Consider the following 288,358-nt stretch of genomic DNA (forward strand, 5'->3'; position numbering starts at 1 on the left):
CAGGAGAGCTGAAAAACTGGAATAATCTTGTGCTGAAAGTATTAATTAAAAGCACAGAAATTAGAGAAGAGAAATAACCTGAGTGGAGAGAAGCCCTAGGGGAGCCCTTCTTGCTGGGATCAGGAGCACAAGGCATACTTGTGTGTTACAGCCCATCCGTGAGTTGTCCAGAGAAAGGCACAGACAATGGGGTAGCATGGTCTGCTGAGGATCCTGGGCTGTTCAGTATGGTACAGCTGAGTGGTTTATTGACCATGAAGAAACACACAACAACATTATGGCACCAGGTAATAGCTGACAAATTTAATACAGAGAGTGTGAAAATGCTACACAGGGGAAAATGCAATCCCTGCTCTGCCAGCTGTGACAGGTCCCCAAGGGGCTGCTTATTCACAGTCCCATGAAAATACTGGCACAGTGCAGAACCTGAACAGTAAAATAGATATTAACTATGGAAAATATAATAACCAGAGGGTAAAGTATGGCAGTGCCACAGCACCACCACTGTAGCGCATGCATGTTTTGAGTAAGGCGTCAGCTTGATAAGCACTGTGTGTGTGCTCTGGAACTGGAGATGGCAACCAGGGTCAGGTGGGACAGCAGGAACTCAGAACTTGCCAGAGAAGGGCAATGAAGGTGGTGAAAGGTCTGGAGCACAGGGCCTGTGAGGAGCGGCTGGGGGAGCTGGGGGTGTTTAGCTGGGGGTGTTTAGCTGGGGGTGTTTAGCTGGGGTGTTTAGCCTGTTCTCTCCTGTTTAGCCTGGAGAAAAGGAGGCTGAGGGGTGACCTTACCATTCCCTACAAGTCCCTGAAAGGAGGCTGTAGTGAGTCTCTTCTTGGTCTCTTTTCCCGGATAGGAAGTGACAGGACAAGAAGAGATAATGTTAAGCTGCGCCAGAGGAAGTTTAGATTGGACATTAGGACGAAGTTTTTCACAGGAAGAGTGATTACACATTGGAATAAACTACCCAGGGAGATGGTTAAGGAAACACTGGACGTGGCACTCAGTGCCATGGTTTAGTTGTTCGGCCATAGGTTGAACTGGATGATGTCGCAGGTCTTTCCCAAACCAGCTGATCGTGTATTCTGTGGGCCGGCAGCTCCAGGGGCGGCTGCGGGGAGAGGCCCCGGCCGCGCCTCCCCACAGCACCACGAGATGGCGCCGCGGGCCCGGGGAGCGCCGGGCGGAAGCGGCGGGGCAGCCGCGCTCGGCCCCGCCGGAACGGACCGAGGCAGCGCCGGAGGCAGCTGTGCCCGGCTCTCCGTGCCCGCCGGAGCCCCGCGCTGCCCGGGTGGGTGCGGGCACGGCGGTGCCCCCGCGCAGGCTGCGGCCTCCCGCCCGGGGAGGGGACCGGGCTGAGGGCGGTGGCAGCCGGCCCGAAACGGCGGCGGGAGCGGGAAAGCGAAGGGCTCAGGAAGGAGATGTGGGAGCCCGGGCGCCTGGCGGGGCCAAGGCCGGGCATTGTGGCCCCAGGCGGTGGTTGTGGTACCGGCACGGGCGCGGGGCTTTGCCGTTTCTCTGCAGTTTATCGGCCTGGGGCCTGAGGCGGCGATGAGCTGGGGAGGAGCTGCGCTCTGTGCGCTGGGGCAGCCGGGGCACAGGGCCCGTGCTCCTGGCAGCCCTTGGGTGTAATTGTGTGCCCTGCTAGCACAGGCCGGAGCTGCTCAGCGCTGCTCGAGCCTTTCAGTCACTTGCCGGAGTCTGGGCACGAGATCTGTGAGAGCAGGAAATTACTTACGCCTTCAAAAGCTGTACTGGAGAAGTTCCATCCTGTTCCTTGTTTATGACTAAATTGACCATATATATATATATAAAATTTAAGCTAACTGGGTTATTGACAGTTCCACAGCTTTTAGCACTTTATTTCTTCCCTCTGATTTTTGGCCAAAATAGCTTTTGGGTTTATGTCCTGAAGCTCAGAGAATAAAGACCCTCTTTTGGGGAGCCACAATGGATTACACTGCCTCAGCTTCTGATAGGGCCAAAAGATCTGTAATACATGTGCTAAAGTTTGAGAACGTTATTTTGCGTTATGCTAATTTGTTTCCCTTCTATTCACAGGAGTTGCTGCTGTTGTTTTAAGGACATTGATGTGAACATCATAGTGATAGGTGGGTCTTCATAACATTCCTGTTGGGATGAGAAGGAGCTGTAACTGTATCCTAAGTGCTGCACAAGTCTTGTATTTACAGCCATTGGCAAACCAGAATGCAGGGTACAGTGTTGGGAATTTTTACCTCTTCTTTTGAAGAGAAACAACTTTTGCTGCCAGCTGTCCCAGCAATCACAAGCTTGTGTCTCTACGTGACTGTAACTAGGGCACTTCGGTATTAAAGTTAACGTCACAGCAATGCGCAGTGTTAATCTGAAGCACAGAATGTCAGACCTTTCCCTTTTCTGGTGGTAATTCTGTATCAGAAGTATAAAATGAAATAGTGTTCATTGGAAGATGCACGCTATTGATGTTGTTGTGTTCACTTTTTTTTTTAGCTAAGGTGAGTTCAAAATACACAGCACAAAATTATGTTCAATCCCTTAAACTCGTGAAACTTACTGCCAGGGGATTTATTGGAAACACCTGTTATTCGTGGGGGTTTTGACTTAAAATGCCAAAACCAGTTTGGGGATTAAAAAAAAAAAAAGTGTCTGAACTTGCTGAAATCAGGAGAAATGTACCTGGAAAAGTAATTCCTTTATGTTAGCGTCACATTTTACTGAGTATCTCCTACTAACTCCTACTGAGTATCTCCTACTATTGCCAGAAACAATACTGAGTTAGGGCAGCTCTGGCCTGACTGAAGACAGTTTTCACAGCAGGGACAAAAGCAGCAGTGGGCAGAGGGGCTGGTCAGCTCTCTGTTGTTAGGGTCATTTCCAATTCAAATGTAGTTGGCTTTTTCATGAAAGCTTTGTAAAAATGTGTTTTGTTGAAACCTGCTGAATTTATTGAAATTCCACCTTCCTTTAATAACATACTATGTTTTTACCATAATATCGTGCAATAGGTTAGTTAAACTTGTGTCGATGGACATTGTGAATAGTGGAGCCCTCACTGATCCTGCACTGGGCTTGGAGTTGTTTCTGTTTCCTTCATGTGACCACACTTTATCCAACACACCCCTAGTCCCAGAGTGGGATTTACTTATCAAGTTATAAACCCCAGTGCATTGAATTGAGTCTAAGGTATGACAGGCATTGTCTCAATTTCTGTTGACTCCAAGGGAATTAAATGCTGTCGTTGCTTTGATGGGATTTATTTATTTTCTCTAATGCTCACCTGCCTCAAGCTGGTAAGGGGGACAGACGTTTTGGTGAAAGGGAGTACATCCCTGGTTCATTGTCAGTAGAGAAATATTTTAAAACTGGGACAAGAAAGTAGAAAAAATGTCCATCATTAATGATCAGTATAAGCAAACAAATCTCTTTCCCATTTTAAATTGTACATTTGGTCATGAGTTTCATATATTCAATGGTTACAGATTTCATTTTTTTAAAGTATAAATTATAGAAGTAGAACTATTACATTTATTTTTTCTGCTGCTTGTCATGTTTCATATTTGATGTAGTTTGTTTTGGAAGAGTAATTCAACTGAAAATAAAACAAACTCACTTTTTAATTTAGTTTCCTCGCTTGCAGCATTTTTATGCTCTGCTTTATATTTGTAGTCTAATGTTTCATAAATAATTTATGAAAATAATTAAAGTTTCTATGTTTGGCAAAACAGGTTTTTCATATTTGGTAAACTAATGCAGTTGGATGGTTTTGCCAGGGTTTTTCCCCTCCTTCCCTTTCAGAAAGTATAGGTACATGTTTTGTGTTAATAATAAAGTATCAGACTTTACCAATTACTGCTTTAAAAAATTATTTACATTGAGATCAATCATGATTTCTGTTTATTCTGAAACTGTTTCAAAGAAATTTTTGTCATGTAGGAATTAGAGTGAACATGAAAATTAAACACACCTACTTTTCTGAAAATGAAAGAATTGGATATCATGGGCTTAGGTTTTTAAGTATGAGAAAAAGACTTTATGACAACCTTTACAGCATCCAGATGTATCTGGGAAAGATATATATGGGGAAGAGACAAAAAGTATATGTGTACATCATGAGAGTGGAGATGAAAGTTCTGAAGAAGGCGATGATTGTAATGAGACATATGAAATGCACAGAAGGGTGGACAGCAATCTTGTATATGTGCATGAGTTTTGGTGTTACAAGTCACTACGGTGTTTTGCAGTGATCTCAGTGCTGGGTTTCCTTCTTCCTCCAAGCAGGCAGGAGAGAATCCAGCATGCTTTAGTTGCCTAATGCCTGAATCTGCAGCCTTTGTTGGCATGAGTTGTTCCATCAACTGCAGTGGGACTGCTCCTGTATGCAGAGCTTCTTGCAGACACGGGGTTATGGTGTTACCAGGGGTTTATGGCTTTGAGCTTAGTATGGGCTTTGGACACATCCAAAAGGATAATCATTTGCTTTTGTAGTTGCTGCATGATTTGCATTTTGCTTAGCCATTCCATTCTCCTTTCATGCAGTATGGCTAGTCTTAAGTGACAAAAAATTGCTCTTTAATGAGTATTGTTAAATATGAAGCAGAACACAACTGTACTGTATACAATATGCATTTTGAAAAACCCTGGCTTTATCCTGGTATGAATCTACAGCGGTTTTAAGTGCTGTTTTGGCTATATTCCCCTGTTTCTGGGAATAGCATTTGACCATATCTTAAGAGTAGCAATAGGTAGTTTAGTGTATTTCTTTTACCTTTCACTAGCACCTAAAATAAAGTTCAGGGTGAAAATGTCAGGAGAAATATGTGAATGAGGCAGCTAACCTATTAGTGTAATAAAATAATTGTCAGATAAGAGGAGATTAAGAATATTTCTCAGTGATATCTACTGATAAACCGCCATGCATATGTTGGTGTTTATATATCCTGCCTGGTGGTTGTAGAACTCTTGTTCTCCCTTTCTACCCTCACAACCATTTTTCCCTTTTTTATTTTTTTCCTGTCCAGTTGCCCCTCTTCCGTATGCCTTTTCCTCACATTTAAAAATTGTGGTTGCAACTTGAACTGACCTGTGTTTTCTTCATGGGAGGCAGGATCAGATGCTGGAGGGAGAAAAAAAAAGAGAAGTAAAGAGAAAGAAGGGACAGTATGTGGTCAAAAGTCCACCACAGGTTGAACAGAAACCTCACTGTATGAGTGGAATCAGGATGGATTTAATCATTTTATGGCAGTTTTATAGAAGTTCCTATGCAGACACAGCTAAAAAGTGAGAACAATTTGTTTCCTTTAAGTTTATGGTTTTTGTTTGGCATGAATTTGGAGAATAAAGGTTGGGGAGGCATGAAAAAGGAGAAGAGCAATGGGAGAAATGTTCAGTTCCAGCATTTCAGGCTGCATTTTGTAGAAGGCTCTATTTTAACTTTCTTACTGTAGTGGAGAATTTTAAGGAGTGGGATTTTTACTGCTGCTAATCAAAATCTATCAGTAAGAGACTTCAACTTGCCCCAACAGAGAGGAGATACTTAACAGCTGTGGGTCATAGTACTCAAATATAACAAAAAATGTATTCAATGCCTGTGACCACCTTAATGCATATATTTTTATGAATTACAAAGCTACTCTTTTCTTTTCTAGCTCACCTTGATCATCAGTGGAACAAACTCCACAGGAGATGGTAAGAGGTCTTCACAGGTTTCTATGGAGTAGCTTAGTCACATTTTATATATAAAATGCATATAAATACTTTCATTGAACTGTGAGTGCAGACATGTAAAAATTAGATGTAAAAGTCACTAAATTGCTTTGAAAATAGAATTCAGATTACAACAATGAGTGATTTGTCTACTCCTGGGAAGACTCCAGAGAAATAACAGGAGAATAACAGAGGGCTCTGATCATTTGCCTTGGATTTATAGCTTTTGTTTCCTTGAGGAAATCTCTTATTTCCATTTATTCCACAGCTGAAAAAGCACAGACACAGAATTAAATGAGACTAAAAGTGTTCCTTTCCCTTTTCCACCCAAATGTAAAACATTTCTGTAATTTCTTTTTTAACAGATGTATTTTTAAAATTCAAATGTAAGGAGGTTTTCAAGGGTCGCTTTCAACAAAAAAACCCTCACAAAAAGTAGTTGGACAAGCACCAGCATCACAGTTCTGTCTGTATGAACTGGCTTTTTGTCTTCTTTTCCCCAAAATTAACAACTGGAGCTAGTCAGCCAGACAAATCAACCAACTTGATTTCCAGAGCTTTCAGTAAAGTCATCAAGTTCCTTTTTAGAAACATTTTATAAGAACTGGAGATAATTTTTGAGCTTTAAAAGAATATATTGTCTTTTTTGCAGATATATAGAATGTAGGAGATACCTGCTTTTGTCAAGCGTTATGGTCTTTCAAAACTGGATTTTAAAGTACATTAATATTTAAGGAAATGACAGTCAAAATGTCTTAAAAGTAACTTGTTAATGTATCAGGTTTGATACTAGGACATTCTCATCTGTCTGCTGAAGGATGAGGAGTCAGTATGACATTCTTAAGCAAAGGGAAACAGTAAATAAAGCATTGTTCATCCTAGCTGTTAGGTAGTTGGATGATTAAGTATGAAGAAATTCCATATGGAAGGCAGATGCTTTACTTCTGCCCACTCATCTTGGGAATGCTGCATTTTGGGAGCTCCAAATGCATGGTCTTGTAGCAGTGCAGTGTTAGACCAAGAGGAGAATAGCAATGAAATTTCATCTCCATTAATTCTTTCTTTTCAGGAAAGATACATTGTCTGCACTTTTAAATCACATAGCTGAGCTACACAGCCCTTTGCAAATAGGCCGCAGTTTTTGATCAGGAATACCTTAAGGGATGCAAATTTGCGGTGGTTTTTTTTATGTACTCTGTTAGCTGAAGATATTTTGTTTCTGAGAGCGCTTAGGAATGACCTTAAAAAGATACAGCATTGATCTCTTTTGGAATAATAGGCTAAATTTTCCAGAAAGAAAGGCAGCATGAGAGTTGAAATTTTTATTCCAAACTCACTAGCATTTGCTTTATTGTCTTAGAACCAGAAAGTGAAAACAAATGTAAGTAAACTAAGTGAACCTCTCTGGATAGTGTTACATGCAAAGTATTTTTTAGGTTTGAGTTTTCTGGTTTTTGCCTTGGGATTTCTTTTCCCCACAGAATCATTTTTTTAAAGGGACCAAATAGTGCCAGGGCAGATCAAGAAAACACTTTTAAGATTTTTGTCCTGTATGTCCTTAAAAGGAAAAAAAAAGGAAAAGAAACCACCTTAATAAAGGACTGTAAATGTCACATTCATCTCTGAAAACATCAGCTAGTTTTGCCATAGTTTTGAGTGTTTGCCAGAACATAGCTTAATTAAAATTTTCCTATTTAAAGTAGTGTTTTACTCCAGATAAAGTATTTTCTATGGAAATTAAGACATGATGGAAAGGGAGAAAATATTTGCTATTTAGTTTACTTGTTCTAGGCTCTAGTCTACTTTATAGCTTTGTGTTTTTAAGATCCTCTATTCTGCTTTTTGAGAGTAGGATGAGGTGGGAGATGAAGTGGCTTGTATGAAGGCAGCTTAAGGCTACAGGGGCTGTGGGGCTTTGTAGTTACTGGTGCAATCTGAACAGCATGAAACTTCTTTAATGAAAACTAAGATTAGCTGGAAGACAGGAGAAGGTGTGTTACACGATGTTTCTTTCTATAGAACTGTTTTTCTCTGTACTTTATCAGTGGCACCTTATTACCTCTTTTCGTGGTTTGGTTGGTGATGGATACAAAAGGGAGATTTACTGGCAGCTTGCATTTGGCTAAATACAGTCTTGTTTTTGATTGTGGCCATGGTGGAAATACAAACTTTGCTGTTTTGACCTTTTCTGAGAAACTTTGGCAGGCAGATGGAGGAAATACATTACTGGAGGAAATATGTTACTCTTAAAATGAATGCATTTGTTTAATGCAGAGGAGTCTTAATCTCTTGTGTTTTCTGTCTGTGGAGTTGGAAATTAGGTATAGGGTGTAATATCTACACCTTGGAATTACTCAATTCTTTAAACTCATGTGAGTGTCTAAGGAATTGTGGATTATATCTATACGGCATATTTCCTAAAAAAGACTCTTTCTTATTGTAGTAGCATGAACACTTGGAAAATACCTTCTGGACACTACAACTTGTCTGTTTCTAGTTCTTTAGTTGTAGTTGATGCCAAAGGAGTCTCTTGTAGGAGTAATGAGGTGTGGTGCAAGTGCACTGTGCTCATATATGTTGTTTTTCAAATCTCTGTGTTCTATCATAGCTAAAGGATAACTAAAGATTAAAAGGCAGCATTGTGCTTGCATTTAGTTGCTCCCATCATTTCTCTCTCTCTTTATACTTCTTTTTGGAGGGGGAGCATTAGTACTGTGGTGTGTGGTTGATTGATTGTGTTCTTTCCCTCTCCTCGTGTGCTCTGGCGGCAGGAGGACACGGAGCCGTGGTACTCTCACAAGGTGTACGCCAGGTACTGGAGGCACTATGACTCAGCCATGCGCTGGATGCACAGGCACCAGAAAGCCTACAGGAGAGCCGTGGAGTCCTTTTACTGCCTGCCATGGCATCCCTGGCATCCTGCTGCAGCCTCTCCAAGCAGCCACTACTCAGATTGGCATGGGAATGATCTCCCACATATCCAAAACTATTCTTCCAGCTACAGACCAGATGTCAGAGTTCCATGTCACGAGGGAGCTCAGCAGTACGCAGGTGCCTACCAGGACAGGGAGGATGCTGATGAGGACTCCGAAATGGAAGAGGATACTGAAATGGAGTCTGAAATGGAGGAAGACTCTGAGTCTGAAGGAGAGATAGAATATGACTTGAGTAACATGGAGATCACAGAGGAGCTTCGTCAGTTTTTTGCAGAGACAGAGAGGCACCGAGAAGAGCTGCGTAAGTCCATGCTTGTTCTGTGTTACTGGAATTATTGCCAGTATAACCGGATGGGACATGCCTAGGCTTGTCTGGCCCTTGCTGCTTGACCAAAGGTGGCAGCCGTGGTGGTTTCGCCTCAGAGACACCTTTGGCTAGCTGGATGCTGCAGCTGGGCGCTTGGGACAAGTCCAGGCATGTAGGAGCTCAGGTTTACCTCTGGTGGAGAAGCTTTAAGGTGAGTGAAGGAAAAGGAGTCGGGTTCTCCTGGAGGGTTTCGATCCAGAGCTTTATTCCTGGCACACAGGCCTCCAAATCCCATAACAGAACTTCCCAGAACCTCCCAAACTGTGTGGTTGTTGTCCCTTTTAACACCGGGGAGAGGGGGAGGGAAGGGGTAGGGATCCCACCAACCAGGTAAGGGGTGGGAAATTTTAGAGGACAAACGACACCTGGATGGCCCAATGTCCCCCAGGGCTGAAAGGCATCTTTTGAACGGTGCCAGTCACTCAATGCCAGGACTGACAGACAGCACTCAGCAGGGGCAAGGGAGGGGGAGGGAGAGGTAGCTGGCAGACCTGGGGAAGGAACCAGGATAACTGAGACAAGCTATGGCATCTCACCACAACGTGTGTTTTGTGGTATTTGGTGGCCATAACGTTGAGTGCTCCATGGCTTCAACATTTATAGGTTTTGTAAGAATTCACAGAAATAGGCACTGCAAGTGAGCAGGCCAGCTGACTGAAATAGGTAGAACTGATGGGTACACTTAAGTACCACTCATTAGAAATAAGTTTCAGAAAATGTTTGGGAGTTTTTGGTGAGAGAGAGAGAAAAAAAATACGACTGCAAAGAGGAGAATAACACTTTTGTCCAGAAGACAGTAATTAATCTTCAGTGCTGAGGAAAAAAGCTCCAGAATTTTAATGGTTAAATCTAGTTAATGTGCTGTGTGTCTGAGGGGGGAACCCACAGGAAATGCTTGAATACATCACTGAACTGTAGAATAACTCTCAATGTATTTTATAACACGGAGCAGCCATTTTGTTTGTTATTCTTTGGCTAACCTGGCAGTAAAATATCATTACCCTTTTCTCCTCCCCCTGCATCCTCTTCATTCTGTACTATACCACAAGTTTCTCTTTGTTGAGCATCTTAATCTGGACCCAAGTCCTTTGATAAGGAATGTAAGTCTTAAGATTTTTCTCAGGTCTTGATCCTCAGAGGTATTGGTCATTTTGTTTCTGTGAAATCCTTAAAAGAGTAAAGGATTATTCAGTACTTTATTGATACTTTACTCATATACAGTTGCAGAAAAATTTATCTGTTTTAAGAAAGCAGAATAATAAAAATAACTTTTCTCACATTACTCCAGTAGAAAATGTGTAATGAAGTTTAGTAGAAGTTTTGCTGCTTGTCTGAAAGAGAGAACATTCTGAAAACGTATAATAAAGGCAATGATTGAAAGGGAAAGAAAAAGTATTTTAAATTCTTTGATCAGCAGGTATCAGAGGGTGAGCTGATAGCTCAACTTCACACTTCTCATCAATGCGATGCAGAGTTGATCTAGTTAGCAGAGGAAAGTGCGTTAAGGAGTTCTGTGGTAGTGCCTCATATGAATGCCTTTCTCATTGTGCTTTTGCAGAATCAGCTTGGTGTTCTCTGTTGAAATGTTCCTTTGATGAGATACGTGGTGCTTTAAGACACTGGGCTGCTTCTGGGAATGCAGAACATTTTCTTTGGATTTTTTTTACCAGTATGATTAGTGGTATTTAAAGATATGTGAGTGATTAAAGGTGTTATCCTGGAAATTGGGAAATCAGGACTTAGAGATGTTCTCTGTTGCAAATGTCCTGTATGACCTTGGTGTAGCTATTTAGTCTCTTCCTGACCCCTCACTGGCTGTGCTTGCTAAAAATATGATTTGTTCTTTATGATGAGCAGGTGAATTGGGAAGAAGTTTGTGACTCAGAATACAGATTTTACTTTTGTTCCATCCACCACAGGAGTACTCAGAGCCTTTTGGAATGATTTGGTCTCTGCTCTGTGCTGTGTAGTAACCTAGTTCTGGATGGGTGCAACTCCATGTGCTTCAGTGGCACTGCTGCAGGTCTTCATGCAAATTCAAGCAGGCTCTGGTCTTTCACTGCTGCATGCTTCAGTTTCTTTAGTAGCTTCCCTGATAAAGTGAGGATAGTGCTGAGTAAGCATCAATAATTCCTCAAAGCATGAAAAAGTAAACAAGTACTTGACATTAATGAAATTTAAAAGTGACATAGAAATCTGGGGTGAATGGTGCTTTCTAAATGCTGATTTTGTGAGTAATTGAAAACGCAGTATGATCTTGTTTGTGGTGCACCTTTTCTTGCATGGTGAGGGAAAAGGAAAATAGAAGAAATTTTTTATTCTGTTAAAGTTTCTCGAAAGAAGAAGCATAAGCAGCAGGAGGAGGGGAAAATCATTGTTTCTTTAATGATTTGGAAGTGAGCTGGTATGGAGACCGTGTTGCAGGCAGTAGTACTCGACTTTAAGAGGTAGTTTTATTAATTTTCCTGATTGCTGTTTATGAACAAAATTAAATTTAGAGGTTCATTAAGCTGTGATCCATAATGATGCTATATCATGTTATATCTTTCATAATGTTTAACAGTTGACATTCTGTATTGGTGCTTGAGAAGATTGAGATAATGCATCCGCAGAAGAAACCCTCAGTTACTTGAGTATTTTCTCCTTAATGACTTTTCCTTTTAATCCCAAACTGCATGTCCTTAGGAGCAGATTTATAGAGAAATTTGGGTAGCATTAACCTCAGTAATGCCTGAAATTTACACCTCCACTTCTGAAAGAGACATTTGTAAGGGTGAGGCAAGAGTTTTACATAGCTTTTAAAGCGAATGAGATTGTTTGGGTGTGCCACAGTAGAATACCAATAGAGACCTTGACAATCAGTTAAAGGCAGTCGTTAGGGAACATTAAGGGGAAGGCTGTGTCTCAGGTTTTCTTCCTCTGGCATCAGTAAGGGGCTCCGGGTGGAATTCACAGCCTCTGACCCCTGCACCTTGATATTCATTTGTCTGGGAGAAGATACACAGCTCGCAGCTCGCTCCTCTAAAGGCAGAGTTTGCAAGAGTTAGATACGCGCTCATGGGCAGCTTAATGAGGTGGGAGTCACAAGGGAGCAGAGCATCAATGGGGCAAACAGGAACGGAATTCGGAACGTAAGGAAGGGGATACCAATCTCTGTGAAGTATGACCTCCATTAGTTTGGTGTTTTTCTACCTGTCCAAAGTTAGGAAATACTACACAGTATTAATGTATCTATTTTGAACACGTGTAGTGAGTCTTGATTTTTCATGTGAGATACAGCTGGTTCCCACACCTGATCCATAGATGTCTCATAGGCATGTAGAAGGATAACCAAATAGATTAAAAGGAATCCTACCTGATGTCAGTCTCTTCACTTGTAACGCCTGATCTAGAGCCTGCTGGACATAAATGATCACAGACATCAGAGGATAAGATCTTGCAAACTTTAACTGTGAAAGACTTAAATAGGCCTGAGGTAGGTGGGAATGAGGTGATTCAATCTTGGAGGTCTTTTCCAACCTTAATGATTCTATCATTCTGTGGCTCTGTGAAAGGCATTTGAGCCTAGATGGTGGCATACAAGCCTTAATGCTAATTGCAAAGAGAAAAGCTCCACAGATATGAAAGATGTTGTGTCAGACTAGCCAAAGAAGAAAGCTTAAATTTTATTTCATTTCTTTGTAGCTGCCACAAACTTGAAGAACAAGCAGATTTTTCTAACCTCTGTAGGATTTTTGGTTTTGTTTTCTCAGTGGGCATTTGCAGTGATTGGCTGACTTGCAAAGTAAGGGCTTTGAAACTGGCAAACTTGCTGCATGATTTAACACTTCTGCAATGATACAGTTCACAACCAACCTCTTTTAAAAGTCTTTTTTTTTTTGTCTTTGAAGTCACATCAATTTCTTACTAGTTTTTGTATTTGTATCATGTGTTGTAGTCAATTTCATGTTCCTGGAATGCCCAGAAGTAATTATGAGTAAATTTTGGCTGAGGCTATATGAACTCAGACATACTAATACACTACCAACTTATCTCATGTTTTAGATAAATGGCATTCAGTTAAAACCCTTACAGACAGTTTTAATTCCTCTTCATTTATTTCTTGATATGCAATCATAATTATATAGTGATGCTCTTTTTTAGAGGGTTGTCTTGTCAGGCTAGTCTGTTGTTCTGGTTCTTCATGTAGCTGGTGATCCAAACATTCTGTGCATATAGGGAATGGTTATGGTTGCATTTAAGTTTTCCCTCTGGCAGTTGAAAAGCATGAAGTTGTTCTCCTGGTTTACCATACCTGTCAGACCTAGGTATGGTAGCAGATTCTTCAGGCATCCTAGATGTAAAGGATAGAATGCAGTAAGTTGCCTTTTTAGATTTGCAGGAATTAAAAGGGCAAAAATCAAGAAAGGAAGGTCCACAGCCCTAACAGTTCTGTAAATTGACTAATTGCACATATTTATTACACTTTTAAATTTAGCCTTTGAAACATGTAGTTTGTCCTTATACAATTTTCCTTGTTTCCTTTCTCATATAAGAGAAAATCACTGCTAAAATTGAGTCAGTACAGCATTGCAAGTACATTGAGAACCATAAGTAGTAGTTAACAGGACACAGACAGAATCCTTTATTTAATAGCAAAGAAAAGCAAGGGAAAGTACCATCATGTCAGTTCGTTACCAGAGGATAATAGTCTATCATTTGTTAATGCTCTAACTAGTTTTTTCCATCAAAGCCTCTGTTCCTATTGCCCACACATAGCCTCCAGCTTTTCCCAAAAATAATGTCTGAACTTAAATTCTTTTTATGCTAGATGGAAAATATTTTTTTTTGAAATGAACGGAAATGGTGAATGAAGATGTTTGTTTCAAAACTGCAATCTGCAGACTTTTCCCCTCAGGTTTCTTTTTCTCTGAAAGATGGTAGTTGCCACTGTCTCTTCTGTGAAGAGGAAGTAATGGAATTTTCCATGTTTTGTAACTTGTTTGAATCGTACCAGATCCATGAAGCTTTTGGTTTTGTTTAAAGCCTGCGTGCCTCTAGGAAAAGAGACTTTGATTCAGGGTTTTTGCCACCATGTTTTCCTTCTTTCCTTCATTTTTGGTAATTGCTTTTCCCTGGTTTTTATCTGCCTTTTTCATCATAAGACTGTCGCTCAAATTCTTGGAACTACAGACTCCCCACTGTTTCTTTTTCTTTCTTCTTCACTATCCTAAACTGTCCAAGCAGTGTGGATGGTGAATTTATAAATATCTGCTCAACTTCCCTGCCTTTAACAGCCTTTGTTGACAAACTTTTTGACAAACCAAAAAAGGCTTGTTTGGCATGAACTTCAGCCACAGTCTGCAGAGGCTGAGATGCTGAAAGCTTCTGAGAAATGCCTGTGAAATAAGAGTGCTCTCTGCAATATGTGTGGGTGCTTGAGAGATGCTTCTGAAACATGTTGTTTTGTGAACTGAAGAAGAAATGTGAAAGTTACTCTTGTCCCACATCTCTGATCCTGATGGTTGAACCTCTTGCTGTGTAGCAGCAGAATCTTCTCAAGTGCACACACAGTGTCCAGCAGAGGCTGTTATTCAGTACTGGAAGCCAACAATTGAGAAAATGCCCCTTACCAGAGAAACAAGGAAAAGTGCCACAATTTTCACTGCTTTAATATTGGAAACTAATCTCTACTTGCAAAATTAGAGAGTCTGGAGAGCAAGAGTTGAGCAGAGTTTTAGATCTGTTTCATGACAGACAAGGTTGTCTTTATACAAAGCATATCAATTTGTAAAATGTTGTCAAGAAAATGTCCTTGGGTCCTATGCTAAAGACAGAATTTGAGATTAAGAGAATGTGTATCTTTGCTCTGTGAACCTATGGCTTGCTGCTGCTAGAAGTAATGGAAGAGAGACACTGGAAAGCTCAAGGTACTGCTGAGGAAACTGAGTTGTGTGCTCTGGACAGTTGCAGAGGAGTTAATACATGTACCTAGAAATTATATATAAAGTCTTTCTAATGTGTATGTGCCTTAGGCTGAGTCTGTTTGACAGTGTTGGCAACCCCTGAAAGTACACAAGAGCAAGGCCAGGCTTCTTGTTTTCTGCTAAGGGATGCCCCAGGCTTCAGCTCCTAGGTGGCATCTGGGGCTTCTATGGACCTGGCTCCCATGGGTGCAGCCTAGATAGCTGGGTGGAGCTGGGACCTGGAATGCCAGTTCCCTGAATGCCAATGGCTGCATTGGTCTTAGTTTTTTTCTAAGCATGCTGTGGAGTGCTGGTATTTGAGTTACAGCAGGTTTGTAGCTGGGAGTGTGGGAAAATAAGCTTATGTGGTTCAGTGTGACTGTAGTGTAGATACTGCTTTAAGAGGAATGTCAAGATGTTGAACACCTCTACTTCCTCTTAAATTTGATGGAAATGAAGAATGCTGTCTTAATATGAACATATATATTAAACTTCAGAAACCTGTGTTTGAAGTTGTCATCCTTTATTTGTCTGCCTGATGTGTTCCTGTTATTGTAGTGAGACAGTACATACACTAGGGGGCTTGTTGAGAGGTTCAGCTTATTCATCTTTATAAGGGGTTTTGAGGACCTCAGCAGGAAGAAAGCAAAAGCCTCAAATGCTAGAATAATGAATAACCTGATCTAAGTGTTCTTTATAGACCTTTTGTTTAACAGTTAACTTAGATGTCATCCCTGTGACCAAAATGCATCTTATTGACAACACCTTTGCTGAACAAACACAGAATTTAAGCGACTCTTGCTCCCAGGAAGCTATTATCCCTAAGTTATTCTTGACTCAGTAAGAGAAGTCTGGTAATCTTGTATTGTTGCTTCCCTGGTAAATCCGTAATGCAGTAAAATTCCTTCTGATTTGTCTTGTCTTGAGGATACATAAATAAAAACAGGAGAGACAGGTCATTGCTCCCCTCAGCAGCTTTGTACCTCAGCATCTGAGATCCATTTGATACCTGTTTTTAGTAGTTACTGGTTACTTCACAAGAATCCCTGGTCAGTACCTTGCTCTGATGGATCAGCCACTGGAACTTTCTCTTTACAAAGAAAATACATGTGGTAATTCAGTTTTAGATCATGCAGAGTGTCAGCGCCTGTTTTGTGTCCATGAGGTTTCCAATGACTGAAGGTACTGCTGTGACACACTTGGGCTCTGCAAAGAACTGACAGGTGGGCCCCAGGGCTGAAGCCACGTGGGCAGCAAGGAATACTTCCCCAATCTTGTTCCTTTCCGAATGCTGTTATGGAAGATTGCTTCATATGGGAACAGTTTGGTGTGGGATGATGCAGACACTACTTACAGTCAGAACTGGTGCTGGTAATTTTTTGAAGGCAGGTTTGCCTGCTTGGTTATTCCATTAGCATCTGCAGCTGCTCTGAGTGGCTCCTCTAGTCTCCTCTTCATTCTTTGTCCTTGCAGGGAAGGCTGTTAAAGCAGCTGCAGCTGCTGTGGAAAAGAGCAGGTGAGACCATGCTGACAGACACAGCTCTAGGGAGAAGTGTCATAAAAGCATCTCTGTGCTAATCACTCAGCTTGGGCAGTCTGTTTTCACAGTTGATGCACTTTTCCCTTTTCCCTAAAATTCCTTGATTACTGGTTCCATCTGGGTGCCACATGCAGCATTTCTGGATCTCTAAATCATCTTAGGGAAGAGCTGTGTCTCAGTTCTCTGCTGATAAATCTGAATTCATCTGCCTTTAGTATGGCACTTTCATCCGTGTAAGTGGACAGTGACATTGTGGATTATGAAGTATTTTCTAACCCAAGCTATTTTGGTATCCACTGAGGGAGCTTTTGTTGTAGAAAGAATGTTTAAAGTTTCAGGGTGTCCAGCACTGGAGTAATAGTGAAAAGCAAATGCCAGAGAGCAAGGTAGAAATGGATGTAATGATGATGTCCTCTTTCTACACTCATGATGTACAAAATCTGCTCAGAAGCTGCAACAGAGCATGGCAGCAAAATACCTCGAGTGTAACACATTTTAGGTCTCTCTGTTATAAAGCAGATCCCCTATACAGGCAGATTCACTTGGAGACAGGTAATTTACTCTGGCCAATTTTAGTGGGGTGTTGTTAGTGCCAAGACTTCAGAGGCACCATTTGCTTTTCAGCATCTCTCACTGTGCCTCACTTTTATCAGAAGCATCCAGATGGAGTTCACATCCTTGGTCATTAGGGAAATGTGGGTGCTGGCATGGCAGAAACTGCCAGTTCAGAGACTTCCATCTGCCTGGGTCTTTTCAAAACTCATTTCCGTGGATGCTAAAAATCAAGTGAGAGAGGCAGGGAGTTTGTTAGGCCACCCATCTCAGACTTGGGTGGCCTGTACAGACTTCCATCACAGCCTTGGGTGTGCCGGTAGTGACTAGATCCACAAAAGCTTTCAGCATAGGTAGAATTCAGAAACAAATACCCACATAATAGTCTTTGTCTTCCACATGCCTGCCAGGAAGAAAAAAGCTAGTCATTTATACCCAAAGGATAATGCATCTTAAACCCTAAGGATACAAGGGAACATTGTCCTTCTTGTCTTTTCCAGTGACAGGGTTGAGCACCTATGCCACTTTGTGATGTCATCTGCTGTGAAGCTCATTCCAAACAATCTAGAACACCTCTTGCTCTAGGAATTCGTGTCCATTTTCTGTTTATTTAGACCTTCAGTACAAGGGTGATAGCACTTCCCTGTTGCTCAGAGAAATAGAGAAAGTTGATATAGCAACATACTGAAACACTTGTGCTGTAACCCTGTGGAGTACCCAGTACAGAGCAATCCAGCTGTTCATCATGTTACAGTTACTACAATTGTTGCTGGCCTCCAGAGTAGCCAAAGCTATTTATGTGACTATCGAAATTTCCCACAATATTTTCAAGGACACATGTCTGAATTTGTCAGATCACTGCTCTGGTACACTGAAATCATGCAGGTAAATTTAAAAAATAAAGGCTAAATACTAAATGGATATTTTTACTGAAATACGTAATGCGGGTGTTACACCATTGAGTGTTATTGTTCACATTTAGCTGGATAAGAATCTCCTGGGTTTGATTTCATTTGTAGTTGCTGAAGTGATTGTTGCTCTAAAAGTCAGCTCTGTGTTCACAGAAGTTGTAGAAAGGAATGTAGGTCTCCAAAGAGTGTGCTGGGCCTCAGGTTTTCTGTGGTTGTTCAAATGCTGAAACTAATGCTGCTGTTCTCACTTTGTACAAGCCTTGCAGAATACCTTGATTTCTAGAAGGTCTGCAGTTTGTGATGTGGTTGCTGAACAGAGTGTTGGCAGAATCACTCTAAAATTCATCGGTTGTCATTTCCTTGGGATTTTTGGCCACTGATAAATGTAGAAGTGTCCAGACTGTGAAGATTGCATCATGTACAACATGCTGATGGAGGAGGTGTTGAGGTGGTAGATTGCAGAGCAGCTGGCTGGCTTTGGAGAAGCATCTGCATTTTTTGTATCTCCATTTCTCACTAGGTGATGCTGGTGACATGAAGACATTTGTATTCTCTGCTTTTGCATCCTTCCCTTGGCATTAGGTACTGACCTCTGTCATGAGCAGGCTGTCAGACTGGGGCTTTTAGTCTGGTGGCTCTCCTTGTGTAAAGTCTTCATCAAGTCACTGAACTACTTAATGTAGGAATTATCCCCTTGAAGTGACAAGAGAGGAGACAGAAAGCTCCCAAGTGCTAAGAAGTACAACTTAACTTTCTGACAAGTGGGATGCCAGCTGTCTCTCTTTAAAAAGAGTGCTCAGATTTGTGCTCCAGCACCAAATCCTGGAACTACTTTTGAAGTCAAACATCCCCATTTTGTGGAAGGTACTATAGATTCACATCTGCAGGTTTCTTCTGGCATATGTCCCCAATGTTTTTTGTTGTGTTTTTAATACTGGGCATAGCAGTTACTGTCATGAGTTCAAGTATATTTCATTTAATTTACTAGAGTGCTGAAGTGAGCAATGAGAAATTCAGAAGGTCAGAGAACTTATATTTCCAAAGTTACCCTTCAACCCTTCCTTCCAAAAACTGTGATATGTTTCACCAACTCCTTTAGTTTGACCCTTTTTCCAGATGTCTCTTTCCAAATGCTTGGTCAGGCAGCACACGTTGTTTACTAGCAGCATGGAGAAAATGCATATTTACTTGCTGAAATTAATTTTCTCTGGATTAGACCTTGTTATTTAATTCTGCGTGTCTGTGGTAATACTGAATTTTGGATCTGCCAGTTAACTGGAAGGTCAATTCATAGCCTGACTATACTTCCTCCCAGAAAATCAGCAACAAATATGGCTGCAGGTTGTTCTCCAAAATGTTTTTCAAGTGTTTTTGATAAAGTAGCTCTCTCATATCAAGCAATATAAACCAAACTTGAATTCAGCACTGTAGTGTGTCTGGAGTCAAGAAAGAAATTTCAGTGTGAAGTTCAAATGAGTGAGTTTGATCTAGAAGACTGACACAGGCTATTTCCTTTCTTTTTTTCCTCAAAGTACCAAACTCAGTATTATTTAGCTGTCTAGCAGCTCAGTGCATTGTGAAACACGTTCTTCCAAGAGCATGTGTTTAATTTCCATTCAGGGCACACATTAAAAACTATTGTGAAACTCATGTTTCTTCTGTGTTCTGGTTTGCTTTTAAAGTAGCACTTTTAAATTTTAACATTTCCTTGTTCAGTCTCCTCAGACTGTGCCATAAATGTATGTGAAGACATAGTTATATATAGATTTAGGTAATCCTTCTGTTTACTCTAGCAGTATTGTCTTTGTCTGGTGTCAGCACTGTTGCCATCAGTGACAGATTGGAGTTGTTTTGGGGGATGGGAGTGCAGAGTCAGCTGGTCTGTATTTAATCTTCTTGAAGTAGACTTGATCCTTACTAGAGGCAGCTGCCAGTGCCTGATCCTGTTCTAATTTCTTAGCAGTGGTCGTTCAGCAACTTCCTAGCAGTTTGATTGTGTCACATGGCACCAGGGTACAGACACCTTGGTGCCTCAGGTGTGCTGCAGATCCCTGACTGCGCAGGGCTCACCTCTGAGTTTTCTCCTCTTCATCAACAAATCCCTGCTTGTGAATTACATTTAGAGCAATCAAATTCTAGAGCAGGCTTTCACTTGAGATTCCATTGACTGGTGATTGTTTCATATTCATGAGGTTTAATTGTTTCAGTGCATTTTCTGGTTGGACTAAAAATACTCCTTTTTAGGGGTTTTATTGTGGAAGGTAATAGAAGAAAATAAAGGTGATTTGATGTTTAGCTGGGCAGTAACCAGTGTAGCCTAGTGCTAATGTAAACATGGGCATGAAGGCTTTTATTGTTTCTGTGTAGGATCCTTGGCAGTTTGTTTTGGAGACCACAGAACAATCCTTGGTTTTTAATCTTATTCCTAAAATAAAAACCAGCTTCTTTATTCTCCAGTTAGCTGTATAACTTTGTGCCAGTTGCTTAACCCAAATAACAAAATAATAAGGGATAATTAATTCTTTAAAGTATTAGATTAATTTTACAGATTATTTACAGTGAAGCATGTGGTTAATTAACGTGACAGTGACACATACCATTAAGTACCAAACCTGAAAGTGGAGCACCTTAGTTGTAATCTTACTTCCTTGGTTTCTATTCATTTTTATTTCAAAGGTAATTTTTCTCCATTTTCTGTCTTGCTAAGTAGTTTTGCCCTGTTTCTACAGAGCTGTCCTCTTCAAGCTGTTAGAAAAATTGGATTACAGTGAAAGAAGGTATTGGAGTGTGTCAGATGTGCAAAATCTGTTTGCTGTCTGTTTAGACAGCCTGTTGCAACTGTGTCTGAGTGCACTCTCTTACCTGAGATTATTTCCTGCTCTTAGCAATAGGTTTCAGTTGGGCTGTGCTTCAATAAACACATCTTGGTGCCAAAGCCAGGCTAAGCAATTCTTCTTCCTAGACATTCCCTCCTGCTCTGGTGTTTCCAGGGCACTGAACTGTTCTAGAACTAAATATAATGTTTTGAAGTTTTGTTTGTTTGGGGGAGTTGTTTGTTTTTTTGTAGGATTCTTTGTGTTGCCCCTTACTCAATTGTAGCATGAGGGACCTGGGAGCTGGAGCACACATCTAAGGGGGAAGAGCAGAAATTGCATAAGCTGGTTTTATAGCTGAGGAAGGAAAAATGTCCATGGACCCATGGTTTCAGGCTGCCACAGGCTTGCCAAGGAATCACATCTGCTCTTACTTCAAAGCCTTTAAGGGAACGTTTTCCTTTTTCTTGAGAATATTGCATTGCTTGTAGATATATGTGATGAAATAGTTCATTTCTTTTAACTCATTCTTTCCTCAACTAGCAAATGGAAATTTTGGTTTTAATGTCCTCAGGATTTTTGGTAGTTCTTTTTCATGATTGTCATGACTGGTAACTGAAAGCTTAACATTGCAGGCAATAACTCCCACCAAAAGTAATTTTTATTCTGAATTAGTGTTTTCCAGTCAGCTACAGCATTTGATTTTTCTGTATTGGTGAGAATGCTTGCATAGTAAGATAGGGCCTAACTGTCCTTGAAGATCAGACTTCTCCTAAAAATGGGAATGGGGAAAGTTATCTGGTGTCATGGAAAATTCCTTTGTCACATCTTTTGAAGCACAAAGTTTTAAATTTAGGAAGTTTTAAAAGAAGTCTATTTTCCCCAAGACAGCTTACAGCTAGAACAGGGCTGTACATTCTCCTATAAAATCATCATTGTCTTTCAGTATGTTTCCACAATTTCTGTAAGTTACTTAGTGTTCCATAGTAACCTGCCAGCAAGCAGGACCACGCTGGTTTTAGCAACCAAGAATATTTTATCTTTACAGATGTGGGGGTAAGTCACAATTGTTTGTATCTTGAGACTCCCACTGATGGAAACTTGTTCTGCAAAACTTTGCACTTGATAAAGAGTTGTACTTGAGATTCCAGCCCGGTGGAAATCCAGAGCTCTGCAGAAATTAAACTCCTTGAATATCCTGTGTACAAATTTAAATCCCTGTTTTGGTGGAATTCCTTGAGGCAAAGATTTTGATTTTCCCCATGTTACGCCCAGTTCATGCGAGTATGGGTACAATAAAATGGTCTCATACTATCACATCAAAAAAAACTCTCTTATGTAGTTTTATGGTGAAGGTATTTATCTTTTCTAGGAAGATGAAGAAGCTGGCATTTTGCATGGAGAAACCTGTGTGGGCAGAACACTTACAGCAGATAGGCCCGTGGGAAGTGGCATTCAAAGAGAGAACTAGGAGTTTCTAGTCAGTAGAAATGGGTAGTGGTTTTAACTGTTAGTGTGGGCTGCACAAGATCAGCTCAGGTAGCATTTAAGATGAAAAGCTCACTAAGAGCACACACAGCAGTAGCAGAAAATAATTAATCATTTCAAATAAGCAGACAACTATGTGAACACACAGTCTGAAATCATGGAAAATTAAAAACACACCAAGACTGGAGAAAGTGCAATATATCCTTGAAAAATAATGTACTAACTAAGCAAGCAGCTGAAAGTCAGTAATGGCATTTAACACTTGTGGGGAGCAAGCTCTTGGTCTCTTACCACACCTACCATTGTGTGAGGCAGCACATGGCAGGCTGCTGAGTGTGGGCACCTACAGACCTGTGGGGAAGAATGTCTGTATAAGAAATGTTGTCAGATGGAATTATTATCACTGGCTGCAAGAGGGTTGGATGTATAAATACCAAGAGCTAAAAATGGTACAAGAGACCACACAATGCTGGGTATGAATCTTTCATTTAAAATCTGACATAGATAATTATCCTCCCTACTTCTATCTCCTTTTAATGTTGCAAAGTCTCTCCATGGAGACTTCTTCCTAAATAAGGGGATTTATTTGGGTTTTGGTTTTGAGGTTGTTTCTTTTCCTTGGTTTGTTTAGCTTGGTTTTTGTGGTTTTTTTTTTTTTTTATAAGAAGAGGATAAGTTCTGGACAGGAATTTTTTTATTATTACTACTTAAGCTTCTCAAAGGATATTACAAAGAAAGAAATGTAAAGTGGATCAAACTTACAAAAAGTGTGAGACATTTTCCCTTTTATAGAATAAGAGAAACAAAGCCTCTGAGTTTCTAAGGACCTAGGGGGAAAATAGCTTATGTCTTAGGTCACAGTCTTGCTGAAAAGTAAGTAAGAGGTATTTGTGTGCATATGAAGGCCCAAATGCAGTGAATGGCTAATACAGTAGTTAGTATACTCTTCTGGCAGTTCCAGAGCATGGAGGTAGTTGTCTGTATTTGTTCACTTTTCTTTTCAACTAGTACACACCTGATTAAAAGTCATTCATAAAAAGGGGAGAAAGTGGTGAAGGGAGAAACAGTAATCTGAAACTTTCTTTCATACGGCCTAGAATTACTAATGATGGCCCAGGAGTGTAGCATGAGTTAGGTAGATGTGCTGGTTTTGGCTGGGGTAGAATTTATTTCCTTCACATGACTGGTTTGGGGCAGTGTTTTGAATCTACACTCAACACAGGGTTGATAATATAGAAATGTTTTTGTTATTGCTAAGCAGGGCTTACACACAGCCAAGGCCTTTTCTGCTTTTCCTGCTGCCATGGTGGTGAGGACCTTGGTGGTGAATGGGAGACTGGGAGGAGACACAGCCAGGACAGGTGACCCAGCTGACCAAAGGGATATTCCAGACTATCTGACATCATGCTCAGTATATAAAGTGGGGGGAAGAAGAAGGAAAGGGGGGACATTCGGAGTGATGACGTTTGTCTTCCCAAGTCACGGTTATGTGTGATGGAGCCCTGCTCTCATGTACATGGCTGAACACCTGCCTGCCACGTGAAAAAACCCCAGAAGAAAACCAGAGGGGAGCTGCCACCAGTGCTGCCTCAGCTCTCTGCCTGCAAGAGTGAAAGAGCAAGAGCCACAGGCAAGAGAGAGCTCTGCCTGCACAACCCCGACTTCAAAATGGCCAGAACCTGCTGGCCCCAAGGCTTCATTTCCAGATCTAGCATTTAAAGAGGCACTTCCCATTCTGGGCACAGATAGATACAGAATGCAAGAACCTTTTGGGTAACCCAGGACACTGGGTGCATGACAGAGCTGGACTTCTTTTCTTTGTGGTTAAAGGATTCTATTTACTGTGTTTAGAAAAAGATGCCCCAACTGGTTTTGGCCAGGTAACGATGACTTCCCAGCAGAGCTGAACTTGGTAGGAATAAGTTAATTTTGAAGAGAGCTTCAAGAGAGAGAAAAAACATCTTTGGAAAGAAATGGAACTGACCAACTGCGAAAACGTCAGCAATGCTTTTCCTTTGTGCGGGAGCCATCCACCACTGCAGCTGCCTGCCTTGTCAACGTTTGCAAAATACTGTTCCTTGATTGGGGGAGGCTTGCCAGTAGTTGAAGATGAATGCTGTAACAGAAAGCATGTTTATTTTAGTCTGTGTGAAGTAGAAGGAGGAACTACTTAGAATTGTGTAAAAATTACTTGTTTTACATTTATAACTTGGCAGCCCAATGACTTGAGAATTTGGAATGTGAAACTGATCTGAGAGTGAGCTGGGGACTTTGTTGCTGCAGACTGAGAATTAATATTTTGATAAGCCATGCTATCTGCTTCATGGATGAGTATGTGTTGCTTGCTTCAGAGAAATCCTGGTTGTCTCCATAGGCTTGTGGTTATAGACAGCTTATAATTTTGTTTGTGTTTCCATTGTCAGATTCTAGTTGTCAGCTTTTTGATGAAGAGGTAGTTGCAAATTTAGCTCAAGTTGTACTGCTTTGTATTGTTTTTAAACTAAACTCTGAGGTAATGGATAGAGCCCAGACTGCTGGAAATTACAGCACTTCAACTTCCCAGCCCTTGCCCCACCAAAGAAAGTTTAGTGTGCATCTCAACAGGACAATACTTTCTCTGTTATCTATTCCTTATGTCTATTTTTGGAAATATTGTTTTTGGAAAAGCAGTAGTTTACATGCCCATTTAGTTGCATAACTTGATTCCTTGATAGTCTATAAAAGCAAATAATGCTGCCTACTGTGAGGGTGGTGAAACACTGGAACAGGTTGCCCAGAGAAGCTGTGGATGTCCCATCCCTGGCAGTGCTCAAGGCCAGACTGGATGGGGCTCTGAGCAACTTGATCTGGTGAACACTGTCCCTTCCTGTGGCAGGGGGGTTGGAATCAGATGATTTTTAAGGTCCCTTGTAGCCCAAGCCATTCTATGACTCTGGATTTTGTTCCAGTGGTATGTCTGCACAGATAACTGATTTGAAACTGCAATGTATTCCACACAGCTGCAGTGGTATTACCAGCAACAGCTGTCATGTTCTGTGCTCAAATCCAGCCTTTGGTGCAAAAAACTGTGGGTCCTTATAGCACATTTCTGTCCTGAGCCTCTGCCTGGATTCTAGACCTGATTTATGTGTCTAAAACTCTGTAATACAATCACTCAGGAACTTTTTTAACCAGTAGCTGTGGAATAGCAGAAGTAAAGTTAGAAAGTTACAGGCACCATATCTAATTAGTGTAAAGTAAAATACTCCAGACATACATCAGGTAATTCTGAGAATGGAATTTAAACTGGTATTATTATTTTGATTGTTACAATTAGGATCTACAGATTTATTAACTACTCTGTGTTGAGAAATGGAGATTGATGCACACTAAACTGTAATCCACTCATCCATCATGAAGCTTCTGCTAGAGATCCATTTAATTTCCAAACAGAAGAATTCATTATCTATCTCCAGAGCAAATTCTTTTTCTCAAGGATCAGCGTGTGCAGTGAGCTATCAGACAGCATTCTACAGCAAACAAGCAAGGAAGCAGCTGTCTCTAGCATGCAGCTATGAAACTAAAGAATTAAAAATTTCCATGGGCAATACACAAGTACAAGGAATTATCTAGTGTCCTAAGATTGAGTTAAAAAATATGGGTCCAATTCATTGCCTTACCAGTTTTGCTCTGTAATCTACAGTGAGAAACATTGGTTTGCCAGTGTGGTCTTGTTTGGTTTTATCTGTCTAAAACTATTCAATGTAATGTGGATGAAGTTTGTGCTTAAAAGCGTGCTGTGTAGTTGTGGGCAGCGTGGTGTCCCAGGAAGTTGGTTTCAGTGGGGTGCAGGGTATAGCCTGGTGCTATACCGTGCTGAGCTCTCTGTAGACAGTGTTAGTTTCTTTAATTCAGACCTTCTGGTTAAAATGGCCCAACACCAAATAAATCTGATTCTTCCAGAAACACATATGGACTCTAATGTATATTTCCTTGTGAATTCTGGCAGTGCAGCCTAATGCAGGGGTGTGCCCTTAAAGCAAAATCACAGAAATGGCTTTCTGGAATAGATGGCTAATAACTCCACAAGGCCTTCTATGACCAATACAAATGGTGTTTCAAATGACAGGACAAAAGCTTTCTGTGTCTGTCAGACAAACAGATCCCAGAATTGAAGTTTCTGATCATATTGTTTAAAATATCTGTTTTCTGTGAGTGCCATTCAGGGGATAATTCCTTTAGGAAGGCTGACAGTCAGTTGGCTGCTCCGTTCAGTACTTTCCAGTATAAAAATAAACTGCAGATGTTTGACACACAAATGTCAGGATATTTAATTTTGGGTTAGGGTTTGCAGATGTCATGTGTGTTGTGGAAGCTAAATCTCTGTGTTAGGGTGAAAGAGAAGTACATGGCACCAAATGCTGAGAAGCATGTCTTGTGTGTGACCAATGCATCCTGACCTGTGGACACTCTGTCCTTTTTGATGTTTAAAAAATCCCATCTGCTGTCATTAGTAGTGAATTGCGCCTGTTACACCGTTTTGAGGATGCTCATTTGTTTTTGAGGAGTTCAGCTGCTGGGTGATTTTCTCTCTCTTGTAGAAATGCTCCCATAACAGGGGAGTTTTGTGTAGCACTTTGATGTTTTAACTGTACAAAGAATTGTTTCTTTCATCAGAACAGTACCCAGGAAGCAGAAGTAAATTTGGACATGCACAACCAAGTTCTTGCTTCCAGTGAGGCTTACCACAGCATTTTTGTTGACGGATTGATCCAAATGTTTCACCTCTTGAATTGTTTTAAATCCTCTTTAATAAAAAGACCTGATGCATGCTTTATGTTGGTGGTGTTTTGTTTGTTTTCAAAGCAATAGAGTAAGGCTGCCAGCTTTGAACTTTGCAAGTCTTGAGAAATGGCTGAGTTTGGACAGTTTATCTAAGCACGATGCTTACAGCTGTGTTTCATTGAATGCACTTAGTGGCTGACATGACAGACCCATTTGTTCATTTTCACAGAGTAGTAACTGATTACATTTTCTCTTGGCTATCATTCAGCTAAAGTTGCATTGTCCTGTGCATTGTTTCCTTTCTCAGCTGCTAAGTCATTATTTTGGAAACAACTCTCCTTTTTGTTTGACTTTTTTGGTATGGGGAGTGGTTTGGGATTTTTTGGTTGGGTTATTTCTGTTTTCTTGGGAGGGAGAGGGGGGTTGTGTTTTGGGTGTTTGTTGTTTTGTTGTTTGAGTTTTTTTCAGGGCCATGTGTGTTTTGGGGAGAAATGGAGTAATGTTGATTTTTGCTTAGTAGTACTAATACAGAGGTTTCCTACACATTTAGGATTCAGTTCTGGGATCTTCTTCATTTCTCCCCATTTATTCCAGCCTGGCTTTATCATGGTATTTAGTAGGAATTTCTTTATGCAAAATGAGTGCAGCTGCATCCTAGAACATGTGGATTTTTTCCTTTTAGACCCAGCTAAAATATGAATGTATAATATTTTTAAAGTAAAAACAAAACATGATTGGTTGACAGCCCAGTAATTTACATCTCTTATGGTTTATTTGTCCAGGGAGGCAGCAGCAGCTGGAAGCTGAGGACCCCTACGTGGAGGCTGATCAGGACCTGCACAGGAGGGTGGAGCGTTCTGTGGAGCCGCCCACAGAAAGACCTGGGGAGAGGCGCATGGCAGAAATGAAGAAGCTGTATGGTGCTGAAGCTGCCAAAATCCAGGCAATGGAGGCTGCCATGCAGCTTATCTTTGATAGGAACTGTGACAAAAAGCAGCCCAAATACTGGCCCATTATTCCCCTTAATCTGTGAGTACCTGCGCTGTGCTCTGACGTGGCAGATTAATCACACCAGAAATAAGTAAGGGATAAATCACACCAGTGCTACAGGGTCAGGTGCCTCAGGTTGGACTGCTGAAAGAACAAACTGCAAGTTTTGGTTTTGGGCTTTGAGGGAGAGTCTGGCAAGGACAGTATGTATTTCTTTGGCCTTTTTTTCTTTTACAATGTCTGTCAGTGATGTTCACAGTCCATTCAACCCACATACAGTTGTCAAGTAGTAATAGGAGGGACAGGAATATCAAACCTGTCTAAAATTCAATCATTTGATACCCACTTGCCTTGACCACACATGCAAGAAACATAACAACATCCATACCCAGTGAACTGGGAAAACTTAAAGCAATGCAGAGAAGAAAAAGACTTTATGAATTGTCTGCTCTTCCTGTTTAGGAATTTGAGTGATCCCATTTTCTAGTCTTATTTAACATAGTAGTATTAGGATCTTGTTTCACACAGTGTAGCTTGAAGTGTTATGTCTGCTAATCTTGGATTTTTTTGAGAATCAGGAGCCCACTGGCCAAGATACAACTTATCAAATTACCATAGCCCAGACATTGGAATTCTTTTTCAAAGGTTTATAATAAAGCAGGAAGTTTTTCTTCCAGACTGATACTTGTCTGGCAGGAGTTTGACTCTAAAGCAACATTATATAGAAAAATGTTTTAATGAAGGGGTGGGAGGACTGGGCAGAAGCCTGATGTGGTCCTGTCTGTTAGAGATGTGTTTAGCAGAAGGGAAACTTAAGAGGACACAGTGCTATTGGAGCCAGTGCCTACAGTAATTTTTGCCTTTCTAATAAAAAGTAGCAATGGGCTTGAAGACTTGAAGCTTTAAAGAGGGCTTATTAGAGTGATAGACTATATCTGACCAGTGTTTACAGAGCTGTGGAAGCCAGGTAGCCCTGTGGGCTGTATGTCTATTTTAGGTGCAGGTTTCCAATGGCCAAGTGCATAGGACATGCACAAAATTTAAATATAAGCAAGTAGATGTGTTTTCATCCATCTGCACAGAGATGTGCCTCTGTGTGTGCTCATCCATCTGAACTAGCCGTTTTGGTTCTGCTTCTGTCACTCTTTACTTTGGGCCAGTTGTGTTTGCCCCACACTGAGTGAGGCACACTGGTGGTTTGTGTAAATGAGGCTGAACCGGCCCCTTAAAACCTGTGGCTCCTTAGAAAATGGTGCCCTGAATGCTTAAAAGGACTCTCTGTGAAGCTCTGCTGATAAATATCATTGTTGATTGAAGGGCAGTAGTTTGTGACATTGCTGCATTTCCATGCCAGGGCAAAGGAATCGTCTGCTGGTTCCATAGTGACACACACATCTGCCTTCCTGGCAACAGAGGAAGGTTACAAGTAAAATTTTAACTTCAGTTCATGCTGATTGAGTGTTCAGAGTTTCTCTGTTCATGCTGAGTGTCCAGAGTTTTTTTGTGGCATGTGTAGTTTGTAATACACTCAGCAGTTGCTGTGCCCTCTGCAGCAGCCAGCTGCAGCAAAACAAATCTGCAGTGCAGTTTAGAATATCTTTGCTTTCAGTAGTAGTTACTGTTTTTTCAAAGCAGAATTTCCATGTCAGTTCCACATCTTTCACAGATGAAGTTAAACTGAACACTGAAATTAAAAAGCCTCCAGTTTCCAAGACTTACTTCTGGTGTGATTAATCTGAAAAACTTCAGTGAGACAGGAGAGAGAAACAGATTATTAACAGTTCTGCATTTATTGCCACTCTTGTTTTTGGCGAGTTTTGTCAAAAATTCACTGTTTTGTTTGGGTTTCCTTCCTTTGACCAAATAAATTTTCTTCTTAACACCTTGTAAATTACTTATGTTTTCTTATATAAACAAACTTCAATACTTAGAGCACTTCAGTTCTTAGATGGTAAAGCTTTCTTTTAGCTGCTGTATTGTTTAAGGAAGATTGAACTTAGAGCAGGAGTGGTTTTAACATATGGAGAAGCACGAGGAGTGTTGACAGGACTTTCACAGCAATGTCAAGCAATACCACACATGCATGGTGTGGTGCAAAATGAATGAAATGGTTGCTGTATCCACTGGGGGAAAACCCTGTCACAGATTAACATGCATAAATTTCTCTGTTCCTATTTGAAATGTTTCCAGTATGGTGATGGTGTTTTCCCTGTGCAGTTCAGTTCAGAAAAAAAAGGAAGAATGGGTAAGGTAGGACTGGGCTGTTCTTACTTTTCAATACAAGTTCCAGTTCTTGCTGTGGTTGATTCTTTATCCAACTGGTTCTGGTAGCAGAAGCAGAAATTCTGGTCCCAAAAAGTATTTGTGGAGACCTCATATAAGACAAACATTGAATTCTTTTCCTACTTCACATAAAATGTAAAATAAATCTATAAAAAGAAATATATAAAGGAAATTACCTTGCCTTTGGTTCTTTTAAGTATTTTAAGAGGGTTTAATATGCTTAAATATGCTATGAGGTTAGAAGGAGAGAGAACTGGATGAATTGTTCCTTAGGAGCTATGTACTAACTCCTGAAATATCTTACTGCAGATTTAAAAGTTGCTGCCAAATAATCTCATTTCAGGGGATGGGTCAGCAAAATGGGACATCTGGCCAACTACCCCTAGATGTCCCATTTTACTGGAAAATCAGCAGGACTTGAAAATTCTATGCTGCAGTTCTTTTACTCTATCTTCCGTGTCATTTTACATTTCTGATAAATACCCCACATAAAAGCATGTGATCATGGAGGAAATGCAGCAGCAACTCAAAAATGGCACTTCAGTTGTCTGTACCATTCACCTTTCTTGCACACATGTATTATGCTGCAGTCCTCTGTCATGGGAACATGTACACCTTTTTTGCCCAAAGACACTGTTCCTTGGCTAGAATGCAGCTATGGTGCTGCAGACTTGATTCCTCCTTCTCCAGAAGGTTGCACCTGTGCTTTCAGTTATGCCAGCTGTTGGTATAGTCCGGCCCAAAGGGAATTCTTCACTTGCTGCTGGTCCTGTTTCTCATGAGCTTTTCCTAGCTCCAGTAGAAGGAATTATACCCTGAAGTCAAAAGTTGTCATCCAATCAGTCTTGATTTCAAAAACTGGTTTCCTCATTTGTTACAAACAAATCAGCCTTATTTTCAGGAGAAGAGTTTGTGATTGGTTGAAGATGCTTTGAAGATAGGAGAAAAATGTAATAGGTCTTTTCTCCTAAAAGCCTTCTTAAAATGAATGAGACAAAAACCCTTTCAGAATTGGTGAGATATAAATGTAGAAATGAAATAGAAATGAAGCAATGACCTGTTTCCTACTGAAAGAAACCTTGCTTACTTTTATGGTGACGTTGTCAAGGGCTCTTGTTCTTTCAGAAATTTTTCCCCATACAGCAGCTGACAGCTCAGTGTGCCTGTGTGTACAGAGAAGAGATTCAGCCCTTTTGATGAGCATCATTTTCTCAATCAACGTTATGGGTAAGTATTCATCCTTTTTGACAGGGGTCTCATTAATGGCTGGCTGCAAACATCTCACACTTCGAAAAAGTGTTAATAAAAAGCAACCTAAATTTCTGTAACAGCCTATATGAAGGATAAGCATCACATATGTATGTAGCACTTACAGATTTGGTCACTTGTGTCTTTCTCTTAGTAAAAGCTTCTCATTCATTACGTGAAATACGCTGTCAATATTGGTGTCTTCATCTCTTGTTGCACTAATAGCAGTCTAGCTCTTGGTCTAGAAATTGAGAAAAGCAAGATACAGATTCAGCTGCTTGAATTTTGAGTTTTAAGTGTGATTTTTTGCATGCTGGGCTGAACATTTTGGCTGAAAGAATTAGAGAGGGGCCAAGATTATTGCCCAAAATGTGAAACACAGTCTGTCAAAATGAAACATCCCAACTCTGTTTTCCTTCTGGTTTCTTAAAAGTGTAAGCTCCTGGAAAATGTATTATTTGATAAATAATACATTCATGCTGTGACAAAAATCCTTTTTCATGTTTGTGTCAAACAATCAGCTGTCCACCCTGTTTAACCTGTTGTCTCCTGTGTTCCTGCATGGATAGTCCAAAGGACACTGATTCTTATGGGCTCTTTTTTAGGTAGAATAGCAGCCTGTAAGGGAGTCTCAGCTGCTTCTGAAGGGTGGTTATGGCTACAGGGTGTTCAGGGCTTCACACCTCTTCCTGTATTCTCACATAGCTGGAATTGCTGAGCTGGCACACAGTGACAGTGCAGAGGAGCTCAGGGTGGGTAGGTGACAGACCATGACATTGCCATTTGGGTGTTGTCTTGGAGACCTGGCTGTCATGGCAGAGGAATTGCTTGGACTCATTCCATTCTTTAGAATTGGTTGTACAGGCATCAGCCTCAAGTATTAATATTGACAGGCTAGGAATGCTCTGTCTTGCTTGGCCAAAAGTGGAGAAAGACTTGCTTCTCTTGAGCTTGCAGGGAGTAATAGAGATTCTCTGTGCATGGATTTCATTACATAGTCACAGAAGAATTTTTTCCCCTTCAGTCATTAATCCTTTTCTTCTAAGAAGGCAAGCAAGCAGAGTAAATGCAAACATACATAGTTTTTAAAAAGAAAATACTTTTCAGCCTAATGGTTCCAATACCACTACTGGTTCCCTAAACTACATTGAGATCTTTTGCCTGCAAAGCCTTTTGAAAAACCAAAATACACATAACTGCTATCCCCATGACTGTTGTTTTCAGCCATCCCAAAGACATAATTTGTGGGGAGGAAAGAATGAGAAAAGAGGAAAGGATTGGTAGGGATTTCTTCTAAATGGAGTTACAAGTGGTACTCCTTAACTTTAAGAGTTTGTTTTAAATAAAAGCAACAATCTCTTGACTCAATAAGAAGTGAGGCAAAAGTCTATGAGGAGCTATTAAAAATAAATTACACCACTATCTTTGAATGTCCATAATCTGGACCTTACTGATAGCTGGGGAGGGCTAAAAAATAGTGTTTTATTCATGTCCCCTAGACAGCTGCCATCAGGTGTTGGCACAGGAGGATAACAGATTTCTGATCTGTTTATAGGGATGTTTAGAATCTTTCCACACGCTTCTACTGAAGATGGAGATTGAAATCCCAATCCTGAGGTTCAGCTTTCAGCTATCTCATGCATTTTCTAGTTACAGCAACCCCTCCTGTTTGGTGATTCAGCTCCACCAAAGTTTACTGTTATTGAGGTCAAAAGGAGTCAAGTTGGAAGACACCTAGTGCTAAGCTGTTTAATGTAATCCCATTTACTTGTTATTTGGCCTGAGATTCAATAAACTCTTTTGGTCTAGGCTTGTACAAGCAGCCAGCATGGAAAAGTCTGTGCATTGTATTTCAGCAATTTTGATACTCATATAGCTGTGTTACTCCCATCCTTTGCACTGGACAGGAAAAGATCTCAGTCATCATGTCTGGTTTCTGCTACCTCCAGCAACAACATCATCTCATACATTTCAGAAGCTAATTAGGAAATTCCATTTCCTGTCACCTCCACATCTGCTTGTTAAAGCTGCAAGGCCTGCTTCTCGCTTGCAAAGTGTAATAAAATACCAGGAAATTTAAGTTGTCCTTGTCAGAGAGTTGCAAAGAATGTAAATGTGGTTACAGATTATGCATATTGGGCTTTTTTAGAATTAAGATCCTGTAATATCTTCTATGTGGACTGAAGGCAGGGACTTCACAGAAATAAATGCTTGAAGTATGTTATTACTTAAGCAATAACTCATCAACAGCCCCAGTTCTGGTCTGTAGCATATTCCATGAAGTGGCTGAGTAATAGCTGAAGACTCCCCTTCTGCTGTCCTTTCCTGAAAAGTGTTGAGGTTGAGATAAAGCCTCAGCCAGTTACGCTGCAATGCACTTGAAACACAAGTTATGTCAGTTTCTCCAAACAGAATAATTCTTACATGACTGCAGAATATAAATCTGAAATGCACTTTAAACCAATAGCAGTCAAATTAATGAATAGACTGTGTAATGGGAAGGTAGTATTATTCACTACTTTTTATCAATTTTTCTCTTCATATGTTGATGAATTTAGGATTTCCAGTAATGCCAGACCACACTGCACTAGAGACAAGAAAATATTTGTTGAGCAAAACATGACATTTTGTTTGATACTGCTCTGCAAAAGGGTTGTGTCAGCAGTGCCAGAGGTGCTTTGCTGTCCTGTTTTAATGTCACTGCCCTGGGTGTTAGGGGCATACTGGAAGTCCTTCCTCATCAGAGAAGCCCCATAGCTGAGCATGCTCATGGCAGCTGTTTTTTCATTATATCCTGGCCCTGTGGTCCTTGTCACCTTTTTCTGGTGCCTGCTGGACTCAGATGTGCCAGCTGTACTGTTTTGCTCTGAAAGGATGCTGAGTGTGGGATATGTGTGATGGCATGATGGTCCCATGGCAACAGGCTGTGATATCATCAGTGCCAGATGGTGAATTCTTTCAGGGACACATCAGAAAGAACAGCTGTGTTGTGCTATAGAAAATCCTTACTCCAGAGCTGCTCTTCTCTATCACCGCAGAAAATAGAGAAAATGGCAGACAAAATTTTCCTTCCTTTGCTTTTTGTGTTGAGCAGATCCCTCTTCAGGTCACCTACAGCTCCAGTGTGAGAGCATAAACATGTATCTCCAGAGTGGAAAGTGCTTTATAGAGAGCTTGTTAACAAGATTAGTTGTTTGCCCTTTGTGAGTGTGTTTTACTATGCAGACCTGCTGTAGAAAGATGTCCTGTACTTTCTCTGTCAACAGCAGTTAAATCTTGTTTAAAAGCAGAAAAAGAGCTGCCTTACTGTCTCTTCCTTCAGTGGCTCTTTCAGTCTAGCTGTGTTACTTGCATGTTCAAGTCTAACAAAATGAAATTTGTTTCTCTGGCATGGTTAGAACTAAAGCTTTCTGTGATAAATATATTGATAATAATTAGCAGCACTAGTGATTTGTGTTACTTTTGGAAACTGTCATTCCAAGCACAGCCTGCAGTGCAATAGTCCCCATCAGCATGACAGAATTGTTCACCTCAATCCAAGAAGATAGGACACCCTACTGGAATAAAACATACCAACTGCTTATATTGTTGGAAATTTTTAAATACCTTACTAAAAGCCAGTAAATAAACAATTTTGTTTTGCTAGTTAAACTTTCTTCATGACAGGCTTTTGAAGTCTGAATTTATGTAAAACTCTTAAAATGCTAAAAACATTCAGTAGATTCTCAAGTACAATGCAGATTTTTTTCATTCTAGTAGGGTGCCCAAAATGATTATAATAATTGTAAAGAAAATGTGTCCAAAAACTGTGTTATGTTTTTTGATTTTCCAAAGTTATTTTGATTTCCTGGTTTCCAGTATTCAAATCTGAAGTGTTTTCTAATATAATTGTTAGTCAAGCAACCTTTAAAATGTTGAGTGGCTTAGCAGCTGCACTTTCAAGGCCTGAAATACCATCTGAATGTATACTGAATGTTGGAAAAAAACCTACACTGCCTCTCCCACCACTGCCACCCCTATGAAGCTACCTGGAATTAAATGAATATGCACTGTGATGCATTTTTCTGGCCACATCCATGACACTTCATATCTCCAAGAATCCAACTGAGCATTTTCCTGGGCTTCTCATTTCCTCAGTTCTTTTCACCACACCTTTCATCTTGCTCCCTCATGTTCTTTTTCACAGACTCCTTCCTGACTGTGTCTCTCCACCCCAGCACACGCTGTTCTGCAGGCTGATGATGCTCTCTCAGCCCCTGTACTCCTGTCTGCCTCGCACAGGGAGGGCAAAAACTGTTGCCCTCAGTTGCTGGCAGAGCACGTGAAAAGGACTAATGGAGATGACCAGATTTTCTGGTCAATGCCTCTGGCAGCATAAATGCTGAAAGCAGAAAGTACCGAGACCCTTCCCACAGCATTGCCCCCGGCCTGTCAGTGGGTAAGGGAAGATTTTTCTCTTCTCTTTTCCTACCTAAAAGAAAATCTCCTCACTGTTGTGCAAATGGTGGGAATTGTGTCACTGCCAGTTTGTTTCTCTCCACTGCAGCCAATCACCCAAAACCTTTCTAAAGTTGCAGTGCAGTGAACCACCACAATCCTGTTGAACACCAGGGAAAGCTTTTGTAAGACTTTCCCCTAGTGGGAGAAACAATTGCTGGATACAGTGCCTGGCCTGCACAACACATCTGTTAAATTTATGTGTCTCAACAGTACATCTCAGTCAACTGCACCTCCAAGGGCAAGGAGGAACTGTAACTTGGGAGCTCAGCCATTTGGAAGACCAACCAGGCAACTGTGATCTATTACCACCCAGCAGATGAGGACGTTGCTAAGGCAGTTTCTCGATGTAAGAATGATTTTATCTCTTTTTTCTCTCTTTTCAACCCTCTTGGCCAGCTGGCATCCCGTTTTTTCCTTTTCCAGCAGGCATTGGTTCAGTTTGGCGTGATCCTTCAGAGTGGGAGCAGTAGCCTATTTAGAGCTTCAAACACATAAAGACTGACTGGCTGGAACCCCAGAGAACAACCTAGCAAGAGGCTGATGAGGGCACTTAGCCAGACCATCTCTGAAACACTATTGTTAAAAGAACCTGATGTGCATGTTAAGTAAACATCAGATATGCAAAACCCAGTACACGTAACTTGCAGATAATAGCATAAGGTAATGGGCCCTATCTCCAAATAAATAATAGCACCCTCATAACCACAGACAGTTTCAATATTTTCTGTTCACTTTCAATGTCCTCTGGATGGGTCATATCTATAACACAATAAAACTCCCACAGGCTCCAGCAGGAGCTGGATTTAGTATTAAACCCTAGGTAAAATGAGGGAAAGAAATTTCTCTTGCACACAAACAGGCAAAAGCTCTAGAATAAATGTGATCCAGGAAGTTATTATATAAAGGCATTGATAATTTCATTTGCATATAAAATAATAACAACAAGAACGGAAGCTAAATTATCCCATATATACAGAAACCCTGGGTGTGCAGGATTGGCTATTCATTATTCTCTTGTCATATAAAGCAATTCAGTCTGCAGCTGCATTTCTCTTACAAATCCAATTCAATCAAGAGAACCGAAACATCATTAGCAAACCCACTGATTTATCCACCAGTAAAGTGCTGATACAGGCCTCTGTTCCTGCTGCTAATAAATTTTCTGCATAGCAGTGTTGGCTCTCTCTAGGGATCTCCCATTATTCTAATGACTACAGATTTCAAACTTAACCACTGGAATTTTTCAACCTGAAAGTCTATAACAGTAGGGTTCAAAACCTGTGGGAGTCATAGGAAAGAAAGGACATGAGCCAAATCATCCAGTTGCCTCAGAGATGTGTCTAGATGAAACTGCAGATAGAGCAGCACCTGGCACCTTAGAAAATTGCTGTAGTAGGACCTTTTTTTCCCCTTTCTGAAAGACAGTCTCCTGTTTTGCTCATCACTTCCTCCCTATTTCCCTCAGTGGGCTTGCCTGCAGAGCTTTGCCTCCCTCTCTGTACCTTTCCCTGGCTCCTGCTTGGCTTGTTGCCTTAATTGCCAGCCTGCCAGGCTCATTTACCTCTGCCTCAACCTCTGTTCTCCTACAGAACTTTCTCCTGCAGAACTCAAGGAAATGCTCTGGTAACCCCTGGTGGATGTTGTCTCTGGTTCCTCTGCACATGACCGCCACCAGGGCTCTGGGCAGTCACCTCTGAGCTCATCACAGCATCACCTTGTTGATACTTCATATGCATGAGCCCTTACACACTCCTTCAAGGCCTGGGCATGCACTGCTGCTTCCTCTCCAAGGTGGACTTCAAACAGTGTCACTTCTAACAGCCCAACGGGTGTTTGAAGTAATGTTGTCTTTTGGGAATAATTTTACAAGCGGCAGTTTCTGTAGCTTCTTTAACAGCCTTGGGTCATTTTGTCTGCCAGGTTCTTGTGATGTTTGGTTTGCCTGTGGCCCTTTCATCTTTTAAACACAAAGAAGCTATTTCCTTGGAATATTGGATGGCAGAATTAATGTTCTAGGCTATCTGGCAGTTACAAAACACTCATGTTCATCCTGAACTTTATTAAATAAAAAGAAGTACAAAAAGTAAGAATCCAGATTCACCTATGACAGTATAATGTGTTTAATATAGTTTTAGCAAAAAGTTTTATTACATTCCTCACTTGGAATATTATTTTGCTATTTGCTGGACATGATATCCAGGAGAACAAGAATCAAATAACAAGAGTCTTAAAAAAGTGTTCTTTATTTTAAAAATATGGCACTCCTATCTATCTTATGTATGCTATAAATAAAGGATAAAATTATTATCAATGTAAGTTACTTGACACTTTCATTTACTTTTTTATCTCTCCTAATTGAAGAATGGATACCTATGGGTGACTAGTGTGTTCTGCTTTTACGTTTTAATACGTTTTAATTACATTTTAATGTACTTGTGCATCTGCAAAAAATTAGGAGGAGAATGCTCTTGTTTAGAATAGGTGTTTGGATTTTTTTAGGAAAAAATCACCAGGTTTATTAGTCTAGATAATGAGAAGTTACATTAATCTTCCAAACTCAACATTTAATATCAAAATGTCATCTCGTTATTTTTCAAGTTCCTCAGTTTCATTTATCAGGTTGGGCTTTCTGGGAGGGCTCTCGCTCATCTGATCAGAGTGGCTTGAGGTTTTTTACTCCTGAGTGTCACATTTCTGGCAGGTCTAATGTGTTTGGCTTCCTGTGAAGTCAGGAGGAGGTTAGAAGCATTTCCATGATGTCAGCAGATCTGAAGCCACACCTTCCTCCCAAAACCACATCTCACAGAGCTGATGGAGGATGTTGTATTTAGTTAGAGCTGCTTCTGTTACCTCCCAGTGAAAAACCTGCAGGGCTGTGCCGGCTCCTGTAGCTCCCCCAGCCCAGGACACCCATCCTCTGCAGCCTGTTGGCACTGTGGGCACAGCAAGGATGGTACATTATTGCTGGCTAATGGAGTCTTTTCCCATCTTTCCTCCAACACATCACATTTTTGCCACAAACCACAGCTCTGGGTATAACCACTTGCCAGAACTGGACTGTGCAAACCGGGAAGAGCTGTACAAAAGCAATAAAACATACTGTGTGTGGGGAGGGAAAATCCCAACACAAAACCCAAACCAGCATTTTGGAATGTGTGTTAGTAAAAAAACTAAAGCTGAGTGGCCCTTTAGGAGAGAATTTAACTCAGCTTTGTGATACAGTTTAAGGCACCATTCACTTTTACAGAGCAGCATTAAAACCTTCTATAATCAGTTACGAGCTTGTACCTATTGACAGAAGTAAAAAAATGAGAACTAAAGTGAAATCAGCTGGCTTTTTCTTAGTCTCCACTGCCCAACTAAAGCAGGAAAAGTGTTAAAATGACCCCTGCAATTTTCCTCTCCAGTTTTTTAAGTTTGATTTTTCAGTTTGCAAAAAAGGCACCTGAGAATGTTCTTAAATGCTCTCTGTGCCTGCCATCAAAGGAGTTTTCTACTTTGGAAAAAGAGAGAGAGCCTTGTCTCAAAACGTACTTTGCCAGGAATTCTGTCCTGATTAGGCTGCCTTGGAGCGCTTTCTTGGGAAGTTGCCATGCTGAAGTTGTTGGATGGCAGCCATGTGTTCAACACTCTCAAAATAAAGTCTTTTCCCTTAATTTGCAGTGCAATAGAAAACTGAGGTTAAACCTATTGATGCCACTGGAGGGTGGGGCTAACATACATATGTATGCAATTATTTTCAGAATATTGCAATGAGTGCATATATGCTCGCACAGACGTTGCTCTGAAGTTGAATACTAATGTTCCTTGAGTATGTATTTGCCCCCCTCTTGTTTCTTCATTTGCAAATCATTCCACATTCAAATCTCCCCAGTGGTACTAATGAAAATGTTGGATAATCCATACATTTGAGTCAGCTCCCCCTAAAGACCCTAGGCTGGCCTCTCCAGCCCACATGATCATACCTCACAATAGGAACTCAGCAAAGTGCTTCAGTAAGTGTTTATATCCAAGACTTCTAGACTGAACTCATCATCTCTGATCAATCTCAAGTGAATTTTTGAGCCCAAATGTTTTAGAATGAGGTATGTGGAAGAATGCCTTCATAGGATTATTGTATCATGATTCACATAGTAGGAGGTAAGACTTCTCTCTCTCACTAGAAGAAAGGGTTGTCAGCATTTCTACATTTCACAGATCCACTCAGGAGGATGAAATGAGATGGGCTACACATGAAAAAAAGGTTGTATCCACTTGTGGTTTTTTCTGTATAACACTCATCTGTTTTCAGATTGTTGGTGCACTCATTCACTCTCAAGGTTTCTGCTCTATATAATGCTTTACTGAAACCACTCATGCTCTCTCAGACCACATATTATTTCCTACATGGTTCCCTACCAGGTGTGGGTTATATATGTGCACGCAGACAGAGAAAGGCACAGAAGCAATTGTGTGTATCCAGAAAAAAACAGTTTGTACCATGATATATGGTGCCCCCTCGGACCTGGATCTCTCAGGGACACTCACAGAATATCCTTGCACATAATTGAAAAATTCCGTGCTTAGGGTAAGGTCCCTTATGTAGGCCTAGGTAAAAGCAGAGATCCTAATCTATATATTAATCCTTTGTTTCCAATGATATCTCCTAATTTTTTTTGTGCCTCTAAAATCACAAAGCATCATTGTTAATTCCACAATGAGTTCCACAAGGGATGTATGAAATAGAGATGAGTCTATCTTTTAACACTGAAGATGTATTTGGTACTCCATAATTAACACCAAAATGGTAATCACTAATTTTCAGATAAAATTAACTGTGGTGCATTGGGAAAAAAATATGCATTTTGTTGAATATATAATTATATATTTTTCAAAGCAATCACTGCTTATATTTCCATATTGAGAAACAGTTGTTAGAAATGTGACCTACTTGGTAATAAGAAGCAGTTTTCATTTTGAATACTATTTATTTCTTATACTATCATACCTGAATGTTAAATTCCGGGAGGGGTACCTACATGTTGTCTAAACTGCATCAAATTACTTCTCATTTTTTATCTTTCCCTTTCTCTCTTTTCGCCCAGACTAAACAGTGCCAATGATCTGAACCATTTTGTTCAGCATTTTGCTGGATGAGCTTTGCAAACAGCTCTCTGCAGCACTAAAAAGTGGATTTGGTAGCAGCAGTTGGAGTCTACAGTGGATCAGCTTCACATAACAGGTACAAAAGACAGAGGAGAGCATGAGTCATTCCCCTTGATCTACCTCGACTTGCTGAGAGGTGACCACACAGGTCACCTCTCCTTTACACAGAGATATAAAGTGCACAAAGTGTACAAAGGGATCCAGCTGTCACCTTACTTCTCTTTAACATCCACGGCCTCTGTGAACAGAAGATCACATGGGAGAGAAAAACCACAGTGTGTCTCAACTGTACATGGAATCACAGAAGCTCAATACAGAGAGGATGGCTGAACCCCCCTTGAGAAAGGCCTCAGAGAACACCCACTGCAACTAAAACTAGTTTTTATCACTTCTGATTTCCTTAAAGCTGAAATACATTTGTGTTAACATTCAAAAGGAGGCTGTTTTATGGGTCCCTGATTTTATAACATTTTGGAAATTTGCAGGATTTTTGCAAAAGCAGGGTAGCACCCCATACACTCACTCTAATCCTCTGGAAAATGGCCATGACTGCTACCCACTGACACTGCCTGTGTAGTACTCAGAGGAAGGAATATCATGATTAACCATTAGCTTCACTGTTGGCAGAGGGAGCCATGGGATAGGGCCTCACATACAGCTGATGTGGGAGCTGAGAACCCACTGAAACACACAACCCATTAGCACATATTTTTATTAAACCACTATCTTTAATGCACCAGAATGTTTAGTCAAAGCTGAAACATTAAGTGGAAACACACTGCCTTTGATTCTGTTTTTAATTGGGAAGGTTTCCTACCTAGGGCAATCTGTCTAGTTAGACAGCCTGAGGAAAGAGTGGGAGTGGGAAACAGAGACAAACAGGTAGCGGCAGCTATCACACCATTCCATCCACAAAAAAGGGATTTGTTTTAGAGCTAGGATGTTCTGCAGTGGAGAAGTGGAGAAACAGATGGAGTCTGGTAAACTAAAACAACAAAAAAGAATTCTGTGCAATGAGCCTTCCCTTAATCTAGAAATCTCTTTCACCACTAATTGCTGGAAATGGTCAAATCCAGTAAAATTGATATTTCATACTGATGCCATGCCTTCAGTTACAACTAGTGAGACCCCCACATTCCATCTTGCCTCTTCTTGACTAATCTTGAGACTGAAGTTAAATCTCCTTCTGAACATCAAATAGCCTCCTTAAAATATCTCCAGAGAGAGGAACTTACTGCTCCAGAATAAGTTAGGAGGTTATCCAAGCATATTGCTACAGGGGGTGAAGGTGTCTCTTGAAACACCTGGTATCATGATGTTAGTATTAGGGTAACTCTGCATATAGAAAAATGTTTGCAGGTTGTCACCTAAACTATGGAAAAGGTTTTAAGCACCCAACATAGACAATGACATTAATCAATGCAGAATTCTAACCTTCTCTTTCCCTTTTGAGTCTGCAGCAGTCGTTTTATAATCCCATCATAAGAGATTGTTTGGATCAGTCTGGCTTCCAGCATCATTTACAGAGGCCTGTATCCCTTCCTTACAGCTAACAGCTATAGCACCCAAGGGACCATTCAAACAGGGAGACCTGCTGCAATGCTGCACGCTCCAGCCTTGGTCCTCTACATTGTGTGCTAGATACAAGAGCAAGAGCATGGACCAAAATCCAGTCCTAAGCTTTTCCCAAACAGGGAAATACCTGTTTCTCCAGACATCTTGGTTTTGAAATGAAATCCATTAGTTTCTATTCCTAACAGAAATTTCAAGTATTCTTGTCTCCTTGACCTCAATTGAATATTCCAATGTAGTTTTGCTTAAGGAACCAAAACTTCTGTCAACTTCTCTCTCAACTTATCAGAGACTTGGTACCTCTGTGAGTGGAAATCACCACTGACTGCGGAGCCATAACCAATATTTGGACAGCTGTTCTTTGCTTTACCCTTTGGAGAGAAAAATGACCAACATTTCTGAGAATGGCAGAAAGTGAGTCCCTCCTCTCCCTGCAAATGCATTGATATGGACAATTTCTTCTGCACTCCCTTAGGAATATCTGCTTCATACTTGAGAGTAAGTGTGTAACCCCAGCCTGGACAGCACTGACCAACTTCCCTTGAAGAACTAATCCTATGGATTTCAGTGATGTAGAGTTACCCTTAAGTGCAAGTACAGTCAGAACTAAGGGGCATTTTTCCGCTGATTCTTTTATAAATCAAGCAGTATGCTTTACCAACTTCAAAGAATATAAATTTCAACTAATTTTTATTTTAAAAAAGGAAACTCACTTACACCTTCAGCAGCACATAGTGCTGCACACAGTGGGATGCTCTTACCATTTTCCTCTTGTTCCCACCATATTTCAGTGCTATTTAGTGCCACTCTACTTAAGGGTCATGTGCTATTTCCATAAATAATCTAATTTTTCAAAGGTGCATAGCTCATCTACTTTAATTCCCAGTGGGGTCTGGAAGCAGCTTGCTAGTGATCAGCTTAGCTATGATTTTTTTTATCTTTATAAAATGGCTTACTCCATCAATCCACTTATTGCCTGTTAGAGGAGAAGCATTTACTCCCTGATCCCACAGTGCTTGCATGGTGTTGAGCTCACAGACCTTACTGGAAAAACATATATGTTCATTAATCAATGCAAAAGCCTCAGATCATTTTGGCCCAAGAGACAGTGATTTTTTTTTTTAATTAATGGAAAAGAAACCACACATTAACATTGCAACTTTAATAATGAGTGCACACACTATTTTGGGAGCAGGGGCCTGAATTTCCGAAGTATGAACGGATTTCCCTAAAAATTAGTGTTCACACTTCTGTCACCCTTTTGCTTTTGAATATTATTAATATGTTCTTAAGCAATCGATCTCAATTTGAAGTGAAAAATATTGTTACATAATTGAATAAATTGATGTGTTAATGATCATAGGAGGAAATTAAATATATCCTTACACTGCACATAAATAACAGAAGATTAGTGTATTTTATTATTGTGGCAAAGACAGAGGAAATGCATGCCAAGTACCCAGTTAATGTAAATCAGCACAATCTGATTGAGATTAGTCACTGTAGATGGACTTATTCTGTCTAAAGCACGGGCCTTTGCAACTGAAGCAATCAAATTGCTCTAATGGTAAAAGTCCAATTCAGGAAAACAACTAAACTGAAAAAGCTGACTTTGCCACTCTTTTCTATACTTGCCTTCAGTGTCTGAGAAGGATCACTCCTGCGTGATCCTCACTGTTATTTTACCGCCAACATCTCTAGGTGTGGGGAAGGGGCTACTGGTAATCTCCTAAGGGAGAATCCACCCATATGCCCCCGAACTATCTGGTCTCTTACTTCCAGGGTCCCGTTCACCGAATTTTCCCAAAGCCAAGACACATTCCTCGCAGTGCTTAGAGAGTGACAGAGTCCCTGCGCGCCCCGTCCTGCACGGCTGTGTGGCTGGAACGCCGCTCAGGTGGCAGCTCCCGCAGTGCTGCGTGACGCCGGGAAGCGGCATGAGGCGCTTCAGAAGGGGCTGTGAAGATAAGAATCACATTGCTGAGCACGGGTACGGACAGTAATGAATGAAATGATGTCGTGTTTGAGCACACAGTGCCCTTGCCATTGTCACAGAGAAACATTAGGGGGCTGGTGCCTCTGAAGGTCAAGGGTGCCCGCAACTCAGGTTCCCAAGGTTTCCCAGGCGAGACGGTCAGGGGTCCTGCCTGCCCGCGGCGGCTCGTCCCTGGCAGCCCCCGAGGAGGGGGGATATCACGCTGGAGGAGGAGGGGGGATGTCACGCAGGAGGAGGAGGGGGGATGTCACGCAGGAGGAGGACGGGGATGTCACGCAGGAGGAGGACGGGGACGGGGGCGGAACCGAGCGCGACCCCCGGCGGCGGCGGCGGCCGCGGGGGCGCTGTGCCCGCTGCCCCGCGCGGCCGGGCCGGGCCGGGCCCCTGGGGCGGCGCAGGCGGGGCCGCCCCGCCCCTCAGCCCCTCAGCCCCTCCCGCCCCTCGCTCCCGGCCGCTCCCGCCGCAGGCGAGCCCGCCCGAGCCCGCCAGTGCGAGAGCTGCGGCCGCTGCCCTCCGCCTGCCCGCTCACCCGGCACAGCCCAGCAGAGCACAGCCCGGCACGGCACAGCCCGGCACAGCACAGCGAGCCCCTGCCCTGCGCCCCCCGCACCGCCCGGACCACGCGAGCCGGCCATGGGTAAGCGAGGGCGGCTGCGGCAGAGCCCGCGCCCTGGGGCCGCAGAGGAGCCGTGGCTGCGGGAGGGTGGGCGCGGGGGCAGGTGCGGGGCAGCCCCGGCGGGGGCAGCGGCAGCGGAGCCGCCTGTTGAGCGCCCCGGCGGCGCGGGGAGGGGGAGCGGCCGCCCCTCCGCCCGCCTCGCTCGGCGCCGCTGCCGCAGAAACTCCGCGCTGGGAGCGGGAGCGGGGACGGGCGCAGGGACACCCTGTCCGGCGGAACAACGGGACCTGGCTCGCCAGCTGCAGAGCGCTCCCTTCCTCTGAAAGTAAATCATTGATGTGGTTGATGATGATGATAACAATGCAGAATGCGGGATCTGTAGTTTCGGAGGCGGTTGTACGCAGCCGGCCCGGAGCTTCTCCATCCCGTGGTCCATCCCTCAGAAGCCGAGGAAGAGGCGCACTCGGCGGGGCAGGGGCGGCCGGAGAGTGCCCGAGGCTCTCCGCGGGTCTCGGTGCCGCCGCCTGGCACTGGGGACTGGCTCGGTGTCCCCCGGCTGCCCCTCGGCATAGGGCGGAGCGGGGGGCGCAGCCCCTCTTCGCCAGACCCCCGTCCCCAGAGGTGCAGGTCAGCTTTTGCGGGGCTGCGAAGTTTGGTCGGGAGAGGGGGAATGGCCTCGGGACGCAGGCAGGAGAGTGGAGGTGCTGAGGAGAGTGGAGTGGGCAGTGCTGAGCACTCCCGTGTGCCGGGCGTGATGCAGTTAGGTGTGAGCGCTGGGGAGTCCTGCGGGCCATTGGGGTAACGTGGTGCGCTGTTCGCTCGGCTGCGGCGGGTGGAAAGTGGCAACTTTTGTTCCCAAACTTACGGGGAGGGTAGCGCTTGCTTGGGTGTGCTAACGGGAGCAGAAATGGGGCCCTAGGGAGGGAGAGATCCGTAGTTCCCATGGGTCCGTCGGCAGGCAGCGTTCATCTTCAGCACTCCCACCTTTTCAGCATGGGACTTTAGTGTATGGGCTGCTTCCCGCGAGCTCTCTTTCAACCAACAATACATCCAAATTAATCAAGCAGTAGTGAAAGTTAGGAGATTTGGAAAAAAGGAAAGATAGGGTTGTATTTTTTTGTCTTTGGTCTGGTTTGCCACTGGCATATTATTGCTTAGAGGTTGCAACTGGAAAGCAGAGCTATCAGTGCGTGCCCGAGTGTTAATATGCACATACTGATGCTGGCACTCTCTCTGGTTTTAATTAAGAAGAAAAAAAATTAATTACTCAGCCAAAGCTAAAGGAAGCTGACAGAATTCCTGTGGTTGCTACTTTGTTAAATTAATTCGCATCACCTAATTCCCTAATTTCTAAATGCTTATTAACTGATTTGTTCCCTGGCTTAGTGAAGATCAGACTCCTCTAGTATGAATGTCTTTTTACTAAGCTTTTTAGAAGTTTTCTACACCCCTTTCAGTGCATGGTAAAGTACTGATTCCTGTAGCCTCAGCAGCTCTGATGGTTGGAACAAACCAACCAGCTGTATTAGCTGTATTCTTTTCCTGTGTGAACTTTTGATATTAAATGAAACTGCAAAGTGGGCAGTTTCCTCTTGTCTATATCTTACTATCTTCTTCCTAACTTACACTTTTAGTAACATGGTTTGATGTGCAATAAATCTTGCAATAGGGAAGGAAGAGGGATAGAAACAAAGGAATGTTTTTACTGTCTTATTAAGGGAAGAGTATTGATTTCCATGTAAAACTGTTCTTAAATGTCTTTGCTGCTAAGTGTATGATATTGGTTTTCCTTCAGTGAATTAAGTTGCTAGCAGTTTGAAATCAAAACGCAGTTTTAAATCTTCGTGAGTGATTCATCTTAAGAAGAAGCCCATCTTTATTTCAGTCGTAATAATCTTAAAAACCCACTAAAGTTAATCTTGCACATTGTGGGTCTGCAACAGTGTGTGAAGTATATAATTTATGTCCATATAGAAGGTGTTGTCCTGAATGTAGCAGTTGGGAAAAGGGGAGTAAAGACAAGAAAACTTTTCTTGAACATTTTGCTCATAATGATGATAATAACAACACAAAATCCCAAGGTCTGCCGAGTTCTTTGCTTAGAAGCATTGTTGGATGACCAAGCTGTGCCTGAGTTAATGGCAGTTTGGTCAGTCAGGAGAGAGGACTTGGAGCAGAAATTTCATATAAAGTACTTCAAAAAGAAGTCACAAAAAGAAGCCTTTGTCAGCTGGTGATCCAGTCCCCCATGAATACAACGTTTTGTTTCTGTCATTGCATAACTGTTGCCTTGGCATTAGGTAGACTGAGGCTGATGTGATTGTCCCACCAGGCCTTGTGTGGAGCCCCAGTGCTGTTGCTGAGCTTCCTGACCCGATGGCAGGGATGTGTTGGACTGCTTCTCATTAAGACAGCTTGAGTTGTCCTTGCTCACACAAAACTTTTGTGTAGGACTGGCTTACCCAGGCTGTTTTTTGTTTTCCTTTTTGGAGGCTGAGAGCTCTCTGCAGCCATTATTGTTCTTTGGGCTTTTGGCTCCCTCAGCACTTCTGAAACTTGGGCACCCTATTCCCAGCACCGGATAGGGTTTGCTGGGATACAGGCTGGATGGAGGGTCCTCAGTATTGACCAGTGCATTGCTTTGTGCATCTCCTGTGAGAAGTCCCACCCCTGGGCATTGTGGCACACACTCTCTAAAACATAGTGTTTCACTTAGAAGTGGGGAGGGGGGCTGTTATTTTACAAGATGAACAAAAAAATGCAGAAAGTTTTGGTTCCTAAAAGTTTGAAAAGCATGATACAACATCATTTCTTGGGAACTGTGTGTTTTCGTAATTTTACGCTTTTTCTTCTTTGTACTCTCTAAGTTGTTGCTTTTTACTTAAAGGAAAAAAAAAAGTGGTTGGAGAAATGTGGGTACATGTATTATATTTGGGCTGGTTGGTTTTTTGAAAAGAAATATTGAGGAGAACACTGTCTGCAAACAGAGGATGAAATTTTGCCTGTCTTTATGTGGGTTCTAGTCCCATTTCTCTGAAGTCCCAGTGCAGGAACTGCTGCCTTGTGGAACCTAAAGGCCTGGGAATTCCCTGAGGTGTCACACTGGGGCCATCTCCTGTCCTTCACACCTTCTCCAGCCCATCCAGCTCCATCAGCAGTACTTGCTTCTGTGTCCCTGCAGTTCCTCCCTGCATCCTAGAGCAGACCATCCCTTTCTTGTAGGCATTATGTTCAGGAGTTCCAGTTTAGGGGCTGTTGCCACCCAGAGAAATGGTCCTTGCTTTTATACTAAATGTGTCTGAAGTAGGTTCAAATATTCCCTAAACCAGTCTTTCTTCTTATAAACAGCTGGGGGCAAATCCTGAAAGAGAATCAGTCTTCTTTCTTTCTATTCAGCTGTACATGTCATTCAGTTAGGAGCTGAAATCTTTAGTGTCTAACATTAATAGTAAAATCTGATTAGCTTTGGTCATTAAGGGTGGCTGGATTTCAATTGCCAAATGGTGTAGTCCGTATTTTCTTAAATCATACACCTCTTAAACATATTTAACCTTATTCTTATTAAAAGAAAAAAAACTAATATTCAATTTGTCTTTTTATAAAACCTGTGAAATACAGTATTTTGTACTGCTGCCCTTCCTCTATCTCCACAGCACCTGTTTGTGCTGTTAAAAGGTACTTAATTTGCCTTCTTACTGTAATCCTTCGTGTCTGAGAAGGAGGTGGAGGAGAAAATGTTGTGTATCTTAAACAATTTGTGTTTTCACTATATTTACAGGTTCTTCCTCATCCTCTCTTTTTAAGTGTGTGGTTCTGTAATACAGGATATCCTCCATCCTGTGTGTTAATTCTGTGTCTGATAGATCTTGAATTGTTACATTTCAGAAAAACATACTGGATGATAAATTGCATCCCTAGGAGGTCTGAACTGTCAGTGCCTGATTGCCTGTCTTTTTCAGTGTTTATGGAATTTTTAAAACCAGCTGAAGTCTCCAGGTGTCTTCTAATCATAGCATATTTTGGTTTGAGCTTTAAAGATCAATTAATCCAACCCCTCTGCTATGTGCAGGGACATCTTTTCACTTGGTCAAAGCCCTGCCTAGTCTGATCTTGAGCATCCAGGGAAGGAGCATCCAGGGGTTGGGCATCCATAACTTCTCTGAACAATATTTAGTAATATCTAAAGTCCTTACTCTGAAAAAATAAGTCCAGTGTCCATTTCAGGATTAGGTGAAAAAACCCTTGAAACCAAACCCAGTGAAGCCCTCTTCCTGGTATCTCTTTTTTAACTCATACTGTGATATCGCATTATCTGAGTGGTGCACGTTTTCATTAGCAAGGATTTTCTTTTCTCTGAGGTACACAGTTGTTGAAGGCAGATGCAAAATAACTCCTCTTATTGCATTTCCACTGATAGTTTTTGGTTAGAAATGTGTTGTTGTCTCTTCAGAAGTGGGAGAGCACTGTATCCAGTGACATTTCCCTGAAGTAGGGCATTTGCTGAGGGAGCTGCTGTGCGCTGCTGCGTTACCTCGCTCCCCATAATGGCTGCTCTTCCCACTGATGGATTTCTCTTCTGTTTGACCTCCCCCATGGGCACCCCAGCTGTGTGTGCCCGCTGCCTTTCCCCAGACATGCACACAGCTGGTCCCCACGAATGCCTGCCCCACAGCACCTTGCTCCTGTGTACAGCTCCTCACGCCATTCCCAAGGTGCCGAATGCTTGCCCAAAAGCCATGGGAGCTGCCTTCCTCGAGCCCACCTGTGAAAAATTCTATCTCTTGGTGGCTCCACAGTGTTAATGTTGTGGAAGGTGATGGAGCACGTGGCATCTCGCTGGGGTTCCAGTCTGGTGAGGTGTGTGGTGGGACATTTGGGAGGTTGTTTTCCAGGGTTTGCTTAAGCATGCTTGTGGCTGCATTGGTTTGATAGAAATCAAGATTCTTTCTGTTCTTCTGGCTGGTTCCTTAAAATCCATACAAATGCCTCTGGGTTTGCATTGGTGCGAGCAAATGTAAGGAAAGATAGTTTAGTTTCCGTGTGGAACATCAAAGATGGTTGTATTAAAGTGATGTGTCCCAGCTGAGCCTGCAGCCTCTCTCTGTAGAGGTGCAGAATCCTGTGCAGGGAATATTACTGGTCAATACCCACAGTGGTCAAAGGGCAAAACAGAGCCCATCGCATCCATCTCATAAGTTGGCTTCTTCCAGGTCATGTGCAATGTAGTCTGTGGCCCAAAGGAAGTAAACTTGGCTCGACAGTACCAAGAGAAGAATCTCCTGATCTTTTCCCAGCCTTCATTCTGCAGGCAGGTGTGAATTTGAGATAGCTTTGGTGCAGGGATAGCTGTGCCACTCAAAATCCTGTCACCCCTGCCCTGTAAAGACAGTGGGAATCAGTGGAGATGTCACCATTCAGTGTAACAAATAGGTAGCATCCTGTGTACCACTTAATTCTTAGCTGTTTGTTGCTTTCTATTGCTGCTCTGTCTTGGTGCTTTGGCAGTCTTCCTCTCCATAATTATTTGTCTCTTGGGTTTTAGGCTCAAAAGCTTGCATGGGGAGTTGTGGCTTGGGAAACATTTACAAGCAACACAAAGAGCTATGAGAATTCAACATCTTTTGTTCTCCCTGGTTTTGGAGCTCTTTGATGAGCAGCAAATTTCAAAATGTGAATGGAGCTTGTGTTTCATTAACAGAATAATGTGCCAGCCACAGAGCTATCAATAGGTACAAACCTCAGTGCCTTTCTCTGCATCACTTTTGGGCATATTTGTTTTATGTTTTGTTAGTTGTGTGTATGTCACACTTGGAAATTTTAGCCTAGAATTATACGTACAGAGAAGGACTTTCAGAAATGTGTTTGTACTTTAATATTTGGGATTTTTTAAATTTTTTTTTTTCCTGTGGGGAGATGTTGAAAAGGACTGTGATTCAAAGCTAGCTGGGACTTGGGTCATGAGCAAGACTGGACTTCTTGAACTGATTTGAAGTATCCAGTGTAAGATACAGCCTTCAAAATTTTGTTTGGGGTTTTTTTAATGTCTGTGAAGTGCATAGAGCAATCATTGCATATTGCAGCCTAAAGCTCTTGTCTTTGAATACACTCTTTCAATGCCACTGGAAATACAAGAATTGCCCTGGTGTAAACCATACATAAATCAGAGCTGGATTGCACTGAAGGAAAACAGGGCAAAAGTTTTGCAGGAGTAAGGAAACGGCTGGCTTGCCTTGCAGGTGCTGGTTTGTGGATAAACAGAAGGGACACTTTGTGTTAACAATGCAGCTGGTCAGGGGATCCAAACCCAGAGTAAATGATGGGAGTTCAGCCAGAGGAGATTTATGTTTTGAGCAGTGTGCTGGTTTTCTCAATATTGGAAACATGCACTTGGGTTTATTGGTTGTTTTGCTGTGCTGGGGCAGTGGAGCCTGCCCCGATGGCTCACTGGGGGGGAATCTAACTCCCCTATGCTGCCAGCAAGGCACAGCTGACTGGCACACTCCAATGTCTGGCTTTACCCTTTAGTCTTTGTTTTTGCCAGTGTACATGCTAACAAATTCATTGAGGCTTCTCATCCTAATGCTGAGTGTGTATCAGGAGCTGCTGGGTGCAGGTGAGCATTGTTTGCCTGCAGTCACCTGCTGACACCCTTTGACACTCTTTGGGAGCCCACTTGGCTGCTGTTGCGTCTTAGCTATTGATTCAAGAGAGATTTCACGTGCTTTTTTAATTCTGTGATTTTATATGTGTTTTCTGACTGGGCACAAACGTTTCATAGCATAAGACAGTGTTTTTGTCAACTTAAGACTTCTTTTTAAAATTTCTTAAGTTTAAGGTTCTGCAAAATTCTGTAAGGATTTTCTGGAATGGAGTCCTTGGCACACACCATGCCAACAAACACTCTGCAAGTCTGAACTAGTGCAGAACACTGGCTGGATCTTCAATACTTTTTTGTAAATTCTTTACTAAAGTAGTTTTAATTTTCTTGTTCTCTGTGTTTTCTGTATCCTATATTTGTAGTTTTCTTTTTTCTTGCTTTATTTTTTTTTAAGGAATAACTTTTGGAAGGTTTTAAGTGATTGCTACTTGTGTCTAAACTTATGCTTTTATTACCAAAACTGTGTTGACATAAATGTCGTGCACTTTCCCAAACAAAAGCGTAAAATGAGTTTTTGTATTTGTTAAGCACACAGCTGAAAATAAGTCTGCCACATGGAACTTCCCTTGTGGGAAATTAAATGCTTTTTTTGAGCTGTTTAGGCATGCACTTAAAAAAAAAAGTCATGAAGAAATAGAGATGTCTAGTGGGAGTATTTTGGAGTTCCTTTGGTGCAAGCACAGGGATCTGCTCCAGCACATCTGTCAAGAGCCCACGACTTGCAAGGTGTGAAAACAAGAACACTTAATGCAACATCTGCTCATGGTCTGTGATGGGCACAGGTACAAAAGCCTTGAAATCTGAGATATTTGTCATGCCATGTCAAGGGATGTAACAGAATCCAGTCCATACAATTGTCAGTTACTGCCTGCTCTCCAGCCAGGGAAGTTATTAGGTACTAAAGCTGATAACAGCTACATTGAGCCAAAGTTTTGCCTAAGCCAATGCGAGGAATGCAGTGCAGAGGGGGCTTTGCTATGTGTGACTGATGTTGCCCGTGTTAGTAATTATTTCCCTTTAGCAATGTATACCTTCACTTCATAGACATTTCCCACACACTGTGCTGAAATTGAAGTGGTGATTTCTCATGCTTGGTAGTTGTCTGATGAAAATCCCCCAATTCAGATTATGCCTGGAGACTTAAAGAAATAATGATGTGGAATAAAAAATATCCAGTAAAGTAATATTTGCTGGGTTTAGCCTGCAATTTTTTGTTTCTCCCTTTAAATTATTTTAAACAGTTTGAAAATACCTGTTTTTCTCCTCAAACTTTATCTAGGAGAAGCGTACAATAGATAATCTTTAACCTTCTCCTGAAATTCTTTGACATTTTTCATGTTATCTTGCTATTTGCCACTGATATGCTTGCAACACCAAGCTTGAGAAATTGCTGTAATCTACTATATACTAAATTCTTCTTGTTCCTCAGTGGAAACCTCAGAAAAGAAAAAAAAAAAAAAAAAAAACCAACAGAATAAGGAAGGAGTAAAAAAACTCTTGAAAACGCTGATTTAAAGTAGCTGTGGCAGACTGAAGGTAGGTATTTGAGGAGTGGGTGGAACTGAAACAAAACACAAATGAGGTAGCAACACGACTCAAGACTCAATTGGTTTCATCCTTAAATAGTCTGCAGATTTCATTAAAATGACTTTATTTTCCTGTAAAACTTTATTTGTGGATTTTTTGATGTTTCCTATGGCTGTCATCATAAAATCTGCTAAATGTTTTCCCATAACCATTTCCAGCTTGTCCAGAATGGTTTAGGCCCTTTCCATTATCCTCACAGAGAGGAAGTGCTGGATATCATGGTCAAACCTTGTTCCTTCCCTCCCTCTAGGCTGCTTTAGGTTTTGTGGGCAGGGATGTGTGTGGGTAGATAGCTCCCTGATCCCCTTATTCCTGTTGGCATTTGATCCTCCACTGAAGACTTTCTCCATGAAGTGACATCCAGAAGCGCTTGCTGGTTTTCACACATGGTAGGTGAGCACAGCTGTGACTGTGACTTGTGCTTCCAAGTAAGTGATGTACCTCTCTGAGAGACAGAAAACAGGAGAGACTTTAAAAAAACAGCTTTAAAATAAACAGAAAGTCAAGAGACACTTTCTTAAAGCAAAATTAAGTGCTTTACTTGGGGGAGGTTGGAGTCTTAGATTTCTATTTCCACAGTAATAAAAAGGCATGGTATGGTATATGTGGAATATTAAGTGTTGCTGCCAAGGCTAATGGAAATGTCCCAGCTGCTGTTAAAATCTGACATATAACTGTGTTAATTACTGCGCACTGAGTCTTCCGTTCCTATAAGAACATGCAAAAAAAAAAGGTTCAGGAAAATGCCAGGGTAGTTACAGTCAGCACTAGTTACTTGTCCTCCTTACAAAAACGCATTTAGTTGATAAAACTGCTTTGTTTCATGTTTGATTAGTTGATCTTAGATAGCGTTGGTATTTTTTGGCTGTCGAGATACCTGCAAAATTGGTCAGTATGATAGCTGTAGGATAGCTTTCTGCTTTCTGAAGATTACCTACCCTTTTAGAAAGAACTATGTTCCAAGTGGTTAGAAAATCAGAAATGTTCCTTATTTGCCACAGAGTTGTTAGGGTTTAGCTGAGGGATGAGAATGGAAAAGAAGCCAAAAGAAAAGAAAAGAACCCAAAGAAACCCTACCAGTTATTGGAAGTGTAGCATCCTTGTTCATTAGTTGTTCCTCTGGTCTGCTAACGGGGCTCTCTGTGCAGGACTCCTGAGAAGAGACTGATGGGGATGTGCTGGTTTTGGCCAGGACAGAGGTGTCTTCTTTGCAGTAGCCATGAGGGGGCAGAGCCTGGGGCTGTGTGGGTACATCTGAGTTGCTATTCTATACCACCCACATCACTGCCAGGGATGGAAGGAAGGGGCTCCAGCTCCTGGGAGGAAGGTGGGCATGGCTTGTGGGGTGGGGAAGCATGGCATGTGGAGGGTGTCTGCCACTGTTTTTCAATGTCCCAGGCTTGGTGAGCACTTTTGCCTGTTATACACTTCTTTTATTAGTATTGTTACTGGTACTGTTCCTGTTCTTATCTCGCTGCTGTTTCTAGTAACTTGTTCTTTTCTCAGCTCATAATCTCTGCCTTTTGTTTCCCACCAGAGTGGGGGAGGAGGGGAGTGGCTTGTTTTCTTTCTGGTGGGAGTACTATATTGAGGAGTGCCCTTCCTAAACCAGGACAGTGGACTTCACAAGATGACACAGAAGGGGAAAAGCAGTTCTCCAGCCAAAATGTGAGTTCCCAAAGCACTCCTTCCTCTTTCCCATTGTATAAGGCAGGTTTATAAATTCAGAAAATGCCATCATGCTTGTTTAAGTTCTCGTCTACTGTATTCCTTTTAAAAATACTTGGTCCTTAAAACTCTTGTTTTTTAGGGAAGAGACTGGTAAGATTAGTAGGAGGGAAGCATGCCTTTTTCCTTCCATATGTGTTGGTGAGCGTGACTGCTGTGCCCACTTCCCACATGGTCAGTAGTCTGTCTTCTTCTGCATGTGTGAAACATCCCTTATGTTGGCTCCTGTACCTTGTAAATAAAGTGTTTGCTATTGCCTTACTCAGAAAATATGTCAAGTTTTTTGTTACATATGCTTCATTGCTCCGACACTTGAGCTTTGAATTTGCATGTGGTTCTTAGATCTCTATGGAGAGAGATTTATTCTCCCTATCAAAGTTTAAACATAGGAGAAAAATAATGGAATTGTAGGATGGTTTGGATTGGAAGGTGCCTTAACGATTATCCAGTTCCAATTGCCCTGCCATGGGCAGGGACATCTTCCACTAGACCAGAGCTCCATCCAGCCTGGCACTGAACACTTCCAGGGATGGAGCATTCACAACTTCCTTGGGAGACCTGGTTACAGAGTCTCTAAAAGAATTTCATCCTAGTATCTAATCTAAACCTGCCCTCTTTTCAGTTTAAAGCATTACCCCTTGTCCTATCACTACACTCCTTGGTAAAGGGTCCCTCCATATCTTTTCTGTAGGCTCCCTTCAGGTACTGGAAGGTGCTACAAGATCTCCCCAGACCTTCTCTTCTCCAAGCTGAACAGCCCCAGCTCTCTTAGCCTGTCTTCATAGGATGCTCCAACCCTTTGATCATCTTTGTAACCTCCTCTAGACCTGCTCCAAAGGGTTGATGTCCATCCTGCCTTGAGGATGCTGCAGCCCAGAGCTGAGTGCAGTGCTCCAGCTGGGGTATCACACTGCCAGAGCAGAGGGGCAGACTTGCCTCCCTCAGCCTGCTGGCCATGCTGCTTTTGATTCAGCCCAGAGTACAGCTGGCTTTCTGGGCTGCAAATGCACACCCCTGGTTCAAAGTCAATTTTTCATCCACCAACAGCTCAGGTCATTCTTGGCAGAGCTGCTTTCAGTCCACTCATTACCTGGCCTGTATGCAGGGTTGAGATTGCCCTGCCTCACGTGCAGGACCTTACACTTGGCCTTGTTAAGCTGCCTTATTTGCTATATTAACACTATTTTCTTGTGTCAGGCTAAATCACTGACATCACAGCAGTATCCCAGAATTTAATTTATCCTGAGCTGTTGCTTGTAGTCCCAGAGACATTCAGTATAGCCAGAGACATTTTGTGCACTCAGGTGACTTCCACGTCATGAGTGGACTTGTAGCAGTGACCTGTGCTCTTCTGTGGCTGACACAGATGGAACTGTGACACTTGAAGCCATCAGGCTTGGCAGCTGTTGTGTGCCCTGCCTTGTCCTGAAGGGGACAGCTGGGAAGAGCACCCTGGTGACAAGGCTGCATCTGAGGCTTTCCACAGCACTTGGGATGTACCGTGCCAGTGCTTCCTGCTAGGAGATACTGGCAGTTAATTTAAAATCCTTCCCCTAGGTCATCATGACTTTAAGGAGCTTTTGCACTTACTCAGAAACTGCTTTCTTCTTGAGTGTGACCTGCCAAGGCAGCTGTGTTTCTCTTAAGCACTGAAGAGAAACATGAAGCTTGAGAGGAGGAAATCAGGATTCCAGCACTTCTTAGCTGTGTACTCACTGTCAGCGTCCCTTCTGTGGGAGAACAGAATGATCAGGAGATTTTGTGGCTGCAGGACAAAGTGTAGGCTGTGGCTTGGACATCTGTGATGCTTTCTGCAGTGGCTTTTGAGGAGGGTCCTCATATGGCCTTTCTGGGCTTAGTGTGAAGGAAGACAAGCTCTCTTTTTTCTCCTGGTGTCTTTTTGTTGTTTGTTCTTTTATTTGTTTGTTTTATTAATGATGCGCAAAGGAAAATACAGTCTTCAGATGGAACAGTAACATTGCATAAGAGGGTCCTCCTTGTGTTTGTGGAGGGTGCTGACATATTCTTTGGTTACATCAAGCCCTGTGGAGTAGGTGTAATCACAGGTAATGACAATGCCCCTGTATGTGCTATGGCACAAGTTGCAGAGTGTGGAAATCTGGCAGTGTTCTGCCCAGCTGTGTAGCTTCTGTCCTCTCAGGGTTATGTAGTAACCTAAACTTAACCTCTGTTCACATAATCCTAGATTGGCCATTAACTCAATCACACATGCAGACTTTTTCATGTCCAGTTTTGCTTGGGAACACCAGCTCTTCAGTCTCTTTTCATGAAGCTGTGTGTGGGCTTACTTGCATTTGCATGGTAGGAGTTTGCTCAAGAATACCTTCCCAAATGTTAGCCCCAGCAGCTGTGTTCCCTGCAGACACGTGGAAGAGGCAGGGCAGCAGTTGCCAGCAAGCACCAGCACCATCTTTTGTTTCCCTCATAGCTATGGTGAGCCTGCATGTGAGAGCAGGAATGTATGCACTGGAGATGATTTAAGGAAATGTGCAGCACTGCATGCTAATTGATTCGGGTCATGGTACTCACAGGATAAGTGCAGCAGCTTCCTGACTCCCAAGTGGTTCCTGTGCTTCTGATGTGAACCTCTTTGGCTCATGCCAAGGAAAAAAAAAAACTGTGTAGTAATTAAAATTAACCTGACCTGCTTTAGAGGAGCCTGGTTTGAATTAGGGCATGATTATTAACTCTAGCAGTATTTGGCTTTGCTAAATCTTTCCTTTTGCTTGCACGTCGTTAATTTCCTGCCATTCCATCAGCTCAGTAACTGGGGTAGTATCTGTTCACATGAGACCCCTCATCTCCTATAAAGGAGGAGGAGGAGGAGAGCAAGGCTTGGCTGACACAAAGCACAAGCCTTGGTGGGACTCTGTCAGGGCACAGGGCTTGGTGGGTGACAGGATCTCGTGCTGTCCCATCTGCAGAAAGCCAGCACTATAGGAGTAGAAAATGGGCAGTGAGAAGATAACTTTGTGTGCATAACTGACCTGAAAGCTGTTCTTCTCATGGGTGTCTAAAATAGTTAACATAATTGGGATGCTTGGAGTTTACTGCATTAAATCCAAGTTGTCTGAGCTTTAAGGGTATTGTCTTTTGTATCTGTGTGTGGGAAATTCAAGAAAAGTAAGAGTGCAACAGAGTTTTAATCTCAAACCATGGAAGCTTCATCCATTTGAAGGCTCGAAGTCCCTTACTTGTGATTTTTGTCCCAGGAGCTAGATGATGTGTCTATTTCTTCTTTATATGAAGATGACGCCATTTTAATGTGTGTTTCAGCCTGGTGAGCAGGAGTTTTCTAAAAAAGTGTAGTAAAGCCTTTTTGAAAAGGAGCATTTTGCATTTGGTTGTCTTCCCATCAGGTCATAGCTACAAAGTGACAGTTTCAAGGTCTCTCATGTGATAGCTCCGCTACTTGTTTTCCAAGGCATTTTTCAGACAGGAGCCACTGGGAGCTGCTGAAATGTTCCCTGGTGTAGTGCCTGGATGCCCTGATGCTCCTGCCTTGCTCTGCTGTGCCATACAGTGGTGTGGTAAGGTCCTCCATGACTGATCTCTGGTGATGGAGTGAATATTCTTCTTTTTTCACCATTTGTTTGTTTTTACAGTGTTTAAAAAAGTTGATGTTGGCAGAAAAACAAAAACCAGTAGGATTATTTTTTTGATCCAAACAAGTAGGATATTTGAATTAGAAAGGTCTTTCTCTCAAAAAACTGAGATTTTTTGGGGGAAAAAAATGTTTAACATGCACATTGTGTTATGTTGCCCTTTTTTTCCCGCTGAAAGAATTGTCTCTGCACTGAAATGAAATTGATCCTTAGTTAGGATCCTTAGTTAATTGATCCTTGGATTGGACATTCCTTCAGCTTGGGAGCAATTGGAAAGGAAAGCAAATGTGTGACTTGTACAGAGAGGCTATGTTTTTGGCTCTGATTTTCCCTGATTCTTCCTTTGAAGTTCTAATTTATCTTTAGAAAACATGAGAAATTAGAGGTCACTAAACTGTGACCTACAAAATCTTTAACCACTCATAATACCTAAACATGGCAGTCCCTTTTTGAAGAATCACATTTTTGCAAGATACCATTAACCCCCACTAGCTGTGTAAGGTGTCCCATGTTCTCTAGAGAGCATCTCTTTGATGTCTCCTTGCTTTCTGTGCAAGGATCAGTGTCCTTGAGAGAGCTGCAGATGCCTAGTTCTTTAACACTGCAAAATCTTTGCTCTTGGATCCTGCTCCTATCCAGCCATTGTCTGTTGTAGTCCTTGAATGCTGGGAAAAAAAAATCACAAGGCTTGCCATTATTTTGGAGGCTTTTGTTTGCTGTTTTCTGAGCATTTAGTGGCTGGTACTTACTTCAAATTTTCCTTCTTCCATGGTGATGAATGGAATTTTTTTTTTTGGTATTTGGTAATAGAAGATGAAGGCTTTCATGTATGCTTTAGAACTTGGACTTGAGCTGGGCACCTGATCTTGATAAAGCTGCTGATGGTATTGCAAGAGGCAATTCAAGTGTAGCTAGCATGTTTCTTCTTATGAAACTCTTCTTACTTTTGCTGTTGCTTTGGGGAAAAAAGGCTCAATGTGTTCCACTCTACCTGCCCCTGCTTTTTATGCTCTTCTCTTTTGTACAGGGATTACTGTTGCAGATCTATAGGAAAGCACAAAGCCTAGGCAAACACTGAGCTTCCAGAGCCTGTGAAAAACCTATGTTTTAAGGAAGCATATCTGAAAGGAAGTTGTGGAAACAAAACAGGGATCTCTTCTTTTGGTAGGTGGTACCTGTTTGCTGTCTGGAGGAGAAGTACTGTGGTATACCACAGGGACAGTACATTTTAAATTCTGAAAATACTCTGAAATAGCTTTCTTCCCCCATCTCTTCCACCTAGTCAGACAAGATCTTGCTATTTATGTTCTTTATTTGAGTGATGTTATGTGTTTGTCTGATACTTCAGTGCATTCCCTGTTGGGTCATTAAAGAGGCTCCATCAGTTGTTACATCTTTGTTACAAATGTGTAGTTTAATACCAATAAATTTGAGTGTGGGAATGGGGATTTTCATAGTATGCCATTAAGGAAGTGTTTCAAGACTGATGTAAGGGTCATATTCTTTTGCTCTGCAAGCTCTGCATTTTTCAGGCAAACTTTGCCATAACAGAGCAGTTAGGAAGCAGTGGTTAGTGGGTCAGACAGGCCCAGGGGGCTAAATTGGGGTTTGCTCAGCCAAATGTTAGTGCTTTCTAATCAACGCTGAATTTTGCGTGCAACATTCTCTTCCTTCCCCAAAGCCATAACAAAAAAAAAAAGGGTGTTCAATTGGGTCATGCACAACATCTGTCCTTTGCTAAAGCAGTTAGGGAGTTACCCCAGTGAGGGAAGAGAAGCTGCCTATAGCTGCTGTTAGAGCATCTTTTCACCACTGTGGATTTGTCAGTCTCTGACTGGCAGCTGTCAAGGAAAATCTGCGTGCACTCCTTAAACCCCAGTTTAGAACGAAAAGGAGAATTTCCTTTCAGATTTTGTGCTGCATTGTTACAACAATTGCAAAATTCCAATAAAACTGTGTCATGGGAATTGGAAGTGCAATTAATTTGCAGTGCTGTGAAATAATTGCATAGATTTCTTTTCGCCCTGTTCAGCTTCCTTAGGTGTTAGGCTGCTTCACACTAAGGAATTGTTTTGTCAAATCTCTCTTCTGCCACCTGTTCAGTCTCCAGTAAATGTAATTAATGTGATGGTAGGAATGACAGAGGCTTTGGCCTCTCTTGTCTAGAGGGTTTATGTATTCTCCACCATAGACTACATGTTAATTGGGCTATCCTGATAAGTTTCAATTTGCTTTGGTACAGACCTTTTTTGACAAAAGGCTCCATGGAGGCCAATTTAACTTTTAAAAAGTTCATTGCAGTTAAAAAGCCTCAGTGAACATATAGTGCAGGCATCTTTGATTTGAAGTTTTTAAGTTCAGCTGAACTTCCTCCAATTAATGGGAGTTTATTGAATTCATCACCCCAAGCAGGCTGAGTCTGTGCTGCATTTTAAGCTAAGAATCATGATTCACTGGATACTTACTGGTGGCTGCTGCAAAGGAACCTAAGAGCAAAAACTGGTAATTTTCTTTTTGAAAGTTCTGAAGTAATTCACTCTTCCATGAAGAGAAATATGAGGATCTGCTTTGAAGGGACTCAAGGATGATCGAAGTCCAGCTCCTGGCCCTTCACAAGACAGCCTCAGGAGTCACACCATGTGGGTGACAGTGTTGTCCAATCATTTCTTGAACTCTCTCAGGCTGTGACCACTTCCCTGGGGAGCTGTTCCAGTGCCCAACCACCCTCTGGGTGAAGAACCTTTTTCTAATACCTATCTAAACTTTCCCTGACACAACTTCATGTTGTTCCCTTGGGTGCTATCACAGCCTGCCCCTGTGCTTTCCTTTGTGAGGAAGCTGTAGACTGCTGTTGCTTTACTGTTGCAAATAACAGGAGAGTTAACCTGCTTTTGCCTTGTTTTGGGTGAAGAGCTTAAAAATAAAACAAGTAATTAGTTTTAGGGGGTGGTTTTCTACAAAATATTGTGGCAGTGGATGACTTTCCTCTGAAAGGTCCAAAGCCAAATAGTTTTAAAGGTAATAAAGATTGAAGTGGATAACTCCTCTCTGGAAAGCCTGGACTAGTTGTCTTCTCATAATGCTCAGTGTTGGCCTCTCCTTTCCCATTATTTGGCAAGCTGCAGAGAGGCAATGGGTGCAAGTGGAAGTATAAAATGCATATTGATAAAACCCCAAAAAACCAAAAACCCAAATATGCTAGAACACAGAACCAAATGCACATTTATTTAAGTAAGTGATTGTCAGAGGAGAGCTGTGTTTTGGGGTACAATCTGTTAGTGTCACATCCTGATTAGTATGAAAACTTGTCCCAGTTCAGCAGTGCACTGATAGACAGGTCTCCTCAGATGCACCAACAAGAAGCCTTGTGAGCCTGAGAGGCAATACTTGGTGTACTTGGCAGCAGAACATACAGGGAGTCTGCTTGCTCGTGGTCTCTGTGTGCATGCTCGTGTTAGAAGACATGTTGGAAAACACCCATGCACAGCAGGCAGGATTTAGCTGATTTGGGACTTTGCAGTAGTGATTTATTGCTATTGCAAATGCTTGCTTGCTTTAATAGACAGGAAAAGTCATATTTTATGTTAGACTTAGAAGCAGAAAAAAATGGTTCAGAACAGCGTATAAAGCATGACTTGGAATAATTTTTATTTGGCTGAAACATTGCATTAAAGACCAAATTAAAGTCTTCCTTAGCTTCATTTTTCAAGTAAGTAATTACAGAAATATGAATTGGTATGTGGTAATCCAGGAAACAACTTCTGATTATAATGAAATCTATGAAACATGATTTATGCTATGAGCATAATCTTGGAGATGTGATTGAAGATCACCACCATGGAAATGAAGTACAGTGCAATTATTAAGCTTATGCAGATAAATGATTTGTGAAAGCATGATTACTGGCCCCTAACACATGTTTCAGGCTAGGAATGGAGCAATGTGCATACAAACTTTGACTTGGAATATTTATTTTTTTTCCAGAACCACACAACACTTTGTTTTTTCAACTCTGTTTTTACCACTGGTTTCTGTCTAGCAATCAATTCTAATAAGAAAAAACTTGGTCTGTGGTGGAAATTGTAGTATAATTTCAAATGTTATGCTGTTTCATAGTTGCAAAATACATTAATAAAAACCAGGGCTTCTGACAGTCACGTATGTGTTGGGAAGTGTTGTATTGATTACAAATTACAAGGACTGCAGCAGAGCAGGCTTTTCTGAGTTGCATTTTTCAATCTTTTGTAAAAATGCAGAAACACCCCCAGATGTGAGTTAATTTTTCAGTAATGAAGTGCTAGCAATTACTTCTACTACACCCTTCCTGGGTAATAATTCTCCTATAGATAACTCCCCTTGTATGTGCATCTAATGGTATCAATTAATGCTGTAACACACTATTTCAAAACTGCATTATATTGTGAATAAACTTTCATCTCTGAAATGCTGAAGCTCCTTTGGATACCATCATACTTAAACCTACATGTAGCAGCTAGGTGGCAGAAACTGTGCCTTTTTAAAATAAAGTGGTACTATAAATGCAGCAGTGTTGCTTTGTAATGACTGTTCAGTTTCTTTTAAGGAAAAAAAATTGTGATACCTTTTGTATTGCCAGAAACGTCTCCTTTGAGAAGACAACAGTGAGCAACTTCCTTCAGTTTTATTGATGGTATCTTTTCTCTAAGTGTCTGAACGGTCAGAAATACATTCTTCTGTTGCACTATCTGCGTGGTTATAGAAGAAAAATAGCAGAGAGATGTCACCTTGTGCTTTTATAACTGCGGCATTCAGTGTCTACTGCATCATTTACCTGTCATACCTTGCTCACCTATATACACACAACAATTAAACATATGAGTGTGCTCCTGTAGAACAGAAGCCTAGGGGGTTAACTATTTAAAAGCAGGGACTGTTTCATGGGTTTGTGTATCAATGATGGCCCAGTCTGATGGGTTTTTCCTCTGCGTAAAACATTGGCCCAGCAATGTGTGAAGGTGCTGTCTAATCTGTGAGCTACCTGCGCTGTGGCAACAGCAAATAATATTTTAGCATGCACCATCTTGTCTAAGTTACACAAGTTAATTTGTTTTAAGAGTCCAGTAGACTTAGTGAAGAACGACTAAGTTATTTTGTGTGACAGGTTGGGAAATAAGTGCCTTTTTACAGAATGGGGTATTTAAGAAAATGCTTGAGCATGCAGAACTTCTGACCTCTCTAAATGAACGCTTCATGTGCAACAGCTCTCTTAACTCTTGGCTTCCCATAAAGTTTGATTTCTTAACAGCCAGGTTGGTTAAAATTGCAACACATGAGCTGCAAGGTGGTTCACTGATTGTGATGTTTAACCTTCATTAAATGGGACACTAATTAGGATTGTATAATTTTACTAGACTCAGAAGACAACATGTAAGTTTTCCTCGTCACTGAAACTGTCAAGAGCAGGGTGGCCTAAAGGGCAGTGAGAGGGATTAGAGTATCTTATGTGTGTAGAACACTGAGGAACACAAGTCTTACGTGGCAGTTGAATAATTTGTAGGGTTATTGTAAAGCCCTTTCAGTCACTCTTGCTTTTTAATGTCAGTTTTATACATTAACATTGTTGAGAGAGGATTGTTTTTGAGTACAGAAAGTGTTGTCTGATTTAAATGTTCTTGAGAATCTTTCCAAGAGCTTTTCTTCGTAAGAACAAGCATATTGACTTAGCAAAATGCTAAACTGTTGATTAAGGCAATATGCTGTAGCTGCCAGACTCAAGTGATTTACATGAATTTGAACTCATAGCTGTACCTGTTTCTTGGGTTTATGGCTTTGAGCAAGTGAGTTGCATTCCTTTAGCCCACTTCTTATTAATTTGTTTACGTATTCAAGGTGTTTTATGGGCAATTATTGTCTTCAGAATGCATCAGTGCCTAAATGGCGGGTGATGCCGAAGAAGCGTCTCTGTGGAAACACATGACTCAGAGTTGCAGATTTTATTCGTACTTGTTCTTAGCATTATCAGCTAGTGTGTGTGTTTGCACTCTCCAAAAGAGTGATGTCTGAAAAGGCTCATAAATCACATCCCTTTGGTTTCCTCTGTTGCAACCACGAAGTGGAAGACTGGAAGGCAAAATGAGCTGTAGCTGAGAAAGAGGCATTGCCTTGCCTTTAAGAAACCAATGGCAATTCCTACAGTTTAGTTTCCTTCCAGCATTCTTATGGCAGTGTCCTCTCTTTCTATGTGTGCTTGTCTAAATATGAAAGACTTATAGGTTTTTATAATTTTAGAGGAGACAAACAAAATGACAAAACAACCCCCAAAAACTAAGCAAGAAAAAAACATGGAGAAGTCTACTGCCACTTCAGAATTTTGGCTTGAGGCTCTCTTGGGGTTCTTCCACTTCTGGAGCTTCATAAATATGAAGCATGTCCCTGCTGCCAACCAGCCTCTTACTGGTTTCTGTTGCCATTATATTGCAAGAGTTCTACTGTCAGTATATTGCAAAGGTTCCACATTACTAGAGCTTTGTACCTCCTTGATGTTTCTCATAGGCAGCTCCTCTAGGCACTGACTCTTCCTTGTCCTCACAGCAGCCAACTGACTCCAGCTCCCCCTCAACCAACCACCCCACTCTTTTATAACACTCTTCTGATTGGCTACAGCTGTGGCCTGTTAAAGTCAGGCCTGCTCCTAGTCTCGAGTAATTGGCTCAGCTGCAACTCCTCAAGGATAAGATTACTTTCTCTACTACCTCTATTTTCTTTTATTGTATCCCCCTACAGGTTTCTGTTCACATGGGAAGGCTGAGTTCGATGGTCATCCAGACAGCAGAGGGACCTCAGCCTCTGCTACGTGACTGAGAAGAGGTGGCAGACAGGGTTTAGGGTTTTGAAAAGAGTAGCTGCATTTCCTGGAGTTGGTATGCTTGGCTACTCTTGAATGGAGAAGCTCTTGGACTCCTTCCTGGTCTTGAGACATGCAGTCCCTTCCTCTTTGTTTACCCATCTTTAAAGATTGAGTTCTTCCTTGTGCTCTGCTAGTAGAGTTAGTGTACTCTGTCAGTGGCCATCCAAAGGAAGGGAGAGAGCCTGCAGCTGGAGCAGGGAGGAGGTACATCTGCTGTGGGGCCCTGGTCCCTGCTCCGCTGGTGACTGAGTGACCTGGGTTAAAGAGGAGAGGGAGCGGCTGGTGAGCAGGGGGATTACACTTAGAGCTGGGAAAGGCTGCACATGGAAAAGTGGAAAGTCATGGGAAAAGAAGCACTCCTTGCACATGAGGTTAATAAAGAAAAAAAATTGTCTAAACGGGAAATGAGTTAAAATTTGTGCTTGAGACCCTGTCAGTTAAATCTTGATTTATCTCTTCACACAACTTCTGTATGTAGTTCAATATACTATTACTGCCATAGATGTCAGTATATGCATTTTATTTTGGATACGTAATGCTAGTAATGCAATGTGGCATAAATCATCTGGAATTTAAACTCATGTTGTGCCCATTTCACAATTTAGTACTTCTTTCCACTGTTAAATTGAGTTATGGTTTAACATCTGTTGGGACAAATTGGGCTACATGGCAAATTGTGAGAGGGAAAGTGTGTGTGACTATTACTCATTACAATTTTAAGTCTAGTTAATTTCTCTTTGTCTTTCTCCCTCTCTCATTTCATAAACTAATCTCAGTCTTGGCTTGAGAGCCACTGATTTACATGTATGAGCAGTTTCTCACCTGAGTAGCCTCTTCCCTAGCCTTATGGAAGCCTTCCTCATGAATTAATATGGAATTCAGTCTGGTTTAAAAGAATTTGGGAAGCTGTGTCAATGCTTTACATTTCTCAAGGACACGGGTCGTCATGGTATTTTCAGGCCAGATTCTGATATCTCTTCTTCATCAACAGTTTTCACTGCAAAAAAGTCCAAATCCAAAGGTTGAGTGTAGCAGATCTAATAAAAGCAGCAGAAATTTACTCTTTTTGGCTTTTACCATGTCCACTGTGAACTTGAATAATGTTTTTTGTCATGTTTCATGTGAGAGAATCCCTTTTTTTTTCTGCTTGATTTATTTCTAACAACTCTGAAGGCCAATGAATATGGTATTTTCTGGAATGAAGTGTCTGTTTGGAGGCTGGGGGGAGTGTCAAGCTGTTTTTTGTCCTTTTGTTTTGAACTCCTCTTCCACAGAAGACGCGGTGTCCTACAGACAGATAGAACAATGCTATATTCCGCTTTAGCGTCGAATCACAAGCAGGGGCTTTGGAATTAAAGCTGGCGAATTGCCTGGATATGTCCAGTTTCTAACAAGCACTGCTTTGTGCATTAGCACCCTACGCTTCCTCCCTCCCTCCCTCCCCCCAGTGCTGCCACTGAAGAGAGGAGGAGAAAAAAAAAAAAAAAAAAAAAAAACCCAAGCAGAATAAAAGCATCTGTTAGAGTGAAAATGGGGAAGAAAGAAGGGATGAAAAGGGCAAGAAAAATGTATGCCAGAACAGCTGTCAAATTTGTCAAAAGAGCTGGAGAGCTGGACATTTTAAGTTAGTCACACTCCTGAGTATCTGATTACCTATGTATAATTTAATTTTTTTTTTTAACATTAGAAACAGTGTAGATGCAACACAACTTTTTGTACAGAATGCAGCCCAGTTTTCATCAGGATGTTTGAATGCTCATTTACCAGAACTTTGTACCCAGGGATGAGCATGGGAAAATTTGACACTCGCATGTTCTTTCAGGGAAGGGCACTGAGGCTGATAAAGGCTCTAGAGTGTGGCAAATGAGGAGTGATTGAGGGGGCTGGGGGTGTTCAGCCTGGAGAAAGAAGGCTCAGGGGAGACCTTGCTGCTCTCCATAACCACCTGGAAGGAGGCTGTAGACAGGGGAGGGTTGGCCTCTTCTCCCAGGTAACCAGGATGAGAGGTCATAGCCTCAGGCTGTGCCAGTGGAGGTTCAAGTTGGACATGAGGAGGAATTTCTGCATGGAAAGATTTGTTAGGTGTTGGAATGGATTGCCCAGGGGAGTGGTGGAGTCACCATCTCTGAAGGTGTTTAAGGAAAGACTGGACATGGCACTCAGTGCCATGGTCTGGTTTGCAAGGTGATGTTCATAGGTTGAACTCTGTGATCTCAGAGGTCTTTTTCAACCTAAGTGATCCTGTGATTCTGGGATTTTTTTTTTGAGTATGCAATCAAACGTGTTGTGGTGAGGAATGCAGGTTATTATTGAGCATAGTAGCTAAGTCAGGGTTTAACAGACTTTGAGGTACATTTTAAAACAGCATTTTATTAAATATTACTGTTTGTGCTGCCTTTCTTCCTAATTTCCTGGAGAATAAATAAATGGAAGTGCCAAGCTCAAAGGATTATTCTTCTTGAAAGAGATCTGTGAAAGTATCTGATGAGCTGAAAGACAGTTACCCATGAAGAAAAGTACTATCCTACTGTTGGTAAGCTTATTGACAAAATGGTAGGTGAAGAGCCCCTTCTGACCCCCTGGTACCCTGTTCTACTTTGGTCAAGCAGTGTGATTGATTGCAAATCACCATTGAGGTACTATTTTTACTCACCTGAAAAAATGTTTGTCTGGTACATTTAAAGCAATGTGTCATTTCAGCCTACTTACAGAGAAAATATCAGATTTAAATGAGGATATGTTCCTAAAATCAATTGCCTTGCAGTAGCTGCATCCAGTACTGCACTCCAAAGAGGAAGGAATCGTGAACAAGTGTGCAAATAAGCCAACCCTTTAATGAGAGAGGGGATAACGAGGAGGTGGCCCTCTGTGCTCCCCAGCTGGGCTAAGCTCATGGGAGCTGGAGTCAGCAGACAAAGCTGAAAACTGAGAGCTGTGAAGCTGAACAGAATTCTTGCAATTCTTTTGAACTGCAAGCAAAATTATTTGACAGTGAAAATTGTACCAGAGGAATGTATAAGCTCAAATATTTTCAGTGTAGAGAGCAAAGGGAAATGTATAGTCAAGTAAATGGCCATAACAGATGGTGGGTGTTTTCTGCATTTGCATTTTATTTTTGACCCAGGAATGAGGCTCTGGAGCAAATCTCATTTATCCTTATGCACTGCGCTTTGGTTCAAATCTCAGAGCAGTCCTGGAGTCCATGACCTGGTTTCCTTTTGGATAAAAATGGCCTGAAATTTGCCCTCCAGGAGGGCACTTGGGAAGTTCCCACCACTGAGGGTTGCTCAGTTCATGGGATCAGGTTAGAATTGGTTTGAAGTCACCTCCTCTCTCCTGAAAGTGCATGGGCACTGAGACCTCAGCAGTGCCTGTTCCCCCTGCAAGTCTGCTGCTATTGCTTTGCAAATTTGCTTTTCTGTTGAATCTCCAGTGGCTACTTAAAACATGTTGACTAAGCTATAGATAGCCTTTATGGTAACTTTGCACGTGGTTTTGTCATGCGTACAATATGCAGGTCTATTTTCAGAAGATGCATAATATAAGTTTTTTAACTTATTAAAATATGGAGGATAAATAATAAATCAGTTTAAAGTCATTCTTGCTTTGAATGAAGAGCCCATCATTTTAATGCACTCCCAACACCTTCAGTATTTATCAGTTAACTAAAACAACTGTATACCAAATTTGCCAGCATGTGTGGAGCTAGTAAGCAGAAATAGTTGCATCTAATCACTCTTGACCATGTGCATGCTGTATTTTAAACTTGCATGTGATCTGCCACATGCTGCCAGTGATCCACACTCCTTTTGGCACAGGTCTTTGTGAGAAGGTGCACATCTCAGGGAAGCTGGAGAGTGGGGAGCACTTATGAGGAGCTGGGAGGTCTGGAGAGCTCACACTTGTCCCTCTCTCTGCAGTGAGGGTGGGCTGTAGGTGCCAGGGCAGCCATGGGCTCACCTGGCTGCCTTCAGCAGCATCCTGAGCAATCCTGCAGGGCTGATGAGGGCAGAGCACTTGTACTTGGGCTGGCTGGTGCAGCCTGGCAGTGTGCTGCTTTGGCAGGGCTGTGCAGGGCCAGCTCTGGGAAGCACCTTCTGGCCCCTTGGGTTAAGGTGGTGGCTACAGTTGGGTTTTTTTCCCCCAAATCTGAATTACTCTCTCTAAGCAGCTGGGCTAGCAAATAAATAAAATGAGCAGGAAAATGAGAGTTTAAAAACAAAAAGTCATTTCAGTAGTCTCTAATTGTGGGTACTTAGCTAGGGACTGCTGCTAATCTGATTTGTTTTTCTTTGAAACCTAACCAAAAGCATAAGCTCCTTGAGTATATGCTGCACACAATAATCATGTAGGTGATAAATCTGTGTAAACCTCAGCTTAGGTTTTCAAAGTTTCAGAGGTAGTTTTGTGTAGCAGCATTTTGCTTATGAGGAAAGCTTAAGAAAGTATTTTATTTAGTTTTTGATTTGCTTTTATGGCACATCTCTTTCCACCCACCATAGCTCCCCAGCTGTGCTTGAACAGCTGATCAGGGTTCAGAGTAGTATCTGTGCCAAGGAAATGTTGCATGTGAAAAAATCAGGAGGTAAAAGTTATGTCACAAGGGAGTCAAGTTAGTGTGACTCATTTCACTCTGGCCTTTAGATCTGATGCTTTTTTTGATTTTAATTAGTTTCTATAGTTCTCCTTTTAAAGTGTGTTTTGGTTTGGCAGAGGAGACTTTATGAACAAGTAAAACAATCAAGTGATGCTGAAATGGTGGTACTGACTAGGCTGTAGCACAGCTTCTGAGATTCTAGAGAGTTTATTTAGGTAGAAGGGGCCACCAAGTTGATCAGAGGGATGGAGAACCTCTGCTGTGAAGAAAGGCTGACAGAACTGGATTAGTCCAGCCTGTAACAAGTAGGCTTTGGGGTGACCCAATTGTGGCCTTGCAGTACCTGAAGTGAGCCTACAAGAAAGATGGAGAGAGTCTTGACAAGAGCATGTAGTGACAGGACAAGGGGAGATGGCTTCAAACGGAGAGTAGGTTTAGATTAAGTATTAGAAAAAAATCTTTACCATGTGGGTGGTGAGGCACTGGAACAGGTTTCCCAGAGAAGCTGTGGATGCCCCATGCCTGGAAGTGTTCAAGGAGCTGGAGCTCTGAGTAGTCTTCTCTAGTGGAAGGTGTCCCTGTCCACAGCAGTGGGGCTGGAACTAATTTATCTTTAAGGTTCTTTCCAACCCAAACCATTCTATGATTCTATGATATTTTAGTCAAAATGGAGACACACATGGCTCATTGCAGCCCAGCAGTGGAAACCCTTATCTCTTGCTGAGCCTGGTGGAGCTGTGGCTCTTGTGCAGGAGGTGCAGGTCTGCGTGGGGCAGGGCTGTGCACACCAGCAGGTGCAGCCAGAGGTGGCTGTGGCTTCAGTGCTGTGGCTCATTAGGGTTGGTTCCATGGAGTGAAACCACCGTTCATAAGGTCCCTGTGTCCTTGCTGAACATTTTACTGGAGGGTGGAGGCTCATGTCAGACTAGCTCTGGTTGGGGGGGCTTTGTGTGCTCCTGGAGGACGCGTCTGGGTTTAGTTGCAAGGAAGTCAGTTTGTGTGCTCCAGGGCTACACCACAATGTGGGACAAGAGGAGTGGCAAGGAGGGATGGCTGGGAGATGTATCAGAAGTGCATTTATCTCTTAATTTAAATAGTAACTGTTAGGGTTTTTTTGCTCCCCAGCTGTTCAGTCTCCGTTTGTTGGTGTAAGAGGTCAGTGCTGATCTTGCCTGTTGAATTTAGCATTAGTGTGCCCCGGCTATTGAAAGGATCACTGCAGCGTCCCTAGCTTTTGAGTTTTGGCTGAAGCATATCACTTAGTTATAATGCACATGATATTGTCTGTCACTACTAAACTGCAGCATTGCCCTTGTCAAAACTTGGCTCCAGCTGTTCACCAGAGTGGTGTGAATGGTGTTTGAGTGTGCACATCTGGTCATTTTGGAACAGGTTTAGTACATTCTTTTCTGGTTTCGAGTTCAATTTGCAGCTGTAAAGCAGACAGACACAGCACTAAATTACTCAGTTTCAGATAAATGCTTTCTTTGTGACTGCTTTGTGAAAAAGATTGATGGCAATACTCTGTATCCTGATATGTTTCTTCCCCTTCTTCTGCCACTTGCCCAAAGTCTGGTATCCTACAACTTGTGTGTTAGTCTTAGCATCTGCTTACCAAGTATATAATTATTACCTAAGCTGAAGATACAGGTTGTGTAATTAAAGCAATAAGCTGAAGTGGAAATTTTAATTGCATACCTTTTGGCAACTGTAGAAATTGAGAAAAAATTAAAAATTTAACTTTAGCCCATGAGTACCAGCAATTTCTCTGTCCTGCACTTGAGGAACATTTTTGTAAGACTCTTAAAATAAAGCTAGAAAAGGGAGTTTCACTATCTGTGAGAGTCAGAAATTGATTCACAAAAAGCAAAATTAGATTTTTTTTTTCTCATAGAGTTTCGCTTGGATGTGTTTTAATTAGTAAGGCCATTTTTCAGAGGGGAGCATGTGCAAAGATAATTACTGATCTGGTGTAGGTCTCAGTGATGCTCAGATTCAGCAGAGTTCTATTTTAAAAGACTTAAAATAATAAACTGAAAGTATTTTTTTCCCCTTGTAGGCTTAGATCTTGGTATTTCTTTCTAAGTAATACGTGATAGAGGAGAAATGGAGGGTGCCTTTTGGCCACAATTGCATCTTTATCTCTGCTCAGCTTTTCACCTTGTCACTGGTAATGTCTTTGCCTCTTGCGTCTTCTCTGAGTGAAGATGTTAAGGATGTACCTGTTTTACCTTTTGCAGTTTCTAGGAGGATCAGTCTACTTAGTCTTTCATTAATAATGATCAATCCATATTAATTTGGTTATAAATCATTGTAAGAGAGACGTATCATTTATTCAATTAATTTGAGCAAAGAACTTGAACACTTACAATTACCTGTGCTATGGAGGTGTAAACTTTCTGGGTTTTTTAAGGTACAGTGTCTTTTACAGTGAGTTGTTGGACTCTGTTTCCTTCTTCAGTTCCCAGCTGACTGGTTGAGAACATTTTTTGTCCCACCTCCTCCCAGCAATTTCTGTCTGCATTGTTGCTAGAACCAGCTGCTGCGAGCTGTTACCACTTTGCTGCTTTAGCAGTTCTTGGGAGAGAATGCTCAAGAAAGTGATGTTTCCAGGACCAGACAAAACAGGTGCTAAGTGCTAGACAGAGAGACCATGGGAAGTGTGGGTGGTGATAACTTGCTGGTTGTCACCTGACCTGAATTATTGTACATTATTGCTCCTTTTTGCTTGGGGTGCAGAGTAGACCTTGCTTCAATTATCTGTAGTCTTATCTTAAAACCCTCTCCATTTTATTCTGCTTTGCAAAATGACTTTGAAAAATGCTCATCCAGTTCCAGCAAAGGGCAAACCACTTACCTGTTTGTTGGCTGAACCATTGGGAAGATGGGTGTTGAAGTGGAAACCCATGAAGTGGAAACAGAGGTGTTTGCTTTGTACCTTCATGAGCCAAACTGATCAGGCACTTGATGGTGGAAGCTGCATATTTGAATTCCTCTCTGGACACATATTACAGTGCTCTGTAATCTCTTGCAACCTTTCTACTTGTATAGGCTGAAAAACAGCATGAGTGCATTGACTATGATATCTTTAGCATTATACACTCCTGTGTGATCTCTTTGCCAACTTAATTTAGCTAAGTTAGCACACTGCTAACTTTAAATCATTAAAATGCACTTACTAAGTAAATCACTCAAAAGTATTTTACTCTTAAACTATAAATGACTGCTACATGATTTTCATTTGGTGTAGGTCAGAAACCTCATGCTTTTTGAAGATTCCTGATAGGGAGGTGGTTCATGTGAGGAGAAGCACTTCCTAAGAAATGTGTTTTGTTTTGGTTTTGGTTTGTTTGTTTGTTTTGTTTTTGTTTGTTTTTTGTTTGTTTTTTGTTTGGTTTTTTGTTTTGTTTGTTTGTTTTTTGTTTTGTTTTTTGGGGGATTTTTGGGGGTTTTTGAGCTGAAAGAATTGTACACTAATGTGGAAGGTCGTGTTTTGTTTATTGGGAGAGAAGCAGAATGCTGTTTCTCAGACGGTTTTAGGGAGCTGAGTCGGGGCATGGATAGTTAAATTGTATTTATTTGTAACAGATTACTACTCCTGCAAAATCAGTCAGAACACAGTCTTTGGGTTTTCCCTCTTCTAAGCCTTTGAAACTGCTTAGGGCACATATGTGCACTGGCACATATATATGTGCATATAAATATAACAAATCTCTTCTACATGGTCAGAGTATTTATCTGGTATTGTAATCCATCTGCTTTACCGTGAAATGCAGATTTGCTGGAATATTTTATGTGAATTGCTATTAAACTTGCTAGGTGTCTGTTGCAGCTCATAATACAAAAGAAATAAACTCTTCATGTCCAGCAAGTTTGGTTGTTATCCAAATGCTGTCTTGAAGGCTCTTAGTTGTTTTTACAGTGCAATTTTTTTCCCCCCTCTGTTATGGTAGAAGACTTTTGACAAATGTGATGGTTCTTAGCAAGAGGTCAATGAGACTAAAGTTATTCAAAAACCTCCCTGTTGCAGGAAAAGAAGAGCACACCCTTTGGGGTGCTTTGTTATGATCACTGCTTGTTCAGAGATGGATTCACTGCTGCTGCTCTGTTCTGTCAGTATGAAAACCATTAAAATGTTCAAAGCAGATTAATAATGACTTTTGCTCCTTGATCTGTCACTTCTTTGTAACTGCTTTATTGAGAGATCAGAGAGGGAAATCCAGCAGAAATCCAGTGAAATATTTAGGGGACCGGAGCACATGAGAAAGGAGTCAGAGGGAAGGAGGAAGGTTGGGGTTGAGGGGCTGGTCTAATCCCCAAATCAGAATGGACGTGTATGAGAAAGTGGAGATAAATACTTCTTATATGTGCACACCACAAGGACGGGGACAATTGTCATTTGTAGCAATAAAAGCAATTTTTTTATTGGACACAAGAAGAAAAAACTGTAGTGAGAGTGGTTAAGTGCTGGAAGTCAGCTTATGGAAACTTTGATCTTGGATATTTTCAAAACTCAACTGGTCAAGGCCTGGCAACCTAGTTGAACTTCAAAACTGTCCCTTTTGTAAGCGAGAGGTGGGATTTATTCACCTCCTGAGGCCCCTTCCAAATGATTCTGGCTTAATTTGCAGTTCATAACACACCTTTGTGGGGGAAGAAACACTCCCATTTCTCCTGCATCCCCTCCGGGGAAATACAGACACACAACTGTGGGAGAGAAATCCCTGGCACAAAAAAAGACTTTGTAGGTTTATTATCAAGTAATTGAGAAGGTCCTTTCAGACAACTGGTCTTTCAATCTGCTGCCAAACTTCACAGAGAAACTTAATTCTGTGATTTGTCACCACACTCTAGGTGAAAACGATGCAAGTCAAATTTTAAATTGATGCTAAATATCAGTAAATATATGTTCCTGTAACTCTTAATAGCTTTATGTGACCTTGTGGTCATATATAACATATCATACATAACTTTTTACAATGTCCTGCTGTGAAGACTGCAATGAGGTCAAGTTTCAGCTCTCAGTTAATACACATTTGGTATCTCATCCAACCTTATCATACAGACTTAGAGCCTGTTACTAATTTTGGTGATGGCCAACACTTTCAAATACTTCATTACTGGAAGATTTAGTCGGAGTGCTTGTTGTTTAAGCATTATGTAACGAGTCAGGCCATTTTATGAGTATTCACTTCACATGATCACTGCATAATGCTGAAACTAGGCAACCACAGATGGATGGCATCAGTCAGCACAAGATGATTTTCCATTTTCGCTTTGAAATAACAAACATTTATTTTAAAGGGTTGATGAAATTTTTATCATTTCTCTATACATTAGCTAGTCAAAGCAATTACCTGTGACCACCTCTGCTCAAGGATCAGGTCACTATTTTAAGAAGCCAGAATAAGTAGTATAGCCAGTCTTAGGCATTGAAAAAACTATTTGTTTGAAAAACTATTGTGTTTAAACTAAGTTTTTTTTACATTTTCTGCCACTTGGAATAATCAGTGACTCTTGTGTTTCAAATCAACGGAAAAAGAAAACAAAAATAAACAGGATGCCTCCTATAGTGCTGATTGGTAGCTGGGAGCTTGTTCTCCCTGCTCAATCACATAAAGACTCTACATCAAAGTTGTCAGTGCCATTAATCTCTGATTAGGCACATTAGCTCTCTAATAGGGTGAGAAACTAGGGAGCCATGGTGCACCTCAATCCTCTGTGTCACCATGGAACTGCCCAATCCTCAGCTACTCCCATGTGTGAATTGTGTGATGTAACTGATTTCATAGACACACAAAATATTTGAAATTATTATTCCTTGTTACTGGAATAAAAGATATGTGTATTTTTGAAGTGTTTCCATAGACACTCATTGGAGTGTTTTCTGACATTCAGAGGAGCACTACTGAGTGTTTTGAACCATTGAGACTGGGTTTTCACTTCTTGTGAAGGTGTGTCTAAAATATAGCTGTTGGATTTTAGACAACTGTCATTGAAATTTGCCACTGTTATGTGGTTAAGGTTATTGTATTACACGTTCAGAACTGGACTTTTCCTGAATGGAAAAATTGCTTTTAAGAAACTGATGACCAAACAGAACAAATATGTATGTTGAATAGTTACATTTATGGAGTGCAGCCAATACCAATGTGTGGAAAGAATTGCATAAGTCTTAGGAGATACTGGAAAGATCTGGCCACTAATGAACTATAAAATATTTTCAGAAATTCCTGGTCTTTTTTAATATTTTTTATTGCTCTCTGTGACAACTTTAAGGACAGAGATGCCAAAAATCTGTGGACAAAAGCTGTTATACATTATCCAGAGCATTACGGTATCATTTCTTTAACTTCATAGTTAAGCAAAGAAAAGTAACTTCTACAAAATTTCATTTTAAAGGATTAGCATATATGAGCATAAAACAGGAAAAAAGATCCTAGTTGTACTATTCTTGAGTCAATAAAAACCCTAGCACGATCGACCTTATTTTACTGACCTGATGAGAAATAATTGTTATGCTTTCAAAATACAGTTCCTTACAGCTAAACAACAAAATGGCAGAGGAATTACCCTTTTCTATCATGTACCATCCAGTAAAAGGTATCTGGGTAGCTGAAATTGGTGGGGAAAGCCTTTATTCCCACGGACTCTTTGGATCAAAAAGGAAATTGCAATGTTGCTGTTCCTAAAACCCTGTCAAATGCCTTGGAATGGGTCTTTGCTTCACGGTGGTAGTTCAAGTCATGAGACTGGGCAAGGGTGAATTGTTGAAGCTAAGAGCTTCTCCTCCTCTATTCAGACCTTTGAGAATGTCTTAAAATTGCCATTCACCTTTGGTAAATGCATTTCCTTTAAGTGCTAATCTCCTGTCAACTCTCTAATAGATAAATGGCTGTTGGTGAAAGCATTTGTAAAACGAAACAAGGTGAATTAAATCTGGTCATCATGTCACCATGAGAAAACACATTGATATCTATCATCCCTCGGTTTTCCCCCAGCTCCTTGCAGTCTCTGTGCAATTCCAGCACACATTTGTGTCGCTCCTTCTGGAAAACCTCCAGGGGCTGACACTGGGGGCAACTCTAGGTGACCTGTTCCGGTTCTTACATCTGAGCTGGGCATTTGTCTTTGTTTTTTCTTTTATTCCTCTTCCCTCAATCACCACCTTTCACACATCAAAATCTTCTGTCATGCTTCTTTCTTTTCTTTATGTACTATCAATCTAGTGACAGAGGGAGGTCTATCAGAGTTTAAAAAGTGAAGATATCTGTGAGCTCACAGGTGTGTTCAGTAACCAATATGTAGCATAAGCAGTTGGTGAAAAGCATGTGTACACTTTCCTTCTGTTGAGCACTCTTACTTTGATTTACATGGCCTTTATCTGTGATGGTCAATTAGTGACCCATAATGCTCAATACAGAGAAGAATGACTTAGAAAAGCTGGGAGCAGTAATTTCTTACAGTTGCTTGTTTATTCTTGCCTATCCAGTCCAAGCACTGCCTGTAGGTGGATTGGGAAGGTGGGCTTGCTTTGCAATGCTGGGGTTTGTGGCTGTGCACCCAGCCCAGAGCTGAGCAGCTCCTCATGCCTGGGTCAGTCTCCACAACACCTGCAATGAAATGCTTCTGCTGGAGCCAGAGTGGGGGAATTTAATCTGGCCTTGCTTGAAGCTGCTGCTGTCATTTTTTTGGAGTGCAAGAGGCAAAGAGAGGTAAGCATCCCCATCCAGGATCCAAAAACAGTGCAGAGAGCCTGGCCTGAGTATTTGAGGTTTTATGATTTCTTAAAAAAGTATATTGAGGTGGACAGTGCAGACTGCCTACAGAAGTTCTAGATGTTGTTGCCTGAAAATCTTCCTGCTCAGGAAATAAAAATGGCTTTTTAATGAAAGCTTCTTTTGGATTAAGCAAAAGCTTAATCCAATTCAGAGTGGAGTTTACGCTGGTGTGTATAAGCTCTGAAATAAGTCTTGGCTTGAGCTGCATTTGTTGGTCCAGTGACAAATTATAACTCTTAAATTGAAAGAATCTTGTTTGAGGGTACAGATGTGGCCTCTTGCATCTTTTCTGCATACTTTCATCAGCCAGTAGTTTTCTAAGGAGGCAGTGGGTATAAGGATGGGGACTTTGTATATATAGGAGTTTGAGGTGATGATTTAACTGGGGAGAAAACAGAGGAAAAGCAGCTGGCCTCTATCAGTTTCTCCTATTAGAAATGGGATTTGACATCAGTTGATGAGGCTTTATTGTGAACTGCAAGAGGATGTAGGGATGACAGCTTAACCCCAGCCTCTTAGTGAAGATTCAGTGGGATTTCTGTTTGCTTAATGCCCCAGCACTTTACATGATGCCCAGGAAATACTGTCATATTATTTACTGGTTTTTCACTTGGGCTCTTCTGAGTATAATAATGAACTTCAGAGTGAAGAGAGGAGTTAAAACAAAACTGAATAATACATTAAGAGATTCTGAAGGCTGCCAGTGATGAAGCTTGCTTTGATGCCTTGTTCAAACACTGGTCAAGACATAACTGAAACCCTGATCCTGTCTCCAGTGCCTTTTCCCCTTGGTATGGGTGAACCCACACACCTGCCTGGCTGAAAGCCTGCTCAGAGGTTTGTGGTGGCCTCTACTGGTGTTCCTCTGCAAGGAAAAAAGTCACAAGCCCAGCTGTTCTAGTTTGCTCCTTTGAAAACATAATAGCCCAGAAAATCCCTCCTTGTTAAGTTATGGAGAGGGAAGATGAGGAAAGCTCTTCTGGTGCATCTGCTGTTGTGCCTCTTTGAATCAAGACCTGTCACCAAGAGTGCAGCTCTCAAAGCTGGGCGTTCTTCTGCTGACCATCACAGGTTTGTTGCCTCCAAGAGTAGATGTGGCCTGGGGGAAACTCCTCTTGGGCCTTGAAGCATCTCCTGCCAGCTTTGGTGCTGGGGTGCAGCTGCAGGCCAGCTGGGGTCAGGCAGCTGGGGGAGTTGGGGTGCTCTGCCCTGTGTGCTCCTCAGTGAGCCTTACTTGCTTTGGATCACGAGTATCTGCACTCAGGCTTAACCTGTGCCTGTCCCTCCAGAATAATTCCATCCCACAGGTCATTAAAGCTACTTAGAAGCCTTCCAGCTGTCGTGGGTGAAATAAAATTAATAAAATCAAGAGAGGCCTTGAGCGTGTGTCAGTGAGAGGATGAACTGATGTGAGTACAGTGCCCTTCCCTGCTCCTGCTAGGCCAGAGAAAGCATGGCAGTGGGTTTGCACACCAAGGGAAGCATGGTGGGAGAACCTGGAGCTGGGGCAAGAAACATCGCTGAGAGGAGTTGTCTAGGTTGTGTCTCCATCCTTCTCAGCTGGAGAGCAAGGCATTGCTGTGAGCAGCAAAAGGCATTCTTGCTTCAGGTTTAAATGACTCTTCACATGCTTATGAACATCACCTGAACCAGGACCTGTTTGTAACCTTTTGCCAATAAATTGTCAGTGAGGGAGAGGGGTTTTTCCATCAGGTGTGTTTAGTTTTTTCTAGGAACTAGAAAAGTTTCCAAGCTCTGGGGTGTTCTCGTCCCTCCTGGCAGTGTTAGTCCAGGGAAGGCTCCTGTGGGCTCCTTTCTTTGTTTGTTTGGTTTTTTTCCCCTTGGATGTCCAAAAGTTGACTCTCAAGCTTTTAGAGCAGGGGGTCAGAGCTTCTCAAATCTGTCTGTGAACTGAGCTGCTATGCTTATTTAGCTCATGAGGATGGCAGTCTGGTGCAGAAAGTCAGGCTGTTGGAAAGCTGTGACCCAAAAGCACATGGTTTGGTTTTGAATATTGTGCTTTGAATTTATCAATTTTACCTCTTGGTCAATAGTTAAAGGTTACACATTTAGGCTTTTTATCAGAAATAAAATCCAGGCTAGAAAATTTGGTTTATATTTTGTTTTAAGCAACTTATAGCTCATGTTTAATGGTTGAAAATCTGAAGCCCTGTTAAAAGCACTGAATATCATGAAACTTGAAATAAAATCATGAGATGGCAGTGTTGCATCTAGCAGCTGATCTCTCTGGCAGTGCTTCATTTTCTAGGTCTCTGTGCAAATGCTTTTTGCTTGCTAAAAGCCTTGTATTGACAAATTACAGCTAAGGCTAAATGCATGATTATTTCCACTATCTAACCTGTTTATCACTTTTGTGTTGCTTCTGGATTTGTCAGTTGAATTTCTCACAGGCACAAATTAGTGCACTTGTTTTCCTGGCAACACATAGATTTTGAATATGGTTAAATGTATTTAAATTAATCTGACATCTGGGGATGTGGGTAGTGAGAACAGGTTTCCATGTTACCAGCTAACTTTAGCCTTGTAGCTGAGGAGACTCTCTGTAGCTGTGTGGGGTGGCAGGAGGGAGCTCTGGCAGTGCTGGCTGTCAGGAGTGCCTGAAGGGACTGGCCTCTTGACTGATGTGCTTCCATTTAATCCAACCCATTTCGACCACAAGGGCATTGTTGGCCTAAGAGCAGCCAGGGAGCTTTCCCGTTCAAGTTCAAGTGATCCTTAAACTCCTTCTGGCTGCTTCTGTCCTTAGCTTTTAGCCTGAGTCTATTTAGGCATGCTTTGAAGGAGGGCATTGCTAGTGGGTGTGAGGGTACCCTTGATCTGGCAGGCAATGCTTTATCAGTTTGTGTTTAAGTGTTTGAGATTTAAGTGGGTAAGACCCTGCCTCCTTGGGCTCGCCAGGTACGTCAAGACTCAGCTAACATTTGCCACCAGAAGAGGTTTCTGTGAAGTCAGTGTCACATGCTGCTTGCTTACTGTGGTCTGCTGGCACTGGAATAACACTGCAGCGCTTCCATATTGAGCTTGGAGAAGGTCTCAGCTTACTTATGCAGCCCTTTAAACAGGATCCAGTCCTTCGCACGATCCTTCTCTGTGCATCAGCGTAGCTATGCCCTTTAGGCACTTGGGAGTTTTTTCCCCAGGTCTTTTCTTCTTGCCCCAAAGCTTTCCTGCAGTTTGTATCCTCAAAGGGTGACGGGTTTTTTTTCCTTTCAGCTGGAATAATGGCTGCTCTTGCTGCACTTGAATAACATTGATGTTCTTTGAGCAGGGGGAGGCGGAATCATTTCCTGGCTAGACAGCAAACCAAACTGGCACAGGGATAAGCTTTTAAACAGCTTGTGTGCTGTGTGGGCAGCCTTCTCCAGAGAATTCAAGGATGGGAACTTCAATATATGGAATCTTTGCATGAAAATCAACACAAATATGTCCTAGAGAAGAAGAATTGGCTATGGCTGAGCACGGTGGTGGCAGCTGCTTCAGAGCTACGGCAAACTCAGGTGGCTGAGCTTGGCTGTGTGGTATCCTGGTGGTGGCCTCTTGGTCCTTTGCAGTGCTGAGACTGTGGAGGCAATGAAACATGGCCTAATAGTGTGAACTCAGGAGGAGCAAGTACAAAAATTGAGGGTTGAAACAGAGCAATGAAATGTAAAAATATTCCTTCCTGGAAAGGGCCTTTATGCCATTTAGAATGGAAAAGAGATGTGCCTGCGTTCTTCTGCCAGGATCCCCAGTGCACGTTGGCTTGGCTTCAGTAATTTTTAACAGAATTCAACCTCAAGCACTTCCAAATGAGCAAACAGGAGTTGAATTAACTTAAAGGACTCTTCTCCCTTTGAAAGACAGAGATAACAAAAGAAAAATTCATTATAGATATGAATGAATTGCAGATACTTGCCTGTGTCTTGTTTTGGGGCTTTTTTGTGTCACTGAGACTTGTGTGCAGCTGTTCAAGGTCTGTAAGAGCTGTCATGGTGAGGGGTAATTTTGGAAGGCTGTAATTTACAGGTAAGAAAAGATTCAGGATTTCAGAGAAAATTTCAGCGATGTTCCAAGTATCCACTAACAGTTTTAATATAGCAATTCCAAACCCTAAGGGGAAAGAGATGCAAAAAATGGCCAGATTTACTTTCTAACATCTGCTTTTGTCACTGGGTCAGAATACCAGGTTATTGCTCTGACACAGCTGGGCATCATTACTTATGCTTTTAAGCAACATGAAATTCCTCTTCCCGTGTTCCCACAAACATCATGCTATAGATATTTTTTCTGTATATACATATGGACATGTTTATTTCCTACGGGATGGATGGACTCTCACAGTGCGTATTTTCCCATGCTGTTATTTCAAGACTAGTTGATGGTTGCAAAAGATAATTCCCCAAAGAGGAAGATACCAGATCTAGCTTCTTTCAAAGCTTGTCTTGGGCCCAGTGCTTATTAGTTAAAGGGGTGGTTTCTTGCCTGTGTACTGTGGGGTTTAGAAACTTGAAGGGGACAGCAGAATACTTTGTTGTTCTACATAGAAGAAAATAATTTTTTCCTCCAAGTTGCTCCACCTAATTTTTTCAGTTAGGTGTTTGCATCAGGCTGTGTGGATATAATCTGTACTGTAGGCTGGATATAATCTCCATGAAAACTTTGAGTTGTCTTACACAGAGTACCTTCAATGATGGGTTTGTTAAAACTTTGTCACCTTGTTCTCAGAAATGTCAAGTGAGGAATTTCATCTTGATTTTCTTAAGTGGATTAGCCCTGGCATAGCTGCAATGCTACTCAGTCTTCAAGGTGCCTTCAAGGTTGCAGTGTCATAGTGGCTTTAGCAATATTGCTCTCAAAATGTGCCTGTTAGCAATTTTCAGCATTAATGATAAACAAAATGAAGTGAATCCATGTAGAAAAATTTTACAGGTAGTTTAATCTATCACATTAGATAACTAGCTGATACCTAACTTTTTGTGCTTTAAGTGTTGTGGAATCCTGTTTTTTTCAGCAAATCTCCTGTTTCAGAAACTGTTGCAGCTGGTTTACAGTCAATGTGTTTGGTTCAGTTAGTTTTGAAACCTCAAAATTCTAGTTTGAGGTTTTAAAGAGCCAAGACACAGCAATATTAAAGTGGGATCCTCTAATAACTTCAGGTATTTATGAGCAAACTGGGGGAGGGAGGATGTGAAATTCTGTGCTAAGGATGAATGACTGGGAGCCTGACTTGGGTTCACCTCATGGGTTTGTGTTGTGTTGAACATAGTGTCAGTCCCCTCAAAGCTGAGGGTGGATAACCCTTGTTTCACTGGTGAAAAGGAGCTTTGGATGGATGTTGTTTTTGATGTGCAGTTTCCACAAGCAGATCAGTACAATGTCTGTCAGGCTGTTTCAGGTAACAGTTGACAGTGTCGCAGAGCGTAGATTAAACAAGGCTTACGCCTGACTTTGAAAATTGTTAAAATTGTTAAAATTGCTGCTGTTCTCATGCAGATGTTGGCTGTTGCAAGGGTGCTTTGGGATTACAGCATTATGACTCAGAGGTGCCATCCTATCTCCTCCAGTGTTGTTTATCCATCTGTACTGACAGTTTTCTCCTGACTCTGTGCAGGGAAAAAGGGAAAGCAACAAGTCTAGATCTGATGATTGGCTGTATAATTCTCATACTTCAAAGGCTATTGCTTGTTCTTGTCACCTTCTGCACTATTTATGTTGTATGTAAATCATCTGATCCATGTTGTGCTCCTAATAATTCTCAAGCTGTTTGCCCGAGTTGCTCATCACTGTCTTTGCTGCTATGGAAACAAACTGTTCCCAGTTTCCTAGGAAGAATATTTACTTTTTCTGTGATTTGGTTATGATGCATCAAAAATTGAGAGTCCGGGCATTGTTCTCTATAACCAGGTGCTTTTGGAAGAGTTTTTGGATGATGGGTGACGCTGCCTAACATTTGGTGTTTGTTCTATTTGGAAAATCAAGTGAAAGAGGTGGGGGAAGGGTATTCAATCATATTTGCTGCATTCTGTTAAGGGAAGCACTGCCCAAAAGTCTTGCAGCAACGCGTCATTTTAGAAAATGAATGACTGCCATTGTCTTTTGCTTGTCCTTTGTACCTCCATGACAGTATGACTAGTGTGTTCCCATTGACTTTCTCTATGCCAGCATTGGGCAGCCACTACTTATTACACAGAATCACAGAATATTCTGAGTTGGAAAAGACCCACAAGGATCATTGAGTCCAGCTCTTAAGTAAATAGCCCAACAGGTAGCTAATCCACATCCCTGGCATTACTAGCACCATTTTCTCACCACTGAGTTCTTTGCCTCATTGTGAACAGGAAGTGATGAGTGCAAAAAACAATCCTTTCCTAATTGTGGTATCCTGTGCATGCACTAGTGGGATTTATGGTGGCACAAAGCCAACTTTTGCCTGCTCTTAGCTAACGTGCTGCTGGGTTGTTACTTAGTATGTTCCCGAAAGCACTAAAGTCATTAAATTGTTTATCCTTTTTTATGTATGTGAACAATGCAATTTTTTATGCATGCAAATCTTTTTTATGCATAGTGAAGGGTCTGGAGGAAAAGCTGTATGAGGGATGGCTAAGGTCACTTGGTCTGATTAGCCTGGGGAAGAGGATCTTCAGGGAAGTCTACATCTTCCTCACAGGGGAAGCAGAGGGCACCAATCTCTTCTCTCTGGTGACCAGTGACAGGATCCAAGGGAATGACAGGAAGCTGTGTCAGGGGAGGTTTAGGTTGGATATTAGAAAAATGTTTTTCATTCAGAGAGTGGCTGAGCACTGGAATGGGCTCCCTCAGAAAGCGGTCACAGCACCAAGCCTGACAGAGCACACAAATTGCTTGGACAGTGCTCTCAGGCATCAAATCACAATGTCATGGTGTGATTCTTGGGGCTGTCTTGTGCAGGGCTAAGAGCTGGACTGCAATGATCCATGTAGATCCCTTCTAACTCTAGAATATTCTGTGAAACAAGGTATCCTGATATGAGCTGAATTGCTACTCAGACAATTCTACTGATTTTCATTGTGCTTTTTTTCTTTTTTGCACAGACTTTCTGGTTCTTCATAATGGTGCCATGTGTATGTGGAAAGAGCCCCCTGTCTGGAAAGGTGATATGTAACTAAATATCCCTTTCCTACCAGACCACGATCTCAAACTTCTAAAATCTCAGATTTTGATAAAATGTGCCCTGGTTTCACTATTGCTTTGTCCTTTTAGTCAAGAGATATTCCCTCCCATCCATTTGGTTTGAGTTTTTTGGGGTTTTTTTGTGTTCAGCTCCACTTATCTGTATGGCAGAAGAATCTGTCTATGATGACAGCAGTCTGCTTTCTTCGCCTTGCTCAGAAGGAGCCTTCACCCTAATTGAGCATTGTAGGTGCTAATGCAGTAAAATCTTTGCTGATTGTGACAGCTGACAGCATATGGCTGCTTCTCAGCAGAACAAGAATGCCCTCACACAGCAGAGCTGCAGGGTGGGCAGGTCAGTTGCATTTTTGCATTTCACCAGCTGGAGCAAACTTGCATCAAAATGGCTGTGGATTCCCCTTCTTGGTACCTTCAGTCAATTTTTGTCCTGCTGTTACTGAGTATCTGTGTTCTGGGCTCTACCTGTCAGCAAAACTGTAGGTGTGTTTGATTTCAGATTTGGTGGGACTTGCTGCTAACAAACTGAAGAAAAGGGAGAGAGAACAGAGGAACTGAGGATCATTTTGATTTACTGGGCTCACAAATCAGGTCCTTGAGTGACAACTGAAATAGACAGAGGAGAATGAACTGCATCACTCCCACTCTGTCTTCCCCTTTCAGTAGTTTGGACCTTTGAGGGTACATTGTTTCAAGCATATCTAAATTATTTGCTCAATTTTTCATCCTTAAATTTGACAGGAAATGCTTCAGAAAGAAGCTGCCTTTTTTTTTTTTTTTGACATTGATGGTTTTAATGTTTAGAAAAAAGAGATTTCTAATGAAAAAAGAAAAATTGCAAGCAAATCATTAAATTACATACTAGCTAATGATCTGTGCCTGTCTCATACCATCCTGAAGGTAAACCTTGATATTGGACATGGAAATGAAGATGAACCCTTTGCGGTCTTCATGATTTACAGCCAATGAAACTTGACAATGGAACAGGAGAAGAGAAAGCTATCAGAAATACCGTTTTGTCTCCCAGTAAAAGCCAGGGAGAGTGCCCAGTGCCCTGCCAGGAAGATTTGGCTGTGTGGTGTGTGCTGCCATCCTGTTTTGAGGCGGATCAGGTGCAGGGCTCAGCAGACGCTCCAGAGCGTGAAGGGTTGGGGGCGAGTGGGTGAAACACTGACTGACTTGTGTTGGCAGATGGGAATTGAGGGATTCATTAGTCATGCTGTAGTCTCTTGTTTTGCAGTTTGTCATGATGAAATGAGAAAAAAGAGTTGCCTTTTGATAGCTGCAGAGGGTTTTTAAATACTGCAGGTTGAAGACTGCTGTGCTTGAACAATGTTTTTCTCTCCAGCGTTTGATCATTGAGACAGTTGTCTTGCAGATCAGAGGAGACATACATGATGGGATTAGCATTTCCAGCTCCTCTTGATTACAGAAAGCGCTGGATCTTATTTGGGAATAAGCAGAGAATGGTCCAAAGAGACTCTATTCTAAGTGCTTTTTCTGTAAGTAAGACCACCTCTTTCAGCTGCTGCATAATCATGCACTACTGTGGTTCTCATCTGACTGATTTAAGGTCTGTTCCAGTAAAAACCAGTCAACTGGAAGATAAGCAATTTATTTTTTTCCAAAGCATCTTACTAAACGGTACCTATTTGATACCCAAATGTGTATTCTACATCTGTCTTCGCTTGCTCTCTCCCCAGGAGGCTGTAATCTGCTTACTTATGAGACACTTTGCCTTGCTGTTCTACAGTGATTCACTTTTTTGTGTGGAAATCGGGTCTAGACCTGTGCTGTCTGTCAAAGAAGTATAGGATATGAGATATGTTGTCCTGGTCACATCATTTTAATTTTAGATCACAGGAGGGAGGAGGAAGACAAGCAAGTCTTTCCAACCACCTACATCTTCAGGGTTGAAGTCACAAGTGTCTAAAAGGGTGTTAGTAGAAATGATTAGCTATGAAATCATCCATGTAGGTTAATAGATGGGTAAATATACAATGAAGTGAAAAATGCCATAGAATTAATAGCTGAAGAGACATGAGCATTTGTAACCTCGCTAATGTCTGTGGCAAAATGAAGTACTCTGGAATAAATTAGAATAACAATGAGAGGAGTAAGCTTATGAAAAGTTTGAAGTATATTCTATCAGAATTGGGCAGCATTTCTCAACCAGTCACATCTCAAAGGCACACTTCTGCCTGAGAAAACACAGTCAAGCCTTGTGAAACAATCCATCCAAGAGGAAACCCAATTAATGGGCCATTTTGCAGTGCTCGCTTGGTACAGAAAAATGCAAAATTCCTCCACAAAGTGAGATCAGTTTAAAGGGAATGCTGGCACCCCTGGGTGAGAGACTTCAAAGCTCAGTTTCACCCCTTCTCTTACGGAAGTATAAGTAAATAGAAGGGTTTTAAATAAGTGTTCCTCTGTGTTGTAAATGCAGTTTCACAGAAGTCTTTCACCAGATCTTCCTCTTAAAACGTTAAATGTTGTGCTTTCCCCATGCTCTCTCCTGTCTTTGTTGCTCTGCAAGCACTGGAAATTTTTCATGTTAGCTGTTAGCAACTACTCTTTGGGTTGTGGTGCTTGTCACAAATACCCTTTTAGCTCTTACAGGAAGGGACATAACCTGCCCTGTTTTAGACATTTCAGGTAAGTATGATATTTGGAGAGGATCCCAGCCTTGGACATTTTTCTTGAATTAAGGGAACTGGTATTTTTTTTTTCCATTTCCTTGTTACCTGCGACTATCCAGTACAAGAAGCTGATGGCTGAGCTTTCCAGGAATGGTGCCTTAAATACAAACCAAGAGGCTACATTTGCTTATCTCTTAAGGTGCTGCTTCTGCACAAACATGACCAGGGTCCTTTCAATACCAAGGAGAATTAACCTGACAAAAACTGAAGCCCCCATCTTTGAATAGCTTCTGGATATATGTGCAGTGCGGGAGCAGCTTTTTTACACGTGTGTGGGGGGAAGGATTGAAGCATTCGGTATATCCAAAATGTTCTAACCATACTGTCAGTGTTGCTTAGCAGCAGAGGGTTTAAAATAGCGGTATTACTCAACAGTGTGAGCCACATTTGCACATGGTAATGTTCTGTGTCCTGTATTGACTTGCTGCATTATAAAAGTGCTAAGTTAATGTAAGGAAAGTGAAGATAGCTCACCTCCTCCTCTCCTAACTTGAGGAACAAATGGTGAACAGTGACATGTCTTCCTTATGGTTTTAACAAGCAGATGTCCAGCACAGGGAGGCCAGGGTGTTTCAGTCCCCAGGTGTGTGCATGCAGACCTCATTTGTGTGCAAAGGCCTCTCACACCCCGCTTGTCTCTGAGCAGGTGCAGCTCTTGACCCAGCACCTTGTGCTGGTGCCAGCTCAGGCTGTGTGGTTGGTGCAGCATCAGCTGGCTTGGGGGGCCTGGCAAGGAACAGCAGGGACAACAGTAGGTGTGAACAACACTCACTGGTCTCCCAGCAGCCTAATTTCTCAGTCCCTGCTAGTGCACATTCCCACCACTCATTGCTTCCTGGGTGGTTTGGTCTTCTGAAGTGAAGCTGAGAGTACCTGAGGTGGAGGCATCACTCACCCACTGTCTGTGGGAGTCCCAACCTCTGTTGGAGTAAGTCAGAGGACTTGCAGGACTGCAGCTGTACTCACTGTCATCTCCAGAAGAATGGAATACTGTAGTGATGAAGGCAGTAGATCATGGTGGCATAAGTAAAAAGTATGACTCAGGTATCAAGGAGTTCAAGAGTTTTGGCCTCTACAGGATTAAACTAAGGGTGACTGGTGGTTAAGTTGTATGGTAGCAATACTATAGATTAATATAATAATTTTATGTAATATTACAGATTACTATAAATAATGTTACATAAACAGCTCAGTGTAGTACATGTTTTACCTGCTTTGAAGATTCTCAACTATTGCTTTAGAGCCATAGCAGTACTCCCTTAGCCTTGCTAATGATTTTCATAACAAAAGTGACTGCATATCATTGTGTCAAAATAGGGCCATATTTTAAAGCCCTGAAGTGAATTAAAATAGCAACTGGATCTGTCTTTAGTGTTTTGTATGCTGTACCGTGGAAATAAAATGTTCACCAGATGCAGATATTTAAATGTTGACCTTAAAATAAGGCAAATATGTTTCTTAAGCGGATCTCTGTTTTTTTCAGTATTTAAAACCGTGGCCTATTTCTTCAGTGAAGACTCATAAACAACCCATCTCAAATGGCACAATTAGAACATCATTTAAATTTACAGCTATTTTTTTATGCTTTGCCTGAAGTGTGGACCATGTTATGACAGGCATTCCCTCACATACATGATATGAACAGTGGAGGAGTATGGCCATTAAGTGTTAATCTAAGACTGGGAGTTGTGCATGTAAAATACTTCATTCAATCACTTGCAGTTTACAGGGCAGTGTTTCAAAAAGAAATGTGGAAATGCTTGTGACAAATAGCACAGTATAAATTATGATGATTCATGTTCATTTAAACTGCTGGTTTAAAGTTTCTGAGGAAGAGAGCTGAGCTCAGTCAACTCAGTCAACAGTTTTGGGTTGGGGATAGCAATGGATTTAATACTTCAATGACTTACCTGCCATTGCTTTTCCACTGTAGAGACTAAAGACACAAGAGACAAGGACAGTGAAATATTGGGGTTTTTTGCAATTGCTTGGAAAGATGATGATTTTCAGTTGTTAAAAGAAAACAAAACAGACATCCCATCTTAATCAGAAAAAGATGTGCCGCAGGCTGATGCATTTTTTTTCCCTGGAAGGGTTATGAAAGACATGAAGGTCATATGAGACACCTCAAATTTCCCTGCACACATGCTTTGTACTTCAGAAAGCAGTGAGTCTCTGGAGATGTCAGTTGCTAAGAAAAATATCCTTGTGTTTCCAATCAGGCAAGCGGGGCTTGTAAAACCATCTCTGCAGCCTCCTGTAGCTTTTTTGCAAAGTTCCTCCCAGTGGAGGTGCATTCACAGGAACCCAACTTGCAAATTCTTCAGGTGCACAGGAGATGGTGCAAATATTTCTGCACTACTGGCTTTCCACACTGGGGCCATATGTTACCCAGCTGATGTCACATGCAGACTGAGGATGTCGCTGTCCTTTGCTGCCTGGTTTGCCTCTGAGCTGGCAAAGCCATTTAGAGAGTGTAATTCAAGGGTAGTGCTTAAGGATACACTACAAAGAGGAGAGAGCTTTTTCAGCTGGGATCCCTGTCAGTGAATTGCTCTGAAGAGATTCTTGGCTGGAGGAGAGGAAAACTGGAGGATTGGAAAGTGCTCAGTACAGCTCAGTGGTGCATAGGTATTATTAACTTCTGGTTAGTCCCTGAACAAAAGATTTCTCTATATAGTGTACAGGTACATACACGTGTGCTATGACCAGGTTTGAAAAGTTTATCCTGTATTTCAGTAGTAACTTGTTCTTTTGATTTCTAGTAACAGTGCTCACCTATGACTTTTTCCAGGATGGTTTCCAATGAACAAAAAATGTATTTAGTTGGAGGAAAGCAGCTGAATGCAAATTAGCCGTCCATATACACAATATTGTGCTTTATATGACTGGCTGCTCTTTCTGACCCACAGAGATGAGCATGATTTATTTTGTTTGTTGTAGATCAAAATCTTGCTAGAGCTTGAAGTTTTTCACAGGTTTGTAAAATTAGCTTCTAGTAGCCTTACAGGAATCACCTGGGCTTCAGCAGGGCTTGGGTTTGGCCCTTTGACAGCATCATTTCTGTGTATGTGCTCGATACAAGTGTTGTCTCAAGGCTTGTGTGTTGCCTTAGTTTGCCAGTTTGTTTTCTCAGAGACCTGGTGACTCCATGCAGGAGGAGGGATGGGATTCCAGTTCTTTCTACCACCTTCCTTAACTCGGTTGGTTTCCTTGTTCCATTTTTGTGTCTGTGTGTGCTTAGGATCATGAATGTAAACCTCAAGCCTGTTGCTATGTAAAGGAGTAAGAAAGCTCCACGTTCAAGCTGCTGCTGGCACGAGCCCAGGTTTGCCATGAGTGTCTTGCATTAGGCTCTGAGGCCAGGCCAAGCTGAGAGATACATTTCCGGGTTCCCTTTGGCTTTAGAAACTAGTTTCACATCTGGAGACAATGCTTCCATGAAATGCTTATTCCCTTTGGGCAGAGGCAGATGTGGGCCCTGCACACAGGCCACGTCCCCACACCCGGATGTTTGTTGTGCTCTGCTCAGCTGCTCATCTGAGCTCTGAGTGCTGCGGGGGTAGAGCTGGGGTAGCAGCACCCTGCTGCTTACACGTGGGGTGATGGGTGCTTCAGGGCAGCCAGGTGAGCCTCTTCTTAGTGGCACCCAGGAAGGAACCTTTGCCTGCATCTCCTACCCCTAGGCATACCCAGGTGGATTTTTCTGGTCAACCAGATAAGTGTTGTAGTGAATGGGGTGGTATTTCTCCTTGTGATTAAGTATTGCAGAAACTACTGCATGCATTGCACTGCTGAAGTGTATGCACATGCCTGACCTAAGTGTCCAAGTTCTGTTCTTGTGCTTTTGCACCTTGCCAATTCAGGATCCAAATCATGAAAAACAGCTCAGCTGCATCGGTATGACTTCACTTCCCTGAAGTTTGTTGCTTTCCCATGTTTCCCAGTTGCACTCTCTTTGCCAGATGTGCAGGTAGTCATCAGCTGTGGGGAGCTCTTAAACATCATCTCCTGTTCTGGGATGAGTTAGCCTTTTGCTGTTCCTCACTCTCCTTCTTGCTTTAAAGAGAGTTTTTCTTCTTCATTTTTTCCCCACAGCCAAATGAACAATGTGGTTGCATGTTTTTGTTTAAACCTTTGGTCTTTGCTTCTAAACAGGGATTGGCTTTACTCTGTTTTTCTACCCTGGAGCAGCAGTTGTGAGTAGCTGAAAAGGAATTGGCTCTAAGTGTTATAAGTGTTTCCTTAGTGTGTGCTGTTGACATGCAATTAAGGGGCAGGCCAGAACGTGGCAAGCTGCGACTTTGTGATCTGTCTCTGGCTGCCTGGTAGATGCTTATGTTTATAGCATCCCTTTTGGTCTTTGTTGGTGAGGGAGAGTTTGAGATGTCGCTCAGGTGCAGCTTCTCCTCCTCCAGGGTGAGTATGCTCCTGACAGTACCTGTGTGCAGACTGGTATGGTTTGGTAGGAAAAGATCAACCTGAGCCAGAGCTGAGATCAGCCCTTAACAGCTGGCTGAGGTGTGCTGTTCAGTGCCTTGTTTGTTAAGCCTGTGTTTTTCTTTTGATAGGTAGAAGTGTCTAGAAATCAGTCCAGGACCTGGTACTTGCAGAACTCAAGCCAGTGCAAAGTCCACTTAATATTGGGTGAATATTTTTGGGATCTGTCTGCATATTTCCTGGTGGTCTTCTCTCTGCAATTTATATGTCTCGGAGCTGCCAATACTCAGTGGTGTGTGTAAGCTGCAGGATGCGGGGGGTGTGATGCAGTCCTAGATATCTCCTCACTGCTTCCTGCCTCCTCCAGCCTATCTCTGTTGCTGTGGCAACTCAAAGCACCTACAGGCATGGAGCTGTTGTTGCCTATCCTTGCCATCATGCTTCATAATCTTCATATGTCTATGCCTGTCCATTTATCACATGTTTTAGGACTTGGGGTTTCTTTTGACCAAGGCTAGAAACTGCTAAATTTTTAGGAAGGTGTTTGTCTAAGACAAGATGCCATAGATTACTTTTGGTCATGCTGTATTTTGTGTTGTGATTGTGTTTGATTAAAATTCCTCAGGCTTCTTTTCTGAGTAAAGCAAAGCACGTGGTCATGCAGTGTCCCAGTCACACGGTAACAAAGGACTCCATTGCAACATTTCATTAGAAGTCTGTGTATATCACAGTTGCTCCTATTTCCAATAAGAAACCCACGAACAACCCAAGGGAAAATCAAATGTGCTATCCAGCTATCTGCAGCTGTCTGGAAAATGTTTTTGCAATCCCCATACTCTATTTTGTTAATAATTTCTCGTGCTCTTTTCAGTCATAAGACTTTTTTAGTTTTATCAACTATTGAAAAAAAGAGAATTATACAGAATCTATTTTGCTGTCACTTCCTTTAATGTAATACTTTATCTTCCACTAATTAAGGCCTTTATCATGAGCAATTACTGTCATCTTATACAAACAATTGCCAAAAGGTTATCTTCCTCTAATAAGAGCACAGGAAATTGTGCTAGGGATTACAGGCTCTGTGGAGGTTTGCCAATAAATCTTCTACATAAAATATTTGTAGTGGTTGTAATTGCATACTGTACTTCATGCTAGTGCAGAATCACATTCTTCCCTCGAGTTCATCATGCCCAAGTCTTAGGGCTTTTATGGTGCTTATGTGTTTAACATGCACTTGCTTCTGCAGCCAGAAAGTAGATTTAAATTACAGAGGAAAGAAAATGGCAAATATTTTGCTTATCTCCATTACTGTTCTACAAACTGTAGTAACACAGATGCAGATACAGGCCAGTGGAGGGGATACTGTCATGCATGAAAGGCTGTGGCAATCCCTGTTGCTGGATATGCCTGAAGAGAAAGTGCAGGCCAGAACGAGGGGCATCAAGTCAGACTCATCAAAGCAGATTTGGTTTCATGGGGTCTGCAGTGGAATTGTGGTGTTTTACCCTTCATTTCACATGAAACAAATTCATGCAGCTGTTCTTGCATCTCTTTCCTTCTGACTTGGCTTGTGGTTAATAACAACACAAGCTAGAGAGAATGAAATTTGTGCATGTCCTCCTGTTCTACCACTGCTCCTCTGACAATGTGTGTGTGCTGGAGAAAAATGTTGGAAACTGTACAGGTCACTGTGAATACTTCAGCCATCCCCACTCCCACTTGACTCATTCTTTGACTCATTAGATTGTTCTAGTCAGGAGTCCTGCAAAAATTAAACATTGGGTGTTAGAATCCAAACAAAACTATTTTTTTGTTTGTTTAATGGTCTTTTGACTAATGGAATGACTTCTTGATGATTACAATAAAATGAGGTCTCTGGAATAGGATTGTAAGTTTGGTATTGACCCCTTTCACTATCAAACTACTATCTCAGCTTTGCCAGTTGTGCATCCATCTATAGGAAAGGCCATTCTTAACATTTAATTGTGTGATGTGCAGTTGTGGGGTGTGCCTCTCATGGCAGGTCCATTCTGCAGCTGATCTGTCCAACCCTCTGGTCCTGTAGTTCATCACCCTAGCTTTTCCTCAGCCTTTCTTCATATGTTATGTTTTTCTGGTGCAGATAGGATGTCTTTTGGCTCTTACGTGAATTAGAATCTTAAGAGGCAAACTGCATTCAGGAACGTTGCCCATACTGTGATCCAGCTCATTTTCTTTAGTACATCAAGGGCTTTCTTCTCATTCATCTAAAACATCTCCTTACTTATTTAAAACATAGCATTTGAAATTGCCTTAAGTAATCCAGTTCTAGTGCTTATCAAAATACAAAATTAAAATAAAAGCTAAATTTCAGGTTTATAGGATATTTAATATAAAAATAACATATTTCAGCCTCAGTGCCGACTTCTGAGTCCAGTTCTTCAGCGCCTCAGCAGGCCCCCAAATCTGCTATGCAACTTGCAAAAGGAAGCTAACCAGTTACTCTGAAGCCAAAACTATCCATTATAAAACCTCTGTAAGCTGGCTGCTAGTCTCAGAGTTCATTATAAGGGAGGTCATTCCTCCTTACAGCAATGAATGTAGCTTTTGAGTACATTTTGAAAGTTTCATTTAATCACAGTGTGGATGAATTGTTTCAGTTGTGATCGCCTGATGGGAAACTAACTTTCTTCTTCCTGGGAGAAAAAATACTGTGTTGATTCTTGCAGCAGCTTTTAGAACTACAGGATGTGATTGCCTTGATTTTTTTCTCTGTTTTTTAAGACTTGAAGATTTTGGTACTAACAAAGGAAATTTTTCCTTTCATTTTTTTTAGTACAGAGTAGTCAGTTTTCTTTTGAAATTGGTGAATATGCAGAATAAGATCTTCAACAGGCTCTTTCAGTATGTCTTCTTAAAGTTTTTTTTCCCCCCACAGTGTTTTCCAGTCCTCCATAAAAAACGTTTGATTGCAAAATGCTTCAAAGAGTGTATCAGTTTCAAATTTGTCTGAAATGGTTTAAATAGGGGAAAGAAAACAAGTTTGTTGTTGGTTTTTTGTTTGTTTGTTTGTATAATCTTTCATGCCCTAATTGGAAGAGTTTGAAGAAGACACCAGGTTCATCTTGGAAATGTATTAGGATGAAAAAACATGTCCTCAAGCCAGAACACAAGAATTGCCAGTGAGATCCAAGGAAATGTTTTCTTTTCCCTGTGAGAGTGGTTAGGCATTGGAAGACAGTGTCTGGCGGGGCTGAGAACATCCTTACAGATACTCAGTGCAGAACTGGACAAAGCCATGAGCAATCTGCTGTAACTGACGCTTCTTTGGCCTGGGCATTGAACTGGAAACTACCAGGAATCCCTACAACCTAAATTATTCAGTGATATTAATCTTGTTTGTGTGTGCAATATCTATGGTATTGAATGAATTTGCAGTTCTATTATACAGTTCTATTTTCTGCATGATTGCTGAGAACTGCAGAGAACTGTTGAGGGGGAGTCTTGGCAGAAGTGAGGAGTCTCCAGCAGCAGATAGCTGGTGAGCAGCTCAAGTCAGGAGTCCAGTGCAGCTGGCTGCTGCTCATTCAGGATATTACCCTGCAGCCATGGATCAATGGGGTGGCTGTGCCAGTACTCCCTGGCCAGTTTGTGGACTGTCATGTTGTAACTATATCTGAACAAGTATGCCCAGCCTCAGTTTTCATCATGCACATAAAAATGGGTTGGTGAACAGAAATGGAAAGTTTGAAGTACTGTGTAGCTTTACTTTCCCTAATACAGACCCTTTGCCAGGACCAATGTAGAAGAATCCTGCCTCACATCACTAGGCCCTGAATGCTGGGAAAAACAAATAGCAGTGCTTTCTAACATGTCTTCTCCCAGCAAAACTCCAGAACTTTTCCCAAGTACATATGTGCTTCAAAGCATGTTTAAATGTTAAACTTTCTCATGACTTACACTAAACATTTAAAGTATCAAGGATATTCAGTTTTAATCCTCTGTAATCTTTTTGATTACTCTGTGGTTGTTGGAAAGGCTACTGATTGCCTGTTGCTGGAGAGATTCAAGATGATCAAAAAGGCATGTATTATGTATTACTTCCCAACCCAATAGATCAAAAAGGGAAAATTCCTTGGCATTAACTATGTTTAAATATTTCAGCAGAAAATCATTATGGTTTTCAGAAAATGTTGTATTCTCTGTTCTGTGTTTCCTTCCTTGCTATTCTGAAGTAGTTCATTAATTAAGGTTATCTTAGTTTTTAACATGGATGTGTCAGTGCTGTCCTATTGCAGGTCCATAGAAATTCTGAGCTATAAACATCAAAGAAATTCTATATCAATGAGGTGTGTGGTCCAGGCTGGAAGGAGACAGGTAAGACACTTAAATTTCTGGTCACGTTCTTCATATTTGTATCCTTAATGCTTATTTTCTAAGGTGGTTGGTGACAAGGAGGACTACAGACCTCAGGAAGCACTGCATAGTGTTCATGAAAGACAAACTGTTTCATTTTCAGATAGATCTGAAGATTTATTTTTTTTCTGAAAACTCAGAGAAACAGTATTGAGATGTATCTTCTATGCTGTATAAAGTTGCAGAAGCTATTTAAAACTGTCACACTGCAGAGCTGAGATGAAAGTCTTTGTGGCTGTTAGCTGTAACTCAAAAAGAAATCCCTGCATTTTTTTTGTCTCTCCCACCACCCTTAGAAGTGGTAAAGTAATTCCTTTAATATTAGCTGTTCATGAAGTACCCAATCTGCATAGTCCAACCAATGTAATTAAGGGTGACTATTACATTATTATTAACCAATAAGGGAAAAAAATGCATAAGAAAATTTTGGTCACACCATTTAAACAGTAAAGAAATGCTATTGTGAATAAATTATACACGACATAAAATGTCTTCATAAAAATCCAATGTTGAAGCAGAGGAAGTGGTGCATGGATAGAGGAGAAAGAGAATCTGGTTTTTAATTAATTTAACCAGGTGTAGATGATGAAGATGGAATATTGATATACTTGAAAAAGGGATTGCATCTAGAATCCAAATGTAAGTCACAATCCACAAGAGGAATAAGTTGCAGTTTGAGGCCCACAGAGTGATGGATAATGGAATATAAACTCTTGGTGTAGAGCACTGGAGGAAGGGACACAGCTGATCCCCATTACAGGAGCGATGAAGATTTAGTACTGTGTGAAAGGGTTTGATTCACACAAGTTGCAAGGAGAACAGTAATTGTAGAAAAGCTGTGAGAGAGTGAGGTTTTGCCATGATCCAAGAGCAGGTCAGTCTCTGTGTGGGGGAATATTTCTACCAGTGGACAGAGTTTGGATTTATGAATCCAAGGCAGTGGCATAACAAGTTCCAATGTCTGAAAGCTGGAACACAAAATGCATGCTACTAATAAGTGATACTCTTTATTATGCTGATGATTCATCTATGAAAGAACTAAGCCATAAATTTAGTAGGTCACTCATCTGGCCAATTCTTTCAAGATACCAGATTAGCTGTGTTTCTCCAGAAGAAATGTCACAGCCTTGTAGGAAAGGTAGAAGACAGTGATATGATGGAGGACTCACTGGATGAAGTCTTGTGGGCTATAATAATCTGGAAGCTTTGTGATCTGGAATAAGTCTGTCAGGAACTGGAGTGAGGCCATCAGGTTTTTTTCAGATAGGCTGCTGAACAGCTGTCAGACACTAGCTGCCAGATAACATAAAGAATGTGTCCTGCGTTGCCAGAATGTCTAAGTGATTTTGGCAGTGGAAGGAAATGTGGGCTTGCTTCATAGTCTTTTCACCACAGGAAGGGATGATGCACATTATAATCTGTTCTAGCAGAGCATTTGTTTGGGCACCAGAGGAAACAAAAGAAAATACAGGACAAAAATCCAGATCAGTGCCCTGTGGAGAGAGTAAGACCAGGTCTTGGAGGCTTTTATGTGCAGTTAAGTTTCACTCTTAGGATGCCTTTTAGAAGCAGATTCACTAAATCATTTAGTACTTTCTGCTGACAGTTCTGACTTGTTTGAAGCTGTTATACATCATTGCTTGAGAGTAGCTTCTACTGGACTCGCCAAGGTTAGAGATGAGAAATTTGTCTGCTTTTATGTGTCTTTAGTCCAGCAAGCCTTTCTTCTCTTTGCTTAGACTGTGCCATTTTGGGGCTACTGCCCTTTCACAAGTGTCAGATGGGAATGTTGTGCTTTACGCCCAAATGGATGCTAACTTCCTGCTGATTTAGGTGTCCACTTTTCTCAAACCCAACCTCCTGGAGGCTTCACTCCCCTCATGATGCACATAGCTTGAGCTGCAAAATGTAGACCATGGAAATGTTGAAAGAGAAACTGAAATCTCTTGAACTCTAAATATTTTCATTTTCTTTGTGACTCTGAAGTACCATTTAAGCATGCGTCCTGTGGGTTAAGGAAGGAGTACCAGACTCAGTCTGGCTTGATGGGTGTTCATGTGCACATACTACCTCCAGTTAAATTCCAATAAGAAAGTCATCTTCTGATGCAAGTTAGTCTTGTCCCCCTACCTGTCTTGTGACACCCAGGCCTGGTATAGCACTGTATCACTAGCAGGTGTTGGGCTGGTGCAGTGGTTTGTCTCCTGCCTATTAGGACAGGCTGAGATCTCCAGGTCTTTCTCTAGAGCCTTCCACGTGAATATCAAATATGTTCAGTGATTCTTCGTTACCAGCTGGCTGTTGTCACTCTTCTCAACTTTTTTAGGAGAAAGGGATAGAGATGGCAAAGACATTAAACAAACCTGGAATTTCTCAGTTTATAGAAACAGTGATGCAGTCTATGGACATAAAATGGGTAACAATAAGGAACCCTAGATTGTACAGACACCATTGAGCGCTGTCTTGCTCCTGCTTGAAGGTGCCTGATAATCTTGAGAGAGGCATGAGGAAGATACCAGTGCTTGTCAACAGAGATAACTGTCAGCCATTCCCAACTTCACAAGCTGATAATGAAGATTTACGTTACAATAGCGACTGCTAAGTTAATTCTAATCAATTGGAAATCAGGAACTGAGAAAGGATGAATATACTACATAAGCACAGCATTGTTCATATAGCAGATAGGTTAAAATATAACTTTCCTGCTAGTACTGAGAATCTGCTGTAAGTCAGTCATAAAACATCTGTAAGTCAGTCGTAAAACATAATCAATTGCAATGAAACACAGCAAAGAAGTTATGATTAATTTTCCATCATAATAATCATATTTATATGTAATTTGTGACTGTTCAGTTCTATGAGAGTCTTACATCTCTCAAAAAAAATTCAGGAAAGCCACCAAGGTTCACATGAAAGCAGAGATCAATGCACTTTCAAGTACATTTATTTGCTCAGCCAAAAATGAGCATGTGCAAACATTATAGGGTGCAAGGGGAAACCAGTGAAGCAGCTAGTGTCCAAAGGAAAGATCTTACTGATTATCTGTTTCCACAGAAAAGCACCTCTAGCCATTACCATATTTTCAAGGGCCACAATTATTGGGTATTTCATTCTGTAACTGGTGTATAATCAAGAACTACTAATAGAAATTTAATTTTTTAAATAATAATTCATAAGTAGTTCAGTATCATCAAAGATGAATCATTCAATTGGATGCTATCCCTCAAATGTTTTTTCTGTTGTTTATGTTAAATCCTCACTTCTTTCTGTGAAGTACCTGCTTTGCTTTGTTGAAGGTTCCTCACATTTCACACAGAAGGTCCTCTCCCCGCTAACTCCAGGCTGTTCCTGTGGGTCGGGTGTGTCTCCTCATAAACTGGCAGTTTGTACCTCATATGTTATTGGGAAGTTGTAACAAACTTCTTTTATTTGTTATGCTTTTCTGCAAACAGTGCTACATTGCAAACTCCTGCATGGTGCTGTGCATGATGAAGGAAGACAGCACAGCTCAAAGTTCTTCTTTGGGCCATCATATGCTCAGGTTATTTCTGAATAACAGCCCCTGGTCTGGGGCTATATATGTGCCTGGTGTTGTTTTGCGCTGCTGTGTGAGAAAATGAAGCAGTGTGGCAAGATCTGAACAAAAATTTACCAGCTTTTACCAAAAATGTATTTTTTCATACCAACTTTTCTGAGTCTTCAGCCTTAATTAATTTTTTTTCTTGATTATTCACTTAAAAATGAGGGAAGTGCAGCAATTCACAAAGTCTAGTTATGTACATAGAGCCATGAGGTGTATCTACATATAGGATGATGGCTTGCATGTACTTTCCCAGGAGTTTTGTGACTAGCTCTCTAGGCCTGGCAGCAGGACTGAATTACTGGCATTGTAATGCCTTGCTGAGGTGTGATGGTGCTTTTGGAGAGTATCTTGGGTATCACATGCTGGAGGGAGAGAGAGGAGTGCCCATCTTCTACTTGTAATGAGATCTAGGGAGACTGAGAAGAAACCCACTGGCAAGTTCAGGTGTGTTGACACTGCTGTACCTGCGTTTGTAATAAACAGGTATTTCCCTAGTCACAGGCAAAATTGTTGTTTTTCCTCATCAGATGAGTCAGTTCACAAAGAGACAAAGTTTCTATACCACAAGGGCATTCCTGCCAGAGGACAGATTTTTGTATCAGATACATCGAACAGGCTGAAATTATATCTAATTAATGACTGTGTAAGCTGGCCTTGTGCTAGAAGGCCATATGTTCCTTTGTGTAGACATGATGAAGACAGGCAAACAGCATCTGCAGAGATTACAGATCTGCCCCAGAGCTGCTTACTCACTGTGAGGCACTTGATGAGCAAGGCACTGCCGATGCCAACTGCCTGAAGTAGCACTGATACTCACGGATTGTACATGATAATATGTGAATTTTCATGGCATGTTGCTGCCTGCAGTCTTTTGTCACTATGGGATGGGGTCCTCAGCATTCTGATTGATTGGAGGTACCTCATCTGTGGAAGAGTTGTGATATAAATGTTCAGATACTCAAGGAAGCCTCTGTGTGGGCACTAATGCGGCAGGTAGTGTACAACTGTTTGCTTTTAAAGAGAGAAGAGAAGCAGGCATGAGTGGGAATGGCTCACCTGTGTGGACTTACAGCTGAGAGCTTTTCTCCAGCCTGTTGGAGCAAAGTGTCTTTCATTATCAGGTCCACTGGTCCTGAAGATGTGTGCCATAGCCAGCAGGAATGTGTGTGTGCATGTACTTCTGTTAAATATATTTCAAGCCAATGACGGAAGGAAAAGTGTGTTTTAAAGGTGTTCAAACAGTAGTTCAGAGTAAAATCTGTCTTGGAAATCTCTCTAAGCCTTTGAGAAGGCACTGAAAGTGATTTTTAGTTGTTTTTATTTTCTGGTGGAAGATGTTGACATCAATAATGTTTCAAGGAGTGATGAGGAGACTTTGGGAAGGGCCAGAGGAAAGAAAATAATTTTGCTGTGATCCATTTTGCTAAGATGAAGGGTGACCATTTACCTTTCACTAGAGTTGTGTTGTCTCACTGGGGGACATGATGGCTTGAATTGCATAGGCAGAGTCTGGAAAAATTCTATTGAGCTAGAGGAGAAAGGCATTTCTTTGTCCTTGAGGAGTTTTGTGTTTGTCCTCTGGGATGACGGATAAGTCAAACAGGCTACTTTTAGAAAACTAAGAAGTCACATCATTTTTCCCCTGGTATTTTTGCCATTTCAGACAGCTCTGTCTTTTCTTCTGACTCTTATTCTGCCAGAGACCAGCATTCTGGGTGGATGGCTCCTAGTACCCTTCTGCCTGTGAAGAAGAAACATTAGGCAGAGTCAGAGAAGGGATATTGTTCAGCTTTGTGGCCATATACATCTTCACTGTCTCCATACAGGAGCCCTTAAATCCTCCAAAGTGAGGATTTGCATTAGAAGATGGGAAGGTTTGTAGTTACTTGGCAGTGATCTGGAACCACTTTTACACTTGTCTGTACACCATCAGGGGGCAAGTGGGCTTTTCTGATCAATTGCAGAAGAAATTGGAGAGATTTAAGTTGTCTCAGTATCTCTGTGGGTTTAGTTCTTAATTATCCTTTTGTGCCATTCTGCTGAAGCATGTTTGTTAATCACTCCAGAGTACTTTAGCTTCTTTCAATATATTGAATTCCACTTGGATGCTTTTAAAAGTGTTTGCACAGCATATGCCTTTCTTAGGAGTATGGGAAATATCCACAGTCTGAAACAAAAGTGCAGTGTTCCAAACTCAACATCCATGTTGTTGTCCCGTAAATTAGTACGCACTGTGCTGTTACGTAAGTTTGCCTTGTGTCAGAATAATAAAAGCTGAGTGTACTAAAAGGCTGATAAGCCTGCCATGAAGAATTACATTGTTCAAAATTTTCTGTGTTAAAATAACACCTGTTGCCTTACTGACATGCTGGTGGTATAGTGTGTCTTGAGAGCTAGTAGAAAAAAAAAAGGCAATTTTTCAGGCCGTTCAGGTCTGAGCTTTGGCAGCCTTGAATTTAGTATTGTCTCAGAGCCACTCTTATACAAAAGGACTTCGAGAAAGCACAGCTGTTCTGTATTTTTGGATATTAAAAATGGACAAAGTCACTTTTCAGTAATACTGCCATAGCCTCAAGGACCAAATGCAAAAAACAAGTGCTCCTTCTGTTGGCAGGTGGGAAGTTCAATCCCTTAAAAAGCAAAATAAAAAAAAATAAAATAGATGGTTGTGCAGATTCTGAGGGTAGCCTGCAATGAGGGTGAAGGGACAAGTACCCCCAGCTGCCAGAGAAAATCACTACTGGCAGTGTGTGCATATAAAGTGACAGCGTGCTTCCAGCGGCCCCTAAATGAGTGGCGGGGGGGAGAGGGGAAGTTCACCCCTGCCACCACAGCCATGCACAATGATCGCCTTTCTGGGTGTCGAGGTCACAGCTGCTGTCTGGAGATTACGTACAGAAGCACTCTTCTTCTCTGGAGAATGAGGTTTCCTGGAGGATTAAGCACAGGCTGAAAGCAGGAGGAGTTATTCAGGAGGGAGACAAAGACCGTGAGCCCAGGGCTGTGACAGGCGACAGGGGCGGAAGACTGAGCAAGACCAGGACTGCTGGGAGTTGCTGCTTGGATGGGAGAGCCTCCAGTTAGGGATCCTGAAGTGGTCCAGTTGTGGGGTGAAACCCACTGAGGGCCTGGCATGACCTTGCCTGCTGCAGGACTTGAAGTGTTGCTTTCCCACTCATGGGGAGGTGGATGGAGTCTGAAGGGCTCTGCCACCTCCTGCATCTGGACTAAAGTAATTTCTTGCTCTGAATCTCAAGCCTCGTTTTATTATTCAGAAATAGTGATCAGTGCATTAATCTGAACCCCCATGTAAAGGTACATATGCACTCCCCATCTGCTCAGAAAGTGATGCTTTTTGCATTTTCTTCTGTCACTGATGTGTTTCACCATGCCTTCTAAACCCAGTGCTTTGGTGCTTCCTTCCTTCTTCCCTCTTCCTTCTTAGCTTTCTTTTTTATCTCCTTTTTTCTCTCTTATCCTACTATTTCACCTCTTGGGTACAACATTCCCAGGCAAGTATCCAGAATATCCTTCACCCACGTATCATGTGCCAGCACCTCTGTTTTGTGTAGGAAGGTCTTCTATATTTGAAGCCAGGGCCATCTGTCTCAATGCTAAAAAAAAACCAAAAAAACAGGTTTCTTGCAATTTTCTGCAAGGGCAGTGGCCACAGTTCTTCTGCATAACTGTAAAAGGAAAAATGCAACCAATTCTATAGTAATAATATCTGAAAATTTTATTTATCTGTTCTAAAGTTAAGTCTTATTTCACCTCCTGGATCAAATTTCCCACAGATCCCATATGCTGGCAACTTCTTTTGAGTGGCTTCAGAATCCTAATGCTTTTTATAATTTGAAACAAATGAGAGCTGCACATAATGTAGGAAAGGAGAGGTGGAGGCAGAGGAGGCTGACAATGCATGCATTCAAACAAAGTGAAAGTGCAAGTGGGAAAAATCTGACTGTGTTGGTAGAGCTTGTCAGAGGGCGTTTCAGGCATATCATGTATTAGGAAATCATAGTTATTTTAAAAGCAAAAGAATGAAACTTCTTAAAAGGAGCAGAATTCCAGAAGGATGCTAATGAGTAAGTATTGAGTGCCAGTGTTTAAATGTAATGTCATAGTTGCTAGTTGTCCCTGCTGTATGGATATTTCCTAAGTGCGGTGTGAATCTAACCAAATCACATTTTAAACTCTATTTCCATTCGCCTCTCAGTCTGTAAAATCCTCTCTAAAAAGGAGCATTGTCAAATAAATTGGTAAGAATTAAAATACTGCAGTTCTAGCTGAAAATAGTTCATGCTTTTGATGTTGATGCTTAGGCACAAACAAAAATAAACAGGCAATCATACAAAAACTGTTGAGAGGAGAAAGTGTGAGGTAGAAATGTAACCTGTGCTACTCACTTCTGGCCCTGGCTGATATATTGTTAAGAGCAAAATGCTGAAGAGTGCTCCCTTGCAACAAATATTACACAAATACTTGCAAGGAGGAACTGAAGCAACTTTTTTTTTGAATCATCAGTCTTGTGAAGAGTACTGATGACTGCCCACACCTGGTTGGTGAATTGGATTAGAATCTAATTGGCATGCAGAGTTTAGAAAACTTTTATAAAGTTTCAAAAATAATGTTAAAGAAATAGCTTAGCTAAAAATTCAGAGAAGAATTACTGAAATGTTCCTCTGAGCATAACTTGAAAGTAGCTTTCCTGCTCCTTAAAGATGTAGCTCACATGAATGGTAACCTATTTTATTTGTTAACATTTTCTGTTCAGATAATTTGTAAAGTTTAAAGATATCTGTAGTATCTAATTGACCCCTGTAGCTAAGAGTCCATCTGGAAATCTAGGCACATACTGAGGAAGATCAATGAAGTGATTTTACTGTTTGTGAAAGCAATTTTTGTGGCCTAGTTTATGCATCAAAAAGGATAATTCACCTGTCCCACATTTGTGAAGTACCTCAGTAAACACAAAAGGATAGTCTATTCAGTTTATGTACTTACTTTTTCAACACCATGTTGTAATGTCATGTTTCTAAGCAAAAACATACTTTGCTCTTCAATCTCATTCACTTCCATATACATCAACTATATGGTATAGCAAAGTGGTTAAATTCATGCTGAAATGTGGTCCAAAGGAGAAATGGAGGCAGAAATACCTTCTGTAATTCTTACTGTGGAGGAATGGAAATTCTTTCCCCATGTGTCTAAATTTAGGGCTTACACCAGCACTGAGAAGCAGTATTTTTAAAAATAAAATGTTGATTTGTGAAATAGAAATTACCAATATTTTAAGATGCAAATGGCTGCTTTTTTGTCTTCCTTCTCCATTGCAGTTCTGAGTATCTGCTCAGCCTTAGGAGTGCAATCTCTTTTTCTGTGGGGCTGCACAGGGCTTATTTACAGAGCATATCCATAACTGTGCTTCAACTTGTAGGGGTGGGAAGTAGAGCCCACTTCGTATTGGCAGTATTTCTTTTGTGTCCTTAAAGAAAAATCTTAAACAATATTTATGAGAAAGGATCAGCATAACACTACCAGATGATTCAAACTGTGGAAAAATTACATTTCACTTCTGTAGGGCATCCCACATACTTAGCTGCTATGTCTTGGCTTAGTTGGGATTCTTTTACATATACATATATCTATAAATATACACACACAGACACACACATATATATAAATATATATACACACACATACACATTTTTTTTTCTCTTTGATCTATTTAGAAGAGAGATAAAATTCTGTCAACATCTGTAGTGATGTTACATTGCAGATAGATCATAGGCAGAAAGAAAGGAGGAGTGTGTCTTTTGGGGAGAAAAGGATTTATAAGTATCCAGGCCCTTGAGTATTCCTTGGCTTCTTGGCTTCAGTGGTACAGCTCTGTGAGGAAGCCCCTCTGGAGCAGAACATAGGTTGTTTCTCCCTGGTTTGGGATCAGCTTGTGCAGCAAGTGTGGGACTATGCAGGATCCCTGCGGAAAATGCAGTGCTGTAGAATCATGGGTTCTGTCCAGCCAGTGCACTCCAGCTAGGATGCAGTAGGATGATGTGGGGAAGCATTTACTTCTTCTCTCACTCTGCTCTATGCCCTCTTGCATCATTCTCCTGGTCTTGGTCATGATGTAGCTGCTGGCCCAGCTCTTCAGTATTTGGCATTTCTGCTTTCCAACCTTGATCTGAAAGGAATTTTCTGTTTTATGATTCCGATCCTCTCTCCAAGGACAAACTTGAAAGCCATAGTATTTTTTTCTTTAACATCTGTGTGTCTGAATAAGTTTTGGGACTCTTGCATTTGGAGCAGAAAATTCAGACTAGCAAATTTCTACCATGTCCTGAAAGGACTGAAAATCACCTCTGCCTTGACACCTGCAGCAAGATCCCCCAAGTTAGGGCAGTGTTTAGAAAGTAGCAAAAATAGTAATGATCCTTGAAATTGGTTTTGTTAGACTGAGTTAAAAGGACAGGAAAGGAAATGTGTGGAGCTTGTCCTGCTTCATAGCACATCAATCTCTTGTGTGAGTGCCAGTAGTTTTGGGGTTTGGTTTTTTTCATGAGATTAATATAGAAGGCCCGAAACTATTTCTGCCTACAGGAGCAGGCATAGTATATCCTGCATTCTCTGTGTCTTCCTCCTCTGACTGAATGCTGAAGTGTGAAGCATATTCTGAGATGTTTCTATGCTGTGCACTTGCACAGTAGAAAACAGCAGTAGGTGGGATATTGGAAAAGTTAATAGCACTTACTCAATGTGGAGGTGAGAAGGTAGTTTTGTTTCAGCAAGATAGTGACTCATGATGCCAAAATGAATGTGATGAGGCTGGTTTATTTTAGCTTAGATATCACACATACCTGTTGAAGTCTGAGATAAAGCAAGCAAACCCTCAGTAAGCATACTGTCAGAGTTCAATACCCTGGAGTGATCCAAGTTGTAAAAGCCTGCCTCATCACATGAGAGCACAGAGGGCTCTTTCTGGGGCTCTTTGAAAGGAAGAGTGGTGCCTTTGTTGGCAGGGTGCTGCCCTGTGCCAGAACACCACAGCGGATGGCAGCATGTGCTCTGCATTCATCATTGGTCTGAATCCAGGGATTCTGAAGAATAAAGGAAATTTGAGAATATTTCCTGGATTGGGGAGTTCTATGAACAGGTTCCATTGGGTGTCAGCAACATGAAAGGCACTGCTTTACCCTGGTATGAGTTCGTTCACTTCCTTTCTTCTTCACACCCCAGGATGCTGAAGAGAAATTCTGCAGGTGAGACATAGTATTTCTAAATACATGGAAGACTTTTTTTTCTCAGCTTTCTCTTTCCTTGGTTTAAATTCAAAGTTATGACACTGTTCTACCTGAAGTTTCTTTTGACAGACCTTCATTCCTAAGAAGCCTAAAATCTCATTGTTGAGTTTACTAGGGATATCTCTTACAACCTGTGGTGGGTTGACCCTAGCTGAACATTAGGTGCCCACCAAAACCACTGCCCTCCTCAACTGGATAATGCAGAGAAAATGTAGCACAAGTCTCATGGGTTGAGATAAGGAAAAGTATATGTGAATGGAGCTGAGATCTGTTTTATTTAATTTTCTGTGTCAAGATGTTGTGGCATTTGATTCTAAAGGACTCCATCTCAGAAGGAGTGGTTACAAAGTGAAGTTCTCATTCTAGTGTGAATGAGAAAACCAGTCTCCATTTTGGTCTTAAATTGCTCTTTTCTCCTGCCTAGACTGTTTTGTTACTCTCACCCATCTGTTAATGACCTAATGAGGGCCTCTGAAGGGTTTCTTAAGTCCCTTCTCCTTTTTCTTTGACATTAGAGCTTCCTGTGGTAACATGGCAGCCTTGTCTGCTGTTTTGGTTCCAAGTTGTGAAATGCCTCAGAGCGCGGGTAAGCATGTCCAACCTTTAGAGGCTGTGGTGCCAAATAATGTATAGTCCCCTCCAGCCAGATTCCTTAGTGCCCCTGAACAAACACATTGAAAGTGAACCTGTGGCTACTGGAGACTATGAAAAAGCTTTCCAGGGAGTGAAGCTGGCAGAGCTGGTGCATTAGAGAAGAGTGTGAGTCACTAAGGGTCAGACCCTTGGGCTGTGGATGCTCAGTGTTTCAGAGGACCTTGTGGGGAGAAGGGAGGGTCCCTGCTGGAGGGAGGAGGATGTCCACAGTCAGACCTCAGTCGCTGCTGCGCAGTTGCCATATGGACACGGTGCTGTGCCAGTGCCAGCAGCTCTGTCACTGCCTGGGGACCGGTGAGTGACATGCCTCTCCTGCCAGGTCGTGCAGATCTGCAGGGGCTGGCACTCTGCGAGAGGCAGCGCGGTGCCGCGTGGGCGCTTGGCACATGGCTGGGAATGGTTGAGAGCAAAGTGCTTGTGCACGGCAGACACTGTTGAGTGTCTTAAGCTTTGCTGCAGAAGAAATCAAGGAGGAGAGATGGATGCTCATCCTCAGGAAAGTTTCCTGAAACAGAACAAAAGAGTCTGAACAAAGCAGACATTTCTCCTACAAGACTCGTTCTGCAGGCTGCAACCCAGGCTTTTTTTGAAGAGCTTTTATATCCACCTCACTTGCAAGCTGCCTGCCTAGGATCTCATTGGCATTCTGCTTTTCTGCTGTAATCTCATGTTGTTAAGGAGTGTGATTTTTCTTCTTAACTGTGCCACATATAGAAGATTACATAAATACTGTGGAAATTTTGGGAGAGGGAAAATGAAGAAGAAGAAAAAGAAGAAAAACCAAACCCAAACCACCAAACCCTTCCTCTAAGAGGCATTTTGACTTTGTAATCTTATGTCTTCCTCACAGAGGAAATTCTGTTTAATGTAGGAGGAAGGCAGACATGCCTCTTTACTAAGAAAACCACAAACTGGCTTCCTAATGGTCCAACTGTGTTAATGAGCAATTACAGACAAACACTGAGCTGAGGTAGATTTATTCTCCTGGCAGCTGTTGCCCAAAGATGGTTTGATGCAGCAGTGCTTTTTCTTCCTCTTCAGTGTTGAACTCATTTCCATCTCCTTCCTCTTGCCCTCTTTTCCGGGGTAAATAGAAATTCACTTTCTAGATTGGAGCCATTTCATAAAGGTGATACTTCTGAGATTCAGCTCTCCCATTAAACCAAAAGATAATTCCAGGATGGACAGAAGGCTTTATTTATTTTTTTTCTTGCTCCTCCTTACAGCACAGTGCTTCAGTTTCTCATTTTCAAAGCAGGTATTTTAAACAATGTGCCCAGGATACGGGGGTATAATTTAGCTTTGAATACAGGACCCTTTCTGATGGATTGTCATGAATGTGTTTGAGTTCTGAAATCCTCGATGACAGGGTCTGTGTCAGTGTTGAGGGCAGCCAGGCCAGCTCTCTGGGGGACCCTGGGCTGCCGTTCAGTGCAAGCAGTGCACAGACTCCTTGCTGCTCTTTGCAGTATCGAAAGGCTCTTTTAAAGTCTGAAACCAATCAAATGATAAGATTTTATCGGTTGTGCTCCCTTCTTTATAGAAAGAGTGAAAATTTGTTAAATATGCTTGCAACTGGCGAAGGAGAGGAGGAATAAAACTTCAAACAGTGCTGCTAAAAACAGCCTGGGCTGCTTTTGTTTGGACTTGCAAAACGCAGCAGCTTAATGCCTCCATTGTATGCAGGGGGAAATATGCTAATTCAAAGCACATTTCCCATCAGAAGCCCTTTCAGGCCTGTCATCGCTGAGATATGAAGGATGATAAAAGCGGGGAGCAGGGGAGGCCGGTGCTGTGGGAGCGCGGCTGCGGGCATTGTGCGCTGAATGCGGCTGCCGAGCCCGCTCACCCGTGAAGGCCCGGCCCGGCCGGCTTCCCATGGGCGCCGCCTGCCCGGCCCGGGCGCGGCCCCCCGCCCCGCCAGGGCACGGGCCTGGGGCGGCCTCAGGGACCGCGGCGTGCAAGCGCCGGCCTACAGCGCCCGTCCCGCAGCCCCCCGACCCGGGGCTTCTCTCTGCGTAACACCGACAGCTACTTTCTGTTCACTTTAAGTGCAGTTTAAGCTGAAATAACAGATTTTTCGTGACAAGGCCTCCATCGGTTCTTTTCCAAGTTGCTGATGCGTGTTGAGCTCCCTCTGTAAAGAGACGCCTTCAACTCGGGAAATGGGGGATGCTGCAAGTGGCAAGAGTTTTTTCTTTTCAGTTATGCAACAGAAGGGAGTCTGTGAAAAGCTAGTCTCTTACCATATCTATATGGTTATGTTTGAGGTTGAAATAAATGCATTCATCAGTGTTTGGTATGTCTGTTTGAAGTTGAAATAAATGCATTCATCAGTGTTCAGTATGTATTAAAAATCTTCAAATACTGACTGATATGTATAAAAGCCTAGAGTCTGGGTTTTTTCCCTTCTCTCCTAAAGCTGTGAAAAGGTCTTTAAAATGATGGGGGTTGTCCCAGGACCCTGTCGGTCCAGAACTAGGGAGATGCTCAGTTTACTCAGGAATACATTTTCTGTCTTCCTTTAAACATGTGTGTGTTGTTTTATTGTAGAGAATTTTGGCTTTAGTGAAATTGACGATCTGATAATGTTGCTATGATATTTGCTTGGAAACAGTTTGAAGTGGCAGTGAAAAATCAGTTATGGTTTGTTTGGCTCTATAAACCTACAGTGTACTAATGGCGAATTAAACTAAGAGAATGAGCTTTTGATTGTGTTTGCAATCTGGTGATGTTCTGTCTACAATAGAAGTATGTACTACACTTGAACACACAATTAGTTTCTAAGACCATGGGTGGAAGTAAGTGCTTATAAATGCTTTTAAAGCTGTGGCTGGTCTTCAGTTTCTTCCCTGTACTAATAAACTTGTGAACAAGCGGTTTGGGCTGTGTAATTTTGGCTGAGCATGAGAAGCTATGATCTTTTTTTGCAACCTGTGGGCAAGTCTGTGAGCTGCAATGTCCCATGTTGAGCAACATGCCTTTGGTCACCTCCACCTACACTTGACATAGTAGTTTTTGTTTACATAGTGTTATTCTTACAGACCACAGAAAAACCTTAGTCAGAGCTTTGGATGCTGTTTCTGCCTTGTGCTTTTCTCTTGCTTTAATTTTAGGGGTTTATATATATATATATATATATATATATATATCCCTTCTCCCCTTCCCTGGTTCCTTAGCTCCTTTCTTTTCCTCTCCAAATGGTGCAGAAAGGTGGAACAGATAATTGTGCTCAGGAATCAGTAGTAGTGAGATATATGGAAGATGTGTCTGTAGTACTACAGAAATCAAAAATACTCAGGGCATTTTCAATAACTAATGTGAGTGTCTCCAGAGGAAGAACATAAAGAGAATGTTTAGTGTTTACACCTGGGAAGCTGTGAGCACAAGAGAAATGGTTACAAATGTGCTGAAAACCAGAGAGTAGAAATAAAATGGGATGGGAATGATGCAAGGAACAGATAAAGAAAAGTAGATGCTAGATGAATTTGAGTCATGACAAAGTGCAGAAATTATGTCTTTCAGCTGTTTAAAACAAGTGAATGTCACGTTTGGAAAGAAACAGAGATGGGGATGTAACTAGGCATTGCTCAAAAGAGAGTCTGGGTGGTTTTCAGGCAGCAGGAATGGAGGCCATTTCAGAGGCTGGGACCCTGCTCCTTCTGCACTGACTGCAGCGGGGCCCTGGCCATTGTGCAAGCCCTCCTTCGTGCCAAGCCTCAAAACCTGCCAGGCCACAGAGTGGCTCTTCTCGCCAAACACTGAAAGGCTCCAAGCTTGAGACACTTAGAAAATTAGGCAAGACAAAGTGTTGGAAATATATACTCTAGGGAATAATCCTGCCCTGGCAAGGGATTTTACTTGACAGCCTATCTGGGAATCCAGGCTGAAAGCTACTACTTTGTCCTTAACTCACCCTATAGCACTTTTGTCTCAGAACTCACTTTGTATGCAGGATCACCCACTGCTGAGGTTCGGCAAAAATTGAGGCGTGACATGATCCAGACAGAGCTCCAGCCACACTCGTTGTTAGCAGGTTAAGTTATTCCTTGTTTACAAAGGTAGAGGGGTGGAGATTTTTCTTAATTGTGCTGAACTCCCTGAGTGCACACTTAGCTTTTTGTGGGCGCAAGTGAAAGACCTGTAGAACACTTGAGCGGCGTTGTTTGCTGTTCACAGCAGCGCTCTCAAAGGCTTTGCAAAGCGCAAAAGAACCACTGCTTTCGACATGACTGGGATCCCAATCGCTGCAGCTGGAAAGAGGGGACTGGAAACCTAGACTGAAGAAGTTGCTTGGCACAGATTTAGTCGATGAGTTAATTGGACACTCTCAACGTGGGACTTGTTAATGTCCTGCTGCTTTCCTAATGAGGATATCTGCTGTTGCAAAGAATACAGTGATTAATTGGGACCGTTTCGTTAGCGTCTTAACTGAGGATTTCATGACTAGTGTCTTATGTGTGAACAGAGACTACATTTGCAATTCAACAGGCAGTCCAGCACTGCATGACAGAACTTGTCCAAGATCTTTCCAAAGTATAGTTTAATTACACTAGAATAAGAATTTTCTATCTTGGGGAAACAGCTACAGTCGTCGTGACTTACAAGGTGCTGAAACCTCAAACAGTGAATTTCAGTACCTGATACCAATCATTATTGTGATGCTTTCTTTTATCTCAACATTTTGACTTTTGAGTTCAGTGGGCTTTTCAAATAGTTGATGCACAACTGCCCAACAATCCATGAGCTGCTCTGGGAGCAATGTGTGGCAGAGCCTGGGGCTGGTGGTGCTGGTTTTCCAACCCAGGATACTGAGATAAAATGGTAACAGTGCTCCCAAGGTGTGGCTTAGCTGTGTTGCAAACTCCAGTCTGATCTTGGCTAACTTGGTTCCTGGCCCGGAAACCTTGAGCTGCAGGACTCTGTAGCAGTGTATACGCTGGGATGGCTGTGCATTCACGATCAAGCTGAATACCTATTGCATGACTCTAGGGAATAATTAGTATGCATGCCTCATAGTGGTTCCAATGGTGCTTATATGGTTTACTGTTCAATAAAAATGCATATATAATTGTATGCACTTTCTTCATATACATATGGATATGCACACATACGTGTTTTCTGCATGTGTACATACACACATGTATCTACATCTGTGGTTTATGCATGGAACCCTTTGTGACATTCTAGGAGGATTCTTCATCCTTGTCCCTCTCCATGTACCCCCAGTATGCAGTGTGAGGTACCCTTCTGTAATGAGTGCCCCTGGTTTCTTTTTGGGGAGCTGTAGGCTTTTGCACTTCTTTTTATTTCCCTGCTTTTTTCCATGCTTTGTGAAAAGACTGGACTGAAGCCAAGACTGAGGAACAAAACGAGCACTGAATAGATGAGAGATTGTAGGTGGGATGCTGAAGTCTATGCGAAGAGTGGGAGGGCAATTTTGAAAATCAGAACTGGATGTAAAGTTAACAGAGAATTGTCTGATTAAATGTGACTTTGTGGAGTAAAAGGCTAAGTTTGTGTCAAGGCTGAACTCAGTGATGTTTATTTATAGACAGAAAAAAAGAAATCAACAGGTAGCCTCCCAATGCCAAGCCTGTGTCAAGCTCTTGTGTTTTGAGATGGAACAGCTGTATTAACAGGAGTATATTATAACGATACCTTTGCTGCCTTCTAAATTGCTGGCAGAAATAGCTCTTCTACAAGTACAAGAGGCACTTCTACTTGAGTGCTGGCAAGTGTGACATAAATATCTAGGATGCTATTTCAGTATGTCCAAGTATTCAGAAGCTCCAGTTAGTTTCCTGAGATGGCAGTAAGCTTTGACAACAGTATTGGAGAAGAGGGTTCACAGCAAAAGCGAAGTATGTTGGATTGTCTTCAGAGTGCAGAATTAAGGTAACAAAGACAAAATACTTGAGCATATTTTTTTCCTGCTGCACTACAAGGCAAAGGCATGATAGCTGAGAACCTTCCTTCAGTTGTGATGGACAGAGGGAGCGAAAAAAGGTGGTTATGTGTGCCAAAGTCAAAAAGGTAGCCCTTAAAATTCTGGAGAAGCATTTGAAGTACTGTTGAAGGCTTCATGTACTAAGTCATGTATGTGAGGATCTTGCCACTGATGAAGAGAAAAATTTATGGAGACTGGATAACTCAAAGGCTTGTTTTGCTGCTTCATTGTAAAGTTAAAGCATTTGAAATCTGCCATGCAGTACACTTGTAGAAAACTATGCCATAAAATTGTGGAGCTGGAGTAGAAGCTGAGGGCAGCCACTGGAGCTGGAGCTCTGAACACTTGCCTAATGAAAGTTCCTCCTGGGGGAGATGCTAGGAAGTCTTTGCTTTCATTTTCTGTACTTCCATGCTCTTTCTACTGTAGTCTAAATGGGCTCTAGTTTGTCACCATATTTTTTTCTGGGTTGCCAAAAGGATGGTGCTACTCCAGGCAGCCTCACAGGAGAGGGATGCAAGAGGTGAAATTGATTCCAGCTTAGTTTCAAATGTATCCTATTTTGTTTTCGTTTTTTATTGCCTTTCCTTGGAAGTCTTTGAAATGGTTGAGAGTCCTGTATTTTGTCTGTCAAGAGTTTTGAATTATTTTCCCCAGATTTTTCTTTTTTAAATACAAGTTTCTAAAACCCAGGAAAATGTTACTAAGGCCCTTAGATTAGATAAATAAAATCCATCACTTTTAAAAATTATTTCCTTCTGTGCTGTTGACTGCCTTTCATAAGTGGAAATGGAGCTCCCACCTGCTTAAGAAGACATCAACTTTTTCTTTAATTTTGACTTTCATTATAGTTCTTCAGGCTTTTTTCTTTGGTAGATTTAACATCTCTACAGCTATCTTTGAGACTAGAACTTGATGAGACCTAACTATGGAAAAGCCATACAGAACCATCTGCTCACTTTCTAAGGGGTTTGTTTTTTCCTTTTGTGTTCCAACTAAATGTTAGCTGTTGGTGTATGTTCTGGATCTGGGCTGTTCATTACCTTTGCTTCTCAGCCGTGGCTGTAACTGTAGTGGTCCAGCTGGAACCAGGCAGGCTGGACAGAGAACTGTATATACCCCAACAAGTGAGTGACATCTCCTTTGCCTACTGCTTGTCACCAGGCATTTAGCTTGGCAGCAGTCATTGACATCTTCATGAGGCTTTGTTAAGGGAGTCACAGCACTGACATCTTCACACTGTTAAGGTTTGCTTACCCTCCTGGACTTAGCTCCATTGGTTAACTCAGTGATTTTCTTTGGCTGCAGCGATAACCACTATCCATGCTTAAGCCTTTTTTTTTTTTTTGCCCTTTCTTACAGAAATTTGAGACTGAGACCCCTAAGTGCAGTGCAGACTCATGTCTGTGTTTTATACTGTAGTATAAGTGCAGAGATTTTCCACTGTTATTTGTTAATTTGGATTTCATTTTCCCAGTAACCTAGTATATCTGAAAGAATGAACCCCAATTTTTAAGTTTTTGTAAGGTACTTGCAAGATCTGTGACTGCCACACAACTGAAAACTTGTCATGCTTTGATTTTATCCACATGGAAAGTTTGCCTGCTTTTGCATAAGTATTTGGATTGGGTTTTATAAGCAAGTCTTTGGTAACTGGTTTAAAGCTGAACATGAACCATTACATTGCACCAAGTGGCTTCACGTGTATTTGTTCTTTCTCTTAAATACTTAAAAAAAAAAAGTATTCTACAAGTGGTCTTTAAAATTAGTTGTTTGGACTATGTGTCAGTCTTGTTTGAAGGACAGTCACTGTATTTTAACTTCTGAGTCTTGGATCTTATAGATCATCTCAAATTGCTCTTCAGCTATGTGAGAACACTCTTTATTACAGCTCTGTGAAGCCTTTGTAGAAATGGCAAGTGTGTATTCATCTCCTGAAAGCTTGTGAAGAATTTGCTGTAGCTTATGGTAGAGCTTCTCAGCCTGCAGGAATGTAAACTAGATTCAGTGACATTAAAGATAGATGTTCAAAAGAAACTGGCACATGAACAGAATAGGGATTCTAATGTATTTTTTAACTTCTGCAATTGTGCTATTTTAATTGACTGAGCAAAATGATTAAATATGTGGTTTGGCGGGTTTTTTTAATACCTAGATAAAATAAATTTAAGCCTTTTTAAAAAACTATTTTGCAGTAAATGTGACTTGGTCTGCAGTGCCTTCACATACTTTCCTCCACTGCTATTCATCCTGAGGTTTGGCAGTAGTCTCAGCTGTGCTTGAGCAGCAGAAACCCTTGCTGCTCAGCCCCTCTTCTCATTTTCACTTTTATCTTGTTCTGCAAAAACAAAATGCTGGGCTGAACTTCTCAAATGTAACTAGCTGCCTGCCCTGGTTGCTGGTTATCTAAATCAGTTTGGTCTGTACAAGCAGGTTTTTGCTGAATATCAGTCTTAAAAGTTTTGGGGTTTTTTTAATTTTTTCCTTTTGTGGCTTAATCTTGTGCAGTGTTGTCATAGGCATAAACTTGATGTGTCCCAGTCTCATCACATATTATGACAAGGATGTATCTGTTTAAGGGAGGGAACATTGAATGAGACAACTTGCTGGCTGAGATTAATGCTTGAAGCACAAGATCAGCACCCATGTGAGCACTGGAGGAAATAGTAGAGTTTGTTTTATTTGCTGTATTTATCAATGATGGCATAAAAGTTTGAAAATCAAGAAATTACTTAGGATGATAAGTGCTTAAAACCTGTCATACATTGCAGCAATCCAGAAAATAGTAACAAGGGAGGGTAGAGAATTTTACACTCATATATCACTTGGAGCTTTTAGAGGATGATTTAGTTGGTAGGATTAACACTTTTGAGTAGTTGGGCTTGATGATTTTTGAAGTGCTCATTTCAGGTTCTTGTGAACTTGATTCTGGTATTCTGCATGGATTTTTCATTGCCTGTTTGGGGAAGGGGTTATTCTGGGGAAACAGTTGAGGAAATGGTCTCCCAGCCTGTTAGTTTTGAGTTTCTGAGTTTCTGAAACGTCACAAACTCTGAACTCCTGAGCCTGCCTAAAATTCTGCTCACCAGTAGGAAAGTGTGCAGCTGTTTGAAGGAGTAGATCTCACTGGTAAAGAGGGGAGGGCTACAGTCATGCGTTTCCTCCAGGGACAGTCTGTAACCACAGGTTATGTCTAATGTATTTTCTGTTTAAATAAAGGAAATTCCAGATTATGTTTGTATTTTCTGTGTATTTATACTGATAAGTGCAATGATATTGCACCACTTGAATTGGGTTATGAACAAGCCTTTTGTAACTTAGGATAGTCTGAAGGGAGGTTTCAGCCTTTTAAGGTTTTAGACCTTCCAGTCTAAAAGCAAAGATCATTAAGAGAGAGATCTAGACTGTGACAGAAGTACCAACTGCACAATGAGGCGTTCCAAGAAGAGAATTTTATGTCAGAAGCAATCAAGTGCTTTGACCAATTACTAAAATTTATGTGACTTTCAGCAAGGAGAGTGTTTTTGGTATGGATTTTCAGTCTTGCTGATGTTAAATTGGGAAAAAGCCCCACTCTTTGTAGAACCTTTTCTTTGTATAATCATTATACCAACAACTTTTAGTAATGGTTAAAAGAATACAGCAAACACATCAGCCATGCTTTCACCTTTTGGCCGATTGTTTCAGGGAGTGTGTTTGTAGTGCATGGTCTTGCTGGGGAGAGATTTCAATCTGTGTGTGGATTGCTGTCTTGGCACTGGAGAGGAAGGTGGGGGAAGTATGCCTTGCCACCTGGATTGAGGTCTCTGCTGTGCCTACTGATTTGATTACCTTCAGGAACCCAACCCCTTGCCCCACATTGGCTCCTGAGGATGCTGCATGCCATCTACAAATTACTACCTTCATCCTGCTTACACAGAGGTCTGCTGAAGTGGGAGCTTCAACTGCAGACTTTTCCTGGACTCCAAGGAAGCATTTTAGGCAAATGCTTGACACCAAGTTTTTATGCTGTGATACGAAACCATAGGATATGACCAAGACGTCCTGGCAGCTGTGCTGAAGCCTGAAGTCTGAGCAGTAATGCCCAAAGCAAAGTAACACCTGTGTTGGCTGTGGTGAGAGAAGAGGGTTTGTGCACTAATTACTTGAAAGACACAGGGACTTTCTCTAATGGTTGGGTCTGAGGCTTTTGTGCTTTTCACTTGACATCTAGAAATAAAAATGCACAGCAAAATTGTGGGTTGTAGTAACTTCAACCAGAAGATACTAAATTGCAGCTACAAATCTTTGGACTGCTTCCCTCTTCCCACTCTCCTGTTTGAATCTGTTATAGGGAACATGCTGGGTGTAGGTTTTGACATCCCCATCGTTTGCTGAATCTGCTGTGAGTCTTTGCAGGCTGCAGAACTGGCTGCAATGGCTGGACCACAAAGGCCATTACTCCTCACTTGTTCCACCATCCTACACACACAAAGGGGTGCCTTTGGGCACTTGTGCCCTGTGCAGTGTGTTGCACTGTAAGGCATTGAGACAAGCAAAGTGACAGGCAAGGTTAATGAGCCTCAGTGCAGCCTTAAATGTGTCAGTTGTCCTGGGTTTTGGGAGAGGAACAATACCCCTGTGTGGTGTAGCCCTGCTCTGTGGCTCCCCAGCACAAGAGTGGGCTGCGGACACCTAAAGTCACCTCATGCAGTGCAATGCTGGCTTGTCATGAGTTTGTTGCTCCCAAGTGCAGCTTATTTGATCATGTTGCAGTCTGTCTGGATTTTGGGGAGTGATCAAACGTGCTGAACAGCAACTCTGTGCTCACTCGCAAGCATGGCTTTAGGTCTCTAGTGGCAGACCTCCTTTTAAAGCCCAAGTTGTGTTTTCTTAAACATTTTATCCTTTAGAGTGTTGCACGTGCATTTTAGCTCACTTGAACTAGCTTCCTGTCTCCTTGCTTGGATATTTTTTTTTCTTTTTTTCCCCCCATTGTGCTCACGAGTCAAAGAAAGAATTAAAATTTTCCATGTACATACATATATATGCCCTCTTTTGCTTTTATGCTTCTCTCACACGGTCTTTTACCGTGGGTGAGCGGAACTCTCGGCAAAGAAAGCAAACAGAGAGAGCAGACCCATCACCCCCCACCCCTTGAAAGAGCAGAGGGCATGTGGAATAAATCAAAATGCAAAGCATAATAACAAGGTCCCATGGGAAAGGGACCCTTGTGATTGTGTGCCGGCGTGCACTCCCCTTGGAGACGGCGGCCGGGGGGCTCACCTCACCGCGGCCGGGGGCTCCTTTCTTTCTCCCTTGCATCTCCCCTCCCGGTGTCACCAATCCATTCACTACCCAGAGAATTGATTAACGTTTGTTGGGAGACGGGAAAGAGGGGAAGAGCGGAGGGCAGGAGGAAGGGGGCGCGATCGGGTGATGCTGTCCCCGCGGTGTGGCAAGGCGAGGCGCAGGATGGCTATTTTATAGCTGGGGACCCTGGTGACGTATAGCTGAGCGAGCTGGCACAGCTCCTCGTGGACCAGTCAGCGGAGCGAAATTGAAGCTGACAAGACTTTTCGGGCATTTTGGAAAGGACTGTAATCTACTGTAGGGGAGAACAGAGCCGCTCAATCACCGCCGCTGTAAATAGGAGACGGAAGGGAGTGAGAAAGGAGGCGAAGAGAAAAAGTGCTTGCTGGGGGGGGAGGGGGGGCGGCATTTTTGGTGGATGGTATGAAGCCAGCCATGGAAACTGCAGCGGAGGAAAATGCAGAACAAAGCCAAGAGAAAAAAGGTACCCAGGGGTCTAACAATAGCCTGTTTAAATCTTTTCATTCAGGGGGCTTAAAGAGGTTTAGGCCAGTTTTGTCACTTTTTCAAATAGCTCTTAAACAATCATTACTGCGTCTTCGGGCTTTCAGCCGTCCTTTCCTGCATGGCTTGACAACAAATTAATAGAGCATCAACCTTTCTGTCTGCGTCTGTATTTGCTCTGAATCTGTCCTAACCCTACCCGAAATGATGCTTGCAAAAGAAGTCTCGTTATTGCTGCGTCTTTGACAGATTTTGTTGATTTGGTTTACAGAGGTAGTGTGTGCCTGTGTGTTTGCATGTTGTTTTCGGAGCCGTAATTTGGTGTTTTCATCGAGACTAGCCATGTAGCAAGGCTGTGCAATGCAGTGTGGGAGACCTAGGTTATAACAACATATAATAGATTATAATGTCACACAACCTTCGGGTAGTGAGCTCCGTGCCAAATGCTACTCTTATTTTTAAAATTCCTTTTCTGTGGTGTCATCTGGCAAATTTTACTCTTGTAAAATTGTGAGTTTTGCAACATTAGATTTCAGGATGTGTTGATCACTGAGAATTGCTGCTTAATGGAGAGAACAATTCCATGGTAATGGTTCTGTTGTAGGGAGATGGCAGCGCTGAAAGAGAGGTGCTTCATCCATCCCAGCTTTACAGGTTGATTCTGTTCGGTCTGGAGTGCTGAACTTCAGAGCATAAATTCAACTCGCAAGGGATATTTTCTTTCTGCGTTGTATAATTTGTGTCAAATAACCGTTCCTCTTCAGTGTAGCAGACTACTCTACAGATCACAGCAGTTTGTTGGGTTTTTTTTTTACTGAATGGTACAGCAGCAACAAAATTATTTAAATTTCCACTGTCTTTTTACTTGAGCCATAGTACATTTTTTTAACCTGTTGTGTATCGTTTATAAGCAATCTGAGTATCTCATCTGAGTATCTCTTAGGCTTAGGCAGCTGATAAACAACTAGTGCATTTCCCCAAGCAGAATTCTTTCATCGATTGTTAAGCAGTTCAGATATAAACATGATAAATCCCGTTAGTATCCAGTAACAGATTTTGTTTTCCTGCTTTGAATCTGACTCCTGCTACACACTTAGTATAAAACAAGCTTCAGTTTCAAGTAAATGAAATTTGTCAAGTGATTAGACATAGTACTACATAATCCCTTAGGGATTTCACAAAAGGAGGTCCACTGATGAGAGATTAAACTCCGAAAGCCATTAGTGTATGTGGACAATAACCCACCTCAATGCAGATTTTGAGTAATTAATGTACAAAATGTCCTGAATAGATTGACTATAAAACCACCTTGAATTGATAGATCATTCTTCAAAAATTACAGCAATTCTTTCTTCTGATTGAGGAGCTTTTTTTAAACCAATGGAATTCATGTTACAATGAACACTAAAGAAAGTTATCCGCATGCATTAGCAGCTGCGCAAAACAAAATGTGTTGCTGAGTGTGTTTATGATGAGTTTATGGCTTCCCTTTTGTTTTGGCAAGGATGAAAGAACAACATGTAGAACAGTAAATCTGCTTCCAAGTCAAGGAGGTTGATCTGTTGCTTTCATCAAATGCAAGCAGGGAGCCTCCTATCCCAGTGTTACCACAATTTCTTAATTTTTTCTATGATAATTTTATACTTTGGATCTGTTACATAAGTACATGTATGTAACGCTTGTAGGCTTTGTTCCTGCTGATTCGCTGATTCTCTGGTTCCTGAAAGTAACATACGGTCTCTCACTGTATGCTCTGTTCTAAATTCTCAATTTGTTTCACAGCAAATTAAAATGCAGAAAGCTGAAACAGTCCTACTCCTAATTTCTATAGCAAAACAAATAGACCAGATCCCCTGCAAAGTTACTGCTGTGAAGTGGTCATGGAGAAGATGTATTTGGTTTTGAGGGTCAGGTTTTCCAAAGTGCTAAATCTGTCGAGTCCAGTTGGGTTTTCAGATGGGCTCAGCAGGCATCACGTACCTCTCAAATGTCAGATTTTTTCAATAGAGTTCTTTCACCAGCAGCTCCTCTGGAGGAAAATGGGCTTTTTCTCTGTGTAAAGAAACTCACAGGAAAATGCTGCTGCTTTATTTTGGGGTACAGAACAGAAGATTTAATTTACTCTCTGGACCACATCTCTTACTTGTTATGGCTCACATGCTTGCCAGCCTTGCAATATTTTCTTCTTCCTCTAGGGTCCTATCTGGACTTGGTAATGGCCATCCTTTATGAGATGCCCTAGATCCAGTGATTTCAAGGCAACTGCCACAGCTTGAAGCAGTTGAAGTCCTTTCACAGGGTCTTTTAACTCTTCCTTCTAGAAATTAATTGCAAAGCCTAAGGAGATAAACCACCATCTGAAGGGGTTTGGGTGATGCTGCTATTGCTAGGACAGAGCAAGGGAAGATCATGAGCATTCTGCTTTGGGTACTCAAGTTCACACTCAGTATGCTTTTCACTGCCATGTTCTGGGAAAGTATCTGCATTTATCTGATAGCAAATCGTGCTTTTAAGCTATTTAGTTAGAATTTTAAGCTGCCTGTTTCTGGGGTGTGTTTTCAATGCAAGGACCTTCATGATGATGTGCTGCCATTTTGTGGAATAAATACTTGGAGGAAGTTAGGCTAGGACTACATGATGTCTGTGTACAGGTCTCCCAATATTGGGAGAACCCTGGAGAGCAATGCTGCTGGAGCACTTGGCATGAGCAGCGAGGTCTGTTTTCAGTTTGAGCACCCAAAGCAGTCATACATGAGCAGTGGTGCCACACAGGTATTGGGTTGTGTTTCCCATCTCTGTGGCAAATGTGGACAGCCAGCTATTTTGGACTGCAGTGTAGCTGAGACAATATGCACAAGCTAATGTGCTTTATGAATAATTACAGATTGATAAATGAAAATTATTGAAGATTATTTAGACATTTTAAATTTCCTGAACTGTATAGACCTAAACCATGCTATCTTTTAATAATTTTCATGGATCCCCTGCCTGATTCAGGCAGCAATACTACCCAGCTGATGGATTCAGTGTTTATCTGACATTTGTTTCTCTGCACTCAGATGAGTGGCTGCTGTCCCAGTTTTTTTAATTGGAATTGGAACAACCCTCATGTTGATGGAGATAAGAAATAAGTCAGCTTTATGCTGTGTATCAGCAGCCCTTATCAGAGGAAAACACCATGAAAGCTGAAGCAAAATGTTTAACAGATACTTTGCAGGGCTGCAGGACAGATTGGATGCATTTTAAAGATGAAGGTTTACAAATTATTACAAATGACAGGGTTTATCTTGCAGGCATTGAATTAAATCACAATGTGAGGACTGGGCAGGCAGATTTACTGAGGTGGAATAAATAAGAAAAACGAAATGCCGTTTTGCATCAGCAGTGAAGGATATAGATCCTGATACACATTAGCAGAGACAAGAAGTTTCCCTTTTCATTTAACTGTGAGAAATACTACCAAGCTGCAAAATAAAAAAAAAATTAAAGAAGAAAAAAAAAAGAAAATAAACCCCAACTGTGGATGACCATGGTGAATTCACCAATTACACACGGGATGGAAGAAAGCCCGATGCTAGGGTTTAGGTTCCTTGTATGAATACATATGATGTTCAAATTGCCTATGCTCTGCTGAGGAATAATGAAGACCAGTTTGAGCAGCTGTACCAAAGGTCCCTTTTAATTGGCTCTTCCCTGCTTATGTTCTCTTGATAAAAGAAGACCTTGTGGTTAGTAATAGCTGTGAGCTTTATTATTTTTATGGTATATGAAGCCATTTTTCAGCTTTTAAGCTCTAAATAGACAAGTATATACTAGTCAAAAATAGCAAGAAAATACTTTGTTTGTCTTACACTATTGCACACAGTTGTACAGTTGTGTTTAAATGAAGCTGTAAAGTGCAATGTGAGAAAGGAATGGATTGTCGTGCAGTTTATTTCACTTTTAGTAAAGTTATTTTTGCATAGTGAGTTTCTGACATTCTGATGCATCACAGATGTATTTTTCATTACGACAAACTGGATAAAAAAGTCTTTTTAAAAATGTGTTATGATCATCAACCAAAATTTCCAAGGTACTCACCTAATGTAAGGCTCACACAGTGGTATCAGAGCTGTCAAGGCATTCAAAGATATTTAGTACGCTGCATATTTTCCCCAATTTTAAGCAGTTGATTGGTGTTTCAGATCCACTGACAACAATAACTGCTCTAAGTCCCTGAAGAATACGACTGTAGGAAGAGAGGTCCAGCCCTGGGAGAATCTGGGACACGCGATATTCTGGGGATAATAATTTGGCAGGCTTAGTGATTTAGGTTTTAATGAATAGGATTTGGTTTCTAAATAGGAGGGGGTTGAAAAATACTCGGAGAATGTACTCATACTGGTCTGAACAACCTCGTGAAAGCAGAAAACCTAGACATATGTGCCATGGGATATGGTAACGGGGGTGGGGGAAACCCAGATGGCACTGTGTGTGCACAATGAATTTGCAGCAGGAGCAAAGGGGGCAAAGAGGGGGGGAAAGTCTCCTTCAGTTACTGTGACCCTTCCCCATTTTCTGCCCAACCTTGCTCCTTGTCCACTATTCATCACCAGATCATCAATGACCAGACAACACCCTCTCTTTGCTCCCATGGACTGCTTCATCAGCTGAGACAGATGAATATTAAAACTGTGTTTCCTCTAAAACCATAAGATAAAGGCAGCAAGCATGAGGATGTTGAGCACTGAGTTTGATTACAGGCGTGCAAGATGATTCATCCCAATGAATATTGAACACCACAGTTGCCATCCGTGTGCCTGTGTGGTGTGACATGGAAGCATTGTCAGTTCTGTAGCTGCTGTGTTTGTGCAGGACTGAGGACAACCTGGTTCTGACAGGAGGCCTCAAGCTTGGCTGTGGGTGGAGGATATTGTTACCTAGGCCAGGGGATGCAATTAGTGCAGTTAGTTACTCAAAAAGCAAAAGGTAAAGACACCCTTAAGCCTCTTTCCTTTCCCAGTGATTCAGGGTACAGAGTTAAATTCCAATGGATATGGACTGTGTGCAGAAGTTGTTAAGCCACTGAAGCCTGGGGAGCTTCTGACCTGGTGTTGATTTTATGTGAGTGGGCCTGAATGGGTTCCAGCAAAGTCACCCAAGATACTCTTCAGCTTCAAAGGTCGTGCCATGCATGCACTAAGGGCTACCAAACAGCCACTGCTAAGTGGCTCTTTGCAGAGCAGTGGAAAAACTGAGATTCCTTATGGAGTTTGAGCTGCCAGCTAATGAAAGGAGCCCTGTTACTGCAAAACCAGAAATTACTAATTAAAGAAACCAACTCCATAGAATATTTTCACTTACAGAAATGATGCTACAAAGTTTACATGATGTCTCTGTGTTTCAGAGTTTGATGTTTGTACAGCAGACAGGTGACTTCACCAGCATTCCCCCAGGCTAAGGGAGAAAAGGAACTGCCTGCTCTGCTGCTCTGAACAAGTGCTTTTTGTGGCAACTGCGGGAGAAATCTCAAACTGGGTTCAAGCTAGTAGAATAAAATCTTCTTGATGTCGAAGGTTTGGCTTAGATGCTGCTGCAGTACAAATGAATAATTCTTTTCTTTTTGGAAGTGTTTGCAGTTGGTTATTTTTAATCTTATTTTTTTTTAATCTGAATCTGTTACCAGTGTCCAGTAAGTAAAAAGGCAGTGGGCAGACATTGGAGAGGCAGAGAAGGGGAGGTATGCTGTACTAGCGAAGAATTTTGTTTTCCAATTTTTGTTTTCCAATTTTTGTTTTCCAATAATTTTGTATCCAATTCCATTTTTATGGCTTTTCTTGTGATCTCCCAAGCAGGATTGTTCCTCTCTGAACAGAAGGAGATGATATCATCCTGAGAGTGTGCAATCATTTTGGAACAGTACTTTCAACACATTTTGAATTTTGTTATGCTCATAAGATGTGGAATTTGTCTTTCCTAAGAGGAAGAGTGAGCCACACGATACAGAATAATGTCTTCTGTGGAAGATTTACTGATACCTGCTTGCTGGTTTGCGTGTGAGATGCAGAGAGGGGAAAATTACCAAGCCATAAAGTATCCTTTAGAGAGACATTGATGCTAAATTTATGTAGAAAACCCAAAAGACTCCTAGTATTGGAGTTTGTTTGCTGATAAAGAAGACCAGCAAATTCTTGGTTTAAATCTCTAGATCCAGCATTTGGATTCAAGGCCAAGATTTTTTTCTCTTCTTGACATATGCAAATGTGGCTGTGCCAAACTCCTCATTGCACAAGCAGCAAAACCATATGAGAGGGACTTGGTCCAGGACCTTCTGAGCCCCTCATAGGATAGAAATTTATGGCATTTCTACTTCTCCTGCCCCTTGAAATTTGTCTCTAATCTAGTCTACAGTAGATGGGGTTTTCATCCTCACAACCTTCACGTTCTCCACATGCCCAAATGCTGCTGAATTGGATTTGCTTCAGCCAGAAATGATGGTTGCTTTCTCATTTAGCCCCTGCAGAGGGGCATTCTGATGCATTTTGAATAAAGGTCTGTCAGTGTCACCCTGACAGCTTTGACAAGGCCATAGTGGTAGCAATGGGGACATGTAGGCTCAGAAGTGGTTTGATGCTGTTTCCTGCCTCTTCAGGGGCACAGAAACCCTGTGCCAGTGAGTGTGCCATGAGTGTGTGAGTGGGTGAGGTGAGCTACTGCATGTGGGGTCTTGTTGCTGGGCTTCCTCTGGAAAGACAAGGAGTAGCAGGAATGCTCTTCTTGGCCATGAACCTGGAACAAATCATTTTCAACCCACTTGGTCCAGATTTTTGGATGTGAGCAGAGCCTAGGTGAAATAAAGCCTAGGTGATATAAAAACCAAACTTTTATTTTTTAATGTACGAAAGTATCAGTGCAAACCTTTGTGTTTGCCCTACCTTGACATGAAGGAATAACCTTTTTCTTTGACAGCATTAGTGTCTTTTTAAAAAACAGGTAACGTGATTTTCCATGACTTTACCTTCCTTTTCTGCTGGAGCAGAGCTTTTTGTCATGGACAAAGACAGGGAGACATGAGAGTGGGTGGGGGTAAGGAATAGAGGGCTCTTCCTTATGTGTTTTAACTCAAATCCTAGGTAGAGTTTCAGCTATTCAACCTTTCTTAACACCTGTGTGAGCATTTCCCTCTTGATCTTCCCTCCTAATCGCTTCCCTTAGTCTGTAAGGTTATGTTGTTTCAGTTCTGAAACTACAGTGTGTTTTTCTGGGCTCTTGTTTTTAAAGTTAAATGACTGAAAGTACTGAACTAAAACTTGCTGGTGACACTGACTTTTTACCACCTAAAATTGGCAGTGATCACCAGACCAGAAATGGAAATTGGCAGGTACCACTGGATGTACAGGAGTTCAAGGCCACACCGGTACCATCATGTGCCAGCATTGAGAGGCAATATTAGTCCTTTGGGGATTCAAGGTAAATAAAGGGCTGGGTGAAAGGGAAATGAAGAGATCAGAAATGGTAGTAGCATAAACTTAATGCTTTGCAGTAGTCCTAACAATTTAAGATAAACGTTCCTCTGTTTTTCTTGTTTTATTTGTTAAGGCTGTAAGGAGCCTACTTCTTTTTGTATGAATACTTGACATAAATTTGAATTTCCTTGTTTATGCTTGAAAGACAATAATGCGTCGTGTGAGGGACAGCTTCCTTTTAACTGTGCTCCCAATTGCTTCAAAATTGTTTATGGATGAGATGAAATGGTTTGGGGGTTTATGTGGATGAATCCATCAGACTTATCAACCACAAATGCAGAAATGACACTAAAGCAGTGACAGCAAATCTGACTCACTGGTAGCCTATGCTTCATAGACAATATTCTGTGGTTTGGTTTGCACTTTTCCCTTGCTAGAAGCACTAAATGCATCTGTGAGAGTCTAGAGGAGAATTTCAGGTGAGGCTGTAAAAATGGTTTGGTGATTCTCCATGCCTGTCCTTTCGATGTCTGGCTTGAGACCTCAAGAAGATCCTATTTACTTTTCATGAAGCCTTATTTTAAGGGTCTGTGGGGGAATTGAGTTTTGAAGCATCTCAGAAAGGCACCTGAAATCAAGCCTGTGATTGATCACATTAGAAAATTCCAGTCTGACTGATGGATAGCACAGCAAGGGATGTATATGCTCAGAGACAGCCTTTGCAGCTAGCTCAATCCAGAATTCTCTTCTCTTTATGGAGCTGAGTGACTGAAGCCCGCTTGACAGCTTGTTTGCTGGAGAGGCCTGCCTCCGCATCAGAGACTTTAATAGCAATGCAGGGAAATATTCACCAAAGCTTGCTGCCTCATCCTTCCCCTTCCCATCATATTTTCCTGCTCTTGTGCTTTAGGATTCAAATGTTTATGTATTTCAAATGGCTTTTTCCCCAAAAAATACTTAGGTCACAAATTATGATCTCTGTCTTCAGTATCAATATTCATTTGACCATATTTTATGACAAGTTACCTGGGTGACAGGTTTGGGGCTGATAGAAGATATTTCCAAACTTCACATTTAGTACACATGGGATATTTTACACACAAAAGAAATGCTTCAGGGAGTGGTGGTAGATTATGAATGCTGCCTTCCTGAGCTGTGAAGGATGTGGAAGGAGCAGGCTAGACCCTGGTTATCAGGGTCTTGGGCCCCTTCAGCTGTCCCCAGTGATGAGACATGTCCATATGTGCTGGCACAGATGAGCCAGGACACAGAGATGCACAGCCTTCTGTTACAGCAGCTGGGAGTCTGGCACCTAAAATGGTGCTAGAAACCCTTGTTTAGGCAACTGAACCCTTTTCAGTCTGCCTTGGGAATCTTTCTGAGCTAGCATGTAGGTAAATATGCCTGTCATGAAGGAGTTAAGGATGAAAGGGTTCTTGGTGATGGTGTAAACCCCCCTGCCCCCACCAGAGCCCAGAAATGCCAGTTCAAGGGAAGATGTTTTAAATGGCTACACTTAAAGAAATTAAAAGTCTTTTAGGCAAAAATGAAACCTCTCTGAACAGATCTTGAGTAAAACCAACTTGCCAGTGATGGATTAGCCACCGTGAAAATGCTGGTCTTCTCTCCTGTCCCTTAGCTTGCAGGGAAGATGTCACTTCAGCCTCAACACAAATTCCTGCTATAAGATGCCTCCCTTCAGCACTGGCCTACAGCTCCCCACTGCTGGGTGGCACTGGCTGCTGTGCTGAGATAACCTGTGCTCCTTTGACAAACCACAGGATTTCTTGGGTGCCTTTGTCTCCTCTGTCAGTGTCCAAATGGGCATCACTATGAGGGCACTTCTGTGGCAGTCCTCATGGCATCCACCTCTTCTTCCAGGGTCTCCAGGTACAACATGATCTCACTTCCCTAATTTAAGCTTGAATCCAGCTCTTGAGCAACTAGGGAAGAGTCAGTGTGGGAGATTCACTGCAATGCTGGAGCCAAGAGATCCCCAGAACATCTGCAAGCTTAATGAGCCTTTCAAAATGCTAAAAGAATTTTTTTCCCAGAAAGCAAAGTGCCATCTTTTTCTCTAGAAAGAGAAACTTTGCAGTAGTTGTTTAACATGAGCTTAGCTGTAGGCACTATTCCAGGTTGTGTGGGTGTTGTTTGCTTTATGGAATTTTTTTTTTTTTTTTTTTGAAACCTGCTTCCCCCAGCTGCTGGGAGGTGTTTCAGCTGCTCTGTGAGCACATAAGGGCATGTGAAGGTGGAGTATCTCACTGAAACAGCCTTACTGCTCCTTTGCGGAAACAAGCTCAAGTTTTGGAAATGAGGTGGGGATTCAGCTGGGGAAATAATAGCATGAAAGCTGTTGCAGAACAAAGGACTTCTACAGTTACAGTTCAGTTTTCTCATTACTCCTCTTGTTCCATAGTTGGATGAATGTCTGGGAAGATCTTTGCATCTTCAGTTATCTCTTAAATTGAGAATTTACCTTCTGAATCTGAGATCTGCCAGGCTGGAATACATACACACACGCACCCCCCACACCCACACATACACATGCACAATGCACAAACACACAAGTTTTGGCCTGTTTTCAGCTCTAGGGAGAGAGAGGTTGTGTTTCTTGTTTGCTTCTTTATAGCTTAGGGAGGAGTCAACTGGGGAAGCGGTCAATAGCGGTGGCTGAAATCCAGTGAGGCTAAAGTCTTGCTCTCCTGCTGGGTGCTGAAGGCTGGTGGAGGGTGAGGTGAGTTACAGCTGGCAAAAAGGTGGAGCTAAGAGTTTCAACTCCATTCTTCCAGGTAAGATATTCACCTTTGATTACAGTAAAAGTCAGCTTTCAAAATCACGTCAGCCAAGATACAGGTGGGTCTGGAGGATGGTTGGATCAAGGAAACTCAAGTGTCCTTACAGATTTTCACAGAGCTATGGAAGTCGCCCATGAAACCATAATGCTTAGGTGCCTTTGTATTTCCACACTGAGATTGTCTAGACCTTCAGGCAGTTTGCCCATTGCTTCATCTCTTTTACCTTTCTACCTTGAGTTTGTCCAAAATTATCTCCTGGGCTGGCACCTTTTGAAGCAGCAGTTCCAGCATGTTGAACTTCCCAAGTGTTTCTTCAAAGAGGAAAAAATAAGGGAAGCAAGAGGAGGAAGGCCAGAGCAAGGGCAGAAAGGAAGGAGGGTCTTCAGGCCTGTTGAGCAGTGAGTTGTTGATGTTTCAGCTGAGAGTTACAGCCCCAGTTTGGACCTGAAGCTGCCCTTGCTGGTGCAGTGTGTTTGAACTTTGAGCTCTGCATGCCAGTTGAGCATTTCCACATGCTCAGGCTGCACTGAATCCCAAGGGTTATTTTGGATAGTAAATGCTAGAACAAGTCTCCAGGAGAAATAATGCCAAAGCATTTATCAATAATGCCTGATCTGTCCCTTATGTGAGAAGTCTATTTTTTAAATCACCAGCTTAATTTTTTTCCTGCAGAAGTAGCTTAGAGCTAAGAAATATCCCTCAAGAATTCTCATTGAAACCTGTTTGAAGTAAGGCCTTTTCCAAGGTATAAATTAGGTATTTTTCTTCTGCTATGGATTCTACTGTTTCATAGGCCAAAAGTAAAACAGAGACATGAAGTAAAATGAAGTTCTGCCTGACCTCTGTCCAAAAGCAATAAAGCTGGACAAGAGCAACTCTCTCATCCCACCATCTTGTGGGGCAGCAGTGTTCTTCCTGTGCAGGTCTGACTCCTTTCTCTCGTACAGCAAACAGCTGGGATGGGCACTTGCAATAAGTATGGATGTAGTGATTCCTATTCTGAGGATTTTACTGTCTGAAAACAGAACACCTGTGAGCTTAATGAGCCTTGCAGAGGTTGGAATGATATAGATGGGGAGTGTGTGTATTTCACTAAATTTGAAGAAGGTAAACTAGATAAGGCATGTAAAAAACACATTCAGATAATCTGTCTTTGCATGAAACAGGTTTGGTTCCAGAAATGTGAGTGCAATTTTTTTCCTGTCAGAACTGCTGATTTGGGAAGAAGAGATTTGGAAGGGAAAAAAATAAGGTTATGATTACTGCTATCTGTTCTTAGAGTCTTCTCTGCATCATTTAACACCATTCAGAAGAAACAAATCTTGCCATGGTGAAACAGCCTTTTCTCCAATTTGAACATCATTTTTTCCTTAGTGAGAGAAAAAAAAATAGCTTTTGCTGTAGATGAATATTGATAACCTCTGAAAGGCTGTTTGGTTTCTTTGAGCTCTTTTGTTTGTTTGTTTGTTTATTTGTTTGTGGGGTTTTTTGGTACAAGAAAAAAAAGTGCTTGATTTTAAACCTGTGCTTACTGTATTTTTGCAGACAAATTCAGAAAGCACTTGATATCATTTCTCATACAGTACCACAGCAATACTCAGTGCTTTGTGGATTTGAAGAAGAGTCTGCTAATGGTTCCTCCAGGCTGCGAGATGCTTATTCTTAGTGTGCACCAGTTCTCCTGCATTCTCTGCATTGGTTTCCAGCACAGGAGGTGTGAGCAAGGACTTTTAGTTCTCTTCTGCACAAGAATATGGAAGCATCTAACTGATAACAGAGAATAAATACCTTTTCAGAAGAGGGGAACTAGCTGTATGACAGTGCTGAAACCAGATATCTTGTATGTGTATCAAGAATAACTGGAGAAGTTACAATTAAAGCTCATGACCTTGAGAAAGGAGCTACTTGTTCTTCAGGTAGCTCTTAAATAGTAGAGGCTGGGGTGAGGTTTACTGGATGGATCAGGCTACCCCAGATCTCACAGGTTTTTACCTGAAAGAAGCATCTTGTGCTGGCCGCTTGGAGGGATAACAGAGGTGCTCTTGCTGCATTTCAGGTCTGATCCTTCATGGCAGCCCTGATGGCAGTGTTCTCCAAAGGTCATGTCCCCTTCACCACAGGGACTGCTGGCCAGGAAGGAGCTATTGATTAATAACCCTGGAAGAGGAGAATGCAAATACACTGGGGAGATTATCAATCTGGCTAGACTAAAGTGCATTTACATTAAGTTTTCTGGCTCTTATGAATTAATTTTCAGTATAAGTTAATTTCACAACTTCTTATTTGTGTAGGACAAAAAGGCAAAATTAGGAAATACTGAAAGGAAGTTTCTGTAGAAGAGCCTTAAGTGGTTTGTGGAAGGAGAAGAAAGGATTTTCTCTATTTGAGTTCATCACTTATTTAATCTGTTTAATGTTAATCCACTGGTGAGTGAACATTTATTCTAAGTAGTAACAGCAGGTTTTGCTTTGTGTCATGTTTTGTAAATCAGCAAAATTTAAGATGAACAGGAATCAGTAAGGATAGATCTTGAACAAAGACTTCCATGTGATTAAATGTAGAGCCTTTTTATTTTAGTTGCTTACTAAAGCATGGAAAGAAATTTGTCACAGGCTTTAAACTTACCCTTGTAAGGTTAGATATTTTATCTTTTTGTGTTGTTGCCACTGACCCTTGGCTGCAGGTGTGGGTGACAGATGTGAGGAGTTATCTTATTGCCAGGTACTGGCTTAGTCTCATGCAGAGAAGAAAGAGGTAAATTCCAATTTTGCTTCCGAGGTATTAGCCTATTCCCACATCCCTCACTGCTTCTCCTGTGGCTGCCTATCATGCAGCAGTAGGAAAATGTACATCCTAGCATGCATAAGCCATTCAGAATGGAAATTTTCAAACATACGGTGGGTGGCAGTAAAATTGGCAGTTGCTTTCATTGACATAAAGTTCATTTTCTGACAAAAATCCATGGTGGTTTAGGCCTCCAAGGGTATTATTCATGCTTGGTATTGGGTAGTCTTCAACACTGGGGAAAGCAGGAGGTAAATGTCAAGTACTGAGTTGTCCTCTTACATTTATTTGTGAATTGGGAGTGATGCTACCAACACTAGGCTCCTGTGGATGTGTAGTAATGAGCCCAATTTAGTTAGATGGCTGCATTTAAGATGTCATCTATCTAGTGCTTTCATTTAAGGTGTTATCTAGGGCTTTCTTCCCTTGGATTTCTTGCAACCTTCCTTTTGTTAGAACAGTTCCTCCCCACGTGATTGTGGTTCCATGGTGAAACATGAAGTGCAATTTCTGCAATGTATTAACTGGGCTGGTGTCTGACAGGCCAGCATTTCTTAAAATGTGTTACACAATTACAGGAAGTAAGTGACGAGGAGAAAATGATGCCCATTGCTTTATCTTTCATGGGAGGGGAAGAAACTAAACTTCTAAGGAAAAAAAACTGGGAACTAATTCAAAGACAGCCACAGGATCCTGGAGGTTTAGCTCCCTGAAATGGAAAACTTTTCAAAGCTCCTTTCAGGTTTTCTTGGTTCCGTGGTTTTTTGTTCCATAGTGACCTTGACTATGGACCAGTGGTTAGAACCTGAGATGCACTGAGGTGCTAGTACAACCTGGGAGGTGTTTGGAACATTAGACAATAGGCTGGTTTTCTGTCCAAGAGGTGTGAATATTCTTTCTTTACAGCATGTTTTCCATGCTTTGCTTTGAGAGAGGGCTTTGTGAACATCAGCCTGTCTCAGCTTTTCAAGTCTGGGCTTCAAGAACTGATGTAGAGCAAGCCGTAGGAATACTCAAGGAAGCTACCTGATCCTATTGCATTGTCCTTTGTAATTTCCAAAACACAGATTTGACCTTAATAGGATAAGGTACTGTGTGAGAATGGCTTCTTTTTTCTTTTTATTTAAAGACCATTTTCCATTAATTCTCTACTACCTTGCCATTCTGAGTTTAAATCTTAAAGCTGTACTTAAAGTACCAAAGGCGGTTTAGCCACACAATCACCATTTGGCATGGGAAATTGAATGGCTAAGCCCCTGTATGCATGCAGTAGGCTGTACACTGCTGAGCAGATTGTATAATTGTTCATCATACATTAAGCAACCAATTGCCGATTTATGTACATATGTAGGTTCATCCTTTACCAATTTCCTGTGACTGATAGCTGCCAGGAGATTAAAAGAATGGCCAGTTCCTGTTTCTTTCTCTTCCCTTTATTTTTGTCCTTTAGCAAGAATATTTGTGCGTGTGTGTGTGTTTAATAGCATTCATTCGCTAGAGAATAATCTCAGTCTTTGTTTTAGCTGGCCTCCTTCTGAGAGTGTGTTAAATCTGTAGCCAAGATCACAGGCAGCTCTGGGCAAATCATTGGGCTGTTATTAACCTGCCTCCATGGCAACTGCTGCTCACCAGCCTGAGGACAAAAAATGTTTTTATTCTGCTGAGTTGCACAAAAGGTTCTAGTGATGCCTTGCACAAAATGGCCATTGAAAGGGAAGATGCAGTGATGTGTGTTTGCGCTGTACAGTTTCATATTTAAATCGTTTTATACTGTTTCATTGGAAGTGGATATACAGCTGAACAGTGCAGCGTTTTGGCCATATGGAAAGTAAAAACTAGCAGAAAATTGGAGCTGAACTTATTTTAATGCTACTTATTTTTGTCAGCTTGAGTTCACAGGCCTTCAGCCTGCAGTTGTCAGCAGAGTGTTAGCAAGTTATTTTGTGAACATGAGCTAGGCAAACATCTTCCTGGGGTTTCAGTTGTACTGTGTGAAGATAGTTGCTGACTTAAGAGTTGCAGAGAGAGAACATAAAGGTTTCCTGGAAAGCTTTCTTAATTGTTTTCAGAAATCCTCTGCTTTGCTTCAGTGCTTCTTTGGGAAGCTTGGTAAGCGTATCTCAGTTCTTGATGAGCTTCACGTTGTAGCTGGTTTTGAAAGCTGCTCTTGGCAGTATTGTTTTAGGCTTAAATGTGTTAAAATTATTAAATCAGCCATATTGCTTGGGCTAGGCATGGCTTTAATCTGCTCATAAAGAGTATTCACAGTGGGATTTGAGGGGGAGGTCTGGCAGCCCCAGCACTGAGATGAGGTTGCATCCTGCAGTTAGTTACCCTCTGGCAGGAGGCTGTGCAGCTCTGCTGTCAATTTGAGTGCAGAATGACTATGTATGGATGGATGCTGTCTCTTGGAAACATGCTGGTTTGGGATGCTTCATGTGCTTGCAAGCTGGCTGTGTGCTGTTTCCAGGTGTACCAAAGTTTCTCTGATTCCTGCTTTAGTCTTGGGGTCAAGGTGAGTAGTTCCTGCAGTTCCACATATGGGCAGTTTTCTCTGTTCAGAATAATGTGGTTGCTTTAGACATCTCTGAGGGTGTCTAAAGCCAAGATACCCTTGGCCACCCAAGTTCTGTGATGTCTTTTTACTTGGACTGCAGAGGAAGACAAAGAGTATGGCCACAAAGACAATCTGTGCAGCTGCCAGTTGCTGAGAGGTGAGAGCGGCTCTGCCACTGTTACCTTGTGTTTGAGGGTCTGTGGATTAGTGGCAGATACTGTCGTGTTTGGGTAAGGGATCCAACAAACTCCTCAGGGCAAATGTTCTGCCAGTGGCCTGGAAAGCTGGCTTGGCAGTATGGGGTATTAAACATCAGTCCTGGGTATACACCAGTTTTTAGCTTTGTCAGGCTGCTCCCATTTTCTGAAACCAACAGCTTTTCTTTTGGATCTTGTCAATCTCTTGGTTTTACTTCCAGCTGTTTTTATTTTCCGTCTTTGATGGGATCCTTCTCTAAAGCAGTCTGTGGGATCAGCTCAGTTTAAGTGATCAACCTCTCCACACTAAGCAATGATCAGGTGTTGGGTCTCTGCTTTAGGAGTGTGGCTCGAAAGGTGGTTTATTTTGTGCTGTGACCACAAGTGTGTTGTCTGCTGGGTCAGAGATCGATACTTTTGGATAATCTTTTGTGGCTAATCCTGCATCAGGTGCATGCCTTTCTTGGATTAACTCTGGGAGGTTTGGACCAGATGCTGTGGAGGAGAGCCAGGCTCACGTGCGTGGCTGCTCTTGCATGTGAGCTGCTCGCAGGCAGATTCCCCTGAGCAGAGGATTGCTCTGCAAGGTATGTTGTCTGAACTCAGCTCTGGACCTCTGTGATAAAATGAAAGCCAGAGATGATTTCCTCTGATAGCGTGCATTTGGATTTTGTTTGGCCTGTCACTGCTGAGCTGCAGTGTTTGCTCATTTGGCAGTATTTTTGTCATGAAGATAGTTCCTACTGAGTGGACTCCAGCTGTGGGCTAGACTATAAAACCTTCCAGGCTTGTTTCCATACAATCAAATCTTGTCAGCAGTTAGTGAAGTAAGTAATTTTGATGGTGATAGCTGCTTAAGCCTGACTAGGGCATTTGCTAGTGACTCTCTAAAAGAAGAGTTTCTCACTTATGAAATGGGAAATCTTTCAATTATCAGATGCATGTTATTCCCCAGTGCCTCATAGAAGCGCCTGCTCTGCAACTCATTCATTAGTGGGAAAGGGAGGGGGATAAAAATAAACTTGCCTCATGTGGTGGCTGGAGACTTGCTGATCTTTGTGAGGAATTTTTTGGGTGGGAAGATGTGATGTCCTTATTTGCCAGCTGTCTCCTTGCCTTCAAATGCTTTGTCCATGTAGCGCCTTGCCATAGCAGCAGTGGCTGTCCTGCACGCTGGCTGCTCCATTAAGCGTTGTCTTAATGGCTTGTGTTCTTTGCAGTTGTATGAAATGCACATTAATGGGGACAGCTTAATGCCATCGCCCTGAAGTAATGAATTGGTATGGATTGCCATTGCCATTATAGCGCAGTTAAAAGCTGCGTTTGTTTCCGATTTACATTTCCCAGCTTTGTAAGCAGATGGGTTTTCAGGCCACGCAGTTGGAACAAACCTGGCAATTCAGCTGCAACCTCCTTATTACAGTGTTCATACAAATAGCAGCTCTGGGGGGGATGATTTGTTAACTCAGACCAGTTAAACAATGCATTTCACTTGATTGTGATACTGCAAACTGTATTCAGGGATCACTGTAAATCCAGTGTATCCTATAAAAAGCTGGAAATGTACTGTCTATGTAATACAGCTTCATACAGCTGCCCTTGACAAAAATTGTTACTCTTTGGACCCCATTCAATTGTTCTGTTGTAAAAGTATCTGTATCCCTATAACCTCATGTGGATTTATATAAAAAGGTAATTTCGGAGTAGTGGGAGAGTGTGGGGTAGTTAAGTTTTGTGGACCTAAATATATTCATGTTCTCATGAAAGTGCAAAGCATGTCCTACTTGTCCAAAAGGCTTCCTGAGTAGTTGCCTGTCTAGCTCCCAGACTGCTGCCAGCATAGGTGCCATTAGTAAAGCTGAAACATGGTGAGCTCTAGATGAGCAGCTGAATTGCAATGGATCACTTTAGACAGTGATTTTTTTGCTTTTTCCATTTCATAGGCTGTCTCATCGATCTCCTCTTGATCCTGTAAAGACAGGAGCACTCAGCCCACTTTCTGGGCTTTGAGTCCATACCAACAGATCTGTAGGTCACTGCTTTAGAGGGTGATGCTGTCTTGTACCACCTATAGATTTTTTGCTTAGCATGTCAATGCCTGGGCCTTTTATTCCCTCTGGCTTTTACCAAGTGGAGGACGAATATTCTTTTCCTCATAATTTCCTTTTTGCTCATGACATTTCTTTTGCTTTCTCTCTTCTGCTTAGGTTGCTTTGAATGTTGCATTAAGTGCCTAGGAGGAGTGCCATATGCTTCACTCGTGGCAACCATTCTCTGCTTCTCGGGGGTAGCGTTGTTTTGTGGCTGCGGCCACGTGGCACTCACGGGAACCGTGTCTATCCTCGAGCAGCACTTCTCCACGACTGCCAGTGACCATGCTTTGCTGAGTGAAGTGTAAGTATGCCTCCCATTCCCATTATTCATCATAACACCCTCATGCTAAACAAGCAGAGATGGATTCAAATCTCAATCTCCATCCCTGAGAATTAGGTTGCTTGTTTTTGTAGCGGCGCTCAGTCATTTACTGGTGTTGACGTACAAAAGAAGCCAAAGTGTGTGTCCTGGTATGCCTGCTTACACTGGGACCAGCACTACTTAATATCTTCATCAGTATCACAGGCAGCGGAATGGAGTGCACTCCCAGCTGCTTTGCAGATGGCACCCAAGCTGAGGGGTGCAGTTTGCTTACCTGAAGGGAAGGATGCTGCCCAGAAGGACCTTGAAAGCCTTGAGGGGTGGGACTATGTGAGCCTCATGCTGCTCACCAGCAGCAAGTGCAAGGTGCTGCACATGGGTCAGGGCAATGCCCAGTATCAACACATGCTGACACATGGAGGGATTGAGAGCAGCCCTGCCAAGAAGGACTTGGGGGTGCTGTTGGATGAAAAACTGAACGTGAGTTGGAAATGTGCACTTGCAGCCCAGGAAGCCAATTATATCCTGGGCTGCATCCAAAGCAGTGTGACCAGCAGGGTGAGGGAGGTGTTCCTGCCCCTCTGCTCTGGTGAGACCCCACCTGGAGTGCTGCATCCAGCTCTGGGTGTGCTCAATGCAGGAAGGACATGGACCTGCTGGAGTGACTCCAAAGGAGGCCACCAAGATGATCAGGGGGCTGGAGCACCTCTTCTGTGAAGACAGGCTGGGAGTTGGGGCTGTTTAGCCTGGAGAAGAGAAAGCTCTGGGGAGACTTTAGAGCAAACTTGCAACACCCAAAGGGAACTACAAGAGAGCTGAAGAGCAACTGGTAGCAGGGCCTGTTGTAACAGAACAAGGGGTAACAATTTTATTTTAGGAGTTGATTTAGTTTTTGTTGATGACATACGGTTGGAAGGATGTCAGGAATAACAAAGAAGCATGGTTCTGACCCTCCCTCTTCAGAAGAAGCTGGACTAGTATAGGAGAAAAAAGAGAGAAAAAAGGGGAAAGATCTACAAATGTAGCCTTTGGATATAACCACAGGTGAAATATTTGGGTCATTTATGTTCCCAAGGCTTCTCTGTGAGGTCAGAGGAATGCCTGGAGTGCTGCCTCTGGTCCCATGTCCAGCAGCCAGCCTGGCCATGTGTGGCTGTGATGAGGGGATGAGCACAGTAGGCATGGCTCACACAGGAGTGCACAGGCAGCACGCCAGACAGGTGATATTGAGGACTCTGATATCAGGGCCCTATGCAGCACACTTAATTCTTATTTTCTTTTTAATTTCTGTTCTCACTGACTCCCTGTGTGTGCTTGCAGGCATAGATCTGCCAGTTTGCTGCATGCCTTCTGAGCACTGGTGCTGGTCCCACAGCATTTCAGGGCTTCCCCTGTCCACAGGACCCTCTGTACCCTGACCTGCTCTGGGACTGCTCCCCACTGGGTCCCCCCTTCCAGCACTGCCCACACTCAGTCCCTGGCTTTGGCTTGCAGTGTGTCCCCAGCTCCAGGGCATGAGCCACCAGGGCCCTGCAGTTAGACACAAAATTTAGTGAGAAAATGTAAGCAGCTGTTCTTCAGCAACTGGGTAACAAAATACCCTGTGCTTGCATCAGTCTCCATTTGAGCAAAATAGAAGAAATTGCAAAAGCAGCAGTCATAGGCAGCAAGTTTTATGTTTTGGAGAATTGTTGACAATGTTTCTTGTCATGTCAGCACCAGCAGCTGGGGAAATGCATAATTCCTACCAAAGCAGCTCAGGGCTCACCGCTGTGGAGCCAAGGGGGTGAGAAGGGAGAAGAGTTGTTAGAAAGGAGCAAATTTGAGGCTACAGCAACATTAAAAAAAAAAAAGTTAGTAACACACCCTTTGGAATAGACTTTTTTAACCACTTTTCCTGTTACTGATTTCTGGTAGAATGTGTTGGGTCTCTCCTGGACTATTAATGATGGTGAAATGATTTCTTCTACACTCTCTCAAATCCTGAGTTAATTTTTTTGTTCTTTACAGCACAGATGCAACAGATTTATCCAGTTATTTTTAATCAGTTTGGAAAACAAAGATAACACTTCCCACATAAAATTTTAAATGAGCAAGATCCTATTTTGATACAAGGGTAACATTTAGCTATATAAATGGTAGTCTTCAATTTTCCTTAAACTAAAACATTCAGATGCTCTTTGGAGATCTATGCCAGCAGCTACTTGGTGGAGAGTGGCAAGAATCAGAAGAAAATATCTTGAGCAAAGCATATTTATCCTCAGAAAACTGGTAGTGTGGATGTATAAAATTAACCTCTTGGTTTTGTGAATAACTTCATCAAAAATGACCATCCCAACAATCAAATTCCTTTTAAGAAGTTCCAGGGAAATCGTGCTAATAACAAAATATGACTTTTGAAGACCAGAAATGTTGTATGGGAGATCTGGAATTCTGGTCCTCCAAGATAATTAGCTTTGGATACAGAATCTGATTGATAATATCTAGGAATCATTCTTTTCATCTACCTATTCTAGCTAAAGGAGAAATATTGTTAGAGTGTGATTGCAGATGGTAGATTTTTAAGAAATCAAGAACTTTGTCAAATAACATCTGAGGGAAGTGCTTTTACCATGTGCCCTGAGATGATCTTCCTCTGAGTGGTTCCAGAGTACCTAAAACGGAAGCATTTCCTAAATAACTCTTCCATTAAAAAAAAAAAATTAACATTTTGAGGCACTCAACACTGCTGTGACTTAAAGCAGTGAAACTACCAGCTCACTGGGAACTACCCTTCCAGGCTGTAGAACAGCCTCTGGAGAAGTCACTGCATGTTTACTGAGTTTTGTATCAGACAAATATTGCTGAACTCAGAATTTTTTGCAAACTTAAGTAAATCGGATTTCACAGGTGGAAATGGTGAATTTCAGGGACTACTTCCTTTCCCTAAGCCAAAGGAATGACCACAGAGCCTGGTAGCTCAGTCAGGGCTGCAGCTCCAGGCTTTGCCACTTCAAAGCCCTGCATTGTCCCTGTCAGCCATTCCCAAGTTAGGTGTCAGGAGCAGTAAGAGGAAAAAGGAAAAGCTCCATAGTGGAGGTGTGAAATTGCAGCTTTAACATGGTGACTAACACCAGTCAGTGCAAGGACTGCAGCACCAACAGGGGATGCTCAGGTGGCTGCAGGACTAATGCACATCAGGATTGCTCACCTGGGAAGGGGCACAGTTGTAACAGTGTTTTCCTGCAGCCTGCTTGTTTCAAATGCCAAGGAGCCTTGAACTTTGTTTCTTGGAATTGTCTCTCATTTATTATAATTTGAGAAGATTGACTGTTTTTTTAGGACTGAAATCTAATTATATTATTTCTTTCTTTTCCATTTTAGAATACAGCTAATGCAATATGTAATTTATGGCATTGCATCATTTTTCTTCTTATATGGCATAATCCTTTTGGCGGAAGGTTTTTATACAACAAGTGCTGTGAAGGAGCTGCATGGAGAGTTCAAAACAACAGCCTGTGGCCGCTGCATCAGTGGAATGGTGAGTGGGATCAGGAATGGGAACATCAGTCTTTGCTGCCTAAAACCTGTTGGGTTCAGTTTGATTCCTGGGTTTTGAATAACAGAACGTTGTTGCCTTCTTTGTTTAACTCCTTGTAGGTGATCAGGGTCAATCCATGTCTTGGTTCTTCTCTGAACTTCAGGGGTGCTTGGTTAAATCAAAGTGCTGCAGATGGGCTGGGTGAGGGCTGCCATGGTCTCCCCTGTCATAAAGCTGAACCCACTGGTCTAAAGTAAACTGAGGAGACTGCTAATTTTAAAATACTTAATGTGGGCCAAAATGAAATTCGTGCTTTTAAACACGGAACACTTGAGTGATGCTTAAAGGCAGACGGTAAAATGGCTGTGGTTTGCAGAGCTATTTAAATATCAAACTGTAATGGCTCTGACTTCCATAGTCAATTGTGCTCGAGTGTCTGGATCCTTCAACAAACAGTAATGAATGAATGAAGCTTCATAACATCTTTGCACTTGAATCAAGTATTGATTTGCAGATGGCAAAAGGCAGACAGATAGAATAGCGAGGCTTTTTTGCAAAGCCCTGAAGTTACCAGCCATATTCTCTTCAGCATACTTCTGTGTTAGAACAAAATTGTAAGCAAAGTTTAACTAAAAATAAAACTTCAGATTCTCACCCACATTGTCCCCAAGGGCACACTCTGCAAGAACAGCCATAACTATGTTTCTGAGAGAAGATTTCAAAGCTATTACTGAAAATCTGAATTCAAAGCTCGTAGTTATGGAGGAAGCTAAGCAGTATGACAGATCGCCCACGGGAAAGTGTGGGTGAAAAGAGAAGAGGCTTTTGATGTGATTGTTGCATTTTAATATACAGTCTATATCCTGAACTTAAAAAATATGTACTTTCAGCTGGTTAAATACAAAAGAGATGCATGTTTATTTTCATGAGAGTTAGCAATTTTCCACTGTGCTGTTGGGTACTTACTGAATCTTTCAAGAGCTAATAAAAATAAGGCATCTGATAATTATCCAGTTTAGTGGCTATTTGCTCAGTTTTTTCCCAGAAAGTATGGTCTTCACCAAGGAGCAAAATTATATCTAAAGCAGTGTTTTCAAAAGATCCAAAATAAAGTAGAAACATACAGATCCACGATGCATCTCATCAGTGCAGACAATTGCTTGTGCAGTTGAGTAGTTGCAGGCACATGACTGTCAGCTGCTTATACAAATACCAGTGTGACACATGGAAATAGGGCAGAAAAATGTGTTTTTTCATGTTTGTCCATATTTGTCCATACAATGAAGGAGAGAATTTACCAGCTGAGAAATGGCTTGGAGCTCTTATAAGCTGCATTAATGTTTGGTGGTGACAGGAAAAGTGCCTGTGTGCTGCTGTGTAAAACCTTAGGGCTAGAACAAGATTTGTGAGGACATAAAATGTTTAACAGACTAGTGACTGCAGCTGGGTACAGGCAACAGGCTTTTGGACATACAGTGACCTTTTGCCATTTTGACCAAGAGCTCCTCTACTTCTTCTTTCATTACATTACTGAGCAAAGTCCTGAAAGGCAGTCCCATCTTGCATAAGGTTGCTACAGAAGACAGGCTTCCATCTTCCCTAAATTATTTGTGTTGGCTCTGCTAATGCAGAATAGCCATTTCCCACAGTTATCACATTAAATGTGAGAGTGAGTGTATTTTTTCCTGGCTGTTTTAGGATTTAAAGGCTTTATGCACTTCCTCTCATGCACACTTCCACATACACACATGCAAACTCATGTTTTATTTGTAGTGTATCTACAGAAATCCTTTAACCTTTGGTCCTTCCCAAAATCCAAAGAGAGGATTTTCAATTCTCACACAAAACATACAGGTCTGGTGTATGGTGCTATCTAATATGAAGTAGGGTATTCCAGTGGAGTTGTTTCTAAATTAAAGCCTAGCTGGGGTTTTATGGGCCATAGTTTTGCAAGAACTTCCACCTCCCCACACACCACCTCCCTTGACTGAACCCTAGCCAATTGTTCAGCTTTTGCTCAAATACTTGTAGGGTTATTCTGGAAAAAACCTGTGGGGATGCAAACTTCCACCACTGCAGCATTAGTTCAGCTCCTTGTTCTGGGTCAGGCTGAGAATCCTCCCCCCTGAGAGCCTTTCCCATCCTTGCTGTTGTCCTCTGGCACACAAATTTTAAGGTAGTAGGGCACCAGTGCTTTACTGAAAGTGAAGCCTTTCCAGCCCACTACAGCTAAGAGAGAACAGCCACAGCTAACAGTGAAAAGAGAGCCCACGAGATGTAACTGCATTCCCCCACCTTCCAAGTGGAATCCAAATCCTGGTCTCACCAGGAGGAGGGAGCTAGGAACTGATGCCAGAGCTACTGTTTCACCATAACACTTTGAAGAGGAGGGAAAAGGGGGGGCTTAGTGGGAGGAGGAAGCTGGAGATTTTCAAAGCAATCAGTGCCACATCTTTTAATTTAACCGAAGAAAATGCATGTAATGTAGTGGTTTCTTTTAAAGAGCAAACCCAAACCAGCAAATTTTAGTGGATAAATCCATGATTTTCTAAAGTGAAGTAATTAATTTTCTGCTTGGCAATGAGTATTAGACCAATTGAATCCTTCTGATCTGCTCTTAACAGTCATGGTATGTTTGCAAAAGTAGGTATTTTCAAATGTTACATTCCGAATTGATTTCAATACATCAGGGAGTGTGGGAGAGCTTTGTGAGCATTGATTCACTGCATGGTTTTGATTTGCAAGTTGTATAGAAATGCTAGTATGTTACAGTTAATTTAAAAAAACCCCTTAAATTGATTTTTGTTAGAATTTATTGGTTTTAGCCTACATCCAGCATCCCTGCTTAGTTGAGAATCTTGAGAAATCAATGGGCTGCTCTTTCACATGAGGGCAATCTGTTTGCTCAAGCAGGCTGATGAAAAGGAAATGTCTGAATTACTTTCTCTGTAGCACTTTAACTACCAAAGTATTTGTAAGCAATGAGAATACTGATTTTGTGTGCTTGAAAATGAAATGCTTTCTCACTTGAATTCTGAAAGAATGCTTAAGATTACTTTGAAGCATTTTAAAGGAAAATTTAAATAGTCTTTTCAAAGATAAACACAAAGTGTTTGTGTTTTCTCTGCCCAGTTTGTTTTCCTCACCTATGTGCTTGGAGTGGCCTGGCTCGGGGTCTTCGGCTTCTCCGCTGTGCCTGTCTTTATGTTCTATAACATCTGGTCAACTTGTGAAGTCATCAAATCTTTTCAGAGCAATGTGACAGTTCCAGGGGACCAGATCTGCGTGGACATCAGGCAATACGGTACCCATTTTAATCCTGATTACATCCTTTATCCATCCTCCTCGGTCTGTCTTCAGTAGTTTTGTCTCAGCCTTATCAGATGAATCAAATGCAAAAGCATCTTCTACTTCTGAATGTGCTATTACTTTTCTAATTAATTCACATTACACTGATCTCTTTTCCAGATGCAATCAATTTAACTGAACTGACAAGTCACTTATCTGAAATGATTTTGTAGCAGCTTCCAATACTGTAATATTAGATCAGCCCTAAAATAAACTGCTTGGACACAGTGCTGAGAAATAAATAACCAGATTGTGGGTTTTGAACCCATATGCATATATTTTGTTCTTTCAGAAAACTGTTTTACATTTAAAAATGAAGTAAATGTCTGAATGTTGCACTGACAATTACTCTCAGTTAAAAAAACAAAAACCTGCAATTAAAAGTCTGCCATAACTAATAATGAGTTAATACTGCTTTCTGATGACATGCAGAAATCTGAGGGAGCTGGGACAATAACTTAAAATAAGGTCAGGCTTTTCATTTCTTAAGGTGAGTTTTTCCTGAAGTTTATCATTTCAGCTTCCCTTGTGCAGAAGATCTTTTGTCACCTTTACCTTTGGCTTCATTCTAGCTAGCATTTTCTAGGAATGTTTCTTTCTTTGGACTAAGTCATTCAAAGCTGAGAAAATGGATTCAAAGTTGAAAAAGTAAGAAAGCTTGGCTTTGCTCTCCTGTCCAGGTAAGTGCAGTAGAAGAAACGACACACTAATTTTAAAAGTCTTCAAGTCAGTTAAACATATACATTCTATTTTAGCAGCTCACAGCAAGAGAGGCTGAGAAGACATTTTCTTCAGCAGCAAAGCCCAGGAGTGAAGGGAGATGTGCTCCCCCACCTTCCTGCTTCTCCTGGTTGTTTTCCAGCTGCATTAGTGCTGTATAGGGTTGTATTGTTCCCCTGAGCAGTAAAACCATTTGGGTTTCAGTGCGTGATGGGAGAGAGCAGCTCCCTAACAGACAACATGTGTCATTGAACTTTCCTCACATTTTTGGGTGGAAGCAATAGCTAAAAGGCTGGAATTGACACAGCAGTTGCAGAGAAGAAGCTGACTTGGAAGAAAATCCTATAAAATCTTTTTGAAAGCCATGCCATCCTGAGATCATTTCAATGACCTGCCACATATAGAGTTGCTAATTCCAACCAGCTGGGTTGAAATGCAAAGTTTTATGGGAAAACAAATTGGGTTTCTCTTAATTCAAATAGGTTTTCCTTAAGCTTTACATTTGTTACTAGCCTAAAAGTTTATGTTATTTTAAATCTACTAGATTCTGTTGACTTTTCAGACTTGCAATCATGTAAGAAAGGTCATTGGGAGTATATGAGGTGCACAGACTGAACTTTCTTGTGGCAGTGTTCACTTGATGCTTTTTACCTATTGGAACTAAATCAGGAAAAAAAAATCCTGTAATTCTTCCCTCTAGCTCTGTATTCACACCCTTCCACAGTAGTTTCTTGTTCAAGTAGAACCTCATCTAGTAAGTGCTACCCTGAAAGGTGCCAAGTACCTCTGAGATGCAGATTCTCTCTTCTGTGCTGAGTGGGGGAGTAGGCAGAGTGTGCAACTGGACCCAAAGTGCAAAAACCCAACCAACTGCTAGGCTGCCAGATGGGAAAACCACATCTGAGAACATTCCTTAGCAGCAGCCTTCAGTGTGAGGAGAAGGCACAACCTGAGGGAGTTGTTTGAATTCCTGCTGCCAGCTCCAAGCTGTTCTGGTCAACGCACAGATGCCCAGAATGGGAACACAACTGGCAAGTGGGTGAAAAAGATGAGAGGAATAGAAAGCCTGTGTCGATTGCTAAAATTAGTGGTTTCTTTTCTGTGGTATTTCAGGTATTATTCCTTGGAATGCTGTACCTGGCAAAGCCTGTGGCCCAATTTTAGAGAACATCTGCAACACAAATGAGGTACAGAAACGTAACCTATGTGCAGCTTTTACATACAAGTCACTTGGGCTCCATGTAATAAATACTTGATTGATGTTTTTGGAGAGAACTCATGCTAGTAGTATAAAGAGATTGCTTTAATTGTAAAAATGAAGTAATTGTTACATCATCCAAAAAAAAAAAAAAAATTATTTTCACACTTTTATTTTCTAAAGCTTTGCTACCATGCTAGAAAGATTGTTTTATTATCCTTATTCTCTAGAACACTTGAAATGCATTTTATACTATTCCTAATGAATTACTTCAATGTTTGAAACATGTTTTTTTCTCTAGTTCTACATGTCTTACCACCTGTTCATTGTGGCTTGTGCTGGAGCTGGTGCCACTGTCATAGCATTGGTGGGTAGTATTTTTTGTTGTTTTCTAATTTAAAATGTTCATTTTAGGCTTAAGATGCTTTGAGATTAAATTTTGTATATATTAAATGTAGTGATACTAGACATGAAGGGGGGTGAGCTGTAATCACCATTATTTGCTGCTATGGTTTGGTCATCTCAAGTCAGCAGGTCCCCAACTTTTGCTTTAGGAAGTCACCTTAACCCGCCTCCCCCATACTTAGGAAAAAATGATTTGCATGTCCTTTCAAAATCCTACTTCTATCCACTATTTCTGCTTTTATTTCCACTATTTATTTTCATTTTTGTAGTTTATTTGATCAGCTGCTTATAACCTCTTGGTTTCCTTTGCCTGGAGCCAGGCAGATTGGTCCAAGCCTGCAGTGCCCGTTCCAGGTAGCGGTTCCTATGTCTAACGCTTCCTTTAGTGGCCAGCTTCTAACCCTGTGCCAGCCAAGCCCTGCTGTAGTACTCACAACTGGCTGACAAAATGGCCTTAGGGCTTGTACTGGGTTATCCTCCCCAGAGAAATGGCAGGTTTATTTATTTGCATCTTCACCCTGGAAGGAGCTCAGAGTAACGTCTATTGTAAAAGTATCGAGTGTTGCCCAAGTGGGCTTGAGCCGTCACCTTGTTGTATCTTACTCTGCTGTATTTTGTTCTCTTCCACCAGCTGATCTACATGATGGCTACTACATATAACTATGCTGTTTTGAAGTTTAAGAGTCGGGAAGATTGCTGCACTAAATTCTAAATTGTATAAGCCCAGTAAAAAGCTGCATTGCGTAGCTTGAAATACCACTGACACCCTAGACTAAAAGTCTAGCTTTTGGATTTTGTTACAGTAATTGTAAATAGCTTCAGTAAGCATCGTTTAGCTTATCAGATTAATGAAATGACTTCTTGTATATGAACTATGATGTGGATGAGATCTGGCTATTTTTTCATGTTGAGAGGATTCAGTTACTGTAGGGGTGTTTATAAAACATCCTTCTGAAAAGGGGATGTTTTCATTTCAGGTCTCCACTTGATTTCTAACAGTCATCTCAAACAAATACTGGAACAGTTCAGGGTCAGATGCATTAATTTATTCTTCAACATGAACACCAAATACAAATGCCCCTAAGCATGCAAAATATATATGGTGTGAAAGAAAAGGAATAATCAAGTAGTGCCAGTCTATGTTGGCAGAGGTCAGAAGCCCAGGTATTATGAATTAATTTGTTTGTATTTCCAAGTCATTCCATGGATGAGGAAATCAATTATTTTCTCTTACTCTTGAGTGCATGCCAAATGATACTCTTTCTCTAAGAAAATAAATCCTTGTCTTAGCTCTGCGTAAAACAATCACATTCTTTTGGACCCTGAACTAGTAAGAAACAGCATATAAATAGCTTCTGCTCTTGTATGGCTGCACTTTAGTAACTGATTTCTCAGTAGCCAGATCTCAAAATGTAAGTATGACTGCACAGGAAGCAAAACCATGCATAGATCACAGGGATCTTTTAACAGTGTTGGGGGGAAAAAGAAGGAGAAGCAAATCAATGTTTTCAGATGTAGATGTTTTTGCATGAAGTATGGGCAAAAGAAGTTGGCAAGAGACGAATGCACAAACTAGAAAAACAAACTCAATAATTTAAAAAGAGAACAGTTTGCTCTACACAACTCTTCACCTGAGGTTGGACAATGGAAGTTTAAAATGTAGCTATAAAAATGCAGGATTAAGACTTCTTAACCCAGACATTGCATGCTTTTGCTTAGTTTTGGATTCATGTTTTGATGTTTAATTTTTCGATGTGTTAATGTAGCCTTGTTCTCGTGAATAAAACAGTTCACAGTTTCAGGTTTTCTTCCAGGGGGAGGGTGGAATTCTCATCTGCTTGTTGGGGGAAAAGACCTGCCGGGCTCTGGGCTTGGATATGCATAAACACCACGACCTTAGAGAGCAGTTCTTCTGAGCACCTCGTAGTTTACAGATTCCGTATACTGCCACGTACAAAACTGTTTTCTTGCTTCCCCCATTCTGCATTTTAATTGACCCGTACAACTCTGTAGCTCATTTTAATATTGTTGTACTAACTTTCTCTAAATTGTGAATAACCAACTGAATTATTAGCATGCCAAATTCTAGAGATCTTTGAAAAATAGCCTCTGTGCTTGTTTTAATAACAGAATGCTTATTAACGTAGAATAACTGTTTTTTTATGGTTGTTATTTTAAAGAGCGTCTATTAATCTGACTAGCAGCTTGCTTTGCCTCTTGACATGCTCACTCGCCATCATGCTCACCCTTCTCTTCCAGATCCACTTCCTCATGATACTGTCTTCTAACTGGGCCTACTTAAAGGATGCAAGCAAAATGCAGGCCTACCAAGATATCAAAGCAAAAGAAGAGCAGGAGCTTCAGGATATCCAGTCTCGGTCAAAAGAGCAACTCAATTCTTACACATAAATGTTTGCCACAATAATTCAGCAGAAGAGTTCTGTAGCTCTGACAAATCAGCAAATAGCTGCTCTGCAGTACAGATGTGTGTCTAGCAAACGAAATTAGAGAGAAGTGTAAAAGCTTCACATTCCAGCTCCTGGAAAACTTTTTAGGGAAATCATCCCATTGGTAATCTTCCATCCTTTCTAAAAGAGAATGGAGGGTTTATTCCAGGCATTTTAAAAGGCAACACTTTACAAAAAGTGACCAAATTATTCTTCTTCGAGACTTGGTATTTAGTATTTGACTTGTTCTAGAGCATGACGCCCTGCACAAACCAGTGGCGGGTGCCCCGGCCGAGCAGGCAGTGATCTGTGCAGACCTCAGGCAGTGCAGGGTGTGTGACTGAGCACCTCCCAAAGGAACCCGTGCCCAGCTGGGATTCCTGGGAGAGAGGAGCTCGTGTGTGTGTGATGGCACAGCTGCAGCAGCTCCCAGGTGGTGCAGGGGGGCTGTTTGGGAACACCCACACCTGGGCCATGGGAGCAGCTGCACTCCTGTGCCACACACTGCCACCATGAAGCATCCCTGTGCTCACCTGAGGGGTGAGCAGATCTCCCAAGTTCTAATCTTTTTATTAACTATTTAATGGAATGTAGATCCCTGGATCTGGATAATGATCCCCTTCTTTGAAAATAAATGTCAGCTTTGCCTTAATATTTATTTTCTATAAATGTTGTAGCATTTATATAGTGGCAGGAGACCATTATCCTACATTTTAAGTAAGTGAAAGTGTTACCTTATTAAAATGACACTGATCTGACAATTCCAAATGAGTGGATGAGAAAGTTTGCAGAGTTTTACACAAAAAATAAAATTTGCAGCCATAAAAATAATACAGGATGTCCACCTTTCTCTATCTTGGTGCTTAGCAAATTTATAGTCAGTGCTTATGTGTTTTCCTTTTTACAAATTAATTAGCACACTAAGAAAACGTGGTGTTCAGAAAAAACACAACAAACAAACTGGTGCCATTTTAAAGTCACTTCCCATAGAAGTCTGCCTTCTAATTAATGTTTTTTTTCAGAAGCATTCAGTGATATCTTGAGTATTAGTGATGGTATATTTGGTGTTTGTTCTATATGATATATATATATATATATATAAATGTTGGGGGGGAAAAGTAAAAATACATCATTCATTTGAAAAAATTAAATATTCGAGTCATACCCCTGTTAAGCTGACGTGTGGTTTGGTAGTTTTGACTGTTTGCTGAATATACATCAAAGGAAGCACAAATTCCTTCAAATCAGTATTAAGAGAAAAGGCATTTTTGAGGGGTATTAACTTCAAATAGAATTTCTTTTGTTAACTATTGAAGTCTAATTTGACAGTTTCAAAAAAGGGGCAAAGTTGATTGATGTAGAGCAAATATGACAAAATAGCCTAGTGTATGTTCTTACCTGTTGCATGAAGGAGACATTTCTACAGCAATGCAGGTGATGTTCTAGCCCAGTGTTTGCATAAGGGTAATAATGGAGGCAGTGTCTTAAAGCCTAATTCTTTTCTAATTCAGTGTAGCTATTACTGGGAGTTTTTGAAGTTTTGTTTAAGTAGTCTAATATTTTTATGTAAAGAGCATTAAATTTTGCTATGTATAAATTTTTGTAACCTAACAGTGAATCAATATTTTCTATCAGTGCCAAGGGCTTCCTGTAGTTACATCCAAGTGTTAAAATAAATATTTGTAGATAATAGACAACACTTGTGTATGCTTATTTGAACCCAGACCTACAGCTACTCCATGGCAGTGCATCTCTAGGCTTTTTGTCTCTATCTGAGGTGAAACATTCTGTTCCAGAGCTCCCTGCCCTCCTGCATGGGGCAGGGCAGCTCTGCAGGTGCAGCTGCAGCAGCAGCTGTGTGCAGCATGCAGTAGTGGTAGTTGTTCCAGGCCAGCATAATGCAACAAGCACTACCCCTTCCCAACATCCAGAAATTCTAAGTCACTCAGAAATTCTGTAAAGGCCAGAGTGGCTGCAATAGCAAATTTTTTTGCAGTATGCAAAATCAGAGTAACCACCACATCACATTTTAGCTCCATTTCAAAAAGCGAAGTTTGTATCTGTCAGTTTTGGTACATTGTGTTTAAACACCCAGCAAATTTAAGACAGAACTTTGGTTTTTTTGCCCCTAAATTCTGTCAAACTTGGCTTCATGTTCTTGTAGTTAGGTCAAGATGAGCAGCCTCAAATGCAGTGCAAGTTGTAATATATGCTGCCACCCAAAATTACTTCATTGATAAAAACTACTGTATTTTATACTGTAAATAAAGTTTAATGATCTTGCCTATAATCTACCTACAAAATACAAAGCTTAAATAAAGATGAGTTAAATAGCATTTTTATTTAATCTCTCCATTCTGGGCTGGTTAATCCAACGAGGTGATACATGAGAGGGGCTGCTTTTGAAAGTGGCTCCTGCCCCTGCTGTGCAGCAGAAGGGACACCTTATTTTGGGTCTGTCACACTCAATGCTCTGAAGCTGTGTGAGCCAAGTGCCTCCACGGGACACCTTTAAATCAGGTGATGATGAGGGAATACTTTCTTCCTTTTTCCCACACTTTGAACCATTTGCAGAAGGGATTGGGGGGTAGGGGTTGGCAAAATTGACAAAGTTTAGAGGAATTCAGTGCCAACACAAAACATACTGATCAGTTTCTGTTCCCTGCTTTGTTCTTTCTCTCACCCCACCCAAGGGCTTCCTCCTGGATTAGTAACACATCAGGACTCCCTGTTTGAAATGAATGACTGAAGTGATGAAACAGATCAAAATCAGCTTTATTAATTTATAATTACACAGCCTGCAGTGTTGGTGCCTAACATTTATTAAAGGCACAAAACGACTTAAAAAATACCTTACTCATAATAATAATAAAAATTTTAAAATCAGTAGTTATTGTTCACCAGAAGCTTTCATCCACGTCTCCATGAGAAATGTCTGCAAGACTATATTGATTACAGGAGGGAGGAAAATAAAGTGGTATGAGTTAATGTAGTTTATCTTAAATCTTAATACTCATTTTATAACGGAAGTTAAGAGACTGCCTTTGCTGTTTCAGTGAACTGCTGGCAATAAAACCAACCCTAAAGCAGGAGGATTTGGGCCTTCATTATCTGAAAGCCATCACCTCAAAAAGCAGAACTATCTTCTATAGGGCTCACAAAGTGAAAACAACACAACTGGTGCCAATTCAGGAGCAGTAGGGTAGAGTCTGTTATGTTTAACAGCACAGACAATACTGAATCATTACTATGGTTATAGTGAAGCTTTATAGGTTTTTTTTTCATTACTGCTCGATATTTTTTGCTTATTTTCAATTCTACATCTTGGAATAAACTGAAAGATAGATTTGGAGGAGGATTGTTTGGTTTTCTCTTGCAAGCAACTAAAACACTCATCTGTATTTATCAATGCCTAGAGAAAACCAGAGGAAATGCCTGGGTTGTTGTGACTCAGTGGAGGCAGACAAAATCTCTGAATAAAGCATCTTAAAAGTCCACACTGCTACTGAAAAATCAAAGCTCAGAACAGACTATGGTGAGGTGCAGCACAGACAAACCTTTACCCAGGGCATCAACATCCAAGAACAATCCCTCAAACTCCAGCTCTCTGTGAAAAAGTTGTGAGTGCCACAACTACTGAAACAGATCATACAGTGCAGCTCTCAGATGTGAGTTACATACAGTGCTTAACTTGCAGGTACAAGAATTGGAAGGATCCTCAATTTTTCTGACAAAATTGCTTTTGATTAATAATTTATTTGGGTTTCTAAGGAGGCAGATGTCTCTTAACATAATTCATACTAAATCTATTAAAACTATATATTAGTTATTATTATTATTTGTTAGTATGGAGTACTAGAAGTGATTCATACATGAGCCTTACCTGTCATCATTTTCAGTAGACAGAAGTCCTTCTGAAGGTGACCCTTCTCTTATTTCTTCTTTTTCTGAATCCTAGTAACCAAGAGGAAAATACACTTTCTCTAACCAGTTCTAATGTCAAAGGGACCTAATGATAGTATCTGGATTTTTAAGGCTCATAACTGAAAATAAAAGTCTTCCAAAGGACCAACCCTATTTCTGCAAATGCTACACTGGATCTAGAATAGTAACACTTTGGAAATTTAGACTGGGGTCATGTCTGAACCAAAGCATCATGCACTCCTTCACTGAAGTAATGTCCACCCATACCTCTTCTTTAACAGTCCAATTTTCCATTTTGCCAGAATAAATTCTGTTGTGTTAGAGGAACACAACCTGACATGTGTAGCTTCAAACTGTATTTAAATGCAGTTTAAACTAAAAATTGAAGACTTTTAAATACTGTCCTAGAACATTAAAAAACAAACTAATAAACCCCCCACCCAGAGGATACCAGTAACCCTTACAGAACAAACTTTTCCGTGTTTTTTCTTTTGGATCATCACACTTTTCCAATACAAATCCAAACACTCTGCTCTGCAGGTTGCTACATAAAGTTTGTAAGTGAAGAAAAAAATTAAATGTGAATATTGTTCTCATTCTAAGCATGCCTAGGAAGACACAAATTTGGTCAATAATATTTTTGGAACCATGTTTTGAGAATAATCACCTTGTTTGCCAGTTCCTGCTCTCTGCTCTGCTGAATTATTCTCATGTATTTTTCTAATGGATTGGAAGGAGGATCCTTTACATTATTTTCAGCAGCAGTACTACCATGCTCAGATTTTACTCCCTCTTTATCTTCTATTTCTTCATCTGTTTTCATTGAGTCTTGGATATACTTTAAGACACAAAAATAAAAATACTGATTAGAAAAATACATTTCTATATGACTACCTGCAATACATGCAGAATTTCACATTAAACTCAGTAAAACACACCAGTCTAAACAGTATTAAACAGGACCTAAAAATCCAGAACACCAAACACTAGGTGTTTAAGCTCAAAGGGATTTAAGCAAACTCAAGGTCTCCTTATACCCTCTGCTTCCCAGAGTACCCTAGAAGTCCTAACAGATGGACATGAACATATTCTGGTGGTGCCCCCACCTGCAGTGGCCACACCACAGAGACAGCAAATGTTCAGCTTGTTCCATCAGCATGGTGACAGTGGCCATAAAATTGTAGCTTCCACTTACATGAGGCAGGGAAGGAAAGGCATCTGTTTCCAGTGAAAAAGTCACTTGGCATAAGGAGGCACTCTAGTGAGACTGGTTAATCACACAAGTACATAAAATAACTTAGCCTCTACTACTTTCACTTTATGGAATAAAAATCTACTTTTAACCAAGAAACATATAACAATCCTAAAATGCAAGCCACTACAAGGCTGCATTACTGTCAGAAATTAAATTACCACCTCTTCATTAAGCTTCTCCACTTCTTTTTGCTCGCTTTCCAAAGCTTCCTGTTCTTTCTCTTTCCTTTCTTCTCCTGCTTTCCTTTCTTCTTCTAAGTTTTGCTCAACTTCTCTGTTCTGTTCTTCAATCTGCCTTTGATCCAGCACTGCTGTGAAAAATTATTTCAACATCTGTAATTTGATTTATGTCATTCAGTAATCATTACAAGAGCATACAAATCAGTACCAGGTTCCTGTATAATGTTAACAGCAAATGAAAACAACTGCATATATTGTTTGTACATACACTGAACTTACTCTTGGGTATGGGCTGATGTGTTTTCCCACCTCTAAACATTTCCTAGTCTGATAAATGACTCACCAAGAGTTAAGGAGTAGAGCCAAAGTACAGGCCACAGATTTGACAGATCTGTGCTTCTCATTCCTTTCCTGGCTATTCATATTAAACAAACCTTTATTATTCCAAAGTCCATGTTACTGTATTCTTTCCCCCTCTGCAATGTGGTTGGATACAATTCTTTATATTTATAAAGCAAAGTATTTAAAATGCCTTGGAAAATTATTGCAGTACATAAAATTCTTAAAAACATTTAATGTCTCATTCCTATCAAGAGCAGAAATTATATTTAATAATTACCCTAAAGAAAAAACAATCATCTTACAAGAGGCTGGATGGGGGGGTTGGGATGGGTGGCAAGAATGTTTAAACTAAAAGCAAATTTAACTAAAGCCAGGATGAAAAACGTCATCCTCATACAAAAAAGCAAAGGAAAACACTCCTTTCTCTTTATTACAGAAATGGCACTTTCTGGAAAATTTTTCAACCACACCAGCCTACATACCTACAGACTCTTAAATATTTGTCTGTGTTACACATTTGACATTTTAAAAGGGTACTTTCTTTTGTGTCTGAGCTGAGAACTCACTTAAGTCCTGCAGTGAAGTGGCTGCTGCTGGCACAGGGGCTGTGACACAGTTTCCATTGACAATGTCCCCAGATGGATGCAAGACATCACTTTCACACTCCTCTGGTATGTCCCCCTGATCTGGAGAAGAAATTTGAACAATGGCTTCATTATTTTGTAATTGCAAAAGTGGAGCACAGCAATGGACAGAGAGTGTGGGAATGGCTAAATTAGAACACAAAAATATCAGCACTAATTGAGCATTTTCCCTTCAACTTGATCATCTCCCTGAGAATTAAGAATTATCATAGGCTGTACTTGCTTCCTTAATTACAGAATTGTTGGTTTTGAAATTAGCTATTGGAACACATTTGTTTATAAAGCCAAAACTGTAGAAATACACAACAGAAACCCAAGATGTTTTCATTTCTTTACAAAATCAAGATACAAGTAACAGAAAAATTGTATATCCAAGTTCAGCTCATAGTTTTTATGCATATAAAAATAATCTTTAACTATTTGGTCACACACTCTTTAATGAGGTCTTGGCCTTCTTCAGTGCACAGGATGGATGCTGCTAACTCAGATATTCTACATTGTACTATCTTTTCCCTGTGCAAGGTTGGCTCTGAATTCACAAAAATACAATTACTGTCCTTCCTCTTTGATCATTGCTGTGATATTGAACTGCTTTTAAATTACTGATTTGCAAATATGCAGACTGCTATTATCTCACTTGGTGGGAGACAGAAAAAAGAGATAAAAAAAGAAAAAAGATGTGGCCATTACCTCTAGATAGCCAACCTGAAATACACAGGACTATTCTCCCAAGCACTTGGTCTAACATAGAACAGATACTCTATATATCTATTTAGGTTTTGGGTAAAGCTTTAGAAAACATCAATTTTCATCCTTCGTATACTAACAATGTCTCAAGCTTTTTTCTTTTTCACATAATAATGAAACTGAAATATTTTACATGAAAAAACCCAAGTCAACCAAACTGATCAACCTCTTTCTCTCTGAATGATTGTCTCTCTAAATTTCTTCAAATTAAAACTCTTGTAAAAGAACTATAGATGAAAGCATAACAGAATATTTCTGTCAAGCTGTCATTCTAAGTTAGGAGAATGTTTTCAGTTTCTTACCAAAGCAAGAGGAATTCCTACCAGCTTCATCTAGGAAAATAAATTCTATATATGGGGTGTTTTGTAAGACCAAAATAATGGGCTATCACACTCAAAAGAAAATCTATTCTGTTTTGCTGCTCTCAATTATAAAGCTATCAACAACAACATTATTTCCATATGAGGCACCAATAAGCATCAGGAGTATTTAAATTAAAAAAAACCAACCTTTCATAAACTTGTCCCAGTTAAATATTACTTCTAACTTCAAAATTGCTAACAACTGCTAGCAACATAAACAAACAAAGAAACCCAAACCAGAACCATTAATTGTGAAAAACATCTTAAATTAACTACTCTGCAAAGGAGAAAAAAGGTAACTCTGTATACTTCCACTCCCTTTTTAAGGGTGGACTGCAAGAGATGCATTATTCCCTTCAGACGAGCACATCACCCAGAAACAGTTGCTGCCAAGATAATCTGCTGATCTTTTCTTTCTAGAACTCACTCACAGTAGGACTAAGACTTCCATATTTTCTGGTATCTCCTTTAAGTCATTGATTTTTTTACTGTTATCAACTTCATCCTTCACTATATCTTTTTCTGTATTTACTTCTTAGATTTTACTTTCTTACCCGCCTCTCCCTGCAATTTCTTCTGATCCACCTCCTTTCCTTTTCAGCCAATCTGATTTCCTCCTACATATGAGATTGTTGAGGTAGGCTCACCCAAGTAAAGTACTGTTGATTGAGAAATCATCAGCATATGTGAACTCTTACAATTACTGACCACCACACATCACCAAATGATTCATTAGTACCTTACTTGGGCACAGCATCCACTCAGCCCTAACTGCCAAGAAAATGCCAGTCTGTTGTCATATGTAATAAAATAAAAGTGAAATATGTAATGTATTCCCAAAAGTCTCCCATACAAAATTTAACAAACAAATATAAGTCTAATTAAAATGTGAGATGAGTAGAAACCATTAGTGGCTATAGGCTTGGTTCATATTCAAATAATGCATTTAAAGCTTATAAAAGAAATAAATGAGAGAAATAGAACCAGCTGAGTAATGAGTAAAGCTTCACAGAAATGCACAGATGAGGCATTATCTTCTGCCAGTTATCACTAAACACCATCAGCACATCTGCTATTTAAACAAACATATTTTTGGTTGCTTGCTTTTAAAATACTGAAATATATTCTCACAGGGTCAGGAGAGTGAGGAAGGGCTCCACTCCATCTTCCATATGACCTAACCACAGCCAAAAGAATAAGCCAGTCTGAAAACATTCACACCAGACAGAATCACTGGTTTCAAAGGAAATACCCCAAACTCTCCCACACAACAGCCACAATCTCTTCACCACCTATGAGCTGAGTTACACCACACAATGCCACATGTCCACCAAGCCTCAGGACTTTACAGACCTCATGAAATCTGGAAATAGGAAAGGTTAGCTGGCTGTTCACATCTTCTTCATTGACAACTTCATTTACTTTAAACCCACAGTTTCATGGGAGATAAAGCTGCTAAGGTTCAACATTAGGATGTCAATCAAAACTAAGTAAGGCCTGTAACTGTGCTTCTATTTCTCACTCCATACACAAATGGCTATAAAGGACACCAAGTTTAATTACCCTCTTCTTTCTACACTACCTTAGTTATGGCAAAGATTTTTGAAAATCAACCCAGCATACAGAGAGAAGAAAACATTTTATAGCCTGCAATCAACAGAGAGAAGAAATGCAAACAAATGGAATACTGACCTCAGAGAAAAAACAAAGGACAAAATTCAGGTCTCAGTAACTGAACCACATGTTCCAAAACTACTCAGAGATGCTGATTAACTGCATAAGAGTTCTCTTGATTAACTGCAAGAGTTCTTTTTTCCCACATTTACATGCAACCTAAAGCAACTTCTAATTCATGCTACTATTTAAGCCTCAGTTACTGAAGGAAGAATCAAGAGTGCATGCAATAGCTACAGAAACCTATCTTTAGACTTATAACCTGGTTCTAATTTATGCAGCAAATATAATAAAGCTTCAATTTAGTTCACATACTAATACATTTTCCTGTTTAAAAAAATTTCCACACCATTTTAAAACATTCCAAAGCAACCGTCAAACCTACAGTATTAATCAGAACAAAGTTATGCAAGATTTCTGAACAAATTTATGTTACAAATTTCAGAACCAACTCAATTTAATGTCTGCTTATTACTATATACACTTACCTAAAGATGCAAGAATGAAGAAATTTAATACTCCATCATCTGAGACATTGTTTTTCCCTAATTCCAAAATCAGTCAGAAATGTTTCTCTCCAACTAGAGTCTTAAAACTATGAAGACAGTTATCCTATACTGTTAAGCCCTAAGGTGTTAAACTGTGTGAAATGCACTAAAATTTACCTTCAAGAGTAGAAATGTGCTCTTCAAGATCCTCATACCTTAGTTTCTCTGGTTTGTGAATATCACTGAGATCTTGTTTATCTGTTTGTTGACTCTGAAATCTGAAAAAAATAAGGAAGAATATAAATAAGTTAATAAATATAAATGCTGAACTTCTAAGCAAACAGCCATCTGAAATTCACTCACATGCTAAGCAACAGACTAAACCAAACCTAAAATCCATGAAACTTTCTGACTCAAATTTATGGTATTTCAATCCAGTTCTCCAACTTTTACCAAAAGTCCACTGCATTCCCCTTCAGCCTTTCCCCAAGGTCTTTACATGACATAATTTTATTACATTAAAACAAAATAAAAAGAGTAAGAAAAAACATAAAAAAGGAGAAATACAATGAATTGTGACAGTCAACTGAAACTAAGAAATTTGCCTTTTTAAGCTTTGTGTTACAGTTTAATTCCCATTTTGATGTCATCTTAACAGATGTGTTTGAAATGTATTAGGATTAGATGTCTGGCAAAACAAGAGATGCAGGGGTGAAAATCTGGGTTCTATCAAAATGGGGTTAGTGCCCTCATTCTAAATCCCCTTTATCTCATCACAAAGATAATGTGAAAGAACAATGTCTCCCACGTGACCCAGCTACTAAACTCTGACCAGAACCAGAACAGCAAAAGGAGTGCAGGTCACTAATGAAATTCAGCATCAGCACTTCATAAAGGAGCTTACTTCACACCAGCTGGTGCTCTTCATCACAGCCTGTTTGTGCTTACAATTTCTAAGGAATACAGGTCTTCGATGGGGCAAAAGTGGAGAACAAACAATACCAAACATACCCCCAACAATGAGATTTGTTCATAAGCAAAAAGTGAATCTGGGCACAGACAAATAAATCTGCATTGCCAAAAGGATAGTTCAGTGATGTCAGTGGGGAAAAACACCCTGTAAATTAAATAGGACAGAGTAAATGAAATTTCAAGTTTTGGAAATATATTTCGTGTTTTGAGTCTTTCCTTCACAGAAATGGTTAAGTGCTAAATAATTCTTAAGGGTGTGAAGTTCAAGGACATGCATGTCACTTTCTTCAATACTGTGTCCTGCAACACTGCTAGAAAGACAGAGAACCACTGCATCAGCAACAACCCTCAACTGTTTTTTTCAGGCCTAAACAAACAAACAAGCAAAAAATTAGGTAATAATCTGCCTTATCACTTAGTCTTCCTGTCTGTGTTTACTGGTTTCCTCCATACCACTCATATCTTGTAGCATAAATAAACAAGGAGCTCCTGTAGCTGCAGAAGCAATTGTTCTTCCCCACTGACTGAGCTCTGACTTCTAACAGCTTGTCACGGATGTTACAGCATCATACTCGCTTCTCTTGCCTTTTCAAGTAAGTTCCCATTGCCACTTGAAACCTACAGGTCATAAACTCATCCCACAATACACATCAGTGATGTGGCATTTGCCTAATAATAAGAGTAAATAACTGGAAAAGCCCACACATGCATTTCTCAAATATTTCATGTAACAGAAAACAGTCCAAGGCACGTGAAATGAGAAAATACACAACAAAAGAATGTTTTTCCTTTGAGAAAGTCTTGGGAAAGCAGCAAGTTCAAGACAATAATTGGGATCTTATACCCTTGCTTTGTCATAAGAAACCCAAGAAAGGAACAACAAACTATAGCTGCCTTCCCAGACCCAGGTCTCTCCTCTGCAAAACAACTTGCTCATACTGTTCACTCTTCAAGCAGGATGGAGTCTGCAAAATCCTTCAAAGAAGTGCAGTCCCTCACAGGATTACAGCACTTTCCCCTATCACCTTAACATGCAGGTCAACATTCAACCTTCACTTTTTAAGTTCTGTCAGAGAAGTACATGAAATCTGAGACATACCACAGAAAATGTGAATGGGCAGGGAAAGGAGACACAGCCTCAAGGGAATACTTAAAGGAAACTGACCTCACAGTCCCTAAATATCACAACAGCTCATTTTGAAGACAAAAAACATAAAGGCTTTTCCAAAATAACCAGATAAGAGACCCTCTCTGCATTAAATGTATGTTAAGGGCTTGATAAACAACAAAATAAGAAAGGCCTACAAATGCCTGCTAGAGCTGCCCCAGCACAAACTGACTTTCTTCAGCCACCAAATCAGGAATGATGGCTAGCAGGTTAAGGACAATTCAGCTGTCTCTTCTGAGGAAAAAAATAGTGAAAGTTAAATCCTAGAGCTGCTTCTGAAGACATATATTCCATATATTCACAATTAGGTTTGGAGAGTGGAGGCAACACTGGCCATTAAGACCAGAAGAACTCCAGACATGGAAACAGAAGATACAGAGATGGAAGAGAAGCCATTTTAATGCAGCCTAATTTTGTCAAGTTATTAATTTACCTTAAAAAGATCTTAGAAAAAAAAAAAAACAAGAAAACAAGAAAAGAGAAAAGTTGTGCTACCCATCCCATTCCCACATGCAAAGGAGACTGGAAAATCCTACTTTGAAAACAGGCACGTGAACAAGCTCTTTCAGAGAGAGAAAAGAAGTAATAAATTCAGCATTACAGCTTGTTAATGAATGAAATGAGAATGTAGAATTGCCTTGATTTAAATTCTCAAACAGGAAGCAGAAATTCAAATGCTTCAATTAGCAGAAGCTCATCAGTCAGGTCACAGATGTGAAAAAAAGAGACACAATAAAGAGACATGGCTTTGCTCAGAGCAAAGTGTTTCAGTTTTTTATAACTAGGTTCCACTTGAGGCATGATATTTAAAATGGAAATCCTTATTCATCTTTAGAAAAGTTTTCACTTATAAAATCAATGGCTTGCTTGATTTGTAAAAGCAGCTACCACCGTGAGCAATTAGATAAAAGTTTCTTTAAAAAGCAGGTTAAAAATGTTGCTTTGTAAACAATGTTACCTGGTTTTCTGGCCATGACTGGATGGCGAGGAAGGAACAGACTCAGAAGATGAAAGCAAACATCGCTTTGAAATAGGAGAAAGAACCTGGTCAACACTGTGCTGTGAAGAGGTAAAGGATGAGCTCTTGATGCTCTCTGCAGAATAAAAATTCCACAATTTGTATTAGCTATTTGTGCTACTATTTCTCAGACAAGGCTGGTTGTACAACACATGCATTATTGGTTCAATGTGCACGGACCTAAGAAGGAAAACAGTCAAATGCATGAGCTAGTTTAAAGGAAAATAAAAAAAACTGCATAATCCTTCTACTTGCAGATTATGCAGTAGAACAGCTGCTGGATCTGCCAACTGTAAGTATTTTAGAGCAGAACATACTTCTTCTTCCTTTCATTCTCCAGAGACAGGTGCTGACAACTGAGCTGCACTTAACCTCACTTAAAGGAAACACAAATCTCAGACTCACATGCATGGTATCTTCTACCTCTTTAAATTTACCCTGAGTTGTTCAGACTGGTATTTCCAACAGCACCAAAAAGCTACACAGAAGCTTCCAGAATGACTCAGGAGTTTTCTAGCAAAACCACACCTGGTGCTTCAGCCATCTTTAGCAGAAAAGAATAATATATATACACCAGCATAAAAGCACTCCTCAGAAGACTCATGAGGGAGAAGTGACATCTCAGTGGGGAAGCAATCTAAGTGGGAGGTGACAAATCCCACTAACAGCACAGTTAGCATTGAAGCTAACCTTAATATCCTATCACCCAGCTTCAGCCTGGTTTCCTACACTCCTCACCACTCCATTTCTGTAACTCCTGAGTCAGGTAATGCACTCCTTTGTTATTCAATTCTTACTCCTCTCCAGAACCAGTCCATTTTGTGCATTGAGCAAAAAACAGATCCAACAGAAAAAAAAGAGATCTACCATCCTGTAACTAGCTTCTGAAAAGTACAGAGAGAATTGTTCAGGTTATGCACACAACTGTAGTTTTAACATTTCACAATTTTTCAACAAAACCCTACTATTATGGAAGATTTTGTCTGTGTGCAGTGCTAAACAAATAGTCTGTGCATATTTTATATAGAAGTTGACAGAGAGAACTTACAACATGAAAGATTGCTTTGGAAGTTGAAGTCTCAAAGATGTTTTTAGTAACATCTAAGAATATGATACTCTACATGCAGAAACACAGGGACAGCCACAATCAATCAGTGTTTGTAATCTGTTTCTAACAGTGCCCAGTACCAAAGAAAACTAAACTAAAACTGAAAAAGGAGAATACTTGTATCTTACCGCTGGCAGTACTCATCCCAACCTTTCTCCAATCAATACTTTTTTTGGATCATCCTGACAGAGAAGTTGTATTCCTGCACCTATGCTTGTTCTCACAGAAGCAATGAATTACACAACTTACTCATGGTATGAAAAAGCTTTTAATTTTATTTCCTTTCAATATTAGGGGATTCTGGGGTCTGTGAAACAGTAACCAGTTGATCCCTTTTCACCTTCTTCACATTGCTCATTGTTTTCCAGATTTCCCACAGCCATCCTTCTTTCAAACTAAGTTGCTCATGTATTTAACCTTCCTTCGTGGAGCAGCTGATCATTATCTTTTTTTTTGTTACTCTTTTTTTAATTGTATTAAATCCACTTCAAGCCAGGGTGAAAAAAATTGCAACACTCAAGAAGCAGATGTACTGCAGATTTGAAACAACAGATTTTTTTTTTACATTTTATTTCTATTTTGCTTGCTTTTCTAAATACTGTCCTTAAAAAAAAAGACTAAGCAATTATTAGAAACTGTGACATTGATAGCAAATGAAAATTTTTCAAAAATAGGTTCTTCCTCCTTACAATTGCTGAGGAGTATTTTATAAAGATGTCACACAAAAAGAAGAAACAAAAGGAAATCTGGACCTTTCAGACTGGAAAGCTCGATTTAAGAGAAGCCAAAGACATCTTCTGCCACACACTTTAACTACAACAGTTAAATGAAAGGTTAGAAATATAGGAGGGTTAAGAAACAATAATTCATGTTCAAAGTTATACTTAATAGCAAGTTTTGAATTAAACTCTGTATATCATGAAGCTACACCTGTAGGGATTTATATGGTGTAGTCTTCTCTTGAAAGCTCCCTAGAGTGTGTAGAGGGAATGTAAACATGCTTCTCCAGTACTTGTTTCCAGGAAGAAGCAATACTCCAAGCAGCTGGTATATTCTGTCTCCTGCAAAACCACATCTCCTGACTTCTCCTGCATCTTAGCAAATAACGAGTCCATGACTAACACTGCTAAATCTTTCTGTTCCCAGAGCACAAGAGGAACAGTAAGTAAAACCCATTACTGCACCCCATTAACAATTGAGACTTACCATCTGGAATTTTCTTGTTACTGAGGTCTTTCTTTGGTTTGGAAATGGGAGTGGAAGAAAGGCGCCTTGAAGATGCTCCTCTGCGTGGTGGCGTGAAGGAAGTTTTAAAGATATCGACCTGCCCGGTTCTTTTGATGTGTTCCTCACCTCTTGGACTGCCCAGAGGGGAATTTGGGCAGCTGGGATTATGCTCTACCAGTTCCTGCTGGGTAATCAAAGGCTTGCTACTAAGAGGACACTGCAGAATTAAAGGAGGCTGCATCTTGCTTGGTGTTCTGCTTGCAGCTGCACTCAGCATGACTCTGTGTTGGTAATTCCTGTAGGCTTCTTCCAAGAACTCGGCCTCCTTTTCCAGCTCCTTCACCCTGGCCCGGGCCTGCGCGATGCACTCCAGGTCAGAGTCTGGGGAGGCGCCGCGTGGCCCTGGCACGGCGCTGGCTGTCCCCACATCGGGCAGGGGCAGCTGCAGGTGACAGCCAGGCCCTGGCACGGCGCCGGCTGTCCCCACATCGGGCAGGAGTGGCTTCCTTGGGAATGCACCATCCACGTAAATGTCGTGGGGCACCAGCCTGTCCCCCATCCTGTCTCCCAGGAAATCAAGGACGGAGCGGTCGACGAGCGACGGCTTTGGGTTCCGATACACCTCATTCTCCAGAGCTAAATGGCAGCAAGAGGAATAAGTGACACTAAAGAGAGGGAGGGGGACCCACAGCAAAGCAAAAATAGTAAAACATGGCATTTAAATTCCAATTTGATCAAAATTATTCTACCATGGAATTGGCTTACATTTTGAGAATTTAATGGTTTAATTGATTTAAATGTATTTTTAATGCAGCTCCAAAGCTGCAAATTACCACTGCAATTTTTTAAAATATATAATTCTTCCATCTAAAACCACCATTAATTTAAAAAATAACATTGTAGAGTACAACCTTATGTTTAAGTAAATAAACAAACATGAAAACATTACCACTTTGGACATGTTACATCTAATCATGCTGATAAAGTCTAGGGAATACAGGGCATGACACAAGTCTTAACAGTTTCCCTTTATTTAATTCAAAAAATCATTTTGGAGAAAAACAACACAGGGCACAGAAAATATTTTGTTTTGGTTTTTCTTTTTTTTTCATTAAAAGTACTCTAAAATTGCCAGTTAAATTGAATGTTTTGGGCCAGTCTGCTTCCATACACTTCCACGCTTCAACAAGCCCAAAAAACCAATCTGCTCTCTTTCAGCAAATTTACAGCCTTGTTTTTATTCTACGCAAATGGTTCTTCAATGACTTCATTAACTGTGATGTAAAATGAAAGTTCCTACAGTACTTTCAGTCATTTAATTAAAATATATATTTGCTATTTTCATATAACAAATTTCCAATTCCAAATGGTACTGATATGTGTACCATAAATGTACATGTAAGTCTAGAGAATAGTATGAAATGTAAAATATTGCATATACTGAGCTATGAGACAACATGTTGTATGTAATGTATGATCATTGCAGAATTGAATTCCAGATTTTTACATTAAATACATATACTAACCCTTTTATTTATAATACTTGATATTAACAAACTGACAGACACAAATCTTTAAAAGAACATTTCTTCAGCAGACTGAATTGCTTTATGTGAGTGCCCCTGTTTCTAATGCCCTTATGAGGTAAGTTAAGCATAAGTTAGGCAAAAGTTAGACTCAACTAAATCTGTTTAAGAGTTAGACCTAAATTTCTGAAGTACAAAATAAAATTTTAAATTGATTATTTTTATTATGAACATTCAAGAAACAAAACACATTAAAACACAAATTGCCTGCTGGAAAATGTTTATGTTATCAGCAAACATTAATGGCCTTATCCTGAGGAAAAACAGACAATAAAAATATGCAAATGCTCAGGGAGGATATTTTTCTTCCTCTGCCAGGTTTGTTTTCTGAAAGGAGGTTAAAATGAGTCTCCTTTTTAAACTGGGCTTTAAATAGATTTTGATTTTAAACTTTAAAATCTACTCCCTGGTGATGTGCTGGTTCTACACAACTGCAGTTTTTTTAAGCTTCTGGAACTTTTTTCATTTGTCCTTCATAAAGGACTGCTCTGATGTAAGATACAAACCTGCCTGTGTTTGCTTCACTTGCAGTTTCAGTTCTTCAACCTGCATATTTAACTTCCTGACAGTAGCTTCAGAGTCTAACAGTTGGGCCTTTAACTGGGCACAACGCTCAATCTATAGGAAATCAAGAGGAAAAACAAAAGCCAGCGTAATTTAAACAACAAGAAAAATCTTAATTGGCTGAATACTTGGTTTCTAAATGTTTTTCAAGTCCAGTCAGATCATATATACCTAGTATCCTACTGAAAGTCAGCACTGACAATTTGGTGACTTGGTAAGACTTGGTAATGTTGGGTTGGTTTTATTTTTTGGTAGTTTTTTGGTGTGGTGATATTTTGTTTTCTTTAGAGTTAGTTGTATACATAAAAATAAGCACTGTACAAACAATCCTTGTAACTGCATGCCAAATGGCCTGCACCGGCAGATGGATAATTGTGAAAGACAAGACAGGAAGAAGAAACTATTCAAATAATTTTGAAAGAATAATTTACCTCACTTTGTAGCTGTTTTTCCAACATATGCTTATGACTTTCATATTCATCCAGCACCAATTTCGTAGAATGCTCCACTCTCCTCAGCTCCACTTGGCAGGCCAGGTACTCTGCCGAGGGCTGGGACAGCTCTACCCCAAAAGGAAATACCACACACTCAGACAAAGAATAACAAGTGTGCACTTTTCTACACAATACCCCATCAACATGTAAAGCTGGTTTGATTTTAGGAACATAACAAGGCTTTGTCTGAATAAGTACTTGGGGATATTTTTCTTCATCCTTTTACAAAGGACCAAAATCTTCATTGGTGTAGTCCTTTAAGAACTAGACCCAGACTATCCTACACTGGAAGAAAAACACATATCCTTATCTTACATAACTGCACACACATGCCTACTCTCCTGTACTCTGAAATGCACATTAAAAATAATTTATTTATTACTGTAGTCAGGCAAGCACTTCAATAACAATGCCATGTTCTTTTACCATGATTAACCATACTCATGCAATGGTTAGAAATATTGCAGTGCTTTTTTCAGAGGGTGAAAGGGATAGCCTTACAAATTACAGCTATCACTTAATTCAGGATTTCCCCCATACAGACATAAAAAGAAAATAAACTTATGCCAAGGACTGCTCAACCACTAGCACGGGCTTCATGCTAACTACTAGCAAACATAATACAAAGAAAGCATTTTAATGAAAATTTACTTCTAAACAAATACTTGTAGAGAAACATAAACAAGAAAATAACTAAATCATTCACACTGACTGTCTCGAAGATGCTGGTTCTCACTCCGAGTCTCATCCAACTGTTGCCTAAGTAGTTTATTCTGCACTTGGAGCTCCACTTTTTCCTCCTTTAGCAAAGGATAGTCTGATACCTCTTTCAGTTTTTCTGTCAACAAATTATTCTGTTTATTTACCAACAGAACCTGGGCCTTCACTGACTCCAAGTCCAGCTGCAGACAAAGAACAGTTTAGAAGCTTATGAACTGCTGTAGTACTCAACAATTATCTTTATTTCACATTTTCTTTTTTATTTGTAACATACCCGAACTGCATCAGTTAGAATACAGGCTTCTTTAAATTCATATTTACAATTACCTCAAGCTCTTTGGCGCGTGACACAGCTTGCTTGAGTTCCTCCTTTTTTGAATTAACAGCAATGGCTTCTTCTTGCAAAAGCATTGCTTTCTCTGCAGGGAGGATTACAAATGCTGAATTAAAATTAGTAGAGTATTACAGTAAAAAAACTGTATCAGCAGAAAACAGTTTTAAGCTGCTAAGCCCAAAATTCAATTTAAGACATAAAAATGACTGTCATACACACACGCCTTCAAAATTAACTAAATCATGCTGTATATACAAATGTATGCACATGCATATACACATTTAAAATTAAGTAAATCAAATTCATATGCCTGTGATACATCATTTCTTACACAGCCCTAACTTTAAAGTCTAACCCCGTTATCTGTTCTGCTCTCTTCCACAAGCTCCAATTAAACATTTTGTGCACAACAAATGTAGAAACTGGCAACTGTGCCAGAGTTCAGTCAAAGCCTGAATGAGCCAGTAGGACTTCCAAAGGAAATGGGACACTGAAAAACCAGGAATGCTCTGCAGCCTCTGTGCAAAGCAGCAATTTATGATTCCCGCTGCATTCTGAACAGCAACAAGTTGCTGAACTGTCACTGTTGCTGAATGTCACCTGTTCTGATGGTTCTTCTGTCCCTTATACCACTGAACACCAGGACTGTTCAGGAACAGTAGTGGTTTGGCATATGACAGTAAAAGCTCTAGAGATAAACAGGTACTTTATCAATCTCAGACAGATGGTTACCTTTATTTCTTTTCTCATCTTCAGTAACTTTATTGGTTCTGGCAATGTGTTCTTCTTTTAATTCAAGCTGGTATCTAGAAACAAAAAGGATTATGTACTCCCAAAGGATATGTGTGCACACATGCACAGGCATTTGTGTTAACTCCATTCTTTGCCAAACTAAACTATAATCCCACAATAATTTATTAACAAAATTAACTATCACAGAGCCACCAAAATGGTTGGTAAAGGCCTTGCCAATCATCTCATTCAATCACTTCCTCAAAAAGCCAGACTACTGCCACCTGTACAGCAGGGCAGATGTGGCTCTTCCTAGCCAAGTCCTGAAAACCTCAAAGGACATATATTCAGCATCTCCCTGGATGATCTGACCAATGCTGCACTACTCTCCCAGTAGATTTTTTCCTTATGTCCAAGCTAAATCTCCCAAGCCACAACTTCCAACCCCTTCCATATGAACTCAGAGGTCAAATCTGAGAGTCTAGTTCAAATGGACTATCCTGGCAGACTTTACCAAGCCCTTTCCAGTTTCTTCATGACTGTTTTGAACTGGGGAGCCCAAATTTGGGCATGGTATTCCCAGCCTGGTTTTCCCCACTACCTTTCAATGGACAATAAGTTCCCTCAGTCTGCTGGCCATGCTGCTTCTAATCTTACCCACCATACTGTTTTGCCTTATTTGTCAGAGAATGCTGCTGGCTCATAACCAACCTGGCATTCACTGTAACTCATCCACCTCCACTTCAGAAATGCAGCTCCTCAGTCAACTATTCTTCCCATTTATACAACCTCACAGGGCTATTCTGCCCCAAGCGCTGAGCTTTGCCATTCTCCTTGTTAAAATTCCTAGGATCTGCACTGGCATGATTCCCAACCTTGTCAAAATCTGCCTGAACTGAAACTCTGTCACTCACTGTGGAAAGGATTCCTCTTAATTAAGCCTCATGTTCAAAGCTGAGGATGCCCCGTGTCCATATCCAGATGAAGGTGTTGGACAATAAGGGCCCCAGAACTGGCCCCAGGGATTCTGTGCACACCACCAGTCACCAGCCAGACACTGAGCACTGCCCAGGTACACCACTATTCATAGCCCAGTAGTTATCCAACAGTGCCATTCCAGTGAACTGGAATTTACAGGAGCTAAGACAGCTCAGCATTCTACATGACTGGGACATAATTTATTAACAATTTCAGATATAGCCATCCTCCTGCATTTCTGCAAATGTTCCAGACCACTCAGATTCTTCTCCCAAAAGTGGGATTTAATATTTAATGCAAAAAAAAAGACTGATTTGCTAGCAAGCATCACTACTTCTGTATAAGAAACAGTAGTCTTTAATACTTTTCATCAATGATTCGGGTCAAAAGGACATGGATTTTGTGTTTCTGAGCACCTGCAGCATGCCTTAAAATATTTTGTATGTTGATAAAATAAGCAAAGCAGTAGTTTATCCTTAAAATGCTTTGCTTCTCCTCATGTACTGAAAGGACTTTGCAACAACTATTTTTAACTAGCTGTAAGGTCAATCAATTAGTTGCATTTCACTGGTCTCTAACAAAATCATCAAATGCCAAGGGATTATTTTTACCAAAACCTACTATCAACATCTTTGCCCTTTAATTTAAAGACCTAAAACCACAGATAATACTGGCTTGCAGTAAAAAGTAATGATTCATTAGTTGCTTGCTTTAACAGCCTGAGACAGGTTCACGACATCCAAGAGCTCTTGTCTGCATTGAAATATAGAGGAACCCTTCAAGTGACCAAGGTACTACAAAGAAGTGCTATAGTAAAGTTAGGATATACCCACTGGAACACCCCACAAGAAGCCACAGATGACTGCCAAATCCTTAAGACCAGGTTCAAACAGAAGGTAACCAATAAAAAAGAGATCTATATCACAGGATCCCTCTTCATAACTGGGAAGGGGCAAAGGTAAGAGCCAGTCTGTCTGTACAATGGACTAGTATGTCTCTCTCCCCTTTTCCAAGAAACCTGTAACATCTCTTTAATGCTGATTTCCCCTTCATGCCTCTTCTGCATTCATAAAACGCTCACTTCTTTTAACTGTGGTCAAAGGAAGTAACCGCTTCAGATCCCCTTGTCTAAATATACAAGCTAATGTCAGATGTCTTTTTCAGATACTGACACAGAATTTAAACTACAGGAACAATATAACCTATAACCAAAAGAGAATTATTTTCTATAGTAAACTTACTAGCAAATAGCTAAGCAGTAATGAAAAAGATTCAATCTCACTAAAACAAAAACATAAGTGCACAAAGTCCTTGCTTTGCTACGCTTTTTAAAATAAATCTTATAGAATTTATGACTCTGTTTTCATATTATGTGTCCTATTAGAGACAAAAAAATTTACTTTAAGAGCTCTGTCTTCAGCTTTTGGTCATATGTCTCCTCTATGTTCTTCACAGCAACCTCACGACGTCGAAGCGCATCTTCTATAGCTTTATTTTTCTCCTCCTGAACTTTCTGGGTGCTGAAATATCCAGAAATATACAGACAATGACCAGTTATAAAGTCAAAGTTTTAGTCTGGGTTTCTGTTTCTTTTTCAAAATAACATTTACAGACATCAAAGGGCAATGTGCTTGTTTAGAATACTGTTGCAATTTGAAATCATCATCAGACTCTGTCACTGTAGTTCATTAAGAACATGGTGATGTGACAAAACTAAATTGCCCTATTTAAAATTCAGAACCAATCAACTATGCAGCTATCCCGGGTTAACCCTGGCTCAGTTTCCCACACTAAACACACTTCAAAGGAAAGAGCTGAATAGCTGGAATAGCTGAGCATGCTATTCTATCAGCACCCTCTGCTGGGTTGATGAAAAACCCCAAGCTTTTGTTAGCAGGATACTCATTTCACTATGAAAAACAGATGACAAAGTAATAACATTAAGTAGTATTGAAAATTTGGCCAAAAATGGATTAGTTACTTTTTTTTTAATTTAACTAAAGAAAATGGATCTTAAGGACAAATAAAAAAAATAAAAATCAACCCCAAAACACAGGACTAATAAGGCAAAATATTCATGTGCATATCTCATGAGTGTTAGGGTTACATACTGTGTTGTTTGGGGGTTTAGTTTTTTTAATTTAAGCACTTGAAAGTGAACATCTGGTTCCTTGCCTGCGAAGTAACGCTGAACTGTTTTGGTTGGATGAGGTGAAATAGAAAAAAACAGAAACATCTTTTTGTATGGAGTATCCCTTCTAATAGAGACAGTACACAATACTGGTCAAAATGTTAAAATTCTGGGATATATTATCAATATCAACATCACAGAAGCAGAAACATCTTGAGGCAAGTTTTGCAGAAGCATCATTTAGCATTGTACATATCCTTTAGCAACTTACATTTCAAATGCCTCCATCCTTTGCTTCAGTTCTGCCTCCCTGGTCCTTATGGCTTCAATATCTTTCAACAGACTTTGTCTCTGAGCATACACTTCCTTTGCTTCTATCTGCACCACAAAACATTATCCTTAGTTCTGCGTCACTGTAAAACTTCATTTACTGTCTAACACACTCAAACTTTAAAGGATCTTCTTCAGGGACTGACTGATCTTACTCCCATAAATACTATTTATATAGTCATTATATGAAATAACATCTGGAATCAATTTGAAGTATCTTTTTTAAACTCCCTTTCTACTTTCACTCGGAGTAAAAATGGAGTTTTAGATGGAGTCACTTCCGCCTACCCATAAACATCCTTCCTTTAAGAAATAGCACTGCTTAAAACTTAAGTAAAAGGAATTTTTTTTTAAATTGCAGGATAAATATGTTCAAACACTTGACTTTTTCTCAATAAACAAGTTTTGAATGTTCTTCACAAAACTGGAGCTAAAGAAACAAATACCAAAACCCACTGATAGAACATGACTTAAAACTAAAACTGAGTAAACCAATGGCCTTTCAGTTTTTGCAGTTTAATTTACAGAACTCATAAAAAATTGTAAAAGGGATTCTCCAAGTGCTGAACATATCAACACCAAAACCCACATATCTTCCTATTAATAAAAATGGCTTTTTTTGGCCTTAAGCACAAAAGACATTCTTTCTCTCAAAAAAAAAACCCAAAAAAAGTCTAAGAAAAAAATTGTGGTTTTGTCATATGGACCCTTATATCAGCTTTGAAAGCCATGTGCATTTGACAGTGATGACAGATTTAGCTGCTGCTCCTGGTACAAAACATAGACCAGTTTCTCAAGCCACATTTCCTAGACCTAAAGTCATCATAGTGAAGGGTTAAATGACCTGACATCTTTAATGTAAATATACCTGAACTCTCTTAAAAGAATCCCCAGGTAATTAAAACAAAGCTCTCAGTGAGGGCAGAAGCTGACAAGAGAAATCAAATATTTATACAAAATACTTGACAGAAACATTGATCTAGTCATTGGTAGGGGATTTTTTAATTACTGAAATAATTTCATGCCCACAGAAGAAGATGTGTTCTTGTCAGCTTTAAAGTACATCACCATGAAGTAAATTCATGGCATGCTGATAAAACATTTAATATTATAGTAATTTATATATAGAGCTGCACAACTGCTTTGTTAACCAATACCACATGTTCTCAGGGAAAAAAAAGAGACAAACAAAACCATAATGCCACCACACCAAAGCACAAAAATACAGTTAGCATTTGTGGATGACTATTATTTGGATATGAAGGTCTACTGCAGATAGCAGGGAGGTGGCAAGGCAAACAGGCAACAGAAGAGCAAACAAACTATTCTTTCAAAAACTGAGAAGTAACAGCCTGAGATCAGGATAAGCTGTTGAGAACTACACACAAATTATTGTGTGCTGTAGTAACAGTTACTACCCTGGCAAAACACCAAGAGTTAACAGCCCAGGAGTAACTCATCAACACAAAAATGTTCAAAAAAATGAAATGAGATGCTAGCTTACAGTAAAGATGGTGGCTATTCATAACATTCAATATATAAAACCAAACAGAAACATCATATCTGTACCATATGAGCTATTTATTCCATTTAGGTTAGTCTTCTGAGCAGCTAAAAGAACTTAAGAGTGTAACTAAAAGCTATGTTCAACTTTCTTTGAAAAAAAACCCCAGTGATCTGAATTTAGCAAAATTATTAAAACAGATTTTAAAGTATTTATTACATTTAGATCCCAGCTTGCAGAACTGTTCTTTTTCCAGCCCTCTCTACTTAGATGTTTAACCATACTCATTCTTGCAGTTGCTAAATGCATTCCCCTATTTATAAGAACAAATGTGAATTCTAAGTTTTCCCTAATCAGCCACATAAGATCTGAAGGTAAATCTCCCAAATATAAAAGAACAGTCTAACCAACTCACTGAATCATTTTGCAATAGATTAGGAAAAAAATATTTGGAACTTTACCTCTTGCTGCTTTTGAAGCCTCTCAATAGCATTCTTTTCACGAGAAATCAAGGCTTCAGACTTTGCTTGATGCGTCCTCTCTAACTCATGGCGCAGCTCAGAGATTTCTTTCTGGGTCTGCACCTTCTCCTCCATTTTAATCTTTGCTATTTCAACTTCTTTAAAATGTTGAAGCTTTTACATAAAGGAGGAAGAGAGGGTTAAACAGGGCCATCTTCAAATCAAAAAAGACAATTCCAAATTTCACCTTGAAATTCATTTTAGGAAACAACAGATTGATAATAAATAATTACCATGATAGAAGTATCTTAGCAGCACATACTATCTGCACATCTCACATAGTTTTCATGTGTTTATCCCAAAGCAGATCTTACACAAAACTACCGGCTTTAGACAAGAGCAGAACTGAAGCTTATGAAGAAAAATGCACTGCAGGAGTGATACTCTGCTTGGAATTAAGGAATGGCCATGGTCTTTTAATCCTCTTCCAACGCTGTCTTTATTCTTGTTCCTTTCCCAAGGAACCACTTCTGACTAGTGATTCAAGAAATGGCAGAAACAGACCCACACCCTGAATTGCTCAGAAACCACAGTAATTCACCTGGACACAAAAGAAGTGCCAGAAATGTAAAAAAATGCAGAACATGTAACTTCCTCTAAAGAGGATTACAAAAAGAGAAGTCCTAATTCACTGACTTCTAAGCACAATTGAAAAAAAGTAAATGCCCACAAACAGGAAAGTACAAATCTTGCAACTGCACAGAAGATCATTGGGAACATGACTCCATACAGCACGTGAAGGACAATATATGTGAGAGCAAATGGGATTATAAAGAATAACAATAAAAATTTGGAAAAAAATTGAAAGCAAGCATACAAGACAAAAAATGCGAGGAAAAACTGAGCAAAAGAATCAAAAGAGAATGACAGAAAAAATTGTGAGAAATTATTAAAGAGTGGAAAAGGCACAGGAGGAATGTCTGATCAAGCAACTCAGGTGTGTGGGCGCAAATTTTGTGAAAAATTAAAGAAATAGTGAGACAGTACAACATCACTTGTATATACAGAAATTTGATTAGAAATGTCTCACAGTAATTCACATCATGTTGCTAAGGAATTAATGTAAAGCTAATTGACTATAGAAGAGATTCTCATCTCCTTTGTTACAACTGGTGTGCTTAACCTGATACAAACTTAACAACAAAGCAATTAACATGTTTTACATGCTACAAAAGAGCCAGTAGGGGAATAAAGGTTAAATGAAGAACGATGGTAAAAGAGAGGTTTAACTCTCCATCTTTCTACTTGTCTGGCTAAATAAATGATGACTGAGTGCCTTTAAAAGTGTGTGGAAGATTCTGATTATCAGATTATCATCTTCATATCCCAAGGAATGACTGATTGTGACAGAAATTCATGAAAAATGAAATACAGTTGACTTACTTTTTTTTCTACCTAAATAAACAGATGATCTTGTCTGAAATTTATGGAAAAGAAAAAATATGTATTTAAATAAAATGCAGCATATTCCTTCTGCTCCATTTTTCAGACAGAAGGATTATCAAAGGATTATGTGACAAAATTTTAATCTTATTTCCAAAATGAAGGAAAATTCTCTGAAAGAGCTGTCTTCAGCTATAGGAAGAAAATAAGTTAGAAATTATTCATAATACTGTCACGGCTTTAGCGTTTCTGTGCAATGTTTTGAAATAGAATGCAAATTCTCATCAGTATTAAAAATTAATTATCTGTCAAGCTACACAACAGCAATTCTCACCTCTCAGTTGCTATGCACCATACTGAAACTCAAGCATCAAAATCCTAACCGGGAAGGAAAATTAAAATTGTGGTATAAACATTTCTCCACAAAACAAAATAATGAAATAGCAGATAAATTTTACCAAATTAAGACAATCAGAGTAAGTAAATGTTATGTTACAAATTAACATCAGAATACAAAGCTTAACATTCTGTGCACATCTAACAAAAAAGGGAGATGACAAATATACATGTTATATCATCAAATTAACAACAGATATTGCATTAATTTAGCCTTCTGTTCTTGTTGTAAGTAAGTATTAGATTTTTTCAATTTGCCTTTAGTATGAAAAGTTTGCAATGTGTAAAGTGAAAATTAACAAATGTCTCCCTCAAATTCATAAACCAGAGTTATACCTTTTGATGCATTTCTTCTTGAAGCTGCTTCTCTATTTCTTTTCTATATTCATTAAGTTTCACTTCTAAAGATTCATATTTCTGATGCTGAGGATAGGAGTCTGCAAACTGTTCATCAATCAGCTGAAGCTTCTCAGCTATAAAAAAGCAACACATCCATCATAATTTAAAAGCATTGGCTGCAGTTACCTTACCCAGACTGCAGGAACCTCACTCTGCAGGACATTCCTCAGCTTATTCAAGCAGCACTATCCTAGAAAGACTCTGCACAAAAGCAGAGGCAGCACAGAAATGCCATTTATCTGCTTTATATATACAGGCGGTTTAGGCACGATTTGTGGTATTACATAGCCATTCATCCTCCTTACCATGGGTGGACAAGAATTTCCTTTTGTATGCAACTTGTAGCTTTTTTGTATTAATATATTAATTGTGCAACCTTTAGCTTTTTTGTATTAATATATGAATAACAGCATGCATATTATACATTCAAGAACTCCCAATTTATGCCAAACTTGCTCACAGAAAGAAGGCACACATTTACAATTCTGTTCTCCAGAACATATTCCAACACATAACATTTACAGTCCATTTGTCATAGGTCTTAGATAAATGCCTAAGGAAACACATGAGTGATTTATAAAAAAAATCCTATCCTGACTTTGCCTTATTTTAAGAAAATTTAGAGATTCAATGTTCTAGTGACAGACATGACCTTTACTCACTGCAACTTTAGGTTGCATTTGAGTAAGTAACAAAGTAACACCATTCATGCAATATATACAAAGCCATAACATATACCAGTATGAAAACATCTGGGGAGACTTGTTTGCACTTACCAAGAGACTCTCTGTAAGGAGGCACTGAGGTGGTCTGCGTTTCTGTGCTGTGAGTTTCTCTGTTTAGATGATGTTCAGTAAGTCCAATTAAAATTTGCATAAGGAAACCTATCAAGATCCAATAGATTAGTAATTAGCAAATCAGATTTGTAATTAACAAAGCAATTTTCAATGTGCAAGAAAATCTATTTGATTTACAGAAAGAACAAGTATTTCAGTAAAAATCAATACTAGTGAACAATTATGGTTTTATTATAAACATAATCCAGTTCATCTCAGTCAGCAAAAGCTGTCCTTTTGCAACTTTTCCTCCCATCCATGTCTCTTGACTCCCAAGGTCAGTTGACAGTGAACATTATTAGTACCTAATTATCAGGCCTTTAGGCAACAGGGGGTTTTGAAAATCAAGCTCCTTTAGGTTATACAGTATAGCTAGGTTTTGTTATGCAGACATAAGAATTAGTTCTCATATAATGCAATGGAAAATCAATTAAATCTGTAACTAGTTTTTGAAGTATATTCTGCAGGCTAATACAGTGTTATAAAGACGACCCAAAACCTGAGTTTTCCAAAGTTAGTATGAAAAGTCTCCAAAGAGCATTATATGTAATACCTGATTACAGATTTTTCTCATATTTCTAATGTTCAAGTCATTTATTTTTTAAGTAAATGTCAACAGTTAATCCACAAATACAAGTTGGATAATCCTGAAATATAACATTAATCACCCTGGTGTACTGCAAGTTTCAAAATCCAACTAAATCCAAATTACTCCATACCAACACACATTTAAGAAATCTGCTTTTTTATTGCTTACATCTTAATAAAAATGAAGCTAACACAATTATCTCTGCATTGCATGCAAACATTTTGTACCTTTATTTTCCTTCAGAGTTCCTGAAGTCTGTAAGAAAGAAAAGAAGTTTTAGCCAGTCTATTTTCATCACCACTGTAATTTAAGCTTATTTTCAAAATCAAAATAACTTTACCAGTGATTTGTAAAGACTGGATTCTGGATTGATCCTCATTAATTGAAGAAGATCTTGCACAGTCCACAGCTTTGGGGAAAATAAACATCAGTTGGAAAAGGTTAACAAATTTAAAATAATTTCAAGTATGCAAATGGCCCTATTTCACAGTTGTAAATGTTTTCCATTTGTAAAACATCTATTTACTCCCTGTAAAATCATTTTCAGAGGCCTGCTGTTCTACATTTACTTATCTTCACTACTTCAGACATACTGCATCCAGCATGTACCTTCATCATCAGCTGAAGCTGTGAAAAGAGTTTTGTTCTCTCCCCACTGTCAACATGTGCTTGCTACTTTCCTTGTCTATTTTCTTGATTTATCATCCAAATCAGATGAGCTCACTAACCCAAATGATGATTAACTACTCACCAGGTCAAAAAACTAATTTTCAGTTAGAAACAACTTCACCCTATCACACACTAACAGAGAAGCAAAGGGAAGGCAAGGACTGCACTTTTCAGCCACACTTTGTAGTTAGAACAGCTTGAACTGACCAGGAACAACCTTTTCAGGGAACTGAAGGGCCAAACAAACTTTTATCAGGTTCAGTTCCCCAGTGCTCTGCCACACAGCCAGAACAGCACCACTAGCTTATTGCCAGTTTTAAGTATTCATGAAAATGACCCTGAATGACAGAATGTTCTGTGGAGATGATCAGAAGCTGTACTTATGTTTGTATTTCCTGTCACAAAAAATGATCTTTTCAATTGTTAGAATATGACAACCTCCAGAGAACAAAGCTCCTAGACATCATGGAATAGGCAAAGTAGTGAACTTACCTTGCTCTTCTCTAATCCACTTTCTGGAAAGAAAACAGAAAGTGAATACTCATAGCCACATCTCTCTAGATGATCTGCCACCAAACTGTTGGAAGCAGTGATCAAAAGTGAACTGTCTTCACTTGGAACCATCTGTGGCTGAAGCTCTCCACTCAGAATTGGGTGCATTAGTTCATGGATTAGCTGGTTTCGGAGGTGTGTCTAATACAGAAAAAAACCCATGGTATTATCAGTTTACATGTGATTCAATGAAAGTTTTAATTTTTCAAAATCCACAGGGAGCCTCATTTACTTATACAACCTACAAACAGAAGAGGGCATACTAATTTTGGCAAAATCTGGAAATGCACTATGAGCACCCTGTCCTTCTTCAAAACCCTCTAACGGTGGATAAAATGAACTCTGACTTTCCCTCAAAATGTATCAAACATAGGACAAAAAGAAGCTCCCAGTCAAGAGCTCACATAAACACCACTCTTGTACTATCATTTTCAGATCACTGCTTTCCTGTTTTCCTTCCCTTTGGCTTAAATAAAGCCCTCCTGATATGGCCTCCATCTCAGGTGTTCTTGGAACCCCCACTGGTCCACTTTTGAGTCTCATACCAAGAAGCTGCTCATGCCATCACAAAAGTAGATGGCAAAATAAACAAAAAAATTCAATGTCTTTAATATCAATTATTTTGTAAGGAAGCAAAAGAGTACTAACCAAAGAGACCTACAAGCACTAATAATAACTAAATGGCATTTTAAAATTATTTATTTGCATTCTGTGAGTTATAATAGAGGGGGAAAAGTAACCTAAAATCAGAATAACTCCCTTCCATGAAAGGAAGAAAGAATTATTTTCATTATACAGTTATTCAAATTGTTTATACAAATCGTTTATAGGAAAAAATCATGGCACAAATAGTGTTTTAAGCTTTCAAAAGCAGGTATGCAACAGTGACACAACTGAATAAAGAGGTGGCGTGTTACCAAAAATGTGACAAAATAATTACCAAAACTCAACAAAGCCAGATCATCAGACCAGCCTGATATTTTAGAATGGTTTTCAAGAGAAATTAGGCTGACAACAAAATTACAGAACTACAGAATATTCTGAGTTGGAAAGGATCATTAAGTCAAACTCTCAAACACAATTGAAAAAAACTGTTTTCCTTATTAACTTCTGAACTTGTCCAGTTTTGGCCAACTTTAACAGACATAATGTTGTCTCAAAAACAACCAAGAACAGCGACCACTTATACACCTTGTGGCAAAGTGAAGGTGGAAATCACAGGGCTAAATCCCTATCCCTAGTACAGAAAAGGAAGGCAGAAATAACCTTCTAGACAAGTTAAACAAAGTAGAAAATTGAACTTAAACATGAAGTAATCTGATAGAATATTAGTTAAGTCAAATGAGAAATGGTTCGAGCATTGCAAGCTTCGTATGAAAATAACGCAGAAACAAATTGTCCTAAATAGGAAATTCCTAGCTATTGGATTATCAATGATATTTTTGAAATACTGATCTTGATTTTTTCCTATATACTCTCCTGAATGAGCAAACAAGGACAAAACAGCTCAAATAGTTTTAAAACAGGATTGTAGTATTTTAGAAGTATTATTCATATAACATACTTACTTATCATAGGTAATAAACACACCCTGTATTATTCATATAACATGCTTAATTATCATAGGTAATAAACACACCCTGTAACCTGAGAGATTCTTTCCTATTTTATATTCTAATTTATTGCTCTCTCCCCTGCCTGACTTCTTTTTTCAATTATGGGTATTTTCAAAGACCTAAAGCAGTCTTTTAACCTTCCTGAAAAACTCTCTGAGGCCAAGGCATAATGAAAGGCCATTCTGTTTAGGGAGAACCTCGCAAATGGGGCGAAAACCCCCAAACACAACACACCCCATACCCCCCTCCCAAGTAATAATTAAGTTGTGGCAAAAATAATACTTCGTGGAGAGAGCGAGACGCTTGTACTCGGCACGGCTTTTGGGGCTCTCTGTGTTAAAGCAGCACAGAGGATCACAGGCAGCACCTGCTGAAAACAAAGCACACCTTAAGTGTGTCCAGCACGCCTCGGCTCTTAAAAGTCTGATACAGCCTTTTCCGGAGCTCCTCTTGGGACAGTGTCTCCCTTTCAACCGATGCCATCCTGCCCTACAACACCGAAACAAAAAGGGGCATTACTGACTCGCAGCGGGACCCACAGCCAGCGAGACGCCGAGCGCTCTCGCCGCTCCCCCTCGGCCGGCTCGGGCTTTCCCCGGGCAGCCTCCCGCTACCCACGGGAGGGCGCCGGGGCCGGGAGCGGGGCCTGGGAGCGTGGCCGGGCAGGGCAGGGCCGCCCGGGGCTACGGGCGCGGCGCGGCGGCCGCTGACGCGTCACGGTGGCGCCGGATGGGGCGGGCACAGCGCGGCGCTTCCGGGGCCGCGGGCGGCGGACGGGGCGCGGCGCGGGGTAGGCGGCGGGCCCGGGCGGGACCCTGCGGGCCGGGGCCCTTCTCCCTGCCCGCCTCCCTCTCCCCCTGTGCCGCGGGCCCCCCTGGGGACGGCAGCCCCGCGGAGTCCGGGCCTTCCCCCCGGGGGGCGGCGGGACGGGTTGGCCTTTCCGGGCACCTCTGGAGGGCCCGGGGTTGGAGCCGTGGGATTGTCCCAGGGAGGAGGCGCCCGCCGGCTGCCGCCCTTCCCCTTCTGCTGCCTGGGAGCTGGGCCCGGGGAGAGGCAGGCGAGGAGGTTCCTCCAGACGGGTGCTATGGGCTGGGATATCGCTGTGTCCGGGGGCTCCCGGTGGGTAAATCATCGGCGAGCAGGGCAGGAATCGGTTTTAGGTACCTGGGGTCACTTCCACGTCCGCTTCCCAACGATATTCTCCGGCTCCCCCAGAATCTGACAGCTTGGGAGTGAACAGAGGCATCTGGCCCAGCCTGCTCAAACAGGGCCGTCCTGGAGCACAGGGCACAGAATTGTGTCTGGGCTGTTCTGGAATAACTTCAGGCTTTCTGGACAGACTGTTCCAGTGCTCAGTCACACGCACAGCAATAAGTTCCTCCTCGTGTCCAGGTGGAACTTCCCGGGCATCAGTTTCTGCCTGTTATTTCTCATCCTGGTGGGCGGCTGCACCAAGAAGAGCTCGGCTCCATCCTCTTGACATGCATACCTAAATGTTTATCTCTCTTTTACCTCTGGTAAATATGGATGGGAGCACATTGGCTGATTTTTAGGAGCTCTTCTACATGGATTAAGAGTTTGTATATAGAGCCATCAGCATTTTTGTCTTTTCTTGTAGGGAGCATTGTTTTGAAGAATGTCTGGAAGTTTCTACTTCGTGATAGTTGGTCATCATGATAATCCCATATTTGAAATGGAATTTCTGCCTCCTGGAAAAGTAGAGTCAAAGGTGTGTTTTTCCCCCTATGACACTCCTGTGATTCTTTTATAATTCTACAATGTATTAGAAGCATGACCAGCATTGTTGTTAAAAGAAGTATCTACTGTTTTCTGGGGTTTATTGAACAGAAATTTTGTCATAGGGAGTAGAACTCTGGATTTACAAAGTCTCTTAAAAAAATCTTTGCCAGATTATACTAGTTCTTCACAAAACACAGCTTCCTTATATATTCCCTGCTGTATGTTATAGAATATATATATCTTAGTTTTGCTTTGGTAATTTCTCTTAGTGTCTAGACGTTTTATAGTAGTAATAGATGTTGTTTAATGCCACTTACTTTTAAGACATTTATATAAAGTAATAAGGTAAAGTATGAAACATAAATTTTAAAGCTCTAGTCAGTCCTTTATTCTTTATGCTATAAAATACCTAATTTTTTAATCATCTACATTATTCATACTTGCTTTTAAGTAAGGAAAGATAAAAACTTGTGGTGATAAATCAAGACTTTGAAAATGTGACAGATGTAATACTACTCAATAAGTATTGTTTCCAGTGGGACAAGAACAAATCTATCTGTAAGTGGCATTACATCAAAGAAAAAATAGATGTCAGAATAAAAGTGCGCGTATCTGAGAGTGTATCCAAAAATGGAAGTATGTGATGTCACTGATTGGAACTGTATGGCATCATCTGTATTTTGAACTAATGTCCCATAAAAGATCATAAATAAGGCTACTCAGACTAGACTTTGTGTGAGGATGTGTAAAAGATATTGCAGGGGAAACCTGAGAGGTGAGAGTGGCAGTAACAGCATCCTGTTACTATGAGAAACAGTACAAAACTACTTATTCTTCCAGTCTGATAAAAGCTTCCAGTGTGGTTTTGTCCTGTATCTTTTCTTGGCAGATGTCCTATGGTGTTCTAGATTGCCTACAAAGTACACAGGCCAAACACTGTGATCTCATGTTTATTATAGGAAGAGATTCAGTTTACATCTGCAGGCATATATTTAATACTAGTTGCAGAAAAAAAGAAGACCCCAAAACCAATAAAACAATCCTGGTTTTAGGTAAACAACATGAGAAAAACAGAATCTTTAGGTGATTTTATCAGCATACCTGCCTTCTGCATTTCTGCTTTCCTCATCTGTCCCCCAGCTCGTACACATTGTAAGCTATGGGTCAATTTCTGCCAAATTTGACTGAAATGTTACAGTCCAGAAAATGCTACATTTTATGTATGCTATGTAAATATCACAAAAACAGATGCCTGGAAAGAAGAGAAAAAGACATATGAGGGCCTATATTGTAGAATAAGTTAGCAGTAGGAGTTTGCCCATCAGTAAACAAAAGAATTCATGCTTGAGTTCCTGAGATGTAGTACAGGCTTTACTGATTTTGTTGCTCTCAGGACTGGTTTTGTGGTGATCTTTTTATTATGACCTTTTTTCTCCCTTGAAACCAAATACCATGAAAACATATGCTAGTTTCATTTAATTACAGGATGGCACGTGTGACAGAAAAGCAGGGTATATGTAACATTATGTAACTTGAACAAATGTTCTGGAGCAAATGATTGTTTGTATTTCATTCCTTTCACTGAATGACTGATCTGCTGTCTTCTGGAAATGCATCAGGATGATCATCGCCACCTCAACCAGTTCATTGCCCATGCTGCTCTCGACCTCGTAGATGAGAACATGTGGCTTTCTAACAACATGTACTTGAAGACTGTGGACAAGTTTAATGAATGGTTTGTTTCTGCTTTTGTCACAGCTGGACATATCCTTCCCTATTCTCTTTCCTTATATTTATATAAGAAAAGCCTTTTCTCAGAAAGAGGTAAGGTAGATAAAGTGAGTTTGGAACAGATTTCTCTGGCTACTCGCTATTATTGTTAGAGTCATCAGCTGCAGGAAGAACTATGTTGGGAGGCACAGCAGCTGGGAACAGTTGGAAAGGTGGATTTTCACCTTTGTAGGAGCCAAAATAGCACAATGAAATGTGGTACATGGAGTAAAGAGGTATGAGAGGCTCTGAGCAAGCTTGTGTGTTCTCTGTTCCCACCCCTTTGACCGTGCTGGACAGGAGAAGTGGCAGTGAACTTGCCTGGTGTCAGTCACTCCAGTGTTGAAAATGCAGTGCTGAGGCTTGATACTATGTACAGGTAGTCCTGGACCTGTTTGTTGAGAAACATTTGTTACATATAGCAAGTAACATTCAGTGACATTTTAACTTTAGGAGTACATGGCAGGGAGCATCATCCACATTCAGAATTACATTGTTTAAAAAAGAAACTTTGGATAGAGAGGTGATTATTTTCAAATAGAGGGATGTTAAAATACAAAGGTAATGCTTTCCAAATTTCATTGCTTCAATTACTTTTTTAAATGCTTCCTCCTATGAGTCACTGCGATTTCAGGTACAACTAAACATTTTAGGTATATGTTGAATTAGGTGTGAATGGTTATCTCAGGATAATGTCTCTTTTCTTTGTAAAAGTTTTATTCTCCTTAATTACTGTACATATGAGATTTATAATGCTTCATGATGTAAGGCAAGAAGATGGAATCAAGAACTTCTTTACTGATGTATATGAGTTGTATATAAAGGTAAGAAATCATTTTTTATGGTCTTGCTGCACTACTTTTGAGCGTGTTCTGCTGTTTGTGCCTAGGCACAGCTGTATTAGCATGTTTTCTGCTGGGGGCCTGTATAAGCACCTGTGCAGTCCACATCAGCCAGAGCTGGTAATGTGACACAAAGGCTGTATTTTCAATTAAGCAGAATAGGTTTTTTGAAATTGTTATAAACTCTGCTCTTTTAGACTTCTTCACTTTAGTTCAGTGATTTTTTTGTGGACTAGATTAGAATGGTTTGGGTAGGAAGTGACCATAAAAACCATCTACAACTTCCTTGCCGTGGGCAGGGACACCTTCCACTAGACCAGACTGGTCAAACCCCAATCCAGCCTGGCCTTGAACAACTCCGGGGCTGAGGAATCAACAGGGTCTCTGGGCAACAGAGAACTTGTGGGGCAACTTCTTGTGATGCATTTTGTGGTAGTATGGTATCATTAATTATGATAATGAAAGGACTCTTCTACAGAGCCCGGTAGCTTTGCTCTCGGAACACATAGCCCTTGTTCCCAAATCCTGGTGGTACTTCCACTGGACAGGGTCATGGCAAACAGTCATGGGAAGCACCACCATCTCAGCCTCCCACAGGCACTCAAATGATCCTGATTTCCACCAGTGTGATGGGTTTGTTCTGAGGAGCTGGTGCTATGGGATGGCTCTGCACATGTATGGAGAGAATGCAAGGGCCTGGAAAGCAAGGAGTGTTTAGGACGTCTGTGCTCTTAGTGGCACTAAATAGGCTGAAAGTTAGTAGTAGATGTCAACTAAAGTGACATTTTTCAGGGCTGGGCATTGTGCTTACTGTGCTTTTCTTCTTTCCCCAGTTTGCAATGAATCCATTTTATGAACTCAATACTCCTATTCGATCCACTGCCTTTGAAAGAAAAGTCCAGTTCCTTGGAAAGAAACACCTTTTAAGCTGAATAAATAAATCTCCTGAGTGAGTGCTTTTTCCCTACTTTCCTGATTGTTTGAACTGTACTTCTTCTGGTTAGTCCTCTGCATGTTTTATACTCATCTTCTGAAGACTGACTAATTGGATGCTGAAGCAGCTTTTTCTTTTGCTGATGTAGATAAAAACAGCCAAGCTTCTCTGGTTAAAAAAAAAGGTGTATCTCAAGAAGTTTCCTTTTATGTGATGTGAAAATAAAGTTTAAACTGTCAGAGGCTGCAGAGGTACAAAGGAAGAAACTGAGACATTATGTGTTAATGCATATGCAAAGTGTAAGCCTCTGACACGGGGTGAGAGGAAATCAGACCTAAATGCAAAAGATGTCACCAGTCACCTGGTTTAATATGAGTAAAAGGGAACTCTTGACTGTTTGGTCTAAGTGCTTAATTTTATAATAAACTTTCCTAGTTGTATTCCTTCAGTAGAGAGCTCACTCTGCAGACTAACCAGACTAAGACAACACTCTGTGGTAGTAAATCAAGCCTCTATTTATTGATGTGTAATTGTATGTATATAAAGTGCTCAATAAGAAATGGAAAATCAGAAAAGCTGTCTCCAGTACATCAAGAAATTTTGAGAAAACCCCTAGAGTTTAAAAGTGTCTAATTTCAAATTTTCCATGTATTTAGTGCAATACACATTTAGCTGCAGTATTGCATCAATGAATGAAATAGACCAGAAGAGCCAGATCTGCCCTGACATTAACTCGAATACACACATAAAAAAACCCAAACGAAATTTACATGTTTAAACTCACTGTTTTTCCCCATTATTTCTTCAACTGCTGAAACTTTCTTTTTGTAAATAAATTTAGAGAAGGATCTTTGCACCATGAAACTATATTTGTTGAGGTTTCAGAAAGGCATTATTTGACCTGTCTGGCTCCTATTCTGTTGTAAAATGTTTTAGGAACCATTTTGCAAAGCTTAACATCATTCCAAACCAGTAATTTTTAAATAGATCATTTGGCATATATGTACCTAATACTTTGCTTGGGTTTACAATCTTAAGTATTCTGTTTCTTTTTGCAGCAAATCTGTATAAGCTATCTTGTACTTTTTTTTTTCAATGTCTGAGAAGTAATTTCCAAAGGAAGTGGCATGCTATTCTAAGAAGTATTTTGCATAGTCTGTATAATTAAGGGGACCACATCTGTGTGTGCTGTAAGTGTAGTCAGTCATCATTTCTGCACTTACTGCTAAGCTGCCACTGTAAAATGTTCCATGAGAAAAAAGAACATATTTACCTTAAATAAAACATGAAATGTTGTAGTATGGATGCCTGTTGAGTATACTTGAAGTGATTTAGAAGAAAACTACATAACCACAGTAACAGTACCTGGTGGGGTGGCCAGTGAAGATGGGAATACTTGTCTTTGCAATGTTTTTGCATATAAACTGCATTGTACAGCCCTTTGATAATGTCATGTAATTTTATATAAATAAATTTTTTTTCTGTACACATGGAAATAACAAACACACTTGAGGTAAAGCATTCTTGATCATGTGGTAAGGAGCCACTGAGCTGCAGTTATTTTCTGCCTCCTCCCCTGTATCATGACATCTGGAAAAATACTAACAGTTAAGATTCACTGAGGAAATACTTTAATTAAATAATCATATACTTAGCAGGAAGAAAAGGCTTGGCAAATATGAAGGATTAGTGCTAACAGTTTCTACCACTTTTAGAAGCTACATTTTTTATAATTGCATTTGCTGCTGCAGTAGGACATTAAGTAAAATGAAAGCATTTTCTTTCTTACCTGATTTCTGAAGTCAGTTAGCCAAATGGTGCCTGTTCTTATACCTCCCTTACATCTTTCCCTCTTTCCTCTGAATATAGCAAATGCAGACTCAGATCCATCTAGGCTTTATGAAAACAGACTGTTACTGGCACAGGAATGGAAGAATTATGTCCTAACACATCACCTTTGTCCTAGAGTTTGTGGTTCAGGATCATTGTCTTGTGACAGAACCCTGAAGGCCTTGGTGAGGTAGCTCCAAGTTCTCTGGCTGTGGAGAAACACTTGGTTATGCTTTGGTTTGTGACTCTTCTCGGTCAGCTGAAAGACCACTACCTGAAGTGATGGGTGAAAATTATCTTGTGGTCAGCTAAAGTCACAAATCTGTTCTAGGCCTGAAGGCTGCAGTTCCAGCATGCTTCAGTGAACAGTTTCTCAGTGAAAAGAACACCTCCTTTGCAAGGATTACGTTCCTACCCCCTCTCAGGGCTTAAGAGTAAGAATTCAAAATAAAGTCTGTTGCAGTACAAGAAAACAGAGATAATCTGCATTATGCAGTAAAGGCAATAAAAAGTTTCTGCATTAAAGGCATTAGAATTACCCTAAGTCATTCAAAAATCAAGTGTAAGGAGATGAGAACATTAGCACAAGCTAACATGAATCAACCTTAGTAAATCCAGGCTGGAAATGCAACTCAGACTCCAACTAGAACTACAAAGTTCCATTACTGTTTAGGTAACCTGTCAGGTGAGTTAAAGTAAGATCCATTTGAGGTATGGAGCAGCTGTTAAAGCAGCTTATGTAAGCATTGGTACAGTTTATTGTGACATGAGCTGTCAGCTGTCCCAGGTAGCTGCTTCTGCCCCTTCCCATTCTGCTCTCAAACAAGCACAGCATTCAGTAGTCCCACCAACCCACAATAGTTCTTTTTCCTCATTTTAAAGGACACTGGAACTTTGCATACATGTTACACAGTATGTCAATCTGCAGAGCTCCACATACTGCTAACAGGATGCTGTAATATTTGATGTGTGTTAGTTCTTGAAAGAAATCAGTGAATTGAAACATAAGCCACAAATGCCTGCCTTACATCTATATGGAATGAAACCTAGCTTTTACAAAGTACAGAAATTAATGTTTATTATTAAGCATTATGATTTTATACCTGTCACCTATAAGTGCTTGTCAAAAGATTTTTGATTCTGTAGGCATTAAGTAGTTTCTCTCTGAGACCAACTCCTGACCTAAGCCTAATTCCTATGCTGTCTTATTAACCAAGCATGTACACACCTGTTTATCTTTATTGGCCACTTTTGTGATGTGACAGTTGTGACACAGCAGCTCCCAGGGCATGAGTAATACACTTCTATGGGATTATGTTTTAACTTTATTAAACCTATTTCTGAGATGGAGGCTTGGTAACCATGATGTAAAGTGGAAAGGGGACAGATGGGAAAACACAGATGCCTGCACAGAAGAAAGATGATAGTGGTTCTCATCCTTCATTTTTCCCTTTTAGCAATCTTACCTGAATGGTATCTATAGTACTCTAGTCACAGTATCTTCAGCTCCTGTTTTGTTTCAACCTTAATCTCTGCTAAAATGAATGTCAAAGGAAGCTTTAAGTTGTAAGGTAGTGGTTTTACAACCATTTCACATCACTAGATTAGTAGCCCCTAACACAAGCAATCTTAATTTCTAAAGGTTTTTGCTCTCTCATCCTAAGATTAAGAGGGATTTAGCCAAGATTTTCTTCGCAGATCTTTTCCTTCATTGACTAGAAATTAAACATAAGTAGCAGTTCAACCTAAATTTAACTCCTCAGGGATTGAACTTTAAAATACAGTTCTGTTCGTTTAGATGCAGGACTGCAATGATGAATCAGATTTAGGAATGCACAAAAGATAAAAATATGCAAGTTTTAAGCAGGAGTAGCAGATCTGCAGACTAAAGTTGTCCTGGACAGGCTGAACAAGAATAAATACATTCAGAAAAGTGTACTAAGAGCAACAAGAAGGGTTTGTTTTTGCAAGCTTTACTTCCAAATAATTACACCTGGTACAGATTGATCAGATACTTTTAAGATAAAGTGCTTGCTGGTAATGTACTCTTCAAGAAATGCTTTTCCATTGAAACAAAAACAGTTTCTGTACAGAAAGCAGTTGTTTAATGAATAACATGGCCTGTCCCGCAGCATCAGACTTCCTCTCAGACCATGTGCACATGTGTGCCTGTTAGCAGTCAATTACAGATGGAAGCAATTGCAAGTGCACTAGTAATTTTGCTATTGCAAGGACAGTGGTTACTCTGAGAGTCAATAACCATTTCTCATACAAGTATTCTACCACTTAAACTGCAGCTGAAAGCCTCTAAAACACCTGTAAGTTTTGTCTGCCTGACTGCAAAAACTGTCCAACAAATACAGAATTTGTTCTGGTTCATAATTATGAAATGAATTCAGTATATAAAAGATATTATCCCTTAAAGGTACAAGTCCATATCCTAAAATAGCAATTTTAATAATGATCAAATTCAGCTCAAACACTATCTATAGTTATATACCTGTATTAGGGCTGAAAGCTGTCAAATCTACTGTAAGTCAAGAGCTTCCTGAGTTCTCTACGTATTGCCATTCCTTAATATCACAGTGCAGATATTACAGGTAAACACATTCATAGCTCAGGTTAACAGGAACAAGAAGTTTGGAACTTCTAAGGCTGTACACAAGTTTTCCTAAAAAATTGTCACAATGTGGATCCTTTCAAGTGCTATTAAAGCTGACTAAATAAAGCATTTCTTTTTCAAAAAATGGTTACATTTCAGTTACTCAGATTTTTCACCTTATTGATCAGAAACATGCCAGAATGGACTTAAGGCAAGGACACACATTAATTTTAAAAATGATCAGTATTTTGCATTAAACCACTGGAAAAATTAGTGCAGCATTAGAATAGCATATGGGAGAAAATGGACATTAAATACATAGGAAATTTACTTCCTGCTTACAAACTTACACAAATTACAGCAACATTAGGCAATCAGAAGACCTGGATGTAATTTATATTAACTTATAATAACCACATTAGAGATGAAGTACCACTCACAGGAAAAGGAATGTAGTGAGACTGAAGTTTAATATCTAGCATTGTTAAGAAACTGACATCTAATGAAACAAAAGTGGAATGCCGATTTCATAAAAATATACACATATAAAAGTATCTTTGTGCCTGAATTCCAGAACAGCTTCTTCAAAGTAGTGCTTCTAGAACTTTCAAGTTTTAATTATATTCAAAGTACTTATCATATGAATAAAGTTGGCAAATTATATTCTTATATTATTTTTTTCCTTGATGTCTTCCTAAACAAAGCATCACTAATTCAATAATGGGTCACTCATGAATGGAGATTTTTCTTTTTCTCCCCCATGAAAGCAGCAGAATGTTACAATTTTAATATTAGAGTGAAACCCATTTGTTATTCTATTTACTACACCTTCCCCATTCCTTTACAGAGCAAGCTAGTCAACAGTAATTTGGCAAAAGAAATTTAAGTCAACAACAAGATGAGCTGGGCTTCGGTTTCCGATGAAGGTTTACTGTATCTGTTTGAATAAAGTGATCTGATCTATCTTCAGAGGCTAGAACTCTTCTAACAGCTTCTTCAAAGGCTGCTGCAACGTTAGTGGCATCTTTTGCACTGGTTTCAAAATAGGGATAGTTGCCATTATTCCTGCACCAGTCTTGGGCTTCTTCTGTAGATACTTGCCTTTCATCAATATCAACTTTGTTACCCAGTATCACAAATGGAAAATTTTCAGGCTCCTTCACATCTGCATAATAAATGAATTCTTTCTTCCAGTTGCTTAAGTTTTGGAAACTTTGAGAGTCATCCACACTGAAGGTTAGCAGGCAACAGTCAGAACCTCTATAGAAAGGAGTCCGCAAGCTCCTAAAGCGTTCCTGACCTGCTGTGTCCCATATCTGCATGGTAACAAAATGTCCATCCACTTCCAACTCTTTATTTAAGAATTCCACACCTATTGTATGAAACAGCTGCGCATCGAACTTGTTGGTGACATATCTGTTCATGAGGGAACTCTTCCCAACTCCACCATCTCCCAGCAGTATTACTTTAAGCAGTGATGATTTTGTTGCCATTGTTACGGGAAAGGATCCTCCTGTTTTCCTAGACCTGTAAAAATTAAGGAAAATGTTAAAAAGGGAAATAGTTGTGAGCACCAAATTTTGCACACATAAATATCAAGAATGTGTTTTAAATTCCACCAACATCAAGTTTCATGTACAAAAACAGGACTCCACTAAACAGGTGAACTGCAGATACAGTCCAGTAAGAGTACCCAGTCAAGAATATCAAATTAAAGAGGTGTCTCTTCCACAGACTTGCAGCCTGCATCTAAGCAGTATGCTGCATAAATTACTGGTCTGTCACTTAGAACTATTTTAAACCCCCAAATCCTTCAAACCACTCCCCCTTTGTACTGAAGGGGTATCACATCACATTCAACAAGTGCTATAACTAATTTATGTTCACTGGAAAAGGTTCATGGAAAAAAGCAGAGTGAGAGAATTTTATAGAGCATGTGCCTTGAACTAGTCACTTCAGTGCTGTATTTTATTACCAAAGTTACTTTTTAAACCAAAGCACTAGGAACGCAGTTATCTATGGAACTAATGCAAATGCTGTCATTTTATTTAGATGAGCATTCAATAGTTTATAGTTTACTTCTTGCAGAACAGTATTGGTGAATGGAATACTATTAAAACTTCCACAAAAGAAAATTTGCTGTTACTACTTCAATGATACTCAAAATGCCACATACTGAGCCCAAGCCTAAAATGACAGTTCAGTTAGGAGGTGTCAACTTCCCACAGTAAAACTGTCAAAAATTCTGAAAGTGCTAGTGAATAGTCTGGCTGCCAGCATGGGGATGGCAAATTAGTGACACCAAAGAAGGCTTTTTAACTGTTAGACTTAAAAAGAAATAATAATAAAAAATATCCTTTAGCACTAAAGTAGTTTGTGCTACTTATTAGTGCTTTGTACCCAACCTTTGCCCTCACAACTGTAGCGTCATCTAATACTGCAAAATGGTGTTTTAATTGCTTGGGGCTAAAGTTTCATTTTATCAAGCTCAAACTGAAGTTTCTGTATGAGAACTGTGTTCCTAAACCTACCTGATAGTCTGGGCTTCAGCCCTACCAGGCTTCTCTGAAAATAGCATCTATTTAAAATGGAAATGGGTCATAAGTTGCCTAGTCCCTCTCTTTCTTTGAAGGAAGGAATGTGGTCTTGCTAGTTGTAATTAGCATTACTGGCATATACATCACCCACAGTGTGGCTGTAGAATTAGTACCTGATACAAGCTGGTGTGAGAGTCATATGACTCTGTGCTGCCTTACAATCAAGGCCTACAGTAGGAGCAAGAAATTTCAGGAATTTTTTTTATCAGTGACTTTCCATCTCTGAATATTTACTTGCTAGACACAATCTACAGTAAGACAAAACGAGTAGTTTGAAGCCTCAACACAAAAAAAATCAAAATACAAGGAACTGACTGCTTCCATTAATTTTTTTTTCAGAGCAAGTAATTTAATTCATTCATACTGCATAACTAACAACGTTTACAAAACCTTAATTCTGTACAGGTTTGTATGATAACACAGCTTCTTAGAAGCTACAATAAGATAGTTCATTTACTCTTCAGAGAGTTAGAGGATAATGGCTATGGCTCAGGTTATGAACACATACATTTAGTGCATGTGAAAAACCTCATTAGAGTCACTGGACTACTTGTGTAAGAGTTGCAGTTAAGAGATGCTTAACTCTTAACTCTGAAAATGGTCTAGTGCATTTATTTATGTCTCCAGTTTCTACATCAATAGATAGGAGCTGCTTCTTAATAAATACTGCTTTCATGGGAACAGAGGGTACTGGATGTTCTCCTGCTCTTCCCTACCAGTGCAGGGAACAAGTTATAATTTATTTTTCCAGTCCTGCAGAAATTGGAAGTTCGGCAAATGCCACAACGTGCATAAATAACTGGCTTAAGTAGTTCTGGCTGGTACTAAGCACTCGTTTCTTCAGCATCTGCATTTTTATCAATGGCAGTTATTATAATGAAATTGTTCACAAGGCCACATTTTAAACAAAATACACATAAGGAAGCTGTTAACAGTATCTACTACTTTGTGCATCTACAACCTGCAGAGTTTATTTGCACAATTTCAGCTGTGTGGGCCATTCCAGTGAGGTCTAAGAGACTGGTGACCATAAAATTAGTTTTACTGGGCAGACAATTACAGACCAACCACAAACTATTAAAAGTGGACCAAACGGGTCCTTTCACACAAAAGCTACAGAAGAGTCTTCCGTGATGTTGCAAGCAATGTTGCTTTTCAGGACATTCAGTTTCCACATCTGCCATGCTAGGCTGGAATTAAGTTTCTGTAAAGTTTTTAATCCAAAGTAATGGAATATACATTCAATAATTTAAATAGATGCTGACAAGCTGTATCTGAAGCACCAAAGAAGCACGTTTGAAAGTATTAATAAGTATTTTTGTTTGAAAGTAGCTAAGACTTTATACATTTATAGTTTTATTACTGTGTAAGGGACTCATCTGCAGCCACAACTGATAATGTGATTTAGAGTATCTGCTGAATCAGAGTTGTATTTTTCAGAACAGTAAACTGCTGCATTTATTTTCTGATTGTGCATCTTTAAATAAGTTAAGATTTTTAAAGAACTCAATTTTTGTAATTGTTTTTTCTAAAATTATGAAGCCTTAACACTCCAACAAATAATACAATGATAAAATACTTAAAACACTACAAGAACTAATATTATTTCTCCTATTATACAATTTATCTGTATAATGTGCATTTTGACAGTGGTTTTGGAAGGGATGGTTAACATACAATATGATGTTTCTGAAAATTTACTATGTCAATTTTTCAGTTTAAATCATCATTCATCATCTGAAAACAAAACAAAAACTTAATTCCTAATGTGCATCTGATTGTTTTACCCAGCATCAGGAATCACAAGACAGTATAGAATTACATGTAACTGTTTGCTATAGTTATTTCTTAGTGAGCTACACAATTAGTTAATGTAAAAGTAAGCTCAACCTAGTAGACAAAGAGCCTGTAACAAGAATAATTTTCCTCATGTTCTTCAATCATTTCAATATTCAAAGAAAGTCAGAGGAAATAAAAAGCAGGCCCACTCTGGTTCATTTTGATAACCATTTCTGAATTGCTTCCCCTAACTTAAAAGGTTACAGTGCTTAAATCACAGACTCCAATATTCCTGTTAAAAGCAGGGAACATTTTCTACTAAATGTAATTTATGACATGAACATTTACCATAACAAAAAAGGATATTAATTTTTGCCTTTAAGGATGTCCCTTTTAAACAGTAAAATGAATTGCAAGTCAAATATTTCCACTATCAGTCCAAATATTTGCTGTCACAACGAAAGACAAACAGCTAAGCAACCTCAGAAAATCAGTTTGCATTACAAAATCCAGTCCTGCAAAGGTTAATGAAATACTACTGCCTTGTCCAGTCTATCCATCCAGATTGTGTTACTTCCATATGTCAACTTAATGTCTGTCTTTATTTTGAGTACAAATACCTCTCTTACAGGTACTGAGGCAGCACTCTAAGAAAAGCTAGATTCTTGGTCTAGAAAACCATAGTAGCAACATGTGAATGCAAGTCTAAGAATTTGTCCTTTTTTACTATAAAAATAATTTCATATATTAAGGAGGTCTACTCACACCAGTGTACTGAAGGCTGGAGACAAATGCTGAACTCAAGTTCTATGAAAATCAGTGCTAGCCAACACAGTAACTGCACTGCATCTATAATGTCAGCAAGCTGCAAACCCCATGTAAACTATTAAGTAAACCAAGGCAATTGGACCTATTTAGTTTCATTTTTCCCATGTTGATACTAGCCACTGCAGCACACCATTAAAAACCCAAACAAAAAAACCACACATAGCAACTGAAATCTCACCTCCACTCCCTGTCTTTAATAGGGCACCAAACCCTGGATCTATTGTAACACCACCACTGAACTGCCTTAGCATTTTTGAAGAAACAGATGTCAGGGACACTTCCAATTTCCAGACAATTGCTTCTCCACTTGTATTTATTTTATAACTTGGAAACAGGCAAGAAAATTTGTTTCAGTTATCACTGTCATTCAGTGGTTACTGGTGAACCACCTGTTAGACAAAACCAAGACTAAACCTAAAGGTTTTCTTGAGGATATGTAGCACACTGTCCTTTAACTGAAGCTGTTAAATGTAAAATAGACTCAAGTTTGTTCCCATCATGTAAGTAATCATGTTTACTTACAACCTAATGTGCCATCAGCCAAAAAGGGGCCATCTAAGAAAAAAAAGGGGCCATCAAAAAGGGACCATCTAAGAAAAAAACACTAAAATTATGGACAAGCAGAATTAGCAGTTCTACAAGCATAACACTGATCATGTTTCACAACTTCCTATCCTCAAATTTACACATATAAGCACATCCATTTCAGTTTTGAAGCTTATTCACAATTTTATTTACTAAGCCACCGTATTTTGTTAAGCCACTGGTATCAGATCAGAAGTTTAAAAAGGCACATCACTGCAAGTATTTTGACTGAAAAAAACACTTGCCTTTCAATAGAAATGTAAACTCCCTCCCTCATTAGTAGTTGGGTTTTTTCACAGAAACAAAGCATTTGAGAATAATTGCCAGGCTAGCATAGAAAACGTAGTTTGTTAGTTAAAGCAGCCCATCTAAGAAAGACATTAATTGCTTCTCTGTGAAAGGTCTGAAAAGAAGTCCCAAGAACTACAAGAGTTGCAGCAGAAAGGGCAGAATCCAAAACTACATAGTTTTCAACACTTACTGTTTATGGAGGATTTACATTTCTCAGCCCTCAATCACTACAGTGGTAAAACTTGTTGCCTACAGCAGATCTGCAAGTTTCCAAAAATCTGAAAAGAAAGGACAGAATCATGTTTTCTCACTTTTCTCCCCTTAGTCAATCCTTGTTCTTATATTTGGGAGGTAGTGGTTTATACCCTGGTCAATTAAGTGGCAGAAGAATACTTTTTTAGTGCATAAGAGGCCACAGACATGTTTGACCTGGAAAGACTCTCAATTCAAAGGAAAACAACCAGATATGAAGCCAGGAGGCTACAGGCTTTGTACTTTCCAATGTGCTACAAGCAGAGACATTAGTCAGCCTCCAACCTGACCCTCCCCTCCATGGGGCATTGACGTAAGAGCTGTGGATCAGGAACACCCCTTTACTGACAGTCACTTGTCAGCTGCCTCAGAGCCAGCCCTACCAAAGTCCTCACCTCCTCACGAGTCTTCCTTCCTGTGTCTGTGATTTCACCACTGCACTATGAAGATAGCCTGTCAGCAAATTATTAAACATCTATCCAAAAGAAAACACAGACTATCTGAAATTGCCTCTAGTTGTAAGCAGCCTTGATCTAAGATCAGAATATCACTAGAATTTAGTTGTAATTTCTTATATGAACCCAACCCAAAATGAACTGTCATTCAGTTGTTGCCACTCATTTAGATACCATAAAAAGTTTTATTTGGGGGTTTCTTTGTAAGGTTTTGACTCCTTTGAAGCTCAGGATTCTAGTTCAAACAGTTGCCTGGCATGACCCAGGACTATGAAAGACCCAGTGGCCAAGGGAAGGAATTGTGAAGTTCATATAACCCTTGGATCATTAAATCATTTCAGCACCTACTGCCAGAATCACTTCATTTATTCTAACTTCTAGCTAGACACAAAGTCAGTTAGCAAAATTTGTCAGGAGAAATATCTACATTTATATCTCCGTCAGTTTAATATTGCATAAGCCTAACCTTCACCTCCAACCTCATTCCCCAAATTCAAGTTAAATGAGCAAACTTATTTATTCCAATTTAATCAGAGTTGACATTTCTCAGCAGTTCACAGTTAACATCTTCCAGCTTAAATATTCTATTACTTTCAGCCAACTTCAAAACACCCTTCAGTGCTGCTGCTCCTGGTCCAACACTGCTAACAATGCCTGAGCTATTTGACATTCTCCTTGCAACCTACTTCTCTATTACTGCTTCCACTCTTTCAATAACTTATCCAGCAATTATTTCTGCCCAAATGTGCTCATCTTTCTCCCTTGCATTAGTTTCCCTTTTCCTTCAGGGAATCTCAGTAATAGCAGCCTCTATTGGTTCAAGGCTACCTTGTACATTCATATTCTTCCCAGTGTAACTCTTGTGACAAAAGCCCATCCCTAGGGCATTAAGTGGGTTACACTGTACCAGGCCAACACACTTGTCTGCTCTGCTCAGAAGGAAAACAAAAACAAAACACAGGGGAGAACAAACACTATTAAAGAAAATAAACAACAAACCCTAAGGACTTCTTACACGCCTTTTTGCTGGGAAGTTTTTATCCATTGTGAAACATTTATGTAAAATTCCAATCCTAAGGAGCTGGAAGATCTGTTTCCCATAATTTATTACCAATTGACACAAAATAAAAGCTTGAAATTTAAATATCTTATTTGACCCCCTGCAATTCTTTTTTTACACATATTTTCAATTTAAGGAAAATGATGGGTGTTTGAGCACTCAAAAAAAGTAAAACAAGGACTGCTAGAGCAGGTGTTTTGTTGGTTTTTGTTTGTTTTTTTTAATACCCACTGTCTCTTTTTAACTTTATAGAAAAGGCTTTACTAAGATTAAGAGAGCAAAGACAGCTCCATACAACCTGAATGAAGACAGAGAAAAGTAACTGTTCATTATAAATTTAATGTTGGTATGAAACACAGAGCTGTATTATCCTTTGATTAGGTTTCTCTGAAAATAAAAGTGCTAAGAAAAAAACGTTTTGGATTTATTCTGGGTATGTGTGCTCTCCTTCCAGTCTGCCATTACAGATTACCTTCAAAGCTACTAAAAGTAATGGAAAAACACTTTGAAAAAAACCCCAGTCACACACAGCCACCCTTGCTCTAAAAAAAGCTAGCACTGACAACTTCAGTGTTGCACAACACGTTAAAAGTAAAGACAAATAAAACCCACATGCTTATTTAGTGTAGCTGTAAATTATTATGGACAAGAAGGAAAACAACACATAGGATGGGAGGCTGCATGACAAGCATTTCAATTCCTGAACAAAACTTAGCCAAGACGTTCCCTACTTAACTTCCCACCCAAGTTAATAAAACTCTCCATGTATCTAGTTATACATAACCTTGCTACAAAGGCACTAATGGAGGTTTTTAAAACTATTTTTTTTGCACTATCCTGTTATCCACTAAATTGTTTTGAACAAGTTACCTGTAACACGGATTTACTTACGGAGAGCAGCTCATGAACCACGCAGACAGGCGATTCCCAGCCCTGGCCCATCCCTATCCCGGCCCACACCGGAGCCCGCAGAGCCACCTGCCGCCACTGGGAACTCCCCCGGCCCTGCAGAGCGGCCGGGCCGAGCCTCTGCTTCGAAAAAGGAGAACTGAAACCCAAGGGCGCGTTGGGCAGGCGGCCCCTCTCCACACAGAAGTCCATTGGGTTGGAAAAGACCTCTGAGATCACCGACACCAACCTACGGCCGAACACCTCCCTGTGAAGCAGCCCACGGCACTGAGTGCCACGTCCAGCCTTTCCTCAAACACCTCCAGGGATGGTGACTCCATCACCTCCCTGGGCTGCCCGCTCCAAGCCCACAGCAACGAGAAAAAGGAGATAAAAGGAGCTTCAATACTTCTTTTGTTCCCAGTCTGAACCGCGTTGAGGACACAGGTACGAAGCCGAGTTTCAGCCTGACAGACCAGCGATGTCGGAGGAAGCGCCCCGGGGTCGGCGACCGGCCACAGGCCAGCTGGAGCCGCTTCCCAAAGGAGCCGCCGCCTGCCCCGGAGTCACGGGATCCCGGATCACGCCACATTCCCCGCCACCCGCACCGGCTCTGGGGAGCGCCCGGGGCCCCCTCCCACCGCGGGCCCGGCCGGGGCTGCCCTCCCGCTCCCGCCAGAGAACACCGGGGAGCGCGCCTGGGATCCCGGACAGCGGCGGGGAAGCGAGCGGGGAACGCGCCAAGGGAAAGGAAAATAACGCAACCTGACTCGGCTCCGGGCCGCGGGGAGGGAACTGCCGCCGCTCCCGGGCGCGCTGAGGAGGCCGATCCCTACCCGCGGGAAGGGAACTGCCGCCGCTCCTTCCGCCGGTCCCGGTCCCGGGCTGCGCCACCGCCACCGGGCGCTGCGGAAGGAACGAACATGGCGGCCAGGCCGGGGGCGGGACCGGCACCGCGTGAGCCCGGGCCCGCCCAGCGGCCACGCCCACCGGGCAGGGCCACGCCCCGACGGGAACGGGGGGAATCGCTCAGGCCGGAGCTGCGGGATGGTGCGGGAATGGGGACAGCGGGAACAACGGGAACAACGGGAACAGCGGGAACAGCGGGAACAGCGGGAACAGCGGGAAAGACTGCGCCCACAGCCAAACCAGGGCCGGAAAGGCTCATCGAAGTCGTCCCCCATCGATCGCTACCATGCGCCCTCTGAGAGCGTTCCCCTGGAAATGATAACACTTTTACTTGCTCTAGAATGCCCTGCACTATCAAGCCCGAAAATGCCTTTATAAAGTATTTGCCGGTCAGAGTTATTTATTAAAGGCAGTAGTCTCACTGTGCTCCACACTAAGGGCGCTAGGTATGCAAACTCACAATTGAAAGGCAGCTCCACTTTACAAGTAGAAACATTTAAGGTATCAATGAAGGAATTAATCGAAATACAAAGCACGCTATTTCAAAAAAATAGCCAGACACTTTTTTTCCCTGTAATAATTCAGAATAACACCAACTTGACTGTTAAAACAAGATCACGGGAAGAAAAGCTAAAGGAGACAGTGGTAAGAGTCTTTTCTGTGCTCTTACAACCTTCTCGCGACGGCAAAGTATAATTAAAATGAAAAAACCCCAAAAAACTAAAGAGGTTCCCACAGCATCAGGAGGAATAGGTGATGACAGGCATAAGTGCACCCATTTGCTCAAGCAGTCATCACATGCTTCTGATCATAAGGCATATGCAACCAGACTGGAATTGCCACTTGTAGAGTTGTCTTGTTTTGGATCAGACAGCAACACGGCCCAAGGAATGGAAAACAAGATCTCAGTATCATCAAAAGGAGTTGCCTCCTACTGACAGAACAGGATTATTAAAAGGCAGGCCGTGCTAGAGGCAAATCTGATGATACCAGACCCACTTTTATCTAACAAAGCTGGACTTTTTAAAGTGATTTTTTTCCTGGAATCTGCTTTCATCCAATTCTAGAATAAAAGATAAGCAAGTGCTGGAGGAGTAGGAAAGTGGACTTTAAATTATGGTAATTCTAAGGTATATAAGCTCTGAGCAGTTAGAAATCATGATTTTATGATTTGTACAGAAGCTGCATTTAGAAATGGAGGAAATAATTACTCTATTTTAATATCTTTTGGGGAGAAGCTACCATGTTTTTGTTTTGAAACAACACTGGATTTGGTTTTGAAACACATTGGATACATGTGAGGAAATTTAGAATTGCAGGATAGTTTGGCTTGGAAGTGACCTTTAAATGTCATCTAGTCCAATCACCCTGCAATGAGCAGGGACATCTTCGACTATATCAGATTGCTCAGAGCCTGCCACCATCAATTTGGGTAACCTGTTACAAGATTTCATCACCCTTGCTGTAAAAAAATTAATTCCTAGTCTGAATATAATCAGTTTGTCCAGTCTGGATCTATGCTCCTTTCTCATCCTATTGAAACAGGCCCTGCTAAAAAGTCTGACCCCATCTTTCATATAAGCCCCTTTTTAGGTCCTGGAAGGCTTCAATGAGGTCTTCACAGTCTTCTCTTCTCCAGGCTGAACCACCCTACCTGTCTCATCCTTTCCCCATAGAAGAGGTGTTCCAGCCCTCTGATCATCTTGGTGGCCTCCTCTGGACCTGCTCCAACAGGTCCATGTCCTTCCCATGCTGGAAACCCCAGAGCTGGATGCAGGACTGCAGGTGGAGTCTAATGAGTGCAAAGTAGAGTCCCTCAGCCTGCTGCTCATGCTGCTTTTGAATCTTTCTGAGCTGCAAGTTCACACTGCCAGCTCATGTCCAGCCTCTGATCCACCAGCACCCCCAAGTCCTTCTCCTCAGGGCTCTTGTGAATCCATTCAACTTCCAGCCTGTATTGACATCAGGGGTTGCCCTGACCCCTGTACAGCATCTTGTACTTGGCCTCACTGACCCTCATGAGGATCCACTTTAACCCAGCTCTTCAGCTTGTCCACATACCTCATTTTTTCAAGTTTTATTTAGAAACAAAATTCTTGAACTTCTCAGATAGGATTTATTTTTATTTCTTTTACATGGGAACATATAAGAAAAGAACCATGGTGTAACCATGGCTACTGTGCTCATGATTTTATAGGCACAATGGAGCATTGTAGGGTCACTCTCATGGTTAATACTCATGCATGAGTACTTGAGGACCAGGAACTGAAGGTCCTTTTCCTTGTGTCCACTCTGTTACATATCATGTATGTAACAAACCCAACAGTTGCTACAGAACAACACAAATTGTAGAACAAATAATGCCTCTGATAGGGCTGGTCACATGAAGCACACCTGCCAGTCCTGAGGTCAGACAGAAGAACATGCCCAGTTAGGATGCAGTTTGAAACAAGTGCACCAAAATCACTCCTGTTTAAATTCTGCAGACAGGCAGGGTCCCTATGGAGGCTGCTGTGGGGCTGCCCCTGTCCAAGGCCGCGGTCTGACCATCCCAGTGAGGGGGAGCAAGGCTGGGGCAGTGCTGGTGGCTGGTGGGGGCAGCTGCTTCAGAATCCCACTGCCAGCAAGAGCCCTGTTTTGGCTCAGGCACTGTACAAGCCTGGTGGCCCCGTTCCTGCATCCCACCTTGTGCACCAATCTCCATCTGACAGCACGTCCCCAGACTTGCCCGGTTCTCACCGGACCTGCCTTGCTCTTGTTTGGGTGCTGCCAGACAGTGACCCTTACAACTGAAGCCACTGTCCCTGCATGCCTTGTCACCCACCATCCTCCCCTGTGCAGCAACCCACCCTTGCTGCTCCCTCACATGCACCTTCATCTGAAAGCTGACTTTGCGCTTTAGGGATTTTGTTCACAGAGGTGCATTCATGTTGTTATGCCATGACAGAGAGAACAGCACAAAAAACATCCAATGGCAAATAAAGGGCAACTTTCTGTGAGTAGGAGGAAGTTCTGTATCAGCAAAGCTCACTTATAATAAGAGCTTGTGAATAATACTTTTTACTATCTGTAGCTGGCAAGGAGACTATGTCCCATCCTGGCAAGTGATGACATGGCCTCAGTAAAACACTACTTTGTCACTTCTTGGCTGAATTACAACAGTACAAAATAAGGGGATATGAAGTCATTTATGGCTCTCTTAATACCAGAATGCAGCAAGCCAACTCCCAAGCAATCCAAGAAATTATCAAAGTGTTCTTGTTTCTTTCCTTATCTTCCAGGCAGTCAGTGAATTGGACTATTACACTCTGAAGATTCCCTGAAGGACTGTAATATTTGCTCCTTAACCACAGCCTGTTACCAGCTAACTTTCCTTCTTGGCACAAAAAAAAAGAGCTGTTTTTTTTTTTTTTTAAGAGCTGCAGTTCTTTGCCTTAGTAGCAAATGTAGATAGCACAGCATTTGGAAAGAAATACACTTTAAATAAAAAATAAAGAGCAAAAATTTCCTTTTGGTTTTGAAAAGAAGAAAGAGTTATAAACAACAAATGGCAGCTAAGTTCCTCCCTAAAAAGTGAACAGTAAGAGGGATATGACAGAGAGAGAAAAGGCACTCAACAGAACAGATGGAAGTGGATCTGGCAGGGGATCTCCAGCAACCAGAAGGAGTTTTGTTACTGGTGTTAAGGGAGCGGCATTGACTACAACTAATAGAACACTTCAGATATAGAATAGTGTCTTTGTTTTTACATTGAATATGGTGTGAAATTCATTGTTAATTCAACTCTCATCTTCTTAAGATATGTATCACAAGTTCTGCAGCTACAGGCTGCTTGATCTTTGAGAGCAATTTATGTTAAAGACCTTATTGCTGCTGTTAAATCACAGGATTCAAGGAGCTGAATTTACAGCATTTCTGGAAAACCCCATGGAGACAAACACAGACTTTAGCCTTGTTCAGCATATATTTGTCCCATGTTTGTGGGGATCACCTCTACAGACACACTCCTTGTAGGAGTAGCAGCACAGACATGCTAAACATCATACCATAATAATGGTCTCTGCTTAAAAATGTTCAGAGATCTTTTTCTCACCCGGAATAAAATACCCGGAATAAAAATGAAAAAAAAATACTTCAACAATATAAAAGAATCTCATTTTTCAAAGCTTTTCTTTTGTTTCTGGACTCTACTTCCTGTACTCCAGTGATCTACACCCTCCCGATGTTGTACACACTATGTAGTTGTAAGTTGGCTTTCTAAAGATATTTTGCAACAAAGAATACAATATAGCATATAATCTTAGCCAGCCAAATATTTTAAGCCTGCACAGTTACACATTTAGTGGTGGGCAGTTCAAAAGAAAATTATGTTACATATTATGTCACAAATGTAGTCAGTGTTACAGATACAAATTTTACCCTTGAAATACATTGTCAGACAGACCCTCCCTGCCTTGTAACATTTCCCTTTGCCAAGATAAAACTTGGATGAGCTGTACATTACTGGAATGGCTTCAAAACCAACTGCAGGCAGAAATTATTTATAAATTATTCAGAGCTAAAATAAAGTCTTCTGCTACACGGTGTTCTGACACAGCACAATGCTGGCATAAAGCTCTCCTCAACAGGACCATGACCTTCAAAATGACTGCACACAATCCTGTGCTTGCTGTGATCCACTAACACAGGAGTGTTTGCTTTCCTGTAGTTTCACTGAAAGGCAAAAATAATACTTTACACAAAAGTACTGCCACTTAAGCAGGACTACTCATAAGCATCAATTCCAGCACACAAGTAAGGACTGGGAAGGAAGGCCACATAGTGACTCCTTGGTTGCACAGCTGAACACTGGGGGTCTGGCCTAAAGTTTTAATGTGCATTTTACATCAGTTCAATTCCCCAAAACCACATTTTTACATGTTAAAAAAAACTAACTAATGCTGCTGAAAGGTAATTTTTAACCCTTCGCAGAAGAGAAAGATTTTTCTTCTTTTTTTCAGTAGAATACTTCAGGTGTCTCTTTGCAACGCCAGGTTACACATAAATTTCCCCATATACAGATAAAGGCCTGTCTTTCAGTCCTGGCTGGCATTTAGTTCACCAATACCTGATTTCTCATCTATGCCCCCAACTCCTTTCTCTGAGAGGTCATGCAGCTCAGCCCAGAGGAGCTGGCAAGCCTCAGCTGTGCCACAGTCTGATGGGTGCAGAACTGTCCTCAATTCCTCCAGCAAATACTCAGCAGGTTTCTCTGCTCTGCTGATACATTTTAACCTTGAAGTGCTAAATGCCTGTTGTGCATTTGTAAAAGATACAGGTCATTTACTTTAGTGAGATTTTTTTTAAAATAAATACATCTAGTGAACGATGAGTGAGCATCCTGTTGACTCTGGAACAAAAATATGTATAAAAACTTGTTATTGGATTTTCTTCTATTCACTGGTTGTGGGTAATGGGTCCCATATAGAAACATTAATTTTCTCAGTTCAGGACAGATGTTCCAGTTCCAGAGAGGATATCCACTGCTATTAATTTTATTTATTAAATAAACATACATCCAATAATATATTTACATCATTTTCTGAAATAATTGTCTGATCCTGCATTAATTTCTTTGCAGTAGCAGGACACACCATTTTACATTGTAAATCCAGCCTGCATACTGATAGACTGTCACAAGTCCTGTTTTCCTTCTAATAGCTAAAAACACTAAAGCAGAATCTCATTCTTGCTTTCATTTGCTAGCTGCTTTCTACCCCCTTTAATGCTCTACTTTTAGCTTGTTTTTTCCCTTTCAGAAATCACCTCTCAAATCAACTTAATAATTGAACACTTACTTGCAAAAAGTTATTTAATTAAGGAGTGAATCCATGCTGAACATTCTGCAATGCACATAAGTATGTGAACTGCAGTTTTGGAAACAGTTTGTTTATTGTAAATGAAACTTATGTTCCGTGAAAGAACTGTCCTGAAGTTAAAAAAAAATGTCCAAGTATCCCGTCCCTTCAGGAAAAAACTCAGCACTTGGTATAATTTTAATGGATTTAATAGCAAACATGCCACTCAGATACAGTGTAACCATTTTTTGCCTTTTACCCTTTATTTCTTTACATATTTACATTACTTAAAAACATGTGCAATCCATCCAAGCCATCTTTAAAAATACATTAGCAGGTTTTTAAAACTGATTTTGCAGTTTTTAGTGCCAGCACCCACACAGTATCAGCACAGAATTTAAAATGACAGAGTTTCAACAGAGGTAAGTTGTCATACACGTTTCCAAGCCCTTTATTACAGAGGGACAGCATTACAAACAAATCCATCTGCTGTGGTACCACTGTTCTCCACATCCATTACAAATAACGTACGTCAACATTTGTTCATCTGGATTTGTGTTTCGCACCCAAGCTGGAAGGAAGAGAGTTCCTCTGGCAATCATAGTGACAGTGCAATCAAATTTTTCACAGCGTCTGCACTTTATTTTGTTTGTCTGTGTGCCATTAATCACTTGTGGAAGCTGATGTTCCTGAACAGATGATTTTGTGTACAGAGCCCTGAGCTGTTTCAGTTCATCACTGGCCATTTCCATCACTGTCATCTCAGCAAAAGCCTTCGGGCTCAAAGTTCCTGAAAAAAGGTTATGCTTTAAGTGGCAACTTTTAGGGTTCTTAAGGTTAGAGATTTTACTTCTGATGCAATTTTTATACTTTTTATCATTTTTAGCATGAAGAGCAAAAATATGTTCTTCAATTTCTTTAGCTAACTCTAGCCATTTAACAGTTTCTTCTTCATCTTTGGCAGAACCAATCAAAGCTTTGTAAAGAAGATCCACACATTTACACCTCAGAGCTCTCATCAGATCCTGCTGCAGACTGGCTTCACTAAGAACAGATTTAGAATCTTCATGAACAGTGTGTTGTTCCTCAAAAGAAGAATGCTGATTAATACTGCCTTCTGCATTGTTATGTACCAAATTTTTAACAGTTTGTGATGGGACCAAAGTGTTGGAACTAGTACCATCTAATGCCTCCTGCTGACATGGTCCTTCAGACAGCAACTGCTCTCTAGGAACTACACTGAGATGCTCAATTTCTTCTTTCACATACACAGAAACTGACTTTTTAACTTGCATTGACTGAGCACAGTTATTCTTGTAAAGTGTTTTCCACCTGGACAATAACTGCTTTGCTTTCTTTTTCAGCTCTCCTGAAGGGCAGCTCTTGAGTATTCTATATACAGCCTTGGTAACTTCTGTCCCCTGAAGATATTCTACAGTCATATCAACATCTGCAAGTTCTTTAAGATGATCCTCAATATCTTGCAAATTGTTCTCAGACAGCAGTGTTTCAATACAATGGATTCTGTGTACAATATCTTTCAGATCAGACATTTTTAAACCTGGAAACAAACAAAAAGATCATCACCCTTTCTGCAGTTATAACATTAATTCACCTTCTGTATATTCACACAAGGTCTTCTTTTCATTTTTTGCTATTTTACACTATTTTATTTGTATATATCACTGGGTTTCCCACCTTTTTCTTAAAAACACCATTCTGGCTCCTACACGACCCTCAACTTTTCACTTGCTATACAAGAGATCATCTCTTTCAGAAGTTTCTCCTTACAGCTCTCAGAGAAGCAAGTCGGAGTCATGACTTTTACCTGAGGTTCCACTGCTGCCCTTCCCCTCACAGTGCTAGCTAATACGAGCACTGGCATCATATTACAGATGGATTATCAAGATGGGGCAGCTCAAAAACAATGACACCTGCAGTGTTTCAAAACACTGACATCTACAAATTTTGAAAATTCTCAAAGGTTAAAGACAGATCCCTCTATATTTTCTTGCAGCTGTAGCATTATTAAAGCATGCTCTCATATATTCTCACGCATAAAGGAAAATCAAAGGGGATCTTCAAAATGCAGAATCTCATGGTTTCAATAGTATTTCCTTTTGATTCCTTTTCATTAAGCCCTTTGATGAAAAAATGTTCAGTGCATTGTTATTGCAAATTTGCATGCAAAAAATAATTTTATATTCCTAACAGTATTCTTCTTACTGAAAAGGAGAATTAAAAGTAGAATGCAGAAATGAATGGTATGTTCTAAGTATTGTGTTCTTCTTTTCCACAGTTATTCTTCTAAGTTTATGCACAAAATCTGTGTTTTGTCTGAAATTGCATCCGTCCTGATTCTACTCCAGAAAAACTCCTCTGCCTGACAGAGACAAGGCCAGCTACACACATTCCTATGGGAAGAAGTCAAAAGTTGGTTACTTGCAGCATCATTGTTTCCATGATGAAAACTCCTGAGAACAGGGGTAGGGAAAGGACAAGAGATAGAGCCGGGTAATTTATACACTGTTATTTCTATGACCACCACCAGCTAACATGACCGAAACAAGTTCAAACTTTAGGTAGGACCTCAGAGTTCCACAGAAGAGAGGATAAGACTTCATTTTTTTTCTATAGGAACAGAACCAACCCATCCTCCATAGTAAATGTTCTGAGCACTCCCTTAAGCTGTATTTAAACACTTGTCTTATGTTTTGAAGTCCTTCAAAAGCTCAATAATGGCGATTTCAGAAACCAATTTATTACTCAAGAAGTTTCAAACTCAGAGAAACAGGATGCAGTTTTCATGTACTTAAGTTGAGCCCTCTGCATCATCATACTAAAAAGAATGTCAGTGCATCCACTCATCTGTTCTGCTACAGGAACACAGAGGCTGTGAACAGAAAGAAGAGCTTTGTGATGTAGGAGAGCCAAGATAAAGCAAGAACAGTTCCCTGTCTCCAGAGTACCAAGAGGGAGAAACTTGAAATTATTGATGCCATAGTAATACTGCAGTGTATTTTCTAGACAAAGCTCACTGGGAACCCAAGTATAGCAAGCCTGAGTTCTTCCCTGCTCAGACTCCTGTTCTTTGAACTCTGATGTTTCTGTTATAAATCAGATAGAACAGAAAGTTGGGAGAAGCCCCAAAACCTTTTGAAAAGAATGCAAGTGTGTCACAGAAATCAAGTTGCAATTCCAAATGGAAAATTATTCTACCACTTGAGGGAGCTGTGACATAGCAAACTCATGGAATCTTTCAAAATGTGCATGAGAGACTCCAGCCTGCGAAGAAAAAAGATAAAATAATTATGCTATGAACTTTAGGAGACTTCACATTTTTAAGGTACATATTTGCCTAATTTTGGCAAACAAACCATGTAGAGTGCATAGATGCTGGGATACAGACAGGAGGGAAAGAGTATATCCCTTATCCAGTTATTGTCTGTACACTGTGGCTTTGATTTTTTTTAAATTTGGAATTTGACCGCTTTTCTACCTGATTTAATGCAATTTGACAAATGCTGCTGAGCAAATATTTATAAAATTAACTGAATCAAGCTCAGTCAGCACTGTTCCACAGTTCAGCTGTGTTCCTAATTCTAAGAGACAAGAAATCTGAGAAAGACTAGGTTTTTCCTAAGTTACGAAATGAATCATGCATCTTTGTTAAGGTGGAGCTGTAAGAAAAAGAAGGAACAAATGATAGTGTCACAATTTTGCGCAGTAGAAAACAAACATCCTCAACCCTCCCACAACTGCACAGAGCATTTCAGCTTTAGCAGTGACAGAATCACAGAATGGTTTGGGCTGGAGGGGACCTTAAAGAACACCTAGTTCCAACCCCCCTGCAATGGGCAGGGATGCCATTTACTAGACTTGGTTGCCCAGAGACCCATCTAACCTGGCCCTGAATACTCCCAAGGATGTGGCAGCCACAACTTCCCTGGGCAACATGTTCTAGTGCCTCACCACCCTGTGCAAAAAGAATTTCTTCCAAACATTTAATATAAATCTGCCCTCTTTCAATCTAAATCCATTGATTGAAATGGATCATCTGGCACTATCTACCCATATAAAAAGTCCCTCTCCCTCCTTTTTATAAACACCCTAAGGTACTGGAAGGCCACAGTAAAGCCTCCCCAAAGCCTCCTCTTCTCCAGGCCGACCAAGTCCAGCTCTCTCAGCCTGTCTTCATAGGAGAGGTGCTTCAGCTCTCTGAGCATCTCTGTGGTCCTCCTTTGGACCTGCTCTAACAAGTCCATGTTTTTCTGGTGCTGGACCCTACAGCTGGATGCACCACTCCTAGTGGGGTCTCATAGTGGGGGAGAATTCCCTCCCTTGACCTGCTGGCTGGGCTGCTTTGGATGCAGCCCAGGGTGCCATGGGCCTTCTGGGCTGCAAGCACACACTGCTGGCTCATGTCCAGCTCTTCATCCACAGGAACCCCCAAGCCCTTCTCTGCAGGGCTGCTCTCAGTGACTTCTCCCAGTCTGTGCTCATGTCTGGGATTGCCCTGACTCAGGTGCAGCACCTTGCACTCAGCCTTGTTGAACCTCAGGAGGTGCTCACGGGCCCAACTCCTCAAGTTTGTCCAGGGCCCCCTGGATGGCATCCTGAGCTGCTGTGGTGTCATCTGCAAACTTCTGAGGGTGCACCGATCCCACTGCTCATGTCACTGATGAAAATATTAAAGGGTGCCAGTCCCATGAGAGTCCTGAGGGACACCACTCACCACCAGCCTCTACCTGGACATAGAGCCACTGACCACAACTCCCTGGCTGCATCCATCCAGCAACTCCACATCCGCTGAATATGAATGAGTCCATCCATAAAACCCATGTCTCTCCAATCTGGAGACAAGGATGTCACGAGGGACTATAATAAAGGCTTTACAGAAGTCTAGATAGATGACACTGGTCAGTCTTCCCTTGTCAACCCTTGCTGTCACTCTATCATAGAACGCCACCAGCTCGGTCAGGCATGACTCACCATTAGTAAAGCCATGCTGGCTACCTTGAATTACCCTCCTGTCTCTTATGTGCCTTAGCACATCTTCCACGAGGCTCTTCTAGGCACAGAGGTGAGCCTCACCAGTCTGTAGTTCCCTGGATCTTTCTTTCTCTCCTTTTTAAAAATGGAAGACACATTTCTCTTTTTCCAGTCAGCAGGGACTTCACCTAACCGCCGTGACTTTCCAAATATGCATGAGAACATCAGTTTGAATTCCAAGCTAAACTGAAGGTTACAAGGCTCGTATTTACAATGAGACTTGGTAATGCTGTGCTGATGAGGCACTTTCTTGCCAAATCATTACAAGCTCTCACTCTGACTGCACGGTATAATGAGTCACTTGTGTGTACAAGAATAAATTATGACAATCAATAAAAACCTTGTAAGCCAGTTTGCTTCCAAAAAAAAAAATAAACATCAGGCTACCTCAGGTTTAAAATATGGCCATCCTGTAATAATAACAAGTTGAATCAGAACATTTTTAAACAGTAAAATGACTAAGTAAGAGAAAACCAGCAAACAAACAAAAAAAAACCAACCCAGCCTGAGACACTTGCTGTTATGTAGGGGGATATAGTATGGGTAAATGAAGGTGGTATAGAATGTAATCTTATCCCTTAAAGAGTTGCAGCTGAACCAATTACTAAAGATTAGGAGCAGGCCTGATGTTAACAGGCCACACCAGTAGCCAATAAGAAGAGTGTTATAAAAGAGTGGATTGGTTGGTTGAGGGGAACTGGAGTCAGCTGGCTACTGCAAGGACGAGTCAGCGCCTAGAGGACCTGCCTACAAGAAACATCAAGGAGATATGAAACTCTAGCAATGTGGAACCTTTGCAATATAATGATAATAGAACTCTTGCACTATAGTGACAACACTGTTAAGTGCAAATTCAGTCCCCGGGAAAAACACTGCCCTGTCCAAAAGCATTTGGGATAAATGCTTTGACTTTGCTTTACACCTTATCTTGTACAAAGCCATAGTCCATTTTGTCTTAACCCTGAAAAACCAAGAAAAACTCAGAATGCATCCAAGCAAAAGTGTATGAAAATCTTCAAAGGGTGAACACCTGTCCTTTTCTCCCTCATCTCAACCTCCTATGCAGGTGAGCTTTTCTCCAAGAAATTCTATGTAATTGGAAAAAAAATCCAGACCACAGCCCAGACAAGGATCAGAATTCAAGTACTCCTAACAGTGTGTCCTGGTTTCAGTTGGGGTAGAGTTAATCCTTCACAGTGGCTCATATGAGGCTGTGTTCTGGATTTGTGCTGAACACAGGCCGATAATATGGAGCTGTTTTTATTATTGCTGAGCAGGGCTTACACAGGGCCAAGGCCTTTTCTGCCTTTCCTGCTGCTATGATGGTGAGGAAGTTGGGGGTGCATGGGAGATCTGGAGGACACACAGCTGGGACAGGTGACCCCAACTGACCAAAGGATATTCCAGACCATCTGACATCATGCTCAGTATATAAAGTGGGAGGAAGAAGAAGGAAAGAAGGGACATTTGGAGTGATGGAGTTTGTCTTCCCAAGTCTCTGTGAACATGGTAGGCTCTTCTGGAGATGCCTGAACACCTGCCTGCCCATGGGAAGTAGTGAATGAATTTTTGGTTTTGCTTTGCTTATGCGTGCAGCTTTTACTTTTCCTATTAAACTGTGTTTATCTCAACCCAGGAGTTTTCGGTTTTTTACCTTTCCAATTCTCTCCCCAGTCCCACTGCTGGGGCTGTGAGTGAGAGGCTCTGTGGGGTTTGGGGTTAAACAATGACACAAGGGAATAAATGTTCTGCAAACATTGTGTTAAAAATGTTAATGCTACAGCAGAGATGGTGCCTAGCATAGGCCTGGAAACATCAGCTTTGGGCAACCTAAATCCCAGATAAACAATGAAAATTACCAAATGCTATTTTAAATTCAAGAGCCTAAGCAGAAATCAGAGAATTCTCTCAGCCAGCCTCCAACCCCAAAAACATTTCTTCATCCTATCTACAGTGGGAAAACAGGTATCAATGATGTCACCAAGAAATCATTTACTGGAGCTTTTATTTCATCTCAGTAAAAATCAGAGCTCCTCCTACTTCTCCACAGGACTGCCTCCCACACCTAACACATTCAGAACTAGACAGAAGTTCATCTTCAAAGAATAGCCACATGAATAAAGCTAAGTGAATACAATGAGAACTGAGGCAATACAACAGTATCATTTCCAGTTGTCCATGATCACTGACATCTCAGTGACCAAGAGTCACCTCTCACTCACAGACCCAGAAGCACTGGAGTACACAGCACTAATATGGAGAAGTAGCTTTGTTCTGGATCTTTTACATCAGAGTGCTTGAACTACAGCACTCTTAACTAATCTGGAGCTATACTGTCTCCACCCTGTGTTTCTCCCAGTGAAATCATTCTCCCACAGTTTTCCTCCCATATTAGTAAGTTTGAAGAGGAGAGATGGTAGAGTGTATCACATTCATGTGAAGATGCACAGAATATCCTCTTTTACAAGGCCAATTTTTAATCCTTATTTGGAGTTGCTTCTTCTAGACCCCTCAATATTTAATTAAATTTGAATTCATATATTCTTTAAAAAAAAGATTAAACAATCAATAGAGCATGTAATGAAATTCTCAAGCCTCAGGGATCAATCCCAATACAGAGCTGTCAGCACATTTTTTCTAAAAAGATCAAACATGCATGGATTTAATGAGATAGGAGAGGCTGTTGTCCTTGCCAGACTGCTTAGCCACTGGCTTTGTTTGACACCAGTATGTAAGCCAGAGCTCATGAAAAGGTTCAATATATTACAGCTACACCAGATAAATTAAACCCTGACTTGTTCCATGGCAAAAACAAGATGAGAAAATACTTTACAAATTGAACAGCTACAGCTGTTTTGAGTTCTAGGATGCTCTGCTGATGTTAGAGAGGATGCACATCCCAGCAGACATTACCTTGCTAAGGACTCCTTTTATTAATTTCATTTACAGTTAAACTCATTCATACTGGAAGATATTCTAGCTTTTCCTATATCCTGTCTTCCTTAACCATGTGGATTTTTCTACTGAATGAAGTAGCTAACTACTTGAAACACTGAAAATATTACAAGTAATGCATTATTCTACTGATAGGAAATCTTTATTTTTACTGATATTGTTGACCTTGTTAATAAAATAATTTTATGAAGTTAAAAAAAATTATGAAAATTACTTTTAACAAGTTACAGGTTACAACTGGAGATATTAGCTAACCTCTTCCACAACTGGACAGATACACAGACTCACAATACATTCTAATACATTATGACTCAGGGGGCAATAATAAAATGTATATATAGTTCTGAGAGATTTGTCATCGACAGTTTTTTATTGGCAATTATGTATAAATAAAGTGGGTGTCTACTTGCTTTAAAATTTGTACCATTTCACATAAAGAAACACTTGTAGGATTTCTCTAAGGTACAACCAGATTATTTTTCAATATTAACTAACTTTATTCTAAAATCCATTTCTTAGTTTGGGCACAAGGTCACAGAAATGTTCCATGGAGCTCCCTGGTTTTTCAAATTTTCATGACAAAGCCTTGTTAGAGCTGGCAGAGGAATCCTCTTTCTCTCAGCCACTTTCCACTACTTGAGGTACTAGCTGGGCCTTCAAGCAGGTCAAAAGTCAGGCTTTTGACACACAGGCACATTTTCTAAACATGAACTTCCATTTTGGCCTCAAGTGACAATACATAGCAAAAGAAGTGTGTTGAATGGAACTTCAGCAGATGACTGAGACATGCCAATGATGCTACAGTAAAGTTTATCATGAGATTCAGGCTTTTGGTGCAGCTTTTCAACAAACACAGTTTTCAACAAACCATAGAGTAACTTTAGTGATTATATATTAACAGAGTCTCCTGCAAGCTAGAGTACAGCTTATCACCTGCATAAAAATCCAAGCTTGTTAGAAATACATCTGGCATTTTCCCAACACATCTTTATGATAAAGAGCAAAACTTAAGCTGAGCCAAGCAGAAAATGCTAATATCAATCCTTTAACACCTGTCTCAGTACTGAACCAAAACTTCACTGTGAAAAAGAGTTTTTTGCACTTTGTGAAATTACTGCTTCATTTCCTAACATTCATGTTTCTTCAACAGTAACAGATTTTAGAATAAAAAAGAATTGTTACATCTGAAAGACAACATGAACAATGTTTCACTAATTTCCCACAGCAAGAGGCTATTATAAACATTCTCCCTCACTCAAGAAACATACCTGGCAATAGAAATATGATCTAAGTGGATTTGTGTAGTTGTTTATTAAATAACTGTTTTTATGCAATATAGTTTAGTCTCCTAACTGTTCATCTGGATGGATGCAAATGTTCATATTCATATTTCCAATCACTTCAGACAGCAAAGTAGCCAAAAAATTTCAGGAAGGCTGTGGCACCTCCAAGTAGAAGCCAGTTTCTTCAACATACTTTAACTGTATTGCCTTAGACAGGGAACAGTTTCAGCTCATTGTATGTTTTGGTGCTCTTTCAACACCACTGGGATTGCATCACTCAGCTGCTCTGCTCCCTCTACTCGATGTCTGTGCACAAGAAGCATTTGCAACATTGTCTCCCAAAGACTGAGATATCATAATTCAAAATTCCTAGCACACTGAGATTGGTTTATACACTATGATGCTCTTAGAAGTAACAAAATGGGAACTGTTCAGCATTTCTTTTGAAGTTGTAAGCCTCTAGTCTTCCCATCTTTCCACTGCAGTCAAAATGATTGGGAGTTTACACCTTTTTTAAAAAGGAAAGGTTGCAGTGTTATGCACAACATGGCTCCAGCAGCCAGTACTTGAAAAAAAAATCAGACTTTCACATGTTCTATTATAACTACAAAGACTGAAAATTCTTTCCCTGTTTCCCTATAAAGACGTTACCTTTCATGTTCATTCTTGGCTTTACAGCTTTCTTCCGCTATTTTGTAACTTCATCTTAAATTTCTTGTTCATTTACCCAAGGAGAATTAGTACTTTTTAAACCTACAGAAAAGAAGAACATGTTGTGAACTCCAGGTATAACACTGGCTTTTAAGTGAGAGATCTCATTAAACTTTCTTCCATCTAGTTTTTAGTTTCCATAAATATTGTTTATATCCTTTTGCAGATGTACCTATTTGAAACGTGGACAACCTTAACCTAAACAAAGCTTTCCTGAGGTGGATCACACTTCCTTCTTCCACTGAGCTCTGCACTGGGGCACAGAAGTCCAACAAAACAGACTGTCTTAAAGAGAGAAGACTAAATAAGTAAGTAAAAATGTACTTAAGACATATTTGCTAACAAAGCACATTTGTTAATGCTTCAGAATGAAAATATAAATAATTTTGGAGAGAAATAAGCAATGCTTTCTCTTGAACACATTTCCTTGACAAAATAGCTTTAAAGATTATTCTTAATCATATACAGCTAGGAAGGAATTAAATTCTAGCACACTACAAGCAAAGGTAAATGTTTACTTTGCAATGTCTTTTTATGGAAAATTGTGCTGACAAATTCATATAAAAATGGAACATGTAAGTAATAAAAACATGCTTTATGAACTTCTGCAAGCTTTTCATCATTTGTCAGATGAACACCATCTTTTCATTGCTTTAACATTATTTTTTTTTAGTTAAGTCTTGGCTCTACACGATTTCTATTTGTCATTCCATTGCTGGGGCCATACTTAGATTAAATATCACTTTGTTGTTGTTTTACAGGTTTTCCACTGAAAAATTATAAAACTTCTTTCCTTTAAAAATAAATCCTTTGTATGCAGCAGAGTACATATGCTCCTGAAAAGGCCATCCATCCTGAATGGATAAAGAGTATGATTTAAACAAATGGTATTTGTAAAATATTATTAGTGTCTGCTGACATTCTTTATGCTAAAAGATGAACACTTAAAAGTGAAAGTACATAGTTTCTTAATATTTTAGAGTCCTGATCGAAGACCCATGATGTACTGGTTCAAGCAAAGGGTGAAACACACTTGAAATGAAATAGATTTTTATATATTTAACTATTAAAATAATACTACATTTAAAAGCATGAACTCTAACTCCTTTCTATATTTATGCCAGTATATGTCTTATTTCAAGACATCAATGCTGCATGGAGACCAATATAAAAAATACATAAAGAATTCCCATAATAGCACCATTACAGATATCCATCCTGCAGCTTCCAATCCAAGGTCAGCCTCTTCTGTGAGTGGAATTACATCCACTTTCGATATAAATCAGAAGGGAAGTTACGCCAGCTGGGAGTAGCAGCCCAGCCGTGCGCATTTGGAAGCGGCTCACATTCCCTTGGCGCTGAAGCCAGCCACAGGTGACAGCTTGTCTGGCCGAGGTTTGGGGTCAGGCTCATGCCACCAGTGGCTGAGAATCCCCACTGGAACCTCCATCTCAGTCAGCAGCCCACGAAACCTGGGGAGATCAGCCTGCAATTCTGCCCGGAAACCTGGGGAGATCAGCCGGCAATTCTGCCCGCGTTTGCTTCCCAGGAAACAGGTGGGCCGCACATGCTCTAAATGTGATCCAGAATGCCAGGGGCACGCTAACTCTGTGGGGTTTTCTCCAAATTCTTCATTAAAACTTCACAAAATTACAAAAATAATTAGGTTGGAAATTATCTGAGATCATCAAGTCCAACCTATGACTGAACATCACCTGTCAACCAGACCATGGCACTGAGCGCCACGTCCTCAAACATCTCCAGGACCAGTGACTCCACCGCCTCCCTGGGCAGTCCATTCCATCTAATCACGCTGGTGAAGAAATTCTTCCTAATGTCCGATCTAAACCTCCCCTGGCTCCTCACCCGTTCCTGCTACACATCCCCGTACCCGTCTAGCTTAATTCTGGCCCACTGCTGTCCTGCTCAGGGGCGAAACGCTGCCCCGCACAGCCGGGGCAGGAGGAAAAGCAAGCACAGCCCTACCTACCAAACCCTCTCGTCCCAGGGCGCTGTTCCCGCTGTTTCCCGTTCCCCTCGGTGCCGAGGGCCAGCCGGGGCTTGCACCGCGCTGAAGGGCAAACCAGGGCTGCGGAGCACCTGGGCCGTTCGTGCCTCCTGCGACTTTCCCCTGACCTCACCGCCAAGGCAAAGACGGCGGCTCCCCGGGCACTACCGAGGCGGGGAAGCCGCACTCCTGCTGCTCCCGGCGAAACACACAGCGCTGTTCCCGCACGCCCCGTACCCCGGCAGCCGGGCCGGCGCCCTCACCTCCGCAGCGGGGCCCGACATGGCGCCGCCCGCCCGCTTCCTGCTGCGCCGCCATCTCCGCGCGCCTGCGGCCCGGGCGGCTGCGCGCTGCTCCTGCCGCTGCCGGGGCGCCGGCGGACAGCGGGCTCGGGCAGCGCCGCTGCGGGCGCGGGCTGTGTCGGGAAAGAGAAACCACGTCCCGTTGTACCAGGAGTACCGGTACCACGTACCGTTGTACCAGTGCGGCCAGCAGGACTAGGGAAGCGATTCTTCCCCTGTACTCGGCACCGCTGAGGCCGCCTCGACTACCGTGCCCTCTTCTGGGCTCCTCACTCCGGGGAGGGCACTGAGGTGCTGGAGCGTGTCCGGAGAAGGGTTGGGAGCGTATGTCCGATGGGAAGCGGCCGAGGGAACGGGGGTTGTTGAGCCGAGAGAAAAAGAGACTTGGGGTTGACCTTACCACTGTCTATAACCACCTGACAGAAGATTGTAGCCAGCTGTGGGGTCGGCCTCTTCTTCCACCAGCTAATGACACGAGGAGAGGATATCACCTCATCACCTCAAGCTGTGCCAGGAGAGGCTTAGTTGGACATCCGGAAGAATTTCTTCACAGAAAGAGTGACTAGATACTGGAATGGACTGCCCAGGCAGGCGGCAGTCACTGTCCCCAGAGGTGTTCAGGAAAGTCTGGATGTGGCCCTCAGTGCCATGGTCTGGCTGACAGGGTGGTGGTGCTGGTTCAGGGCTTGGACTTGCTGATCTCGGAGGTCTTTTCCAAGCAAACTGATCCTGGGATTCTGCTGTGGGATGTGTATTCCCTGAGGGCTCCTGTGCTGTTCCCGGGGCTGCCACAGGGTGAAAACACTCCCGGGAGGGCAGCAGCTGTGGAAATTACTTACTGTCCCATGCAGCCTCAGGTGTGAGGGCACAGTTTCCACGGAGGCTGCCGGCTATTTTGGGCATGGATCTGACACATGATGTGGCTGTGGGGCGAAAGGGACACCATGATGCTGCCCTGTGGCCTCTGTGCAGGGCATGGCCTTCCTTTGGTATCTGTCTGCATGGCTGGGGGAGCTCCACCATGCTCCTCTCAGCCCTAAGATGAATGAAAAATAAGTGACATTCATGTGATTTTAAACTTTAACTTCAGTCGTGATATGGTCCTTCTCAAGCAAACATGGCTTGGAAAGGCAGTGTGACACACAAGGTAAATGAGTATCAGACCTAAAAACTTCCTGTTTTCAATATAGTACTGTGTTACTTTTGGTATAACCAACTAATCTTTTGGATACTAAATGGAGCTATTGGTATACACAGAGTTAAAGAAAATAAATATAAAATTTCACAAGGTTACAGCTTTTTGATATGATGAAGTCTGTTGGACATGTCTGGTTATGCAGTAAACGTCTAAAAGTAAATGTAGTTTAGTAAAAGTAAAGGTATTTATCATTGCCTTTGTTGTAGTGCTTTCCTCTTTTACATGTATTTTCCCTTTCATGTATTTCACAGAGGTGTTCAAAATTATTTTTTAGGAGATTACTACTTCCAGAATTTTGGCTCTACAGCAAATCTATAGATGATGCTGGGGTTTATACTCTGATACAGTAAAATGCTGAGATGATTTTTTGATACATGTTTGTGGTTTTATTCACTAATGAGGTCTGTGTTGCCCTCTGCTGTCAGTAATCTGATTTTACCTACTCGAAGGCACCAAATATGTTTTGGCAAGAATATAATGTACTGCAGACCTCTTTTTCCTTATTTTGACATAATGAACATCACCATTACTAACACAGGGAAAAAAAGCCTTGCATTGTTGTATAGGGTGTAAAAAACCTAGATAAATAATTTATTAAATTATCGTAGTGAACCAGTTTATCAGCGCTCATCACTGAGTGATCTCAAACCTTTCCTTGCTAGTGCTGCAGTGGTTGCATTATACAGTGATTGCTAATGCTGTTCAATTCTTCACTCACAGTGTGTTTGTGCCAGACTCATGAATTCATGACTGATTGAACATGTGATACAATGAGTAGCTGAATGCCACAGTTGAAATCAGGCTTCCTTTTTGCCTTGTCTTTTTGTCTCACACAGCAAAAAAATGTGGGACAAAACCATGCCAAAGACTTTATGAAAAAAGACATCAAGAATTTGAGGCATGAGTGTCCAGAAATGGCACAGTAATATACTAGCAGAACAGAATCAGAACCTTCCAGGTTCAAATGTGGCATGTCGTCCAGTGGCCTGTGTTACATATTTTGAAGTATTTCTGCAGCCTACATACATCAGGAATTCAGCAGCAGCTCTCGTTGCAGTATCCAGGAGTTTTCAGTTTCATTTCAGTTTGGGGCTCCAAGGCTTTAAATGCCAGTTTTTTTAAATCTTTCTGTACCTGTGTGATTATGAGAACAGTACATATTGGATTCCTTATGTCCTCGCTGAAAGTGTCTTGCCTACTACAGAGGCAGAGAGCTCCCTTGGCAGGAAGGCAAAAACAAGCCTGGCTTTTTCCTTGTGATTAGCCCTCCTTTGAGATGGGATCAAAACTGAGGATGGCCCTCCTGGAGACTGGTTTCTCACTCAAAGGACTGTTTGGGCATCTCCATTAAATTGTCTTTGATCTAATGAGTAAGGGATCATTATTCCAGTTTCCCATTTATAGAACAGATGCAATAATGCTTTCTCAATTATTAATATTATACACTCAGTAAATTTATACATATATGTACACATGTGTATTGATATATGGGTATGTCTTCGTGTGGTTTTCCAGGATAATATCAGTGCTACTGTAGCAGTGATAAGTTCCTTGAAACTTCAGGATTGGTTGTGATAAGTATCTGCATTTCTAGAAACATAGGCTTCTGTTCAACAGATGGAGATATTCTGCCAGCTGGAAAGTACTGAGAATCCACAGAACTATTTGGAAAAATGTTGGTCCATCATAAGGTTTCTGTAGAGAATAGTATATGCTTCAAATAAGCATCTGTAATTATTTTTTTTTTCCTAAAACAATTGTTTCTTTTAAAGAAAAAAACTCTGACAAAACCAAATGCATGGATATTATTTATTCATAAAAATATTTTTTAATATTTTTATTTTTTAAATGGTGTTCTATCTTAATGTCATAATAGGATCTATGACATTCATTTTGTGGTCCACCACTGTAATTCTTCATGAAGAGCTTTCTTCAGTTTAAGGTTTCTTTGATTAAAGATTATCCTATCAATTAGTCTCAATTTATATTGATTTAGAGTTCCCAGAAAAAAAGCCAAAATTTAGAAATGCAATTCTGTTCTTGAAAAGGCTCCCTACCTTCTACCAGCAAGTGAGGAAAAAAACCCAAAAACCATAATATGAACCATGAAGCAAAGCATTATAATGAAGTTAAATTAAATTAAAAACACCACAGTGTTTTGAACAGTCATCTCCATCTATCCTTAATGATATGCAGAAGTGAATCCTATATAAATGCCATATTCATAGACTCTGAAAATCCAAGAATTGGGCCATACTTTGGGACTCAGATTTCATTTCATGAGAGCACTTTCAGTCACAGCATTTAAAGTTTGTTGATACATGCAAAGAGTGACTTCTTGGGTGGCTGTTCATTTCAAGAGTGACTTTCACATTTTCAGGCTCTGATTCAGTTCTGAGAGAGGTGGATGAGGCCCTGGATTTCCTTAGGCTGGTGTTGAACTGATGCAGCTTCTGTGTGATGAGATAAAGCCTCCAGCACTGAGCAGTGGATGAGTTTAAGCAGTAATGCTCCTCATGCTGTTTATTTCCATGGCTTGAGATTCCTGTGCATTTTCTGTAACACTGGAATGTGCTGAATTTAGGATTATGGGGATGATGCACATAAAGTTAATTGGGTACGTTGATGAGAGATATTTCCCATGTGTTTCCTGCTCTTCCTCCTGGCAGGAGTTCCAGTACATGGTGGGAGTATCATAGCCCCTGGAAGACCTGAAATTGAATTGCCAGGAGGATTATGAAGAAATTCTGCCAGAGTCAGTGGAGTCTTATGAAGCCATCTGAGTAACTTGCTTAGTTAAGCACTGAAGAATACTTCATTTGAGGGAAATTGAGATAAGCAGCTCTCTCTGTGTCTCCTTTTCTCCTGTGTATAGGCTGTGAACCAGTCTGGTGTTGATGAGCCAAATATGAATTTGTTGTGGCAGCTCTGGGGTTGTTTATATACACAGTGCTCTTGAAATAGTTACATCTGAAGGAACCAGCAAGTAGATCAACTACAAAGTGGTCCTGTGTTCCAGCACTACACAACTTGGTGGACTGCAATGCTAGTACTGGAAATATGAGAAAAATATATTGGATCTTTTCCAGTGCAAGTGAGTTTCCAGAAAAGAATGCACTCACTCTCAGATAATTTTCCTTAGAGGTATTAGCTAATTTGGAGGCGCTGACGATATCGATGTAAAGTAGATTGATTATTTTTTCTAATTCCATTACTTGTGGTGACCCACAGTTTATTTTTATATCCCATTTGCTTGCACAGTTACTCAGTATCACAAGATTCTTTGCAGCCACTTTTCAATTTAACTCGCTTGAACCATAAAGGCAAACATTATCTTGCTATTCACCACCTTCACAAGCATTTTCAATAGTGCAGATACTTGAGCCAGTCTACAAGTGCCCCCTTGCCTCTACAAAGAGGTGACTATTTTAAAATCCTGGCAATTTCAAACAAGACAAAGAAAATTAGGACTCCCTTATATTTACATCCTGGGCAGGAAGGTGATGCTAATGATTAACTCACTGTAAGTGAGCATGTGCCTTTCTTGAGTATTCTTACAATATCTGTTCTAGCATTGTTAAAATCAGCTGTTAACATTACTTAGTTTAGAATAAAATTCGTGCTTGAGGGGAGGATAGTTTTTTTCTGGGTGATTTTCAAATATATTGTTTCTGATTACTTTATGGGATGTATTTATAGAAGTTTTTATCATTATTTTGTACCATTTTATCCTGCTTATGACTTTTGGTTTTTTATGGTATTGTATAATTGTAAATTGAGTCATTTTTCAAGTCGGAAGACAAATCCTTGTGCAGTACACAAAAATACCATGAATTAAGATATCAAATATAGCAAGAAAATATAATACTGCGGTGAGTCAAAGCACAGAGATTACAATAACTGTAATAACCTGTAGTGAATCAAACCATAGGGATTTAACATTAAACTGCCATCAACCTGAAATCAAAACCAGACTCTGGCTGATTGCTTTATCCACCTAAGTCAGATTTACTGAGTGCTCCCCAGCGGTGTCCAGTTCAGCAAGCAGATTTTGGGCATCAAAGTTAAACACTGTACAGCAGCAGAAAGCAGTGGAGCAGGGTGATCTGCTCTGGACAAAGATTTCAAGTGCCTGGATGAGCTGCTAACTTTGCTACTGTCTTTCTAAAGAGCAAACAGCAGAAAAATAAACACGTCCCCTCCTCTGCACAACAAAAAAGTGGCACTTCTGCACGTGAAATGCCTCCAGGGAGTGATTCTTGGAGCATTTTGACTCCCAAGCTCTTCATGGGAATCATTTGAGGGAGAGCTGGAGCTTGGGCCCTGTCAGAACATATCTGAGGAGCTATTTAGTGCTCCTGCAAACCATCCTAGGTGTTGGAGAAGCACCATCTTTTCATGGAAGTAAAAGGAAGCATATGAAACAAAAGAATTAAATGCTGTTTTAAAGCATGTCTAGTGATATGCTATTTCAGACCTTATTTCTATCAGAATTAAATACACTAATTGTTTATCATATATTGTATTATTTTACATAATGATTAACTTTGAAATATTTCCCTTTCATTTTAGTTAATTGGATTAATCAAACACTCTGAATTGTGTGATTGAAGTTAGATTTTATCTGCGGACCTCAAAGGATCACTTTTTAAATGATTTCTCAAATCTGTTGAAAGAGAAGTTTCTGCTCAGGAGTATATCTGAAATAGAAATTGGTATGAGGTAATACAGAAATATTGAGAAATTTAGAGGTTTTCAGAGTATCAGGCTACAAAAAAAAAAAAAAAAAAAAAAAAACCAAAACCCAAACCACTGAATCACAGAAGGCTAAATATTGCCCAGCTTAGTATTTCCCAAATAAAAAATTAATAATCAGTTTTCTCAACAGTTGTATAATATACCCTTCCTGAAGAACTGGGGAGGGTCCAAGAGACTGTATGTCTAATTTTGTTGAAATCAAACTTTAAAGTCAGGTATTTGAAAGGTTAGTAACTGTTAAAATTAGAAATTCTTTTCTATTAAAAATCTTTCGCTGTGATGAGCTTTAATGTAACAGTTGCACATATGACCAAGTAAATTAATCACGCTTTATTGCTATTTACCTTTTCATTAATATGTTGTCATGAGTTATAATACCTCCAGTACATGCAGTTGTACGAATCTGTCATTAACAATATACCAATTATGAAATAAATACGAGCAGCAGTTATTGAAAACCTCTCTTAATTATCTTGATCTTTTTGATCCTGAAAAATTGCATTTTGGAATAATTTTTGAATATATAAAATAACATCTAATAGCTGGAAAATGTTTTAAGTTCCTTTCAACTGCAGGTTAAAAGATAACCATCTTTTGGGAACATGCCTCAGCATTTCCATGTATTCACTGTGGTCAAAATGAAATGCCTCTGTTAGTTCTTTTGGCAGCTGAAGAAAAGTGATTCAAACCTTTTGTTACAACATTTAAGATTAAGTGATCACATCTGTTGAGTAGCTTTTGAAGGATGAAGTATAGATTTGGGCAATTTGCTAGAAGCTCTTTTTTTTCATTAACTTGCAGGCAGGGTAGTCTCTAAAGTGTGTTATCAGACTTGAGAGTTACAAATGATGTTATCAAAGTTCAAGCCACTTGATTACAGCATAACTTTAACTTGCTCAAATACTCCCAGGGCAGTTTTCTTGCTGTCTAAAATAATCAAGCAGATAATGGATTTCACAGTAATGGAAAACTGCCAGGAACATTTTGAGGCATTAATGACTATAGGTATAATATGACCTTTTGCTGTTTTCATCTGAAGGAGAAACATGTAGGTTTTGCCCTTAGCAGTTCCATCTTCAGGATGAATGTTGCAAACAGTACCAGTTAATTTGCTGATGCACTGATGTGGTTTACATGACTGTCTGTACAGAATGGATTTATTTTGTTGCTTCTGTAGAAGCTATCTTTGAATTTATTCACAACAAAAAAAGGTTTCAGTTTTTCTATTCAGATCTTATTATGCTAGAATTATGCTATGATGCAAGCTATCTTGTGAATGATAATCCATTGCAAACAAATGGGAAACCACTTCTGCATCTACCACCACAGAAAGCCTTACGGCAGTTATTGCAGTTAGGTGGTTCTGATCTGTACAAATAATTTTTTTACTCATTCCTTCCATGAAATACAAAATCTTTTTGACTTGAGTTTTGGATGGAATTCTACCACTAAAGTACTGGTCCCAGTGATAATTCACGGTGGGCTAAAATTCAACCAACAACAAATAAATATTAGCTCCATATTCATTATGTTTACTCTCTGTTGTTCGTGTACTGAGCAAATACTCTTCAGATACTATGCCTTTCACAGACAGTATTTATCTTTCTATGCCCAATAACTGCCCATGCAAGAAATGCCCAGATGCACTTTTTTAGGTGGACTCAGTTGCTCCACATATATCCATCATTTGCCCTTCAAACACTGCAGCACTCAAGACTGTAATGATTCTTAGGCTTCTTAGTATTTTATATAGGTGCTGCATAAGTTATTGCTGTTTGAAGCTAGATACACATTTTACTTCAGTAAAATTGAACTTTTATTTTTTTGATCTTCAGAAAGAATAGTTCAACTTCAGTCAGACAGGAATGAATCCAGAAAAATATTTGTTTCACTTTTCTGCTTCAGCGTGACCAGGATATTCAGGCATCCTGACATAATCACAATCAGCATTCAATTTGATATTGAAGGAACTTTGCCCTTATTTTGAAGCTACCAGAGTCTTTGCTCTTAAAATAAAGAGTTTGCTTTTCCCAAGTCCTTTTTCTGCAATTTCCACAGCAACTCCAAAGACACCAGGAAACAGATTCCCATGTCAAAGCTGAAGTCCGTGTACACTTCCCAGAGCATTTGTTTTGTAACACAAACCAGTTCTCACAAAAAATCTGCATTTCCTGGTTGCATAGCCATTGTAAACTTTCCAGATATTTCACTTCTGCCTACCCTTTCCTCACCTGTGTGCACAGCACAAAAATACTGTATTTCAACAAGAAATCTCTCAAGCATTCCTTGCTTCATGTGTGTAATTGAAGGTATTTGAACTGGTGTCGTGTTTTTGTTAAAAACCTTAGGTTCATAAAGGCTGAATTCTTCAAAATTCTTCAGTGTTGGAGCACAAAATTCTATTCAGTCATTTTGTATGTGCCCTTCTTCATACAAAAACTAAAATAAGAGCGTCACTAATAATAAACAGTGAGCAGCCAGCCTGGAAGGGGATATACAGAAATAAGCAAGAGGAAAATGTGTGCACACGTATTTAACTGAACATTGCCTGAACCAGGGCTTTTCCATGGGCTTCTCTGTTCTCTTAGAATCCAGACCATTGGGAACATTCCACAGAGATCACAAGACAGAAATAATGTTCTTATCTTTCACAGCATTGTCATTTGACTTCCTTTCAGAAAAGATGTAACCTGGATTCTGATCCCTCAAATGTGCATGTGTACATTGACATGCACTTGTGAGCATGGACAAGCATGGCAGTGGGTGGCAGCTCCTGCTCTGTGGGAGAAAGTTCTGCTCACCTTCCTGCTCCTGGGGATGATGGATAATCCCCACCCTTTTTGTTGATGTTTAAAGGGTCATGAAGGAACTCACAACAAAGATTATTTTTTTCAGTTTTGTAAGAGGAGACTTAGTATGTGGCCACGAGGTCATACTGTCTCCTGGACAATGAAAATCATTCTTTCTCACCTCTAATGGGGTAAAGTAGGCCTGCAATCCAGCAGGAGCCTTTTGTTCAGTACATAATGTGAAGCTTCTTAAACATTAATAATGGGTCATTCTTTTTGCTCTTATATTTCTGTGCCAGTTGGTAACATCATCTGTTAATGGTGAACATTAAATGTTTATAAACTATAAAGAGATCATTTCTTATCACTGATTTGTGTGACTCAAAGACATTGATGACAATCAAGGTATTTTACATATTTTATTGGTAATGAAAATATTCCTCAAAGACATGAATCCACTTACAACTTTCTTAGCTCCATCAGAAAGGAAATGAAGGTCTTCACTTTCTTCCTAGTTGTTCAATAGATTGAATATTTACCTCATGCCTAATATAAATTATTTGTCAATAGAATTACTTTATTAAAGTTTAGGGCTTGACATGCTTCAAAGATCACTGTGAATTGGTGTAAGCAGCCTGCAGGATCTGTAGGACCCACTGGTCACTACTGCAGCAACTTCTGCAACTTTTCCTGTGACACATTTCTGTGTCACAGGAAAAGAAAGATCCTTTCAAACAAACTCGTCCAGACTCAGAGGGGTAACAAAATTTGGGAGGAAGGGTGTGCTACTGCAGGATGCCCAAGATAAGAAAAAAACAAAGCCAGCTCAGCACAGCTCAGCAATAATACAATAGTAAACACTCGAGGCCACCAGGCTGCCCAAGATAAGAAGCCAGCTCAGCACAAGTCAGCAATAGTGGAGTATTAAACACTGAATATATACTAGATAAGTGGAATACATCAGATTAACAACATACAAATAGTGGTCATCATTTCTGCTTGTTGTCCTGACGTTGTGGATTTACCTAGCATTCATCTTTGCACAAGTACGTAAATAAACAAACACCTTGGCTCTGTGTGTGATTGTCTTACTGCACACAGGGTGATGCATACTGATTTTTAGAACAACATACCCACTAAGAAGTTAATTATGTCACCAGAAGTAGTAGCATTCTCTTAAACACTGCTTTATGTTCTTTTGGAGTAGATGAAATGAAACAGAAGAGTAATGAATAGCCTCAAGAAGATTTTGAAGAAAAAAAAAGCGTGTAGAATTGTAAAAAAGCTTTACAAATAATACTTCAGAAACCCTGACCTTGAATTATAAAATACAGTAGTATTACACTCAATGCATGTATTAAAATTAGAAGAACTCACAAAAAAGTGTAATCTGCATCTTGCACATCAGTTTTTCTGTTTGCATTGTTGCGTTAGATTCAAGGCACAATTTTATAGGTTTGTTTTGGTTTTTTTTAATTAAAAAAAGAATACAAAAATGCACTACTAATAAAGTGTGAAAAATAGGATTAAATCTGGTATACTTAAATGTCCATTATCAGGTATCTTCTGGGCATGGACCAGAAATTAGTATAACATTGTCCACTCCAATTTCTCCAGTTTTACCCTTCCCACGTTCTGATTCAAAAGTGACCTGTCATAAGAAAAGATATGTATTAAGGGTGAAAATGTAGTTTATTCAACCGTTTAGCAACTCCTAATTAGTTATAATGCTATAAATGAAGAATATTTTATTACAACACAGGACTTAATTACTTGAATCTTTGCCATTTTTAAAGCTTTTGTGCATTATTTGAACTAGATTAAAATCCTCTGCATAGATTTACAATACCAGATGGATTACTTTAATAAGAAGATTTACTTTTATTGTAAAAAAATGCAAATTGAGTGAAATCCTCTTATAATAATGTAGTTTTATCACAGCATGTGATGTTCATGCATTTCATTTATTCAAGACATTACAACTGTTCATTTTTGATCTATTTGGATCCTCAGGTTTTGTGTGCATATTATATATATATTTACACACTCTTGTATGTATTGAGTATAGTATGTATACTAGATATAAAGAAGGGGGTTGTTTTTATGAATAGGATGTCTGGGTTTTTTATTTTATATTCTGATTTTCATTTTTTAAGGGCTTTTCTACATCATTCCAGCTGTGCAAAGGACCTTGAAAAGGGCTTGCATTTCCTTTATGTTCACTGTATTCAATTATACAGTAGAAGCCTTTACCCAGCACTGAAAATGTTCCATCACACAAATGGAAAGCAGGCCTCAGAATTTCGAGGAGAAACTGGCTGAAGTCCTGACTGAGGCAGTTTCTGGCATACATCAGGGCACAGTGTTCCCTGTTGGTACTCCCTGCTCCTGTGGTGATGGGCTCCCTTTGATTATACATGATGTCTCCTTTTGCTAGAATGGTCTGGTTTAGTGTGGCTTGAGAGCAACCTGGTCTATGAAAGGAAAAAATTTCGTTTTTCTAGGCATGTATGTAGGCTTCTGTTGTGTGTGATATTAAGGGCAGATTTTGATTACTTGTGTTAATTTATGATGTGGTGCAGTATTTTCACAAAATGACAGAATTACTGGCATCAGTATTCTAACTGGGGTGATTCAGTTCTGAAATTACAATCAGGTGATAACTTTAATGCCCCCTAAAATGTGGGCTCCTGTTTCCCATTTCAGATAAGCCTTTTGGCTGGTGATGCCTATAAAACATTCAGTGGAACACTTGAGAATTAGGAAATCAAACCAGCATGTTGGTTATGGTAATTGGCTAATAAATGGTGTTATACTTACACTATTGGTTGTTTCAGCCCCCTGAAATATCTCTATTTTTCCAGTTCTCCACTTTTCATCTTTTCCTTTGTTCTCTTCCCAGACAGGAGCAGTTTTTTTGTTTGCCAGGAACACTCGGAGCTTTCCCACTTTCTCACCAGCAAGCCGATAACTGAAAATCAGGCAGTAGCTGCTCTTTGGTTTGAGGTCAGTGAGGAGAAGTTTTAAACGCCCCATATCGTTCTTGTGCCCCACAAAGCCTGGAACTGCCATGTAGTAGCCATCACCTTGTAAAAGGAAAATAATTTAAAAAAAAAATCTTTAATGCACTTGTGTTATTTATTAGCAATTTGAATATGTTTGCTAAGAAAATAAGGGGAAGCTGAAAGTAGTTTACTTGAATAATTTAAAATCACATTGGAGAAAAGCAGCAGGAAGTGTACTTAGAAAGGAATAATCTTGTAGGGTTGGAAGTCAGATCAGTTTACAGAGGTGATGAGTTTACATTTCACTGGCAATTACAGTCATTCTTCCTTGCATTATCTTTTGAAGGCAAAACCATCTGTTTTTCAAATGCAAGTCTGAAACATGCTGCTGTGCCTCTGTGGTCAGATTATTTCAGTACTTGAGCTAGCTCAATACTCTCTCCACTGTCCTCTGCATTAATGACAAATTCACAAGGGAACTGACAGCTTATTTACCAAGTCCTGGAAGACCAATGAAGTGACAGACAGTCTTAAAGGAATAAAACATCTGGGGCCATAAATGAAGTCACAATCAGCATATGTAAGTTCAGGGAGACAGGATAAGGCCAGGGTAAGGTTTTCCTGGAAGTGACAGCACAGAGAAGGGATTTAGGGAATTATGTGGAGCAGGAGAAGAAGGATTAGTGAAGAAAGACTAGCGTGGAAAGACTCTTAAAGAAGAGGAAGAGAATGTGTGTGTGGGAACTGATGTAAGCAGCCTGCAGGATCTGTAGGATCCACTGGTCACTACTGCAGCAACTTCTGCAACATTTCTGTGCCACAGGGAAAGAGAGATGCTTTCAAACAAACTCGTCCAGCCCCACCTTTTTATGTGCACCTACTCAGCAGTCCCATTGCTCTCATGGAGCTGTTTCTCAGGTTTCAGCTGGCTGCCATTGGTACCTCTTCATGTACTAGTTGTTCTTGAATAGGCCCCTTGCCCTTGGCTTATTCTGAGTTTGTCTTGCAGAGTTTGAGATTTCTGAGCAGTTATCCCAGTAATATTTAAGCCCTGTGGGTGACTACATTGCCACATCCATGTAAATGACAGATGTGTGATTAAATGTCCTACCAATCTTGGAGAGACACAACAAGTAGTTAATAAGGTTTCCATTGCCTTGTAGTTTGCAATTCTGAACAGTTATGTTCTAATAATTTTTCTTACATTTTGATTTATTTGCATTGAAATATATTGATGATTACTATTTTCAATTGGACATTTCAAAGAAACAATATCCACTCCTAGCATCCTCTGCCTCTTTTCTTCTATTATAAAGATAACACACTGATAGAAAAGAAAAATCCTGGATTCTCTTTCCCCTCACCCCCTTTTTTTTTTGGAGAGGGTAATCCATCAAATCAAAGCCTATCTAGATGGCAGATATCTGAATACCTCTATCTCGATCAGCAGGATTCCAGTCAAAGTCATCATCAGCATCTTGTTTCCAGTCACAAACCCCTCGACTGAAGCTGCAATCAACTGAAAAAAAAATGGCAGAGATAATAGGAGCATTTAGGAGCATATCCTAAGTACTGTTAAAACATTTTGCTCTTTATTCATACAGTTATTAATGTACAGATTCTAAAATTATAATCTGAATTCAGATAGTGTTGACCAAGATGCAACTGCAAAAAATCAAAATATTATGTAGTAATTATTTCTTTTGCTCAGTGTCTTTTTACTCACATCTGCACGAGTTTAAATGCTGTGACTTCTGTTTATCAATGACCGCAAATCCCCAAGTATAGGTGGAGCTGTTAGTGTTGAACTCGAGCATCAGGAATTGTTTGAGATCTGCCAGCTTTAGAGCTCTCCATTCTCCATTTGTTACACTGCTGTAGCTGCAATCAGCTCAAGTTCCAGTTCTATCCTTTGAGAGAAACTGGCCTCCCATGAGAAGAATCCCTTACATCAGCACCTGATAATCCAACTACATGGAGCTGGGAATAGCCCAGATCAGCTGACCTTTAGAGCCCCCTGAAAAGGGTGTCAGCCAGAGCACACCACGGCCTTCATGACTGTGCAGATGAAAAGCACCACACACACAAAGGGACACTGTGCAATGCAAGCATGACAGATCTGATTAAGAGTAATACATCAGCCTCTGAATTTCCTCAGAAAGAAGCATCCTTCTTGTTATTTTAATGTACTTTATCATGAGACAGAGACATCCAGTACATGGCATTTAGAGAGCTTTGTTGTCTAAATCCATCGTTTCTGAGACTGCTGCTTTCTAAATTGGAAAAAAATGTCAACCAGCACATCTGTCTGTTTTGTTTGTTTAAGATTATTGTGTACTATACAACATGTTTTCATTTTATAGACAATAGAAACTACTTTATTTTTTCATGACTATGAAATTATTCAAGTGAAATTCAATTGCAAGTCAAGTTCTAATGTGGGGAAACTTTCTATGCACGGGTTATAAACAGTAAAAGTATACTTGGAAAAGGACACGTTGGAACTGGTAGCATAGTTTGGCCAGATACTGTCTCTAATGTGTTCATAAAATCTTTGGTTTATGTTAAAGGCTTTTAAACTAGTTCTGACTTGGCTAACACAGGTTGTCACAAAAAGATACAATACCCAGGAAAATAAATACTGTATGATAAAAGTAAGCCACCTTCTTGCTCTGGTCTCGACACTGGAATTTTCCTCTGTGCCAGGTGAGGGCCAAAGGCAGCTGCTTCTTTTACCTTGGGAACTAGGGAAAACAACTTGTCAAGTACTGAGTCATCACAGGAACAGAAAATGGAACTTTATTCCTTTATACCAGCTGACATAATTTATTTGAATAAGTCAATATATGCATTTTCCACTCCACCACCAAACACATATTCCTAACAGCAATTAGATACTCTGAATTTTAAAATTTGCTTAAATTGCTGTTTTCCACAGCACTGAGCCTTCTAACCCATAAGCACTGGAGCTACAGCTCCATTGAATTTCAGATTCACAAGGTCATAAAATGGTGATCTTTCTTCAGAGGCCTGATCTGCTTTCTTGCTATAATGATCAAATGAAACTGAACTCTACCAGACAGCAGAGACAGAGACAGTGACTTGGCAGCAGTTTGCCAACAGCAGCCTCAAAAAATGGATAATGTCAGAGACTTTGTAAAAGTTAGGGCATCAAAGGCCCACAGATCTGCAGTCAGGGCACTGATAGCTGGTGCTGACTGGAAGAGTCGGTGAAGTAGCACCAATGAATGTTAGGGGTGTTCTCTAAGATATTGGCCTGAAAGAGGTGGTTACTCAAGAAGCATTATTTCTCAGCCTCAGAGACCAAGGGAAATGCGCTCCTGTCTGGTGGGATAGAAGATTCCATATTCTTGTTTATGCTAAGTAATCTCTAGATTACTATAAGTCTTTTAAAATTCTATGATTAAGTTTGTTTTATTTTAAGTGATTAATAGATAAGTGTACTCACTAAAAAAACAATCATAAAATCTCAACTTCTTATGAAGGGTATACTTATGTATACCCTGTATAAGTAACTAATTACACATGAGATAAGGGAAGGATCTGCTTTCACTGGTATTCTGTCATTTGCAAACACTTAAGCAGGTGATACCTGTGATATATTCATGACCACCTGTGAAAACAGGAGGAGTTTAAAAGTGCCATTTTAGAGGAGTGAGGGAGAAGCCTTTGGATTACTGCTTAGAGAATGTATTAGTGGAAAGCCTGAAACAACTGAAGGTCACTTTTCAGCCTCATCCCATGGGCAGCTGTGCTAAGAAAAGCTATGAAAATTACTTTTCCCTACTCAGCATTGCATCATATATGCACATGCCAAATATTTTAAAAGTCATTATTTTCACATGGATGCACATTTGTTCAGAGGGGAGGCTTTTTCCCCATGAGTTTGACTGAGCTAGGGCTTTCCATTTAAATACTCCAATATGCTCTCACATACTCACTTTTAAGAATATACTCAGAAGCAACTGCAATCCAGAGCCTCCTAGCACCATAAAGGCTATGCCATCCACTTAACCTTTCTTCTTCTTCAAAACTGTCAGAAATTGCTCTGTGTACACCAGTGACAACACACACTAACAAAGAGGCCCAGAGGCACTTTCAGAAGTGTTGAATTGGAGAAGATTCATGCAATTTTATGAGCTTTCTGATGAATTGCCAGGAGCATGTCATCTCTTGTTGTCCTTGTAGCTTCCCCCTAACCCAGTCCATTGCTTAGATCACCTGGATAATATTCATACTTAAGGCAAGGATTAATATACATCTTTCTCCAAATTAATTTTTGTTTACATATACACATTTAGGAATAGGCACATCCAGATTGGTGTTAAGTTTACTCTCAAGCCATAAACTTGGCCTTGCACTTGGTGAAAGAGGATCAGGCTGTGAAAACCTTTGCCAAAATGAAGACAGCTATTAAAATATTATCAGTTCTGGAAAGAGTGGAGTGATTTTACAGAAGACAACAGCTGCCAGAATGATTTATTTGTTAAGTTATTGAATTACACTTTAATTCACTTGAGAGAGATATGTGCAGGTGTAGCCATGTGCTATGAAGCGAAGAACTGCTACGGAGAGAAAAAGAGTCCAGTTTTGTTTCCAAATCTATTTTTGTTTTCAGTCAGGCATTGCAATCAGGTTTTGCACTTGCTGAAAGATATCAGCTGCAAATTATAGAAGCTGCAAGCTTCAGCTTACAGAAAGGTTTCAGATAAACCTTACTGCTTGAGAAGTGCCTATATTTTAATCAGATCATCCTCACACACAGCCAGGATCCAAAGATTACTCCCTCATAAGTAATAGGCAGGAGTCATAATTAATCTTTTTAGCTCTCCTGCTACCAAGTGGTCTTGTAGAAAGGCGGGTCTCCTTTCACGGTCCCTAAGAACAAGCTGTCACCAACAAAAGCACACATATGTCCCACTCTAGGCACAGCAGAGTCCATCCTTCTTTCTGTACTGCAGATGCCCTCCCATCAATTTATACGCAGCAACAGCTGATATGTAATCTCTACATACAAACCCCTTCATATCATGGTCCCACATGTTCTTAACCACTGATGTCATCAAACCCATTAAAAACAACAAAACCCAGAAAAACAGAGTGTAAAAAAATCAAGCAGAATAAAAGACACAGTAAATTTCAGATGAGCTTCCTATATATATATGGTATACCACTAGGTTGGACTCACAGGAATATCCCATTTCTCTGCTACCACATCCTGCTCTGAAAGAATTACGTTTTCCAAAAATCTGACATGTATAGCTATGAACTAAGCTGTGGTCTGAGCATTAATAGGTCACAGAGTGGTGTAATTACCAGAAAAGAATGAGAGCAAACATCATGATTAACTGAGGGAATTATCTTGTTCAGCATCAAAAGCTGTGAAGCCATAAGGGAAACAGTCCACTTTTGGTATTGCCAAATACTAATCCCTCTTTATCATTCTTGATGCTACCAAAGGAAGTCTCTCTGCATAATAAAATGGCTGGCTACGTGATACTACAGGAGCTCTAAGCATGATATGAATTTCATAAACTGATGAAGTACAGGATATAGAATTTATTTGCAGTTGGCAATATCATTCTGAATTACCAATGACAGCCAAAAAGCAATAAAATGTTAGCAACTGTCAGAATTTAGGTGGTGCTTAATTATTTCAGTGGAGCTTGAGTGTAGCATCTCTGCAATCCTTGCTTATATAACTAAGTACTTGGCCCAGCGCTCTGTGTCTTCTTCCATATGCAGAAAGGCCACTTCTCATGTAATAAAGAGCTTTCCAATACTATGTTTAGTCTCATGTTTTGATTGAGTATTTGATAATAATGAATAATTAATGATGAATATTCATATCAATAAACAATTAGTCTATCAATAAATAAATACTCTTATTTATTAAACTGCACCTTTCACAAGAGGACAGGTCCTTCCTTCACAGTGGACAAGGCAAGAATCCCATTGAAAATAGTAATTTGAAGTAATTTCAAACTGTATCATAAGATACAAAAATATAAGAAAAAAATCTAAGTTTTCATTGATGACCTTAATTTTGACATTTCTTACATGTTGTGGGCTTCGCTTTGCTGTCTTTAACTATTGTGTGGGTTTAAAAAAAAAATTGGTAAATACCAATTCTCACAAAGGTCCACTATTTTGGTAGTTGGGCCTATTTTGATAATTTCCATATCCATATATTTCCCTTTTTTCCTACAATATTTTCTATGGGTCCCTATGTATTTATCATGTAGTATAACTACTATGATAAAATAATACATCAATTTAAAGAGACTTTTCTATTTTTTCCTAATTAACTACTCTTCCTGGAAGACAAAAAATACCAATATTAATAATACAAAAGGCAGATGCTATGTGAATACTTGAGGGGATTATACGGAGGAATTTAATGTTGTAGTAAAGGAATCTGCTGAATAGTAAAGGAATCAGCAAAGAAAGGAAAAAATGTACAAATTTATGAGCTGTAAATTTGAGCTAATGATGTTCTTTGAGGGATCACTCAATATCATTAAAATTGAAAGTGTTTTTAAAGACAAATGTTAAAGCAATTAAGCGCCTGAATCGTGACTGAATTTTTATGATAAAAAGGATCAAGTACAGCACATGGAAATTTAAAAGGAAAGAAAACACACTTAAGCAATGTAGCCTTAAATGAAAATGGCACAATGCTTTAAGTCCTTGAATCACAGTTGGTGTCAAACAAGAAAGCTACAGATAATACAGAGTTCACAAACTTAATGAAACTACATCTTGGGCATGCTGCTATCTCTGCATGAAGCAGCACACCAGCTTTCTGCCAGAATCCCCTAGCAAAATAAAAATCTCTCTAAGAAATTCAGCATATTAATCTCTGAGATCTATAAGGGAAAATTCTGGCCAGGCCAGATGTGACTGGAACAAAGGCAGTGTAGGCAAAAATACAGATAAACCACAGTGCTTTAATATTTTCAAGCAGTAATATTCATTGTTACTGCTGTCAGCTGTAGTGGTAATTTTTGTAGAAACAAGTAGACTCTGCCTCTCTGCCTAGCCCAGGTATGTAGTGTTCAAATGTCCTGGTTTGGTTGGGAAGGTCCTTGAAAAAGAATCTCACCAATCATCACAACAACAATATATAATTTGGATTTCCCTATGGACAGAGGACTTTTCCTATGTGGCCTCACTGAAATTGAAATCTAGAAAATTAGTGCATTCCAACTACTGCAGCACAGAGTACTCAACTGGAAGGTTGCATAATCCCCCTTCACAGTTTCATCAGGTCCCATAGCCCAGTACAGGAGACCAAGTTCTCCTTGCATCACCAGGCAGAGAGAGCAGAGCCCTTTGTCCTAACCAAAACCCAGGGTGACCCTACCCTAGGGGCAGTGTTCCTGGCAATCCTTCCTGACCTGTCCAAGCAGGCTGAAAAAGACACCTGTTGTGAGGTCTGAACTCCATCCATCCATCCATCCATCCATCCATCCATCCATCCATCCATCCATCCATCCATCCATCCATCCAGTCCACTGTTTCCTCATTTGTCTTGTAATGGGAAGTGCAAAACTTGCCTTTTACTGCAAAGCATCTTCCTAAGCAGTCATCCCAAATCCAAAATGTTGCATGAGGCTTTTTGTCTCCTTTTCCATCTGCTTTTGTTTGACTTTCTATTGCTCCTGTCAGTCTACCTCCACAGCCAGATCCCTTTAATAGCAGTGCTGCCCTTCAATTAATGGGTCATTCTCCCCATTTCGGTATTGTCAGCAAACGTGAAACATGCCATTAGCACTCACTGTTAATATTTGTAGGAAAGGAGGACATTGGTGAGCAAAGTCCTGATTTTCTTCTGTTTATCAGCTCTCTAGCGTAATTTGAGGAAGCAATATTAGTCTATATCCTTAACTTAAACTGAAACAGGCCAATTACCACCGAAAACAAAAAAAGAAGGCAATTTTAGGCAAATGCCTTTGGCAAGGAAGCTTGTATTCTCCACTGTATTAAGTGAATAATTACATTTTTTCTTGGCCGTCTTACAGAATTACAATATTACGGACCATTTTTTTCCAGAGGACTTTAAAATTATCCTTCCTTTAAAAAATATATACTTATCTCTCCTTCCAGGTTAAATAGCAATAAACTGAATGTTAATTTAATTTTATCATTTTATTATTATAATTTTAATTGCTGTGGGATAGTATTTATTATTTTTCTATACTTTGGAAAGAGCAAATATAATGAATGAAATATTGACAGTGTGTGTTCCTCATTGTAATTATTTTTGCCATCTTGAAGAATGTTTGACTGAGACAACTGTACCAAAAACCAGTTATAATAATAGAATCGCTTGGGTTGGAAGGGACCTTAAAGACCATCTAGTTCCAATGTGCTGTATAATTTCTTGCTGTGTTTTTCAAGATCTTCAAACATATTTTCAAAAGCATTACCTAGAACCTAACCATCCTATGATTCTGTGATTCATTTTCTACAAGCAAATTCTGATAAAGTGTCTGTAATGTTTTGTGATGATTTTTTAGTGTTTAGACATAATCACATTGAAGCCAGAAATTTCAGAAAACAAACAAACTTACAAAAGACATCCCCTCTAAGGTTTCGCTCATCAATTTGATTTTCAAAATCTTCCTTCTGCTCTTCATCTGACTCTTCAGCCTCCTCTTCTGCAGCAGCTGCAGTTTCTTTCTCCTCCTCACTGTAGCTCCCACCAAGATCAATGCCACCTTCATAGTCCAGCAACTGCAAGTGGGTCTGAGAAGGTGGGGTCACAGCTGCTTCTGGGATTGCATTCTTGATTGTTTTATGCTTTTTCACACTGCTTTTTTGTTCAAGAAGTTTCTTAATTGTGTCCTTAGCTGTTCCAGGGCTTCTTGCAATTTCCTTCACTGACTTTTCAGGGATAACTAGAACCAAGAAGAAAAGAGAAAATATTAATCTAAGAATCATTCAGCAATAACGTTTTTAAATGGAACCATGGTGTCCTTTACAAGGTCCAGAGAGCCTCAGAATTAAATTCTCTACTATGAGATGTAAGTTCAGTTCTGCACAGAACCAAACACACAGGCACATGTTCAGCTCTGTACTACTGACAGCTCTGAGTTACAGTGAAAAGACCAAAGCAACCCTCAGTAATTCTCTCTTTGGACTCCTGTGTAACATAGGAGTAACACAGGCCATAGAGCCCCTTACTTAAATTATTTTTACACTGGAGCTCGGGCAAAAAAACCCCAAAAATCCTTCTTCAATTTTTGGACTAAAATTGTCCATGGAGATGTGATCCCCTCCACAACAACTGCAGCCTAATAATAATGAGCATTTCTCTTGGCTGTCTTTTGTAAACTTCTCTGGTCTAATTTTCCTTCCATGGCAGGCTGAAAGCTAGTGAAATGAGGGTATTTTGAGAAGACATACATCAAGCTCCTCCGTCATATTTCTTTTAGCTCTTATTTAATTGTAAGGGGTAAACACCAACATTCAGACAAGCATCCAAGAATGCCTATTTGTTACCATCTTGCAATCCCAAGATGGACTAGAACATAAATGTAACATTTGCTGAGAATTTACCATTTCATGACACCTCTTGGACATGAAATACTGTATCTTATAGTTTGGAATAAAGTGGTGTTATTTTAATTGTTCTGGAATTATCCTTTTGGATACTACTATCAAATGTTGTGCACAACCATGTCATAAATGACTGACAGTTTGAGTCTCTAAAGTGAACTACCTAGAAAACAATGAAAGCTGAGCTGAGTTCCAGTGTGCTATAAAAAAGCTTTCATAAAGAGAAACTATTTTCATCAGTGGATCAGAATAGTGCTTCCCATCTTTGATTCTCAATCAGTATTGATGCTGCAGTGCTTACAGTCTTTTAGGATTAAAAATGATGGTGGAAGACAGCTATTTTTATTTCCCCCTGCTTCTGCTGTCTAATGATTACATTATCAGGGCAAGAATATATTCCTATTTTGCTCCTCACTATGTATTTATGAAAATTTTATAGTAGTACTTTGAGACAGATGGACTGGACTTGGAACCTTGGGTAGTACTATTTTCTCTGTGCCTCTTTTCATGGAGACACATCAGAAGGAAAACCACCAGTAAATAAATAGAACTGCACTCTAGGAGGAAAAGAGGAAAGCTCCCTGAATTTAATTCACTTTGGAAAATACAATCCTATCACTGTGAATTTGTCACATTTTATGTATGGCAAATGCAGCCACATGCTATTTGCTACGTCAGGAAAGAATCAGACTCTTGGTGTGCTCACTGTAGCATTTAGGTGTTTTTGAGATTGCTATTGGAGTAAACAGATGCCAATAAAATGAAAGTCAAACCTGGGGATTTGTTCTTCCTTCTTTTGGATAAAACTTATAGGCTTGCTTGTCACATAGTTGCAGATAAGCTCTTTACTAATACTCCACTAAGTATCCACTGGAGAATAATGTCATGAAGGATGTAAGGTTCCTAGGTCTAAACTCAGAATTCAGCAATAAAAATTAACAGGAAAGCTTAATTCCAAACAAATTTCCTCTTGACTATCAGTAACAAGAAACTTTTAACAGAGAGGCTATGGGGATTTTCAAGGCTACAGGACTGACTGCTCAGCAAACCTGAACATCTGCTTTTAGTTTCTGCTTTGAAGTTTTCCTCATGAAATGGAAAATTCTTACAGTTCAACTTAATAACCTCTGTGGTGTCAGAAAGCCAATCTCCTTGTGTGTGCAAAATTTAGCAGAGTGGAAAATCAACTGACAGGAGTGACAAAAATAGGGGGATGAAAAGGTATAAATTCCCATGTGCCTGCAGACTCCAATTTGCTGCTGCACTATGAAAATCTCCATGCTTGTGAAGACAGAGACTCTGGACACTAAGCATATCTTAGGACACAGTACTAGTCTCCTTCCAACTTGCATTCATCTTTAGAGTAGCCAGAGGTGTAGATTTAAGGCTTTTTATATCTAGCCATAAATTGCAGGAGGACTAATGCAATGTAAGGATACACCACCTTAAACTCAGTCTGTTCTTTTGAATCCATGGCTGCCTGAATGAGCAGCTCACCTTCTCTGGTGCTCTGGGGTGCTACACCTGAGGCAGTGATTTTTCAGGACCCTTTGCCTCAAAATATGTAGATAAATGCTGACATGTTTGTCACAAACATTTGTGCACTTATCTGTCTATGTGACTGCAGAGAATTTTGGAAAAAGGGCAAAGAAATGTATTTTTTTTGTATTTTTGAGCATTCCACCTCAGTTCAGCTCTTCCTCACCTACCTTTGATCAGGAAGCATGAAGTTTCTGTTTACTACCCTAATATAAAAATATCTCAGTTTTCAAAGGTATTTTCTTTCTTTGAATTAGAGAGAATTAAGGCAAGAAGTAGAGAAAACAAAGGCAAACAGCGGCCGAGGCATAAAAGTAAAACTTTTCTGTCATCAGAAAAACTCACATAAATTATACAAAATTATAAACCTGCAGAAATGGATTGGTGTAGGATGTCTAATGACCAAGTTGTGAAAGTTGAGTTGAAAAAATTACATAAAGAGTAGATGCCAACACATTGACTCTGTGCTGCATTGTGTAAAGGGAAGTTCTCAGGGGATGATACAGGAGAGGCACAGACAAGGGTCTGTTTTCCTTCCACACAGCCTGTGACTGCAGCTGCTGCTGGCCCTGACCCTCCCGGGGATGCAGTAGGAGGCAGCTTGCTCTGCGCTCCAGCAGGCACCCCACTGCTTCCACATCACAGAGCATTTAAAAACTTGGTGAGAGACAACCCTGGGAGACTGGCTTATAAATCCTTTCATAGCTCCCTTTATAGCTTCTCTATATAAGAGTTGAAGAAGTGTTGAGGGAGACAGACAACAATCTACCACGTGTAGGTGGAGTCTGTACATGTAAGTAAAGATTAGATCAGTGTGACATACTTCCAGAAATCATTCTAAAAGTTATCAACCTCTTTTAGATATTCTTAAGCATGTCTGAAAGGTTTCACAGATAGGTAAAAAGACAGATTCTGGGCTATTATTTTCTTCTAAGCACCATGGAACATTATCTACCGATATGTGATGCTACCCTATTTAATTTCTAAAATTTGTGCTGTCTTATTTAGGGAAGGATACTTCGAGAAATCAGGGCAAGTTTGTTACACTGGACTGTGCTTCCTACATGACTACATCAGCCAGCAAGGCATCTAGTAGGAAATGTGTGGTGACAAAAGCCCAAGTGTTACTCACTGAAGAGTGACAGCAGTATTTGACTCCATACTGAATTAAATTTTAAGAATATCACCAGCAAAATGACAATCATAGAAGCTTTGAAACTTTATTATGTCAAACCAACCTTTCTCAGGATTGGCAAGTATATAACAAGAAAGCAAAATTATATATAGGGTCTAAGAGTTACCCTATCAGCAAAAAATGAATGAGTCATACAAGAGGCAGAGAGAGAGCCAACATGAATTTTTATTGACACTTAGATACCCAGCAAAGCATAATGAAGAAAAGTAACCTCTGCCTCTAGCTGGGCAATAACAGGAGTGTCATTGTTGAGCTCATTAGAGTGATACCTGTAGACTTAAAGATAGTAATCCTTTTTCCTGTTATTTTGTAGGACCAAAAAAAAAAAAGAATCAAAAATAGGTTATTTTTTTCCCCCAGGAACTTTAATTGCTTATGGAACCTTGTGAGACTCTATTCTTAAATAAAAGCTGAATACACATAAAAGCATGTGGCAGGGGAAATGTGGGTTTTCAATGCACAATGGGAAATCAGGAAACACATGAACGTGAGAACAGCAACAGATTGCAGCAAGATAGGGGCCAGATGTGGAAATGACTAGGACCCTTTTAGGGATTGTTCAAATTGATCCATCTCTATGGATTCTCAAACGTGCTACAGACAGTTTAGAAATGGTCTCCAATATTTCATATATATAAGAATGGTGCCTTAATAATCACAGGTCATATCCATACCAGCAGCAGCCTGACATTTCAGCAGTTTCTCCAAGTCAGTGTATTGACACACAAATTGAATGAAAGAATTTCTTCCACCTCCTTTGCAAAGGTGAATTATATACTATGTCACTTATTAGGTTATTTGATAGCATGAGATGTAGCCACAGGAATTTCATTATAAGCAATGTGCTTTATTGCTCTCCTTTCATAATCCAAAAATTAAGTTATACATTAAAACAGTTTTCATTTTTTGAAAAAAGCAAATACTGCTTCCATGGTAGCCAGGTTTTTTTAATACTAGAGACAATTGGTGTTAAAAACTAATGCTTCCCTGTGAAAACAGGATTCCATCTCTGTGGGTATAATTATGTGGAGTACTGAAGGCTTATTTAAGGGGGTTTTTGTTCAGCTGCAGCAGAAGCCCTGCTGGGAACTGGAATGGGCCACAGGAACTGTAGCCATTGTCACCAAAAGAAGTGTGAAGCCACAGCCTTCAGCTCCTAAACGCCCAAGATGGCGTCCTCATCCCATTAAACCCCATAGCAAATTTTCTTGTGGCTGCAGCAAAGGCAAAGCTATTCTACAATTGCCATATGACATGGAGAACACTTAGTGTTTCACTGTTGGCTGGTACATCCAATTGTTTGTGTCACTGTTTGAAAAAACCATTTTCCCCAGTAGCAAGACACGTCCTGCCCCCATGACTTACACTGGTCAGATGTTCTTGAGGATTGCAGTAAAAGTCAATTATTGAAACATTCAGAGCTAAAAGAATCTCCTCCACTTCCCTTTAAAAGAGAAGGTATATGTGGGAGAATTACCACCAGAGAAACCAGTCTGTATTTAGCATCTCTCCATTTCAGGGTTCATCTACTGCTGATTGTATTTTAATTTTCCTCTACTGTTGTTTACCACTTTCTAGCTGCACTCTCAACTTTTGACCTGCCTGTGGCTCTGATTGCTCTCATTACTGTATGTTATTCTTCTATCCTCTCTTGTAATAAATCTCTTTTCCATTTAGTGTGTTCTATTCACTTTATGAATCATGGATCCTTCCTCTGCTAAACAACAAATGGATTTCAATAATTGGAAATATGACAGGAGGAAGGAGGCAGAGGGCAAAGTATGTAAGAAAAACACCTGTGAGAAGATAGGAATCATCGGAATTCAGAACTGATATTTTACAGGGCTAGACCTCAAAAAAAGTCTCTCCATAAGTGAAAAAAATTTGTTATTTATATTTCAGCTATCATTCTTCTTGAATTGTTTTTGCTTGACGAGAAAGTATTTTATATGTAGAATTAGTCAAAAAGAACATTTCCTGGGAATTTTAACCTTCTCATTAAAAAAAAGGCAAATAAATGAAAAAAAAACCACCAAAACCAACAGATTATTTTTCTCAGACATGTATTTGTTTAACATTTCACCTGTAGTACATTTTGTTTTTACAAAACCATACCAAGATGTGTCATGTCAGTTTACTTTGGTGTCTAGTCAAATGCATCCTTCCATTTCAATGAGCTGCAGTGACATATCACAAGACATGTGGTCTAGCAAGGAACCTGGCACATAAATTGAATTTGAGTAGAAAGCTCTAAACAGGTCTGCTGTGGTAATCTATGTCCCTATCAAACCATTCAGTAACAGTGAGATTTTTGTGTATTTTTGCATGTCAAAAGTCAACATTTCTATACTGCAAGTTGAATTTAACAAAATGGTGCTCCCCTGAGCAGGGCCAGGAGTTGGACTCATGGGTCCCTTGTAATTCAAAATATTCTGTGAAAATATTAATTTATCAATGTGTATTGTAAGTTTCAATTGCTACCATAATGGGAGTAGGAACATGAACAAGAGAGGGGCTCAGAGAACATCTGTGACCATGAAGTATATTCATAAGACATAGCTGATCAAGCATTATTTGAAAAGATTTATATATTATGTAGACTTCATATGCTACAGACAAAAACTTTTTAAATATTTGAGCAGAGGTCAAGTGTCATCTTGAAGAAAACATCTTTAATGATGTTGCAGGAAAAACATCTGCCAGAATTAATAAAGGTATAAATTAAAAGGTTAATTTTAAATATAAAGACAAGGACTGCCTTTCTTTCTTTTTTCTTGAAGGGTCATATTCAGTTAAAGTGGGAAATGACATCTTTATAGGATGTCTTCCATATTCAATAGACAAACAAAGTGAACACAATTTAACAGAGAAGTCATAGCTTTTCTCCCTTTTCTCATTTTTGTTAAGTTAGCCTTCTGGGAGAGACTGTACATCCCTCCAAGAAGCTAACCTTGGGAATTCATTGAGAAATCACAGTACATTTTTTTATTTTATCTGTTTCTTCAAGACAAATTCATTTCTCTGTTCTACTTGCAATTCCTAGAGATAAGACTTGAAGACTTACAGGCAAAATTAATTTGAACAAGGGATACTTGTATTGACTATGCTATGAGTCATGCAGTTAATATATTATTTTGTGGAGAGGTCTTGCTTTGCTGGTATTGCAGCACTGTTCAGCATGACTTTTCTGAGAACATGCCTTCTAATGATCAGTTATTGGAGAAAACCAACACAGCACTATTCCTGCCATCCAGAGGTACTCACCAGCACAATCAAATCCACTTCCTCGGTAGCCCTGTTTGCATTTGCACTGGAAGGATCCTTGGGTGTTGAGGCACTCTGCATGGAGGTTGCACCTGTGTGTATTTGTCACACATTCATTTACATCTGGGGGAAGATATAAATGCCTCAGTGAAAATTGTGTTGAACCCCAAGGCTCCTGACAGCCTGTTGGTGCTACCCATCTCATCCAGGTTCTGTGAGCACTGATGTTAGACCAAGCCAGTGCAGAGACCATCAGAGGCAGAAGGATCCACACTAGGACAGAATGCTTGGGGTCAGCTCCAAACACACAGATGCTGGCATAGGCATCCATGGAAAATGTTCATCCCAGTAAAGACAAGGTGAATACAGTGATTTCCTGACTGAGGGCAGGATTCAAACTGCAGGTTGCACACGCTCTTCTATTAATAAAATGCACAAAGCCCCAAGAGAATGGGTGACAACATTTTTTAAAAGAGAGCTCACCAAAACATTCTCATTCTTTCATTCACTGTAGAAAGAATGCAATGGAAAGTAACCCTGAGCGTGCCAAGATGTCAAGATCTTTAAACTACCTCTCACACTCCAGCATATATATGATGCTGCATGAAAAAAGGTTAAAATAAGGAAAATTCAGTAGAAAATACTACATTCAACTCACAGCAAAATGTACAAGCACCAAGAGTATTTAATTTTGCTCCATTACGAAGATGTTTCTGATTTATCCCACATGAGGGAATCATGTTGGTGCACAAATGTTTGCACCACTCACATTTTATCCAGATTGCATCTTTTTTAGCAGCTGACAGGTCCTCTCATAATGTAAGTCAGCAAACAAACAAGTAGCAGGAAGACTGACTCAAAAGTCTGGTGTGTCTGAAAGTGAGATTTAGGTTTGCAAATAAAATCCTCACTACTGAGACTGTTCCAATTTTTGTCCCGTGCACATGTATGAGAAAAGATTTCTTCCACTTGAAGTCTCTCAGGGTTTGCAGACATGAAATGCAAGCCTAAGTCTCCAAACCTCCCTTATGATCTTCCTCCCACTCCTCACTTCCAATATCAATTAAATATAAACAAATCCCATTAATTCTCTTTTTTATCCACGTGTAGTAGTTCCAACACTTCCAGGCCCTTGTGTAGTCAACAGCTTGAACAATACTCCTGCAGCACCTGCTGCAGTAACTTATATTTTGCTATTCTTCCAGCATTCAGTCAATGGAATGAAACAGGAGTTAAGCGTGTTTTGACATTTGTTTTAACACCTGAGCATGTCAAGATAACTTTTTGCCTGTATTTATTTTTGTTAGGGAGAAACTTGGTCATGCAACAGAAACCTGAAAAGTAATTGAAACCTACTATAGTCATTCTTTTTTCCCCCTCACGTTCTGTCCAAACCATCCAAATAACTGCTTTTACAGTCATGAAGGCACTTCACATTCATCAATAATGACATGAAAAAAGGAAAAAATATATAGTGGGATTGCTTATTCATCACATTTTGAAACCAAGACAACAAAAAACCAGTTCTTTAACTAAACCTTTACCAGAAGTAGCATTTCTTTTAGTCAACAGTTGCCAACTTAGAACAAGCTCTTTGCACACCTTGACTTGGCACAGTGAGACAATTTAAATTGCAAGTGCCAGTGATTTGGTTTTCATAAGGCTACAGAAAAAAAAAAACCAGAGAAAAATTCAAAGTCCCATCAAGAATATTCTTAGTGTGACATCTTCTACCCACTTCTGAGGCAGCATCCCCAGGACAGGACAAGGTGCTGGGGCAACCACAGGGAAGATGTGCTCTGTGGGAATGAGAAGCACGAAGAAGGAACATGCATGGGCTGGCTCCTACCTGCGCAGCTGTAGCGGCCACCAGTGTATTTCAGCTCATATCCCTGCTGGCACTTGCAGTAGAAGCTCCCAAATGTGTTGACACATCTGCGGTTGTATGAGCAGACAGCTTTGCCAGTGGAGCATTCATCAATGTCTACAGCAGGAGAAGGGATGCTGGTCAGACCCATGAGAAGGTAAAATAGGAAAAAACTCACTGGGATTTGCATGGGAGTGATTTGTTCTTGGTTGTCACAAATAAACTTAATAAACAAATCTCATGATTTCCCACTTGGTGATGGCTTTTGCATGTGTTCTTATGAGTGAAGCAGCAAAATGTGAACTAACTTTATGGAAGAACACAGTACCAAGTATTATAAGCAATGCTTTCTTCATCACAGGAAACTCATAGGTAATATTGAGGCTTCTGGAGAAAAATTGAGAAGTTTGTATTGTGGGTCATCACAATAAAAGAAAGCCCCATCCAAACAAAATGCCCAAATCCTATAATAAATTATGTCAGCAGGGCTGCTTCCTGCAGGTAAAGCACAGTAATTAATGGCTTCATACCAATAGGGAGAAACCAAATCTGTTGATGACTCTAAATCATGTCAAAACATTGAATTATTTACTGGGGATGAGAGTTATCCAAAGAATTACATGGCCAGTAGTTAAAGAAAAATTATTTTTTTAAAAAATATTAAAATTTTACATCACACTGAGAGTAACAAGAAGCGTTATTTAAGCCAGCGAGGAGGGTTAACTACTTCCTAACCTTTCCCCAGAATCTTATGGCTTCAGGGATCCTGCAGAAAAGAAGCTGAGTGAGCTCTCTAACCATACCAATGCATGTCCTTCCATTTGGTCCCAGCTGAAGGCCACCTGATGGGCAGAGACACTGCACCTGTCCTTTGACTTCTTCACATCCATACTGGCAATTCACCATGTCACATGTCCTAGAACCTGGAAACAGTATTTAAAATAACAAGAAGAGCAAAATCCTAGGCAGGAATCACACAATTTTAAGTTAGATATGGATAAACACAGAAATTAATCAGGACAACAAAAATCCATTCATTATAAAGAAAGCTGTTTATGAATTAACATATAAAATTTGAGGAGTCCATGAGATATTTTCTACAAACAAAACTCTGTCACCAGAAAACTAGAAGCTTCCCCAGGTCTGAAAAATCAGGTTGGCTAAAAAAAGCTGAATGCTTTCCATTTCATGCTGGCTTAAAGACAAAATAGGTAGAAATACCTATTTTTATACGTTTAGATAAGCCTTAGGTCATACTGCAAATGTTTGCAAGAACAATTTTCACCAACTGTCAAAAGCATATTAACACAGATAAAATAAATCAGTGGTGGAGCACAGAAAGGTAAAGCAAGGCATAATGGTATGAAATTCAGTAAAAAGTTGTCTGTATTGGTGCTTTGCTTGAATACATTTGGTCATCCTTATTCAACAGATGACCTGGCAGGATTGTACACTGAGATTGTACTAGCTGTTCTTCATCTGAAGCAGCACTATCAAAGACTTTTACTTCTGTCAGGACCAAAACACCTCTGAAGACCAAAATATAAGTATGACCCAGTTTACTTCACCCAGGAGCTAACAAATAGGAAGTCTCTTTCAGCTGTGACAGTACCAGACAGCAAGGGCAAAGACCCTATCCTGAATAAACTAAATCAGTTCATCCCAAGAAGAAAATCTGCTGGGATTAGATGTGATTGGATGATCTTGGTGTGCCTGTTCCATCAGCTCTGGTACTTACTTGCACATGTGCCATCTGGCATGAGCATGTACCCGTTGAGACAATAGCACTTGTAGCTGCCGTGTGTGTTCATACATCTGTGCTCACAGGGACGTGGCTTCAGTCCACACTCATTCACATCTGCAGGAGTCATTGGAACTGAGTGAGTGCTGGGCTTTTATACATACATTCATGCATATAGGTGGATAATATTGCCTAGTGTGTGGAGTTCCCCAGAGTGAAATTGTCTGGATGGAAAATAAGCCAGCCCCTTGCAAGATGAGAGTTGAGCAGACCATCTGGCTGAAAGACTGATAGTAAAACCAACATACACAGACCTCTGCACTTGAAAAATTAATGCAAACTCTGGCCACGTCTGGCAGCTTGTTAGGAAGAAGTGGAGGGGTGGAGAGAATTGTAGCTAATCTTTTCTGTGAGTTTTTTAATGGATTTTTTCTGGTTCTAGCCCTTCAGTTGACCTCTGTATTAGAAAAGCAAAAACATGAGACTAAGAACAGCAAAACAGTTTGAGATAATGTGAAACAAAGGTTTTTACTCTATTTTTTCTGAGCTACACACTGGCACCAAGGTTATCAGTAGCAGAAATGAAATACAATTTATAATAATAATTATGTGACTTTAAAAGGATCTCAAAAATATCAAAATCCTGAGAATCAGACATCCTAAATCCTTCTTAAAATCCAGGATTTAAAGGCTTTTTGGAAACGAAATAAATTCAAATTCCCAACACCTATTCTTCACAGAGAGAAAATGAGAATTCTAAAACATTTATTTGTGTGGTATAGGCAGAGCAGTACTGATAATGATATTTGGCCTATGACAAGGGGACAACATCTGTGTTTTTTACTTCCATGACCTGACACCTCTACCTCTTGTAGTGATTAGTAAATAGATGGAACTCACTTACAGAATGCACCAGCATATGCAGCCCATTTAATATGTGTTTAACAGCACATATGACCGATAACATAATTTCAGTAAAGATGCAGCTCTCCAGGCAAGCACTGAGCTTGTGCAACTCCACTTCCAATGGGAGAAGCATTTTTCTTGTGTCACACCCTGCAGACCACAGGAACAAAACCTCCAGGCCATTCAAAGCATAAATTTTGTGGAGGTGCACAAGGGTTTGTTACAGCTCAGTCCCGGGAAGAGAGAAGGTTGCATTATTTTATTCCCACAGGGTCTGTTTGAAAAATGACAACTTGTCTGCTTGCAAATCACACTGGATTTTTGTGCTACTGTGACTCCACTAAATAACTAAAACTCTCTTAACAAAGAAACTAGAGAGCACACTAGAGAACAAAAGTTATTCCACTTAGACCATACATTTTCAAAAGTGCTTATCTGTACCTATCTCTCACAATGCACAGAGAGCATACACAGCTCTAAAAAAGAACCTATGGAGATAAGGCTAATTTAGCTCAGACTTGGTGGCAGACTAATACAGTCCCCTTATCTCTGTTATTTTAGTTAGCTCATGTTGAGCTTGCTCAGCAGGACATTCTGCTATAAGGACAGACCAAGGCTACATCTGCCAGTAAATTAGAAGTGGGTATTAGCACTCCTGGCTGATGGAACATGACCACCTATACAGCTATACTGTTGAAACAAACAGCTCTTGGACACCTCTGGCCTGTGCCAGCCACCACCCCACTGAGAAAATCCTGCCTCTGCTTCAGAAGGTAGAAAAGCCCAGGAGCTAAGAGCGAGTCTGTGCAGTGCTTCCTCCAAGCCTCAGTCTCAGAAGCTGCTGAAGGGCACAGAACTCACCAGGTTGCCTGTGGAGAGCATGTCAAATGCACATGGAATTACTGCACAGAAAGCACCCAAAAGCTGAGGGCTTCTCTGTTGCCTTTTAGCAAAATTTAAGATGCCAAATAATTTTTGAGGTTAAACTTCTGCGTTTAGAGGCTGAAGTTGTAAGTGGCACTTATATTTCTGTTACACCTAACCACAGCTGATGTTTCCCTTTCCCCTCTAGTCGTACAGAGGATTTAACTTCTCTCCCTGTGAGAAGCAGCAAAGTATGGATTTTTCCAAAATACTTCATAGCACATCTTTAGGGCATATTGTTTGAAAGATACTGTGTAATAAATGGGCTGTTTTGACTATAAAAATGTGTGTTTAGCATGTCAATGCAATATTTTCAAGCAAAGTCTGCAGGAGCTCAGGAAGGTAGCAAGGACAGACCTAGTCATTTGTGTGGCCCTTATGTCATGTTTCCATCATAGCACCTACAGTTTGCTCATTTGCCTCTCCATGCATAGTGTCCTGCTCCTTTCATCTGATACAACACAGGGCTCTCATATTTTGGAACAGGAAAAAAACCCTGAGTTCTTACCAATGTGTTAACTGAAATATTTCTATGTTGAAGTCCAAACTTATGGGGGGGAAATGGTGCTTTTAAAATTTCTGAAAATGTAATTCTAAGGACTCCCAATGGTGGTTCTCAGAAATACCAGCAGCACATACGAGCAGCCCAGGCAGATTGATAAGTTACATGTCTACCATATAATTGCAAGTCTTTCTGACTAGAAGATTAACTTAAAAAGAAACTGCTAGTTAAAAAAATAACATGGGTTCTGGAATTGGCTTCCATCTCTTCTGATATCTTCCTATATAATCTCTCCATGCCTTAATCCTCTGACTATAAACATGAGTTTGCCCTTGTCATCAGCCCATAGGAGATATACAATATAGGTTCAAACTTTTGTCTGCTGAAGGAGGCTTAGAGCTTGCCTGGGATGCTGGAGATGTAAAAGCCTTACATTCTTAAGTTCTTCTACATAAACAAGAAAGCATCCTGGTTTACTGCTTTGGAAGATTACAAGAACCATAGTAGAGGATAAGGAAACAGAAAACCAACAGTCTCCTTTCTGGAGCACATGCACAAACCTTGATTACAGGTTTTCCCTGTAAATCCAGGGAAACATTTGCATTTGTTTGGTCCCATGCACTCGCCATACTTGCAACCATGTCCACAGGTAGCTGGTGGAGTCAGGCAGAGAAAAGAGAGAGAAAAATAAAAAGTTAGAAATATTCTATTTGAGAACTTTTGCTCTGCTTAATTGCCTAAAAGGTTTTGCACAAGTTCAGCATCTTCCACACCTCTCCCTCTAGTGTGAGCACAGTAACACTATTAACACTTTATTTGGGCTTCAGAATAGTGGCACTAACATTAATTACAAGAATTTGGTTTTTTCCAGGTTTCTAAAGACAAAAGGTCTCTCCCTCTTTTTTTTTTTTTTTCCCTGCAATGGTTACAAGCCTCATTTAGTTTTGTACTCTTGCCTTTTTCCTTTCTTTAGGAAGCCTATGTGAGAACCAGCTGGCCAGCAGCTTGAATTGCTATGCTTGGCATCTGGAGCAGGAAAGAGGCAACAGCACTCTCCTAGAGCCAAAGGCGACACATAATCCTAGAGCAGTTTTCAGTCTTGGATCTCCTCAGTTACAGCTGAGGAACGTGTCTATCCTGTGGGGAACATCCAGAGCACATCTGTCATCAGGCAACTGTCCTTAGCACACATCCCAGGGAGTATATTGGCATCATGTTTACAATAATTTGAGAGGGCTACATTTAACCTGGATGCATTAAAAAGCAACTCTAAGTGCTCTGGATCGTCAATCAGAAATTAAATGCTGACTTTTATAAGCCTTAAGGCTCCTGAAATCACTTTAATTGTCAGCATGGGGGTTATACAGGAAGAGCAAACCAAACAAGCATTTATATCAGGACTGCCTCTGAGGAAACAGTGAAAGAGCGTGCACCAGGGTGTGAATCTCGATTCCTTATGTAGTTAAGCTGATCTGCAAACTATAGGAAAGTTTAGTTGCTATATATTAAAATTAATATTAAAATTCATTTTTCTGAATTCAAGTATCTTCCCTCCACTAACAGATACATTCAGATGTACTGAAGGTACTAACTCTGCAGACTGAGGCATTTTTCAAGACTTCTTCCAGCCCTGAATGCAGTGTGACACGCTGCAAGACCAGCTTGCTCCCCTGGGATCCAAAGCATCCCTGCTTGGGATGCTCTCCCATGGGATGGACACATTTCTCTTCTGTAACTGAGGGGATGCCAGACTGCAAAAGGCCAGCTTGCAGTGAAACTCACTGAAGCAGTGAAAACCAGCATATCTGGATTTACAATGCAGAATTACATTATGGATGGCTTAAAGCTGTTTTGCCAAAGAACAGTCTTAAAATTTTATGAAAACCTATTGCTTTAAAACAAGACAACCTACTTCACTGGCTGATCAAAAGTTACATTTGCCAGTTATCTCTCCAGGTATTAATATGCATCAAAACTAAAGTGCAATTAAGCAATGCAAGAAATACTACAATAATCCCTTTTTCTTTTTTTAAATGGCATATCATATACACAGAGCAGAGACATTTTAGCATCTTTCCCTTTTAGCATATGGATTTTCAGCAATGAATAATCTTAAGCCTCTATACAAATTCACTAGATATAAAAGGCCAACCTCTCTGGGACAACAAGTGCAACATCTGAAAAGACCTAAAACATATATTTTATGATTTTGTTGTGTTTTGCCCAAGTAAAATTGGAGAGAGAGGTTCCACACTGCATTTTCCTTGGGATATGTAAGACCTTTCACAAATTAGAAATGTCCTAAGAGTCATTGTCTCTTCATTAAGCAAACGATCCACAGACCAGAATGCTGGCTGGCTGCCCAAGCTCCAGTCAGGGGCACTTATTGCTTGAGTTTTATTTATATTTTTAGAAAGTTAAAATGCTCTGGGTCTCAGAGGCTGTGTAATCTGAAGATAAAGGATACCAACTGATATGAAGTCATTTTAGGGGTCCTTACATAGCATCAGAAAACACTGCATTTATGGCACGTACTCAACAGCTGTAACAGTGTAGCCGCTGACCAGGACTGTGCAGGAGCTTAGAACAGATGGTGCCTTCTGGATGTAAGAATTTCTGAATGTGCAAGTTATGGCTTGGTGTTATTTACCCAAAGCTCTGCTTTCCTTGAGGAGATGGTCTCTCAAACATGTTTTATTTGCTATCTCACAGATTTGGAGGTTTCACTGCTCGGGAGTTTTCCTTCTGTAACTTCTGGCAGACGTGTAAGAAACCTCCTTATTAGTACCAAGCAGGCAGCAGCAGAGAAGAAACAAACAGAAAGTTAATGTTACCTTCACAGTGGCCCTTGTTCTTTCTCCAGCCAGGACAGCAATCCCACCTGGAGCCGTAGCGACACACCCCAGGCTGGCTCACAGCCCCCAGCTGCCCACGAGCTGTCGAGCTGTGTGAGGAAGGACAAACACTAGCTCCAGCAGGAAAATGCTCTAGTCCATTCCTCTGCATACCCCTTTGTACAATTCTCTTATGTTTTATCAGGCATTTTCATTTCCCCAAACCTAGAGCAGGACTCCTAGACAGGAATGCCAACTTCCATTTGATCAGAGAAACTGGGACGATGGGAATCACCCACAATAAATTAACTGCGCAAGGTAAACACTTTCTAACGAGAAACATGGAAAGGCAAAAAATACAGCCACCTCCCTTGCTAGAATGAGTCATCTTAATATCAGTGAAGTCAATAGGGCTGCCTCAGTTTGTGTCACATGAACAACGGGATCAAATACATGATGCCATAACTGACAGCACTATTGCCTTGGATGATGAAAGACTGATTCTACAGAAAAGCATGTTAAGAACATCAGTCAGGCCCATAAAAGATAGTGAATTACAGGCTCATAGCCACTGCATACATGCAAAGTGATTGCACAAGTGCAGACAGTCTCAAGCATTCTGGTTGCATGAGACTCCTGACCATACAAATTAATGTTAATTTCACCTGCCAATAAGCCCAGGGGGTTCAAAGTCATTGTGCAGATCAACACCTGCAAGAGTTGGAAAACCTGACATATAAATTGCCAAAATTATGAATCTGATGGAAATTCACAACTGTGTAAATCTTCTAGACCTCCTCTGTGCTTCTATGAGTGCTGTGGCTTTAGTTCTTTTCTCCTTCTGCTTGCTGTAAGTTGTCCACCTTAAGCCTGTCCCCTTTATTAAATTCTGTCTTTTATCCACAATCTGCTGTCCCCATTGCTTTATCCAAGTCATAATTTAAAATGCATTTTCTTTAGAAAGCCTAAAGTGTTGGTTTTGACCCAGAAAATTCCTGTTTGCTGAGAGCTTTGTAGTGAGTGATTTGGGGTCCTGAGAGGGGCCAATACACTGCAACAGAAATCTCATGGTTTCATGATGGAAAAAAGCCATCAGGCATGAACTTTTGTTAGTCTGAGGAATTTTTTAGTCTGAGGCATGAAAAAGGTAATATTTTATCACATTACAGGAGTACTTTGCATGTATCCTCCTGTGCTTATCTGTAATGGTTGCACTCCCATCAAAACAGTTCCTGCAAACATCAGAGGCAAACTAGTAGGACAAGTACATGCATACACTTCAAAGACACAAGGTGTTACTCCGGAGTTTTCTTTAGTAGCTGAACCATTGGATCTAGAAGGAAGTTCAGAGGAAATGCATAAGCTCATGTATCTGAGATACTCCATACAAAGAGATGGTCTTCATGTCACCTTACAAGTAAAAAAGCTTCAGTGCTGGAATAAATTGCTCTGAAGCCACCCAACCTTTGCCATCAGTGCAGTGATGCAGTTTACAGGAGTACATGTTCTTGTGCATGAACATCTTCAGACAGGTGAAAAGGTGTGTTGAACAGCTCTAACTCCTCTGTGTCTGTGACAAATCAGCACCCTGCCTCTGCATCCTATAGACAATAAAATAAACTTTTTCCATTTTGTTATCCACATGCTGCTGCCTTACATCACTTGCAAGTACACAAGTTAAAGAACATATGTTCTGCTTGCAGACTAGAAAGTGGCCTTGAATTCACCTGGATAGCAAATGTACATTCTGCTTGCATCCTAGAAAATCCCTTTGAATGCATCTGGATAGTGCTATGACTTCCCGGAAGGTTAAAATGCCTAAAGCCTGGAGGAAGAAGGATCTCAATCCTTTCCAAAATGTGCTCATTTTCACAGGAAAAATGGATTCAGTAATATTTTATTTAATAATTTATTTTTTCAAAAAAGTTATTATAAAGCATATAATATCTCTCAAGATTTCAGAACAAACTTTTTGTAAAACTGGTAAATGTTCCATAAAGCTGCAAATTAAATTAACATAGCTGAACTCTATAGATATTGCCCTGGACAAGTCAAAAGACTTTTTCTGACGTCCACAACAGTCACCAAGATAAAACTTACCTTTGGCAGAGGGAAAGATCAACTAGATCCCAAAATCTGGGAGGAAAACCAGTTTTGCCAGGTTAGTCCTTCTCACCCATGAAGAATCAACACCCATCAGCTTAGCTATTTCTATCAGGAGTTCAGCATTTTTTAAAAAATTTAGAAAGAGGAGATTCTTTCAGGTAGGCAGACCCTTGCTGGGAGAATGTCACCTGAACCTTCCTGGATATAGAGGAAGTAGTGTAGACTGGAGGCACAGGGCACTTCTGATCCCTCCTTGTCTGATATTCCTGTAGGATTTCTAAAGTACCTGAGTGAGATGGCTGGACTTATCCCAGTCTGCCCAGTGTGCAAAAAATTCCTGGCCTTGAGGAATGTGCAGCCAAAATATGTGACCAAAAAAGAAAGGCAAGAGAATGCACACTGCAGGTCAGCGGAAGAGTGCTGTCTGAAGAACTCTGTCCTCTGAGAGGCAGCCCTGGTGCTAAAGGTAACAAGTGGCTACTGAGCAGTCCAGGGTGCCCAGGGAGGAGAGAAGTAATTGATTTATGTGGCTGTGGCATTGCTGACAGCACTATGACACATTTAGCAAAGAATAGTGAGGATAAATAGTAACCACAACAACCTAGGACTCCCTGAGTTGAGGAGAGTGAAATAAAGAGCTGGCTTCATTGGCTGTCACAAGATTGCTGTGAGCCATAGCACCATTTTAAGCTAAGTGGGAATAAGGTGCACTGCTGCTGTAACCTGTATTGCTGTTATGGTTTAGGAATGCTATTCCCCAAATCAGTCCCCCCACCAACACTCTCCACAACCACACGCCACCCTCTCTTGCTCCCCCAGTTTCCCCTCATCCTTCCTCTAGCAGTAGGATGGAGATGAGAACTGGAGGCACAATAGGCAAAGACTGCAGGCTGAGGTAAGAACAATTTAGTGGAAATAGCAATCAGATAAGGAAATGAACAGTAACAGCGACAATACTAATGACAGAAGGTAGAAGAAAAGAAACATTTCACATGAAAATACCCCAATAATAGACTAGACAGGCTCCCTCCACCACATTTTGTTGACTGGAAGGAACCCCTTCTTCCTGGAGGACAGTCCTTTTCCCCTGCCTTTGACAGGGGTGTGAGGTGGTACAGAATAACAAATGTGCTTTCTCTAAGATATAATAGCAGGTCTGGAGTTCATGAACTTCCAGTTCCCGAGGAGCTGACCACTCAACAGCCTCACATGCGCTGGAACAGCACACTGCCACTTGTTGATGACAAATGTTTCCATTCACAGATCTCACATTAAAGAAATAAACCACAAAACATCTTGAAGGCTTCACATGCAGTTGCTGGGAATTGTCCCTTTACGAGCTATATTCCCTTGCTGCAGCACTTCTGCTTCTGAAGAATTGGGAGAGGGAGCACTGGAATGGCTTGGTCTGGAGTAAGTGATTTTATTGATCCTCTCTCAAAAGCTCGTTAAATACCTGTCTCCATAGCACCCAACATCTGTGGTGACAGGCTGCTGCTGAAGGGCCGTTCATGCTGGCATACCAAGAACTGGGGGCGCTCACACCTTCCCACAGGTGGTGCAGCTATTCCCCCGCAATTTAAGCTGCCGCTTTTCCCAGAGCACGTGTCCCCCGGTGTGATACCTCGGGGGAGCGGCTCGCACGCCCGCTGGAGGGAGCGCACGAACCGGCGGGCGCCGTTCAGCACCACGGCCCGGGACCGGCCGCCGCCGGGGCGAGCCCCGCGGTCACGGGTGCGGGAGGGAGCCGCGCACACCCTGCTCACGGAGGGAGCCCCCGACACCCGCGGGGCCGCCGGGGAGCAGCGGAGCAGCCCCGGACCCGCCGGCAGCGGGGCTGCCGTGCCCGGGCCCCTCCCGCCCGCGTCCCCCTCACCTGCCCGCGGCGGCCAGCCCGGCGGCGAGCAGCGCGGCCAGCAGCGCGCTCCCGGCCGCCGCCACCATCGCCCGGGCACGGCCGCCACCCCGGCGCTGTCTGTCTGTCTGTCCCTCGGGCCGTCCCTCGGCGGAGCGCGGGCGGGCACGGGCCGGGGCCGTATAACCGGGCGGGGCGGGGCGGGCCCGCCTGCAGCCGGGGCGGGCAGAGCCCGGAGAGGGGCGGGTGGTCCCGGCCGGAGCAGGGCAGGCTGCCCGGAGCCGGTCAGGGAGCCGCGGTGATGCTGCCCCGGAGCCGGCCCCGGAGCCGCGGTGATGCTGCCCCGGAGCCGGCCCCGGAGCCGCGGTGATGCTGCCCCGGGGAAAGCCGCGTCGCTCCGGGGGGCGGTACGAGCCCCGCTACGAACCCCGGCCCGGCCTGGGACCGGCCGCTGGTAAATCGGTAAATCACTATTTACCAGTGCCCCACAGCCGGCGTGCCCACAGGCTCTGCCAGCGCTACGATGGGTTTCCATCACCGGGAAATGCATTCGCACCGAAAGCTTTCCAGGCTTTGCCCTGCAGGGCCATCCCTGAACAAACTTTTTCCAATCTGCTAAGTACTTGGATATTAAGAAAAATTTTCTTCAGAAAAAACTTCTGCCGAGTTGTTGACATCTACTGCTGGTTTCTTCAGACTTCTGAAAGTACAAATGTTCCTCCATTAAAAGTACATTTAAGTCACCTTGTCGAGAGGAGCAGTGTGAAGTCAGAAGAACCGAAAGATGGCAAATTTCGCCCCAGGGTTCAAATGACATCTGATTAAAATTCAATCTATTTAAAAGAAACAAACTTGTGCAATACTGTTTATGTGTTGCACAGGATGGTAAAGACTTTTTTTTTGTCCTGGACGCTGGACACAAAAGCCATTGTTGGTTTGCAGCTGTGCTGCTGTCATTCTGAAATGCAGAAGTACCTTGAGACCCGCCAGCTCCATTCATTAGACTTGTCTTCCTGTATGGGAGGAGTAGTCTTTTGATTTTAGTTAAATCAGCACCATGTAGAAAACATACTAATTACTTAAAACTCAATTCAAAGACTCATGGTTTTTATTATGCATATTTATTTCAACAAATAGATATGAATATATCATTTGGGTCTGAGCTTGCCACTAAAATGTTGATTGGTGTTCAATACAAGTCAGAAGACAATTTCTGAACTGTGATGCAGGTAGTCTCTTATGAGCTATAATGACTTCCTCAATCTTTTTATTTTTTTTTAACAGAGTGACTTGTGGATAGGTCTGTCTGCCCTGGTGGTCCCTAAGTAGTATTTCACATTGCCTGCTGGAATGGGACTGGCCCTGGGTCTCCCACATTCCCTGTGATTTATTGGGGAAATGTTTATTGAGGCTGTAGTCATGGCTCTCTCTGAAGTGAAAGATAATGGGCAGTTTCTGGACCATCCTCCCAACATTGCTCTGAGCTCTCACATGCCAAGGTGATATAGGAGGGGCCTGTTACTTCTAGGGTCATACATAACATGTCTTACAGGACAGCTTTTAGGAAAACCTTTTTGTACTTCGGAAAATCCTGATCCCAAAGCACACCTCATGGCTGCTGTTGTTCATATATTTTCTTATTTTCTTGATATCTAGAATACAAAATGAAAAATCTGTGGGATGACAATTATAAATCCTATTTCTAGACTGAACACAGTTCTTGTTATAGTTTCATTAAATGCTGTCCCTAGTTTTTGGGGCTTAGTTATGTGTTGTACTCCAGTTTTTCATCTCTGGACCAAAGTGAGCCCCATGATAAGACTGCTTTCCCACTGAAGATGCCATTTCCCATTTGGGGTGAATGGACATAAAAGCTCTGAATTTGTGTGTGGGGTGGGGGGGAGTCCTGCTCATCCCCCCTCATTTCCTCCTTTGCCTGACATGCTGGGTTGTACCAACAAGAGCATCACCAGCAAGCAAAGATGAAGAAGTAATTGGCCCTCTCTATTTATCACTTGTCAGGGCGTACCTGGAATACTCTGCTTAGGTTTTTCTTACTTGTCTCACTTGGTGCTTTCTGAAAGTTACGGTGCAACAGCTCCATAGGCTCATGGACCCTGGAGACACAATGCAGAGGAGGAGATTCAGTCTCCAGAGCTTGCTGAAAGTACATGAAGTATAGGCCCTGTACCATGATTTAATATGCTTTTTTCCTCTGAGGCTGTAGCTCTAATACTCAAAGGGATGGAAGGGTGGAATGGAAGAAGTCTACAAGGCTATGGTAGAGAACTGGATTTGCCCTTCTTTTCCACACTTTGAGTGTCCCTTCTCATGGAAAGGAAGGGGTTACATTTTCGAATTAAGCCTTGAACTCTGAAAAGTTCTGCAAGTCCCCTGTGAAGAACCCAACACCAAGTATCGAATACATAATGCCTCCTATATGGGCCCTTTTCCCCCACCTGGCCTATCTTAATTGATACCTACACAATCCACATGTGCATCAGGGATTGCCATTTCCAGCAGCTTTGTGAATGAATGTAATAGGAGATCACTGTGTGGTTTTCAGGGATGAATTTTATAGGTATAGCTTCCTGGCTTTTGATGTGATTTTCTTTAGTTTCAGGTCTCCTGCCAAAAAGATTTAGACATTTTTTCCCCCTCATATAATTTCTCTACATACTAACACACAAATCTTTCATTGCTTGACTACATTACCCTATAACAAAAATAATTCAGTCACTGGTGATCCTCTTATATATAATACTTTCCATATGGTAGCCCAATAACATGGTGCCTCTTAGTAGCTTTTGGGTTTTTTTTCTGACAGAAAAAACCACAGTGATTTTATAGTTTGTTCAGCTATACTATATTTTAAAAAATGTGAAGTTCATGTAAATTATACCTTTATTTTGTCATATTAATAAGTGTTAAATGTAATTGACTATCCTGTAATTCAGCACTTTGGAGCTTTAACTTTGATGGTTTGTCCTTTTTATTTGAATTATCAAAATGTAACAGTTGGCAGGTAGCAGAAGAATCAAAAAAATTAGAGATTAAACCAGGTAGGGTCTGGACCTATCATGCACTTATTATGGGTCCATAGTTGCTGCTTTCCAGCTTTTGTTAATTTGCTGCTGCCTTTAGAGATTACTGTATGGAAAATGGCAGTAGATTTCTGTTTTACTTGGATCCCAGGTTGTATCCTCATTTGTTCCCCCTGAGCAGCTCAGTGCTGGCATGCTCAGGAACAAAGCAGAAAGCTTAGCCCAGTGGGGAACGCACACTTGGTGAGACTTTATGGGATCAATAGGAGGATCTTTGTGGTTTCACATCACAAAGGTGTTTGGTCCTGAATTCTCAGATTACACTTCTGCTATCATGAGTTCAGGTTCTCTCTGTGTCTTGATGTTTGGAGTAGGTGTTGTTGTAAGACTCTAACTTTTACTATGCTGTAAATACGAATTATTCAATTTCTATTTAGGAATCACAAAGGACTGATGAAGTTGAAATAGAAATACTTCAGCTAAAACATTTATATTAAGCATAGATAGAGTAAAAAATAACTCAGAGCATTAAGGACTGCAATACTGCTATAATAGCAATCATAGCTATATCCCTTTTTTTTTAAGTGAAGTTCCATTTATACTGCTAAGTAGATTCAGATCAAGTTATTTTATAGGTTTTTCATGGAGTAGAATAAATAGAGAAATAACAGCAAACCATTCATTTTTTTCTCATGAATAATTTTATAACCTTTAACAGACTATTTTGAAACAGTAAGAAGTCATGAATGGGATTTCTGAATTGGAATTCCTGAATGGAATCCTGATTATGAAATCAATTGAGCTTATTTTTTGTTTTGGTTTGCTGAGTGTTACTTCAGGATATCTTGAGAAAAAAAATCATATTCAAAGTTTAAATTCTTGCAATTATTTAACTACAATCTGAGGGTTTAGGAAAACTATCAAATATCCAGAGATTTGTGAGACCTAGTAATATTGCTTCACTGAGATTATGCATGTGAGGAAAAGTTGGCAGACTAGATTGTTAAAGGCAGAGCACCAGGATTAACAAACCTTTGCTACCAGGAAAATTTAGCTGTAACCTCAACCTACTTTTTAGCTGACACTATAAAATACTCTCAGAAGTGGTGTGTTTACATTCCTTTGATATTTGATAACATTTTTCAGATTTCTACCACGGTTAAACCCAGTGCTGTAGTTCCTGGGGCAAAGCTTGCTGTCCTTTGTGCAGCAGCGAGTAGGAATCCATCGACAGGATCAGCCTGGATCCCACATATCCCTAAGAAGGGCTCAGTAGATATCTAACCAAGTTATGGTTTCTGTGAGGGAATCCTTATTTCTGCTGAAAAGTAATTGCAAGCCTAAAAGCTCAGTGTTTAGAAAATGCTTTGTATTGTATTATGTTTAAATAATTAAAAATCACACACTCAAGATGGTGGGTGGCCTAACACAGCAAGAACAATGGCCTGTAAAAATTATACAATTGGGCTGGAGATCACTTTTCTAAACATATAAGTAAGAAGTTTCACATGTTGGTTTTATACTCCACAGCCTGGAGTTCCAAGCAAGGTTATAAATTTATTTGGCAGAAGCAACTGAGCCAAAGGATATTTGTGCCTGTTTGATGACTGGTTCAGGAGAATGTGAGGAACTCAGCAAAATCTGATGAAGTTTATTTTGGCAGCTAAGACAAAAGTCATTAAATGAAAGGAAGACAACATGGAACTAATGAAAAATCTGAGGGCATCATAGATGAATGTATGCATGGAAATGTCTACTCAAGGTTTTCTTTGCTGTCATTTGGTTCTCTGGCATGGATATTCATTACTGGTTCTGTTGCGTCAGGTCTGCTTTTGAAGGACATCTTAAGGTTGCAGCTAAACTCCACAAAGTCCATTTCGTATGGTCCATGAACCCAAGCATGTTGGACATCCTGTCACAAGATTTATTTCCAAAGTGGCAATTCTGATTTGAACTAGACTGCAGATGCATAAACACCACCTGTGTCTGCATTATGGACAGTACCAGTATTATAACAAATAAATACTGGCCTTTTGGAGAAAATTCTTTTCAAAGGGACTCAAGGTTTTTATCTGACTGTCTGCACTTATTTTTATTTTTCATAAGGTCTTTTCCCCAGACTTTAATCTTCAGTGCTTAAAAATGTGGCTGTATAATTTTTCAGAAAATACTCCCTTTTATCTCTGCTTCTAAAAGAACCACCTTGCCTCATACATGTATAGAAAGTGTTTTTCACATCTAGTTATCCTCTAGATGAACATTTTAGTCTGTTTTCACGTTTTGTCACAAAACAGTGCCTTTTACCAAATGAGAAATTATTTTGTTCTTTGGTTGCTCCTCTTGTTGGCCAAAATAATCTAGATATGGCTTTTATTGTAGTGATCATCTGCTCTTTTCACTACCTAGCAGCCATACAGGAATCATTGAGGAGTCTGGAGTTCAGTCAAATATAATACTGAAATGCCAAATGAAAGTTTTGGAGGACATGTTCTTACTCTTCAGCTGAACTGTCTGAATTTCATCAACCTCCCTGAATTCATTTGGTCAGTGTCCTTTACCTCTTTGTCTCATAAAAGTTATGAATTCTCTTGCCCTCATACAAATCTTAAGAGAATGCAGAGAAGTTTTGACAAAAAAATAGAAGCAATGCAGAAATAAGTCAAACAAAAAAATTACAAGATATGCAATATTTTATAAAACTTAGTTTATTTTTCAGTATTGACTATTCACATAAACATTTGGTGGATACAGTTTCATATTTACAAGTGCACACATTTAATTTTATTTTGTGTTGGTGCCTTTAAAACTGTTAGCGTTGGTTTTGGTCCCAGTCTGAGATCCAGGTAGATTTTTGAGCTGGATTTTTTGCATAATCAGAACTGTCCTCTTGAAACTGATCTGCTATTTTGTTTCAAGGGCTATAAATCTTTGCAGGCTTTTGGAGTTGAGCACTGTTACTTTCCTTGGGTGATGCAGGTGTTTTTCACCACCACCACTTTTGTTCCACGTCCCTCTCTTTTCCAGGTGGCACTTAAATCTCATTTCTGCATTTGAGAGGAGGCTCCCAAGGAACCTCACTGGGGTTTTCCAATACTCAAAGGGGGATCCTGAAAAAAGAGGGAGAGTGATGCTCTACATGGACAGATAGTGAAAGGACAAGGGGGAACAGTTGGAAACTAGGAGAGGTGGGATTTTACTTGGATATTAGGAGCACCGCACCCTTTGCTGTGAGGGTGGTGAGGCACTGGTAAAGGTTGCCCAGAGAAGTTATGGGTACTCCATTCCTGGAACTGTGCAAGGCCAGGTTGGATGGAGCTCTGAGCAACCTGATCTAGTGGGAAGTGTCCCTGCCTAGGGCAGAGGGGTTTGAACTAGAGGATCTTTAAGGTCCTTTCCAACCCAAACCATTCTATGATTCAGTGATTAGACATCTGTCTTTTTGGTTTTAACCACTCTGTCTTGGAACCTTTTCCTTCAACGTGCATTCCTCTCCTTTAAATTTTGCACGTGACCACATATTTTCTAAGCTTATATGGAGATGTATTATTACAGATATTATATGGAAAAGTATTATTGCAGATATTTTAAAAAATAAACATCTGTTTAACATCTATCTGCTGCTAATATGCAATGTAAAGTTAAGTGTATGCCTTAAGTCCCTCCTGGAAAATAATTTGGCTGCTTTTCTTCCCCCTTCCCAGCTGTGTACATATTGTAAATAAATTAGTACTCTGAAGCCATAGTGTTTATGTCCAACTGCTCTTTCCTTTCCTTTCCTTTCCTTTCCTTTCCTTTCCTTTCCTTTCCTTTCCTTTCCTTTCCTTTCCTTTCCTTTCCTTTCCTTTCCTTTCCTTTCCTTTCCTTTCCTTTCCTTTCCTTTCCTTTCCTTTCCTTTCCTTTCCTTTCCTTTCCTTTCCTTTCCTTTCCTTTTCCTTTCCTTTCCCTTCCCTTTCCTTTCCCTTTTCCTTTTCCTTTCCTTTCCTTTCCTTTCCCTTTCCCTCCTTTCCCCCTTCCCTTCCCTTCCCTTCCCCTTCCCTTCCCCTTCCCCTTCCCCTTCCCCTTCCCCTTCCCCTTCCCCTTCCCCTTCCCCTCCAGCAAACATCTGCTTTCTGTTATCCTCTGTGTCAAACAGAAAACAATAACAGTGCTCATTAGGAAGTTTCCCTGTTTAACTTTTGCATGGCAACATTCAGAGAAAGAAGACCTCCCAGTTTTTTTTCTTGAAGAGCTTTGTTATTTTCTCACCATAAACTCTCCATAAGGCTTTTGGCAGCTCTGCCATGGTGCTCAGTTTCCTGCCTGGAAGCCTGACCTCCTGAAATATCCCATTCTTACACTCCAGTCTTCCATCACATGGGGTGGTGTGCTTACCACAGTAACTGCTGGAAAATGACTGCTCTTAAAATAATAGCTGTTGTTTCAAAACATATAAAATATTTCAGAACCTCCTTGTTGACACCCCTAACAAACAGTTTGTTCCCATGAATGCACCATATATTTCTCAACTTATCCAGACAGATAATGTAAGCTCAAAAGCAATCAGTGCTTCAGCCTGCTTGGTGTTCATTCATTTCATCTGCAGTTACCTGTGGGCTGAGTTCAGGAAGATGGAAAAGCTCTGCTTTTCCCTGTTACCCAAGAAATGTGGAATATGTGTTATATGAAAAAAATCCTGAATGGGAAAAGAAGTTAGTAACATTATATTGATGAATATTAATTTCTAGATGTTTTGTACTATCTGGTTAAAAGTCTTTTGAATTCCTTTAAGACCTCATAAGACAGGTCACCCTTATGGATGTGGCTGTCAGGTGTTAGTATAGCTGTTAGTTATACAGAGAAATTTGTAGCTAAGTGATATAGCAGAACAGATCAGGTCTAAAAGGAAGGGAAAGGTGAAATTTGCTTGCAAAAGCTCTGAGTAAGTTGATTTTATTCACACTCATTCTTATTTCCACTTACCACAAGCACCAAATGTGCCTGAGTGGTCTGACACCGTGTGGGACGCAAAGGACCAGAGAAACTACTGAGTCCTTGTCACAGCTCTGGGGTCCTTCACTGGGGCTGGCAGTGATTAATTACTTTTTAAAGAAATATTTCATGTCCGTTTAGGAGTAGTGTTTATTCTTCTGTTGTGATAAGAGGAGGGAATGGTGTGTATGATGTTGTGCAGCCTTGTTGCCATCCATTCCTATGTTCTCACAATGTCCTACATTAATGAGTAATTTCTGCTGAGTTCTTATCACAGTGCGTGTTGTCTGGGGTGACACATTCCTCGGTGTGATTCACTGGGAACTGCCTTGTTCATTACATTGATTTTTTAACCCTTGTTCTGCTTTCTTCTTGTGCTGTCTCTTTTTCTCACACGCATTTCCATTCATAATTAATTCTTAGCAACCTCAAAACCTTGGTTACAAGTCTTTCCATCCTGGTTACAGTTCTAGGAAAACCCTGGAATTACAGCTGTGCCAGACTTAGGCAGTGGGAATAACTGATGCTTTCCCCATATCTAGAAAAAACAAGAGTTGTGTGTGATTCATTATAAGAACATAATTGGGCAAACAACACAACTCTGGAAGATGCATAACTCTAAAGCTTATAGGAAAGCAGAATGTAACAAAAACCACACACCTTCTCCTATGTCTAGCTGCATAAAATTTATTAAGGAGAGGCCATGTCTGTGTCCCATTCAAATACTGGCTATGTGTCAAAATGTCAAGACTGAGAAATTTACATATTTATCACTGCTCCATGTCAGAATTCTTATTCTGGAAAAAGAAATTTATTTTTTCGACTGAGTGGGTGTTTCCTATGTATCTTCATTTATGTCACCTGTCAATAAACTCTGGGAACTTGATGCCATTGTGTTGGAGGAAGCAAGGACCCCATAACATAGATTTAAAGAGAATAAATATTGTAGGATAACAGTGCAAGACAGCACTGATTGATGGTAGGATTGAGTAGACAGCCGTATACCTGCTGGTTTTGTTTGGAAATGTTGTATCCTGCTGGTATCTGCTGTGCTTGAACATGTAAGAGTGTTCAGTTTTCCTTTTTCAACTGTGGACTGAATTCCCTGCTTCTCTGAATGGGAGCGTTTCCATTTTGAAATCTAAAGTACTTCTCCATGGCACAGCATTTCATATTAACTTTCTGTATTCAGTGCAGATGGATTTATATGCTGCCTGGCTTTTTTTTCCCCCGTTACTGGTTTGGCTAAGCAGACAGGTGGAGGTGGATAAGTATATGTGCAGGTTGAACGGATGCCAGGTGTAGAAACCATCTGCATGATGTAATCTGCAGAGCTCCACAGCGCTGGTAACAAAACCAGACCCACACCAGCAGTTGCAACCATTGTCTTGGGGTGATTTTACTGGGCACCACGTCTGTTGTGTATCATCATTCTGACCATGTCTAGTAACTTCAGATGTTTTATAAGAATGAGTGATGGCTAATCCTGCCTTGCTAAACAAAAGTCCAGTTTGGGCTGGCTGGAATTACAGACTCTTTGTCACTGCTCTGTAGCTGTGTTTGTGCAGTGTAAATGACCACCATGAGAGACTGGACACTGGGATATCCCTTAGCAAACAGATGCCTACAAACATTTTAGGTCCACGTGGGCATGTGTAGCGTGGGGTCAGTCTCATTGTAACAAGTGTTTTCTATATGCCACCTCCTGCAGGCAGATGGTGAGAAGTTGCAAAAGCAGTGCATGGATTCCAGAAGCTTTCAAGATGAAACTGAGGACTGGAAAAGTTTATTTAGTCTTCAGCTTCCACTGTACTTCTTACAGCATCAATTCTGCTTTCACACTAGGGTTCTGTGAGTATGTGAAGAGCAAATCTGAAGTATATTTATACATTTCCAAGTAATTCTGTTCTTTATGACTGTGGTTCTCAACATTTCTGCACCTTAACCACTACCTGAGTTAAATAATCACCATTTTCTGGGAAAAAATCCCAAAAGTAGGAGTTCTTTGTCCATTAATTATATCTTGACAGAAGTGTTCTGATATGAGATGAAACAGGTGAACTCCTCCTTTCCAGAAAGTTGAATCAATCATCTACCTTGCTCAATAATTTGTATTTGAATATCTTTATCATTAATTTCAATCATCACAATGAAAAAAATGGTGTCCTCTCACTAGAAATAGCAGAAATTGATATGCCATGGTTTGAAATTGCACTTGTAGCTAATGAATCCTTCTTTATGATTCTGAGTCTGTCAGAAAGCTGTCTTCCCTTTCCAATACCATCACAGTAAAATAGACATGTTTATTAGGCTTAGATATAAATAATATTTTTAACAACATGCAGTTTGTTAAAAAGGAGAGCCTGGCCGTATGGGAGGCATTCAGTGCATTGGTGGGCTAATGCTGAGCCCTGGTGACAGTGGAAGCTGTGTAGACACTGTGGGCTATGCAAGCTGCAGAATGCTGTGAAAAGGTGGATTAAAAGTAAAAAGATGAGTTGTGACCCAGAAATTCTGACTGCTCAGTGCATCTTACTGAGAAAAAGGAAGGACCAAGTAAGAGCTTTAGAGTGTTAAAAACATTTTGTTTCAGTGTTTAAAGAGGGCTATCTTTCTCATTGACCTTTATGTAGGACATGTACCTTCCTGTTCTTGAAAATAATGTTGTTTATGGTATAAGTCTGAGCAGTTAACAATGTACAGAGAGGCAACTTTTGTTTGCATCTCTTGGAAGTGGAAACCAATGGGCAGCCCTGTCTCTCCACAGGAATCTGTTAAAGAGAGCAAAGTTACATCTCCTGCCTTGAACAATAGTGGTCTCTGGAGAAAATCTCTTCTTTAGAAACAATTGCATGGCTTTGTGTCACAGAGTGTTCATTGCTTTCTGGAGGCAGATTATAATACTGAATAAATGCCAGTATCTTTCTGTGTTTTAATGAGCATAATTGTGCTGGTTCTCTCCATTTGATTGAACCTTCATTACACACATGTGCTGCTAATAGATAAAACAGCCCCATGTGAAGAAAAATGGCAGGAAATACAAAGTAGAGAAATCCCAGACATCTCTCAGCAAAATCCGTGCTCTTTTGTCGTGCACACAATGCATTCTTTTTTCTCTTTCATAGCTCCATGTGTTTTATTTGCCTAGAATGGAGCTCTTGATTTAGAAGTGAGTAGATCAGTTCTGTGTGTTGGGGCATTCCTCAGAAACTTCAGCCTTTAAGCCCTGGTCTGTGACCGGAACCAAGTGGCTGAGCATGGATTTCATGACTCAGGTCCATACAGGAATGTTATGATGTATTTCTTGAACAACTAATTTACTGAAGAAGTGTCTCATCAGAAGAAATAATTTTTCATCTTTTCTCACTTATTTTTATTTTTGTTATTTTCCCTTTGAGGATTAAATTGACCTGCACTTCTGGCTGAGAAGGATTTCTGCAGGGACTGAGAATATGAAATTCTTCTTGTCTCTTCTAACAAGCCTCGTGTTCAACAAAACACAAAATTAAATCTCTGATGACCTGTAGAACATGCTCAGTTTGGAAGTTTGATATTTAGGGAGTGTGCCTCAACTGTCAGCAGTCATCAGCTGCTCTGGGTATACACATGGTGTGGGCAACCAAGATGGGAACAGGTTGTTAGAGGTATGAAGACACCCTGAAGTTTTCATTTACTGCAGCAATTACTGCACCTGAAGGTTTTTTCAGACAGGCCAGCAGCACAAATCTCACCATGACCATTCCTCAAGTTTGCTGCTTGTGCTAGTCTGGAATTTGACATGTGAAAAGGTGGCAGCACCACAGTGCCAAGATAAAGTAATTGATGACAAAAACATCCACAAGCTGGGAATGATGATACACAGTTTATGCAGAGGCTGGATTCCCCTCTTGGGTTGGTACTGCCTGATCATGGTGTTTAGACACTCAGGGTTGGGATGGCAGCACAAACCAGCAGATACAGTCTGTACTGTCTTCTAATTTGTTTCTGGAAATGGTATTGATTTTGACTTACAGGTTGTGGTCACAGACATATCAAAGATAAACAAGAAGTGATCCATTGCCTTCAGTAGGCAACTTAACCCAGCATTTGCAGTCATGATGACACCAGTCTCTCTGCAACACACTATTAAATGACATTCCTTGCTGAAAGATGAAGGAATTGCCTTGCATTGCATGTCTTAATGTTTATGGGTTTTTTTTTCTACCTTCTCTGATTTAACATAACCTAACTTGGCGATTTTTTGGTATAATTCTGAAAAACTTGCATTCTTTTCCTGCTGGGACAGTGGCTTTGTTAGTAGTGACTTAAGAAGAAGTGGAAATAAGTTTTGGTAACTTGGGAAAATTCTCCTCTGAAAAATAAAACATTTGTTTATATTTTTGAATTTATTTCACTCAAAAAAAGGCACAGCACATAGAACAGTGAGGAGTAAATGCCTTAAATAAAACTGGCATAAATCCCAATGCATGTAAATAACTTTAATAAAGAAATTGCATTATGTCTGGCACTCCACAGCTCAGAAGGGTGCTCTCCTCTACTACGTGTTTCAGAATCCCCAGATAGGTCACCCTGAAGATTATCTCCTTCTCCATTGCTGAGAAAGCTCTGGGTTATTATTTCTCTTGTCTCATTCTTTCATAAGAAACACAGCAATAAAACTCACTAATCTGCCCTCCCACAACACCCTGCTGATAAGATGTGTAAATCATAAATTATTCCCTTCAATTACAGTAGATTTGTTTCAGAGAAAGAAGGAAAAATTAAAATAGGAACCTAGGGAACAACTGAATATCGCTTTTGCATATCTTCAGAGAAAAAAATTTATTACTAGTACTAATAATAATCCCCAAATTTTATTCTGGAAGGAACCTACATCTTCTCATGCCATCCTTTCTCAGACCTTGGATATAAGTCGTGTGTTTCTATTAATGGGATAGATAGCTAGCTAGATAGCTAGATAGCTAGATAGATAGATAGATACATAGCTAGATAGATAGATAGATAGATAGATGGATGGATGGATGGGAGGGATGACACTGGTTACTGCTTGCCAGTGGGACTGTGCACTACCCATCACAATTCCTTGAGACACCTCTCTGTCCAACCTCCTACCTGCCTTGCTGGCCACTGGTTTGTTGATCGGGGTTGTGGCACAGGCTGTGCTTTCACCAGCCACCAGGGTTACTTGCCTTTTCACAGGAGACAATCAGCTTGCTTCAGTGGGGTATGTCCCTACTGTGCTGTCACCTGTTCCAAGACAAGCCTCCATGCACTCCAGCCACTCCTTTACACATATTTACATATACCTATGGATGTAAAGAGATAACTCAACGCACATAAACACAGATGAGCTTGCATTTGAGATGCCATGCCATGCCATGCCACGCCATGCCATGGTTCATTCTAGACCGCAAGAAATCCAAGGTGTTCAAACCTAGCAAAAATTTTTTCTGTCCGTCCGAATTTTGTCAGTCAAATGCTCTTCTCAAAGGATACAGAAATCCAAAAGGTGGCAGGATTTTGGAGTTGGGCTTTAGTTCACTAAATGAGGTAAGCACTGGAGGTAGGTCATATTCTCTTTTCAACCTGCTTGCATACATGTAGGAATTAAGAATGCCCCAAATCCTGATTTGAACCCCTTCAGGCTTATAGGAGGTTTCCAACATTTGGAGAAGTTTTGGACTGTAATTTGATGTGCATTTTTCTGTTTGCAGCCTTGGATTGAGCACTTTCCATCTCCAGCTGCTCATTTTTCACCTCAGAGCTGCTCTATTGTGCTGTTGTTTTACAAGAATCTGAATGCTTTTTTTCCGGTGAGGTATTGATACAGAGAGTCAGGTCTGAGGGGGAGATTAATGAGTTTTCTACTCCAATATATCTATATGCAAAGTTCTGTTTTCATTATTTTGAAATGGGACTCCCTCTGCTCCATTAGTAAATTATGCAAAGAAGACTGCCAGAAGCATAATGAAAACTGTGTACTTTTACACTTTATTTGCTTCCACAGTACCAAAATCAGACAAAAAAATCTCATGGTATAGAAAAATAGAAAGCCTTAATTAACCACGACTACAGTTTTAAATGTATTTATTTATTTATCTGTTTTTTTTTCCTGTGGCCCCCTTAGTGAGCAAAAAGGCAGATGTCAATATAACTTCATTTTGTCAATATAGCTTCATTTTGTGGGTTTACAGACTTTAAATTGATATAACTTTGTTACTAATTTCATTTTGGAGAGGCACTAGGGGGTAGCTTAGATGTAACAGAGACTGAGAAAAAGGGGAAAAATATTTTTCCTTTATTGCTAAAGGGGGAATTATTATTATTATCTGATTTCTGCTACATCACTCTCAAAAATGTATATTTAGGGTTTTCCTAAAGGTGCCAGCTGTAACGAAATACGCTTGAAATTGAGAGATACTGATTTAAATACTTTTTTTTCCTTTTTAAAATCTTTTGATCAAATTAACAGTAAAAGGAATAAACCATGCTGTTTCTTCAGCTTTGAAAATTACCATTAAATCTGTCAAGAGGATTATTACAGCTGCAAAGCTATTCCTTGCAAAATGAGTTTGTATAGTAAATGTTGCCATTGTAAACTTGGAAGCCTTTTTATAACATCAAAGTGATAAAATTACAATTGTCAAATCGAGATAATCTTTCTGTTAAATTTGGATTATGTATGTTGAATATATTCTCCACATTTTGAAAGTGTGTTTGTAAATGTGCTCTTACATTATTGCTTATCTTTGAGTGGATTATTTCTTGAAAGACCTGAAGGGCTGGAAAAAGGAAACAAAGAGTGGAAAAAGATTTTACAGCTCAACAGGCTAGCTTCCAGATTTGTAGACGGATCTTAAAAATAACTTTTTCTTCATATTGGAATTGTTTTCCGCAGCAGAACTGAGCCTATGCTATCATATTATAAACAGAAATCAAAATTTGGAATTGTGACCAGGCAGCTTATGGAAATGGACATTGAATCTGGTCTGAATTCAGAGCAAAGGGATATTCAGGCCCATATCTACTCTAGTAAAAGGAGGTACACCATTTTTCTCAAGCTCTTGGACTGAAACATTGAAATTTTGGGCATTTAGAACCTGGTTGTAGCATTTGTTTCTTATATGGTGGCAGATACACTACATGAGAAAATTACCCGTGTTATGTGGTAACAAAAGTCCATACTTTGGTCTAAGAGTAGATAATGGTGTGGTTGCCTAAATGCTGTTCCATTATGTCTAAATTCTGTACACACTGATATTTACATGATTTTATCCCTTTCATGGTGCTATAAAAATGTTATGTCTGCTTTTTTAAAATGAAAATCAACTTGTCTTTTTTAGATTACAATTCTTAGCATATAAATTATTTTTATAGTAAGAAAATACTATAGCTAGCAAATGGTGAATCATGCCAAAAGTGTCAAAAACTGAGATTATAACCGAGTTTTAGATTAATTTTCCTTTCTGAACAATGACAGCAGAGTAGATCTATTTTGCTTTTAAAGATGTGCCAATAAAATGATGTGTTTGAGTATGATTGTTCTAAAGCCCACAGGGCTGTCAGTCTTCTTGTTCCCCAATAAAAGCAAACACATACACTACCTTTCCTTCAGGATACATGGGGACAGTGTGTCCAGAGCACAGGGGGAATGTTCTGCAGGTGATGAACTGAACCAGGACCCAGTGTCCTGCTAGGCTGGATGGTGGATGTTTGGCCACAGTGCCTGTGTGTTATCAGCTCAGTGACACATTCAGGCTGAACCTGACCCAAGCCCCATTAGCTGTAGACAGAATTGCTTTGCACACACTGAGCTTTCTGAGGAGGATGCTGCATCAGATGTGAAACTGTGTGCAGTGATATACATAAAACTGGATATATATGGCCGTGTTAATCCTGGCTCCTCCCTGCTCTGTTGGGCCGCACTCAGCCTGTCACAGTCAGAGCTCTGAATGGGCTTTGTGATTGCAGCAGAGGGCACGCTGCTCCCCTCAGCCATGAATAACCATGTTCCACGCTAATTCTGAGCACTTGAGCACATGTTTCATATCACAAATATCTTTTTTTCTGTGTCTCTGCAGTAAAATACAGGTCTCAAGGTAGCATTTACTCTCTCTCAAGCACCAGAACAGGAAGGAATGTGTTCATAGCATTACTGAGCTGGGGATATAAAAATTAATGGAAACCAGTTGAAATACATTAAAGCTTTTGTGCAATGCTCATTTCTTGAGATATTGTGTTATGATGTTTGTTAAGGATGCCTGTGTATTTGTATCTTTTGTGCACTTGTTTCGCCAAATTAGGAGTTAATTTGTAGCACACTTTTAAAGAGAAATGAAGTTTTATCATTGAAATGTATTAATGTTTGGCATGTAATGTAGGGAACTTTGACAAGTAGGAAATGGTGTTCTGGTTGTAGTCCACCCATTAATAGCAACCAGGAAACCAGAGAACAGAAAAGGATCAGATTCTACTCTGGGATGTATTATGGCTTGTCTTCTCAATAGGAATTAAGTATGTGCATCTCAGGGAGAAACTTGGCTGTACTGCATGGTTTTTCAGACCTGGCTGTATGGCCAACCTCCTGAGGCAAAAACATAAACTATACTGTGTCTGCTGTGAGACTACACTTGGAAAAAAACAAACCAAAAAATGCTTCTCGCTCTTTTTCTCATCTGTGAAGTCATCTGTTCTCCAGCTTAGTAAAAGAGATTTGAGACACTTCTTTGTCTGTTCTGTTTCTATTGCTTTCTCATCTCCATAGTGGTTAGATTCTGCTGTATTATTCTGAAACATAAAACTGTATTTCTTTTAGCTCTTGCAGGTTCCTGAATATGTTCCTGAATATTTGTCTTCTATATATTTCCAGGTCTTGTTTTGGTATTCCAGAAATGTTAGTGGGACTTGCATACTCTTAGGCTGTTAAAAGGAGCCTAACAGACCATTCTTCCTTCCTTAAAAATATTGGGTTTAGATATATCATGCACATCAGTTACCCTAATTGAAAGAACTTGTAGGCAGGGAGCTCATTACCATTGCAAAGCCATTGTATGAGGAAACCATTCTTTAATATGTAGAAGTTTTTCTGAAAAGAGGTGAATGAAAGTTGCTACCTGATACTTGGTTTTATCTGGTGATAGCTCCACATGCTTTGGGTTTGACTCTGTCAGATTTGTGTTGACAAACAACATTTAGCTGTGGCTAGAAAAGAAGCCGGAGTGAATCACAATCAAGGTGATTGCTACAGGGTGCTCTCTGCTACAATCATAGCTCTAAATTCATCAAGCCTTTTCTTGACAATAAGTAGAAGTGACTATTTGCAGCACTGAAGCACTTCCTTGATCTTAAATCCTGCAATACTTTGTTAGAATATGTCTTGAACCTCAGTACTGTGAGTAAAGAGAAAAGGTAATTGGTTGTAAGTGTAATAAGTCTGTGAGGTATTATAAAAAAATATACTGCCAAGGAAAGAGAGCTGAAGCCTGTTAGTCACCATGGGCAATGTAGGTCCTGCCCTTGGTTTTGGTGATAAAAACCTGTAGAAATTCTGTTGTTGAAAAGTTCCACTTATGTAAAACCCTGGAGCAGTATAGGAATTACTTTCTCCTGTTGAAATGCAAATTAAGAACACATATTGAGCTTTTCAGTCACATCATTTTGGCTTTGAGGTTAAATTAAGCAAATTAGTTATGCAGAGTCAAGCACTTAAGTAATGCACTTAAAGACAAGGTTATTCAGTCAGCAATGGCACAGCTGAAGGAAATCCCTGCATAAATCCATTGTACAATAAAGGCTGAAAGCAGAGAGGTACAGTCTGAAGAACTTTGAATTTGCTTGTACTGCAGCAAGAAGGAGCCTTCAGAAAGGGGCCTCCTGAGGACTTATTTCCCAAGTATTTGGAAGTTGCTGACTGAGGTAACAGCTGAATGATCAGATAATCACTCAGATAATCACCTGGCATTAGTTATTGAGCTCCCACACATGTTCTGTTAAATAAGCCCCTACTTCTGCATGATGGGGGTGGTTTGGTTGTTATGAAGTTATATGGAAACATATAATTGCTGGAAAAAGTGAGATTTACCTTATCTAACTCTATCTGACCAGTCTCAGGCTGGGACGTGGTTCTCTGAAGGTGACTAGGTCCTTGCTGGAAAGTGAAGGAAGGATGAGTTCCTTGTGCACAGGCTTTCAGACACCCCAGCTTGGGCAGACGATTCTCAGCTGCCACTTTCCTTCACTGTTCTACAAAAAATGTTCAAAGAGCCTCCTTACACACACCAGTAACCTCTAACTTTCTGGTAGAATCAAATCATCACAAACTAGATCATTAGTAAATGAAGTAGTCTCATCGGGCCCTTTGGCCAATTTCTGTTCAAAATCCACAGGAGAAAGCAGGCTTCTAACATATTTCCAAATATACCTTAACTGGTAAAATACAACAAACTTGTACTCATGAAGAACCTCTGTCTGCCCAAAGAGCAGCAGTTTTCCAGGCACCAGACACTTTCACCTAATTTGTGATAGAGTTATTTAGGATTTTCAGTAGCTCAAAATACAGCTTTTAACTTACATAATCTTAAAACAAGTGACAAATGAAGTGACTATACTCAAAATAGTCCTTGGTGACCATGTCAGAAGTGGAATATTCTTATTTCACTGAAAGAAATGTCTTTACTAGTGTCACTATTTTCATTCATATGTAAAGTGTCAGTGTGTTTTGATTTGATTATAGTAAAATATGCAAAAATCCTATATTTTTCATGTACCTGATATTTAATTTAGTTTTCATGTCACACACATGAACTGAAAAAAATGGAGGCCATTTTTTTCACACTGTTGTGGACCTAAAGGAGATACCTTAGGATAGGGTACGTGAGATAAATTTGCTTGAACATTGATCGGGGAACCAGCAAATAGGTACAGCAGCCTTTGCAGTGAAAGGAGATGGTGAAGGAAAACTCAGAGGGAGCTGCTGGATCTGAGCTGGGCTGTGGAAGTGTAAACCCAGTTATTTGAACTGTAGTGTTATGTGGTAACTTAACTAGAGAAATTATTGTCTTGTCAGTGCAATGCTCTTTGGTGGCTGCAAGAACAAGTCTTGGTTTTAGCACTTCCTCACTTCCCACTGATTAGCTAAGGAATGTTAATATATCTACCAAAGCTTTCAAATGTAATTTATATGCTGCTGAAAAGTACTTTGACACTGTAACTTTATGAGCAAGAATGTATGATCATGCAACATAATATCTGAGGATATTTGTGAGGTGTTTTCCAGATGAGAAGCCCTCCTGTCTGTACAGAGCCAATTATTCTTTACTGCTGGCTGTTCAACCGGCAAAGTATCATGAAATTTTAACAACAAATAGACTTTTTAGGAACAAAGAAGAACACAGAACCTCAGGATGACCTGCAATTGTATGCCTTCAGCTCATTATTTCAGCAGTAATATTTTGTTAAAGATTGAATGTGAACCATTCTCTCTTAATGTAAATGCAGGAAAATTTATAAAATATCTGAAAAAATATGATTCTTAAGAGCAAACACAGACATGAGTATATATAACACACCAATGGACAGTGAGTGAATCCAGGTTAGCTTGCAAGTAAAAGCTTGCGAAAGGGGAGCAGGAAAAACAAAAAAGTAAAAGAAGGAGCACAAAAAGCCCAAAAGACTGTGCAAAAAGCATTTTGTCTAGGAGCAGGATAAAGAAGAGAAAGGACATTTGAACTGAGTACTGTCAGGAAAAGGTGCTTGAAACAATCGACAAACCTTGAGTTTTCCTGAGCTTGGGAAACCAAAACTTTTGAAATTATTTGAAAATACTTTTACACATCTGCATGGCAGCAACATCTGTACTTGAATATTCTATCTACCTGACATTGAATACTCTTTTTTGGCTAGTTGTCCTTGCCTGAAAACAGCTTGGGCAGTGGGAAATTGTCAGCTGAATTTACCAGAGAAAAATAGTTCAAACTACAACATTTAAAAACCAGACTTTTACTGAGTGTGCAGAATTACATCTAACGAAACATGTTATTACAGTTCATATCAAATGCTTTGAGAAGATGTCAGTAGTGCTGAGCATTTTTAACAAAGAAAATATGATGATCTGCATTTTAGAAAAAATAGTCTGTAAGCTGAAAATAGGCTATAAGCATAAAAAGTGACAGTACAGCATGGAGAATATATTTCCCTTACTGAATTTGGGAGTGTGCTTCATTTGTGAACCATATCAATCTCTGAAATGTGTCTTTGATCCAGCTTAGCACTTTTAACAAACAAAATGTTGATAAAATATTTTTGTCCAGCTTATAAAACAACTTGTAGTATTTTAGAATTAGTGGCCTGAAAAATAAGTCTTAGCTTTGAGGCTTTCTCACTGGTGTGAAATATGTGTAAACATCTGCACATCTCTTCTCAAGTTAACTACTTTCACCCTTCCCCTCCCCATTTGCCTTTCCCACTAGCTTGCTGAGCTAGTGTGTGTATGGGTCTTACCAAAAATTATGCATTTTGGTGCCTGTTTCCAGTCTGAGTGCAGCAGTCTGATTTCAGAGAGGTTGCTCAAATGACCTGATAAGACCAAACAGCTTTTCTGTTTTACAGCTGTAGGCACCTGACAAACTATTGGAGATAACTGCACTTTACAACATGTATCCTCTTACTGTGTAAATGTAAGAAAGCAGACATATTGTGAAATAACTGGGCTGAGGGAGACTTTATTAGAATCTTTCTTATTATGGTGGTGCCCATCAAGATGGGGACTATGTAAACACATAAAACTGAATACTTTGAGTTTCTTGTTTATTGGACCAGCTGACTGTCATCAGATCTGGAAAGATGAATTTTATACTTTTTTAAGGATTGTTCCTAACACAAAGATCCTTAAAGCCAGAGGAATGACTCCATTGTAAATTTTTGTTGATTTTGATTCAAGTTTATAATGAAACTATAGCTTTGCTGTGCATGCTCTGAGTATAGAACTGTACACATGAAGAATGTGAATGTCTTCTCCAGTGAATGTCTTCTCCCGTGAATGTCTTCTCCCAGCCACATCCACCCTGCTCCTCTTTGGCTTTCAGCACTGCAGAAAGCAGCTCGCAGGTCATGGGACTGGAAGACACAGATGTGGCAATTTAGGAACTTCCAAACAGTGATCTCTGTGACACTCAAACCATCAGTTATTCTTAGTTAACACTTAGTTATTCTTGTCAGATCCCTTGGCAGTCTGCTCATTCAGAGCCGTGCTCAGAGGCAGGGATACCAATAACCCCATGAGATGCTATGTCATTATCAGTGGAATCCAGAGAAGAATTCCTGGCATAAAGTGGACAAGCTAAATCTAAAAATGGTCCTGGAATTGTGCATGTAACTAGAAAGATCATTGATAGTTTAGCTAGAAAAATGTAATGTAATTTAATTTCCCCACAGCAATCTGTGAATGTCTCATCTTTCCTTTATACTGTTGCCTAGCCATGTCTGGATCCTGGAGAGGGGTGAGAATGGACTGGGAAATATTTCACATGTGGGAATATATGGCATATATTTTTCAACTCTGTGCTCATGTATGTATGTTCATGTATCTCTTGCAGGTGTAAGGTTAGTAGTTGTCACTTACTCACAGATGCATTCTTATCTTTTATCACTGCTCACATCATCTTGAAATTGAAAGCCTGGAAAGAATGCATTTTGGAACTGCAAACACCTTCCAGCTCCAGGTGCAGAGCAGAATGTCCAGGGATGCTCAAGGCTAAGGGCGTTTGAAACTGCAGTTTTGTTGCCTTCTAAAAAAAGAACTGGCCATTGTTTAAGGAAGTTGAGAAGAAGTTGCCTTTGGTTCTTACTCTGCTGAAAGATGTGCTGTGACTCTGAATTTGTCACTGGAAACCTGTGTCCTGTGTACAGGATGAGAAAGAGAAGGAAAGTCATACAGTGGATTTGTATGGCTTTGCTCAGTACTAGACCTGGACAATATTTAAAATTTTTTCACAATTTAAAAAAATGTTAGAATTGGCACTGCTCAAGGCTGTTTCCTCAGCTGGTCTGTACTTCCAGAGTCTGCAAAAATGCTGTAGGTGTGCTGAATAATCAGACTGAGAGGAATTATACATTCATAACACTCAGATGATGTTAGAAGATTTATTTTTTCTGAGTCGTCAGCCAGTTTCCTTGCAATTATCTTGCATACCATCTTAGCCTTGAAGAAACACTGTGGAATAAATGAAGTAAGAGTCATTGGGTATTTATCCCGTTTTCTTCATCCTTTAAAGAAGACAGTAGTGATACTTATTTGTATTTTTATCTCACTTTTCTGAAACAGAAACTACATTCACAGTGATTTTATCTGAGGGTGTTCTTTACTATTCTTCTCTTAGAGTCATTACACCAATATGTAGAGACAACAACTACTGAAATGTTCTGACATTTACAATGGTCATTTTTATTAAGTTTTCTCTTTGATTATCATTCTGAATTTTGCATTGCAGTCATGGTGACTTTGTAGGTATCAAGGGATCCTCTTTTACATAATTTCTGTATTCCATTGCTCTAAAAATTTTGAACAGAGAGAGCTGGAATCGTGGCAGCTATCTATAGTTGAAACAACAGGACTATTTAGAAATTATATATGTTAAAACTAGAGTTATATCTGTTGAAACCTGAAATATTCAATGGTCCTTGTTCCATGCTTCTTTGTAGAGTATTGCTGAAACCCACAGTATCTCCATCAGAGATCTGAAATATCTTGGATTTGGAATTTCTACCCCCAAACCTACTCTCCTTAGAGAATTTATATATATGTTTGTAAAGGGTTTGTACTTTACCAGATCTAATTAGCATAGTACAGTAGCTTTTATTTATAAATATCATTCCTTTAGAAACCTTTTTGTCTCAGGAGAACTGCATATTGTTCCATTAACAACCTTCTCCCCTTCTGATATATTTTTGTGGGAAAAAGAAAGAACATGGTTTAAGTTTTCTGGCTTACCTATGGTAAATTCCTGAAGATGATGGACCATTTGCTGCTGTAGAAGACAGCGTTGGCAACACTGCTAATCAAAAGTAGAATAGCATAGAAATTAACACCAACCCAAACTGAAAAGAGCACCAGTCTGTTAGCAATAATAACTGAAAGCTTGCATGTGGCCTGCCCTGTCAGTTGTCCATCATCTGGAATATTGCACATTCATCAGGTACTTTTTCATGACTTTGGCAGAAGAAGTAATAAATGGAAATGAGGAGTCTGTGTGCCTCTATCCAGTAATGATTTCATGTGCCTACATGCAATGCTGACATGCTGATGGCTTGGATCCTACAGCAGACACAGCAGGTCAGAGCAAACCCTGCAACCTATTTTCTGAGCCTTATTGCTCATTTTTCAGACTGCTGGTAGCTCTTACTACATGGAAAGGAAATTGCTGATAATCTATTTTTGGTGTGATTAATCTTTGGGACTTATTTCAGATTCCTTTTTGCAGGCCATAATTTGTCTGCTCTCAGTATGTCCTCAGGAATTCTTAAATTAAGGAGCCCAAAGTTTATATGAGCCTGTCTGCAATATTGTCAGATGTTACCTTTTGGCCCATTAATGTCTTTTGTAGCTCTTGATTTCTAGCCAAATATCTGACAGTAAAATCAGTATGATGCTTCTATCCCATTTCTGGAAATAAATTAATTAGACTCCCTTAGGGTCCTGAAAAAAAGCCTCTTATGTCAGTTTAATTTCTGCTGTATCCATTTGTGTTAGTGCTATGTGAAAGAATACTCTTATTCTATTGCTTGTTTAGTTTACCTTTTTCTTAATTTTTGCTTGCTCTTCACAGACTTCAGAATTTATCTTAAAACCTTAATCTGGAAATTAGAAAACAAGATTTAAAATCTTATTTATCTTAATCTTGCATCTTGTCAAAGCATAAACCACAACTATTACAGTGAGTTAAGCTTATGTCAGAGGCAATTTTAAGAGGAAAATTGTGCAAGAATCAAAAAGAATGTGGGAAGGAGAGAGGAAATTCCTCAGTGTTAGCACTTGTTGTCATCTGCAAGGATGTGCAATTCAACTTTCAGAAAAGTAATTTTTCTTTCTTTTACTTGTACTGCTCCTTTCAGTTTAAATAAAATGGTGATTTGCTGAAAATTGATACCGATAAAAGCATAATAATAATTTAAAAGGTCTGTGAAAGGCAAGGTAATGAAGCTGGGCTGTTTAGTCTCTTAATTCTGGTCACTCTGTACTCAAAAGTAAAATGCTTATCTCTAGCTCTGCCTTATCTGGGAAATGTGTGCATTATTGCATTCAAAGATGGCTATTTGTCAATCAGATACACTCCTCATGATAGCTGCAGTTATTTATTTAACATGCATATTACAATGATGAATAAAGGAACATACAGTTAACTCCACTATCACCAGTAACTCCAGTAACTTCCTTTTTTATATAAGAAAAGAAAGTAATAATCTACAGATATGCATATTTTACCCTTTTGGAGTGGTAGTGGATGCATTTCCCTTGTCAGGAGCAGTAATGGGCCATAGATATGTATGAAAGTGAAAGAAATAGCACAAGTGGAAATGTGTTTAGAGGATTCACCTAGTGGTAGGGGTTTGTTTGTCCATCTTGAAACGGGTTTATCTACAGCAATGCAAAGATTAGGAGTCCCCAAAAGTGATGTTTAAAAATAAGCAAGACATAGAGCTGAAACAAATTAATCTGAGAAGAAAATAAACTAATGGACCTTGAAGTAACTGAAAATACAGTGACTAAAGAAAACATAGTAAGGAATAGAAGCATAGAACTTGCTATGTTTGATAGCAGTGTAAAAAAAATTGCAGTCCTCGCACTAGTGGGTTGAAGCAATTCCCAGCTTTCATTTCGCTTTGCTATTAAAAGACTTCCTTTATATCTTCAGGCCTCTGGCCCCATTTTCTGTGATGAAACAAAGCCACTAACCAATTGATAACTCTGCCAAAATGTGACTTTCTTCCCGTGAGGAGTTCTGTATATGGCTTTTCAAAAGTGAAAACTCTCAAGAGTTCTCAAAGTGCATTCAATTGCCACAATTGCTTTAAATAGGCACAGTAAGTTAATAAATTAATTTCCAGATGTTAATTAAATAATAAGATCCAAACCCACAACATCTCCCACACTTATGAGTAGTGTAAACTGGACTGAGAAGGACCCAGGAGGTCCTTATGGAGTTCTGAGCATTCCTGAAATGCAGCGCTAGCAGCTGCACTGCTGTGTGAGTGCAACAGAGCAGAGTCTGCTGGCCAGCACCTCCAATAACGAACAGCCAATCTCACAGGAGAGCTGCTTTGCTCTGGTTTTTTCTGTGCTTCCATGGCAACACAACCTCAGCTATGGCCCTCCCTTCATGCTGACATAAAGCAAAATGCATTCACACTTCTGGGCTTGCTAAGAGCCTGCTCTGTGCAAATCTTCTCTCTGTGCATACCCTCACTCTGTGCACATCCCCCTGCTCGAGCTCCCTGGCAGCACCCCACTGTCTCTGTGTAAAGGATGATGCTCTGAGTGTCAGACACTGGGTCTGGCCCCTGCCTCTGATCTTCCTCCTTGCCTGCTCTTCCCTGTTCTCCTTTTGCTAAGAGCAGACAGTTTTGTGAGAAGCTCAGTTTTCTTCCCCCACCACATTCCCCCTGCCAGGGGTCCTGTGCTCAGTCTGTGCCCCCCAGGATTCCTGCTCAGGGGCAGGAAGGAGCAGCACACACGATTTGCCCTTTGCCTCTTCCCTGTGTAAGTTTCAATCCCCCAATGGAGGGGCTGAGCAGGGCTCTTGTGTTACTACAAGCTTTTAGGGGAAGCAGTCATTTGCTTGGAAGGTAACTGTAGGAAGTGACAAACACCTTTGATATTTCTCCCAGATAATTATAGTCCTGGCTAGAAGGTTACTATTGCCTGAGATTCTAGAATTCATGAATGCCTCAAGAAAACCTACCAAGAATCACAGGTGGTAAATCCTAAATCCACTTGAGGTCAGCCTCAATTCTTACAAGGCAAGCCTAGTGCTGCACTCCTTCCAGAATTGTGGGAAGAGAAGAATTCAGCTTTAGAGAAGATTTTGGGGATATCATGTGAGCATGATGACCTCTCATGTGAGGCTGATGCCCTAAACCCCATCTTTGAGGTGGCCACAAGACAGAGTCCCCGATTAGTGTGAATCATCAGGATACTTGACGCTTTCATGTTCTTTCCATGACCTCTCCTAAAGATGTGAATTTCACTCATATTAAAAAGGAAAAAAAAAAAAAAGACCAAAAATCAAGAAAATTAGGAAGTTTCCAGGAGTGGTTGGGTGGTCTCTGTTTCCTTTCTGCTCCTGATTTCACCAAAAGTTGCATGAGTCTGTTCAAGTACCCATGAGACATTTTTAAAATCATTACTAGGGTAGCAAAATACATTCCTCCCACTTTATGCACTTTCACCCTACAGACTACCTGAATACCTTTTGGAATATGATATTGTGGCCATATTCTTAAGGAAAATATCCTTAAATATTTTCCCATGATGTAACATTCTATGATTCATTTTCTGATGCATTGTATAACAGATTTATACAATTAATTTCCTATTAAACATGAAAAGCCAAAAAGCATTCCTTCCTCCTGATACACTACTATCCTATTTCATGTCTGTCTTTTCCTTGTTTGTGTAAGAAGCTGCCTTTTGGGATGTCAGTAGCATTTTTGAGTGTCAAGAGGAGTCTGGGACTCTTCTGGTTGAGTTCTGTCTTTGAGAAGAACCATCAACATTCCTTGTGTTCCCTTGGGAAGGTCCAGCAGGTTCTGAAGGGGCAGCTGAGAATTTGTTTTAAAAACTGCAAAATAACAGCAAGAGAATACAGTGGGAATGGGATCTGGACTAGCAATATGATTAACCTGTTCTAAAGCAGCTGTTTTGGATTTTCTACAAATCACAACTGCTTCCAGTGTTTGTTCAATTACCACTGTACTACTACACACAACTTGTTCTGCTCTGCTTTTGATGGCATCTGCTATGGTCATCTGATAAAGTTTTTACATTTCAAATATGCTATTTTTCATACCATGCTCTATGAGTTCTTGTATTATTTCTGGTTTTTGGCCTCAAGGATGAGAATTTTGGGGTAGAGTAGGTTTTTTAATGCGAGGATTAACCTTTCAGAGCTCTGAAGCATGACAATTGTAAAGAGTAATTAATATTAAGTGTTATTTTTCTCCTAGTCTGCACAGGCAACATGACTTAAGCATACTAAAGCAGAGTTTTTAATAATTCAAATTACCAGATAAAAGCAGAGAATTTTTTTTTACAGCAAGCAAAAACATTCATCATAGATTAATCTACAGTATCAGTTTTTTAGTCTAATGCCTAAAAATTGTAGTTTCACTTTCTGACACTGAAATTTTTTGCTTATGATTTGAACATGACATCAGCCTAGATGAAATACAGCTTAGTGTATAGGTTGAAATCATGGGGGAAAATGGAACGATCCAGTTTTTATTTGCTTTTATTATCTTGTCCTCAAATATAGAGAATTTTTCCTTATATATTCAATGTTATTTCACTTAATACATCACATCACTGTTTCCAGAGATAACACATTTTTCATTGCTTTTTAGGGCTCTTCTCCAGGCACTTCATGAAAGTCAAAGATATGATCTTCGCACTGAAGAGTCTGAGGGAGTGTTTGTGTTAACAGATAAGCTGTACTCTAATTTAAATCATCCTTGACAACATCAAACATCCAGGTGCAACATAATCTGATATGGCAAATTGAAATTGATGTATGAATAGAAGTATCATATATTCAGGTTTTCCTAGTTTGCTTTTTTTTTCTTTACCCAGAAACCTTTTGAAGCTTTTTTTGAAGTCTGCATGTGTTGCCTTATATATTAGAACAGTGCACGGCAACAATTCTATTATCATTAAGCTGCAAGGATCCCATAGCTTCTAAGCTTCATACCTTCTTAATGCTTCTTGTGGAGCAGCTCCTCTGAGCAGTGGCTACTCTAGACCCTTGCAGCAGCCATCTGACTCCTTTTCTTGCTACACCCTTTTATGGCACTTGTTCTCATTAGTTACAGGCGTTCTTGATCTCTAGTAGTTGATCCCAGCTGCAACTCATGGAGGGGTAAGATTACATTCTACTGCCCCCCTGCATGCATGTGTGCTGTGAGTCCATTTATCCATTGACACAGAACTGCCTGGTCAGAGGGATTCTGCATAGATTGCAAAGTCAGCAGTTTTAAAACTACAATTTTTATTGCAGTGGTGCAACTACACAGGCAGAGGAAGCTGCAAGGGGCAGATGTAAGCTGAGAGCAAGTTGAGGTATGAATGGACAGGAGAGAAGTAAAGCACAGCTGCTGTCTGTGTTCTTGGCCCCACACGGCAATCACAGAGCTGCTTTTCCTTGCTGACCGTATTCATGCAGGCCCTATTGATGGTATTTCACAGCTGCTGGAGTGTCCAGCTGCCCGGTAAGAACCTCTCCCCAGCCATGGAGTGCTGCTTTGCAGAGTGTCACCAGCTTGCCCAGTGGAAGTTCAGACCTGAGGATAAGCTGCAGCCTCCTAACATTATTAAGTTCACTCTTCTCAGATACATTTGCAGAGCTATTTCCTGATTTCACAGATCACACATTGAATGCCTTTGCTATAACTTAACTTGCCTAAGCTGCACTGAACCTTTCTGAATATTTCCAGAGCTAATCCCCTTTCCCCACAAACACAGGAGATGCCATAGGATATAATAACATGTGCATTTCTGTGCCTGGTGCCAATGCTGCTTAGTGCTGAGAGCCAGGGCAACTTTCTCTGTCTTGCATTACTTGTAACTTTCTCTTTTTCCCCTTTCCCTTGCTTTCCAGTTCCCTGGTAAGGGAGAAGCCTTTGACTTGCTTGTTAGGGATCAATTGCATTTCAGAGAGCTTCAAAGAATTAGATCAGTGTCCTAGGGTAACGTTATGGTGCTTGTATCCCCATTCATATGTTCTGTTTCTGCGGGATATTATGTTCTGTGCCTTTAAGACTGGCTTTGAAGAGTGAGAGTTTTGTTTGGGGTTTTCTTATCAGGGACACAGAGACAGGCAGTACATAGGGCTGTTCTCGCTTTTTTGCTTTTGCCTTTTGCTTTGCTCTCTCTCTCTCTCTCTCTCGCTCTCACTTCTGCTTGCTTTTGCTTCTGCTCATTAGCTAGCTTAGCTAAACAGTCCAAATTTCTTCCTTTTTCTCCAAGTTTCTCCAAGTTTCTCCTTTCCTTTTTTGACCATCTCGAA

The 288,358-nt window shown here is 40.5% G+C and overlaps 7 protein-coding genes across 18 annotated transcripts; 3 read left to right on the plus strand and 4 right to left on the minus strand.

The window, feature by feature from the left end:
* Positions 1-1,163: 1,163 nt before the first annotated feature.
* Positions 1,164-30,414, plus strand: GEMIN8 (gem nuclear organelle associated protein 8). The gene is made up of 5 exons (XM_030955658.1): positions 1,164-1,291; positions 2,062-2,111; positions 5,646-5,685; positions 8,475-8,940; positions 27,802-30,414. Exons 3-5 carry the CDS (start codon positions 5,683-5,685, stop codon positions 28,050-28,052), a joined length of 720 nt encoding a protein of 239 aa, XP_030811518.1. The 5' UTR covers positions 1,164-1,291; positions 2,062-2,111; positions 5,646-5,682; the 3' UTR covers positions 28,053-30,414.
* A 14,771-nt stretch (positions 30,415-45,185) lies between these two features.
* On the plus strand, positions 45,186-152,390 carry GPM6B (glycoprotein M6B). Of its 6 annotated transcripts, none has more exons than XM_030943287.1 (8): positions 45,186-45,390; positions 127,547-127,666; positions 138,209-138,395; positions 141,780-141,936; positions 145,069-145,240; positions 147,118-147,191; positions 147,504-147,569; positions 149,867-152,390. In XM_030943287.1, exons 1-8 carry the CDS (start codon positions 45,387-45,389, stop codon positions 150,014-150,016), a joined length of 930 nt encoding a protein of 309 aa, XP_030799147.1. In that variant the 5' UTR covers positions 45,186-45,386; the 3' UTR covers positions 150,017-152,390. The 6 variants fall into 6 exon arrangements, with proteins under 6 accessions (XP_030799147.1, XP_030799408.1, XP_030799232.1 ...); XM_030943372.1 differs by lacking the exon at positions 45,186-45,390 and adding an exon at positions 119,811-120,197 and having other exon boundaries at positions 148,239-152,390; XM_030943201.1 differs by lacking the exon at positions 45,186-45,390 and adding an exon at positions 119,817-120,197.
* Positions 152,391-152,811: 421 nt separating this feature from the next.
* On the minus strand, positions 152,812-182,198 carry OFD1 (OFD1 centriole and centriolar satellite protein). Of its 2 annotated transcripts, XM_030971677.1 has the most exons (23): positions 182,115-182,166; positions 181,884-181,985; positions 179,821-180,021; positions 179,000-179,068; positions 178,887-178,914; positions 178,011-178,118; positions 177,172-177,308; positions 174,997-175,170; positions 172,973-173,079; positions 171,971-172,090; positions 169,593-169,666; positions 168,854-168,945; positions 168,519-168,708; positions 167,744-167,874; positions 167,255-167,366; positions 165,142-165,798; positions 162,768-162,903; positions 159,847-159,947; positions 156,321-156,440; positions 155,395-155,543; positions 154,646-154,816; positions 153,938-154,008; positions 152,812-152,997 (listed from the first exon to the last, which is right to left on the minus strand). In XM_030971677.1, exons 2-23 carry the CDS (start codon positions 181,977-181,979, stop codon positions 152,952-152,954), a joined length of 3,090 nt encoding a protein of 1,029 aa, XP_030827537.1. In that variant the 5' UTR covers positions 181,980-181,985; positions 182,115-182,166; the 3' UTR covers positions 152,812-152,951. The 2 variants fall into 2 exon arrangements, with proteins under 2 accessions (XP_030827537.1, XP_030827622.1); XM_030971762.1 differs by having other exon boundaries at positions 155,395-155,540; positions 181,884-182,198.
* Positions 182,199-182,237: 39 nt separating this feature from the next.
* TRAPPC2 (trafficking protein particle complex 2) lies at positions 182,238-188,283 on the plus strand. 3 transcript variants are annotated; one of them, XM_030943988.1, is made up of 5 exons: positions 182,238-182,286; positions 183,115-183,225; positions 184,856-185,000; positions 185,745-185,830; positions 186,682-188,283. In XM_030943988.1, the coding sequence occupies exons 2-5, from the start codon at positions 183,133-183,135 to the stop codon at positions 186,778-186,780; spliced, it is 423 nt and encodes a 140-aa protein (XP_030799848.1). In that variant the 5' UTR covers positions 182,238-182,286; positions 183,115-183,132; the 3' UTR covers positions 186,781-188,283. The 3 variants fall into 3 exon arrangements, with proteins under 3 accessions (XP_030799848.1, XP_030800020.1, XP_030799935.1); XM_030944160.1 differs by lacking the exon at positions 182,238-182,286 and adding an exon at positions 182,330-182,615; XM_030944075.1 differs by lacking the exon at positions 182,238-182,286 and adding an exon at positions 182,625-183,013.
* A 3,382-nt stretch (positions 188,284-191,665) lies between these two features.
* Positions 191,666-200,880, minus strand: RAB9A (RAB9A, member RAS oncogene family). 2 transcript variants are annotated; one of them, XM_030943766.1, is made up of 3 exons: positions 200,715-200,880; positions 197,485-197,572; positions 191,666-192,741 (listed from the first exon to the last, which is right to left on the minus strand). In XM_030943766.1, the coding sequence occupies exon 3, from the start codon at positions 192,705-192,707 to the stop codon at positions 192,102-192,104; it is 606 nt and encodes a 201-aa protein (XP_030799626.1). In that variant the 5' UTR covers positions 192,708-192,741; positions 197,485-197,572; positions 200,715-200,880; the 3' UTR covers positions 191,666-192,101. The 2 variants fall into 2 exon arrangements, with proteins under 2 accessions (XP_030799626.1, XP_030799716.1); XM_030943856.1 differs by lacking the exon at positions 197,485-197,572.
* Positions 200,881-206,888: 6,008 nt separating this feature from the next.
* TCEANC (transcription elongation factor A N-terminal and central domain containing) lies at positions 206,889-219,055 on the minus strand. Of its 2 annotated transcripts, XM_030943078.1 has the most exons (3): positions 218,968-219,035; positions 216,637-216,738; positions 206,889-208,256 (listed from the first exon to the last, which is right to left on the minus strand). In XM_030943078.1, the coding sequence occupies exons 2-3, from the start codon at positions 216,647-216,649 to the stop codon at positions 207,166-207,168; spliced, it is 1,104 nt and encodes a 367-aa protein (XP_030798938.1). In that variant the 5' UTR covers positions 216,650-216,738; positions 218,968-219,035; the 3' UTR covers positions 206,889-207,165. The 2 variants fall into 2 exon arrangements, with proteins under 2 accessions (XP_030798938.1, XP_030827749.1); XM_030971889.1 differs by lacking the exon at positions 216,637-216,738 and having other exon boundaries at positions 218,968-219,055.
* A 9,100-nt stretch (positions 219,056-228,155) lies between these two features.
* EGFL6 (EGF like domain multiple 6) lies at positions 228,156-259,218 on the minus strand. Of its 2 annotated transcripts, XM_030958044.1 has the most exons (12): positions 259,096-259,218; positions 255,114-255,223; positions 252,840-252,932; positions 249,945-250,064; positions 249,010-249,129; positions 248,189-248,323; positions 246,340-246,462; positions 239,354-239,680; positions 233,420-233,500; positions 232,189-232,275; positions 230,572-230,837; positions 228,156-229,402 (listed from the first exon to the last, which is right to left on the minus strand). In XM_030958044.1, the coding sequence occupies exons 1-12, from the start codon at positions 259,161-259,163 to the stop codon at positions 229,307-229,309; spliced, it is 1,626 nt and encodes a 541-aa protein (XP_030813904.1). In that variant the 5' UTR covers positions 259,164-259,218; the 3' UTR covers positions 228,156-229,306. The 2 variants fall into 2 exon arrangements, with proteins under 2 accessions (XP_030813904.1, XP_030813913.1); XM_030958053.1 differs by lacking the exon at positions 233,420-233,500.
* Positions 259,219-288,358: the final 29,140 nt, after the last annotated feature.

The sequence above is a fragment of the Camarhynchus parvulus genome, chromosome 1 (assembly GCF_901933205.1).
Source record: "Camarhynchus parvulus chromosome 1, STF_HiC, whole genome shotgun sequence".
In the NCBI taxonomy this organism is placed as follows: Eukaryota; Metazoa; Chordata; class Aves; order Passeriformes; family Thraupidae; genus Camarhynchus; species Camarhynchus parvulus.

Bases quoted from the DNA above. Each gene is read 5' to 3' on its own strand.
- RAB9A (XM_030943856.1), bottom strand. From the start codon at position 192,707: ATGGCAACAAAATCATCACTGCTTAAAGTAATACTGCTGGGAGATGGT.
- GEMIN8 (XM_030955658.1), top strand. The intron at 8,941-27,801 runs GTAAGTCCATGC...TTATTTGTCCAG, and splicing joins GAGGCACCGAGAAGAGCTGC to GGAGGCAGCAGCAGCTGGAA.
- TRAPPC2 (XM_030943988.1), top strand. From the start codon at position 183,133: ATGTCTGGAAGTTTCTACTTCGTGATAGTTGGTCATCATGATAATCCC. The intron at 183,226-184,855 runs GTGTGTTTTTCC...GAAATGCATCAG, and splicing joins CTGGAAAAGTAGAGTCAAAG to GATGATCATCGCCACCTCAA. The intron at 185,831-186,681 runs GTAAGAAATCAT...TTCTTTCCCCAG, and splicing joins TATATGAGTTGTATATAAAG to TTTGCAATGAATCCATTTTA.
- TCEANC (XM_030971889.1), bottom strand. From the start codon at position 219,022: ATGGCGGCGCAGCAGGAAGCGGGCGGGCGGCGCCATGTCGGGCCCCGC. The intron at 208,257-218,967 runs GTGAGGGCGCCG...GTTTGTTTCCAG, and splicing joins TGTCGGGCCCCGCTGCGGAG to GTTTAAAAATGTCTGATCTG.
- EGFL6 (XM_030958044.1), bottom strand. From the start codon at position 259,163: ATGGTGGCGGCGGCCGGGAGCGCGCTGCTGGCCGCGCTGCTCGCCGCC. The intron at 252,933-255,113 runs GTAACATTAACT...TGACTCCACCAG, and splicing joins GAACAAGGGCCACTGTGAAG to CTACCTGTGGACATGGTTGC. The intron at 248,324-249,009 runs GTATGGTTAGAG...CTCCTGCTGTAG, and splicing joins AAATGGAAGGACATGCATTG to ACATTGATGAATGCTCCACT.
- GPM6B (XM_030943201.1), top strand. From the start codon at position 120,137: ATGAAGCCAGCCATGGAAACTGCAGCGGAGGAAAATGCAGAACAAAGC. The intron at 120,198-127,546 runs GTACCCAGGGGT...TAAAATTGGCAG, and splicing joins ACAAAGCCAAGAGAAAAAAG to TGATCACCAGACCAGAAATG. The intron at 145,241-147,117 runs GTACCCATTTTA...GTGGTATTTCAG, and splicing joins CGTGGACATCAGGCAATACG to GTATTATTCCTTGGAATGCT.
- OFD1 (XM_030971677.1), bottom strand. From the start codon at position 181,979: ATGGCATCGGTTGAAAGGGAGACACTGTCCCAAGAGGAGCTCCGGAAA. The intron at 179,069-179,820 runs GTAAGTTCACTA...TTTTCCCCAAAG, and splicing joins GTGGATTAGAGAAGAGCAAG to CTGTGGACTGTGCAAGATCT. The intron at 177,309-178,010 runs GTAAGTGCAAAC...GCTTTTTTATAG, and splicing joins TCCTTACAGAGAGTCTCTTG to CTGAGAAGCTTCAGCTGATT.